The sequence below is a fragment of the Bos javanicus genome, chromosome 6 (assembly GCF_032452875.1).
Source record: "Bos javanicus breed banteng chromosome 6, ARS-OSU_banteng_1.0, whole genome shotgun sequence".
Taxonomy (NCBI): Eukaryota; Metazoa; Chordata; class Mammalia; order Artiodactyla; family Bovidae; genus Bos; species Bos javanicus.
In genome coordinates, this window is record NC_083873.1 from 83,720,404 (window position 1) to 83,971,028 (window position 250,625).

The window sequence follows — 250,625 nt, forward strand, 5'->3', positions numbered from 1 at the left end:
TAGAAATTAAAATCTTGAAAATACAATATGAAAAAAACTAAACAAAATCACAAAAATTATAAAAAATATGTATGAAATTTGCTTTAAAAAGAGGGTCTTTTTTTTGGAAAAGGCATTAGGTTATAAAAATGACAAAGGAATAATAAAGAACTTAAAAATTCAAAAAATTAAAAAATGATAATAGTAAAATATATCTAGGAATTTCTCTGGAGCTGTTGAGGGCAGTGTAGGGTCAGTTCAGTTCAATTCAGTCACTTAGTCGTGTCCGACTCTTTGCGACCCCATGAACCGCAGCACGCCAGGCCTCCCTGTCCATCACCAACTCCTGGAGTCCACCCAAACCCATGTCCATCGAGTCGGTGATGCCATACAACCATCTCATCCTCTGTCGTCCCCTTCTCCTCCCGCCCTCAATCTTTCCCAGCATCAGGGTCTTCTCAAATGGGTCAGTTCAGTTTCAAATAATGCCTTCTTCTCAAGGTTATACTTCTTCTCAAGGTCTATAGGCCCCTTCCAATGTAGTCAGTGCTAACTACAGGGTTTTAATCTGTTGCACCTGTCACTTCCAGAGCAGTTCCCTCTTCTTTGCTTATTTTGGCTTCCTCTCTTTACAAGTCTCTTCAGTGTCTGATTTCTGCCCTGACACTAGGGGGAGAAGTTATTTAGGTTATTTAGGCTAACTTGTTCGGAGAAGGCAATGGCACCCCACTCCAGTACTCTTGCCTGGTAAATCCCATGGATGGAGGAGCCTGGTGGGGTGCAGTCCATGGGGTCTTGAAGAGTCGGACACAACTGAGCAACTTCCCTTTCACTTTTCACTTTCATGCATTGGAGAAGGAAATGGCAACCCACTCCAGTGTTCTTGCCTGGAGAATCCCAGGGACGGCGGAGCCTGGTGGGCTGCTGTCTATGGGGTCGCACAGAGTCAGACACAACTGAAGCGACGTAGCAGCAGCAGCAGGCTAACTTGTTCAGTTGTGCTGTGAAGAGGGAGGAACACTGCAAACAAATATCATGGTGTGTAGGGGGAGTGCTCACAGTGTCTGGGCCACACTGGGTTTGCCCCTGCTAATGGAGTGTATGCTTTCCTGGTCTACAGTGCTCAGGCTCCAGGTTGCTCTGCAGGGGAACTGTCTAAGGTGGGCCTTGGGTTGGCATGCACTTCCCAGGTCTAAGCCGCTCAGGTTCAGGTTCTCAGGTACTCCACAAAGGGACAGACTCGGTTGGGCCTGCGTTTTGTGCTCTTCCCAGGTCCGAACAGCTCAGGCAACCAGGTGATCGGGGAGTGCACTCTCCCAGCTGGGCGGTGCATCTTATCACCTCCCTGGTCCCAGCCCCTCGGTTTCCTGGGTATGCCATGAGAGTGCAGTCTCAGATGTGTCATGTGGCTCCTCTGGGGAGCTGATCTCTGACTGCGACCCTCATGGCAGATGTCAACCCTCCAGGATCACAGCAAGACTTCGTTAGTAACTGGGGACTTGCTCACAGTTCGGTAGAGGGTGCCATCTCTGGGGCCAAGACTGCCCCTTGCCTTCTGGCTCTGGCTGTCGCCCGCCTGCGTCTCTGCCTCCAGTGGGGGGAGGGGCTGGTCTGCAGCCGGCTAGCTCTCCTCTAGTGTTTGCACAATCCTTTGTTTTGTGAGCAGGCCAGGCTGTGCCTCAGAGCTTTTCATGGGCAAGTTCTCTCTCTCTCTCTTTTTTTTTTCTTTCTTTCTGGCTATCCTGCAGTTTGGATTGCTATCTCATGTTAGCTCCCTCAGATTGTCTTCAGGGCCGGGTCCCTACCCTATGCATGCAGCCAGCGCCTCCCTGTTCAGCCCCCGCTCGCTGCTGGTGGATGCAAGCCTCTGGGCTACCTCTCTGCTGGGAGTTGCAGCTAGACACGTAATCTGTGGGTTCTCTCTTTTTTTTCCTCCCAGTTATGTTGCCCTCCCAGATTCCAAACCTTTCCACAGACCCACCGGTAAGAGGGTTTCCTGGTATTTGGAAACTTCTCCTCCTTCATGACTCCCTCCCCAGGACAGGTCTCTGTCCCTAACTCTTTTGTCTCTCTTTTTATTTTTTATATTTTGCCCTACCTCCTTTCGAAGAGAATGGGCTGCCTTTCTGGGTGCCTGGTGTCCTCCCCCAGCATTCAGAAGTTGTTCTGTGGAATTTGCTCAGAGTTCAAATGATCTTTTGGTGAATTTGTAGGGGAGAAAGTGGTCTCCATGTCCTATTCCTCCACCATCTTAGGACCGCCCTTGGATTTTGATTTTGAAAATAATAAAATCTGTTCCCTTAGGGCTACATTTATTATTTAATTGCTATCGTGTAATTACTATATTTAGCCTTTATTCTTTTTGTTTAAATTGTGTGCTATTTAAACTTTGTGGTATACCTAGTTATGATTTTGAGAAGGTAATTGGTGATTATAGCTGGCACTTCTGACTTCTGATCCCCAAAACATTCCCCTCTTGTTCTCATAAAACAAGACAAAAGAAAAAGAGAGAGAGACAGAGAGGGTCGGGGGGAGAGAACTGATTTAAAAAAAAAAATTATCAGGTGACTAAATGTTCAGGGAAACCGAGTGCTGCTCTCTGTAAGATAAATCATATCCTTAAGGTGTTTAGGGTAATCCTTTTCTCCGTTGGTAGTGATTAGTTTAGGGGTGGTCATGTGCTCCAATTCTAGCCAGTTTAAGAGGAAGTGCTGAGGGTTCTCGCAAGGAGAGAAGCACAGTGAGAAGCCACCCTTTCTTTATGCCTTTGAGACTCCTAGTTGGTGACAACTAACTTCTAATAAATAAAGTAAAACCTAGAGGAAGTAAAGAAAATGACTCAAAGCTCTGAGCTAACCAACTCTGCATGCTTTCTTCTGGACTTCCTGTAGTATGAAATGAAAACACACCATTTCTAGTCTGACATTTCTATTACAACAGAAAACACTCTAACAGAAACAGCATAAAACGAAAGTCATACAAACACACACATATAGTATTTCTTTTACCCTTTTCTCATTACAAAAGCAATATATGTCTATTTTGGAAATTTGGGATATAGATATTCACAAGAAAGAAAATTTTTTAAAAATGAGAGATAACTATGTCAACACTTTTTGTGTATATTCTGTTGTTCCTATGCATGCACTTTGTATATTATATAATTTAAAAATTAAAGTAATTGTCTTATACCTAATTTTTTAACTTAATAACCAAAAGAACTAAATTAAAGATTTAAAACAATTAATCCTAATTAGAGATTAAATTGAATCTTAATTTTATTTAGTTTCCTATGAACACAAATTATAGCAGTCAGACAAGCTTTAGGAATTGGTTTGACATTGAAACTAGGCTAAAGATAAAACATGAAATTCAGATGTATTTTGACAGATGAAGTTTAAATGTATTTTAACACAAATATTATCTCTTTGAGACTACCAAGTAAGTTCTGAGAGCAGGGCACTTAAAATTTTTTTCTAGTTCATTTACATTGAGTTATGCTCCTGGGAAGATAATGTTTGTGGTACCTCAACAATTTTAGGTTTGCTTATTTTTAGCTATGATACCTCTGTTTTTTAGACTGAAGTTGAATTTGTGCAATCTTTGTTTAATTCAGTGTTGTTTGTTCATGTTATGTATAACTAAATTGAATTGCAAGCGGAAATCCATTTTTTAACCTGTTTTATGAGCGACTTCACTTTCACTTTTCACTTTCATGCATTGGAGAAGGAACTGGCAACCCACTTCAGTGTTCTTGCCTGGAGAATCCCAGGGATGGGGGAGCCTGATGGGCTGCCGTCTATGGGGTCGCACAGAGTCGGACACGACTGAAGCGACTTAGCAGCAGCAGCAGCATATGCTAAATAGAAGAAAAGACAGCCAAGATAGACTCTTAATTATCTGATAGATTTGATTACAGAAGATACAAGGAATCCTCATTTTTTGTTATGCCTGAAAATAGAGTAAATGATTATAATATCAAATATTAAATACTCTTTGTTGAGTGATGTACTTTTAACTTAAAAGTTACATGTACCTTTTGCACTATTAATTTTGGTTTGTATCCATATTCATATCATAATTTACATACCACAATATTTTATATAATATAGTTATTTCTGCAAAGTTTTTCATATATTTGGACCCTTAAGAGAGTTTCCAAGGTTAAAATGGTGAGTGATCAAATTGAAATCCAGTTTCAATATTATTATGTATATATAAACACAGTCCATTGGGTTGTGACTATGCACAAATAGATGAATACATTCTGATACATTTTTATTATAATAAACTTCTTTATAAATATACAAGATCAGTTGGCAATTCTTAATTTTTGTGTGACGTTGCTCCTTTGGCAGCCTGATTTGGCCTGTAAATTCCTCTCAGGATAATGTTTTTAAGTGCATAAAATAATAGAAATAAGAATCAAAGAAAAGTTGTTCCATCAAAATAGTTTTGTGCATAGAGCACAGGTTAAAAACACCTGCATAAAGATTTTGAATAGCCCTTTAGTTAATATATTTTTAAAAAATGCCTGAGAACATATCTAAATAAAACAGTTCCATGAACAAAGCCAAACTGACATACGTTTTATAAACACATATCTACTAAAGCCCTTAGATTGAATCCCATATATTTTTGCTTTTAAATCCACACATCAAAATTGTTATAAGTTTAGGAGTAAGAATATGCATGATAAAGAGACAAAGGAGAAGAATGATTTTGTTGTGACTTATCTTTATATTCCTGTGTCATCTAGCAGAACTATATATTCTTGGTATCAATATACACACCTTTAAAGTTAACTTTGAGTATTTTAGCACTTTACAAATTTTGAGTCCAGCCCAATTCAGTTGTGGAGTTGGGTCATTGATTGGCTAACTAAAGGTATGAGTTTAGTAAAAAGGAGATGTGTATGAAAAAAAAGTAGAAAGAAGGAATTCAATTAATGAAGACAGAATTGGAAAATAATATAGAATGTGGGAAAAAAAACCCACCACACCCTACAAAACTAAAAGACAAAGTATGAGGAGAGAAAAATAAGGAAAGCAAAGACCTACCATTAGTTTAATTAGCAATTTACTTTCCACGGTTCCATAAGGCCTGGAATATGTGGAAATTACATTTCATCTTCAATGTGGCACTGCATATCACATGTGAATATAGTAATATTTTACCTATTTAAAAAAATGAATAGTGGTTGAGTTTCTTTTAAGTCCCTTATATAGTTTTCTTATTTAGTGGATACTAAAGAACCTTTTTATCCTATTCCCCTTTTCATGGAATGTGTGGAAACAGGCCTGAATTAAAAGAGGTATTGTGCCAACATATTTTGGAAACCACACCATTTAATGCAAATATCAGTGGATGTTAGTTACACATTTACAGAGAGTTTTCTTTTCCTTTTTCTAACACTCTTCTGTCTCTTTTGACTTGTAATAGTGAGACTGAAGTTTTCAGAGTTCATTTTACATATCAAATAATATTTTGCTTGTGCATTTGCTTGATCTCTCTCTCTTTTTTTTAGTGATTTGTGGATTATGGATTTAGAAAAATCAGAAGACAGAAAAAATCCATCATCTTAAAAGACAGGGTAGACTATTTATAAAACATAATCACTATAGATTTTTTTCTTGATTGTATATTAAAACAGTGTTGTTATTACTGCACTTAATTACCACAAACTCCATAGACCACATAGCTGACAGGAATGTTCTATCCCCCAGTCCAAATCTGAACCCCTCTGAAACTCCCTTTTATATGGAGGTACTTCACAACCTGTACCAGGTGAAGAATGGGATGAAGGAGAACTTGTCAAGTTGAAGGAGTGGATAGTGGGTTGGTTGCTGAATACTCCAAATACCAGAATGCTTTTGAAGCCAAGGAAAAAATTAGATTCATTGCATTTTTTCTTAATCCACAGGAGGAAAAACCGATCATATGGGCAGGGGAAATACTATCTGTGCTTTATGTATTTTTATCTTAGCATAAGATTGTAATTGTTGCTAAGCCCCTTTGCAGAAAAAGGTCTGTGTTTCTCAGTGTTAATTTTTGGCATTTGTTTGCCTTAGGCCATGGCTATTTTAAATATTTATATATTATTATACTAAAAAACCCATATAATGTGTTATAGGAGTTCAGAAAGCAAAGAGATTAATTCAGAAACGTGATTAAGTGAAAATATTTCATTATTTTTCCTGAAAAAAATCTTTTCCTTGTAATTGAGTTTCTGTGATTTCTAAAGGAAGAAGCGTAACATAACCTTAAACTCTACTTTATTCATATGTAAATATGTCACACTATGCTTTGTGTTTCTCATTCCCAAAAGGGGAAATTCATTACTTTGCCTTTCTTTGACTTTCTATGCAGTCTAACAATTATAGAGAGAAATATCCATATATAAGTGGATCAAAGCATGGATTTAAAAAAGCAAAGAGAAAGAAGAAGTGATTTACTGGATCTGACACCCTGTTTACCATGTCAGGATCAAACCAATACCAAATTCCAAGGACATAGTAGGGCGTCCAGCAGACAGTAAATGAAGTGGCAAATGCAACCGTCATCTTTAGGGTCCTCAGCCGAGCTCGTGGTATATTGTTCTTGGACTGATTCAGTTGTAGTTCTTTTAAACAGAGAAAATAGAAGGTGTTTTTAATAACCAGTTTTATTACAAAGCCAAAATAGAAAAAAAGGAACAGAGAATCATAATTCAACCTGGTGAATATAATGGAGGCAAATTGCTAATAATTTTAATAATGACAATATGCTTGCAAAGCATGTTTATATTTCAAGTTTTCCACTCAGCTACATAATAAATAGAAATATTAAAGATAGTAATGCTCTTAAAATAAATTTTCCATCAAACTAATAAGGATTTGAAATAGGAGGTTACTCAAATTCTTCAAATAAAATTTTAAGAGAGTAGACTGAGGTTGAACTGAATTTAATTCTCTGCCATTTGGTTGTCATACCAACATAGCCACATTTATTTTATAAATTTATAATTTTTCACCTTTCCTGACTGACCAAACAGGAAGCCCTGTTGCCATCATAGGAGGTGATATAAGCTTGGTGCAGGCAAGAAACACATGCACTGGATTGGTGTCAGAATACTAGTTGGCATTAAGGAGATTTAAGGAATAATACACGATGGAGGAGTTGAAGGACATTAGCTCACCTCTTCTTATAGAAACACCAAAATCAGAACTAACTGCTGAACAGCTGTCAACAAAAAAAACCCCACTAGAACCTAACAAAAAAGATACCCTACATCATGTATGGATATGAGAGTTGGACTGTGAGGAAGGCTGAGCGCCGAAGAATTGATGCTTTTGAACTGTGGTGTTGGAGAAGACTCTTGAGAGTCCCTTGGACTGCAAGGAGATCCAACCAGTCCATTCTAAAGGAAATCAGTCCTGGGTATTCATTGGAAGGACTGATGCTGAGGCTGAAACTCCAATAATTTGGCCACCTCATGCGAAGAGTTGACTCACTGGAAAAGACCCTGATGCTGGGAGGGATTGGGGACAGGTGGAAAAGGGGATGACAGAGTATGAGATTGTTGGATGGTATCACCGACTCAATGGACATGAATTTGAGTAAGCTCCGGGAGTTGGTGATGGACAGGGAGGCCTGGAGTGCTGTGATTCATGGGGTCGCAAAGAGTCGGACATGACTGAGCGACTGAACTGAACTGAACTGAACATCCAAAGATAAAGAAGGAGACATAATGAGATGGTAGGAGGGGTGCAATAGTGATAAAATCAAATTACATACATACCAGGTGGGTAACCCACAAACTGTAAAATAATTAGACCACAGGAATTCTCCCACAGGAGTGAAAGTTCTGAGTCCCACATCAAGCTCCCCAGCTTGGGGATCTGGCAATAGGAGAGCCCCCAGAGAATCTGTCCTTGAAGACCAGCAGGGTTTGATCTTAGGAGTTAAACAGGACTGGAGGAAACAGAAACTCCACTATTGGAGGGCACCCACAAGGTCTTGTGAATACTAGGACCCAAGTTAAAAATGGAGACCTCATAAGAGACTGAGTTAGATTTACCTGCTTGTGTTGGAGGGTCTCCTATGGAGGCAGGGGGTGGTTGTGGCTCACTATGAGGACTCATTGGTGTAGCCCTCTTGAAGGCTGCCATTTTAACACACTAGACACATGAACTGACTTATGTGATTGGACATGTGAAGGCACATTCATATCTTTGAAAGTTCACAACTTTAAGGTTTGTATATAGAGGATTTACTGTATTTAAAGTGATGAGAGAACCCATAACCAAAAACACTCTGCTCAGCAAGGCTCTCATTCAGATTTGATGGAAAAATCAAAAGCTTTACAGACAAGCAAAAGCTAGGAGAATTCAGCACCACAAGACCAGCTTTGGAGCAAATGCTAAAAGTTCTCCAGGGGGAGAAGAAAAGGTCACAACTAGAAACAAGAAAATTATGAATGGAAATGCTTACTGGTGAAGGCAAACATACAATAAAGGTAGGAAATCATCTGTAGACAAATACAAAATCAAAACGATTAACTGTGAGGAGAGCATAAATGCAAGATATTGGAAAGGCATTTGAAATTAAACGACCTGCAACTTAAAACAGTCTTGTTTACATATAGGCTGCTATATCAAAACCTCATGGTAACCAGAAACCAAAAATATACAATAGATACACACACACACACAAGAAAAAGGAGTCCAAACACAAAACTAAAGTGAATCTTACAGGAAATCAGTCCTAAATATTCATTGGAAGGACTGATGCTGAAACTGAAGCTCCAATATTTTGGCCACCTGATGCGAAGAACTGACTCATTGGAAAAACCCTGATGCTGGGAAAGATTGAAGGCAGGAAGAGAAGGGTTGGATGAGATGAGATGAGGATGAGATGAGATGAGATGAGATAAGATGGTTGGATAGCATCACCAACACGATGGACATGAATTTGAGCAAGCTCCGGGAGTTGGTGACGAACAGGGAAGCCTGGTGTGCTGCAGTCCATGGGGTCCCAAAGAGCCAGACATGACTGAGTGAACTGAACTGAAAGTGAGTCATCAATCACAAGAGAAGAGAACAAAATAGGAAGGGAAGGAAAAAACTTACAAAAACAAATCCAAAAAAATGAACAAAATGGCAATAAGAACATTCATGTCTATAATTATCTTAAGTGTAAACAGATTAAACAGTCCAACCAAAAGACAGAGACTGGCTCAGTAGATACCAAAACAAGACCTATATATATATGCTGTCTACAAGAGACACACTTCAGATCTAGGGATACATAGAGACCACAAAAGAGCCAGATAAGATTTAGCAATCACCACCACCGACTGAACGTGAGGGGATGGAAAAAGGTATTCATTCAAAAAATAGATAACCAACAAGGGACTACTGTATAGCACAGGGAACTCTATTCTGTTATTAGGTTATTCTAAAATAACCTAAATGGGAAAAGAATTTAAAAATAAATAAATATGTGTATATGTATGACTGAATCATTTTGCTGTACATCAGGACTTAATACCATATTGCTAATCAACGATACTCCAATATAAAATTTTAAAAATTCATACATTTGTTTTTGAGAATGCAACAGATTATTGAAGCAAAAAAGATACAACCATGTGCCTGAAGTGAAAGATCAAATAGTCAATTGCATGTTCCATAATATTTAGCACACTCAACACACACACCGAAATGTGCATAGTGTGTGGATACACTGTGTAGATACAGGAGATTTGAATGTGATACAGAACAACTTAACTTTAACAGGTCTATTGGCAACTATATTATGAGTTGTACTTTGCTATATTCTAGGCATCAGGTGTTTGATAAAGTGTTATGATGAACCAGCAGGAACAATTTGCCCATGTTTCTACTGGGTAAATGAAGTAATTGTCCTTTTAGCTTTAATTCCATGCTGTAAATTTATAATATGGGGAGATATTAAATTACCTCATCTCTAAATTGGGGATAATAAAAGTATTGCCTCATAGGGTGATTTTGAATACTGAAAGAGTTAATTAATGTATGTTAGTTGCTCATAATAATATCACAATACTATTACAATACAACACTATTACAGATAAAATAGTACCTGGCACAGCAAGTGCCACTCTGATTCTCTGGTTGGGGTATTGCCGTTAACAACTGTCCATCCACAATTAATCTGAGAAATACATACTGTGGGGATCCTGATGAAGGACCCTTGTTAGGGTAAAGATGATTTTTGCATTGCAGATCACCATGATGAGAAGAGGGATGATGAAGAGGCAGCTGAAGGTGAAAAAGTTATAAAAGGCTTGATGCCACCACTGTGGAAAACTGCAGTGTGTTACACACTGAGAGAAACCTTCAGTCTGTCCAGAGTCATCTGCTAAATGGATCATCCCAAAGATGTATAGCTGTAGGAGAAAATTTAAAACATTAAAAAGGGATATTGCTTATTTTCAAACAATATTTGCAAGTTTTCTCGAAAGTTTTCTCTTCTGTATTATACTAATCTTCTAACATGTTGTTGCCCAAAGCAACTGCTAAGCTTCTTGACATTTGGCTTTTGGCTTTTCTACAAAAAGTTGTAAGTGGATCTTTAGTTTAAATATGTTTGGGTAATGTGAATGGATCTGTAGGATTTTGAATTTCTTCCAAAATTATTTCAGCCTTGCCGAATAATCACCAACCAAAGATTTAAACCTCCTCTGTATTTCAATTTCATATGCTATTATGATGAGTAAACTTTTTGCAAGTGATTTTATTGTTAAATCTGCAGCACAAAAAAACTGTCTGGCATTTAGAATATGCCCTCAAAATAAATATTTAAATTTTATTTTTGTGACATAAGATCTCATTAAAATGGCCAGAAACATGTACAGACAGTTCATTAAAAAAGGGTGTAACAGTGACCCTTAAGTATATAAAAACATAGTTTCAACCTCACTTATGATAAGAGCAGTGTCAATCAATTAAGGCTACACTGATATGCCATTTCGCACTATCAAGTCTGGCAAAATTAAAAAACAAAAACAAAACAGTAGCACACTCTCATGGGAAGGCTATAGGGAAACAGAAACTCTCATACATTGCTAATGGGCACACAAATTGGTACAATCATTAAGGAGAGGAATTTGGCAATAATTAGTATACATTTGTACTTACCTTTGACTCAGCAATCTGACATTCAGGAGTTTTCCATGAAGATACACCCCTACTTCCATTATATGAACATACATGTGCACAAGATTATTCACTGATGCATTGTTTATACGTGAAAAACATTGAAAATAATCTAAATATTAATTCATAGAACACCAGCTGAATAAACTATGGTGGACCACACAATGGAGTCCTATAGAGTAGTAAAAAAAGAGGGAGGGAAATTTCTATCTGAAGGTGTGTGTGTATACATGTACATACATTTATTCTAGCTCTGTGTGGAGAGAGGCTAAGAACAATGTCATTTAAGTAGCAGTGAGCATACCCCGCTCTCCAGTACCCAGATCTTATTTTTATTTTTTTTTTAATTTTTATTTTATTTTTAAACTTTACATAATTGTATTAGTTTTGCCAAATATCAAAATGAATCCGCCACAGGTATACATGTGTTCCCCATCCTGAACCCTCCTCCCTCCTCCCTCCCCATACCATCCCTCTGGGTCGTCCCAGTGCACTAGCCCCAAGCATCCAGTATTGTGCATCGAACCTGGACTGGCAACTCGTTTCTTACATGATATTTTACATGTTTCAATGTCATTCTCCCAAATCTTCCCACCCTCTCCCTCTCCCACAGAGTCCATAAGACTGTTCTGTACATCAGTGTCTCTTTTGCTGTCTCATACACAGGGTTATTGTTACCATCTTTCTAAATTCCATATATATGCGTTAGTATACTGTATTTATGTTTTTCCTTCTGGCTTACTTCACTCTGTATAATAGGCTCCAGTTTCATCCACCTCATTAGAACTGATTCAAATGTATTCTTTTTAATGGCTGAGTAATACTCCATTGTGTATATGTGCCATAGCTTTCTTATCCATTCATCTGCTGATGGACATCTAGGTTGCTTCCATGTCCTGGCTATTATAAACAGTGCTGCGATGAACATTGGGGTACACGTGTCTCTTTCCCTTCTGGTTTCCTCAGTGTGTATGCAGATCTTATTTTTAGTATCATTCTCTACCAAAAGGAATCAGAGCTCATTGGCGAAGTGCGTAATCCCAAGGTTGGGGCAATCAAAGCACAATAAGTCGTTGGAACACCTGCTGTGCCAAAAAGTCTGGAAATGCCCAGAGAATGATGGAGCATGTGAAAACATTTCAGGCACCAGCTTGAAAGAGGTCCCATTGGCCAAATTTGGGATAGTTTAAGCATGAAAACAAACAAACAAACCCTGATAGAAAAGAATAAGAGTTCAAATAAAGAAACCATGACTCCATGCTGATGTAAATGACAAAACCAGAATAACAAATACATGGGGAAAGGAAAAAGCTCTTTACTATACAGAAAGTCAGCTAGTAAATGTAAAAGATACAATGGAAGTAGTGATTACCATTTTGTAGTTACTATAATAATAATTGATTCAGGCAAGATCACCAATGAATGGCAAAACATTATAAACAGTAAAGTAATAACTTTACAGTAGAGAAATAACCAAATAATTAAGCTAACATTGCCAATAATGGGACAGATTGACAGCATCTGCTTCCTTCTAGAAAGCATTGAGAAGAACTGAGTCACCTCTTTCATGTTTTTGTTAAAAATCAAATCAGTCAATCCTAAAGGATATCAATCCTGAGTATTCATTGGAAGGACTGATGCTGAAGCTCCAATACTTGGGCCACCTGATGGAAAGAACTGACTCATTAGAAAAGACCTGATGCTGGGAAAGATAGAAGGTGGGAGGACAAGGGGATGACAGAGGATGAGATGGTTGGATGGCATCACTGACTCAATGGACATGATTTTAAGCAAGCTCTGGGAGATAGTGAAGGACAGGAAAGCCTGGTGTGCTGCATTCCATGGGGTTGCCAAAAGTTGGATACGACTGAGTGACTGAAGAACAACAATGTAGACAAAGAATGTCGCCTACACAGTAAACAAAGGATGTTGTGGCCATCAAGTTATTAGCCACTGTACTTACCCTCAGGAGTGCTCCCTAAGGAGTGGATTCAGGATGGAGAAAAGTAGAAACATGGCCCTAGATAGTTAAGATGATGTATCAAAGGAATGATCTCAATAAGCCCAAACTCTTGCATTTTTCTGTACTTAGAAAAGCGCTACATTCATTAACCTGAGATGTATGGTTTTTCTTTAATTAGCAACAATCTTCTGATGTTCTGACTACCAGGTTTTTGTTGCAAAGAAGCCTCCTATTAAAAACTCCTGGCTCCTCTGTTGCCTCTTATGAATTGGGAGCAATCTGAGAGACTGTCTTCTAGGCTTAAGTTCTCAAAAGTCTACTGAATAAAACATATTTCTCAACTTTTAGGTCATAGATTTTTTTTTCAGTTGACAAGTGCACAACCTGAATCTACCCCCAAGAAAATATCAATCAAACTCAAATTGAGGGGCATTCTACAAAACAACTTGTCTGCACTCTTCAAAAATGTCAGTGTCATGAAATACAAAGAAAGACCAAGGAACTGTTCTAGTTTAAAGGAGACTAAAGAGACAAAGGGTCTTACCAGGTGACTCAGTGGTAAAGAATCTCCCTGTCAATGCAGAAGACACAGGTTTGATCCCTGGGTTGGGAAGATCCCCTGGAGTAGGAAATGGCTACCCACTCCAGTATTCTTGCCTGAAAAATTCTGTGGATAGAAGAGCCTGACAGGCTACAGTCCATGGGGTCAGAAAGAGTTGGACACGACTGAACACGCAAGCAAAGAGACAAGGCGACTGAACCTCTCGCATAATCTTGAATTTTCTTTTATTAAAGGGGATATTATTGAGACAGCTGAGAGATGAATAGGGCATATAGATTAAATGGTAGTACTTCAGTTCAGTTCAGTCACTCAGTTGTGTCTGACTCTTTGCAACCCCATGGAATGCAGCACGCCAGGCTTCCCTGTCCATCACCAACTCCTGGAGCTTGATCAAATTCATGTCCATCGAGTCGGTAATGCCATCCAACCATCTCATCCTCTGTCATCCCCTTCTCCTCCTGCCTTCAGTCTTTTCCAGCATCAGGGTCTTTTCCAAGGAATCAGTTCTTCACATTAGGTGGCCAAAGTATTGGAGCTTCAGCTTCAGCATCATTCCTTCCAATGAATATTCAGGACTGATTTCCTTTAGGGTTGACTGGTTTGATCTTGCAGTCCAAGGAACTCTCAAGAGTCTTCTCCAACACCACAGTTCAAAAGCATCAATTCTTTGGCAGTCAGTAGTACTGTATTGGAGAAGGCAATGGCAACCCACTCCAGTACTTTTGCCTGGCAAATCCCATGGACGGAGGAGCCTGGTAGGCTGCAGTCCATGGGGTCGCTAGGAGTCGGACACGACTGAGTGACTTCACTTTCACTTTTCACTTTCATGCATTGAAGAAGGAAATGGCAACCCACTCCAGTGTTCTTGCCTGGAGAATCCCAGGGACAGGGGAGCCTGGTAGACTGCAGTGTATGGGGTCGCACAGAGTCGGACACGACTGAGGCGACTTAGCAGCAGCAGCAGCAGTACTGTATTAATGTTAATTTCCCGATTTTGATACTTTATACTGCGCTTATGTGCTAGAAAAAATACACTGAGGTATCGAGAGAGGCATCATGTCTGAACTTTTAAACAATCCATAAAAACATGCATACAAGAGAGAGAATAAGCAATGTAGCAACATGTTAATATTTGGGGAATCTGAGGGAAAAGTATCCTAGAAATCTTTGTATGATTCTTGCAGCCTTTCCCTAAGTGTGAAATTATTTTAAAAAAAGAACTTGTTGAGTCAACAAGGAAACAATGCAAGTGGTTTTCACAAACAAGTTTTAGTTGACATTTATTCATTCTTTCCCAATTTGTCAAGCACACTTCTTACTTCATAATTTCCAAAATTTTCTACTGAAAAACTTCATTTTACCACAAAATATCATTAAAATGAAGAGATAAGAGTGCCCAAGAGCTTTAAAACTGATAAGTTAATTCAAACAAAAATGTTGCAGGTTTGTTTTTTTGTTTTTTTTTTAAGTTTTAAGCAAGTGAGGGGCAGTATTCATTTTTATTTAGTTGTTGACTGAATTAGTAAACTTAAATTCCATTTAGTTAATTTAATAAGCTCAGAATTTCTTTCCTTTTGGGGGTGGCAGAGTGGAAAGAGTATACCTTAAAAAAATACTGTTTTCCTCTTTGCTTGTAGAGTAGAAAAGTTTTAATAAATATAAAATATAATAAACAAAATAAATACATATATAATAAGATCTAAGTACATATAATATAAAATACAAGCCTATTTTATTTGTAATTAAAATGCTGATTTTCAGTTTGTGATCTTTTCAGCTTCAAGGGCAAACAAGAATTTTTAGGTTATTCCACTAGAGGGCACCCAATGACAATATTATCAATCTTAAAGTCAAGAAAAGCAAGTTCAGCTAATTCTGTTTTATGATCCAGATCAATTTTTTCCATGTTACAAAGTGACCCTTTCAGTTTTTCCATACTTCTTTGCAAACTGCCCTTATTTAAAGTTGAGTTTTGAATTTGACCCAACAGGTGTTGTGAATTGAAATCTTTGGAAGGGTTTTTCACATGACCCTGAGAGTCTTCTAACTCTTAAAAATCGTTTTTTCTTCCCATCTCCCTAGTCAGCCTTGGAACCATATAATCTGAATTTGATTTTCTGCTCTGCACAGGGTCACATTTTCACTTTAATAGTTCATATTTTTAAGTTATAATGATGAGTCTTTCAATGAAAAGGACTTTATAGTACTATGGTTTGAATTTGGTTTTCATCTTTATGTAATGAATGCTTGTTTTTAAAGCAACTCCTTGGTCATAAAACTATACTTGGTACACTCTGTCATGAAAGATGAACTAAATATATTGTGCTATCAAGAAATTAAATATTTCTTAGGGGAGATACAGCATGTATGTGACAACTATAATACTCAATAGACTGTGACAAGTTCCGAAGGAGAGTTATAGTGTTACGAAAATTCAGAATTTTACTCACCCACAAACTAATTTGTTTTAGGCTTCATTCAGTTTATTTTCAACTCCAAGACCATGTTAATTTGAATGATTAATATAGGGATATACTTTACTTCCAGTGATTCTTTCATACTTGGATGATATTTCAAAAGTTTCTTTGTTTCTCCTCTCTCATGCCTGGCCCCAGTTCTCATCAGTGTTTACTTTATTTTGCCCTAAACAATAGCAGTTTGTTCTCCACCTTTACAGTCACTTGCAGATGCTATTCCTCTTAGCACATAATTTTTAACCTTCGCCTTACTCCATATTAGTGACACCATGACTTAATCTTTCTGAAGGTGATTATCTTTAGATGCTATGCTTTAGGTTCCTCTTGGGATTCCCTGCTAAGACAGTAATGAATCCGTCTGCAAAGTAGGAAACCTGGGTTCGATCCCTGGGTTGGGAAGATGCCCTAAAGAAAAGAATGGCTTCCCACTCCAGTATTCTTGCCTGGAGAATTCCATGGACAGAGGAACCTAGTGGGCTAGGGAGATATAAATAGTATTTAACTCTAGGGACTGTCATGACAGTTAACAAGCGAATACTTGCAAAGCACCTAGAGTAATGCCTGGCCCACAGTTAGCACTATATAAATCATAGCCATTATTAAAAATTTTTTTGAGGCACACAATATATAAATATATATTGCATATGTTTACATATTTATAAATTTATACCATATTTTTCCTGATATCACTTAACTATTTATTCTCACCTTAAGATTTTCCTGCCTTTTCCTTCTCTAGCCTCTTACAGGAAAAAAGAGACAGTATTGCACACTGTGATACAATGATATGCATGCATGCTCAGTCGCTCAGTCATGCCAACTCTTTGTGACCACATGGACTATAGCCCACCAGGCTCTTCTGTTCATGTAATTTTCCAAGCGGGTTGGAAATCCTGGTGGTTAGGATTCTGGGCTTTCACTGCTGAAGCCCGATTTCAATCCTGCTAGGGGAACTGAGATCCTGCAAGTCGCACAGCATGACCAGAGACAAATAAAAAAACAAAAAGCAACACAGAAGCATTTAACACAATTCCTGGCACATATTTATGTACTGAATAACTATTATTTATCAAAATAATCATCACCATTATTGTTATTTCTGCTACTAGTATGCTGTTACTACATTCCAGTAACATTTTTTGGCATATTGTACACATGTAGTGAGTATTTATTGAATTTAAGCTGCTTGTGGGTCTTCCCAGGTGACACTAGTGGTAAAGAACCCTCCTGCCAATGCAGGAGACATAAGCGATGCCACTTTGATCCCTGGGTCGGGAAGATCCCCTGGAGGAGGGCATGGCAACCCACTCCAGTATTCTGGCCTGGAGAATTCCATGGACAGAGGAGCCTGGCAGCCTACAGTCAGTCCATAGGATTGCAAAGAGTCAGACATGACTGAAGTGACAGCATGGATAGAGCATGCACAAGCTGCTTGTCAAGTTCAGAAGAGCCTGCTAGCATTGTAAATTTATGTTTGTAACAGGCAAGCCTCCACATTTATTCAGACCACACATCTTCACACCAAAGAATAAAGGAATACTCATATACAACAGACCCTCCAAATCTTTGGGTTCCACATCTGCAGATTCAACTAACCAGAGATGGAAAAATATTCAGAAAAAAATTTTTAGAAAGTTCCAAAGAGTAAGACGTGAACTTGGAAAGCTCCAGAAACTGTCTATATAATATTATATTGTATTTACAATTATTTACACAGCATTTACATTGTATTAGGTATTATAAGTAATCTAGAGATGATTTAAAGTATATAGGAGGATGTACATAGGTTACAGGCAAATAGTATACCATATTTTATAGAAGGGACTTGAACATCTGGGAAATTTCTTATCTGAGGCCACCACGGTGGGGAAGGAGGATGTCTAGGAACCAATCCCCTGGGGATATCAAGGGTGACTGCATTTTCTCTTCATGCCTGGGTTACCTACAGAATTAAAAATCTGTCAACATATAATTCTCCCTAGTAACACAGAGAAACTAGTGATGTGAACTCTATCTGCAAATAATCTGCTGCTCTGGAATTCTTGTGGTCTTAGATGACAGTCATCAGAAACCTTGCGTTTTTTAATTGGAAATGGACACACCAGATTCAGGAAATGTTTTCTGCTTAACATGCACCTACTAGCCTGACCACAGTCAGTCTTAAGTCAGATATCCTTTCAAGTCCTGTTGGCTGTCTTGCCTTGCCTTCCTCTCCCTTCCGCCTTTTCTTCCTTTCTTATCCTATGTTTAGAAACAATACCTCCAAGACTTGAATCATTATGCTCTGGCATATAAATCTTTTAGAGTGAATAAGACAGCTAGTGACTAGGGAGGACATTGGCCAAATTTACTTATCAGTCAGAATAAATGTCATAATTTTTTGAAGCAATCTTTACATAAGCAATTTTGTTTGCTGTTTCTTAAATAATTATTTTATTTTCATACTCATATTTCCCTAATACTTTTTTCTCCTGACTTCAAAAATCCTATTATGAAGGAAGTAATTAAGGTAGGAAAAGGGGAAGAAATGAATAGTAATGCATTTTTAAGACTTTATACTTAAAGTCTTATATATGATTGTGTATATCTTACTCTTTATAGCACTTTTTACAATGACCCTTTTAAACTTGGTTAAGTAAATTACTCAGATAGCTGGTAAAAGACAGCACTGAGATTTGAAACCAGCTTTGTTTAAATCCCACTGCCTTTCAGACTTGCAGGGATATCTGAGGTCTTCTGAGACTAGGACTGGAGCTGGTGAATGGTCAAACAGAGGACTGGGGCTCCCTTATCCCTATTTGACCAGAGCAACTCCACTTATATCTGCTTCATTTATTGAAGCTCCACACAGAATTTCATTTTAAATAAAATTCAATTACAAGCAAAAGTATAAAATTGTGGTCACAGGACACTGAAAGTTTTGGAAATATATCCCCAAACCATCACAGAACTCTGAGGTGATCAGCAAGGTGGAGAAGCAAGGTGGTCAGTTTGAAAGTTGGTCATTCTGAACCCTAGCAAAATGTCATAAATTCTCAGGTTCCTGGGAACATGACAACTAGCTTGTTAATTTTTTTTTTCTTTTTCCAACCTAGCATGAATTAATCAAGTGATAGAATATCCATATATATACCAAAGGATGAATACAATCCTAAAGGAAATCAATCCTGAATATTCATTGGAAGGACTGCTGCTGAAGCTGAAGCTCCACCTGATGTGAAGAGCTGACTCATTAGAAAAGACCTTGATGCTGGGAAAGATTGAGGGCAGGAAGAGAAGGGGATGACAGAGGATGAGATGGTTGGATGGCATCACTCACTGACTCAGTGGACATCAGTTTGAGCAAACTCTGGGAGATGGTGAAGGACAGGGAAGTCTGGTGTGCTGCAGTTCATGGGGTCACAAAGAGTTGAACATGACTGAGCAACTGAATAACAACAAACACAGGATGAAAATTAAAAGTCATCCTTTCAAACGCCTTTTAAATTAGCCACAACAGGATGTGCTTTTGTCAATGGGCTTTGTGGGGCGTGGTGAAGCGTGAGCTGTACTCACTGCGTCACACAGCCTGGAAATCAAAAGCCTTTCCTACCTCTTGTCTTCCCCATCACGCACACATTACATTACTCACAGGGTTGAAGCCTCTTTTATTCAGAGAGAAAGAGCAGAGAGCTATAATAAAAAGATAAACTGGGCTTAACAAAAAGACAGGAATACAACAGGTCAAGTGGCATTGGGCAAACAATTAATCCTTTTAAGTGAATACTTTTCAAACTGCGGGTTGTACCCATCAGTTAGTTGTAATCAGTAATAAAAAATGATTTGGAACAGAATAGAGTATTTATTTTATGAAAACTTTTCTCAGTTATAGGTCTATGAGAGATAGATTAAGTCTTCATGTAGTCTGTATTTCTTTCCATTACTGTCAAGAAGGTTTGAAGGACATTGATTTCAAAGGTTCTCTTTGAATGGTCTTTTTTATGTGAAATGAGGATAATAGCATAGCCTTTAGGTACCTCACAGAGTCCGTGTAAATACCAAATAAGATTATGAATGTGAGGTCTTTCAGGAAACTTCAGCAAAGTGCTTTATCAATTTAAAGTGCTGCTGAAAGCAAGAATGAGTCATTTGTTTTACAAAATGAAATAGCGTCAATACTACCATATTCTGTGACCCATATGTAAATTTTCTTAGGTACATCATTTTAATAATGTACAACATGATGGCCACAGTTAACACTGATGTATGATGTTTAGAAAAGTTGTTAAGAGAGTAAATCCTAAGAGTGCTCATCACAAGGAAAGAAAACTTTTTTCTTTTCATTGTGTCAATATGAGATGATGTAAGAAGTTAGCTGAAACTATTGTGTTAATCATTTCACATTATATGTAAATCAAGATATCATGCTGTACACGTTAAACCTACATGGTGATGTATACAGACTATTTTTCAAAAAATTGAAAATGAAGAAAAACAAAAAAATCATTTAATCCTTGTGTAAGACTCATGAAAGTTACATGGCTTCCACATTGTTCTCAGAGTTTCCCCCAGCTATCTTCTGTTATATACATCCATTCCACCTCCATTTATTGATTCATCTATCCAAACTTTGTTTTCATTTTAGTAAAAGGTGAAAGGTTTATTTGATCTGAAGAGGAATCAGAGTATCCAAACATTTAAAATTTATATTTTTGTTGGGTGTCTCATTAAGTACTGTGAATATGAATTAAATTGAACACAACAGTTTTCACTGTTGTAGCAGCACATATCATAATGGCAAAGACAAACAAGTACATAATTACAATGTTTTCTGACAAAGAAACAGTGTGCTATGAGGTCAAAGGAAAGGCAGCAACCATGAAATCTAATTTCCTGCTACTGTCAATCTGTCACTTGAGCCAAACAAGTCTCCTTTGAAAATTAATCACTTTACAACTTTTGCTGAAAAATACATGTGATCCTTGGCTTTTTTTTTCCATTCAAATACATTCATCTTTAAAAACTCAGTTTAGGGCTTCCCTTGTGGCTTAGCGGGTAAAGAATCTGCCTACAGTGAGGGAGACCTGGATTCGATCCCTGGATTGGGAAGATCCCCTGGAGGAGGGCATGGCAACCCACTCCAGTATTTTTGCCTGGAGAATCCCCATGGGCAGAGGAGCCTGACAGGCTACAGTCCACCCGGTTGCAATGAGTCAGACATGACTGAACAACTAAGCATAAGACCTATTATATAAGCATTAATAAAATTGTTAAAGACCTTTAAAAAAAAAACCTCAGTTTATCCTACTTTTACCCTTCCTTCACCATTTAACTTTAATAATTCATCTCTCTCTCTTCTTACACTGGTAATAGACTTGAAAACTTTTTTGTACATAGTTGTATTCATTTTGTATAAGTTTTATTTCTATAACTGAATGACATTTTTTTGTCTCTTTGTTTCATCAGTAGCTGGTTCAGTGTTAGGAACCCAACTTGTGTTTATCTTCTCTAAGAAAATTGAACAATATATAAATACACATCACTCATAGTTCAAAGAAATAAAATGGAAAATTTCAGAGCATAAACCTTTGCTAAGTAACCTCATTTAAGTAACATATTTGCTAAATTAATTCTTGTATATGCAGTCACTGTGAGAATAATTTTAATATACTTTTCTCCAGGGAAATCAAAGCATTTTGTTTTTTTTTCTGCCATAAAACACACACTGATATACAAAAAATGTCAAGTGAGGAATTGGTGGGAGAATATAGTTATCTAACTTTCTAGTGTCCTGAACTATTTAGTGCATCTTGTGTGGCAGCTTTTGTTTGTTTGTTTGTTTTTATGCCAGCTGGCTAGTTTAGAATCTCTAGATAAATTTCTATTTGTAGTGACAAGTTTTTGGAGGATCATGGTAAACTCTGACTTCCTGACACATCCCTGTACCCTGGATTCATCACAGGGTACATTCACAAACATAGAGACAATTTGGTCATCTTTGCCATTTTCAAGAATGCATCGTCTTCTTCAGAGATTTGGCTGTTGAAGAGGCAGATTCTGAAGATCCATCAACTGGGGTGCCTCTGATAAAGACAGTCTGGAGGGCTATCTGCTTTCTGAAGGAGAGGGCCTTGCCTGCACCAACAGTCATAGAGTTTTGCTAACAGCCTGTTACAGTCTCATCTACCTCCAGATAAAGCTCAAGTCAACCTCAGGGAAATGTTCAAATATCCAAACGTCTAAGATGTCCCACATTTCCTTTTATTCAATCCCACCCAGCTGCAAACTGCAGAACATACTAATTAAGGCTAGTTCTTTCTATGCTGCAATGACAGAAGACTCAAGAAGTTCCAAATAAAACAAGTTATGCATACTTTCTACCTATGCAAATTTTATTGTTCCTAAAGATTCCCCCAATTTACCATGTCAACCAGAGTAAAAGAAAATGTAGATGAAAGAATCAAATGAGGATGAGTTCAAATTTGAGAATAGCTTCATTTTGAGGGAGCATTTACTATGTACCAGATAGTATGATAGAAAACTTAACAAATTATTTGTTTAATCATTACAAAGGTGCATCAAGTAGACGTTACCTCCATTTTATAAATGCAAGACCTGAAACCCAGAGAGGTTAAGACATTTGCCAAAGGTAACAGAGCAGAGTCAGGATTAAATTCCACACTCTGACTTCCAGAGCCCAAGCTCTTAGAGATAATACAATTCTACCTTTGACAAGACCTTCATTCAGATTTAGATAGGAAATCTGTAATCTCCATAAAAAGTTTGCAATGTTGGTTTACCTGTGGTCCAGCAAAGATGCTACTGAGAAGCCAGGCCAAGCCAATCATGAACTGTCCAAGCTTGCTGTTGCTTTTCACTGCTAGAGGCTTGGTGATCGCCAGCGAGCGGTCAAGGCTGATCACCACCATCATGAAGGCGGGGGCATACATGGAGAAAAGCTTCAGATAGCTGAGGACTTTACAAAGGAGCTCTCCAGCATACCATTGAACAGTTATGTTCCACATTCCATCCAGTGGCATAACAATCAGAGTCTCCAGCAGGTTGGCTAAAGTCAAATGTTTTAAAAGCAACTTCATTCTCGAGAGTTTTTTCCTCTTCTCTTTCCTTTGAGTCCAATTCTGAAGTTTCAACAAGAAAGAAGTGTTGAAAATTGTGGAGAGTAGAAAAAGGAAGAAAGTAACTGTCACTCGGATCTTTCCAGATAGGGTCAGGGTGGGGAGGCTGCCTGGTGTTAGAGGGATGCTGCTGTTGATCGATGAACAGTGGTTTTCATTCTGTTCAGGAGAGTCACTGTTTGCCATCCTTTATGGCTGATGCAGCTTCAAGACTCGTGTTTCTGGCACTTCTGATATTTTATTGTAATTGCACTTGGAGTCCTGTTTTATTTCAGCCTTCTTTGGCTGATAACGTCACAGGTTTATATTTATGTCAAATTTTGTCCCTGAGATATTTTGTATTTAAAGTGAAAGATCAAGGTGAACTTGTTTTGTGGGCTTGTAATCCAGCAGGGTGCTAAAGCAAAGCAGACAAACACTTTCTGAGGGCCAAATGTAACTGTAGTATCTCAGCAGATGGCCTGGTTTTCACAACATTTTTCCTAAGTGAAGAAGGACGTTTGAAACTTAATTTTGTAATTAAAATTCTCTTAGGATATTATTCAAGTAAATTTAGTGAAGATGTTTTCTAAAAAAAAAACCTTAAGTGTTCTGTTCAATACATGCAAAATGAAAAAGAAGAAAATACTAAAAAAAAACTTGATCCAGTTAAGATTTGTAATTTAAAGAATCACAAATTTGTAATTTCTCAAAAAATTTGTTTTCTTTTCAATCACACAATGCTGAGCATCCAAACACTAGATAAATATATTTATTCAGAACTGTCCTCTATGAAACATCAAACTAATACCTTAACAGTTAGAATCAATTTGATCTAATATTGAGATGCATTCAAATTTATCAGTCTTAATGTTTAGATAAAATCATTAACTTCATGAAAAATTTTTGTTATTGCTTTGATTTTATAATTGTCTAATTATTGTACTTTCCATTTTTGCACATTATTTCATAGGGTAGCTTGGTATTAGAGGGAATACTGTATAAATGTCTTAACCACGTCTATGCATGCTTACGGAGAAGGCAATGGCACCCTACTCCAGCACTCTTGCCTGGAAAATCCCACGGACGGAGGAGCCTCGTGGGCTGCAGTCCATGGGGTCGCTAAGAGTCGGACACGACTGAGTGACTTCACTTTCACTTTTCACTTTCATGCATTGGAGAAGGAAATGGCAACCCACTCCAGTGTTCTTGCCTGGAGAATCCCAGGGACGGGGAGCCTGGTGGGCTGCCGTCTATGGGGTCGCACAGAGTCAGACACTACTGAAGCGAATTAGCAGAAGCATGCATGTTTATATACAATATATATCCCTTTATATTGTAATTGGACCATTTCACACTAGGGCCACTTAGAAACTTTCTCTGTGTTGTTGCTGTATCTTACACATTGAGTGTTTGATGATGTTTCCTACTACTGGTATGATTTAGATTGGAATTTATTAAATTACCAGATTGATTTGTCTCATCAGCTAGTTTGCTTCTATAGCAGCCAAAGAAAGAATAATGTTAAAAGTAAGGGTGGTTATTTTAATTTAGATGGCCCATTCTTGTAGTTTCATTTATTTGTTTGTTGTCTTACATTCATTTATTAAATAAATAATTACTAAATACCTGCTATATATACTCTCTTGGCACGTGAATGAAACATGAATATAGCATCATTTGGGCTTCCTTGGTGTCTTAGTGGTAAAGAATCCACCTGTCATTGCAGGAGACATTGGTTCAATCCCTGGATTGGGAAGATCCCCTGGAGAAGGAACCGGCAACCCACTCCAGTATTCTAGCCTGGGAAATCCTATGGACAGAAGATCCTTGTGGGCTATAGTCCATGGGGTCACAAGACAGTCAGACATGACTCAGAGACTAACCACCACCAACAACATTGCATCACCGAGGCCCTGAGGGAGTCTGTTCAGTACTATATAAGGATAGATAAGCATACTGGACTTACCTTATGTACCTCGTCAGTTTCTTCTGTGCTAGCTCCTGGGTTTTGAGCAGCTTAGACCAGTTGCTTACCTGGGTTCCGTTTTGGTTGTCACCACGTGCTCAGAAATACTGCCTTCCTTCCTACTTCTAGACCTGGGTGAAATATTATACCACAGGACATGGAATCTACTTCATAAGTGCCTTCCTGAAGGGTCTGGAAATATTTTCTAATGGATTGTTTTGGTTCTGAAATAGACTGCTTTAGAAAAATCAGTGGTAGAAATAGATGAGTTAGAAATCAAGAGAAGTGTGTTTTTTTAGAAAAATGTAACACATGCATTTTTAAACAAAAATATAGTATAGATATACAGTTCACTTTACTTATTTGGGTAGTTATATTCTATAAAGTTGCCATGAACTCTGAATTAGTGAATAATGAGCCACTGATTCTAGTGAAAATACACTGTTAGGTTTCTGCAAGCCAAAAATATCACTTGCATCACACAGGTTCATTTGTCAACATCCTTATAAAAACAAGCCAAAGTCATCAGTGTTAAACACCTGCTCTTCACATAAGCCTTTTCCTGTATAATATATAGCAGATGTTTTTAAAAATTCTTTAACATAATATTATAAATCAACTGTACTTCTTTACAAATTCTTCCCCAAATCCCTGATATGCAGAAACTGTCTCACCTGCAAGCTCGACATTTTCCACACTATAACACTATATCACTATATCACAATATCACACTATAACTAGTTTGAAACGTGCAAACTAGTTACCATGAGTTTCTTTGACTTTCAGCTGCACAACAATGCTGTCCGCTATACTTTAAAAAATCAGCCCTTAAGATCGAACTACATCTCTAAAAATGACCCAATTTCATTCCTTTTATGGCTGTCATACAGAGTGAAGTAAGTCAGAAAGAGAAAAACAGATATTGTATATTAATACATGTACATATAATTTAGAAAAATGGTACAGATGAACCTAGTTCCAGGGCAGGAATAGAGACATAGATGTGGAGAGCAGACGTGTGGACACAGCGTGAGAAGGGGAGGGTGGGATGAACTGGGTGATTGCATTTGACATAAATATATGTGTAAAAGAGATGGCTAGTGGGAACCTGTGGTATAGCACAGGGAGCTCAGCTCGGTGCTCTGCGATGACCTAGTGGGTGGGATGGAGAGGGTGGGAGTGAAGTCCAAAAGGGATACATGTATATATAAAGGTAATTTACTTTGTTGTACGGCAGAAGCTAGCACAACATTGTAAAGCAATTATACTCCAATAAAAAATACAAATAATTGACCCTTGGCCTAGAACTTCTGATATTTGGGATGCTTGTTAGAAAGAAAGACTCAATCTATCATTTAGCTTCGACTTGAGTTGGTGAAATGGACGAGACATGGGTTTGTCCAGCACTATAGCCATCAACCAGAGGTGGCAATTGACCATCTGAAGTTTGGCTTAGCTGAACTGAGATGTGCTTTGAGTGTAAAATGCACAATGAATTCTGAAGATGGAATAAGAAAAAGCAAATTTAAACTATTTCATTAAGATCTTTTAGACAATGTTTGTGTTGTCAGTGTAAATACCATTTGAAGGTATAACATTTTGCTGATTAAAATTATTTTGATGATTAAAATTTTGACTTGTTTAAAAAAAAATCAGCCCTCATCTCATGAATCCACAATTTTCACCATTGTGCAGCTTTCCTATGGTTTTGTCATATACTATGAGTTTCAGCTTAGCACTCTCTGAAGCAGCCTCACGTACAGATCAGAAAATTTCCTCTTCCCTTTTCTGGATGTGCAAGGTTTTTGATTCATTAACATTGAACTCATGGACACAGGACTATAACTTATGCCTGAGAATGCTCATCTAACATGTACATTTTCTACATAAGGCACGTTACAGCCTTCTTGTGCTTAGGAACACTGGCCAGGACTTCAGCACTACTTTGGCGGGGCGTAGAAATGTTAATTTTTACACATTTATGTCTCAAGATATAGCAGAATATTTTAAGACCAATCAAATAATAAACCTACTGTGTTAACTCATGCAAAAATTTTACGGCAAATGTTTCATTTTAGAGTACTGTGTTAGGCAGATACTTAGTTACAACTATATCATATAACTGTATAGTAGGGACATCAGAATTTGTCAAGGGATCTATTGACTTGGGATAGTTCATGGGATTATCATGCTATTGTGTGTCACTCAAGGTAAGGAAGCCATCAATAGGGGATTGGCATTAGTACAAAAACTGGAAAGAAAATAAGTAGACAAATTTTCCTGAAAAAAATTTTTATAGGCAGTATTATTGCAACTCGGTAGCTTACAACCCACCGATATGTGGATCTGGAGGAGTCCATGTGATTCAGGAGGAGATTGTTTATATGCAATAGAAGGGAGTTTATTGATAACACCTAATCTGTGACTTCCCAAGGGACCTGGATCTACAAATCAACAGAGAAAATCTCCTTAGTAAACTGCAATCCATATTTACTCAAATAATTTCCTTCAGTCTAGAGAGGGATGAAAGGAGATTTCTATGTCCTGGTCCATTGCTATCACTAAATATTTGTCAAAATCTAATACATAAAAAGTTTTCATAATTCTAAAATTATACAAATATGTTTAAATTTGAAACATTAAATGTGCATAAAGAGAGGTGATACTAAGTTAAATATGGTTTGGAATTACAAACATATTTAACAAGGGTATAATTTTTGAACTTTAATGTACTTCTGCATTAGAGACCAGTTTTGGACATGATCCAGTCTCTGTAGTGTGTCACTCGAGTGTAGACTCCAGGCTTGTTTGGAAGGGCACACTCATCTCCCCAGCTTACAATACCAGCAAGGAACCAAGTGCCTTTATAATCTTCACCAACCAGAGGTCCACCAGAGTCACCCTAGAGAGAAAAGGATATATATAACGACTATAATTTAAGTATGAATATTGCTTATTTTTTTCTCCTGTAGTAAAGACAGAAGAAACAGAAGGAAAATAGCTAAATATTTCAATATTAAAATGATTCTAGTCAAGAACACTTTTAAATTCTATAATCATTTATTTAAATCAAAGACATCAATATATGTCTTTGGATACAACAATATAATAATAGGAAATACATTTGAAAAATTTCAACTGAATTATTACCCAAAAGAGATAGTTAAGATATTGTTGCTTATACCATCATCAGTGTGCTGAGGAATTCTCTGATTATCTCCCTAAACGCTCTCATTTTCACACAGATATTGAAAAAGAAGTAGTTTATATTTACTCCCTAGCAGCACTGGGCTATTGCTCTTCCAATCTTGGGGGAACACCTGGATCTGCTCCACCTTTGAAATGCTATTACCAGCATTATACTTGCAGTTTTTTCACTCCATTCCTTTTCAGTCTACATCTGCTCTTCAACTTCTTGAGAAAGCTAATTTTTGACTCCTCCCTTTTCTCCTAGTGTATTAACTTACCTCCTACTTTCTATCTTTCTTATGTGACCATAGTGCATGATTTATCCATATGACTACTCTGCCAACAAGATTCTTAGCTTCTTACCCTCCTCCCCACCACAATCTGGGCCAACTATACACTGTGAAAGAAAATCTTTCACAAATTTACATCCTTAAACCAACATCTTCTCCCCTGTAGTTAGGGGTCCCTAGACATATTTCATTCTCATTGTTAAGAAAAGCCAGTAAAATCTCTTCTCATTTCATAATTTAAAAAAAGTATTATTTTTTTTCAGTTGTATAAAATACACATAAAATTACCATTTTAACCATTTTAAGTATGCAATTCAATGGCATTAAGTACATTCATATTGTGTGATCATCATCACCACCCATCTCCAGGACTTTTCCATCTTGGACAACTGAAACTCTATACCCAGCACTGAATGATTACTCCTCATTGTCCCCCTTCTCCAGGTCCTGGCAGTCACCATTCTACTTTCTGTCTCTATGAATCTAACTATTTCAAGTGCCTCACATGAATGGAGTTGTATAGTATTTGTACTTCTGCGACTGGCTTATTTCAGTTAGCATAATGTCTTAAGTTTCATCTATGTTGTAGAGTGTCTCAGAATTTTCATCTTTTTAGGGCTGAATAATATGTAATGTTATGCATATATCACATTTTGTTTATCAATTTTTCCATCAATGGAAAGTTGTGCTGCTTCAGTCTTTTGGCTCTTGTGAATAACGCTGCTATGAATATAGATGTACAAATATCTGTGTTCCTGCTTTTAATTCTTTTGGGTGAATACTGGGAAATGGAAATGTTGGAATGTATGGTTAATATATTTTTATATGTTTTTGAAAAATTATTACCATGCTGCTTTCCATATAGGCTTACCATTTTATGTTCCCACCAGCAACATACAAGATTCATTTCAGAATTTTTAAAAATTTGATTTTCTCACTTGGAACCTAGTATCTTACTTAGCTTCAAAGTGATGGAATAAGTAGAGAGCAACAGATAGCAATCTCTGTTTCCTGTCCTTGTCCCTTTTGATTTCCCAGCTCACCTACATCAGCCCGCATCTATGTTTACTCTCCTTTTCAGGCAAATGGATGTATTTGGTTCTTTTCAGGGTTAATCCCCTCATCTGTTCTTTGAATCAAAACTTTGTTCTCTCAGTAATTGTTTTGTGTGTTTTTTTCCAATATGTCTTCATTTCCTTCACTGCCTTTTCTCTGTAGGCATATATACTTTTTGGTCTGCCTGTTTTGGTTTGTCTACCTGAAAAAATCACAATATTTCTGGATATTAGAAGCTCTTCTATTGTCCTAATTATCTTCGTTTCATAAAAGGGACTTAACGTAGTAATAGTGTTAATCGGTCAGTCATGTCTGACTCTTTGCAACCTCATAGACTGTAGTCTACTAGGCTCCTCTCTCCATGGGATTTCCCAGGCAAAAATACTGGAGTGGGTTGACATTTCCTTCTCCAGGGGATCTTCCTGATCCAGGATTGAACCCGGGTCTCGTGCATTGCAGGCAGATTCTTTACCATCTGAGCCACTGGGAAGCCCAAACTTAATGTAGTAGTCTATACTGAAGTTTCCAGTTTCTCATTCTTTTCTTCACTTCTTTTTTTTTTTAAATTGAATTATAGTTAACATATAATATTATGTTATTTTCAGGTGTATAACATAGTGATTTGATCTTTTATATTGAATACATTATGAATTGATCACAATGATAAGTCCAGGTACCGCTGTCACCATGCAAAGTTGTTACAGTGTTATTGACATATTTCTATGTTCTACTTCATTATTTATTTTATAGTTGGAATTTTGTACCCCTTAATTCTCTTCACCTATTTCATCTGTTCCCCTACTCCTTCCCCTCTGGTAGCCACTAGGTTCTTTTCTGTTCCTATAAGTCTGTTTCATTTTGTTTTTCAGATTTCACATATAAGTGAAATTATATAGTAACTGTTATTCTCTCTTGCTTGTTTCACTTAGCACAATACCCTTCAGGTCCATCCATGTTGCTGCAAATGACAAGATTTCATTCTTTTGTATGGCTGAATCATATTCCATTGTGTGTGTGTGTGTGTGTGTGTATACCACATCTTCTTTATACATTCGCCTATCAATGGACACTTAGGAAGCTTCCATTTAATAAAGTAGTCATATTTTTAATTTTTTGAGGAACTTCCAACTGTTAACATAACAGCTGCACCAATTCACATTCCCATCAACAGTGTACAAGGATTCCCTTTTCTTTGCAATCACCAACACTTGTATCTTCTTTTTCATAATTTCCATTTTAACAGGTATGAGGTGATATCTCATTGTAGTTTTGATTTGCAAATCTCTGATAATTAATGATGTTGGGCATCTTTTCATGTGGCAAGAATAGTATGCAATGGGGGAAAGGCACCCTCTTTAATAAATGGTGCTTGGGCTTTCCTTGTGGCTCAACTGGTAAAGAATCTGCCTGCAGTGTGGATTCTGAATTTGATTCCTGAGTTGGGAAGATACCCTAGAGGAGGGAAAGGCTATTCTGGCCTGGAATTTCACAAAGAATCAGACATGACTGAGTGACTTTCACTTTCATTTCCAGGAAAACTGGACAGTTACATGCAAAAGAATGAAACTGAACCATTGTCTTACACCACATACAAAAATACACTCAAAATGGATTAAAGATTTAAATATAAGACCCAAAATCATAAAACTCCTAGAGGAAAATGTAAGCAGTAATCACTTTTACAGTGGTTTTAGCAATAGCTTTTTGGATGTCTTCTCAGGGAAGAGCAACAAAAGAAAAAATAAATGAGACTATATTAAACTAATACTCTTTTACTCAACTTACTTAATCTTTTACTCAATTGGTAGAAAAATTCAAAATGGTTTTTCTACCAAAGTAGTTTTCCAAACTTTACCAATAAACAATTGTTGAATTTGATAGACACTTTCCAGCAGTTAACTTGATATTATATGTTACTATTAACCATCTCCTTTTTTTCCAATTCCTGGATTTTGGTGAGATCAATTTCTTATGCTTTTCAGTTTTTCTGATCATTCTTATCTCTTACTGTTAGCCCTTTAAAAGCATGTATATCTGAGTTCAGTTACTTAGCTGCTTCTTATTTTATACACTGAGTTATTGTATCCATGCTCATGAATACAGCTACTGTCCAGATGACAATGACTTTAAGGTATATCTCTATAGCTAGAACTCTTTCCTGAGCTCAAGATTTTTATTTACAATGATATATTGGACATATGTATCTGGATATTCCATAGGCACCTCATATTTTACAAACCCCAAATGGAACTCTTACCCTCCTCAACCTGCTTCTTTATCACACGCACCATCTCTCCAATAGCGCTCAGCTTTCTTTATAGTGCAACTCCCACATCCATACATGACTACTGGAAAAACCATAGCTTTGACTAGACGGACATTTGTTGGCAAAATAATGTCTCTGCTTCTTAATATGCTGTCTAGGTTGGTTGGAACTTTTCTTCCAAGGAGCAAGCGTCTTTTAATTTCATGGCTGCAGTCACCATCTGCAGTGATTTTGGAGCCCAAGAAAAGACAGTCTGTCACTGTTTCCATTGTTTCCCCATCTATTTGCCATAATGTGATGGGACCAGATGCCATGATCTTAGTTTTCTGAATGTTGAGTTTTAAGCCAATTTTTTCAGTCTCCTCTTTTACTTTCATCAAGAGACTCTTTAGTTCTTCTTCACTTTCTGCCTTAAGGGTGGTGTCATCTGCATATCTGAGGTTATTAATATTTCTCCCAGCAATCCTGATTCCAGCTTGTGCTTCCTCCAGCCCAGCGTTTCTTATGATGTACTCCGCATATAAGTTAAATAAACAGGGTGATAATATACAGCCTTGACGTACTCCTTTTCCTATTTCGAACCAGTCTGTTGTTGCATGTCCAGTTCTAACTGTTGTTTCCTGACCTGCATACAGGTTTCTCAAGAGGCAGGTCAGGTGGTCTGGTATTCCCATCTCTTTCAGAATTTTCCACAGTTTATTGTGATCCACTCAAAGACTTTGGCATAGTCAATAAAGCAGAAATAGATGTTTTTCTGGAACTCTCTTGCTTTTTTGTTCATCCAGTGGATGTTGGCAATTTGATCTCTTGTTCCTCTGCCTTTTCTAAAACCAGCTTGAACATCTGAAAGTTCATGGTTCACATATTGCTGAAGTCTGGCTTTGAGCATTACTTTGCTAGCATGTGGGATGAGTGCAATTGTGCAGTAGTTTGAGCATTCTTTGGCATTGCCTTTCTTTGTGATTGGAATGAAAACTGATCTTTTCCAATCCTGTGGCCACTGCTGAGTTTTCCAAATTTGCTGGCATACTGAGTGCAGCACTTTCACAGCATCATCTTTTAGAATTTGAAATAACTCAATGGGAATTCCATCACTTCCACTAGCTTTGTTCGTAGTGATGCATCCTAAGAGCCACTTGACTTCACATTCCAGAATATCTGGCTCTAGGTGAATGATCACACCATCGTGATTATCTGGGCTGTGAAGATCTTTTTTGTATAGTTCTTCTGTGTATTCTTGCCACCTCTTCTTAATATCTTCTGCTTCTGTTAGGTCCATACCATTTCTGTCCTTTTTTGTGTCCATCTTTCCATGAAATGTTCCCTTGGTATCTCTAATTTTCTTGAAGAGATCTCTAGTTTTTCCCACTCTATTGTTTTCCTCTATTTCTTTGCATTGATGATTGAGAAAGGCTTTCTTATCTCTTCTTGCTATTCTTTGGAACTCTGCATTCAAATGGGTATATCTTTCCTTTTCTCCATTGCCTTTCACTTCTCTTGTTTTCACAGCTATTTGTAAGGCCTTCTCAGACAACCATTTTGCCTTTTTGCATTTCTTTTTTGGCAGATGGTCTTGATCCTTGTTTTCTGTACAATGTCACGAACCTTCATCCATAGTTCTTCAGGCACTCTGTGTATCAGATGTAATCCCTTGAATCTATTTGTCACTTCCACCGTATAATTGTAAGGGATTTGATTTAGGTCATAACTGAATAGTCTAGTGGTTTTCCCTCCTTTCCTCAATTTAAGTCTGAATTTGACAATAAGACGTTCATGATCTGAGCCACAGTTAGCTCCTGGTCTTGTTTTTGCTGACTGTATAGAGCTTCTCCATTTTTGGCTGCAAAGAATATAATCAATCTGATATCGGTATTGACCACCTGGCAATGTCCATGTTTGTAGAGTCTTCTCTTGTGTTGCTGAAAGAGGGTGTTTGCTATGACCAGTTCATTCTCTTAGCAATACTCTATTAGCCTTTGCCCTGCTTCATTCCGTATTCTAAGGCCAAATTTGCCTGTTACTCCAGGTGTTTCTTGACTTCCTACTTTTGCATTCCAGTCCCCTATAATGAAAAGGACATCTTTTTTGGGTGTTAGTTCTAAAAGGTCTTGTAGGCAAACCATTAAAAGAATGCAAACCACTTCAGTACTTGCCTTGAGAACCCCATGAACAGTGGATCATATATAAAAGCAAGTAAGGCAAATAGATTTCTTTGTGTTTGGAGATTAAGATGGGTGTGGGGGAATCAAAAGATGATGAAATCATTGATGGTGCTGTCAATGGAGTGGCTGAAACAATAAAACATGGATTCTAGGGTGCACAAATTTAGAAGAGAGTCATGGGGTAGAGGGTGATAGACTGGGATAAAGTTGAGAGAAACAGAATTTAAGTTTGTAATGATGTTGAAGAGTAAGTTTAATGAGACAGTTGGGAAGATGGGAATAAGTAATAAGAAATGATAATCATGTATTACAAGTTCTTGTTTGCATGAAATCTAGCTCCTACAGTGCAAGAATAATGAGTGAATTGAATGAGTAGGATAAGAATCCTTCTGGATTTATCACTGATTCTGCCTGCCTAGATAACTACAATAGTATTTTTGTCGGTTCTAGGACTATTGCTTATAAACAGCATCAGAAGTATTTGAAGCATATCAATAACCTCAGATATGCAGATGACACCACCCTTATGGCAGAAAGTGAAGAGGAACTAAAAAGCCTCTTGATGAGAGTGAAAGAGGAGAGTGAAAAAGTTGGCTTAAAGCTCAACATCCAGAAAACGAAGATCATGGCATCTGGTCCCATCACTTCCTGGGAAATAGATGGAGAAATAGTGGAAACAGCGTCAGACTTTATTTTTTGGGGCTCCAAAATCACTGCAGATGGTGATTGCAGCCATGAAATTAAAAGACGCTTACTCCTTGGAAGAAAATTTATGATCAACCTAGATAGCATATTGAAAAGCAGAGACATTACTTTGCTGACAAAGGTCCATCTAGTCAAGGCTATGGTTTTTCCTGCGGTCATGTATGGATGTGAGAGTTGGACTGTGAAGAAAGCTGAGCGCCAAAGAATTGATGCTTTTGAACTGTGGTCTTAGACAGAGTGCCTGATGAACTATGGAATGAGTTCATGACATTGTACAGGAGACAGGGATCAAGACCATTCCCATAGCAAAGAAATGCAAAAAAGCAAAATGGCTGTCTGGGGAGGCCTTACAAATAGCTGTGAAAAGAAGAGAAGCGAAAAGCAAAGGAGAAAAGGAAAGATATAAACATCTGAATGCAGAGTTCCAAAGAAAAGCAAGAAGAGATAAGAAAGCCTTCCTCAGTGCAAAGAAATAGAGGAAAACAGCAGAATGGGAAAGACTAGAGATCTCTTCAAGAAAATTAGAGATACCAAGGGAACATTTCATGCAAAGATGAGCTCGATAAAGGACAGAAATGGTATGGACCTAACAGAAGCAGAAGATATTAAGAGGAGATGGCAAGAATACACAGAAGAACTATACAAAAAAGATCTTCACGACCCAGATAATCACGATGGTGTGATCACCGACCTAGAGCCAGACATCCTGGAATGTGAAGTCAAGTGGGCCTTAGAAAGCATCACTACGAACAAAGCTAGTGGAGGTAATGGAATTCCAGTTGAGCTATTGCAAATCCTGAAAGATGATGCTGTGAAAGTGCTGCACTCAATATGCCAGCAAATTTGGAAAACTCAGCAGTGGCCACAGGATTGGAAAAGGTCAGTTTTCATTGCAATCCCAAAGAAAGGCAATGCCAAAGAATGTTCAAACTACCGCACAACTGCACTCATCTCACACGCTAGTAAAGTAATACTCAAAATTCTCCAAGCCAGGCTTCAGCAATATGTGAACCGTGAACTTCCTGATGTTCAAGCTGGTTTTAGAAAAGGCAGAGGAACCAGAGATCAAATTCCCAACATCTGCTGGATCATGGAAAAAGCAAGAGAGTTCCAGAAAAACATCTATTTCTGCTTTATTGACTATGCCAAAGCCTTTGACTGTGTGGATCACAATAAACTGTGGAAAATTCTTCAAGAGATGGGCATACCAGACCACCTGACCTGCCTCTTGAGAAATTTGTATGCAGGTCAGCAAGCAACAGTTAGAACTGGACATGGAACAACAGACTGGTTCCAAATAGAAAAAGGAGTATGTCAAGGCTGTATATTGTCACCCTGTTTATTTAACTTCTATGCAGAGTCCATCATGAGAAACGCTGGACTGGAAGAAACACAAGCTGGAATCAAGATTGCCGGGAGAAATATCAATAACCTCAGATATGCAGATGACACCACCCTTAAGGCAGAAAGTGAAGAGGAACTCAAAAGCCTCTTGATGAAAGTGAAAGTGGAGAGTGAAAAAGTTGGCTTAAAGCTCAACATTCAGAAAACAAAGATCATGGCATCCGGTCCCATCACTTCATGGGAAATAGATGGGGAAACAGTGGAAACAGTGTCAGACTTTATTTTTCTGGGCTCCAAAATCACTACAGATGGTGACTGCAGCCATGAAATTAAAAGACACTTACTCCTTGGAAGGAAAGTTATGACCAACCTAGATAGCATATTGAAAAGCAGAGACATTATTTTGCCAACAAAGGTCCATCTAGTCAAGGCTATGGTTTTTCCTGCGGTCATGTATGCATGTGAGAGTTGGACTGTGAAGAAAGCTGAGCGCCAAAGAATTGATGCTTTTGAACTGTGGTGTTGGAGAAGACTCTTGAGAGTCCCTTGGACTGCAGGGAGATCCAACCAGTCCATTCTGAAGGAGATCAGCCCTGGGATTTCTTTGGAAGGAATGATGCTAAAGCTGAAACTCCAGTACTTTGGCCAGCTCATGCAAAGAGTTGACTCATTGGAAAAGACTCTGATGCTGGGAGGATTTGGGGGCAGGAGGAAAAGGGCAGGACAGAGGATGAGATGGCTGGATGGGATCACTGACTTGATGGACGTGAGTTTGAGTGAACTCTGGGAGATGGTGATGGACAGGGAGGCCTGGTGTGTTGTGATTCATGGGGTCGCAAAGAGTCAGACATGACTGAGCGACTGAACTGAACTGAACTGAAGCATATGGAAAGGAAACTTGGTGTGGCATTCAAATTAGAGTTGGTGGAGTCTAATTTCTTGAACTTATTCTCAGTTTTATCATTGAATACCTGTGTTAGTTTAGACATTACTTGAACTACTTGTCCCAGTCTCTTCATTTGAGAAGTTGGGTTTATAATAGTATAAGCATACATCACAGGATTGTTATAGCCCAACTAAATTATTTTTAAAGAGCTTAAAACAGTGCCTAGCTCATGAAGATGCTATATAAATGTTAAATAAATCAAATATTTAAGGTGTTGGAGCCACCCTAAATCAAAAAAGCTCCACAATCCTTAGTCCTGTTGTCAGACCCAGTTGTGTTTCCCAGTGAAAGAGGACCAGTTGAAATAAAGTTACCAATATTCAGTTGCATCTCTTCATTGTTTATTTGAAATTGATTCTCATCCCCTTTCAGTAAGGGTGATTTAGCCCGTTAATACTTTAGTGAGACCTATCATTATATATAAGAAATATAATTTTAATCAGCTACTTTAGCTATAATACGTACTTCAGTCTTTAAAGATTATCAGTCTTTTGAGACCATTGAACAGATTAATTGGAAATTAAAAATCATACAAAAAAATCCGTTTGAAAATAGAATAAGCAGATTTACCTGGCAGGCATCGACACTTCCTTCCAGAAACCCAGCGCACAACATCCCGGGTGTGATTGCACCGTCATATACCACTTTCCTGTTGCAGATCTTGCTATCTATAATCTTCACTAATCCCTTTTGGAGTATATTAGGACTTGTTCCTAGGGAAAAAATTATATAACTTTTTCTAAAGTCAATATTAATCTCCCTGGCTAGGTTATCAGTGGAGAAGGCAATGGCAACCCACTCCTGTACTCTTGATGGAAAATGCCATGAACGGAGGAGTCTGGTAGGCTGCAGTCCATGGGGTCTGAAGAGTCGGACACAACTGAGCGACTTCACTTTCACTTTTCACTTTCATGCACTGGAGAAGGACATGGCAACCCACTCCAGTGTTCTTGCCTGGAGAATCCCAGGGACGGCAGAGCCTGGTGGGCTGCTGTCTATGGGGTCGCACAGAGTTGGACACGACTGAAGCGACTTAGTAGTAGTAGTAGTAGGTTATTAGTATCTAACACTGTGTATAAGTTCAAAATCAATGTAAAACATATGTTTTATTTAAACTTGTATTTGTGTGCTTTCTTATTTACAAGGAAATAATGTTATGAACACACCCAGCTACTGTTAAAAATGACCATATTTAGAAATACTAAGTGTGTCCATCCATGTTGATGGAATTTTTTTACTTTTGAATTGTTTTGGGAGTTTATATTTATTACACATATACTTTAGAAAACAAAATGAAAAACTCATATTCCGGAAATACACATTTTATGATCATTTTTAGATTTTCTGCTGTTTGTTACTATAATCCTATCTTGGAATTTGGGGTTTATTTTTTCTGCTTTTAAATGCATTTATGAACACAAACACAACATGCTTACATTATTAGGGTCATGTAAATGCACACGTTTAAATGGTCTTCGTTCAAGTATTGCTTTGTCACAGAAGTTCATTCATTTTACCCCATCAAAAATGTCCAATCTTCTGTGGTGCTTACTTTTTCTATGGTACTTACCTACAGAAAATGTGCTGTGTAATCTTATTTATTATATCTCATGATTACTGTCTGTCTTCCTTTACCAAGAATGTGAGCTTTGTAAGGGCAGAAAATATTTGCATATTTTAGTTACTAATATATCTAAACGACCTAGGACAGTACTTGGAATAAAGGTTGTGATCAAAATAAGCATTTATTGAATGAGTAAATCAATAAATGAAATGGAGGTGAATGAATTGCTTATTCAAGTAATAAGCAATTCATTCAAATATTACATTTCTGTAAAAACTGCCATTGTTAAGGGAAGTGAAGTTACATAAAAAAATGCTACGAAATTATAGTTTGTATATGAATGTCATTGAAGTTGGTTTTCATCTCCTTTAAAATGACCTAGAGAGAGTACTTCTCAGGTTTAGCTGTGATTCTGAGTATCTTTTTAAACTCCTAAAACCCGAACCATATAATGATAGAAGTTTAGGAACTCACCATCAGTCTTTAATGTTCCCCATCCAGTGACCACCACATCAGAATTGGATGGGAATGCATAAGAAGTTTCTGGAAGACATGCTCTTCGGATATTGCTTGTATACAGTACTGGTGAGGACAGACGCACTACAGCGATGTCATTCTTGTGTGAGGGGTAGTGGTAGTTTTCATGAATTATAATATCCTTGACACTTCGCTGTATTTGTGGATCACTTAAAAGGAGCCCGAAACTAACATTCCATTGTTTGGGATCCCTGGCCCTAAAGAAAATAGATTTATTTATTAAAAGTCCTATATATTGGAGTTGTAGGAATTAATATCTTATACTTGCAAAAGAGATAAATTTTGAATTCCATAGTGCATATAAGTATACAAAAGCAAAGCTGTACATAAGAAAAAAAGTTAAAATAATGATAGCATGAATAAATTTTGAATAAGTCAATAAGCTCTATTTTAAAAGGTAACTCATAGAAACTACATTTTATTATTATTATTTTTTGTACAGAAAAGACTCAAGAGGATTTAGAAAGATAAATATAACAACACAAGATAAATAAGATTTTATAAATAGTGTGCAAGGATATGAGACAGAGTAAACTTATGGAAATTAAGGATATAGTCAAAATTCTGTTTTATAATCATTAAAAACTATAAATAGAAAGATATTTCTGATTTTTACTATTACTTGTTAATCAAGGGTTGTATTCAACACATTAAGCACTGAATAGTGCTGCTGGAACACTTTAAAACTCTCAAGTTTGAGAGGAATTTTTGTTTGTATATAAAACCAGTAAGTGTTATATAAAGTCAACAGAAATTGGTGAAACGAACCATCAAACAAAAGGGTAAAAAACTTTTAGGTATAAAAGAGCAAACTCTTGGTATAATAATATATCCTTTAAAGAAATAATCATTTCAAACAGAGACATATATGGAAGGTTGCAGGAGGGACTAAAATACTTATAATTAAGTAAATTAGACCTAATGTAATAGATGAGAAAGAAACAGATCTGCATTCGATTTGGGCTTTATAGTTTCCTTATGAAATTGAATTAAGTAGATTCATCTTAGTGACTTTCAGCTGAGAGCTATTTTGTCTTCCAAGAGACATTTGCTAATGTCTGGAGAGGTTTTTGGTTGTCAGTCTTGAGGGGATGCTACTGACATTTGGTGTCTAGAGGTCAGGGATGCTCCTAAACATTCTGTAATGCACAGGATAGCCCCCCCCAACAAAGAATTATTTGGTCCAAAATGTGCCACTGTTGATAAAATCTCTCAGTCTGAATATATCTTTTTTTTTTTAAAAACTGAGAGTTCATTGAGTAATTTTGAGCTATACCTCACAATACTGGACAGTTGGAAGCATAGTCATATGGCTGTATTCTTGAAAGATACCTATCAGACTTTTAGGTACTTGAGTGAATTTGAGAACTTTATGTGGTCCAGAGCTTACTTTAGGAAACAGTGAGCAGCAGTGATAAGCCAGCTGTTACTAATCAGAGTGGCTCCACATCGGTGGACATTTTTCTGTTGAAGACTAGCTTGCCAGGGCCATTCTCCTTCCTCAGCATCCATGCCCCCGGCTATCTTGTTGCCAGAGCGAGTAATTTTGCGATGTCCACAACCTGCTCCAAAATGGAGTCATTAGCACATAACGATATTGAGACCACTTATGCATGCATTCTTAAACAATCTACCTTTCTATAAATAAGTCACTATTAACTTTTAATTGAGAAAAAACACAGTCTTGGAGACGTTAATACTAATTTACTGATGTCATGAGATTTCCTGAAAATTCATTCAAAATAGATGGACATCCTTCTCCCCCATCCTCATCCCCTTTGCGTGTGTGTTTGTCCTTGCTATGACCTCCTGAAAGAGGTAGGTGGAATTAAATGTTTAAATTTGGAATAATTGTAAAACAAATTACAAAGTTGCATGGAAAAATGTGTGCTTTTAAAATTGTGAACAGTTGTTTAAAGCAATGATTGCTAGGAAGCATTTATAAGAAAATGTGAATGAATGTGAATGTGAATGAGATACTGATGAGAGCCAGAGTAGAGAGAAATGTGTTTTACTTGGATAAAAGGAATAATACATGAAGAGAACTAACCCTTGCCCCAAAGTTTTCAGTACTTTTCAGTAACAAGACTATGCTTTAGTATCAATTTAGGTCCAGAGAAACTGCTAGACTCTTAAGTCTTTAAAGCAAATCTGCAGTAATAGTACAACTTCACTATTATCCTACCCGTCTGACCCTCTCTCTGATTCTCTTATCTTGTCTTACTAAAGCACTGAGCTTGTCCCTTAACAATTTATGGTACCTTTTGCTAGAGATTCTCAGTCTCATTAACAAATATTTCTAGAGTGTAAGAACCATATCTTTAAAAATAATATCTATATATGAAAGTGAAAGTGAAATATATATATATATATGAAAGTGAGATATATATATATATCTCCAGAACCTAATGGAGAGAACTCATCACATAAAAGAAGCTGAAACAATTTCTCAAATGTTTGTGGAAATGAAGTCTATATAGTGTAATTCATGAGACATCTTAAGATAAAAATATTTGACTACAAAACTCTTTTATGTATAAGGTTTGTTCATAAGAATTTGGAGAGTAAATAAAACTTGCTAAAATCAATGCAGTTGTCGTAGATTAAAGTAGTGGTTTCAATTGGTGTCAGTTTTACATGCCACCTCCCATTCCCAGAAGTAATTTGTAATATCTGGAAACATTTTTGGTTGTTATAACTGGAAGGAGGCCAGTGTTTGGCTACTGCTATGTAGTGGGTAGAGGCCAGGAATGCTGCTAAAAATCCTGTAATGCATGGGACTGTCCTTGAAACAAAAGATTTTCTAGCCCAAAATGTTAGTAGTTAAGATTGAAAAACTCTGAATTAGATAAAGGTATTTGTATCAAGAGTGGGAATATTCAAATTTATTGGAAAGGTTAGATGGTCAACTGCTTCATAGAGATGTTATGCATTATATGTGACAAGATGTATCTTGAGATATTCTTTCCTGAGTGTGGAAAGGATTAGAAACACACAAGAGGCACATGTAGACTTTTAAAAGGCCTTCACTAGCCTCTTGAAATCTTTAAGTTTATATATTGCTTCTGATTCTAGATTGTTCTCTTTGATGAGACGCAAACTTCAGGTTGTGAAGGCATCCTCTTCACAAGCATCACTGAGTTGAAGCAGGGCCTTTGTGGTTGTTATTTTTGAATGAGAGAACCCTCATATTGACTCACTGAGTATGACTCCTTTTTCTTTCCCTCTTTCTTTCCACTCCCTTACCATGGACGCTACTGAGGATAAAGCAAATAACACAGAACCTAAAACTACAAGGGTTCCTCCAGATCCTCCCTTCTGTTTGAACAACTCCTAAAGGAAGTTGGCTTTTACTCAACTTCTTTCAGAGGAATGTAAAAACAAAGATGCTCTCTGGGCTACTAGAACCTCCCCTCGGTGACTCTACTTCGCTGTTTCTGCTCTTACTCAGGATTTTAATCTAATTTACATCCATGCACCAATTTTCATTCCAAGATTTTACTTATTCATGATAATTGCTTCTGTTAAGCTTTTGGATGCCACCGCTGCAGTATTACCTTGTTATTGTCTTTGCACAATCTTACTTGGCACCTTAGAGCTTTTGTTCTGTCAAAAGAAGTCTTATGACAAATTTCAAGGATTTAAGGAATACAATAAAGGCTCTCTGTGTGATAGTTTCAGAAACATCAAATAATCTACCAAGCTCTAACAGCCTCTCTATCATCACTTTTTTACTACACTTAAGTTTTTTTTTTTTATTGAAGTATAGTTGATTTGCAATGCTGTGTTAATTTTTGCTATACAGCACAGTGACTCAGTTATACATATATATATATTCTTTTTCCATTATGGTTGATCATATGATATTGAATATAGTTCCCTGTGCTATACAGTAAGATACTGGTGTTTATCCTATTACTGCACTTTAATATGTCACTTTATGTCACATGCCGCTGTATTCTCTTTTCAATCCCGTTTGATTTTTCTTGCTTCTCCCTTCTCCCCTTTTACTTAAAGTAGAGTTAAAATCTCAGACAAACCAAGTCAAATTCGGATATTGATATAGATGGTTGTTTAATGTTCTAGTTGGGGGGATGCACAAATTGGCTGATCTCTTTCTTATCACTGCTTTTATTCCTATGTTGATTACTTCTCTCTACCAACCTGACAGAGTCTTAATTTTGGATTTTGGTCATATCAGTACTGAAGTTTCTTATAGGAATAAATGAGCTTAAAATGTCTTATTAGTTGCTAAATGATTGTTTCATCAAAATATATCACAGAGGAAAGCAATCTAATACAGATTTGTGTTAAATATTACCCAGGTTGCTCAGGAATAACCAAGCTGTGACTGAAGGATAGCCATTGGGGTTGGTGTCACCTCGCTCTGGAGGGCGATTCCTCTAATCCAGCTGTTCCAGTCAACCTCAGGTAAGAGGAGTGCTTCTCTCTGACAGTGTGCTCCAGGTTCTAGTAACCTTGGGGATCACATTTCTTAAAGCATCTAGCAGAAGGCCTTGGCCAGCAAGGAGCTGCCTGTGTGTAAGGCAGATGACTTCTCAGCACACTAATGGGCTTGGCTTCTAGGATCAGAATTCCACAGAGAGCTCTTAGGCCTGAAGTTTTCATTGGCAGAATAGAAAATGCAAATAGCTGACATCTTTTGAGTGCTCACTAGGAGCGTGTACTCTTTTCAAGTCCTTACTTGTACCTCCATTTATCATCACAATACCGTGGAACTGAAGGTCTGAGAAGTTAAGTAACCCGTGTAAATTTATCCAGTTAGTAACTGGCAGACCTGGGGCTCAAAACTAATGTGTAGCTATGTTTAGATTCTGAGTTTTTAATTATCACTGCTTAGATCCCCTCTGCCATTATGGCATGAGATAATGTGTTCCTCATTTTAAGTCCATGGTATCAGTCAATGTAAGACCATCTACAATCACCTTCATACAGTTTTTAAAAGAAGGCTTCCCATTGCCCCTTTGTGCATACCACATTAACTCTCAAGTAAAACTTCTTTTTTTTTTTCCCACATCTAAGAAATTTTTTACTAGAAAATAACTATTAATGAACTTACATGTATGGAGAAAATTTTCTGCCATTGGCTTTGCAATATCTAAATGTCAAGGGAGAAGAAAATGGACATAGTTAGATTTATGAACACATTTAAAAAAATATTAATATTAACTATTTTGTTTTAGAGAACACATTCTATAGGCATAATAATTTTAGTCAGTCTTGACTATGTAATTTCTATGTTCATAGGTTAGCATAGAGAGTAATAAAATCTTAGTATTTATTATTCTGTTTCTAAAAAGATTCTCAAGTTCCCCATTACAAGTTATTTGAGAAAGAAGTCTGGGTCCTCAAAAATACTAAAATATGTGAAAAATGGTGATTTTTCACCACATCTTGAATACGAATCATTAAATACTAAATGCATTTAACCTTTTTTTTTTTTTTGGGTGCCACTTTGAATGCTCTTGGCCCAATTATCCTGGCCACAGTATGGTTACCAGTTGCACGCAGATTTGGATCTGCTCATCTCAGGAGTAACAGATGACTTTCTCAAGTCAGTACCTAGGACTTTTCAGTTTCTGCTAGAAGGAAACCACTGGACATTCCCAGATGGACAATAAGAGATAGGGGCAGTAACTCTGTTAGAGCCAGGATAGGATGAGAGCTGATGCAAAAATGTTTCCCCTGTTAGTCACAGGGGAAATAAAATTCAAAACGTCCAGTGAGATGAAGCCAGGGTTGCTGCTAGTAATGGTCAACTTCTTCTCCCCATTTTACTCTTTCTATCCTTTATTCTTTCTCAGATCAATTACTGCATATAAGTCTCTGTCTCAGGCTCTGCTTTTTGAGAAAGCAGGCTGTGACACTAAAACAACTATATAACAGAAAAAATAATGCTTGTAACCAGGAAAGAGTGATATGTTGTTACATTTAATGAATTTTTTGGTGTTACATGCATTTTGCTGTATTTTGCTCATTTAGAAATCAATATATTTTGTATAGTAAGTTTCCATTATTCAGAACATTCAGTTAAGTGTGCCATTCCACTTCTCATCCATTTTGGATAAAAATATATTTTAATAATCATTTCTTACTCATTCCTAGATATCTAGGGAATATTCTAGAGTAAGATTTACTCCAGATAATTTTGCTATGCCTCTCCAATTCCTGCAGAATTGCAAACCTGTTTAATTCAAGTGCAAACTGTGTGAGGAGAGGGTGAGTAAATGAATGACAATTATGTCCCAAGTTTCAGATCAGAGAACTGTAAACCTATAAGGCATTTCTTCTTAGGAGTTGCTCTTCAAAAAAAAATCACCAGGTGTTCTATGAGTTAAATAGTATAAGTGCCAATGTAGGTTTATTTTTTATTGTGCTCTTGATTTCTACAAACCCAGAGGGAGTATCCAGTTATATATGCCAATGACAATTACACTCTTATATTAGGTTGCACAATGAATCAGGGAGACAAAAGCATTCTTTACCAGAAAGTCAACCTGCCTGAACAAAAAGGCAGGAGCAATTCAGCAGTTAGATGGACTATGAGTAAGTATGAGCCGCACCTACTTAAACAGATGGCATATTTCCATCTAATCCTTTATGACTGCTTTCCAGAAACTAATTTTTACTCAACATTATACTTGTGCAGTTTTATTTTGAGCTTTATGTGATTGGTAAAATATATCAAACTGTATTAATATTTTGGGAAATAATTTTCCAATTCAATTGGAAAAATGTTAATTCCTATATCTTAAGAATTAATTGTTTAGAAATCCTAATTTACTGGCAGACTTTCTTCTTTCTTTGAAGTTTTCTTTATTGATGTATGACTTTCTAAAAAGAAGAAATGTCTTTAAATTAGAACTTACTTTTAATAGCTGTATTATTTTAGAGCTTAAAATAACAAGTATATCTTGGGAAGGTGGAAGATAGGATGATGAATGGGGAAATGACTGAAGTCATCACTGTTTTTGATTGAGTCATTGCTATGGCTGTTTGTGTTTATATCCTAACCCCGTGAGCCCCTGGCTCACACTTGAGGGCTGGGACTCTTATGGATTTACCTCTGAATCAGGGAGTCAGTACTGTAACCTAAGATAATCTGTTTACAATGTACCACATAAAGGAAGTGACAAAAACAATGGCATTGCCCTTGCTAAGGAGGAGATTCCAGCAAAGAATAATATGAAAAAGCAGTTTTAAAAAGCAGCTCAGCTAATTTAGCATTGGTCTTCTCCAGTGGGCCAGGAATCAAAGGAGAGACATGGACCCTGTCCTCGATGAACTTGGAGTGCTGTGGAAGAGATGTACAATTAAATAGATAACATTATGTGATAAGTACTATGTTAGATGTGTGCATAGAAAATTGGATACATCTAGCACAGAGGGATGATGGGGAGAATGGGAACAGTTGATACCATTCTTTTGGGGAGGAGTCAAAGAATTAATTTTACTGGAGCAAAATAGGCATAATTCACTTACTACTGAAAATTAGATTAGGATCTCCTGGAGAAGGGAATGGCTACCCACTCCAGTATTCTTGCCTGGAGAATTCCATGGACAGAGGAGCCCGGTGGGCTACAGTCCATGGATCACAAAGAGTCGGACATGACTGAACAACTAACACTTTCACTTTTTCACTCTCATAAGTGCTCTCTAAATGGACTTTTGGATCTGTAGTGTTGCAAATCCATGACTATTATTTCATATTTGGTGTCTTTTTGAGATTAGGAAGTAAGAAATGCAACTTTGGATGCACTGGTAAGAATGAGGACTCTAAAAGTCTGCTATCCAGTGGATAGTTTATTTCTTAAGAAAGAAGTCTGAAGCATAATAATAATGAAAACTGAGCTATATGGTTCCAATAAGGAAGAATTTTACAGTATCAGTGGATACATTTATAATATAAATTTTACATATACCATGGGCTTTAACTCCACTGAGGTGAATTTATTGGGCTTTCCTGGTGGCTCAGACAGTGAAGAATCCACCTGCAATGTGGGAGACCTGGGTTTGATCCCTGGGTTGGGAAGATCCCCTGGAGGAGGGCATGGCAACCCACCATTTTTGCCCGGGAGAGAATCCCCATGGACAGAGGAGCCTGTGGGCTGCAGTCCATGGAGTTGCAAAGAGTCATACATGACTGAGTGACTAAGCAGGAATGCAGGTAAAGTTATTACTTTACATGAATCCAATGTTAAATTAATGGATTAACCCTACTTTTCAGATAGTTTTCCTAGGGTTACAGCAGTAAAAATATCAGCTGAATTATCTTACAAATTCCTGATAATTCAGGAGATCAGCTGAATTATCTTACAAAGTGTGTTTTATGAGCTATTTTAAAATATTCATGTAGTAAATTTCTGAAAACCTTTAAACATACAGGGACTTACTGAGCAAGATACTGTTACAAATAAAATTGTTTTCTGACAGAGAAATGATCATCTCCTACCAGGTAAGTTTATTCACAACGTATTCACCAAAAAAGCTACTCTGGAGCATTATATGACTGATCTACATTGAAAGGCAAAGGAACAGAGCATGGACCTGGATTGCGGTTGAACAAAATCTGAATCCCCCATTCACTCACTGCAGGTTTTGAATAGTCATTTGGCTGCATATTTAGCCTCAATAAATCCTTTTCTTTATGTTTCTAATAGACTGAAAATTATCTCTGTGGTTTGATATTATATATCATTTGTAATACTATCAAAGTGATTCACAAAGTTATTCACAGTACAGATCTTTAATATGTTTGCCATTCTGACTCTGAAGATAAAATTTTAAAATATTTTATTTATATTTAAATACTTATTTAAAAATCAATTAAATAACCAGATGTATACACAGGCGGTAGCTTGAAAGGTAGAACTATTCACTGAAGGAAATATGAAAGATAAGAAGCATCTATTTTTATTTGGATATTACAAATGCTTCTCCAATGACTTTGTTGGCTTTGTTTTGGAAGCAGTATAAAAGATTGCCATAATGAAGAGAGGACAGTACATGTACTGAGAAGTATCTTTAGACAATTGTGTTGATATAGGACTCAGTTGATAACGTTGGACAGGAAGCTAATATTTAAGATTAGCATTTTCAGTTTGGAGAGTTTCTAGTCTGGCTATCCCACATACCTAGACACTTTGTGGAGTTTGCATTTTGATGCTACAGCTCTCATGTTGCATCCCACAGAGAATGACTTTGTGGATTTCTTTCATTTCATGCCCATTTATTTCTTTAAGACTCATCTTGAGATGTAGCTTCTCCATGAAGCTTTCCTTCTTATCTCCCTCTTCTCAAATAATTCCTTAGCTTCATATTGCCTTGCCAATTTGGATATAGTAGTTTTTGATTCAAAATAACCATCATCTGGTAGTATTCACTTGTTCATTCTGAACAAACTAAATTTTTTCTCTGAAACTTATTTCAAGTTTCTTGTTTTAAATATATCTTTCCTAAAGTAAAAATTCTTCTGAGAACTGTATATATTAAAAAAAAACAGAGAAATAATATTCAGGCAGTGATTAATAGATTCAATTACAACTATGACAGAATTTATAGACTTATTTTATGCATTACTTATGAGTAAATCCATGACAATTACATGGTTTTTGAAGTTGAACAAATGAGCTGTCATTATAGACAAACCACAACTATTTTTTTCTTACTCAGAACATGTAGGATTCACGTGTTTCTTTGGAAATTCTACATAGGAGACAAAAAATGCAGACAGTATAAAGATATGCTATTTTAAAAGAATAGAAAAATTGGTTTGGGAGAAATTTCTGAAATTTTTAAGTTTCTTTGTGGCCTGAATTGACAGACTTGAGAAAGATTTTTCTTTTTTTAAAAAAGAGCTTTTAATATTTTTAATGCCTTGTCCTTATTGATTTTATCTCACATTATGAGCTTTAATAAAGGCTCTTCAAAATGTACAGAGCTTTAATAAAAGGCTCTGCATATTTTATCAGAAACAGAAATCAATTGAAGGAGAATAAAACATTAAAACTGGCATTTAGTATATGGTACTTTCAGCTATTTAATGTAGGAATTAAAGAATCATATGCAACTTATCAGTAATAAAAAAGAAAAAAATCAAACTGGCTTTGTACATAATTTTAGTACCTTCACAATCTTATATAAAGTGTTTATGAATGTCAAAAGGTTTCAGGCTTCTGGAACGGAAGATAAAATATTATTATGTTTTAGTAGGAGTAATCCATTATGCTAGTTTGAAAAGATGTCCAAAATTTTCAAAGACATTTTAAAAATGTCTTTTTTTATCAAGACTTTTTATGAATGTTTTTTCATAAAAGACTTTTTATTCATAAGACTTTTTATGTCTTTTTATGAAACAAAACTCATACTATGACTCATTTAAATAATATTTGTTATGCAGCAACTCAGAGATCTAGGAACATGAGAGATAGGAACCAAACTCATCAGTGCAATTAAAAAATGATCATTTTGTTATAATAGTGCATTCAGATGTAGATGCAATAAACCCCGCTTATGTACTCTGGTACCCAATTTCTACCAAAGGTAATATCTTGCAAAGATGATGTAAAGGTTAAAATCTTCAAAACTATACTACAATATCATAGCCAGGATATTGACATTGATGGTGCTAAATTACAGAGCATTTCCATCACCACAAGAATTTGTCACATTGCTCTTTTATAGCCACACCTGTTTTCTCCCACTCTATTGCCTTCTTCAGTTCAGTTCAGTTCAGTCGCTCAGTCGTGTCCGACTCTTTGCGACTCCATGAATTGCAGCACGCCAGGCCTCCCTGCCCATCACCAACTCCCAGAGTTCACCCAGACTCACGCCCATCGAGTCAGTGATGCCATCCAGCCATCTCATCCTCTGTCGTCCCCTTCTCCTCCTGCCCCCAATCCCTCCCAGCATCAGAGTCCTTTCCAATGAGTCAACTCTTCGCATGAGGTGGCCAAAGTACTGGAGTTTCAGCTTTAGCCTCATTCCTTCTAAAGAAATCCCAGGGCTGATCTCCTTCAGAATGGACTGGTTGCATCTCCTTGCAGTCCAAGGGACTCTCAAGAGTCTTCTCCAACAGCACAGTTGGAGCATCAATTAAAAGCATCAATTCTTCGGCGCTCAGCCTTCTTCACAGTCCAACTCTCACATTCATACATGACCATTGGAAAAACCATAGCCTTGACTAGACGGACCTTTGTTGGCAAAGTAATGTCTCTGCTTTTGAATATGCTATCTTTGAATATGCTATCTAGGTTGGTCATAACTGTCCTTCCAAGGAGTAAGCGTCTTTTAATTTCATGGCTGCAGTCACCATCTGCAGTGATTTTGGAGCCCAAAAAAATAAAGTCTGACACTGTTTCCCCATCTATTTCCCATGAAGTGGTGGGACCGGATGCCATGATCTTCGTTTTCTGAATGTTGAGCTTTAAGCCAGCTTTTTCACTCTCTACTTTCACTTTCATCAAGAGGCTTTTTAGTTCCTCTTCACTTTCTGCCATAAGGTGGTGTCATCTGCATATCTGAGGTTATTGATATTTCTCCTGGCAATCTTGATTCCAGCTTGTGTTTCTTCCAGCCCAGCGTTTCTCATGATGTACTCTGCATAGAAGTTAAATAAGCAGGGTGACAATATACAGCCTTGACGAACTCTTTTTCCTATTTGGAACCAGTCTGTTGTTCCATGCCCAGTTCTAACTGTTGCTTTCTGACTTGCATACAAATTTCTCAAGAGGCAGATCAGGTGGTCTGGTATTCCCATCTCTTTCAGAATTTCCCACAGTTTATTGTGATCCACACAGTCAAAGGCTTTGGCATAGTCAATAAAGCAGAAATAGATGTTTTTCTGGAACTCTCTTGCTTTTTCCATGATTCTTAGTCCCTGGCAAACACTAATTTGTTTCCCTTTCTGTAATTTTGTCACTTCAAGAATGTCATATATTCATATAAATAGACACATACAAGATGTAACTTTTTGGACTGGCTTCTTTAAGTATTCAATTTCTTTTTTTTTGTTGAGAGGTATTACATGTCATGATGTACCTGAGTTTATTTAACCATCACTTGTTAAAGGTTACCTAGGTTGTTTCAGCTTTTGACTATTAGGAATAAAGCTATAAACATTCATGCATAAATTTTTGTTTGAACACAACTCACTATTCTTCTGAGATAATGACAAGGAGTGCCACTGCTGGGTTATATGGTAGTTGCACGCTTGCTTCTTTTGAGAAATTACCAAAGAGTTTTCCAGAGTGAATGTACCATTGTACATTCCCACAGGCATTGTATGAGTGATTCAGCTTCTCCTCATTCTTGCTAGAATTTGTTAGCCATCTCTTAAGTGTGTAGCAATATCTCATTGCAGTTTTAAGTTGTATTTCCTTAATTGCTAATGATATTGAGCATCTGTTCATGTGCTTATTTGCCATCTATATATTCCTTTTGGTCAAATGTATCTTCATGTTTTTTCTCCATTTTTTGAATGGATTGTTTGTTTTCTCACTGAGTCTTGATAGTTCTTTTTATATTCTAGACTCGTCATTTGATGTGTAGGTGCAAATATTTTTTCCAGGTGTGTAGTTTGTCTTTTCCTCCTCTTAACAGGAGAAGGCACCCCACTCCAGTAGTCTTCCCGGGAAAATCCCATGGACAGAGGAGCCTGGTAGGCTGCAGTCCTTGGGGTCACTAAGAGTTGGACACGACTGAGCAACTTCACTTTCACGCACTGGAGAAGGAAATGGCAATCCACTCCAGTGTTCTTGCCTGCAGAATTCCAGGGACCGGGGAGCCTGGTAGGCTGGCATCTACGGGGTCGCACAGAGTCGGACATGACTGAAGTGACTTAGCAGCAGCAGCAGCAGCAACAGCAGGTTATATTACACAGAGAAAAATTTGAACATTGATGAAGTCCAATTCATTATTTTTTCTTCTTATGAAACATGCTTTTGGTGTCAAGTCTAAAGAACTCTACCTAGCCCTAGATGCCAAAGATTTCCTCCCATATTTTTTCCTAAAATTATGATCTTGTATATCAATTTGGAGACAGTTGCTATCTAACTGAGTCTTTTAATATGTAAAGATGATTTCTCCTGCATCCTTGGAAGTTTTGGGACTGCTGGCCTCTTCAGTTCCAATTCCAGGATATATAAAACAAACCCGTGAGTCTCACTATGTTGTTGGGCCCTGAGGTCACTAGCCAGTCTGGGCTTTTCTTATATCTGTTTTATTTGTAATACTTAGGGGTCTAAGCTGTATTTAGTGAGAGAAATATGGAAAAGTGTATCCAGTCCATCTTAGAAGGTAACATTATGTATCCCTGATTGAATATTTAGAAACCTTTTTTTCTCCTACCTTTTCATCTGTTTTCGGTGAAGTTATCATCTCACTGATTACTCAGACTTAAAACTTGGACGTTGTATTCTGTTCCTTTTACTGTCATGTCTCATATCCAGTCTTAGGTTCTGTAAATTCTATAAGTATAATCTCTTTAACATGTTTATTATTTCTAATATTATTTTCACTATTATATTTCAGGTTTTTAATTCTTCACACTTGGACAGTTGCAATTCTTTCCTAACTGATCTCTTTGCTTAAAGACTCTCCCCACTAGTTCATCTTACACAATAGTATCAGATAAAAATTTTAGAAAAGAGACCTTTCATTACAGGTCTTTCATGATTTAATGGATTTTAATGGACCCTTTATAACTACCAAAGCCAAACTCTTTAACCTAAAACTAATCACTTTTAATATATATTATATTATAAGACACTCAAGCTGAGTGTATGGAATTCTGTGGCTTCAAAGGGTTAAGTTCCTGGGAAATGAAAGGCAGCCAGATCAGACTTGAAAAGAGATAGGAGAGTTGCTCTAGCTATATGCACAGTTGGACTCTTAGGAGTATGTAAGGCAAGTGGGATTTCCAAAAGCCCATAATAAATTTGAGTTTATTTGGGCTTGATGGTAGCTTACAGTGCTCTATGGCAGTCTGTATTAGTCAGAGTTCTCTAGAGAAACATATATATTATGAGGAATTGGCTCACAGGCAATTATGGAGGCTGAGAAATCCCACAATATACCATTTGTTAGCTGGAGACCAAGAGAGTGCTGTCATTCTAGTCAAAGGCCTGAGAAATGCAATGCCAGTCTGAGGGCAGGAGAAAACCAATGCTCCAATTTAATCAGCCATGCAGAGAGAGAGAATTCACTCTTCCTCTATCCTTCTGCTCTGTTTAGGCCCTCAATGGATTGGATTATGCTCACCCATATTGGAGAGGGCAATGAGTCAGTCCACCCATTCAAATGCTAATGTCTTCTGAAAACATCCTCACAGAAGCCAGGAATATGTTTAAACAGATATCTGGGCACGTGGAATGGTACAGTCAAGTTGGCACAAAATTTACCATCATATAAACTCAGATGAATAATACCAGACTTTAGTCAGGACAGTAGTGTCTGGTGTGCAGGTGTTAAAAGCCACGGGTACAAGGATTGTGTGCTCAGTTGTGCCTGACTCTTTGTGATCCCATGGATTATAGCTTGCCAGGTTGCTCTGTTCATGAAACTTTCCAGGCAAGAATACTGGAGTGGGTTGCATTTCCTTCTCCAGGGGTCTTCCCAACCTAGGGATCAAACCCATGACTTTTGTGTCTCCTGCATTAGCATGTAGATTTTTTTACTACTGTGTCACCTTGGAAGCCATGAGTACAAGATTCCAGTAATTTTATGGGTAGGTGACAAGAGCTATCATAGCTATTAGGACACCAGTCCAAATGGCTAAGTTTCTAAGAGAAACTTCAGCTTGAGAATGAAAATGTAGAAACCACAAATTACTAAAATAGAAATTGTTGTACAATACGGAATAGAGAAGCAGATTGGGAATTCAGTCACAAGAAGTATCAAGGAAAAGATATGATACAGATAGCATAGGGCAGAAATTCAGGATTCATCTCAGGTATACTGGATCTAAATTGGCAAGATGAATTTAGAACTTCACTAAAAAAATCTGTGGGGTCTGGTCAGCTAATAGGATGCCTCTTTTGATCTAGAGTGTCAGTCATTCTAGATAATCTAACAGGTAGTTCAGGCAAGTAACTGAGTTGGCTCACTAGAGGCAGTGTTTTAGCATTAATCATTTAAACTTAGTGTTAACTATCAAAAATAACTATTGTAAATTATGTTTTTTCCTTTTTAGAGATTAAAAAATAAGGATGACTCATTTGCAGGATCATTCTTAGTTCATGGATAATTTTGTGGCAGTGTCTCTTGTGGGCCCTACTGATAGTGAGTCTTTTAATGAAATGACTATTAATAAGTTTTAAATTCTTTAAAATATCTGGACAATGTCTAATAGCTGTATCATTCAATAACATATATTTCAAACTTGCATTTGAAAAATAACTTAAATATTGTTTGAAACAAATTCCTGGCTTTATTGAAAGACATTTTGAATTGCCAACAGGAATAGTGCTCCATATCTCTTGGTAAACCTGGACACATTCTCTGCAATAAAGTCAACAATCAGGAAACAAGGGTATCTGAGAAGTCAAAAGCTATATCAAAAGATATATCAAAAATATCAGCTCACTAAAGCTTATATAACTAAATAAGGAGGCTCAATACACCTTAATTGAAAGGCTATTTCATTTTTCCAATTTTAATATAGAAATTACTATAAAACATTGTAAAATAATTTAAAATTTAAAAATTTTACATTTTAAGGTGAATTTGAAGAAGGTAGGAGAAAGAACAGAGAGAATAAAAGTGACAGCAAGAATTTGACTTGACATTGAAGTATGAAAATGAACAGATATGAGAGCTCAAAACTCCAATATTGGGGTTTATTTGGTGAAAGCATTAATATCTCTTCATTCCCTAAATGCTCTGAGGGCACTACAATATCCACTCTAAATTAGTGGATGTCCATAGTAATGTCAAAGAGGAGGTGGTAGGTTTGAGAAAGATTTTTGTAAAAATATAACTTTAAAGAGAACTTTTCTGTTTTGTTAAAAAGATGAAATATAAACTCTTCAGGATCCCAGGGATGGGGGAGCCTGGTGGGCTGCCATCTATGGGGTCTCACAGAGTTGGACACAACTGAAGCGACTTAGCAGCAACAGTAGGAAATTTGCTTATTTAGAAAGACTTATTTCAAAGAACTGTCTCTGGTCAAGGTCTTATACTACTGAGACTATTGCAAGATATACTTTGCAGATAAAACATGTTTGTGGAGCTGAAGATTGGTTCTTGGTTGAGAAAGGACACTGTGGGAGACAACATACTTTGAAAAAATGTCCTCTAGAATTTACTTAAGAATTATTGGATAAAGTTGCTTAAAATGTGTTACAAATGAACCTATGCAGCATCTCAGGATCAAGCCACATGAAAACGGTGTGTTCTACTAACATGATTTATATCTAAGCATTAGCCAGTTGCTCACAAATGAGTGCAAGACCAGAGTTTCATTCTTCTTGTAAAACCCTTAATAGTGGGTCAGGATGATCATCCTCGTGTATGAATTTCTATTAGTTCTACATAATTTAGTTTTTACTTTAACCAATTATGATTTAGGATAAGTATTTAAAATATTTTTCATGCTTAATCAGTAGATGGTTAAGTATAGCAGTATGTACAAGGCATTTGTCTGCAGGAAATAATAATTACTTTTTAAAACAAGTTACAGTCATATTCTTAAGTATGCCCATTAAAGTCATGAACATTCAACTTTATAAGGCATTTTATTAAAAACCTCACTTCAGTTTATGAGACTATTTTTCTGTTTTTACAAAAAATGATTCTGATTTTTCCTTCCAGAGCTTCCAGGAGAGAAACACAATATGGTCATCCTTGCAGCTGTGTACTTGGTACATGTAGCATTACATTTTCTTCTTAGCTCTTAGCTTAATAGTTTATGGAAGTGATAGTCAAGTGCATCATATTGTGAGATCGACTTGCTGGGTGATATATCACTTGCAATGCTTTACTTGTTTTTTCTTTCTTTGCATTAAAATTTTAATTACATGAACATAAGTATCATATGTATGTTCTGTTCTGATTTTTAAGCTGTGAAACAACAAGATCATGTAAGCATGACCTTATAATTTACAAAGGACATTATAAAAGAAAAATTGTGTTAACTAATTATAACTATTGAGGTTATCATCTCTATTTTTAAAAGAATATAATATTGTTTAAGCATAAAGCATAAGTGAATATAAATTTAGGGGTTTGGGAATGCATAAAGTCTTTTACCACTAAAGCCACCTGAGAGTTTTTTTCAGAAAACTATTCTATCATGGGCAGGGGAAAACTATATGTTGTTCTCTAGGTTTTATGCTCATTGGTCAATTTGAAAATCCTCTGATCTAGTAAGTTTATAACTGATGGAGAAAATGTTGATCTCTCACTGAAGAATACACCATCAATACTGACTATTAGTACCTAGGACAGTAGTTGCAAGTGTCATTTTCTTGGAATTCATGAGTAAGTGGGAAATTAAATTACATATTATGTTCACAGTTCTTAGTAATTAAGGCATTCTTTACCTCTTAAATCTGGGGATAACAATGTTTGCTAGAACATATATGTGCCAAACTTGCCATCAGTCTTTCTCAATTGGGGTTCTGGAAGGGGATTAAGCTCAAAAATCCCTGGTGGCTTTTGTTTTGATGAAACTTTTATGCACCTAAAATATCATCCAGATGATTCAGAGTTTATGCATATCGTTATTCTACATGCACTCTTCTAAGCATAATAATATAGGAACACTGGATATTGTATTCAGCAATTCATTGTAGCTTAGAGCACTGATCAGTGATGTCTTTTTCCTCTGTGTTAGCAGCTTGTATGAAAATGAAATCCACAACCTTGACATACTTATCAGGTACTAGGCAACCCAACTAACCAGGCAGCAATAAGGTCAGGTTATTCAATAAGATGCTTTGACAGCAACCTTGGCTACCTAAATAAGCTTTCGTAAATCCCTAAGCCAGAGATCCATTTATGTGGTGACCAGTGAATATTCATAATCTCTTTAAGTAAGAACTGTCTTGAATGTGAGCTTTGTGTTAAGTCACTTCATTGTGATTTTGGAGGCCTAGCCCGGTTGACTTCTGAGTTTGATCCTGCACCTGTGAACGTCCAGTCAGTTTCATGAGACATCTAGCTTCTGATAAGAGGTGATGGGAGGAGAGAGAGGGAGTTTCTAGGCAACAGGTGGAGGCTAAGACAGTACCAAAGCACTGTGTGTACTTAAGTGTATTGCACTTACCAGTCACTACTCTTCATAAACTTGTAGGATGCACTGTAATAAATAAAACTACAGAGAAAAGCCATAAACCTAGAAAATGCCTTCAGAAAGTTCATTTTCCTGGGATCCTATTTAATGTTCTTAAAGTCTGGAGGAATACCAGGAATATAATGCTGTTTCTTAACTATATGAGCTCATGTTTTTAGCGGATGAGTTTCTAAAAATATGTCCTTGTTGGTGAATTCTCTATAAATTGGAGAACTGCTTTATTTCTCTGTGATTTTTTTTGAGATCATCAGAGTTTGGATAAGCTATGTGAGAAGGAAGGCTCTACAACAGAGCCATCTAATATAACCTGAGGGGAGTCACATTTCAACAACATGATGGCTTTTTATCCAGGAGAAGCATATTCAGGTTTTACTTTTTGATCCTTTTGCTATTCCAGACAAATGAACACTTGGAGTGGATTTTTTTCCACAAACATTTAGTCCTTCCTGTAGGCTGGGGATACTTTTTTTCCCTTGATCATATTTGTTGTAGCAGAGAACTGATAGCCTAGCTTAGATGTGCCAGGCATTGGCTGTACTTTCATCAAGACCAGAGAAACACTGATTATCCTGGGAAGGGAGAATGTGTGTCCCTGTCTTTTAGAAGCCATCTTCCACAATATTGTCACATGACCAAGAACAAGAATTAGAGTATATACAGGAGTGAAACAAATGAAGTCCATTAAAGGCTTATCAAGAAATAAATTTGCTGTTAAGGAGATTTAAACTAAATTTCTGGAATTTGGGAGTCTAGATTCTTGAGACATCCAAAAGAACTTAGGGAGAAATCATGACCCACAGAAGAGTTTGAGTTTAAGATTGTCTTGTTTTGCAAAGAAAACTTGGAACCCAATGTGACTCTTCTTGGGTACTATTAGATACTCTGTCATAGAGCCTTTCTTCTCACATAGCTTATCCAACCTTTGATGATTTCAAAAACAAAACCACAGAGAAATAAAACAGCTCTCCAGCTTATAGAAAATTCACCACCAAGAATATATTTTTGGAAACTCATCTGCTAAAAACATGAGCTCACATAGTAAAGAAACAGCACTATTTGGCACCCTGATATTTGAGTTCACGCAAAGAAAACTTGGGACTTATATTTGGGACCATGATAGCTTTTTTTTTTAATCTATAATTAAGTAAAGTTTGATTTCAAGAACAAAGGAATGATATTATATTAAAAATTGATTAACACAGACCTTAATTACTTTAACAGTGGTTAAAAGTAATTACCATTATCTATTAAATGATAAAGAGAGCAGTATTGTTTTCAATTGCACAACAAAGCACCACACTCAAATTAAAAGATGAAAATTATTCTGCCCCATACATAAAAAGACTTACCTGAAAATCTAAATGAAGAAGAATCTATACATAATGACCCAGTTTTGCCGTTTAGCTTCTGACGTAAAATGGTTTCGATCTTATCTCGAAATTTTGCAGAAGTATTTGTATAATAAGATTTAAACTTAAGCACGATGTGTATTATCACCTTTCCTTTAGCTCGGCTGCAAAACAGAAAAAGACAAAGAAATTATACTTTATTATGGAGTCTCTATCATTTTTAGTGGAGTCATTCTATCCTTTGGTTATCAGAGTTCCTGGCAGTTTTCCAGTTCCTTTAAAGGGAGTGAAAATGGCACTTTGTTGGCATGGTGAACAGTAAAGAGAGACTGATTTAGACTCATGGGAATTGACTTTGTATTCTAGATCTACCATTTGCCAGTTCATTGACTATAGCAAGGAGCACTGTACTCCATACTGTTCATCTCTATAACGTGTGCATGATCAGTCGTTCAGTTGTGTCCGACTCTTTGTGACCCCATGGACTGTAGCCTTTTCCAGTCCTTCTCCATCTCTATAATGGGGATGATAATGCCATTTACTGGGTTATTGTAAACACCACATAAGATAATGTATATGGAGGTGTTTTGAAAAAATCTCAGAATGTTATGGGACAATTATTTACTAACATAAAGGTATCTATGTTTCATAAATGCACTATGGACCTTGTAGGAAGAGCCAATAGCAAATAATGAAATGAAATGTAACAGGTAAAGATGACAGAATCATTTATAGTTTTTTTTCTTCTTTATTGGTGGAGGCACAATTGCAAGACTGGGTCAAGTTCTCTTACTGTGAATGTGTGAAAAGTTTACTTTTCTTTGGGCAAAGCCAATCACAAATACAGATGGCCTAAGGTCTCTTTCTCACCCCAGCCTTAAAAAAACCCTATGGTGCTTTGTTTCAGGGAAGATAAAACAGTTCTGGCTTCTCTTCTCTGTTGCAAAAGACTTGAACATTGTCTCCCTTGTCTGTTCAGTTTTGTCCAGTGTAATTTGTGCTTTGACAGCCCTGTGATGGGAACAATGTTGGCATGTTTATTGGAGGAATAACAGATCTGTGTGGATGTCAAGTGTTATATGAGGATGAGGGTATGAGATGAAGTCAGAGAGAAGCCAGATCATATCAGGTAAGATGATATATATTTTTGAGATATTAGCTACTGCTGTGTCAGACATTCTGTACCTGGTTCTCTTATCTTATCCGTTCTTTCTTATATTGAAATCATCATCTCGTTTAAATTTGCTCTTTGGCTTTGTGCCTTCCAATGAAAAACAAATCCATTTAACCCTTACCCGATACTCTCCATGAGCTAGAACTCTTGGTTCTGGTTTAATAATTTCCCAGCAGACCTTGAATATATTTTTTACATTTGAAACTGCTAGTGGTTTTGAAGCCCTAGATTTAACCTTTTGATTATATACTATACAAAGACATTCTGTTAAATATAAGATATGAAAGCAAAGGAAAATTTTATTTTTTGTGCATGTCAGGCTGTTTTACATACCTTACTTGGACAACCTGGGATGTGACATACTGTCTTCTCAGTCTGGATCCATGAAATGTTTCATTTATCTGTTAAAAGTAATATGAACAATGACTTATTTTTTAATTTTCATTGTGGAGAACTTCAAATATATGTGAAAGTATAGAAAGAAAAATGAACCTGACGTACCCATCAGTCAGCTTCACCAAATATCAATAAATGACCAAATCAGTTTAATTTTACTACTACTCACATCCTAGGAATTAAATAATTACTTAATATCATCAAATACATACTGTTCAAATTTCTCTGGATCTCATTTAAAAAAGAGATGGAATGTGTGTTAAATATGTATTTTTTTTTAAATTACCTTTATACTGGCTCAACTAATTCACAAATATTCTTGAATCAATAAATTGTGTGACAAAGTGAGGCAAAAATATTTGCTTCCTTCCCAACAGTATGAAAGGAAAGAATATTTTTCTCTTATTTTGGAGAAGTAAATTCAAAGGTTCACCTGATAGAGTTTATCTTCCATGTTCAGACTTCTTGTGAACATCAATGCCACTAAACAGAAGTGTCCCCAGAAGGAGGAAATGTTTCTAATTTATTTTTGTACTATGGAAGCTCTTTCTTCATATCTGGACTGCAAACCATTTTCCCTGATCTTTCAGTTATGTGCTACTGGTAGGTTCAAAGCAGTATACATGGAAATCGCTGAGAGAAAGTTTATGTAAGAGTCATTTTCTCAGCTGTTCTAGATTTAACCTAATGGATAATTTATTGCAACAGGATCTTCACAGAGTACAGGACAAAATATGCACTGTCCATAGTTTTTATTTTGGCAAAGATAATGCTTCAAAAACAGTCACTTATTATTGGAATTGCAGAGATTTAATATATCTTTTTTCTCTGGCTCCAAAGCAGTTGGAAGTATTCATTTATTCAATAATATCTACTGAAATAAAAATACAAATTAACTAGATAGATCCATACTTTCTAGGAGATTCAACGAAGGAGAGAGATAATAAGCATCAGATCAGATCAGATCAGTTGCTCAGTCGTGTCTGACTCCTTGCAACCCCATGAATCGCAGCACGCCAGGTCTCCCTGTCCATCACCAACTCCCGGAGTTCACTCAGACTCACGTCCATCGAGTCAGTGATGCCATCCAGACATCTCATCCTCTGTCATCCCCTTCTCCTCTTGCCCCCAATCCCTCCCAGCATCAGAGTCTTTTCCAATGAGTCAACTCTTCGCATGAGGTGGCCAAAGTACTGGAGTTTCAGCTTTAGCATCATTCCTTCCAAAGAAATCCCAGGGCTGATCTCCTTCAGAATGGACTGGTTGGATCTCCTTGCAGTCCAAGGGACTCTCAAGAGTCTTCTCCAACACCACAGTTCAAAAGCATCAATTCTTCGGCCCTCAGCCTTCTTCACAGTCCAACTCTCACATCCATACATGACCACAGGAAAAACTATAGCCTTGACTAGATGAACCTTTGTTGGCAAAGTAATGTCTCTGCTTTTGATCTAGGTTGATCATAACTTTCCTTCCAAGGAGTAAGCGTCTTTTAATTTCATGGCTTCAGTCACCATCTGTAGTGATTTTGGAGCCCCCCAAAATAAAGTCTGACAGTGTTTCCACTGTTTCCCCATCTATTTCCCATGAAGTGATGGGACTGGATGCCATGATCTTCGTTTTCTGAATGTTGAGCTTTAAGCCAACTTTTTCACTCTCCACTTTCTCTTTCATCAAGAGGCTTTTTAGTTCCTCTTCACTTTCTGCCATAAGGGTGGTGTCATCTGCATATCTGAGGTTATTGATAATAAGCATACAAAGAAATAAATATATAAATATGATAACGAGATAGTGTTAGGTGATATTGAAAATGCAAAATAACATAATGTAGTGATTTAGGGGATACTGTTTGAATGATAAAATAAGATCCTTTTTAAGACATTTGATTGAGACTTGAAAGATGCAAAGTTGATAATCAAGGGGAGAAGGATATTCTAAATGGAGTGAACAGCAGGTGATATAATCCCAGATAAAAATGAGATTCGTATTTGAGAGAGAGCAGTAAAGTTGTGACTCAAGTACAGTGAGTAAGGGAGAGTATGTAAGTTGAGGTTGCCCTGGTAAATAGCAATGCCATTACAGAGAGCCTATTTGGATAAATTTGGATTTGGTAATAAATTTGGATTTAGTAATAAATTTGGATGTTATTCCTGAGTATAATGAATGGAGGAATCCTGACAACATGGTAACTAAAATATCCTATATTTTTCTTCAATTCTCTATTCCAATCTGCCACTCCTGGGGGGCAGGTGGGATTGGGTTTTATAGAAGTCCTACAAACAGGAAGGTGATGAGAAACTGTTTTCCATGGGTCAGGGAAGAACCTAGAGAATAATCTGAGAGTCCTATGCAAGGACAGAATCATAACAGGCCCTGGGAAGATCTTGGCTGACAGAGGTTTGTGAATATCCAGGGATAAGTTTGACACTGGACCATGAGACTGTGTTCCCATGGACCAACAGAAGTCCTGAAGGAACTGCAAAGGGGGCTGAAGCTTTTTTGCTTCTGATGCTGGGAGAGTACTGGGTAGAAAGTGGGAAGCTGGAAGACTTCCTCCTGGGTCCTTGGTGAGGCAGGAGGTCTGCTGCCCCAACTTCAGCCTACAGGATTTAAGAACATTTCATCTTCTATCTTGTAGGATTGTCTCCAATAACAAGGCAGTGACCTGAATACACCAACAAGGAAAAATGATAACACAAATAAGGAAACCCAACAGCCAAAGAAAGGAAATAACAGATTAGGTCTCATCAAAACAGAACTTCTGGAGGAAACAGCAACCTAAACAACAATGATAAAAAAAGCACTCATGCCAACATTCAGATAGGTTAAAAAAAGATGATACAGTATTAAGAAGCATACTTTTCAAGTTAAAATATTTAGTGAGTCAATTTAAAAAGATGAGCGTCATTCTTGAGATACAAATTCGTGGCCTAAAAGGCCAGAAACAATATATACTCTAAATAGTAAAATTTAAAAAGAAGAAAACAAAGAAAAACAAAACAAAACACTTCGATCATGATTCCAAAAGTGGTTATGAATGACAGAATCTTGAAGACAGAAAAAATTATAGTAATGTAAGTAGTAGGACAAAGAGGTTCTGAATTAAAGAAAGATCAAAATCTGCATATTCAAAGAGATAGACTGTGTTTCAGGCAGATTTGATATATCAGAGGACTATTTTCAAATTTTAGATACTAAGAAACACTTCTACCAACTTCCATATTGAAGTTATATTGTTGGGCAAAATCTTGGCTTCTCTGCCCACTGAAGCTAAATAAAAAAATATGGAGACAGGGTTTGTAGGAAATAGAAAAGTGGCTTTAATTCTCAGCTGGCCGAGAGGGGAATACAGTAAGCTCATGCCTCAACAACTGTGCCCCCTCCATGAGGAGTCTAGGGGCTTGTATCAGTTGAGGCTCACAGTCAGGAGTCAGTGATGAGGAACAAAGGTGTTAGGATCTTGTCAAAAACAGTCATAGGCTGGTGTCAGTAACCCAGTAATTGAGTCTGGCAGTTCAGTGGCTCTGTGGCCTACTTTCTGATATGTACCTGCAAGAGGATGGGTGTTGTAAGAGTAAACAGCAGATACAGGCTGTATTTAGCAGAGTCAAAGGAAAATAGGTGTGAAGTATAGCTCCTGCAAAGTTAGGAGGCAGAAAAGCAAACTTAGTTACAGACATGCAAAGTTAGGAGAAGTTAAAGTAAAAAAATAAATAAATAAAAAAACTAGGAATGTTCAGGCCTGCTCACTGTTCTCTTTATTTTCTTTGATATCAGGAAAAGGAAAGAAAACAACTCATTCCTCTTTTCTTCCTTGTCATTGTGACAGTTAAAATATATTAATAGAAGAAATAGAATCAATTTCATCTGTAACATTTGAAGATGGAAGCTGGTGGAATAATAGCCTCATATCTGAGAGAAAAAACTGACAGTTCAACAATCCTATTCCCAATCAGGACATAATCGCACTTTAGAGTAAAAGAAAGATAGCTATGGATACTTGAAAATTCAGTAGCATAGCATTCACATATCTCAGTAGAGAAAAATATATGACTAAGGTTTCTAGGAAAGCAAAATCTAAACAAGAATTGAAGTCTTTATAGAGGGGGAGATGAAGAGGAGAGGGAACAAATTGAGCAACGAAACCTGAGGAGTGTGTGTGAAATACAATGAATGTAAAATTGAAATGCTTGCAGCAGAGACAGTGTACTTTAAGAAACAGGCTAACAATACTTCAGCAGTTGCAGGGCTATCTTGGCAAACCTACTTATTAGGAATAGGAAAGGAGGGTAGGAGAGGAGAGGAAACAATACTTCAAAGCCCTATCAGTGGGGAATAGGAATGTGAAGACAGAAGAAACGTGAAAGTATGTAGAAGGCCTCCTATTCTTGGATTAGGGTTTAGGTAAGGAGAATAATATCGATAGGGATAATAATTTTTTTAATAATAGACAAATATTCATCTAACTGAGTTTCAGGAAAGATAAGTATTAACTAAGTACACTGAAATTTTCAAGAAGAAAAACACAGAATGAAAAACAATGAAAATCAGCAAGAATAAGGAAAAGAAACTAAAAAAATACATTATTTACTTAAAGCCAACTGAAGAATGAAATCAGGTATACTACCTGCTACAATTAATGAGAATAGATAAAGCTTTGTTATTAAAGAATCTATCAAATTGCATTCAAAATTAAAACCTAGTTATCTATTATTTAAAAAGAATCATACTTGTAAATGAAGGGATAAAAGACTGTTGAAAAGAAGCTATGAGAAAGAGATGGTATACAATTAATGTGGAACTCAATATAGAATCCTAAAATAGATCCCAGGTTATATAGGGACTTAGGATACAACAAGGATGGCATTTTATTTTATTTATTTTTCAAATTAACATTAAAATTTTACTTTGAAAAATGTAGTTTAAATTAGGGAAGATCTAGGTTTATTTCATGTTTGCACCTATGTACTCACTGTTTAAGGACCACAGGTTTGAGTTCTAAACACAGAGATTCTTATATTGTTTATTTTGTATGATTTCCGTTATAAGAGAAAAAATGTGATGTATATTTATGATTTTATATACTGCCTTATAAAATATGTTCCCAGTACAAAGGAACTTCCATTTGACCATTTATTGAAATATGTGTAAATGAAATATGTGTAAACACTGATGGATCTTAAACAGACCTATTGTGGTGATCATTTCACAATATGTATATACATGGAATCATGTCAGGCACCTGGAACCAACAAAATGTTGAAAGTGTTAAATGTCAGTTACATCTAAAAAAAAGAAAGAACTGAAACCTTTAAAATATTTTGCATGTCCAATGACTGGAAAAATTTTCTACACACTGGATTCTGATTCCATAATACCAAGACTAATTTATCCTCCTCTGCCACATACTTCCAGTGTTGATGTTCATGATGCATTCATCATCATTTTAGGGCCCTGACCCTCTTCCTCATATAACAGTGTTAATTTTCCTGTGAGATGCATAAGTTCTAGAAGCTATCTGTGCAGTAAAGAGTTAACTCAGTAGGCGTAGGAACTTTGTACATTCATTCCAAAGGAAAAGAGAGATCCTTGAGCGGCTTCTGAGAGGTAACCTTTGACCTTGGATTATCCTGCCTGAGAAGTGTCTTGTAAACCTGAGGCTTTGGGAGAAGGCAATGGCAACCCACTCCAGTACTCTTGCCTGGAAACTCCCATGGACCGAGGAGCCTGGTAGGCTGCAGTCCATGGGGTCGCTAAGGGTCGGACACGACTGAGCGACTTCATTTTCACTTTTCACTTTAATGCATTGGAGAAGGAAATGGCAACCCACTCCAGCGTTCTTGCCTGGAGAATCCCAGGGATGGTGGAGGCTGGTGGGCTGCCGTCTATGGGGTCGCACAGAGTCGGACACGACTGGAGCGACTTAGCAGCAGCAACAGCAGACTTCAAGTTAACACAGTGATCTGTGAGGGATGCTTGCTTTTGTTTGTCTGGGGCTTTGGTCAGGGTATATCAGTTTCACCTCTGGAGGGGCTACAGATTAAACAGTTAAGGTCAGTCATGTGGCCACTCCATGCTTATGTGGTTGGTGACTGTCTCCCAGTAATTACACTGGATGCCCTAAGACTTGGATGAGATTCACTGCAGGTGTTGGCAATATTTCATACTTCAAGCATTTTGTGAACAGGCCTAGTAATTATATGTGCCTTATGAGTTGTTATGATGATTATGCTTAGAACAGTGACAGACACTGTTCAAAAAAACAAAAAAAAGCTGTATAAGGGCTTGTTAAATAAAACTAAGGGTTGAGAACTGGAAAGCCAGAGTTTAAAACTTGAAAACACGTATCAAACATCAGATATGGGATGACAGAGTTAAGAGCAAATACCAAAGGGTCAAAAGGCAAAGATCTGGAGCAATAAAGAAATAAACACACAGAGATACATACAAAATGTGAAGTAGAAGGAAATTTGATTTGGTTCAGCACACAGATCCCAGTTGAAACAAAAGTGCTAGAAGACCATCTTGTTGGGTTCTGGAGAATCCTATAGAGAAGTAGGATTAGGTATGTGTGCCTGCTCAGTCCCTTCAGTCATGTCCAACTCTTTGTGACCCTATGAACTATATCCTGCCAGTCTCCTCTGTCCATGGGATTCTCCAGGCAAGAATACTGCAGTGTGTCGCCATGCCCTCCTCCAGGGAATCTTTCGACCCAGGGATAGAACCTGTCTCCTTTATCTTCTGCATTGCAGTGGGTTCTTTACCACTGAGCCATTGGAGAAACCCAGGATTAGGTATAGAGCCTGGCAAATAAATCTCTCCTGCCTCTTTCTTACACTTTGTTCTGTAGAATTTTTTTTTTTTTTTTTAATGAAGCAGTGGAAACATTAGTTGTTTTAGTGAAGGAAGAATGTTGTGCTTCTCCTTATGAAATGGTAGCATTTTAAATCACAGGGATAGGTTGAATTATTGAATAAGTACTGCAAACTCAACTGGCTCTCTATACTTGGAAAAAAAATACTTTTGGGCTCCTACCTTGTACTAATTCTGGAAGAGGAAATGGCAACCCACTCCAGTATTATGTCTGGAGAATACCATGGACAGAGGAGCCTGGTGGGCTACAGTCCATGGGGTCACAAAGAGTCGGACACGACTGAAGTGACTGAGAATCACCTTGTACTAAATTATTTCTGTGTGGATAAAGACTTAAAAGTAGGGGGAAAAACTCCCAAGGAAATTGGATACACTTATTTTCATGGGCTGTGAAGTTCATTTGAATCAAGACCAAAAATTCAAAAAATTAAAATAAAGTCAACCTAAGACCACATAAATAGTCAGATGGTAAAAAGTACATTTGGGAAGATATTTGCATGTGAATAGTAAAGAAAGTTTTAACATCTATAATTTACAGAGATATTTACACATTAACAAGGATAAGCAAACGACATGATAGAAAAACTGGGCAAAGAAAGTAACAGGAAATTCACACACGAGCAAGCCCAAATGGTCACTATGTAGAGAAAAAAATTCTCAACCTCATTACTAGTTAGAGAAAATGCAAATTAAGTTAACAATAGCATATACTTATCAAATTAGCACAAAGTTAAAACTGTGTACCTGTTGCTGGGGGGCAGGGGGTGGTAGGGGAAGAGTACTCAAATACACAACTAGTGGAAGTGTGAATTATTTCAACCCTTTGGAAAACAATCTGGCAATGTTTCTTAAAATTAGAAATTCTCATCTGATTAAGAAATCTCAATCTAGAAACCTATCAAATGTATATAAATATAAGGATGTATATACAAGGACATTTTTGCAATGTTGGTTATAGTAGTCAAACCTGGAAACAGAGTAAATAACTAAAAACACAGAAGAAATTGAATATATTGTGCTACATCCATACTGAGGAATATTATGCAGTCATAGAAAAGAATAGGTTAAATCTTTACATTGCCTTGGAGAGTATCTGTGAGATATTGCTGAGAAAAGCAAACAAATTTCAGAAGATTGTGTATAATATAAACCCTCTTCAGTAAAATACTGATAAACACTCCTATGGATTTTCTTTTCTATGTAGGCTAATTAATCAAGGAGGAGAATAAGAAAGGCTATATACCATTTTGTTGATATGAATTACTTGAAGGTAGAGTTTGGGGATGTATGTAGAGGGAGAGGAAGGAGTGGGAAAAAATCGGGAAAAAAGCAAAAGGAGGATTGAACTTTAAAAAAAAAATCCATTTATGTGTTTTACCCTATCCTTCCACTTACATAAGTTTTAATTTTAAGTTTATTTTTTATGTTTACATCTTTATATAAATATGAATGAAATTGGACATCTTTGGAGGGTTTTAAAGCTGGTAAGTGATGTGATTTGATTTTCATTTTTAAAGGATCCCTTTAGCTCCTGTGTGAACAATAGATTGTAGGGAGATTAGGTGAAAGCAAAGAAGCCAGTTAGGAGGCAAGTGTAGGGGTTTAGGCAAGAAAAATAATAGGGGCTGCGATTAAGGAGAAAAATAGATAAAGTTATATTTTGGTGATGGAGTCAATAGAATGTACTAATTTGTTGATTGAAAAAAGTGTTTCTTTGTTAAGTGTTTAGGTTGAGCAGGTGGGTTAATTTTGGTGTTATTTACTGAGAAGTGTAAGGCAGGAGGAGAAACAGGTCTTGGGGTAAAGATCTAGAGTTCCCTTTTTGGAGTCATCAATGTTGTTGGCTTTTAAAATTTGGATGAGGAAGTTAGAGGGAGTACAGATAGAGAAGAAAGGAGAAGATGAAAGGAAGAGGTAAGAAAGAGAAGGGAGGAGGTGAGGATTGTCTGGAAAATGCAGAGGGGATCACCTATATTTAGAGATCTACAGATGATAGTGTGCATGCATGGAGAGTCCCTTCAGTTATGTCCAGTTCTTTGCCACCCTATGGACTGTAGCCCACCAGGCGCCTCTGTCTATGAGATTCTCCAGGCAAGAATACTGTAATGGGTTGCCATGCCCTCCTCCAGGGGATCTTCCCAACCCAGGGATTGAACCCACATCTCTTAGATCTCCTACATTGGCAGGTGGGTTCTTTACAACTAGCGCCACCTGGGAAGCCCTACAGATGATAAGGAACCACCCAAGGCAGCTGGGAAAGGCAGTAGTGAAGAAGAAGGAAAAATGAAGACGGAAGTGTCTTAGACACCAAAAAAGAGAAAAGGAAGAAGGAAGAAGATAATAATGGGGTTAAGCTCAAGTAAGAAGTGATCATCAGATTTGGCAACAGTGAGGTCTTTGGTGACCTCTATAAGAATAATTGAATGGGGTAGAGAGAAAGAAATTCTAATTGGACAGGGTTAAATTGAGAACAGGTGACAAGGAGGTGGACCCAGCACAGAAATCTAATTTTTTCAACAAAATTTTACTGAGAAGGGGAGCAGGAAACTGTTGCTGGAGGAGAACAGAGTCAAGAGCAACCTTTTTAGATGAGAGTGTGTGAGCTAGCTACTGATATCACTGAAGAACAGACCATGAAATACTGTACTGCACTCTGGAAGAGCAGTATCTTGTTTCCTGTAGAAAAGAAAGTGAAAGTCGCTCAGTTGTGTCTGACTCTTTGCTACCCCATGGACTATACAGTCCATGGAATTCTCCAGGCCAGAATACTGGAGTGGGTAGCCTTTCCTTTCTCCAGGGGATCTTCCCAACCCAAGGATGGAACCTAGGTCTCCTGCACTGCCAGCGGATTCTTTACCAAATGAGCCACAAAAGAAAATCCTATGAAAAGAGGGAATAATGCAACTACTTATACGCTCAGAATAATGCACCTGTTGTTAGCTCTCCTAGGCTGCAGAAATATTTCTGCTGATCTACCTGAGCTATTTCATCACTTTTCTTCTCTCGCTCCTCCCTAACCCCCTTCCCTCTGACTTTTTATTCTCCTATTTCCCCAAATATTATTTGAATATGAGGGAAAACTTGGGGCAATTGTACAGGGTGCATACCTGTAGCTGCAAAGTAAAGACAGTGACAAAATTTGTACCACAGATTGTGATTTCTGTAGATATTCAGAGATGGGAGACAACATTTTGAGTTGGAGTGGTTAGATAATAGCATCCTAGAATTGATAGCAATAAATCCACAGATTCATAGAATTTAAATCTATAAACCACCTTAATCTTAATTAGTCCTGTTCTTCAAATAAGTAAACAGAATCTTGCCCAAGCTAACTACTTATGTAATAGAGTGATTATGCCAGAAATGCAAGCAATATTACTTCCTATATTTTCCAGATGGCTAGCTGATTGTCCTAACAATACTGAATTTGAAATAATATCTTTATCATAAACTAAAGGATTGTACTGAACATAATTAAAATAAAGTTACATGTTTTTTCCCCTTATTTATTCTTTTATATTGTTTAGCAACATTTCATATTTTTATTCATATAGATTGTTTATAATTTGTGTTAGTTTCATTCATGTATATCATATAGATTTTGTTGCTATTAAGTGGAGTTTAAAAATAATGTTTATATTTTGTTACTTTTGGTAATTAAGAAAAATATTACTTTTTATATGTTGGTCTGGTAATTGGCCACCTTACAAAACTCTACAGTTGATTCTAATAATTTTTCAACTAAGTCTTTTGAGTATTTTAAGTATACAGGATACTGTCAGTAGGCTTCCCTGGTGGCTTAATGGTAAAGGATCTGCTTGCTAAGGCAGGAAACACGGATTCAATCCTTAGGTCAGGAAGATCCCCTGGAGAAAGAAATGGCAACCCACTCCAGTATTCTTGCCTAGGAAAATTCATGGATAGAGGAGGCTGGTGGGCTATATTCCATGGCGTCTCAGAAGAGTTGGACACGACTTAGTGTTTTAAAAACAACATTATCAGTAAATAATGACTGTTTCCTTCATTCTTTTTGATGTACATATATTACTTCCTTTCCTTTTTCTATTTGCATTGGAATAGACTTCTAGTAGAATATTTGGTTCAGTCCTTTAATTAATTTACAATATATTATTTCCTGTAGAAATACATAATACCTTAAATTGATTAATTAATTAGTTATTCACTGTGACTTTCTTTCATAACCTTTGATTTCTCTGATCTCAAGGTTATTCCAAGTTTTTGTTGGAAAACTCACTTTCTTGGAGGCCAGTATTTTTATCTCCAGAGAGTTATTTGTCAGCAACTGTGATGCTGAGATTTTGCTCTTTGCAAATCTCTAGTTTTTATCTTCCAAAAACTCCTCACTCTTTTGGTGGCAACATGTCTGTCATTATAAGACACATTGTTTTTATTTGTTTTCTGTCATTTTAGTGAAATTTGAGGAGAGAAAGGGATAAATTCTCACTATTATTCAGCAATTTTGCTTTGGAAGTTAGGCTAGAAACACTTTGAAGGAATAAGTAATAAAATTTGGTGAATGGTTAGATAATGGAGAAGGAGGGGTCAAAATTGACCTTAAGATATGGTGGCTAGGTGAGTCTGAGAATAGGAATACCATGAATTAAAACCATGGAAAGAGACTAGACTCAAGATCAGAAATGATGCCTACTAATGTTTCCAGTAGTCATGTATGGATGTGAAAGTTGGACTGTGAAGAAAGCTGAGCGCCGAAAAATTGATGTTTTTGAACTGTGGTGTTGGAGAAGACTCTTGAGAGTCCCTTGGACTGCAAGAAGATCCAACCAGTCCATCCTAAAGGAGATCAGTCCTGGGTGTTCTTTGGAAGGACTGATGCTAAAGCTGAAACTCCAGTACTTTGGCCACCTCATGCGAAGAGTTGACTCATTGGAAAAGACTCTGATGCTGGGAGGGATTGGGGGCAGGAGGAGAGGGGACGACAGAGGATGAGATGTCTGGATGGCATCACTGACTCGATGGACGTGAGTTTGAGTGAACTCTGGGAGTTGGTGATGAACAGGGAGGCCTGGTGTGCTGCAATTCATGGGGTCGCAAAGAGTCGGACACAACCGAGCGACTGAACTGAACTGAACTGAACTGAAAGGATCCTTTAAAAAATTGCTTCAGAATGAACTCAGACACCCAGCCTTAGCGTATAATATTTGTTTAATAAGGTGTGTATAGATGGATGATGTAGAACCATCCTTCGAGTGAATAGTAACTTTAGGCTTGGGGTGTTCCAAGAAGCTGTAAGGTGGATTTATGAGAGCTTCCCCAGTAACAGTCATACAAATCCTATTTTTAAGAGGCTCAGACTCTTGGCACACCCTGTAGGAAAAGGGTTGTTAGGTATTTGACCTGAAACCAAATGCCAAGTTTCAGAAACTCACTTAGTTTCTCACTAACTTATGTTAGTGGGCATTATCACCCCCTGTCCCTGCAACCATGTCTGCAGACACCCTGCCCTGAGCATCTAGTATTTATTTCTTCTTTCCTTATGTTCCAATCATACAAAAGAAAGCTAGTCCATCAGTAAGTTTTGTAAGTTTTCTTCATACCATTTGAAATACGAATAATGTCTCTGAAATACTGGTTGCATTTTTGATAAACCTTGGATCTTCTCAGTTCCTTCATGTTAGCAACTTAATGCACAATGATTTTCATTTAATGTATCAGATTAGCACTTTTCTCAATAGCTTATACTGCAGTCACCATCTACAGTGATTTTGGAGCCTCCAAAAATAAAGTCAGCCACTGTTTCCCCATCTATCTGCCATGAAGTGGTGGGACAGATGCCATGACCTTAGTTTTCTAATAAGTTTTGAGGGGCATGAAACTGAATGAACACTAACCTAATTTTTACTCAACCTGAGACATTTCTAATCTGTATTAGACGGAACAGGAATCTTGAATATTATCCTTCACTTTGTTACCTTTTAAAAATCACATACTTCTAAGTCTGATGAATTCCATAGATAATCTATCATTTGGTAGATTGCAAGAAGAGTCATAAGCATAAAGGTGTATATGCTCATTCCAGGTTTAGGTTAGCTCAGCCAAATATTTGTTATTTGACAAATGCTATTGTTATATAATGATCAAAGATGCTTTCTGTTCTTGGATACTCTGGTAAGTGGTTTGATGTATAGGTTTGGCTGATCTGTTTCTTATGGATCCTCTTAGATACCTTATACATACCAGGTATCATTTTGGTCATCTATAATCCACTGCATTGATATGTGAAAACTACATGGGAGTTGCTTAAACATTTTGGAATATATGACTGGTCATATGAAAGGTGATGTAATCTGAAGTGTGCTTGAAATTTTATAATGTTCACATGCTCATTAATTATAGGGCAATACATCATAAAGAAGATGCAGGTATTGCAGTATAACTTTAGGTAAATTAACCTCTTTGTGCCTCAGTTTCTTCATACAGAAAATGAGAATGCCAGGAGAATCAAATAAGTTAATACGTAAAGTGCTTAGACCAGTACTGACAATTAGTAAAGCTAATTTTTGTTGTTAAGGTACTGCTTCACTCCTAAATTTTAGAATTTATTTTCACTATAGTTGGGCATCATATCTGCTGGGGAGCTACAAAAAATAAGAAATTACAGATATTTCTTATGTTTCCCACTGGAAAACCATATATCTAAAACATGAAAATGTTCTGTATGAAGGAACATTATTCCCAGTAGTAAAAAATTAAAGACTGTTATTCATAGTAAAGCAACATCTCTCTTTATTCCTTTTCTTCTCTTAGAGTGAGTCATCATAAGAATTATTTAATGGAAATCAGAATAAAAACAGGCTGTGTACATTGTAATTGTGACTAATAGCTAAGTTTGACGAATGTTCAGAATTCCATTTGGTACATTCTATCTCCATTTGGTTATCACTAGCGTTGTACTTGTGGATGTTGTGTATATGGTAATACTTATACAAAGAACATTGGACTAAATGAAAATAGAGAGAAAGGCATGTAAAAGCAGGCATCCTGACCCATGTAAATGAAAAAAGTATGAGAAATATTTGGTGATTGTCTTAATACAGGTAGTTAGAAACTGGGAATGAGGGCTGCAAAAGAAGCCTGAAACAAGATGTCAGGACATCTTAACGTTTGATTAACCAAGATGATATAATAATAGATCAGACTGATAGTTTTGGAATATTCGTTTGTGAAGTAAACATAGGTTAGTTTATTTGAATATCTTGATTTGAATTTATAGCATAAAAGGTGAATTTCTTAGTATAGGCCTATTTGGAGTTATTTTAAAGTTATATATTAGCTTTGTTATATACTTATAACTTATTATCTATTAATGGTACTCACTTTAGCCCTTATTCTAATTCTAAGGGCTTACAGATTAATAGAACTTCTGCTAAGATTATGACATATTTAACCTTATATCATGCCAAGAACATTCCCATGGTATTGCATCTGTGTTTGCCACCTCATTGTTAGTTGAAGAAACTGAGGTGTAGGGAGATGAAATAACTTGTCTTAAGTCATACAGCTAGTAAATGGTTAAACTTAGAATTGAACAAGGACTCGGAGTCCAAAGCCTATTTATTAATCAGTGAGTTATATTGATTACTTCCATGTCATTTCCTTCTTTATCATAAAGCTAAACTAAAAGCAGGAATTTTCTTTCATTTTTTAATATACTCTTAGTATAATGGTAAAAGTATACCAAGACTCTTAAAGTCTTTGGATTTATTAGAAACTGGGAGGTACTGAAATTCCTTAGAAAAGCTACAAGCTTTTGTCAGAGAGAGTTAGGTCTGAAAATGTGTTGTCAAGAATCTGCTCAGGAAAATGGGAGATGAATGATGCCACCACTACTCTCGCAGAATTTGGTTTGGTTTATAAAATTATTTGAGTTAAAGTGCCATCTATGATAAAGGAAGCTAATATTAAAGGGGCAGTCAAGATTCTTCATTGGGTTTAACTTATAACAAAATATTGGAGAAGGAAATGGCAACCCACTCCAGTATTCTTGCCTTGAGAATCACAGGACAGAGGAGCCTGGCAGGCTACAGTCTATGGGGTCGCAAGAGTCGGACACGACTGAGAGACTAAGCACAGCACAGCACACAAAACAAAATATACTCTTAAATAGACATTAATGTTTACATACACTGAGGTTTAACAAGAAGATCTTTATTTGGGGTTGTATGTTCTTTTCTGCACTGACCATTTCTCTTCCTTGAATAACTGTTTAAATTAGAAGCAGAAACAACATGGCCTTCATCAGGTATCTTGGATATAGAATAAGTTTCATTCATTTAATTTTTAATACATTAAAAACCTTCTTTGAGTGTCTATCACAAGGTAGGTGTTTATTAGGTGTTCTCAAAATATGTCTCTCTTACATTTTTCCTCCCATGCATGTTTTCTAACTGATTTTCTGAAAGGGCTGACTATCTTCATCTAGAAATGAGGTAGTGGCAAGAAATAATATAAAATTATAAATCATTTTCAACTTGGAAGGTGACTGCTAGGATTCAGGCATTTAAAGGAGAATAGCATTTAAAAAAAAAACAATGCTAAGAAAAGAATTTCAACTTACCAAAGATATTATCTTATTATTTAGGTCCGTATATTCTTTTGAATATGGTTTTGCAAACTTGCTGTCATAGTCAATATTATTGACTTTAAAGCTGATATGATGGTAGAAATATGTCTTTCCTGAGAAGGAGAAAAAAGAAAAAACAGTTTTCATTTTGTTCATTGTGTAACTGCTTTCATTCCTAAGAAAAATCTTGTGAAATAGAATACTCCTATGAAATTTCAGGTAACTTGGCATTTAAATAGTATTAGTTCCTAGTGATTGTTGAAATAACTTTGGCATGCATATTAAATTATAACCTTGTCAAAGAATGTAAGTCATATTTTAGCATTCTAATAAAATTCTTCATATGAGTGACTGCAGTTAATTATTTAAAAGATCTTTCTTATATACTCACTAATAGTAAAAAAAAAAAAGCAAAGTAAAATGAGATATCATTTTTCTTGAATTGTATTGGCAAATGTGACAAAAATAATAATACTCAAACTGGAGTGCCTATACTTAGATAAAAAGATTTTAAGCTAAAAATAGTATTGAATAATAAGAGACAAAGAAGATCATAACATAATAATATATGTAATGATAAAAGGGGTCAATTCATTAAGAAGACATAAAAATTTTAAATACATATGTACCCAACAACAGAGCATCTAAATACATTAAGTAAATACTGATAGATCTGAAGGGAGAAATAGACAATGATATAATAATAGTGTGTGTGTGTGTGTGTGTGTGTTTAGTCACTTCAGTTGCATCCAACTGTTTGCGACCCTGTGGACTAGAGCCCCCCAGGTTCCTCTGTCCATGGGATTCTCCAGGCAAGAATACTGGAGTGGGTTGCCATGCCCTTCTCCAGGGGATTTCATGACCCAGGGATCAAACCTTCCTCTCCTTCACCTTGCATTGCAGTCGGATTCTTTACCCACTGAGCCATTGGGAAAGCCCCAAAGTTACCAGAAGCAAGAAAACAACAAAATCAGAGCAGAAATAATGTGAAGCAAAGATCAAGGTTTCTTGAAACTTTAAACAAGATCAAGAAAATTTAGCTAGACTGAGAAAAACAGAGAGAAGAGTCAAAACCAGAAATTAAAGAGAAAACTTTGCAACTGATACTACAGAAATACAAAGGATCATGAGACTGTTATGAACGATTATGCACCAAAAAGTTGACTAATCTAGAAGAGATAGATAAATTTTTAGAAACATACAACCTTCCAAGACTTAATCATGAAGAAACAGAAAATCTGAATGGACCAACAACGAGTTAGGAGTTTCAACCAATAATCAGAAACCTCCCCAAAGAGAAAAACCCAGGGCTAGATTGTTTCTCCAATGAATTCTACCAAACATTTAAGGAATTAATGTTAATCCTTCTCAAAATCATCTAGAAAATAGAAGAGAAAGGAACACTTCTAAATTCATTTTGTTGTTGTTTAGTTGCTAAGTCATGTCTGACTCTGCAACCCCATGGATTGTAGCCTGCCAGGCGCCTCTGTTTTTTGTTCTCCCAAGTAAGAATACTGGAGTTGGTTGTCATTTCCTTCTCCAGTAGATATTTCGACCCAGGAATCGAGCTGAAGTCTTCTGCATTGGCAGGTGGATTCTTTACCACTGAGCCACCAGGGAAGCTCAAACTCATTTTACAAGGCCAGTATTACCCTAATATCAAAACCAGATTAGGACGCTGCAGTAAAATCCGTAAGGAATATGGTACAAAAGTCCTCAGCAAAATGATAGCAGACTGAATGTAACTATTAATACATGTTAAAAGGATCATACACCATAATCGAGATGTATCCCTGGAATTGAAGTAGTTCAATATACACAAATCAATAAATTTGATATACCATATTAATAGAATGACAGATAAAAATCACTGATCATCTCAATTGAGGCAGAAAAAGCATTTGATAAAATATAGCCTTTCACATTGTAAAAACCTAAGGGAGCAAGCCTCAACATAATGAAGGTGATACATGACAAATCCATGGTCAGCATGATAATCAAAGATGTAAGGTTGAAAGGTCAGGAACAAGATAAGGGTACCCGCTCTCACTACTCCTATTTGACATAGTTCTAGAAATCCTAGCCAGAGCAATCAGGTAAGAGAAAGAAATAAAAGGCATCCAAATTAGAAAGGAAGAAGGAAAATTGTGATTTGTACATGGATGATCTTATATACAGAAAGTCCTATAGACTCTGCCAAAAAACTGTTAGAACTAATTGAGTCAGTAAAGTTGTTGGATACAAAATCAGTTGTGTTTCTATACCCTAACAATGAAACATCTGAAATAATGTATAAGTGTATTGTGATAATCATTTTATAATATATGAGTGTATAGTAGTAACCATTTTGCAATATATATCAAATCAACTTGTTATATACCTTCAAGTGACATTAATGTCATATGTCAACTATATTTAAGTAAAGCTGTCAAAAGAAAGTTTCAAAGGAACATAGTATTTTGTCATTATATATTTTTATTCATAAATACTGTATGACTTCTTAATTTTCCATTAGAATATCAGGGTTGAAAATCTAGGCCATTAAGACAGTATTAGGCTTTATTAATGTGTTGAACTACTAAAAGAATTTTAAACACTAGAAAGGAAAGCCATTCCCTAGGTCTGTTATCCTGTTAGAGCTCTGAGTCCTGAATTAGAAGGTAAAGCGGTAAATTGAGTGCCACTGTTGGCATTTAAAGGAACTATCAGACTATTATATTAAAGGATTAGCTTCTGTCCTTCAAATGTAACCTAGACCTTAAGCAAGAAAAATTATGGACTATGATCTAAGTATTATTTTGATTGGTTTTTCCTTCCTAGAAGAGTCACATTTTTCAAAGGTTCCAGGTCATATTCTGGGCTACTCCTAGCCCAGACTATTATCCTGACCTAGCCCAGGACTATTATCCTGACCAGTTTTTCTCTTTGTGCCTTTATTTACTTTTGTTTGATTTCCAAGTGGTTTTTAAAACTGAGGTATAATTGACACACACCATTATATCAGTTTCACGTGTGGTGGTGGTAGTTTAGTCGCTAAGTCATGTCCGACTCATGACCCCATAGACTATAGCTCACCAGGCTCCTCTGTCCATGGGATTTTCCAGGCAAGAATACTGGAGTGGGTTGCCATTTCCTTCTCCAGGGAATCTTCCCAACTCAGGGCTCGAACCCAGATCTCCTGCACTGCAGGCAGATTCTTTACCAATTGAGCTACCAGAGTTTCATGTGTACAACATAATAATTCAATATATGTACATATTGAAAAATGATCACCATAATAAGTCTAGGTAATATCCTTCCAAGTGATTTTTGTGCACATTAAAGCTTGAAAAGCAGGGTTTAGATAAGTGGCTCTAAGCCCGCACTTTCAATTAAGATCATATGTGGACTTTGAAGAACTATCATTCTTTGTGTTCTCTCCCACAGATTTGTTTATTGGACTTGGTGGGAACATGAATGTTGTTTTAATTAAGAGCTCTAGATGCTTCTGAGGCCAGGGTTAAGTATCTGTGCTCCCGAGCATATTTATGAGGGTCGGGTTCAGCCTTTGGTCCTAGGGTAGATAACAGGGTCTGTTCTGCATGGGTTTGGTAGAGGCAGAGTGGTGCAGCCCACATTAGTCATTGTGTAGCAAAATCTGGGATATCTGTGGGAAGGGAGGGTCCTCAAAGACAGAGAAGGAGAAGCTCAAAGTTTGTTCTTCATGTAGGAGTCATCTTTCCTGAATCTCTCCTGAGACAGGGAAGGGTAGACGTTCCTGAATTTCCAGGCCCTTCTGCCTGTGGCCATGGTGGTAGCAGGTAAGGGTCTGTGCTGAAGCCTTTAAAGGCATATTCTGAAGATGCTACTGTGATTTCTGCACATTATTTCCCTTGAGGAAGAAACCTAGAGGAGGAAGCAGAAGAGGAAGACATAGCAGGCTCTCAGGTAAATGTCCTATTATGGGCTATGTCCTCCTTACTTCTTGAAATGCCATGATTTTGCAACTGAAAAATTATACTTTTGTACCTTTGGTGTTCCTGCCTAACAAGTGTTTTTCAACTTATTTTATTTCCTGTGATAGTCAAAGGTTAAGTCTTTATACTACTTCTCTCCTATATCCCAAATTCTTCTTTTCTTTTTCTGTTCAGATTTCTGATGGGCCTTTAGCAATTCCCATCACAAATTAATGACTTGCAACTACGTAAAATTTTCCCTTTGTGCTAGATCACTTGGGAAGTTAGTGGTAGCTAAGATTTCTATGTGGGATGAAATGGGGGCCTTGGATTATCAGTGAAGGGAAATGTAGTGTTTAGTTCCTGTATGGATGCTCCATCAGTTCTCTGTACACCAAGATTAAGAAAATGCACATCGAGAGAGGATGGCATTAACGGTCCAGAATAACATAGACTTTTCTAGAAAAGAAGAGTAATTATGAGACACAACCTCTCTAGAATTCTAAAGAAAGAATATGGGAGTTCTATGTGGCTTGACATTTGAATAAGACTGAAGTTTTTTATGACTAGATTTAGATTATGATTTGCTTATTTTTCTGCCAATAAATATCACAACAGTTATATGTCCTTCAGCAAATATTAGGCTCCTGATATCAGTTTGTCTCATCAGAGCTGATGTTATTCACTTGGTCCACGTGCCAGATTTCTCCCCTACTCTTTGTATCATTCCAAAACTACTGAGAAGTAATAAAAAAATGCTGTTTTTTATGTTGAATTTTTACCTGTCTTATGATAAATAGAATTTTTCTGTGGTCAGGACCATACATATATTGTGGGCTTATAATTTAACTGATAACAGCATTTGTGTACTTGTCCTCGAATTTTCCACCCCAGCTCTTTCTCACACATGGTGACTTATTTGCTCAAAACTGGATCCCAGTGGCCACCAATTGCTCCCATTTTTGGCTGCTATTACCTTAAAAAATGAATCACCTGAAATACTACCAGCTTGGTCCTTGGTTTCTGTTCTCAATGTTTAGGACTTGTTAAAAGTAGTTCTCTAAACTAGGATCTGGAGAGTCAAAGAAATGCTTTTTTCCAAAGACTACTAGTTAACATTAAACTTAGCCCTGAAGAAAAAGTCTAGGAAAAGTACCTCACATATTTATTAATATCATTTTGTTCTTTGCTAAGAAGCAAAAACAAAAAAAAGAATATAAATTTCAATTCAAGAAGGAATAATTTTTGCCTTGACTCTGTTTTCCCTTTCTTTTCCTGTTCCTTGAAAGTGAGATTGCTATTTTGGGATTAACAGTTTCCATTTACAGTTGGCACAGGAATACTTGAAATTTCCTGAATTACCAGTAGTGAGAAAACCATCCAGACAGATTAACATTCTCCATGCATATTCCGAAACTTCCCTGGAAGTCTCATCTGCTCATTTCCTCATCAATTACTCACAGCCTAACCTAGATAGAATTTTAACTTCCTGAGGAAGACATTATGTGCTACTTCTTGATATTCTACCTTCTCTTTTCCTATAGCAATGTAGTTTGTGATTTTTAACTGAGGAAATTCTATCCAGAAATAAAAATCTATGTTTTTCTGCCCCTGTTTATTCCATCTGGGAGTGATGGAGTGCACTTAGGTTCTGACAAATGGAATGAAAGAGAAAAGGGTATGTGCAGTGCCTGAGATGTTTTTCTTATTGATAGAAAACAAGCTCATCTCCTTCCTACTCTGCCTTCTGTCTGGCTGGAATGAGAACTTAATGGTCAGAACTGACACCATCACTTTGAACATTAAGATCTAGACAATGGCAGTAGCATAGCAAGATTGAAGGAGACTGGGTCCCTGAAATCTTGAAGTGACAAACTGAACCTGAGTCACTGACCTCTAAACTTATTTGTACCTATTTGTACCTCTGAATCTTATATTATATCTGTCTCCTTCCAGATCAGTAGTTCTGACTTTGGCTGAACATTAGAACCATCTGGGGAGCTTTTAAAGTTAAAATTTTCATTCCAGATAGCATTTCTTTTTGTAGTTCATTTTATTTTTATTTTTGCTTGCAATTACACTTTTATTATTATTATTATTTTTACTTTACAATATTGTATTGGTTTTGCCATACATCATTTTTGAGTGGGGCTTTTGTATTAGTATTCTTTTAAAAAGGTTTCCAGGTGATTCTAAGGTGCAGTCAGGGCTAAAATTTATTACTCTAGATCAGGGATGAGCAAACTATGAAATTTAGCCTGCTGCTGAGTTTTGTATGGCCTATGAGCTAAGACTCATAGACTATTTTCTTGGGCTCCAAAATCACTGCAGATGGTGACTGCAGCCATGAAATTAAAAGGCACTTGCTCCTTGGAAGAGAAGCAATGGCAAATCTATACAGCGTATTAAAAAGCAGAGACATTACTTTGCCTACAAAAGTCCCTATAGTCAAAGATATGGTTTTTACAGTAGTTATGTATGGATGTGAGAGCTGCACAGTAAAAAAGGCTGAGTGCTAAAGAACTGATGCTTTCGAACCGTGGTGCTGAGAAGACTTAGAGTCTCTTGGACAGCAAGAAAATCAAAGCAGTCAACCAGAAAGGAAATCAACCCTGAATATTCATTGGAAGGGCTGATGGTGAAGCTGAAGCTTTAATACTTCGGCCACCTGATGCTATGAGCTGACTCATTAGAAAAGATATTGATGCTGGGAAGGATTGAAGGCAGGTAGAGAAGTGGATGACAGAGGATAAGATGGTTGGATGGCATCATGACTCAATGGACATGAGTTTGAGTAAACTCTGGGGGATGGTGAAGGACAGGGAAGCCTAGTGTGCTGCAGTCCATGGGGTCACAAAGAGTCAGACATGGTTGAGCAACTGAACACAGCAAACGAGCTAAGAAGGTTTTCACATTTTTTAAAAGTTGAAAAAAGTAAAAATAATATTTTATGTCATGTGAAAATTACCTGAAATTCAAATTTCAATGTCCATGAGTAAAGCTTTATTGGAAATTAGTTATGTCCACTTATTTACATATTGGCTACAGTAGCACTACAACATTAGACTCGAGTTGTGATAGACTATTATCACCCACAGAGTGGAAATTGTATACTGTCTGACGCTTTACAGGAAAAGTGTGCTGACCCTGTACTAGAAGCTGAGCACTTTAGGAAAAGGACTAATGTGATATTCTAGAAACTCTCCTCCACTAGTGGTATACTCCCTTGATAGCACCTACCCTACTCTTTTCATTAAGTACGTAGTAGTCACCCAGTGGGGCTTCTCTGGTGGCTCAGTTGGTAAAGAATTTGCCTGCAATGCAGATTGCCTGCAACACTGGAGACCTGGGTTGGGAAGATTCCTTAGAGAAGGAAATGGCAACCCACTCCAATATTCGTGCCTGGGAATTCCTAGGGACAGAGGAGCCTGGTGGGCTACGTCCATGGGGTTGTAAGAGTTGGACACAACTTAGTGACTAAACCATCACCACCAGTCACCCAGTGAATGGCTTGTTGGATTGAATTTGTGTCCAATTTCAGATATATGGGCTTCCCTGGTATCTCAGATAGTAAAAAAATCTGCCTGCAATGCAGGAGACCTGAGTTCAATCTTTGGGTTGGGAAGATTCCCTGGAGAAGGAATTGGCTACCCACTCCAGTATTCTTACCTGGAGAATCCCCATGGACAGAGGAGCCTGGTGGGCTATAGTCCATGGGGTCACAAAGAGTCAGATACGACTGAGTGACTCAGACTTCAGATATAATGGGAGAAAGAAGAGGGCACTCTTTCTATCATCTCTTAAAAAGTTAACCAAATAGACAACACAACATTATCATTCTATAGAGTCGTGAAGTAGAAAAAGGTAGGTTTTTGGAGTGAATATTTGTGCTGTGCTTTGGTTTGTCCAGCTGTACTTGTTTAATTGGTCATTGGCCCAAGGGAATGAGTCCTTATTGAGAGGAGATGGGCAGTTACTTCCATGTTTGGTGTCTGGAATAGTGAACTAGAAAATCTTAAAATGGTGATGGAAGCCTTATTTAAGAGACTGCCTTTAAATGATACCAAAACATCTGGATAAAAAGTAAAAAATTGTTTAATCAGATTGAGATTTTGTTTATTTAGTGACAAACAGGTATATTCTTAAAAGGGTCTTTTGATTTAATTTTTAGTTCATTCAGGATATTGTGAATCATGTAGGTGGCCTAAAAGCAAAAACAAATGGTCTGTAAAAAGACAAAGAAATAAAATCTAGGACTTCGGAAACTCTATCAAAGTACTTTACACAGTATTAGCATACTCTATTCCTGTTTTTACAGGTGTACTATGATTTGAGAAAACTTACATTATTAACAAAATTATTTATTATTTTCATACAAAGGTATTTAATTTTGGATCTTCTCCTTTGTGGAAGTTTTTATAAGACATTAACTTTTATAATTTCTGGGAAATAGGTATTACTATGACTAACTCCAAGAGTGTATCTTAAATATATTAGAATTCATACTCATTTCTCCCATGAGTAGTTTCTTCTGGGCCCAATGAAATGATCTGAATTTAATTGTTTTAGAATAAACTGCAAGTGGTGATTATGTATATCATATGCATATCATATGCATATAAGGTATTAGTATCAGTTCAGTCGCTCTCTGCGACCCCATGAATCGCAGCACGCCAGGCCTCCCTGTCCATCACCATTTCCCGGAGTTCACTCAAACTCACATCTACTGAGTCGGTGATGCCATCCGGCCATCTCATCCTCTGTCATCCCCTTCTCCTCCTGCCCCTAATCCCTCCCAGCATCAGAGTCTTTTCCAATGAGTCATCTCTTCGCATGAGGTGGCCAAAGTACTGGAGTTTCAGCTTTAGCATCAGTCCTTCCAAAGAACACCCAGGGCTGATCTCTTTAGAATGGACTGGTTGGATCTCCTTGCAGTCCAAGGGACTCTCAAGAGTCTTCTCCAACACCACAGTTCAAAAGCATCAATTCTTCAGCACTCAGCCTTCTTCACAGTCCAACTCTCACATCCATACATGACCACAGGAAAAACCATAGCCTTGACTAGATGGACCTTTGTTGCCAAAGTAACGTCTCTGCTTTTCAATATGCTATCTAGGTTGGTCATAACTTTTCTTCCGAGGAGTAAGCGTCTTTTAATTTCATGGCTGCAATCACCATCTGCAGTGATTTTGGAGCCCCCAAAAATAAAGTCTGACACTGTTTCCATTGTTTCCCCATCTATTTCCCATGAAGTGATGGGACCAGATGCTATGATCTTCGTTTTCTGAAGGTTGAGCTTTAAGCCAACTTTTTCACTCTCCTTTTTCACTTTCATCAAGAGGCTTTTGAGTTCCTCTTCACTTTCTGCCATAAGGGTGGTGTCATCTGCATATCTGAGGTTATTGATATTTCTCCCAGCAATCTTGATTCCAGCTTGTGCTTCTTCCAGCCCAGCGTTTCTCATGATGTACTCTGCATATAAGTTAAATAAGCATGGTGACAATGGACAGCCTTGACGTACTCCTTTTCCTATTTGGAACCAGTCTGTTGTTCCATGTCTTGTTCTAACTGTTGCTTCCTGATCTACATACAAATTTCTCAAGAGGCAGGGCAGGTGGTCTGGGATTCCCATCTCTTTCAGAATTTTTCACAGTTTATTGTGATCCACACAGTCAAAGGCTTTGGCATAGTCAATAAAGCAGAAATAGATGTTTTTCTGGAACTCTCTTGCTTTTTCCCATGATCCAGAGGATGTTGGCAATTTGATCTCTGGTTCCTCTGCTTTTTCTAAAACCAGCTTGAACATCTGGAAATTCATGGTTCACATATTGCTGAAGCCTGGCTTGGAGAATTTTGAGCATTACTTTACTAGCGTGTGAGATGAGTACAATTGTGCGGTAGTGTGGTCATTCTTTGGCATTGCCTTTCTTTGGGATTGGAATGAAAACTGACCTTTTCAAGTCCTGTGGGCACTGCTGAGTTTTCCAAATTTGCTGGCATATTGAGTGTAGCACTTTCACAGCATCATCTTTCAGGATTTGAAATAGCTCAACTGGAATTCCATTACCTCCACTAGCTTTGTTCATAATGATGCTTTCTAAGGCCCATTTGACTTCACATTCCAGGATGTCTAGCTCTAGGTGAGTGATCATACCATCGTGATTATCTGGGTCATGAAGATCTTTTTTGTACAGTTCTTCTGTGTATTCTTGCCACCTCTTCTTACTATCTTCTGCTTCTGTTAGGTCCATACCATTTCTGTCCTTTATTGAGGCCATCTTTGCATGAAATGTTCCCTTGGTATCTCTAATTTTCTTGAAGAGATCTGTAGTCTTTCCCATTCTGTTGTTTTCCTCTATTTCTTTGCATTGATCGCTGAGAAAGGCTTTTTTATCTCTTCTTGCTATTCTTTGGAACTCTGCATTCAGATGATCATAGCTTTCCTTTTCTCCTTTGCTTTTCGCTTCTCTTCTTTTCACAGCTATTTGTAAGGCCTCCCCAGACAGCCATTTTGCTTTTTTGCATTTCTTTTCCATGGGGATGGTCTTGATCCCTGTTTCCTGTACAATGTCACGAACCTCAGTCCATAGTTCATCAGGCAGTCTATGTATCAGATCTAGTCCCTTAAATCTATTTCTCACTTTTGCTGTATAATCATAAGTGATTTGATTTAGGTCATACCTGAATGGTCTAGTGGTTTTCCCTACTTTCTTCAGTTTAAGTATGAATTTGGCAATAAGGAGCTCATGATCTGAGCCACAGTCAGCTCCCGGTCTTGTTTTTGCTCACTGTATAGAGCTTCTCCATCTTTGACTGCAAAGAATATAATCAATCTGATTTCGGTGTTGACCATCTGGTGATGTCCATGTGTAGAGTCTTCTCTTGTGTTGTTGGAAGAAGGTGTTTTCTATGACCAGTGCGTTCTCTTGGCAAAACATTATTAGTCTTTGCCCTGCTTCATCCCATATTCCAAGGCCAAATATGTGTATTATATATACATTGGGCTACTCCTGATGGCTCAGATGGTAAAGAATCTGCCTGCAGTGCAGGAGACCTGGGTTCAGTCCCTGGATCAGGAAAATCCCCTGGAGCAGGAAATGGCTAACCATGGCAATGTTCTTGCCTGGAGAATTCCATGGACAGAGTAGCCTGGTGAGCTACAGTCCATGGAGTCACAAAAAGTCAGACATGACTGAGCAACTAACACTTTCACTTTCATATATCCATTATATGCAACATGATGCATATATTTGTACTATATACACATGTATATAGACTGGTATTTCAAACAAGAATATTTTATAGGGTGTAACCATAAAAATTTGATTTAATTCTTTAGTATTAAAAAGTCTTACCATCACTATAAACCCAAAACAGGATCTCGATTCAGAAAGTAAGATATCCAGGTCCATTTAATAATCAAAATTTGAACTTAAATTTGAGATAGTTTCCTTCCCAACCTCTTTACCCACTAAGTCTGGCTATTCCTCCTTTTCCACTTAATATACAGGATTTGGACCCCCGTAGGTGCCTACTTGAATGGTTGAGAATTTGGCATCTAGCTCTTGTGCTCTAGGAACTTAGTTTGTATTTACAATTAACTTCTTTCTAGTTTTTCTTTTTTTTTCTGGATTTTGATATTCATTTTTCTACTCATTACTGGTGATGTTTCAACTACAGTTCCTTTACACGAACAAATGTAGTAATTCCAGCTTAATTTTACTCATTCATTAGCATTTAAGTAGCTGGAGATACCTCCTATTCTTTAACTGAAGATCTGATTACCCTTCCAGGTGGCCTCTTGAAAAGGACCTTAGGTGATGGGCTTTTTTCTAGGGTGGTCTATATCTGTTTCACAGGGAACATTTTATGCATTATTTGTCTCAAAGACTAGTTGTTCAAATGGCCCAAGTGTACTGTCTTCTCTTCACTCTGCTTAAACAAGCACCACGTCTCTTGACTTTTAGAATGTCCACATGTGAGTCAGAGTCCAGTCCACTCTCTTCTTGGATCCACAAGTCTTCTTAGGGTTGCATTGGTCTCTTTCAAAGTCCTTCTCTCAGCTTGATGTAAAGGGAAATACATCACCTATTCTTCACATATCAGGGTGGTTGTAGCTGTATGGGAAATTACAGCGCACCTATCTCTAAAGATAACCTATTCAAATATCCTTGCCTATCTCCAGTTTCTGGCACTTTTACACACTTGATGAAAGGCAACATCTGTCTTGAGTGAGCACCTCTTACTCAAAGGTTTATGGGCATATACTATGACTATGACTCTTGTTTTGGCTGTGGTAGCAGCTGGCATTATGACCTACCTAATGATAGTGTTCACACAATTGTGTCTGTCTCTGGAAGATGAAACAGATGGTAGTAAAACACACAGTTACTGAGGAGATGGCCTCTTTATTCCATTACACACAACTCGATTTCTCTTTATCCAAGTTCTTGTCCTCTTATAAATGGAAATGAATGTTTATTTAGCCAGAAAGCCTCTTTCTAAATGTATTTTATTTTTTTAAAATACTACTATGATTTACAGCAGTTGTTCCCATCCTGTAAGCCATGAATTATATAGGGTAGGGGTAAGTTGGCAATAGAGATGATTTTGGGGAAAAAAAAAATATATATATGTATATACACCAGGCATTTTTTATATACTTAAAAACAATTCTTATACATATGTCATTTTCAAACATATATAGACATAATTAAGCAGGTTAACTAAAAGCATTACTAAGTTTATATTGTTTATGCCTTTTTTAATTCAAGAAGTATTTATTCTCTTGAGGGAATGTAGGAAAAAATTTCCCCTATAAAAAGTCCTCATTCTTAAAAAGGTTAGGAAAGAGGGAGTTAAAGGCAGTAACGAGAATAGAACAGAAAACTTGGCACAAAAAGCTATTTTTAAGAAAAACAACCTGGAAGTAAAGCATTAGTAACTGAGCTGTGTCCTACTCTTTGTGACCCCATGGATTGTAGCCCTCCAGGCTCTTCTGTCCATGAGATTCTCCAGGCAAGAATACTGGAGTGGCTTGCCATGCCCTCCTCCAGGGGATCTTCCTAACCCAGGGATTGAACTTGTGTCTCCTGCTTTGCACGCAGATTCTTCACCATCTGAGCCACAGGGAAAGCCCCCAGGATGACTCCATAGTTTTTTCTATAGTATGCAAAATATAGGAAAATACTGTTCTGACAGTTTAAATTTTATTCCTCAATAATAGGGAAAATTCTACTTTTTAGTAAGAATTTTATGAGAAGAAAACTTAGTATAGAGAAAAAATTACAGGCCTTGGGATAAGAAACCTTAGAATCCCATGTTATAGACTTATGTTTATTTGTTAACTCACTGACTTTCTCTTCAGAAAGTTCTATATTCAGCAAAGGTAGGGGCTATGACTACTTGATTCAATAATACATTGAATTGAGAACATAAATCTTTACCCAGAAACCACCACATCAAATCTTTGGATGCAGAATGCCCTAAGCCAAAGTTTGCTAAAGAACAATCTCATTAAATGTTATTAACCACGAGAAATTCTCTTTGTCTAGTAATCTTACAGGACTGCTTTCCTTCTCTCATTCTCAAAATTCCTAATTTTCCCAACAATAATAATTCTGTATGGTCAGAAAATCAGGCATATTGAGTACTCACCATAAGTGACAAAACAAACAATGAGTCCGATGACTAGTATGGCGATGACCATCGTTAAGATACACAGGGTAATTTTTCCACACCTTGTGATTTTCATTTTTGTGTTTGAATCCATTCTTTCGAGCAGTAAGGATAGGGAAGCAAGTGTTAATATGAGCAAAATATAGGATACTCTCAGAAATAAACATGGACTTTGATGTAAAATGTAAAAGTGCACTGTTTTACATTAATTATGGACTCAGTGGACTGCTGAGCTTGTGTGTGCGTGTGTGTGTGTGTGTGTGTGTGTGTGTGTTTGTGTGTGTGTGAAGTCCCTCAGTCGTGTCCAACTCTTTGCGACCCCATGGACTGTAGCCTGCCAGGCTCCTCTGTCCATGGGATTCTCCAGGCAAGAATACTGGAGTGGGTTGCCATTTCCTTCTCCAGGGGATCTTCCGAACCCAAGGATCGAACCCAGGTTTCCTGCATTGCAGGCAGACGCTTTATCCTCTGAGCCACCAGGGAAGCTGAGCTTGGGGAACAATATGTAAAACTAGTGAATTAATATTGACCTGCTTATTTTTCAGCACATATCAATAATGTATTACTAAAATTAAACTTACTTCATTCAGCTAATATTTATAGATAGCCTACTAAGCATAGTTGTAGGAATAAAAATCTCTTTCCTTATGAAGATTACATTTTACTAAGGGGATATAGACAATAAATGAGTATATTTAATAAATAAAATGCGGTAAAAAGGTAATAAGTACTATAGGAAAAGTAGAGCTACGTCAGGAATGTGAATGAGGCAGAAAGTGGTAAGAGTAATTCTTATTAGTACCAGGGTCCAGGTCATATAGAGACTGTGGGTCATTGTAATAAATTTTTTTTCCCTCTGAGTTAAGTGTGAACTTTGGAAGTCTTTGAATGGAAGACTATGGGGCCTAATTTCTTAACGAGATCCCTCTGACTGCTTTGTGGAAAGTAAATTATACATGGCAAGTGTGGAAGCAGAGTGACAAGATAAGAAATGATAATAATTGGGGCACAATATGATGTTGACTTGGACCAGAGTGCTGGAGGTGGAGAAAGTGAAAAGGATTTGAGCTGGATATATTCTGAACACAGAGTTGATAGAAGTTCCCGATGAACTGGTGGAGTGGATGGAAAAGACATGTGAAAGACTGTTTCCAGTTCTTTAGCTTGAGGGCTTGAGGGGAGGAGTTGTCTACATCTGAGACGGGAAGGCTATTGCTATAGCAGGTTTTTGAGGAGATGATTATTATTTCCGTTTTATGTTTTAGATGTTCACTAGTCATCCAAGTGAAGATGCAGGTGAAGATGAAGGTGAAGATGAAGATTTGTATATCCCTATACAAATCTGGAGATTTGAATAGAGGTCTGGGCTGGTGATATACATTTGGCACTCCTCAACGTAGAGATTAGGCTCTGGGGCCAGATGGCATTACCAAAGGAGCTAGTGTAACTAGAGAAAAAGGTCAAGAGATGATCACTGGGACACTCCTATTTTAAGAGAGCAGGGAGAAGAGGAAGACCAAGCAAAGGAGACTGAGAGGAAGCCACCAATGCCAGTAGGAGGAAAACCAAGAAAATTGATGTCCTGGGAGGCAATAGAAGTTTATCAAGGATTATGTAGGGGATCAACTGTGTCAGATGATTGCCAATGGCTCATAAAATTGATGAGCACTGAAAATTCATCATTGGTTTACCATTATGAGGTTATTGGTGACCTTGATGCAAGAAATTTTAGGAATAGAAGGGGTATGATAGTAGCTAGAGATGATTTGAGAGAGAATGGAAGTAGAGGAACTAGAGACAATAAGCACTGATCACACTTTCAAAGATTTTGCTGAAAAAGGGAGTAAAGAAATGGGAATATATACATGGCGAAGAAAACAGGATCAAGAAAAGTTTTATTTTGTTATGGAAAATTTAAATATATACATAAAAGTATAGAAAATAGTTTAATAAAACTCAATTTATCAATCACATATATTTAAAAATATTTTGTAAGTTTTCATCTATTTTTCTGAAGTATTAGTAGTTACAGAAAGCAATAATTATAGAAAATAATTGCATCATGACATTAACAATGGAAAAGTAATTTAACATTTTTTCTATATAAAAAATAAGGGCATTTAAAAACGATCATCATTTCTAATAAAATTAGTAATAATTTTTTAAAATACTGTAATATCAAGGTCATATTCCTCAAGATATATTTTACATTTTTTTGTTGTTGAACAAAAATCAGATGAAAACCCTCACATTGCATTTGTTTATTATTTTGCTTACGTCTCTTTTAACCTAGAATAACTTTCATATCCTGCTTTCCTTTTTAAATTTTTTGTGACATTGACTTATTGAAGGTACTGGGTCAGTTGTGTTGTAGAATGTTCTACCTAAGAAAATAAAACACTTCATATTTATATTGATAATATAATATACATTTGAATTTATATTATATATTTCATATTTTATATATACCCACATGTAAAATATTCCAGGTATGCTTGTATGTGTGAAAGACATTGCTGATATATGTCATTGAAATATATACATTAAAATGACTACTAAATTTTCATTAGTTTAAAAGCATTCATATTAATTTGATTTTTAATTTGTAAATAGAGTCAAGTATCTATCAGAAATTTATTTTTTAGTTAGTTAACAGTCATTCTCTGAAAGGTAATATTCCTTGGAGAAATATTTACTAGATCCATGGTATAGACAAATGTCCAAATTTTACATCTTTTAGATATTTCCTTTTACTTAAAAAGAAAACTCACTTTGACTATTTAAATAGTGTTTGTCAAAATCATGTTTGCTTCCTGCACATAAAATTAATATCTCAATATTTCTAAAGAAATGTGATAATCATGAACTCTTTTGGTCCATAATAAAATAAAAAACCATAAGGATACCTGACTATGTAAAAGTTTAGAGGAAAACACTTTTCAGTTGGACCAATTCACTTACTGAGTTTAGAAGAGTATATGACACAGTTTTTGGAAAAGGAAAAGACTAAAGGACTTCGTAAAACCTTGGTAATTTAAATTCTGTAGATGAGTATGTTATCATAAAGTATCCTCTTCCATACCGAAAGGTATATGTCTGTATGTTTTCCTTAATACAGGTTACCATGGAATAAGCCTCAATGAAAATGTGATAAATGGAGTGTGAAATTTGATGTGACAAATACTTGGAATATATTTTCTATTTATCTCAGCTGTGTTCTTAAAACTATATTGAACTATATAAAGACACTGCTTTTGTGAATCAAAAAATTTGAATATTGCCAATTTTATAATAATTCAACCTATTACATGTACATTTCATTAATTTTTACATGTACAACTTATTACATGTACATTTCATTAATTTTTTTCTCTTTCTTTTCTATAAGGTAACAAAAAATTGATGCTTGTAAACAAGAACTTGTTTACTAGGAAGATGGTTTGACTTCAAACTTCTCTTCAATGTAAAGTTCCTAGAATGAGAGATGCATGGCCTTTTGAAGTTGGCAGGGAATTTGCAAATCATCTATTGCTGTTTCATTATTAAAAATGTGGAAATTGTAGGACAATATTTTCTTTTAGAACCTTCTGAATCTAGGAAAGACAAGCATTCTAAGTAGGTAGAGATTTCTTCTTTGATTATTAGCAGTATATTTAGTGATAAGGTTAGAATTTGGATTAAGATTCTTTCCTGATCTCCAGAAAGAAAATTAAATTATATAGGACTCTCCAACTTTGAACTCTCACTTATCTTCCAGCCAAAATCTGAGATCACTGTAGTGATCAAGACAACTATCTTGATTCACAAATGTAAAATTATGGTTAGTTAATAAAAATTTAAAGGCAAATGAACTTCATTTCTGTTATTATCTGAGTTTTCAAAGATGAAGATGGGTTTTATTGACTTGGAAAGTAGTTATCTTCTGTTTGAGTGCTTTGTTTGTGTGTGTGTGTGGGTATTCCTAAATTCAAAAGACAAATTAAATCTTGTCACCACTCAGATTCTTTAAAGTATTCTCTAGAAACAATGTGAGACATATTAAATTCCACTTTCTTAAAGTGTTATTATATGAAGTGTCTGTTGCAAAATAGAGTCTGTTGGGTCTTAGGTGGGAGGTGGCATGAGGAATAGAAAAACATTTAGATTTCAACAACATGCCTATTTTTCCTGAGTTTTATTTATTCACCAAGTGTATCTTGAATCCACATTGTAAAAGACCCTGATGATAGGAAAGATTGAGGGCAGAAGGAGAAGGGGTGACAGAAGATGAGATGGTTGGATGGCATCACTGACTCAATGGACATAAGACTGAGCAAACTCCAGGAGATAGTGAAAGACAGGGATGCCTGGTATGCTGCATTCCATGGGATGGCAAAGAGTTGGACATGACTTAGCAACTCAAAAACAACAACAATTTTTAAGCCACTCAGGTGTAATAATGGTATTGAAGATGATTTATCAATTTCATAAAGTGTGACTTAACTGGTGAGTTTTACTTAAAAATTGTTTCCTTGAAGGGATGAAATCAGGGTGTGTCTGTGCATTATTTCTCATATATTGTTAATGGAGCATAAGGAACTGAGCAAGTTAACATGAACATAAAATATATTACTTGGAGCCAAGACCAAACATTTTTAGTAGACTTTTTGTTAATTAAATCATAGGGATTAACAGTCACAATTTAATGAAAAAGATTTTGGGAGTTCTCTTACAGTTACATTAAATATTAATGTGAATGCATAAAGCAAACAGTTATTAATTAAGTTATATTCCGACCTCTATTAAACTGTTCACCTAGAATCTAGATGTTGTCAAGATGTGAACACCAGAAAACTTGTTTAAAAATCTGGATCAGGCCTAATGGACTTGTTAAGGCATGCATTTTGGAGTAACAGAAATGACTATAATATGTGTGAGAACATTTATCTTTGTGTGCTAATCAAAACTTATCTGTCCATCTGTGTGTGCCATGGAACCAGTCAGCACATTTTTTTGACTTTTGGGCCAATTGCTATCTAAGCATATGGTGTTGCTAATCAAAAAAAAAAAAAATCTCCTTCTGTTCTTGTTTCTATCTAAAATATTAAATCATACCAGTAAAAATGTATAGCAATGAAGCACTTTATATTTCAGTGATCAAAAATTAAGACTTAAACTTTTATCTATCACTTCCTATAGGTAAAATAGCATATTATAAATATAACATTAATGTCTCTGTATCAACACACACCATTAAATATATATATATATAACTATCTTGTGATCTTTCAGTTTTCAAAGTGAAGTTATCTTAAAAAGTAAAATGTCCCAATTTTGCTTCAGCAATTTATACATACACTTGTCATGCATGTTTTAACTGTGATGAAAAAATTTCTCACACAGAAAAAAAACCAGACTCTGATGATTAGAATTTATCAATCTTAATCATTCTTGTTTTTCTTTGATTTGGAATATACTTTGTTCCTATTTCCATAAAAAGTTCATTTTTGAGAGTTTAAAATATGAATGAAGCTACTTTAATGAATTTGGTCCCTTCAGAAAGTTTCCCTGAGAAGTGAGGGCAAGCCCCCCTGTTGCCCAGCCCCCAAGCCCACCTGTTCTGCAGTGGTGTCCATGCCTGCTCTCTCTGTGGAGGCTGTCCTTTTGCCATCTTCTCCCTGAGTGCTGTGCAGCTCAGTCATTCTCCACCTATTTAGCTTATGAGATTCTGGCTACTATGTGTTTTATGATAATGATGTAATGATAATACTTAGTGCTCATACAACTTTGCATCTTCAAAGCACTTTCTGAGCATTTCCTAATTGTACATTAGTAAAACTATTTCATAAATCATAAATACTCAACACAAGTAGAGGCAAAATTTAAAACTCTCAGTCACTGTGATTGAGGAAGCAATAAGGTCACCTGGTTTGAGAAGGACAGTCTTTACCCAGTTCTGTATTGGTGAATCTGAAGACAGCAGCTGCCCTTATTCCCTTCAGTGGTCCCCAACCTTTCTGGCACCGGGGACTGGTTTTGTGGAAGACAATTTTTCAACAGCTGGGAGGGGGTGATGATTTTGGGATGATTCAAGGGCATTATATTTACTGTGCACTTTTTTTCTATTATTATTACATTAGCCCCACCTCATATCATCAGGTGTAGATCCCGGAGGTTGGGGAAACCTGTACCTAGATTGCATCAATTTCTTTATTGCTTTTGGGTGGAAGACCAATGGCTCTCCAAGTTCTAACCCTCCACTAGAATCTTAATGTTCTACAACTCATAACTCTTGTCTCCTTAGACTCATATCACCCTCTCATGATTTCCTCCCTGACATTTTTACTGCTAACCTAACATTAGTATTCATTAAAGAGTTTTCCATTCCCTGAAGTCCAAAAGGTGTTGATTTTTTTTTATTAAAAGTATATATGGCTCCAGTTTCATCCACCTCATTAGAACTGATTCAAATGTATTCTTTTTAATGGCTAAGTAATACTCCATTGTGTATATGTACCACAACTGGAGTCTATTATACAGAGTGAAGTAAGCCAGAAAGAAAAACACCAATACAGTATACTAATGCATATATATGGAATTTAGAAAGATGCTAACAATAACCCTGTGTACGAGACAGCAAAAGAGACACTGATGTATAGAACAGTCTTATGGACTCTGTTGCAGAGGGAGAGGGTGGGATGATTTGGGAGAATGGCATGGAAACATGTATAATATCATGTAAGAAACGAGTTGCCAGTCCAGGTTTGATGCACGATACTGGATGCTTGGGGCTAGTGTACTGGGACGACCCAGAGGGATGGTATGGGGAGGGAGGAGGGAGGAGGGTTCAGGATGGGGAACACATGTATACCTGTGGTGGATTCATTTTCATATTTGGCAAAACTAATACAATTTGTAAAGTTTAAAAATAAAATAAAATTAAAAAAATAAAAGTATATATGGAATAACCAGTAAGTTTTCTGATTTTTAGATATCATTCTGGTTCTTAGCAGCCAATTTAGATAATGTTGTGGAGACTAGATAGGAAACATTCTGATGTTTAGCCACTTGGAAGAAAAAGAATTTGCCAGAGGCCAGGGACCAGCAGGAAGGGAGAATCCAGTTGCTCTGGGAGCAAAGGCTTCCTTGGACAACAGTCTTTGTTAAAGAAACTCAAACTTATAGGATCAAGTGGAAATATTGTTCCACATAGACCCTGCCACTGTCCATGGGGTTGCAAAATAGTCAGACATGACTTGGCAACTAAACAAGAATGGAGATTTGTGAGCTTTTGCTCTAGTCTGTATATTCTCCCTGACAGGCTGGCAGCAGGGTAGATTTACAGAATTCTCCTCATCTGGAGGAGATCTTGCTGGGTGCGCACAGTTCTTGCAAGGTGGGTGCTATTCTGACAGGGCTCACACTCTAGATTAGGAGTGCTAGGCACAGCCTTTCTTCACCCGGCCCCTTCCCATCATCTTGGATTCCAGCGTTGTGCGCAGATTCTGCACACGTGCCAAGTGGTCGGCTTGGTGGTTCTGTGCTGGGAATGCTAATCCAGCGTGTTAGGTGTAAGGCCTCTGTGTGGGGCCTCTATGAGCAAATGAAACTAGACTAAGCACAAAGGAAGGTCGACCTTACCGCCTAGATTCCATCTTATTTTTCCTGTGGGCGTTGCCGGAAGTACCAGAGGTAAGCGTTACCCTAAATTTAAAGGCGTTTCATTTTGCAACTAATGTTTCCTGAGTCAGGTTTGGGAAAAAGAATGAAGTCACCGTCAATTTTAATAACAATGCCATGGCAATCCACTCGAGTATTCTTGCCTGGAGAATCCCATGGACAGAGGAGCCTGGCAGGCTACAGTCCATGGGGTCACAGAGAGTCAGACATAATTGTGCGACTAACGATGACTACTACTGCTTGCTGAGTCTTCTATAGAGAAAAGTTTTAGAGAAAGGATTATAAAAAGCTTCAGCGTTTCAGAGGAAAAAAATATTTTCTTTTCTGATAAATGCTATAAACCAAATGGAGATTTCCTTTTTAAACCAGAATAATATAATTATACAGACTTTAACATCTGTGGGATAATTTTAAAGGTTTTTTTTTTTCCTTTTAATTAGTCTAAGTGGGTGATAAACACATATCTTATGAGCCAATGTTGATGAGTTCATGAAATTGCTCTTACTGTCAAAAGTAGAGAGAAAGTGGTACATTTACGGTTGAAAAGAAACAGGGTTGCATCCTAAGCCTGTTCAGGACAAAAAAATGTTAGTGAAATTACCTTATAAGGATGGATAAATCATCATGAAAGGATCAAAATGCAGTTTTTTTTTTTTTTTTTCAGGTGGCCCATAATAAGTATGAGAGGTACTGAGTTAGGACAGCATTAGAACTGAAAGGCACACATTGTAGAAAAAAGTACGGTAGTTTAAAAGTTATAGTAAAACACTTCTGGCCAACTCACTTGAAACGCAGTTTACCAATACCTTTTGTCCCTGGTGGCTCAGAGGGTAAACTGTCTGCCTGCAATGCAGGAGATGGGGGTTCAATCCCTGGGTAGGGAAGATCCCCTGGAGAAGGAAATGGCAGTCCACTCCGGTACTGTTGCCTGGAAAATCCCATGGACGGAGAAGCCCGGTAGGCTACAGTCCACAGGGTCGCAAAAAGTCAGACCTGATTGAGCGACTTCACTCTGTACTTTCAGATTCCCTGTTTCATTGCACTGACACTTATGGAAGCTTTAGTTTTCTTTTCTTGCATGGAGGGAGTTTTGTTGGAGGCAGTGGCTAAATGGAGTTCAGGGTATGTGTCAAGTCCCTGGCACTGTCTATACTTAAAGGAGTCAAGGCCAAAAACAGAACATTTTTTATTATAATGAGAAGTTTGTTTAGATTTTAAGGCAGAGGCAATTAGTAAAGCAGAATGAAGTGTTCAAGAAGCCTTCTCAGTTCAGTTCGATCAATCAGTCGTGTCCAACTCTTTGCGACCCCCATGAATTGCAGCACGCCAGGCCTCCCTGTGCATCATTAACTCCTGGAGTTTACTGAAACTCATGTCTATCGAGTCAGTGATGCCATCCAGCCATCTCATCCTCTGTCGTCCCCTTCTCCTCCTGCCCCCAGTCCCTCTCAGCATCAGGGTCTTTTCCAATGAGTCAACTCTTCACATGAGGTGGCCAAAGTATTGGAGTTTCAGCTTTAGCATCAGTCCTTCCAAAGAACACCCAGGACTAATCTCTTTTAGAATGGACTGGTTGGATCTTCTTGCAGTCCAAGGGACTCTCAAGAGTCTTCTCCAACACCACAGTTCAAAAGCATCAATTCTTAGGCGCTCAGCTTTCTTCACAGTCCAACTCTCACATCCATACATGACCACTGGAAAACCCATAGCCTTGACTAGACGGACCTTTGCTGGCAAAGTAATGTCTCTGCTTTTCAATTTGCTATCTAGGTTGGTCATATCTTTTCTTCCAAGGAGTAAGTGTCTTTTAATTTCATGGCTGCAATCACCATCTGCAGTGATTTTGGAGCCCAGAAAAATAAAGTCTGACACTGTTTCCACTGTTTCCCCATCTATTTCCCATGAAGTGATGGGACCAGATACTGTGATCTTCGTTTTCTGAAGGTTGAGCTTTAAGCCAACTTTTTCACTCTCCTCTTTCACTTTCATCAAGAAGCTTTTAGTTCTTTTTCACTTTTTGCCATAAGGGTGGTGTCATCTGCATATCTGAGGTTATTGATATTTCTCCCGGCAATCTTAATTCCAGCTTGTGCTTCTTCCAGCTCAGCGTTTCTCATGATGTACTCTGCATATAAGTTAAATAAGCAGGGTGACAATATACAGCCTTGATGTACTCCTTTTCCTCTTTGGAACCAGTCTGTTGTTCCATGTCTTGTTCTAACTGTTGCTTCCTGACCTGCATATATGTTTCTCGAGAGGCAGGTCAGGTGGTCTGGGATACCCATCTCTTTCAGAATTTTCCACAGTTTATTGTGATCCACACAGTCAAAGGCTTTGGCATAGTCAATAAAGCAGAAATAGATGTTTTTCTGGAACTCTCTTGCTTTTTCCCATGATCCAACGGATGTTGGCAATTTGATCTCTCGTTCCTCTGCTTTTTCTAAAACCAGCTTGAACATCTGGAAGTTCACGGTTCACGTATTGCTGAAGCCTGGCTTGGAGAATTTTAAGCATTACTTTACTAGTGTGTGAGATGAGTGCAATTGTGTGGTAGTTTGAGCATTCTTTGGCATTGCCTTTCTTTGGGACTGGAATGAAAACTTTTCCAGTCCTGTGGCCACTGCTGAATTTTCCATATTTGCTGGCATATTAAGGTTCAGCCATGTTATTAAGTGTGACTCTAGTCTGTTCATTTTTATTGCTACACTGTATTCCATTGTGTGAAAAATAAGATTTATTTGTCCATTTTACTGTTGAAGGACATTTGGTTGTTTCCACTGTTTGGCTGTGAAGAATAATACTGCTTTGAATATTCCTGCACATGTGCAACCATTTCTAGAGTGTTCACTTTGGAATAAAGTTGCTGTATTGTAGGATATGCATATGATACTCTTTGTTTGATAATGTCATTTTTTTTTTCACGTTAAAGAAATTTACACTCTCCCATCCTTACCAATGAGCCCCTGGCAGCTCAGTTGTAAGGAATCCACTTGCAATGCAGGAGAGGTGGGTTTGATCCCTTTCTTGGAAAGATCCCCTGGAGAAGGAAAGGACAACCTACTCCAGTATTCTTGCCTGGGAAATCTCATGGACAGAGGAGCCTGGTGGACTACAGTCCATGGAGCCACAAATGAGTCAGAATATGGCTTAGTGGCTAAACAACAACATCCTTACCAATTCTTGATATCGTCAGACTGTCCAGTTTTATCCATTGGTACATGTGTGGCTGTGATAAATTACAGTAGCTTTATTTTACATTTCTTTTTTTCTAATAAGGTTAAACCCTCATCTTGCATTATCATCCACTTAAACTTCTTTTTTTTCTGATATGCCTTTTCAATCTTTTTCCATTTTTCTTTTGAGTTATCTTTTTCCTTTTGATCTGTAGTCATTCCCCATGCATTCTAGATATATGGTATCTGTTATGTATATGGCAAATATCTTCTCACTCTGTCATTTTGACTTTTTTATTCCTTAATAGTGTATTTTGGATAGAGAGTTCTTAATTTTAAGAAAATCAAATTTAACTTCTTTCATTTAAATCCCTTTCTGTTGTGATGCTAAAATCATTCCATCTTCTTTAGCTTCTTTAGATCAAAATATTTCTTGATCCTCAAGGTATTTCCTTCCATTTTCCAAAAGCTATATTTCCCACTCCCTCTTCTAGTCATCCAGCATGGTTTTTGTCCCCCACTTCCCTGAAACTGTAAATGTCATCAAATAGATATTTCAGGTCTCAATCTCTCCCCAGAGCTACAGATATGTATTTACATTTACAGTTGTTTACCTGACCTTATTATTTGTATATTTAAAATGTAACAGATTCAGAAAGAAATTGTCAGTTCTCCAACTCTGAGCAAAACTTACTCCTCTCAAATTTCATCTCAGTGATTCAGACTCCTAATTTGAGTCAACCTTGATTTTTTCCTTTTCCTCAGCCTCTAAATCTAGTCTATCAGAAACTCTTGTTGTTTCTCCCCACATATATTTTCTGAATGGCATTATTTTTCATCATCTTCACTGTTAGCTGTTTAATCCAATCAGTCCCATCTTTTCCTTCGATTACTGCATTAGTCTTCATTAGTCTTCTGACTGTATCCCTTCTTCTCTTGTCCTCTTTACCTTTCTCTACAGAGTAGCCAGTGTAACCAAACGAGGTTCATTTGCCTGATGTATAGCAAGCCAAATGCTGAGACCATGGAGTGTTGCAACAGAGAAAGTGTTTATTTGTTGTTGAACCCAAGTTCCTGTGCTTGATGCACAATGGAACCAAACAAACTGAAACATTGGAATTTGGGGCAGAGAAAGGCTAATTGCAGGGGCCATGCAAGGGGTATGGGAGGCTCATGCTCAAAACACTTAAACTCCCCAATAGTCTTCAGGGAAGAATCTTTAAAGGCAAACTTAAGGGGAGGGCTGCAGGATGCATGAGTTTCTTCTGATTGGTTAGTAGTGAGGTTATAGGGTGGTGGTCCGGGAATCTTAATCAGCAGCCTTCTGGTTCCAACCAATCTGAGGTCTACATGCTTGTGCTCAGCCTGAAGTTACCAGTCTTCATCTGGGTCAGCGCCTTACTTCCTGTCAAAGAACTCAAAGAAAAGTATCAAATTGTTGTGTATATAATTTAAAGAGGAACTAATTTTCTTATTTATCATTACACTATGGTTTCTTGGCTGCTTTTCCTTTGTTTTTGCTTTCACTCACATTCCTAATTATTAGCAGTTTAAATGTGCTCTTTGGAACTCAGGGAAAGTCTTTGAACAAGAAACAGAGGGGACAAGGAAGTACTTTTGTTCCCAGGAGGACCCCATAGGGTCTTGCTCAATATCAATCTCCTCTTTTCTTTTAATCTCCTCTTTCCTTAATAGGTATGGGACAAGAAAGGGAAAATAGTTTTGGATAGAGAGGTTAATCATAAATTTGGCAGAGGAACTCAGCTTCAGGGGGTCTTTGTTTCATATTCATGAGATGGCCAAGTGAGAAGATGGGAGAACAAAATATTAAATTGGACTTCCCAAAGGGAAGGACTTGGGATAAGCAAACAGGGTGGTCTGAAGTGCAGGGAGAATGGAGAAAGATGATTGGAAATAAGAAAGAGATAAGGTAATTGTGTTTCTGCACAGATATAACTAAGCTACAGCCTTCATCATAGAACTCATGGTCATAAAATGGTGGTGTTGGCATCTTCTGAGGATGGAGCATCTGGCCCTCTGACATCAAAATGTCACTAAGTGGTCATTCAGGCATTCCAGGTTGGAGGGTCTGCCGTCTCCACCACTCTTAAGCAACTGGAGCTTGATCTGGACACAACTTGGGAAAACATTGTATTGTTTGGATTACATGCCACTTGGAGGACATACAAGTTTTGTAGTAGCAATTAAAACGAATTCAATCAGTGAAGGTAGGTTCCAGGTTTAATAGATCCAACTGATGATTAACCTCAGTTTCACCAGTGTAGACTTCAGAAAATAGAAAAATTTTAAAGACTTTTTTTGATGTGGACCATTTTAAAGTCTTTATTGAATTTGTTTTAATGTTGCTTTTGTTTTATATTTTCTGGCCTCAAGGCATATGGGATTTAGCTCCTTGACCAGGGATCAAACCCATGCCCCCCTCATTGAAAGGTGAAGTCGTAACCACTGGACTGCCAGGGAAGTCTAGAAAGTAAAAAAAAAAAAAATCATCTAATTTCCTTTCAGAATTTTACCTTTGCATTTATTTCTTCAACCTCCCCTAACACCAGTCTTTTATTAGTTTCACTCCAGTCATGCTGACTTTTTGTGTGTTAGTCACTTAGTCATGTCTGACTCTTTGCGATCCCATGGACTGTAACTGGCAAAGCTTCTTTGTCCGTGGGATTTTCCAGGCAAGAATACTGGAGTGGGTTGTCAAACCTCCTCCAGGGGATCTTCCCAACCTAGGGATCAAACCCATGTGTCTTAGGTCTCCTGCATTGACAGGTGGGTTCTTTACCACTAGTGCCACCTGGGAAACCCCTTAGTGTTCCTCAAACCCGTAAACTTGAAATCACCTCAGGACTTTTGCATCTTCTTCTGCTTACCTTATTCTTTCCTTGAAGTTGACTCAGCTGGCCAACAATTTTCCTGGCAAATTGGAAGTGCTCAAAATCTATTGGCAAACAAATCGATGAGTAAAAAAATGAATGACTCATTAGATGGATGAATTTTGCAAGGAAAAAATCATTTATTAATACTGTATCAACAGATTTTATTGCATAAGTACTTCCAGTCTAACTTGTGTGATTGGAGGTAGGAAAATCCTGAGCTTTGTTTGCTTTTTAAATTAATTTCTCATTTAGTTCAGTTCTCTTTTTCACCAGAATGGCTTTCTACTTAATTTGAATTCTGATCAGTGTGATTTCTTTGCTCTGGATAATTTGTTTTGATCCTGGTGAATTTAAAGTTTTGCTTCATCATGAGAGAATTTGGAGATGAAGTGATATGTGACAGGTGGAATTCTTCAAATGTCTCTTCATAAAGATATGAATATTTGCTAAATATTTTGAATAATCAAATCTGCTAAAGAAGTACTTTCCTTTATAGTTTTCAATAAATAGAAACTAGTATGTTTATGATTATGTGAAGGCACACACACAAACATGAAAACACACCAACACTCTTGCACAAACACATTCCCTTGAGACTTACTCTAAATGACCAGTTTAATATTGTCCTCATTGGGAGCAGCCAGGAAGTGTCAAACTAGATGCTTGCTTAGTTATAGAGCTTGATTATAAGGCAGTTGAAAGTGCCAAGACTGTAGAGTCTAATTGTCAATTCTCTTGTTGAAGAACCAATTAAGTAAATTGTTTTGGATTGTCTTTCATAAACCATAACTTTCAATAAATACTTAGGCAGAGAAGTGTTTTTAAAATAGTTTATTTGGAATAATGTGTACCAGTACTTATTTGTACATTTCACTGAGAGTCAGTTAAATTTTCAGCTTCTATAAAGTAAATGATTTCACAATTTTACATGAGTAAATACAAGACATTTTCATCATAATGCATGTAGTTGTTCTGACATCCAGGTGTCATGAATTGGCTTTTAAAAGGTGGACGCTCTGACACATAGATGATCATGCTAGAATCCCATAAAAATTCAGTAACATTCATAATTCATATTACATAAATTGCTGTGCCATTAAATGTTAATACATTTTATGCATGTTCTTTGGATGTGCATCTATTAAAAGAGGGAAGGAAGGAGATGGGGAGAGGGAGGGATGGAGGGAGGGGGGAGAAAGAGGGAGGAAAAAGGAGAGAGAGAAAAGTTTCTTCACTAAGATAATTGTATTGAAATAAAGCTATTTACCCTTTTTATTTTTACTTTTTTGCAAAGCAATCCTTGCTATTTTTTCCCTCATGACTTTCATTACTTGAGTTTAGCTACAGAGGATCCCTAAACTTTCAAAAATAACTGCCACTGGTGATCTTTAGATCTTAAAGTTACTCATATTTAGTTGTTAAAAAGCAACGTGTATGTACACAATTGTAAGTTACCTGAGAATGTTGTGTAGGTATATTTACTCAGTTTCTCTATGGAGGGGACAAATTCTCTCATTCACATAGATGAAGGTATTTTAAATAATAGTTATGAAAATTATAATTCTTTGGTTCTCTGATGAGGAGTGAATATTCTAGTTTGGATTGTTAAGTGCCTGAAATTCATTGGTTAGTTCTCATGGGAGCATGTTGCTACAGGATAATTAAGATTGCTGTGTGACTACAGTGACTTCATACGTAACTTTTAGGACTCACACCTCATATAAAATATTAAGTAACCAGAAATTTTAAAAACTAGTATTTTTCTTGCCTCACGGTATTCTGTCCTGAATGTTATCTACAAGTTTTTCCTTTGCAAGTTTCTATACTTTGCCCCTTTCTCAGCTTCGATGAGGTTTCCTTAGAGGAAACTCCTCTGGTCCTGGAGACTTGTGCAGTTGCCTCTAGTTTTCACTCTCTGGGTACCTGCTTTTCTCACTAGTAGTACTTAGGTTATCACAAGTATAGCATAATTGTTACCTCTGTGACTAGTTTATTATGTTTCCCCTGGCATATAGCCCCAGTACTATGCAACATTCATGTAATTTTCTTGAGAAAATATAAACCCATAGTAACAGAGAAAGATTAAATAGTGTGAAACTTAAAATAGAACACTTAGTTTCTTTTGCAGCTGGAAAGTTTTAGAATTTTAGACAGGCATGTCTGCATTCAGACTCTTGAACCAAGATGTATTTATTGCACTAGATACCAGTTTGTTGGGTTATCCAGTCACGGTAGGCTGTCACTCTAGTGTATACTCCTGGTTTATCTGGCAGACCACATTGATACCCCCAGCTTACTATCCCCACGATGAACCAGTGTTGCCGTGAGTCTTCTTGTACTAGAGGGCCACCAGAGTCACCCTGAAGGAAATAGAATGAAAGATTATTTAAACTTGAAGACAACCCCAAAGTATGAAGAAGTTTATTCCTATGATAGTAGAAATCACATACACAATGACAGAAAAGTTAGTCTTACATTTCTTGTTGAAATGCTATATACTAAGTCATGCAAAAATTAAAAAAATCCTCCAAGTACACATGTTGTTCCTTCAGCAAGTGTAAGAAGATGAGAAGCACATCTCCTAGACTTCACCAGCCTGCTACCCTGACCAGGCTCCCCTCCTTCAGGGGGTTACCCCTGACTTCCACCTTTCTTCCCCAGTGTCACCCCTTCTAGCTTTGGGCTAGATTATTTTTTACTGCCAGTGTTCTCACACCCTGTGTATATCTCCTTCATTGCTACTTCTTTATTTTATACAAGCACATTTGCATGCCTTTTGAATTTACTCCCACCGAGTCAGCTCCCCTCATTGTAGCAGTTGCACATCTCTGCAACCCTCACTGCATTTATGATATTGTTCAGTGTCTATTTTTCAGGCTATACTGTAAGGTTTATCAGGGAAGGGAGGCATACATGTTCTGGACACTGCTATTCTCTAAGCTTCTAGCTCAAAGGGAAGGCTAAGAAAATATTTATTGAATGAACATGTTTTTAGAAATCTCATTTATCTTCCTATTCATAGCATAATGCATAGTGTTTCATGTATAGTATTGATATATCAAAAATACCCTTTTGGTGAATAATAGAAAAGAAATTTATATGGCAATGAGTAAAGCATTCCTTATGAAATGTTTATGAGCCACTTATAATATTGATAATAAATCAACCAACTAAATATTTTTACATGTATTAGTCCATATGGAGAGAAAAATTGGTATATCTTCCATGTTGCATGATGAGTTAAGTCTGAGGTTCTTGAATTGGTCTAGGTTTTAATCCTCTACTTAATAACTATATGATTTCCAGTAAGCCACATAACAGCCCTCTGTATTTCAGCTTCTTCCTCTGTAAATAATAATTTTATGTGTTTAATAGAGTTTAACACACCTAGCACTCTGAGTACATCCTGCTAAATGGTCAGTACTAATAAAAGTCAGCTATTATCACCAGCTATGCTTATAGAATAGTTTGGTATTCATTTGACTGCTCTTAGTAGTTAGTTCTTCCATGAGTGCTTTATTACTGGTTTATATGGGGAGAAATTTAGTGTCTGAATCACCAGCTTGCATGACAGTCCCTGTGTGGAGCCGATTAGCTCCTGGCTCCTTTAGATAATGCATATGTGCTCCAGTTTGCCAGTTCTCAGCACTTTCCCATCACTGTGTTTTTCTGCTGTTTCTTCTATAGTAAGAGATTTCTCTACAAAACATGTTACCAAGAGAGGGCAAGCAAATATTAAACTAAGAGGGACTTAGTTTAATAGATGCAATGTTTCCTATATTTGGCCAGCTCTACCGCCTCACTGAACAGACATTTATGCCTGTGTTCTCTCTTCTAAACCATACACCTGCTGAGCTCAAGTGATGTTGTATAAGTACAAAGACTGGCACATAGAAATTAAGTGATGCAATTCAAAAAAATGAATGAATGAACAAAAACAAATAAGATCTCATAAATTCTTACATAAAGTGCTACTTTGAGACATAAACTCTAGGCATTATAGTATTTTAGCTGAAAATCAGTGAGGCCCAGAATGGAACATGCAGGAAAATTTCATATAAGAATCTGTAAAATCTAGACATTTAGGGTGAAATTATGTTGTATCTCAGATGGTAAAGGATCTGCCTTCAATGCAGGAGACCTGGGTTCGATCCCTGGGTTGAGAAGATCCCCTGGAGAAGGGAATGGCAATCCACTCCAGCATTCTTGCCTGGAGAATCCCATGGACAAAAGGAGCCTGGCAGGCTACAGTCCATGGGGTCACAAAGAATTGCACACAACTGTGCAACTAACGCTACTATTACTACTATGTCTGTCATGGTAAGACATGCTAGTAAGTGCTTATAAACTTGAACAATGACATGGATAAGGTTGTCTTGAACTTACCTGGCACGCGTCCACTCCACCTTCAGGTAGTCCAGCACATAGCATTCCAGACAGGACGGCTCCATTATAACCAGCTGGTGCGTTACATACAGTATTACTTATTATATTGACCCGTCCTTGGTTTAGATCTGAAACTGTGCTGCCTATTAAGTATAAAGGGAGAAATAAAATGGACTTCAGGGTAGATGAATTAATGAAACTATGGTGAATATAGGAAAGAATATTTGTACTCCAAATATATCTCTTATTCAGCAAAGAAGGCTACTGAAGATGTCCTAGGAGTCTTTTCCTTAGCAATGATTTCTGCATTAGAGACAGATAACCCCTTTACATACATCAGTATCTTTGTTTTGTTTGTTTTATTTTAGCTTTGTCATATAGTGCCCCTTAGGGAAAAGCGTCTGCTTCCTTAAAATAGATTAGTAGACTCTGAAATGTCCACTGAGTGATTCTGAATTAGAAAATTACATGTTGAGTAACCTTTAATCTAGTAACAAAAGAGTAACCAATCTGGTTTCAAGGCTAAAGAATGAATTTATTGCATATTGATGTTTCTTCACAATGGCATTGCCATTTTTTCTTATTGGCACAAATTTTATCTATTATACCAAATTACTTTGGGCCATGGAAATACAATGAACTTTTTTTTAGGACAATGAGGCTTTTGTTTTATTCCTTGGAGAGATGGTCTACAACATGGATAGAAACATGCACATATTGTTAATTCTACTCTTCCAGTCCCTAGCTGATACTCTTGTTTTCCCTTTGGTCATATTTGCTCTTTCATGTCATCCTTATTTTTTATCTGATTTTATTCACTTCAAAAACAAGTGTGAAAAACACTTGTGGACACATAGAATTTCTTGCTGTAAAGGCAGAATTTTATTTCATTTCAGAATAACTTAAATGGCTGGTAATACCTTAAAAGTTGTTAAAACCCTTGAAGGATACCTATCCAAATTCTATCTTAAATTTTTAAAATTTTCCTTTTAGGGGAGCCACTTGAGTCCTTATAGAGTCTCTGGATCATTGGAGAACTCATATTTTTTTGTCGCTTCCTTTCACATTTCCCTATTACTATATTTGAGAATTCCCTATAGTTTCTAGGGACAGCACTTTCTTTGCTGAGGAAACTCTTGTTAGAGCTTAGGATGATCAAACTGTAGGATAGTTCTCTCTGTAGAAACCTGCCTTTAAGGTGTCCCTTCATTAGAAAAAATGCATAGTGGCAAGTACCAGGAGATACAGCTGTTGTCTTTGTTTTGATTTTTCCTGAGATACTTACCGCTATAACTCTGAGATCCCCATCCTGTTACATAAGCAGTGGAACCAGGTGAAATGGCCTGGTTAGCCTCTGGGAGACACACTGTATGAATATATCTGTTAAAGGTGACTTCTCTGTCAAGTTGTACGAGTGCAATATCGTTTTCATGAGTTTCAGGTTTATAATTGTCATGGATTAAAATCTTCGTTACTCCTACTCTCTGTTGAGGAGATACTGTGGAAGTACCAAAGGTGGCAATCCATTGGCGAGGATCAGAGTAGCTAAAAAATATGAAAACATGCTATTTGAATAGAGAACTTGTGAGAATTTCAAATGTTTGGATTTTGCGTTTGTCATCCAGCCCTGCCCCCCACCCCCTCCCAATCTAGGAACTATTTAATCGACATTTCTTTGGGATCTATTTCTGTAACTCTTTACTGGCACAATGATCATTGGTCTAAAGAAACATAGAAATGCTTTAGCAAACATATTGTGGGGTGATGAACATCCTGGTATTCTGTTATTCCAATGAGGATATCCTGGTACTTTGATGAACACTAGTTTAGCAAAACTTTTCTTTTATTTCTCCCTTTTCTACATCCTTCCATTTAAGCAACTAAGAAGTCTGAAACAATGTTCACTTTAGTTTTAACTGATTCCTTCTGTTATTTTTTTTCCTTTCCTTTAGGTAGAAGCTCCATTTAAATAGTAGTGATGAATGAGCTCCTTGTCTTATCAGTGGATAAATGATTTTTCTGTACTAAATATGTTGCTTGTTGAAGATTTTGGTGCATATGTTTGTGTGTATGAATACAGAGAGAGAGAGAGAGCACTAATATATACAAAATGTAAGGCATTATCTTTATGATCTAGGAATAGGGACTTTTTGCCAAACTCCCAAAATACAAACTGAACAGTTAAGAAGAATGAATTTCATGAAATCAATATTAAGTGTGCCGTACATAGAGCGCAAACTAATGGTTACTAGGGGGAGAAAGAGGGGGAGTCACAAGATAGAGCAGGGATTAAGAACTATAAACTGTTGTGTATAAAATAAATAAACTATAAGGATATATTGTACAATACAGGGAATGTAGCCAATATTTTATAATGAATGGAGTATAACCTTTAAAAACTGTGAATTACTATGTTGTGCACCTATAACATATAATATTGTGCATCATCTATACTTCAGTAAAAAGGTCTGTAACATGCTTTTGAACTGTGGTATTGGAGAAGACTCTTGAGAGTCCCTTGGATTGCAAGGAGATCCAACCAGTCCATTCTGAAGGAGATCAGCCCTGGGATTTCTTTGCAAGGAATGATGCTAAAGCTGAAAATCCAGTACTTTGGCCACCTCATGCGAAGAGTTGACTCATTGGAAAAGACTCTGATGCTGGGAGGGATTGGGGGCAGGAGGAAAAGGGGATGACAGAGGATGAGATGGCTGGATGGCATCACTGACTCGATGGACGTGAGTCTGCGTGAACTGGGAGTTGGTGATGGACAGGGGAGTTGGTGATGGACAGGGAGGCCTGGCGTGTTGCGATTCATGGGGTCGCAAAGAGTTGGACACGACCGAGCGACTGAACTGAACTGAACATTAAAAAAGCAAATCAATTAAAAGATATATAAAACTAAAAACAAAATTAACTGCACCATAGATATATTTATCAGATGAATGAAAAACCATGAGAAAATACTTGCAATGTTTAACATCTAAAATTTTTGTAGAATAAACAGAATTCTATAAGCCAACAATAAATGGAAAGAGAACCATTATAAAATGAACAAAAATATTAATAGGCGTTTATGGGAGGAGAAGGCCAAACAGCCAGTAGACATGAAAAATACTCAAACTCACTAGTAAGTGGAGAAGTGAAAATTATAACAGTAATGAGCATCTAATGTATATTCACAAGAATAGAAAAAATTAAAAAAGGATAATATTGTGTTGGTGAGAAAGAAGTTCAAACTCTTTTGCATTAAATGTGAAGATACAAAATTCTGGAAAGCACTGCAGTGTATTTAGCACACTGTATATACACTTCTGGGTGCATGTGTCAAAGAAATTCTTGAAGGTTTATTTGTTGATGTTCAGTCTCTCAGTCATGTCTGACTCTTTGTGACTCCATGAACTGCAGCATGCCAGGCTTCCCTGTCCTACGCCATCTCTTGGAGTTTGCTTAAACTCATATCCATTGAGTTGGTGATGCCATCCAACCATCTCATCCTCTGTCGTCTCCCTCTCCTTCTGCATTCAGTCTTTCCCAGCATCAGAGTCTTTTCCAGTGAGTTGGCTCTCTGCATCAGGGGGCCAAAGTATTGGGGAGCTTCAGCTTCAGCGTCAGTCCTTTCAGTGAAAATTCAGGGTTGATTTCCTTAAGAATTGACTGGTGTGATCTCTTTGCAGTCCAAGGGACTCTCAAGAGTCCTCTTCAACACCACAGCTCAAAAGCATCAATTCTTTGGCACTCAGTCTTCTTTATGGTCCAACTCTCACATCCATACATGACTACTGGAAAAACCATAGCTTTGACTATATGGACCTTTGTTGGCAAAGTGATATCTCTGCTTTTGAATATGCTGTCTAGGTTTGTCATAGCTTTCCTTTCAAGGAGCAAGTATCTTTTAATTTCATTGCTGCAGTCACCATCTGCAGTGATGTGATGAAGGTTTGTAGAGAGGCACATATGCAGGCATGAGAAAAAGTTGTATGTGCTGCAATCTGTGGCTGTGGGAAGTTGGCGCAGCCTAGCTGGATGAAGGGATATGGTGGATGTAGTTGTGGACCAGATTAAAATTGCAAGGGTTGAGCAAAAACATTAAGGAACAATATGAGACTGATACACAGTTTTACCTATATAAATTAAAGAAGCACACACACAAACTAAAGGTTTTACAGGTAATTGCATATTTAAAGACACATGTCAAGTATTTGGGTGAGGCCTATGGGGGCAGGGAAGGCACTAGAATTGGAATTCAGGTATGACAGGAGAAAAATGAGAGAAAAGTCTTATACAAACTGATGAAAATAAGATTCTGTGAATTGGAAGCTGATAATTCAACATGCTCTTAAGGTTGAATAAAAACAAAATGTAACCAAATAATTTTAGAGTTTTGTGGAGTTTTGATAGTAGAGTTATATGAAAAAATAGAAATTATATATATTGTCGAGGAGATACTTTTGTGAGGTATAGCAATTTGCAGAAGAGTAAGTGCTAGTTAGAAATTCTAAAGAAAAAAATATTTGACAACAAACAAATACATGGATTTTTTTTTTACACTAAACTTCTTTTACTCAGGTCATTTTAGTGAAGATGCTAAAAGGTACTCTTCTTCTTCTCTGTCTGCCTCTCTCCCACCCTTCTTTTCCTTTATTTCAGCAAGGTTTGGAACCAGTTGAATTTATGAACCTTACCTGTGTTGCACATTAGCAGTGTTATTCTGGGCAAGTTACTTAGTATCTCTAGTACTATGTGATTGATTGATACCCTCTAACACAGACGTAAGTATTTGTTGAAACAACTAGGGCATGCTAAGATGGATAGGGAACTGCAGTCTTACCTTCTGAAGCAGTGAGCTGCTGACAGGATCCACCTATTACTGATCAAGGCTCCTCCGCAGCGGTGAGAACTGCTCCACTGTAGACTGACTTGCCACGGCCAGTCTCCTTCCTCAGCTTTACTGCCTCCTATGATTCTCTCCTCAGACAAGGTTATCAGGTCTGAGCGGACCCCACATTCTAATGGGAAAGGGAAGTAATGTGCAAGGAAGATCATGACGCTTACATCTGGGAGATGCTGTAAGAATTTCACCATAATTTATGACTTTTATGTCTTTTATGTATTCTTTCTTAGGACATGCTAGGCTTTCCAAAAGCATGATCAATATGTTATACTTTTAGAATACTTATCTGACTGTTACCTATAGATTTCATTTTAGAAAACATTTCTGAACTTGATTGTCATGGAGGCTTCAAATTGTGGAGCAGATTCAGAGTTCTTTGGAATTTGTCATGAGTGGGGGTTAAGGTAGGTCAGTGCTAGAGGAACTAGCTGAGGCTACAGATTCCCTGGGGAATATCCATCTTCTCAATAGCCTTGCTATTCAAAGTGTGTTCTGTGGACCTGCAACATAAGTGTCCCCAAAGAGCTTGATAGAAATGTTGGCTCTGAGTGGAAACAATCTAAGTGATTATCAGTAGATGCGTGGATTAAGAAACAGTGTGGTATATATGCACGTAGAAACATGCACACACATTGGAATGTTTTTCAGCCTTAAAAAGGAAGGAAATCCGGTCTCTTGCAACAACATGGATGAAACTGTAGGGTATTGTCCTAAGGAAATAAGCCAGACAAAGGCAAATACTGCATGGTATCACTTCTATGTGGAAATTTAAAAAAAAGCCAAACACCCAGAAACAGTAGAAAGTGGTTGCCAGGGTGTAGGGGAAATAGGAAGAGTTTGGTTAAAGGATATAAACTTTCAGATATAAGCTGAATAAGGTCTGAGAATCAAATGTATAACATTATGACTATGTCTGACAGCACTGTATCATATAATTGAAATTTACTAGAGAGTAGAACTTAAATGTTCTTGCCAAAAAAAAGGGAGGTAGGTAATAAATACATGAGGTGATGAATGTGTTAATTAGCTAGATGAGGGAACCCTTTTCATAATATATATATATATATATATCAAATCATGACATTGTACACTTTAAATATATTATAATACCACAATAAAGATGAACAACAACAAAAAGAAATGTTGACTCTCAGACCCACCTTAGGGAACAAATCAAAAATTGCATTTTTCCTTGAACTTTACTAAAGAATTGACAAATAAAATTGTGTATATTTTAAGTGTACAATGTGATGATATTACATACAAATACACTGCAGAATGATTACCAAGTTCAATATAATTAACACATCTAACACCTCACGGAGAAGGCAATGGCATCCCACTCCAGTACTCTTGCCTGGAAAATCCCATGGATGGAGGAGCCTGGTAGGCTGCAGTCCATGGGGTCGCCAAGAGTCGGACACGACTGAGCAAATTCACTTTCACTTTTCACTTTCATGCATTGGAGAAGGAAATGGCAACCCACTCCAGTGTTCTTGCCTGGAGAGTCCCAGGGATGGGGGAGCCCGATGGGCTGCCGTCTATGGTGTCGAACAGAGTCGGACACGGCTGAAGCGACTTACCAGCAGCAACACCTCACACATGCATGCATGGGCATGTCACTTAGTTGTGTCCAACTCTGAGACCCTATGGACTGTAGCCCGCCAGACTCCTCTGCCCATGGGATTCTCCAAGCAAGAATACTGGTGTAGGTTGTCATTCGTCCTCCAGGGGAACTTCCTGACCCAGGGACTGAACCCCGGTCTCCTGCATCTTTGCACTGGCAGGTGGAGTCTTTACCACTGAGTCACTTGGGAAGCCCACAATACCTAACACAGTTAACTCATTTTTGTGTGTATGTTTGGTAGGAATACTTATGACCTACTCTCAGCAGCTTTCAAATGTATAGTACCATATTACTAACTAGAGTCACCAAGCCATACATTAGGTTCCCAGAACTTCTTAGCAGCTGTATTTAACAAGTGATTCATGTGCATAGTGACATTAGAGGGAAACTACTCTTATCATGAAGGCTGTGGTGGTAATGCAGTTCATCACGGACGACCCAGTCCACATCCATAACTGACTCTATCTGACCAAATGGGCCCCAGAAAAGGAATTACTTTAGGTCCACAGAATATTCTCGAGGGTGATTGAGGGTTTTTAAGTATCTAGATTAGGTTTATTTAAACATCTTAAGAAAGCCCATGACACTCCAGTGGCCAAAGCTGAAATGCGGGCTTGATCACTCAACTCCTACTTTCATGGTTTATTTCCTCTTGGTTAGTATGTTACTAAGAAATTAGAGGTAAATCACCATGAAAAGTTTCTGTTGCTGAACCAGCTCTAAGGTGAGTGATATGACTTCAATAGGATGCCATCCAAAGGCATTTATTTTCCAACAGATCTCCCAGATAGAGGAGGAGTAGACTTCTATTAAGAATATAAATGGCATATAGGTTCCTTTGCTGCATACTCCAAGGAAGTTCTCTAGTAAATTATTTTGTCCATGGGATTCTGCAGGCAAGAATACCGGAGTGGGTTGCCATCCCCTTCTCCAGGAGATCTTCTCAACCCAGAGATCGAACCTGGGTCTCCCAGTTGCAAGTGGATTCTTTACCATTCGAGCCACGAGGGAAGCCCCTAGTAAATTATTTAAGCACATTCTAATAAAAAAGAAGCATTAATTATTAAAATAAATATACGTGAAGTTGAAAAACACCCATAGAGGAAGTATTAATTTATAATATCGCTTAAGTATCTGAGATAGGCCAGCTATCAAGATATATTAAACTAATTTCTAACTATATGTTATCAGCCCAAGGAGCAAACTACTCTTTTCTAGGGGTTTATATGTCCGCTATCCTAGCCTGAGAGTATATATAATGACATTGGAAAACCCTGACTTTTCTGTTATGCTATAGACATAAAACTCATAATGCTTTTTGTAATTTTTTTATTATACTCTATGATTAACTTAAATCTATCACAAAGCAAACTATTCTGGTAGTTAGGAAAAGCTATATAAATGGTGCAGCCAAACGTAATTTGCAAGTCTGCTAAAATGCAACCATAGAATCAGGGCTGGAGAAACTTTCCAAAGCTGCCAAGAAAACTTTAATGAGACCAAACTTGATACAGAGTGGGTGGAATGGCACTAATACTTCTTCCTCCTTCTAAAAATAGGAGAAAACCTAAATATCACTTCATAGCCCAATGAGGTCAGCAGTGTCTAATTTCAACAACAACCTACATGAGTAAACTAAGAATACTGATGCCATCTCAATAGATACTTCCTTGGCAAAGAGTACAAATCACTTGAACATTTACCCTTGTTATTTTGGTAAACCACATTTACAAAGTAATTTAAAATCTTACCTCGAGTGAACAGTTGTACTGTATCCTGGCCAGTTATTGCTAGTGTTAAAAAAGAGGGGGAGTCAGATCAATACAAAAAAGACTGTATATCATTTCACATTAATCTCTTAAAGTGTAGTCCTAAGACAACCATAATCAGAATCATTTGTAGGACTGCTAAATTTAGATTCCTAGGCTCCACCCCAGACCTGCTGAGAGAATCTGAGTCCCAAAAACCTGCCTTTATTATCTTGCCCCAATTTGTCATTAATCACACTAAAGTTTGTGCATTAACTTCTCATCAAACAGTTAAAAGATATTTAAAAGATATTTCTGTTCTCAAGTCACTCAGTTTACTTGGGAAAACAGAAACATAGTCATTGAGATACAAAGCAATAAATCTCTAAGAGAAATTAATTTTTCAATTATTCTAATATATATGTATATATATATAACTATATCTGTATTCCTCGACTGATATTATTTGTAGTACTGCAGGTATAACAAAATACAGGGGGTTTGCTCTCACGTAATTTATAGAAAGAAATTAATTAAGGAATCATTCAAATAAATTTAAATGCAAAGTAGAGAGGAGAAAGGAGAGCATTAGTAATTCTGTCTGATTCACGGATGTTATCGTGGTGAAATAATATTTGAATTGTATTTTGAATACCTAAAAGCAATTTTTCAGGCAGCCAAGAGATGAAAGGCATTCCAGGTGAAAGGTATAGTGGCACAAATGCGTGAAGATAGAAGATGTTTGTAGAGCAATGAAGTCAGTAGAGATAATACAAATGTTGCATGTAGGAAAGTGATGGGGGAGCACAGAAAGAAACTATGTTGGTACCAGACACTGAAGGCCTATCTATTCCAGTTCAATTTTTGCTTACAGAGCTGTTTCCTCTGAATGTCCTAGAGCCATTGCAAACTCAATGTCACCAAATTTTAGCCCCAATTTACTAATTCCCTGGTGGCTCAGATGATAAAGAATTTGCCTGCACTGCAGGATCAAACTGCAGGTTTGATCCCTGGATTGGAAAGATCCTTTGGAGAAGAGACTGACAACCCACTCTGATATCCTTGCCTGGAAAATCCCATGGACAGAGGATCCCAGTGGGCTACGGTCCATGAGGTCTCAAAGAGTTGCACACGACTGAGCCACTAACACACACACACACACACTTAGTAAATGACATCACTTCCACCAATAGCTAGAAATCTGAAACGGTCTCTAACTCCTTTCTCATTATTTCCCACATCTTAGTGGCTTCCGAATTTTGTACCTTCCAGCATCTAACTATCCTTTGAATTAGCCCCGTCTTTCCCATCCCTTTAGCTACTACTTGAGTACATGCTTTCATCATTCGACACCTATATTCTTTTTTTTTTTTTTGACACCTTTACTTTTAACAATAGCCTTCATCCTGCCTTTATGCCCTGGACAATTATCTATATTTTCTGAGTGGGGACAATAAAAGGATCTATAGTATGTGGTTGTTGTGGGAATTAGACAAACTTGAATAAACATCAGCAATTCAGGCAGGACACAACCACCCACAGAGCTGGAGCAGTGTCTTGGAGGTCCTTGCTGTGCTAAGCATGAACTCTGTAGTTTCAGGGTCAAGAGCTGGGAGTCCAGGATAGGGATAGGAGAATTTGGAGGGGTTAGAGAGGCAACTTTCTGGGCCTGGTGTAGTGGTTTTTTGCCAACAGATAGGAAAGAATTTCATTGTTTTAACCGCTGGTAAAATTATAACAAGTGTATGCTGGTTAACTACTAGTCCAATACAGGAGTCACCAAAACCCTTTAATCTGGAGCTTATTATGAGGTGAATCATGGTTTCTTAAGAGAGTAGTACATGACAAAGTTGGAGGAGTGTTTATACATGAATTGAGTAATTTCTTTTTTAAAAGTTATGTGACAAATATTAATAGAGTACTTATTATATACTAGATACTGAGTAAGAGAAGTAAGGAGGATTAACAAGGCAGACTGGTTCTTGCCTTCAGAAAACTTAGAGTAGTATGAAGACAATACAAACTCATGGAAACAAGTTTGTAGTTTCAATTATGATAAATGCTGTGAAGGAAAATGAAGATGTCTGTGACAGAGATAAACAATTTAGTAGTGGAAGTCAGAAAAGGCTTACATTAGAAAGAAATGATCCAGATGATACTTGACCAGATGCAAGGGAGTGATCTAGGAAGTGTTATAAGAAACTGGACCAATGTATGCAAAGGCTTGGGGTAGGAAGGAGAGAATCTTTGCAGATGGAGAAGGTAAAGGTGTGGCCAGATTGTAGTAAATGAGGAAGAGAATAGCATAATAAATGGCTGCAGGGGTAAGCATGAATGAGATCATACAGTGCTTTAGATGAAATCACCATATCATTTATTGTCCAAATCAGAGCATGTAAAGGGTAATATTAATAATGGTTCTTAGACAATTGACATGGTCCCCATTACTGTCCTGAGTAAACCAGGAAATATGGTATTCTGCTTACAGGTGGTGTTTTTGTTTCATTTTGTGGGAATACATGGGAGACTTTTAAGCAAGATTGTATTTATATTTTAAAATATTTCCTTGATCAATATGTGGACAGTACATTGGAAGGGCTGTGAAAGTAAAGAAAGAGTGTAGCTTGGAGGCTAGTGCAGTTGTTCAAGTAAGAAATGATGTTGGCTTGGACCACAGTGATCGCAATAGGGATGGAAAACAATGGAACTAGAATTCCATTCCAGGCAGAAGTAGTGTGGATTTTCAGAGAGGAGATAGAGATATTGTTAAATCTAATTTCCTTCTTTATTCTACAAGTATTTACCAGACACCTTCCAATTACATACTTTTTTCTCAATGAGGTGGATCATAAATTAAACTGTTCTCTGACCTTGAACAGCTATTTATCGTTCTTATAACATAACTACACATTGAACATCTGACAGCAATGTCCCTCATAAAGAATATTGAGAGGGGAAAAAAAATAAAGAATTTTTAGCAAATAAAAGTTATGATATGAATATGATTCTTTAAAACATCAGAATATTTTATATTAGAGAACTATATATTACATTTAACTTCATAGTAAGTTGTTTTCACAAAATTTAATTCAGGAAAAAAGAGTCCCTCATTAAATAAAAACATGAAATAGAACTTGTAGAGGGATACACTGAAATGAAATGGTATATAAAAAAATACTTACATATTACCTGAGTTGGATTCATGTTCAAGTCTTCAGAGTTATTCGGCATTTGGCGTAAAATAGACTCAATTCTGCTTTTCATTGATGCTTCATTGATTCTTCTGGTGAATTTAAATTTCATGATAATATCTGCTATCACATTATTGCCACTTTGCCTGAATAGCCATAAAAATATTTTTAAGTGTACAATTATGATAATTTTCTGTTCTTTTTACATCTTCTTCTTGATTAGGCATTTAAAAAATTACTTAAGGAATTTAACATTAGAACAGATTCACACACAGTGTTTGTATATGTAATGATATATCACAATGGTATCCTACAAACACTTGATTTCAATGCATAGGACACTGTACACACCATTCAGGATAGCTTGTTTTTGAAGTCAGAATGCCAGAGTTTGCGTACCAGCTCTACCATTTACTGTTGGACTTTGTGGCTTTTTTTTTCTTCTTCTTAACCTATGTCAGTCTCCTCACAGTAAAATGGGTTATCAAGAAGGTTATATGAGTTAATATATATAAAACTTTGGTAAGAGTACATAGCATACAGTAGGAGTCCAGAAGCAGACTCATAGACATGTATAACAACATATTATAGAAGTAGTATCACAAATCTGAAGGAAAATAAGTTGTGCAAGAAATCTCTGCTTATACCACACACAAACAAAGCATTTGAACGTGAACAGCGCAAATTTAAAACTTACAAGCAGGTATGAGAGAATGTCTTTATATATAGGAGAAGGAAGGGATTCTACAACAAAAGATTCCATAAACAAACTGTAAAGATAAGCTATAAACAGGGAGAATATATTCGGAACTCAAAATAAGAAATGCTTGGTGCCTCCTATAAACACAGAATGCTTACAAATTAATAAGGAAAAGACAAACAATAGAAAAACAATTCAAAGAAGAGGGACCTTTGGTGAAAGAGAAACGTGTAAATAGATGAAACAGGATTCTGTTTATACATCATTTATTTGATCTTAATAACAACTCTAAGAGTCATATCCCTTCCTCTTGGAAACTGTGAGTAACAAGCTGTCTTTTCAGAAGTCATCATCTGATTTTTTGGCCTTATTGTACCTCAAATTTTCTGATAACACAGTATTTTTTTAATTAAATTAATATTTAAGTATAGCTGGGTTACAATGTTGTGCCAATCTCTGCTGTACAGCAAAGTGACTCAGTTATATAAATACATTTGTTTTTTCATATTCTTTTTCATTATAGTTTATTACAGGATATTCAGTATGGTTCCCTATAATACAGTGTATTTTAAAAAAAAAGAGGAATGAGAATAAGTAGTGTGTGTTTATAAGGTTTACTAAACTTTCCATATCAAGTTTGCTCCTACCATATTTCTGGGCTAGTCTTTTACTACTCTAAACGCTGGGCTGGATGAGCACAAGCTGGAATCAAGATTGCCGGGAGAAATATCAATAACCCCAGATATGCAGATGATACCACTCTTATGGCAGAAAGTGAAGAACAAATAAGAGCCTCTTGATGAAAGTGAAAGAGGAGAGTGAAAAAATTGGCTTAAAGCTCAACATTCAGGAAACGAAGATCATGGCATCTGGTCCCATCACTTCATGGGAAATAGATGGGGAAACAGTGGAAATAGTGTCAGACTTAATTTTTTGGGGGTCCAAAATCACTGCAGATGGTGACTGCAGCCATGAAATTAAAAGACGCTTACTCCTTGGAAGGAAAGTTCTGACCAACCTAGACAGCATATTAAAAAGTAGAGACATTACTTTGCCAACAAAGGTCCATCTAGTCAAGGCTATGGTTTTTCCAGTAGTCATGTATGGATGTGAGCGTTGGACTATAAAGAAAGCTGAGTGCAGAAGAATTGATGCTTTTGAACTGTGATATTGGAGAAGACTCTTGAGACTCCCTTGGACTGCAAGGAGATCCAACCAGTCTATCCTAAAGGAGATCAGTCCTGGGTGTTCATTGGAAGGACTGACATTGAAGCTGAAACTCTAATACTTTGGCCACCTGATGTGAAGAGCTGACTCATTGGAAAAAATACTGATGCTGGGAAAGGTTGAAGGCACGAGGAGAAGCGGACGACAGGATGAGATGGTTGGATGGCATCACCGACTCAATGGATGTAAGTTTGGGTAAACTCCAGGAGTTGGTGACGGACAGGGAGGCCTGGTGTGCTGCGGTTCATGGGGTCGCAAAGAGTCGTACACGACTGAGTGACTGAACTGAACTGAACTGATGTTGTTCTTCACTCACCAGTCCCACTAGACTGCTTTCAGTTTTTCACTGTTTTTAACCTCAAAAACTTCATACATAAGCTATTCTTTCTGCCTGAAATACACATAAACACACTCACACCACTTTTTCCTCTTCCTCTTCTGTTTTAAAATATACTGTGTTACACATGTATGTATGTGCACATATAATGTTATACATACAGACATAATATATGTTTATATATCGTAGGGGTAAGGAGTGGCAGTTAGAAGAACATTAAGCAAGTACTATGTTTAGCTTTATCATTTCAAAAAAAATCTTACTGGCTGCTATGTAAAATGTGGAATGGAGCAAGACTAGAGGAGAGGAGATGCATTAGGAGGTGGTGTAAGTCCAGAGGAGAGATGACTGAGGACAGTGTGTGTGAAGTTATGGATCTTAAACATTTTAAGTAACAGAACTTTGAAGGTTAGATGATTGTATGTATGGGTTGAGGGAGAGACAGGAATTAGAGAATAGCTCTCATATTTCTTTCTTGAGCAACTAGGTTGAAGGTAAACCACTGACAGAGGTAGGCAACACTAAATGAGTAACGTATTTTATTGGGGACAGAGGATAGGTTCAGGTCAGGATGTATTAAAGTTGTGTTATCTGCAAGATAGCCATATTATGATATCAAGTAGATGGCTGTATAGGTTCACATCTAGAGATGAGAAAAGAGGTCTGGCCCCAGAGATACAACTTTGATAATAATTAGCATATAGGGGGAAGTTCAGTCGCTCAGTTGTGTCCGACTCTTTGCGACCCCATAGAGTGCAGCACACCAGTCCTCCCTGTCCATCACCAACTCCTGGAGTTCACTCAAACTCATTCCATTGAGTCGGTGATTCCATCCAGCCATCTCATCCTCTGTCGTCCCCTTCTCCTCCTGCCCTCAAGTCTTTCCCAGCATAAGAGGCAGGGAAGCCCCTAAAAGGAGCTTCAGTGTGATGAGAGGCTCACTGCACAGTCAGACATTTGAGGAATGTGAAAAGAAAGAATAAGAGCTAACAAAGAAAACTGAGAAGAAATAACCGAGAAGTAAAAAGAAAATCAGAGTGTAGAGGGTCATGGAAACCAAGGGATGGCACTATTTCAAAAAAGAATAAAAGCTCAACAGTGCTAAATTCTGTTGAGAGGTTCAAGAAGAGGACTGATACAGTTTTTTTGGAATTTGTGATTCAAATGTCATTGTTGAACTTGGGAAGGACAACTAGTATTTTGTGGTGAGATCAGAAGCCAGAGGGCAGTAGATTAAGCAGTAAGTGGGAAGTGAACAAAAGGAAAAGAAATACAGATTCAGTTCTACAAGTATTGCCAGCTAGTGGCTAGTACAGAGACTTGCTCAAGAAAGTACTAAGGTGAATGTGCACTGAACTGACTGAAATACATTTTGAAACAAACTCTTCCCCTGAATTCTTCTTACTTCTCGAGCTCCTCAGCAAAACTTAACTGACCAGAGCGCCATGCTTGTACTTAGCTAGGTAACTCTACCAAGAATAAGAAAAATTAATCTTTTTGTGGTATTGGTATTTGAGAAAGAATTAGTATAATTCTCTTTCTTCTGAAGAATTTTTTTGCATTATTTGAAGGACTGAGCAGTGTGGACATTTGAGACATTAGTGGTAGGGCCAGTCACTTTTACTTTCACTTCAGTAAAGGTAACTATTTTAGTTGGGAGAGATATCACATCACATCTCATCACATCACAAGAATAGGTCTGTATTCCATTCAGGTAGACATGAAAAATAATGAACATGCATGCTGCTGCTTCCCCTATTACTGATTCATCTCAGACGTGTCTGTATCTGGCCATAGCATCCTTTAAAACATTCCAGGGAGACAAAAACTGAAAAGCCACTTTTGATGTTGGTTTAGCGTTCCAATCTTGGATGAATATGCCCAGGATCACAGCATTGCACATCTCCACAGGGCATTGTTTGCACAGAATGCATTGTGAATAGTATCCCCTGAATTTATAAATAGCCTTGTTACTGTACCATCACCCAACTCTCTTCCTTTTCCCATGAAGAATTGAAGTAACAGTCATTCATGTTACTAGATATATAGACCATATGTGATAATTTGACATTGTTTTTTAAGCTGCCCATGATACTATTTTCATGATATTGCAGCACCTTGTATGAATGTCTCTTTCATTATCTATGCTATGAACAAAGCCAAATGAAGCAAATTGTATCTAGGCTTATATATATATTGTAGTTCCACTTACCTCAGTTTGACAACATGAGCTTTGATGAACTCATTTTTTAAATCTGACTCTTTGAATGTTTTAGTAATCTGTAGAAAGGAAAAAAAAAAAAACCTTTCTGTAATTACAGTTCTTTCTCTCCTTCCTCTTTCCAACACTGAAACATGGGACTATGCTAATGAGGAATATAGACTGGAGTTTTTTTAGTTCAGTTCCACTTTAGAACACCTGGGATCGATTTAGGCTAAAAACCTTCTGAAGCAGGGTCTGTTCTTCATCTATTACACAAAGATAATAATGGACAGGATGCATTTTCACTAGAAGCCATTCTAAACACAGCAGACATTTTGCTCAATGAGAGCTCATGTTATTTGATTTTGTGGCTGTTCCTGAAGAGGTTGGGGCATGAGCCAACCCAACACTATACAACTTACACTGTGATCCTGCAGCAACTGTTTTTAAATAGGTTAAAATCAGATTAAAATGAGTAGCAATGGAGAGCCTGATGAGAAGGAGGAAGAGAAATAAAGAATAGTCTTTTCCTTATTGTTTCTGATTAATGCCTAAACATCTTAAGTTATTTTTAACATCAGTTGTTATTTCCTGACCTAACTTTAATCTTCCCCCTGAATCATTGCTCAGTGCCAGCAAGGATGATTCTCTTGAGGTATAAGGTTTAGCTTCACAGAGAACTAGTAGTGATTCTGTAACTGGAATAGTTCTACCAAGATGCAGGGTGAGATGTACTAAGCCGTCATATTGTGGAGTGGATTCTGTTGGCTAGTACTGTGAGGTTGGACCAAGGTTGAGGTGAATGTGAAGAAGTTCAAATGGGGAAATTAAGTAGCATGCTGAATCTTACATTAAGCCAGGATTTGAAGTCAATTCTTGAGACTGTAAAGTTTACATAATCTCTGTCACACCATATTATATCTTACTTTTTCATTATCCATTTTTTTGGCTGATATTGAACCAACCAGTTGTTGGAAAATATGATAACTTTTTTTCCTTCTAGAAGTCTTAAATATTTTTAAGAATTATGAGGCTTTTGATTTTATAATAATAATTTCCTTTTTTAAAAATTCAAGAAGTACTAGTAAGTGTTAAGAAGAAAGCAAAAAGTCACTCAAAATTCTATGATCTAGAATTATAGGATGCTACCATTTGGTCAGCCATATTCTAGTTAACTTTGTAGAAGGATGGGTTTTAATGTGTTTGTTTATATGGTATATTGTAGGCAGTAGGTAAGTTTAATATTACTTGACTTTAATAGAAGTAGAAAGATCTGACCTAAAACTGAAGGAATTGCTAAAATTTAACTAAATGTTTCTTGTAATTATATTTCATGATTTAGTATTGTACCAGCACAGGCTAGACTTGACCAAAGTGTTAAATTTAATTATTACATTTTTGCTATGTAGAAAATATTGAGGTAATTTGGTGAAGATAATAAGCAACATAAAGAAAGTTGATTAATTGGCTGATATCCATATACGAGGATAAAAGAAGAAGCCTATGGCTAAGATTCTGTATTTCATAGAGAACATAAAAATTTTGTGGACTCTTTCATTCATTTCAGTTCAGTTCAGCCACTCAGTTGTGTCCGACTCTTGGTGACCCCATGAATCGCAGCACGCCAGGCCTCCCTGTCTATCACCAACTCCCGGAGTTCACTCAGACTCACGTCCATCGAGTCAGTGATGCCATCCAGCCATCTCATCCTCTGTCGTCCCCTTCTCCTCCTGACCCCAATCCCTTCCAGCATCAGAGTCTTTTCCACTGAGTCAGCTCTTCGCATTAGGTGTCAAAATATTGGAGTTTCAACTTTAGCATCAGTCCTTCCAATGAACACCCAGGGCTGATCTCCTTTAGGATGGACTGGTTGGATCTCCTTGCAGTCCAAGGGACTCTCAAGAGTCTTATCCAACACCGCAGTTCAAAAGCATCAATTCTTTGGTGCTCAGCTTTCTTCACAGTCCAACTCTCACATCCACACATGACCACTGGAAAAAACCATAGCCTTGACTACACGGACCTTTGTTGACAAAGTAATGTCTCTGCTTTTGAATATGCTATCTAGGTTGGTCATAACTTTCCTTCCAAGGAGTAAGCATCTTTTAATTTCATGGCTGCAGTCACCATCTGCAGTGATTTTGGAGGCCCCCAAAATTAAGTCTGACACTGTTTCCACTGTTTCCCCATCTATTTGCCATGAAGTGATGGGATCAGATGCCATGATCTTAGTTTTCTAAATGTTGAGCTTTAAGCCGACTTTTTCACTCTCTTTCACTTTCACCAAGAGGCTCTTTAGTTCTTCTTCACTTTCTGCCATAAGGGTGGTGTCATCTGCATATCTGAGGTTATTGATATTTCTCCCGGCAATCTTGATTCCAGCTTGTGCTTCTTCCAGCCCAGCGTTTCTCATTATGTACTCTGCATAGAAGTTAAATAAGCAGGGTGACAATACACAGCCTTGACGTACTCCTTTCCCTATTTGGAACCAGTCTGTTGATCCATGTCCAGTTCTAACTGTTGCTTCCTGACCTGCATATAGGTTTCTCAAGAGGCAGGTCAGGTGGTCTGGTATTCCCATCTCTTTCAGAATTTTCCATTAGAACTTATCAAATTCTTGGTAGAAAATCAGTGAACAGATGCTTGAATAGGAAGAAAATGGGCTAGGTGGGAAGTATATACACAGGGTATACGGAGAGAAGTTAGCTTGCTCTGGGAACGTGAATGAATCTTGTAACCTTGCTTCCTCTCGTTATCTTCATCTGTAAGAGGAGAACAGTCCAAAGTATGTTTAAAAAATCGATCTGTGCACAATTGGCTGCTGCAACTCCTAGAGGCTATGCATCTACTTTCAGTGAAGTTTATATACAACCTTTTGTCCTTTTCCCTTCCCTTCAAAATTATTTGTTTAATGAGTCAGGTGAGTTTGTTTTCACACTTCTTTGATTTTGGAACATGTATTATTGACCCTTTTATTACAATGGGCAAAAATTAAGTAAACAATGAAAAAAGTATTTTTTTAAATTTTATTTTTAAACTTTACAATATTGTATTAGTTTTGCCAAATATCGAAATGGATCCACCACAGGTATACATGTGTTCCCCATCCTAAACCCTCATCCCTCCTCCCTCCCCATACCATCCCTCTGGGTCATCCCAGTGCACCAGCCCCAAGCATCCAGTATCGTGCATCGAACCTGGACTGGCAACTCATTTCATATGTGATATTATACATGTTTCAATGCCATTCTCCCAAATCTTCCCACCCTCTCCCTCTGCAACAGAGTCCATAAGACTTTTCTATACATCAGTGTCTCTTTTGCTGTCTCGTACACAGGGTTATTGTTACCATCTTTCTAAATTCCATATATATGTGTTAGCGTACTGTATTGGTGTTTTCCTTTCTGGCTTACTTCACTCTGTATAATAGGCTCCAGTTTCATCCACCTCATTAGAACTGATTCAAATGTTTTCTTTTTAATGGCTGAGTAATACTCCATTGTGTATATGTACCACAGCTTTCTTATCCATTCATCTGCTGATGGACATCTAGGTTGCTTCCATGTCCTGGCTATTGTAAACAGTGCTGCGATGAACATTGGGGTACACGTGTCTCTTTCCCTTCTGGTTTCCTCAGTGTGTATGCCCAGCAGTAGGATTGCTGGATCATAAGGCAGTTCTATTTCCAGTTTTTTAAGGAATCTCCACACTGTTCTCCATAGTGGCTTTACTAGTTTGCATTCCCACCAACAGTGTAAGAGGGTTCCCTTTTCTCCACACCCTCTCCAGCATTTATTGCTTGTAGACTTTTGGATCGCAGCCATTCTGATTGTGTTTCTCTCCTGGTTGACAATACTACCTTTGAAATATAGAATAGCGTTGGATCCTTAAACCTCAGTCATATTCATAATTGATAAGAATTGAAGTGAGATATGGATTATTGAGATAAATTCTTACAAAGTACCATCATCAACCTGTTAACAGATGAAGTCATATGAAGGATAAAACATTATACATATTATACCTACAGCTGTTACATGTTTTTCATCTTAAGGGCTAAAAGATCTTGTTAGCTATTCCAAGAAGGGAAATCACTATCTTATTTTCAATACCTTCTTATTTGATGAAGCTTTTGTTTTCTTTTCTCTTTTAATCTTCTAAGAAGTATATTGATTTACTTAAGACATTGCTTTACCTGGCAGTGTGGCTATAGCCAGGAATAGAAGAGTGTCAGTTTTTATTACCTAACTAACTGTTCATTTACATGTTCATTATTGTGCATGTGTGTTAATTGAGATCTTAAAGAAAAAGCAGAGTTAGCTGGTTGAAGAGGAAGGAAACAGCTACGCAGGTAGAGTGAATGGTACATAAAAAACCCTTAGGTTGGGAACAAACACTCTGTGTTTAAGGAATGAAAGGGCAAGGCGATTGTAGCATAGGAAGCAAAGAGGCTAGAGTGATAGAAAGACCAGATCATGAAAGTCTTGATAGTCTGTGAAGCATTTAGTCTTTATTTTAAATAATGGGAAGTGTTTTAAACAAGCGAGTAATAAAATCAGATTTGCAATTTGAGAACAATTTCTCTGGCTGCATCTGGATAAACAATTCGAGGTACAAAATAAGACAGATTAGTTATGGTGGTATTTTGGTACTTCATTGTAGAGGTGATGGCTTGGATAGATCTGGTGGTAGTAGATATGGAGGGAAATGAATGGATTTGAGGGGAAGAATAGGGGGTAAAACCTATAGACTGGATATTTGGAATGAATGAGAGCAGTATATCAAAGATGAGTTTTAGGGTTTTGGTTTGGAAAACAATAAATAACATTTTAATCAATGGGGATAGAATTATTGGAAGAAGGCTAGTATGGCATGGGGTGATCATGAGTTTGATTTGGGGACAAATATATTTAAGGTGTTTTTACATGAGCCAAGTAGAGCTATTAGGCTGGCAGTTGGGTGAAAAGGTCTGAAGTACAGAAGAAAAGTTTGGGCTGCAGACAGAATGAGACATTAGTATGTAAGTGTTGGTAGAAGTTGGTCAGGGTTGAGATCATCTAGAGACAGAAAATAGTGAGAGAAGAGGAGGGCATAGGTCAAAGAGTTGGGGAATTTTAATATTTAATGTCAGTGTAGAGGAGGATGAGACTATAAAAGGTACAGAGGAGTAATGGCCAGAGAAGCAGGATGAGAAAAACAGGTGAATAGGCAGCATGGTATCTTGGGCAAAAATCACATAATCATGGGCTTTTTGAGTTAGAATATATTATAAGAATCATCTAGTCAAATGATTTTATTTTACTAATGAATAAACTGAGAACCAGGAAAGATAAGTGAATTATTTAATATAATAGAAAGTTCTGGGGTTATTCCACTGCTCATTAAGTATAACACTACTGACTATGAAACAAGAATAATGATGTGACTCATATTACCACTGGTGAATGGTATGATTCTTATATTTGAAATCAGGAGACCTTGGTTTGAATTTTTTTTCTAGTACTTTCTAGTTGAATGGCCTTTGACATGTTTCTTAAGCTCACTATCTTTACTTACCCATCTATAAAAATAATATACGTATTATGAACTGAAGGTTAGATGATATATGTAAAAGTACTTTATAAACTATAAAGCACTATATTAGAGTATTATTCAAAGTGTTTCCACAGAAGTATGAATAAATGAGATTAACTATGGAAATCACATGTCAAAAGAATTTCAAGGGGAATTTTTCTCTGCCAGATGTTCAATTATAAAGCCACAGTAAATAGTTTGGTACTGGTACAGGAAAAGATGAGTCAGTGAAAGAGAGGGGAATACAGAAAAATAAAGGGAGAATTTAGTGTATGATAAAAGTGGTACAACAAATAAATCCATTATGCTGTTTAATATACTGCTTTGGTACCACCACCTAGTTATTTTTTGGGGAAAAAGCTGGATTTGTATCTTATTACAAATAAATCACAGATGGATTGATAATTTTGGCTTCATAAAAAATTAAATCTATTTGGCATTAAAAAAATCCTAGATTATAAATGAGGTTGAAAGTCAAATAACAAGTTAGAGAAATATATGCAGATGTAAAACAGGCAAATTCTGATATTCTAATAAGGAAATAATCTTTTTCCAGATTTACATGAAAACACAAATGCTCCAGTAAGAAAGTGGGCAAGGTCATGACCAGGAAATTCACAAATGAAACTATAAAAATAACCTATTAATATATGGAGACAGATTAAATCTTACTAGTACTCAAAGAGATGCAAACCAAAATAATAGTGAGACATCACTTCTTATCTGTTTGATTAGCAGCAATGAATAACATTTACAATGTATAGTGTTAATGCTGTAGGAAAATATGCATATCTATTACAGTCCCAGAAAACTAACCAGTCTAATCACATGGACCACAGTCCTCTCTAACTCAATGAAACTATGAGCCATGCTGTGTAGGGCCACCCAAGACAGATGGGTCATGGTGGAGAGTTCTGACAGAATGTGGTCTACTGGAGAAGGGAATGGCAAACCACTTCAGTATTCTTGCCTTGAGAACCCCATGAACAATACGAAAAGGCAAAAAGATACGACACTGAAAGATGAACTCAGGTCAGTAGGAGCCCAGTATGCTGCTGGAGATCAGTGGAGAAATAACTCCAGAAAGAATGAAGAGACGGATCCAAAGCAAAAACAACACCCAGTTGTGGATGTGACTGGTGATGGAAGCAAGGTCTGATGCTGTAAAGAGCAATATTGCATAGGAACCTGGAATGTTGGGTCCATATCAAGGCAAATTGGAAGTCGTCAAAAAGGAGATGGCAAGATTCAACGTCAACGTTTTAGGATTCAGCTAACTAAAATGGACTGGAATGGGTGAATTTAACTCAGATGACCATTATATCTACTACTGTGGGTGAGAATCCCTTAGAAGAAATGGAGTAGCCATCATGGTCAACAAGAGAGTCCGAAATGTAGTACTTGGATGCAATCTCAAAAATGACAGAACGATCTCTGTTCATTTCCAAGGCAAACCATTCAGTATTACAGTAATACAAGTCAATGCCCTGACCAGTAATGCTGAAGAAGCTGAAGTTGAATGTAACACCCCCAAAAGATGTCCTTTTCATTATAGGGGACTGGAATGCAAAAGTAGGAAGTCAAGAAATACCTGGAGTAACAGGCAAATTTGGCCTTGGAGTACAGAATGAAGCAGGGCAAAGGCTCATAGAGTTTTGCCAAGAGAATGCACTGGTCATAGCAAACACCCTCTTCCAACAACACAAGAGAAGACTCTACACATGGACATCACCAGATGGTCAACATCAAAATCAGATTGATTATATTCTTTGCAGCCAAAGATGGAGAAGCTCTATACAGTCAGCAGAAACAAGACTGGGAGCTGACTATGGCTCATATCATGAATGCCATATTGCCAAATTCAGACTTAAATTGAAGAAAGTAGGGAAAACCACTAGATGTTTCAGATATTACCTAAATCAAATCCCTTACAATTATACAGTAGAAGTGAGAAATAGGTTTAAGGGACTAGATCTGATAGACAGAGTGCCTGATGAACTGTGGACTGAGGTTCGTGACATTGTATGGGAGACAGTGATCAAGACGATCCCCAAGAAAAAGAAATGCAAAAAAGCAAAATGGTTGTCTGAGGAGGCCTTACAAATGGCTGTAAAAAGAAGAGAAGCCAAAAGCAAAGGAGAAAAGGAAAGATATAAGCATCTGAATGCAGAGTTCCAAAGAATAGCAAGGAGATATAAGAAAGCCTTCCTCAGTGATCGGTACAAAGAAATAGAGGAAAGCAACAGAATGGGAATGACTAGAGATGTCTCAAGAAAATTAGAGATACCAAGGGAATATTTCATATAAAGATGGGTTCAATAAAGGACAGAAATGATATGGACCAGACAGAAGAAGACGATATTAAGAAGAGGAGGCAAGAATACACAGAAGAACTGTACAAAAAAGATCTTCATGACCCAGATAATCACAATGATGTGATCACTGACCTAGAGCCAGACATCCTGGAATGTGAAGTCAAGTGGGTCTTAGGAAGCATCACTATAAACAAAACTAGTGGAGGTGATGGAATTCCAGTTGAGCTATTTCAAATCCTAAAAGATGACTCTGTGAAAGTGCTGCACTCAATATACCAGCAAATTTGGAAAACTCAGCAGTGGCCACAGGACTGGAAAAGGTTGGTTTTCATTCCAATCCCAAAGAAAGGCAATGCCAAAGAATGCTCAAACTACTGCACAATTGCTCTCATCTCACACGCTAGTAAAGTAATGCTCAAAATTCTCCAAGCCAAGCTTCAGCAATATGTGAACCATGAACTTCCAGATGTTCAAGCCGGTTTTAAAAAAGGCAGCAGAACCAGAGATCAAATTGCCAACATCCGCTGGATCATAGAAAAAGCAAGAGAGTTCCAGGAAAACATCTATTTCTGCTTTATTGACTATGCCAAAGCCCTTGACTGTGTGGATCACAATAAACTGTGGAAAATTCTGAAAGAGATGGGAATACCAGACCTCCTTACCTGCCTCGTGAGAAATCTGTGTGCAGGTCAGAAAGCAACAGTTAGAACTGGACATGGAGCAACAGACTGGTTCCAAATAGGAAAAGGAGTACGTCAAGGCTGTATATTGTCACCCTGCTTATTTAAGTTATATGCAGAGTACATCATACAAAATGCCAGGCTGAATGAAGCACAAGCTGGAATCAAGATTGCTGGGAGAAATATCAATAACCTCAGATATGCAGATGGCTAGGTGTGATCACTCACCTAGAGCCAGACATCCTGGAATGTGAAGTCAAGTGGGCCTTAGAAAGCATCACTATAAACAAAACTAGTGGAGGTGATGGAATTCCAGTTGAGATATTTCAAATCCTAAAAGATGACACTGTAAAAGTGCTGCACTCAATATACCAGCAAATTTGGAAAACCACCCTTATGGCAGAAAGTGAAGAACAACTAAAGAGCCTTTTGATGAAAGTGAAAGAGGAGAGTGAAGAAGTTGGTTTAAAGCTCAACATTCAGAAAACTAAGATCATGGCATCTGTCCCATCACTTCATGGCAGATAGATGGGGAAACAGTGGCTGACTTTATTTTTGGAGGCTCCAAAATAACTGTAGATGGTGATTGCAGCTATGAAATTAAAAGATGCTTACTTCTTGGAAGAAAAGTTATGACAACCCGAGACAGCATATTAAAAAGCAGAGAGATTACTTTGTCAACAAATGTCCAACTACTCAAAGCAGTGGTTCCAGTAGTCATGTATGGATGTGAGAGTTAAACTATAAAGAAAGCTGAGCACTGAAGAATTGATGCTTTGAACTGTGGTGTTGGAGAAGACTCTTGAGAGTCCCTTGGACTGCAAGGAGATCCAACCAGTCCATCCTAAAGGACATCAGTCCTGAAAATTCACTGGAAGGACTGATGTTGAAGCTGAAGCTCTATATTCTGGCCACCTGATGTGAAGAATTGACTCATTGGAAAAGACCCTGATGCTGGGAAAGATTGAAAGCCTGTGAGAAGGGGATGACAGAGGATGAGATGATTGGATGGCATCACTGACTCAATGGGCATGAGTTTGAGTAAACTACTGGAGTTGGTGATGGACAGGGAGGCCTGGCGTGCTGCAGTCCATGGGATCATAAAGAGTCGTACATGACTGAGCGACTGAACTGAACTGAAGTGAATGCATACTCATATACTGGTGGTAAGACTGTAAGGTGGGGCACTTGAGTGCAATCTAGAAATTAAAATAATTGTTAAAAATGCTTAGACCACTAGATTGATCTAAACAAATGGGTGCACAAATACGTGGAGAGACTAGACAAATAGAAGAATTTTAAATATGCTTTAAATATTCAAAGCATGACTTTTCACTCCACTTCTTAGGTGTGGCCTGTAATTGTGTCTTTCTTTCAAAGAGTATAATATGGAAAAGGGAGGAACTTTAGTGTATTAATAGAAATCTGACAAACACTACTTAAGCCAGGCGATCATCAACAGTGATAAATCATGTTGATACTATGTACCCTCACTTCATACAATGTAAAGAAAATGAAAATTTTCCTCTATAGTCTTCCTCCCTAAATCCCCATACCCCGGTCTAGCCATAAGCAAAAACATCAGAAAACCCCTAGTTGTGGGACATTTCTATAAAATACCTGACTAGTATGCCTCAACTGTCAAGATTATCACCAACAAGGAAAATCTGAGGAACTTTCAGAGCCTAAAAAGACATGATAATTATATAATTTGCTATCGTGGATGGGATCAGGAAACAGAAAAGAACATTAAGTAAAAGAAGAGGAAATCTGAATAAAATATGAAATTTTGTTAATAACAATGTGTTAATGTTAGAGTTAATACATTAAAAGCAAGAGGATTCCAGAAAAACATCTATGTCTGCTTTGTTTATTATGCCAAGCCTTTGACTGTGTGGATCACAACAGTGAAAAATTCTTCAAGAGATGGGAGTACTAGACCTCCTGACCTGCCTCCTGAGAAATCTGTATGCAGGTCAAGAAGCAACAGTTAGAACTGCACATGGAAAACAGCCTGGTTCAAAATCAGGAAAGGAGTACATCAAGGCTGTATATTGTCACCCTGCTTATTTAACTAATATGCAGAGTACATCATGCAAGATGCCAGGCTGGATGAAGCAGAAGATTGTTTGGAGAAATATCAATAACCTCAGATATGCAGATGACACCACCCTTATGGAAGAAAGTGAGCAAGAACTAAAGAGCCTTTTGATGAAAGTGAAAGAGGAGAGTGAAAATGTTGGCTAAAAACTCAACATTCAGAAAACTAAGATCATGGCATCTGGTCCCATCACTTCATGGCAAATAGATGGGGAAACAATGGAAACAGTGACAGACTTTATTTTTTGGGCTCCAAAATCATTGCAGATGGTGACTGTAGCCATGAAATTAAAAGACACTTGCTCCTTGAAAGAAAAGCTATGACCAACCTAGATAGCATATTCAAAAGCAGAGACATTACTTTGCCAACAAAAGTCCATCTAGTCAAGGCTATGGTTTTTCCAGTAGTCATGTATGGATGTGAGAGTTGAACTAAAAGCTGAGTGCTGAAGAATTGATGCTGTGAACTGTGGTGTTGAGGAAGACTCTTGAGAGTCCCTTGGACTGCAAGGAGATACAACCAGTCCATCCTAAAGGAAATCAGTCCTGAATATTCATTGGAAGGACTGATGCTGAAGCTGAAACTTCAGTACTTTGGCCACCTGATACAAAGAACTGACTCATTGGAAAAGACCCTGATTTTGGCAAGCATTGAAGGCAGGAGGATAAGGGAATGACAGAGGATGAGATGGTTGGATGCCATCAGCGACTAGATGGACATGAGTTTGAGTAGACTGTGGGAGTTGGTGATGGACAGGGAAGCCTGGCGAGCTGCAGTCCTTGGGGTGTCAGAGAGTCAAACATGACTGAGTGACTGAACTGAACTTATTAACACTTAATCATTAATTGCAATAAATGTACTAGTGTAAGGTGTTAGATAGCATTTTTGACTCAAGGGACATAAATTTGAGCAAACTCTGGGAGATGATGAAGGACAGGGAAACCTGGCATACTGCAGTCCTTGGGGTCACAAAGAGTAGGACATGACTTAGCAACTGAACAACAGGGTGTTAAATACAGAGGAAACTGGGTGTGATGTGTATGAGAATTCTATATTACCTTTGCAACTTTTCTATAAATCTTAAATGCTTCCAAAATAAAATACTTGTTAAAGCTGAAGAAAAATTTGAAAATCTTTAGAGAGAAATAAATGCATAAACCTATATTCTGATAATTCTAGTTCTGGGATATGTCCCAATAGTATAATCATTCTGGTGTGCAAGTATCAGCAAGAATGGTCATCAGATATTGAATATAATAGTGAAAAACTGGAAACAGTTTAAACATCTGTCAACAAAAGAGTGGTTAAATAAAATATTGTATCTTTTTACACTATAATACTGTTTAGTTATTTAAAATGGTAGATTTCTTCATTGATATTTAAATACTTCTATGACAGTTTTGAGAAAAAAGTAAGAAAAAGCAAGCATGTATAGTCTTATTCCATTGACAGAAAGTTATATGTGTTTGTGCATGTATGATTATGAAGTGTACATGAAAGATACTTGGAATATCAAAATATTAATTGTGGATATATGAGTATTGAGATTCTGTGCATGTTTCTGTTTTTTTTTTTTATATTTCTTGAATGCCCTGAATTTTCTACATTTGTGTTTTATCTTTACAACAAAAGAGATTACTAAAATTATTTTCATTTTGATGACAAAATTTGTACATACATTATCATTTGCTTTTAGACCATTTTTGAGAATAAATTAAAAATAACAAGTTAGATTGTACAATTTTTTTGGCATTGGAGGTTGTATTTTAAAGACTTACTGAATATCTTCCAAAGGTGCTGGTAGTACTTTTCAAAGAAACTTATTTAGTTTATGTTTTCACATTGCTGAATGTGCTATATGTTGTGCTTTATGCCTTATGCCATTTCTCTCTAAAATAGTGTTTTGCAATTTTACATGTGCTGTATGAAAGATGAACTCACCTAACATATCTAGTCTCTCTGACAGAAACTGAACGACTTCTTTAGGGCTGAGGACATCTCTGTCATCTTGCTCTAATGACTGGTAGCCGGGTTCTAATTCCCTAGAATGAAGCTGGGATTTTCAAAATACGCACTTTCAGTTTACTCCCTTTTATTAAACTAGGTGTACAGCTGAAACATTACAAGATGTTTTTGTGTGGGTATGAGGGCTTCATTATTAATAATGGTCTTCAGACTGGCTTCCTGAGATGTTTATCTCTAGCAGCTTCTTCAAGAAATTTAAGAATGGCCATTGGTTTGAAGCCTAAACAATGGGCTCTTATGACGCAAATGATATGACTAAATATTGTTAATGATTTTTTAACAACAGGTTGGGAAGTGATAGTAGGAATTTGAGGTTCAGTTCAGTTCAGTCGCTTAGCCGTGTCCAACTCTTTGCAACCCCATGAACCGCAGCACGCCAGGCCTCCCTGTCCATCACCAACTCCTGAAGTCCACCCAAACCCATGTCCATTGTTGGTGATGCCATCCAACCCTCTCATCCTCTGTCATCCCCTTCTTCTCCTGCCCTCAATCTTTCCCAGCATCAGGGTCTTTACAAATGAGTCAGCTCTCCGCATCAGGTGGCCAAAGTTTTGGAGTTTCAGCTTCAGCATCAGTCCTTCCAATGACTATTCAGGACTGATCTCCTTTAGGATGGACTGGTTGGATCTCCTTGCAGTCCAAGGGACTCTCACGAGTCTTCTCCAACACCACAGTTCAAAAGCATCAATTCTTCTGCACTCAGCTTTCTTTATAGTTCAACTCTCACATCCATACATGACCACTGGAAAAACCATAGCCTTGACTAGACGGACCTTTGGTGACAAAGTAATGTCTCTGCTTTTTAATATGCTGTTTAGGTTGGTCATAACTTTCCTTCCAAGGAGCAAGCGTCTTTTAATTTCATGGCTGCAATCACCAACCGCAGTGATTTTGGAGCCCAGAAAATTAAAGTCAGCCACTTTTCCCACTGTTTCCCCATCTACTTGCCATGAAGTGAAGTTCGGGAGTTAAGCCTAAAATGCATTTCCACATTTTCTGGAATATGCCATAATTCAAGCTTTCAACCTCTTGGTTTTCTTCTGGACCAGGGTAATGAGCTTCTAACTAGTCTTACTGTGTGCGGGCTCTTCTCTTTATAATCTAATTTTTACATTGTGAATGTGAATCTATCAGATCCTGTTTGCATCATTCTGCCTGTAGCTCAAGACTTTTTGTCTACAAAATAAAACCCCAATTTGTTATTAGCTAAGGACATTCTCTTCTCTATGTCTTGGCTTATGTTTTAGCTGTGGTATGCCTTACTCATTCTAAAAGTCAACCTGAAAATCTTCTTTTATAAGAGACCATCTCTCATCTCCATGATTGGATATAATTTATCCTCTTAGCACAAACTTACATCCAATATCTAATATCTATTCCACTTTCTGTATGTCCACTGCATTTGGCAGGATTAATGTTTAATGTTTATTGAAGGAACAGGAGGCTCCCACTTCTGACATAACCAACTGATGTTCCCCAGTATTAGCCCTACCTCTGCCTCCTGGCCTAGATTCTGTTCCCAAATTATTCTGGTTCAGTTGTTCATTCTGATCTCATTAAACACTTAAACAATATACCTAAGTTCCTTTGCTCTAATTTTATGCTCATGAAGCACTTTTCTCATAACTTGGCTCCCAGTCTAATTTGTCTCTAAGGGTAAAGGTTGTCAGACAAGCAGATGACTCAATGCCCCATCCATCATAAGCCTCATTATAACTTAACTCAATGATTCCAAAGTGAGGTCCCTGGACAATTAGCATCAGCATAACCTGGGAACTTGCTGAAATGCAAGTTCTAACTACTGAATCAGAAATTCTGACACTGGGGCCCAGAGATCTGTTTTTTTAATAAGCCTTCCAGGTGATTTTGTTACATGCCGAAGTTTTAGAACCATTGGATTAATTTATATTCTTAAGAGTTTCAGAAAAGGTAATGTAAGTGAGCTGAGATTGGTCAGCTCTGACTCTGCAGGGCTGAAGGCCAAACCCTGGTCTATGATGATAAACTAAGTGTCTGCTTGTGAGATTTCTTGGCAGGCAGCCTCGGGACCTCTTCATTTGAGAAACCAGACTTGCTTTGTTTATTTTCTATGTTCATCATTGAAGCAAAGTATTATTTGTCCAAACTACATTAACGTGTATTTTAACACTTACTACCTGTGTGTTTAGTTGCATAAGAAAAAAGGAAAGAAGGCAAAATGAAAATGATTAAAAAAAAAACAAACTCAAGGATAGAGAAATGCTCAAATTGCACAAACAATAGACTTCCAGTTTTTGAAGCCATAATCATAAAAAATATACTTACTCATGACCTAAAGCTCTTCACTCATGATGTAAGAAAATGTGAATAAGAACCAATGTACAAGCAAATTGACTTGGAAGAAGTACAATGAAACACATCCTTCACCATTCAGGGAAGGAAAATATGCATCTAGCAGTTGTAAATATATCACAAAATATTAGATTTATTATCATATTTGTTTTATGATAAAATAAAGAACAAAGACAAATATTAACTTACCATAGATTCAATTCTTCCACTCAAAGTCCTATATTTCTCTGTAGCTGGTGAACTTAACTCATCACTATATTGTTTACCCAAGATTTGAATGCTGCTTTGGTAAAAGTAAGATTTTTGATCTGAAAAACAAGGAAAAGGCAGAATCAGTCTCACATTACTAAGTACTTTAATTTTTATTTCATACAGAATTATTTAGGCTATGTTGTACAATTAAAAAAATTAATTCCTTTAAAATAAAAAATTCTAAACAGTAAAAATGTAACTATAATAAAATTATTTTCTCCTTCAGTCTTTAAAAAGATTGGCAAAGCTGAAACATTAAAAATGCATGAAAATCAGAGCAGCATTATTTGAGAAATTAAATTGTTCAGTAGTATCATAATTTTCACTCCTACTATATATTTTAGGGATATTTGTGATTGCAGATATATTCACTCAAGAATTATTGATGTCTATAATATGCTGTTATTCATTTATTATTAAGGAATAATCCAAAATGATTCTGAATAGTTTTAAAAATTATTTCAAATATCATTCTTTTTAGAGGAATTAGTGACCTGTCAGTTTTCTGGACTAAGCTAGTCCAGAAAATAACTATTCTGACAAGATAGCTAATCTGGTTGTTCATTGTAAACTCTTTCTATCAAAAATGGTCTTCCAAAGGATATGTTAAGTTTTATAAAGGAAATGAAAATTCCTAACACACTTGTACATATCTTAGAAACATTATGAACATGGACATAACCTAATTTGTCTCAGGAAGAAAATCCCTGCTTCCATCTGATCATGCATATACATAATTTATACAGAGAAATATCTCAATCAGGGAAAGCATTTGAGATCCCGGGAACAGGGTAGTATGGTCCTTTGTGGCAGAAGGACAAGTCTTTCTAGGGTCATGAATGGTCACTGAATACACTCTGAAGAGGACTTAGGCTCCTGTCTTTGTGTTTAAGTGTGACAATACAGTGTTGTTAGGAGGGAATCCATTAAATCTGAAACTTGATGTTGGTTTTTCCTACTTCTGTAATTCATCTTGCACGTAATAGTCTCTAGGTGATTTGATAGCAAAATATAGTCCCAAGTAAAATTTAGCTACAATTTTATAATTCAGTTGAGTGAAAAAACTATTACTCGTTACTGGAATAAATTTATTCTCACTTAGTCTCTAACCTTACATATACCCATATACCTTCATTCTCCTCCTATCCCAGCCCCAGTTATTTAAATAATGCAATGGGATTATAGCTGAAATGAAAAAAAAACAGGTTATAGCATATATTATCTAGTGAAATTTGACACATTTTATCTACATTAAAACCTCGGAGAGAATATTCACTGGGATATTAAGTTGTGTGTTAATGAAGAGTGTATATGCATTCTTAATGTTGTTTCTTTCTGTTTCCTATTTTTAATAAAAAATTAAAGAAAATAAGAGAAACAAAAAAGAATAGAATCATTTTTAAAGTTTGTTTTTAACCTCTTTCTACTTTTTAACTGAAAATTCATCTCCTATCATAACTGTCCTGCTCCTAAGATTGTTTTCAGGACACAGGTCATGAATTAATGAATATTTAGGTACATCCAACTTTTAGATTTTGAAACTTAGGGTGCTTTGCAATATTTTATTTTTTTTTCTTCTAATTTTATTGTATTGGTTTTGCCATACATCAAAATGAATCCGCCACAGGTATACACGTGTTCCCCATCCTGAACCTTCCACCCTCCTCCCTCCCCAATATTTTAAATAAAGAAGCAAATTATAGGATTAATGAAAAACAAAACAAGTGAACTCTAGCATCAGATAAATATTGTCTTTTTTGTCAGCTAGAATAATCCTTACCTGGGTAAGAATGTTGTTTGGTATACTAAAAAGGACCAAAAATAAATAAAACAGAAGAGAAAAAATACTGAATTATAGAAAATATAAACATGAGACTATATTTAGAGGTATATAAATAAAATATATAATTATATTGTATTAAAAAATAAAAGTGGCAATAAAAGAAAGAAGGCCAAACTTTGAAAGTATATTCAGTTAATTCATCTGAGAAGTGGTATTTCCAATATTTTGGTACTTACCAAAAGCTAAAAAGTAGACAAGTAGACCTATGATCACTGCCAGGATCACCACCACTGCGACGACAACAAAAAATACTAGATATGGATTCAGGGATCTTGAGGCTGATGTCACTCGTGCTGGCCTTAGAACAAGGGGAAAAGGTCAAAGCCCATATATTTCACTCAGAGAAGCCATCATTTCAGCACTTCTGAAGTCTCTTAGGTTGCATGTGGCTCTATCATAGAAAATTGATTGGTTCTTTTTTTAAAATTTATTTGTTTATTTGGAGGATAATTGCTTTACAATATCATGTTGGCTTTCACCATACAAATAGGAATGTGACTCTGAAATGAAATCAAACTGAACAACACTCTCTTTAATGGTATTTCTTACCATTTTTTAAGCACTAAAATGTTGACATTTAGGTAGTTTGATAGAAGAATAAGGAAATATGATTTATGGTTTGCAACTGCTTTTCCTTCTTCTGACAGTTGATAAGTTTCTCAAGAATAACAACTCTTTTTTGTTTTACTACAACTTCTAAGACCCTTGTTGGACATTACTGTAGTAAGCTCCCTTACATGGGCACCATCCCCAGGGATGTGCTGAAGAGAGATCTTTTTTTGTGGGAAGAGGGGCAGAGGGAGTCAGAATAGTAGCATTTCTCACAGTAATAGCCTCTATATTATTAAAATGAGGATATGGCTAGAGGCTGTGGAGAAGGAAATGGCAACCCACTCCAGTGTTCTTGCCTGGAGAATCCCAGGGACGGGGGAGCCTGGTGGGCTGCCATCTATGGGGTCGCACAGAGTCGGACAGGACTGAAGCGACTTAGCAGCAGCAGCAAAGGCTGAGAGCTGAGATCCAGGAGAGTAACAAGCACTTATAATTAATTAGAACTGCACTAGCAGCAGTGGATTTGTGTGATTTTGTTCACCCGTGAATTTATCAATAGCAGTGTAAGCCAATCAGATCAGATCAGATCAGACCTGTCGCTCAGTCGTGTCCGACTCTTTGCGACCCCATGAATCGCAGCACGCCAGGCCTCCCTGTCCATCACTAACTCCCAGAGTTCACTGAGACTCACGTCCATTGAGTCAGTGATACCATCCAGCCATCTCATCCTCTGTCGTCCCCTTCTCCTCTTGCCCCCAATCCCTCCCAGCATCAGAATCTTTTCCAATGAGTCACTCTTCGCATGAGTTGGCCAAAGTACTGGAGTTTCAGCTTCAGCATCATTCCTTCCAAAGAACTCCCAGGGCTGATCTCCTTCAGAATGGACTGGTTGGATCTCCTTGCAGTCCAAGGGACTCTCAAGAGTCTTGTCCAACACCACAGTTCAAAAGCATCAATTCTTCGGCACTCAGCTTTCTTCACAGTCCAACTCTCACATCCATACATGACCACAGGAAAAACCATAGCCTTGACTAGATGGACCTTTGTTGACAAAGTAATGTCTCTGCTTTTGAATATGCTATCTAGGTTGGTCATAACTTTGCTTCCAAGGAGTAAGCGTCTTTTAATTTCATGGCTGCAGTCACCATCTGTAGTGATTTTGGAGCCCAGAAAAATAAAGTCTGACACTGTTTCCACTGTTGCCCCATCTATTTCCCATGAAGTGATGGGACTAGATGCCATGATCTTCGTTTTCTGAATGTTGAGCTTTAAGCCAACTTTTTCACTCTCCACTTTCACTTTCATCAAGAGGCTTTTGAGTTCCTCTTCACTTTTGCCATAAGAGTAGTGTCATCTGCATATCGAGGTTATTGATATTTCTCCCAGCAAACTTGATTCCAGCTTGTGTAAGCCAATAGATTTGTACTAACACAGTATCTGGTTTCTAGATTGTAGTATCTGATTCCTTGGATTATATTAGGCATATAATCCAAGTACTTCCTCACTGTCTCCTTTCCCACCACAAACACTCACACTGGGATGGTCACCAGAAGTACTCTGTATGAATTCCTATTTTATCCTGTTTGCTTGAAGATGATATTGTCATTTATTTGAGATTTTCTTCATCTGAAAAATGGGACTAATACTTGCTTCTTAAGGCTGTTTTGAAGATCAATGAGGTTATGTTATGTAGGCTATGTAAAGTGTATAGAGTAGATATTTCTACTAAATATGTTATTCACTAGGCTGTGAGAACTTTGAAAATAAAGTTGGTATTCATGCATATGTTTCTAACACTTTGTAGGCTACTTGGTATATATAGGTGGTGCATGAAAGCATGCTAAGTCATTTCAGTCATGTCTGACTTTTCGCTCCTCTGTCCATGGGATTCTCCAGGCAAGGATACTGGAATGGGTTGCCATGCTCTCCTCCAGGAGATCTTCCTGACCCAGGGAGTGACCAGGAAGCAAACCCACATCTCTTATGTCTACCTGCTTTGGCAGGCAGGTTCTTTACTACTAGGACCACCTAGGATTTATGATATTTATAAATATTTGTTGTATATGTTAACTCCTGGGTGTGTTTCAGTTTTAAAAGCCTTAACAGAACTGAGAAGCAGTTACATTTTGCCATAACACAGTCAGACTTTCATTTCTTTCTATTTGTTTTGCTTACATTCTAGTGTATATGGGAAGGGGATGATCTGAGACTCAGTGACTCTCAGAGTGTAGGTTTCACAGCAGGGTTGCCTGGTGTTTGGGCTTTATGCAGCTCACACTGATGAAGGCGTCTCCTGGTGTTTTACTTTGTATCACTTGTACTTTGAAGGCCTTGGATATGGGACCAGTATCATTTCAGAGGAATTCCTTGGTAGCTCAGCTGGTAAAGAATCTGCCTGCAATGCAGGAGACCCTGGTTTGATTTCTGGGTTGGGAAGTTCCTCTGGAGAAGGGATAGGCTACCCATTCCAGTATTCTGGGCCTCCCTGGTGGCTCAGATGGTAAAGAATCCGCCCACAATGTGAAAGACCTGGGTTCGATCCCTGGGTTGGGAAATTCCCCTGGAGGAGGGCAGGGCAACCCACTCCAGTATTCTTGCATGGAGAATCCCCATGGACAGAGGAGCCTGGCAGGCTGCAGTCCATGGAGTTGCAAAAAGTCGAACATGACTGAATGGCTAAGCACATCATTTCAGAAGATTATTGGAGGTGGGCATAGACTTGCTGACTTTTTTGTTGAATAAACACATTAAACATTATAAAAATTGACCAGCTCAAATATTATTGTTTAATAAAAGGGCATTTAAATTCATGAAAATAGGAATAACATAATCTCAGAATAACAAAAAAGATGAATAATTTAGCCTTAGCTTAATGATGTCTTTTTACCACATTGCTCTTATTAATTTTGCTATGCTAGTGAAAACTGACTTTCACTAACACTGGTCCAGAGTCCAACATTTGGGAATAACTAACTGTATGCTGGGAAAGATAGAAGGCGGGAGGAGAATGGGACGACAGAGGATGAGATGGTTGGATGGCATCACTGACTCAATGGACATGAGTTTGAGTAAACTCTGGGAGTTGGTGATGGACAGGGAGGCCTGGCGTGCTGCAGTCCGTGGGGTCACAAAGAGTCAGACACAACTGAACAGCTGAACTGAACTGAACTGTAGTCATTTTCTAAGTAGGATAAAATTGGTACATTGATACTTGCTGACTTTTTAAGCCTCGGTTTACTCTTCTGTTTCTTTGTGGTCTTGCTGTGGCTGGTGATACATGGTCACAGTTGCATACTGTTTGACATTTGCAAGTTCGGCGAATGTCAGGGGGTGCTCAGCAGGGTAAAGCCAAAAGAAGAGCTGGAAGCAAGCCATCCCAAAGTATCACCTCAACTACCAGGAACCAGCTGTATTTCCAGAGATGAGTAGAAGTGTCAAGATTTATTAGTGTAGAGTAAGAAATTACTAAGAACTAGGCTTAAATTGAAAGCTAAAATAACAACAACGAAAAAACCAACCAAAAACAAAACCCCAAACCAAAGGCTAGAGTCAGCATATGCTTTAGCTTGGATGAGCCTCTCATGGGAATGTTTTTCGAGGCAACTTTGCTTTAGTTCATGGAAAACATCTTAAAACTCAGTGGCTGAAAAACACCATGAGACATGACTCAATAAACAAAGGGTGTGGACCTCAAATTAGTGTAATCTCACAAGCTGTATTTAATTACATAACAATGTGTTGTTCCACTTTGTAGAAACAACTAAAGTATCTGTTCTTTTGTTGGTATCTGCTCTCTTGTTACAGGTTCAACTTGTCATTGAACCTCTGTATGTGGCTGATTATAAAGCTTATGACAACACACACTAAATTGTGTCCAATGTTTGCTTTGCAAATTCTTAGGGAAAATAAGTTTGCTAACACTGTCTGAATTTTGACTCATAAGCAGTGGAAATCTGCAAGTAAATACTTTGCTTTTAAAGCAGGATCTTAATCAGTGAAGTTTTTAGTGCTTGTGTTTAAACAGAAAAACAAATACATAGTTGTGACATGTTTAACGAGCTTCTGCCTCTTTCTTTCTCTCATTGACTTGGAAAATTACAAGAATGTTGAAAAACATATTCTATGCTCTTATGAGAACCTAAGCGGCAGACTTTATACATGTTTATTGCCAATCTTCGTAAAAGTCTTATAAGGTGGATATTATGACCTCTGTTTGGAAGACAGGAAAACTGAGGCTCAGAGAAACATAAATAACTCATAATTTCTCAGGAGTAATAGAAACTGGAAATAGAAAGGGCGGTTAGAATGTAAGAACATGGACTTCCTCTGACGTATACTTCCTGCCTCACACTACAAGAGACAGAAAAGCTTTGGGACTCTTATCTCTCCTGATATCTCTTGGATGAAGCAAAGAGAATCAACATCTATTGAGTTTTTAGTTTTTATTAAATTGAGCGCTAGGATTTTGTTCTTACACATAGTATATGTGCAATAAAATAATTGTTGGTTTAATTTGAGAGTACATCTTAGATTAACATATCAGATTTATGTAAGAATACTAGTTAATTTTGTCCATCGATACATAGTTAGAAACAATATATGGTTGTTGATTAATAGAGTCTTGGCAATGGCTTTCCATTATTTGTAAGAATAGAGGAAAACAGGGAAAGGTAATTACAAATTTAGATATACACAGTGTGTCTAAAGAGGACTTTCAGACAGTTTTGTGTCTCTTTGAATAAGATTTCAGGTATGATATAAAGATTTGGTCCATGATTGTTTTTTCCTGATACATATTCTTCCTTGCTGATCCCATCCTACACCCTGGTTTCAGGTAGCATTTAATAAGGTAATATTTTCTGAGATAGATCTTCCCCCTCAGATCTCAGTCTCTGAGCTCCACACCATTATTTCCAGCTGTGGATTGGACATCTTATGAATGTTTTACAGCCTCCTTAAGTATAACAGTTCAGTTCAAAACTGAATTTGCTATCTTTTTCTCCAGGTTTTTTCTCCTCCCTGCTATTTCTAATATTGGGAACGTCCCTACCATCTATCTGGTACCATAAATTAAAGACCCAAGATTTAGTTGTACCTGCTCTCTTTTGATAATTTTCCACTTTCGAGAGGTCAGTGAATGGTGTTTATCCTATAGCCTAAATCTTTCTGTTCATCCTCTCTCTCTTAATTCTGGATGTTATCATCTGGTATTATGTGAAATGCCTGTTAACTGGTCTCCTTTCTTTCATTACCTAATTAAGAGACATTTGGTGAGTGCCTACAATGGTCTAGGCAAAATGTAATTGCTGGAAATACAATGAAAAGAAACAATCATAGCAATCCTAATAGTTAGAGGAGAGAAATGAGTAAGAAAAGTAAGTAAAATAAAGGAAAAATAAAAGCAAAGAGATGAGAAAGGGAATATATATGGAATGCTGAAAATTTAAATAGGGTGACCAGGAAAGGCCTTGCTGAGGAGTTGACATTTGAGTGAAGACCAGAAGGAGGTGAGTGAGCAAGCCATGAAGATATCAGGGGGAGAATTATCTAGGTGGAAGAACAGCAGTTTGAAGGCCGTGAGCCAAGAACTCACAGAGTAAATTTGAGGACCATTAAGAGAGGCACCTGAACTGAATAGAGTGAGACAGGGGTGGGGAACATTGAAAGAAAATAAAGTCAGAAAGATAAGGAGCAGGGTGTCAGTGGTTGAGGGAAAATCATTTAGGATTTTGCACTTGAGGACTTTGATGTTTATTCTGAGACAGGATCTTTGAGGATTTTGAGCAAAGGCATGACATCAGATCTATTTCTTTAATAGGTGCCCACTCTGGGTACTTCAAGGGGAGTAGTTGGCCTGGGATGGAGAGGGAGACCTCTTGCATGCATGCTAAGATGCTTCAATTGTGTCCGACTCTTTGTGACTCTATGGACTGTAGCCTGTCAGGCTCCTCTGTCTATGGGATTCTCCAGGCAAGAATACTGGAGTGGGTTGCCATTTCCTCCTCCAGGGAAACCTCTTCAGTCAGTTCAGTTCAGTTCAGTCGCTCAGTCGTGTCCAACTCTTTGCGACCCTATGAATCGCAGCACGCCAGGCCTCCCTGTCCATCACCAACTCCCGGAGTTCACTCAGACTCACGTCCATCGAGTCGGTGATGCCGTCCAGCCATCTCATCCTCTGTCAACCCCTTCTCCTCCTGCCCCCAATCCCTCCCAGCATCAGAGTCTTTTCCAATGAGTCAGCTCTTCGCATGAGGTGGCCAAAGTACTAGAGTTTCAGCTTTAGCATCAGTCCTTCCAAAGAACACCCAGGACTGGTCTTTAGAATGGACTGGTTGGATCTCCTTGCAGGAGGTCACTAAATAACTAAAGTGAGAGATGATGGTAGTTTACAAAAGGGTGGTAGAAGTGGAGATGATGAAAAGTGGTAAGAATCTATATATATTTTGAATTTAGGCCTTAGAGGATTTGCTTACAAGATGTGGGAAAAAGAGGAATCCAGACTGAATTCAGGATTTTTTCCTCTCTCCAATCAACCCTTTAAAATCCTTCAAGTGCTTTGAAAAATGTGAATCTTAGGGTCCGATATCCTCCCTTCCAATAATACCTCATTTTAAATTTATCTACAGTTCGTCAAAAATCCTCAAATGGCATTCAAACTGTCCATGGCATTTAAGGCCAACCTCTGCAACTTTATCTTCTGTCACATCCTCACCTGCCCACCTGACCTCATCCAGATCAAATGTCACAGTCAGTTCTGCTTGTGATGTCTTTTGCCTGGAGAATGTCATATCTGTATACTTCTCATTTTATCCTAAAATAATTCAAGCATTTTCATTTCTCACCAGGTAGTTACTCTTTTCTCCTCTTGCTGCCCCTCATCTGATCTCATAATGCTCAATGAATTTCTCTACTACAATCCTTATCCCTTCATGTGCCTGCATCCACATCTAGGCTGTAACTCAGCAGTGCCCAAGCTTCTTTTATCCAGGAAACAGTTCTTTGAAAGGCAATTTCTCCACAGATGGCGGGGAGGGGGTAGGGGGAGGTTTTGGGATGATTCAAGTGCATCACAGTTTTTATGTACTTTATTTCTATTTTGTGGCAATCTCAGTATATTGTGCCTTGACTTCTGGGTTAGGGTTCACTTTCTTTCACACTCTTATAAGGATCTAATGCTGCCACTGATCTGACTGGCGGCAAAATTAAGGCAGTAATGCGAGTGATGGGGGCTGGCTGTAAATAGAGATGAAGCCTCGCTTGCTCACCCACTGCTCACCCTCTGCTGTGCAGCCGAGTTCCTAACAGGCCACATACCAGTACCAATCTTTGACCTAGGGGTTGGTGACCCTTGCCGTAACTCATGAAGATCATAGAGATGCATCTTGTCTGCCAGGATATGCCTCATTTATATACAATACCTATTATACAGTGAGTCCATATTGGGCATTGCAATAGAAAAATTGATGAATGACTGCAAAGAGGGATTTAAAAAATAATTTTACTATTGTTTGGAAGGACTTTAACACTGTAGTTTGTGCATTCTTATTTTAAATACTAAAAAAATACAGATCAGAGAATAATCTCTGCCATCTATTGAGTGCTTACAATGTACTGGCTGATCTTTTCAACATCATTTAATTTAATCCCTGTTAAAAATCCTTGTTCAGGTGCTCAGCCGTGTCTGACTCTTTGCAACCCCATGCACTGCAGCACACCAGGTTCTCTAGTTTACAGATAATAAAATAGAAGCTTAATTAGTCAGCTAGTAAGAAGGCTGGAATGCAAACCCAGATCTGTCAAGCTCAAACTACAAAATGACCACTTCAGATGGGAAGACATTTTCTGTTAATTATTATGTTGTTATTAATTTCTATCACATTTTCTACCTTGTTAGTACTAAGAAACAGAAAGTTCAAAATATTTCTATAGCCCTTATATTACAGGATATGCAAAGAAAGTTATTTCAGTGTGTATTAATATGTTGGTGTTATGCAGAATATGAGAAACAGTTCCAAAGAAGAGGGACTTTTTCTATTTTAGCCCCTTTCATTAAATCTCGATGGTTGTCATGAGGCAGGTGTTAGAGACTATCCAATTCAATGATTTAATTTTTTAAGTTGAGGAATGCTTTTTTCAAACAAGGTCTTAAAAAATTTGAAAGCTTAATGATTAAAACAGATGAAAATGGAATAGCTTTTCCATTTGATTTAGAGTTGTGGGAAAAAGGCCCTTTCCTATTTCTAACAAATCACTGATCTAGCCCAACACTTTTATTAATTTCTTAAGTGTTATTAAGAAAATTTTTTTTATTGTTGTTCTTGCTAGCTTTAGTGTGCTCCAAAAGAAAAGAGAGACACAGAATTATTTAAGATTGCACAACTGGATGATGGTAGAGTTGGTGCTCTAGTTTTAAGTTTTCTTAGATATATTTGTTTTATTAAAACATGATGCATTCTTAAAACACTGGATTCATATGGAAGATAAGATTCCTATCCTTGAATCACATATCCATGAGACTTTATGTGCATATACCTTTGGAATGTACTGCGTGACTTTCTTTTAATTCAATGGTTTATTTTCCAACTTAATTTTGGGTAACAAATACATTTATATTCATTGAGGATATAAATCACATATTGTTACCCTGCTTATTTAACTTATATGCAGAATACATCATGCAAAATGCCAGGCTGGATGAAGCACAAGATGGAATCAAGATTGCCAGGAGAAATATCAATAACCTCATGTATGCAGATGACACCACACTTATGGCAGAAAGTGAAGAAGAACTAAAGAGCTTCTTGATGAAAGTGAAAGAAGAGAGTGAAAAAGTTGGCTTAAAACTCAATATTCAGAAAACTAAGATCATGGCATCTGGTCCCATCACTTTGTGGAAAATAGATGGGGAAACAATGGAAACAGTGCCAGACTTTCTTTTCTTGGGCTCCAAAATCACTGCAGATGGTGACTGCAGCCATGAAATTAAAAGACATTTGCTCCCTGGAAGAAAAGCTGTGACCAACCTAGACAGCATATTAAAAAGCAGAAACATTACTTTGCCATCAAATGTCTGTCTAGTCAAAGCTACGGTTTTTCCAGTAGTCATGTGTGGATGTGAGAGTTGGACTATAAAGAAAGCTGAGCGCCGAAGAATTGATGCTTTTGAACTGTGGTGTTGGAGATGACTCTTTAGAGTCCCTTGGACTGCAAGGAGATCCAACCAGTCCATCCTAAAGGAAATCAGTCCTGAATATTTATTAGAAGGACTGATGCTGAAGCTGAAACTTCAATACTTTGGCCACCTGATGTGAAGAACTGACTCATTGGAAAAGCCCCTGATGCTGGGAAAGATTGAAGGTGGGAGGAGAAGGGGACAACAGAGGATGAGATGGTTGGATGGCATCACCGACTCAATGGACATGAGTTTGAGTAGGCTCCAGGAGTTGATGATGGACAGGGAGGCCTGGCATGCTGCAGTCCATGGGGTCTCAAAGAGTCAGACAAGACTGAGCAACTGAACTAATACCAGTTGAGTATACAGAGACTGGGCAAGTGGTACCTGAGCAAGCCTGTACAATGTTTTTGTGAAAATTAGGAAAAAAGCAACTTCTCTGGGCAACAGACATAAGGTGTTCCTTGGGCTATGTGCAGCTCTAGTCTGAGCCAGACAGCTTGGCAAGGAGCATAGGCACAGTCTTGGCTTCCAGTCTCCCCCGAACCAGAATGTTTGTGCATTATACAAGCTGCATAGCTGTATACAACAGACCAGAAATGATGTATCAAAACTTTGGAATCTGTTGCTTGTGGGATACGCCAACCTAGGATTCATTTTTCTCTTATAAACTTTGCAAATTGATACAGACAAGTGGCTAATAGGTATGTATGTAAGCATGTGTGTGTGTTGGCGCGTATATAGTAGTTGAACTGGGGGCTTGATGATGGTTCAGGAGAACCTACTGCCCGTGAAGTCAAGAGTGTGGGTTCAATCGCTTCATAGGCTAGTCAAGTTCTTCCTTTCCTAGGACTCAGGCTGTGTCCTGGAACTCAGGCTCCTTACAGAGCACCAAGCTGAGCTCCCTGTGCTTTATAACATGTTTCCACTAGCTAGCTATTTACACAGGGCTTCCCCAGTTGGCTCAGTGGCAAAGAATGTGCCTGCCATGTAGGAGCCACGGGAACCCTGGGTTGGGAAGATCCCCTGGAGGAGGGCATGGCAACCCATTCCAGTATTCTTGCCTGGAGAATCCCCATGGATAGAGGAGCCTGGCTGGCTACAGTCCATAGAGTTGCAAAGAGTCAGACACAACTGAAGCGACTTAGCACGCACACAAGCACTATATATGTGTCAGTTCCAATCTCTCAATTCATCCCACCCTCCCCTTCCCTCCTGTGTCCACATGTCTGTTATAATGCTTTTCATGAACTCCAGTATCTTCCAACTGACACCTGGGTGTTATCACACATATACTTTATACTGAAGGAAAGGGATATGTCCATAGCTATAGACATGTCCATAGTTCTGTAGTAGAAGAAATTTAATATTAATTTTCTATTCTTCTATAGTCATCAGTTGCTTTAGTCAGAAATATTTGTTGATTTTACATACCTATTATTTTTCTGGACATGCAAAAAAAGTCCTTAAATGACTTGAGAGTGATAGTGGCATGTAAGGATGCCAAACGGTATAGAAAATCGAGAGGTCAGAGAAGTAACTTTTGGGTGAGGAAGGAGGAATTGTTTCCACGCATCATACACCATGTGGCATGTGAGCTCTGCTTTATGGGATGGACAGGAGATCTGAGTAGACAAATAAACAAAGACAAAAGAGATAGAAAGTACAAAGTGTGCTTGGGGAAGAGTACTTGGCATGTGTTGCACTTATAGAGGAGTAAACGGAAAATAATCTAGAAAAACGAGATCAGTCGAGATTATGGAAGAGACTAAGTGTAATAGATTTGGAGTCTTTGCTTTAGCTCATCACTCAGGCTTGAGTTATAGCAAAACAGCAATGTTGTAGAAAGGCCAATCTGGTGATTTGATTGGGATGAATGGGAGGGAGTTGGGAGGCAGGAGGTCTTACTGGGGAGACTAACCCATTAATCCATGAATGGGATAGGATGGGCCTTGGACCCTGTAGAGACTGTGGGATGGAAAAGGAGGGATTGAGGGAAACATGGAAGATGGAAAACTAGGGCCATTTCCTGATAGAGGAGTCAGTGCCAGAGGCAAGAGTGGCAGCCCAAAATGAGACTGAAAGTTCAACCTGAGTAACTTAGGAATTAGTTATACTAGTTATATCAGCAGACAATTTGAGGGTTTTTTTTGGATATTTTAGTAATATTTAATTTTAGTAACTAATAATATCTGTATGATAATTCCCAGCAGTTAGCAGGAAAGGTAACTAGCCTGGGAAAAGATCTTGGGACTGGAGATATCCTTTTTGAAGCTACTTTCTGAGAGACAGCAATTTAAAGCTCTGAAAAATAGACTGTGAAACCAACTCATTTCACTAAATTTGGATTAAAAAAAACTACAATGTAAATGTCCAGAAAGATACGCAAACACACATGAATTTGATGTCATAAAGAGCTTTCTGTTATCACAGCCTTAGGTATCCAGTAATAAGTATGAGCACCTGGTATTATGAAATCAGTGTGTATGTATAATTTAGGCAGCCATCAATTAATACTTACTAAACACTTGTAAGGGTAACCCAACGGGCTAAGTGGTAAAGAATCTGCCTGCCAATGTAGGAGACATGGGTTCCATTCCTTGGTCAGGAAGATCTCCTTGGGAAGGAAATGGCAACCTACTTCAGTGCTCTTGCCTGGGAAATCCCATGGACAGAGGAGCCTGGCAGGCTATAGTTCATGGCGTTGCAAAAGAGTTGGACATGACTTGGTGACAAAACAACAACAAAATACATGTAATCACACCATTGTCCTAAGTGAAATAATTTTTATGTATGAGGCTAAAAATGCAATGAACCATGACCCAGAAGAAATGAACTTTTATTGTGGCTGACAAATAGAAAAGAAATACAAATTGTTTTCTGTACTTTTTTTTTACTAGCCTATGCTTTAAAGAGGCGCTAATAGTCAAATGAATGAACCAACATAAATGACTACTCATGCTGGGTGCTTCGGTGTATGATGATTTAAACAATTGATTGATGGTTTAATGGAGTAAGAGTGGCCCTTCAGTAGCTAATTATTTTATTACTTATGGCATAATATAATGAGACCAAGATCATAATAATTTCATTGTAGATAGATTTTCCCAACCAGTTCACAGCTATAGGCTGAGACTTTGTTCTTATTTGCTATTATGAAAATTTGCTTATTTGCTGTTTTGGTTTCGAAGCTTCATGAAGGTGGGGATTTTTCCTTCTTTCCTTCCTTCCTTCCCTAGGTTTTTCCTTCCTTCTTTCCCACCTTTCCTTCTACCTTCCTTCTCTTGAATAATGTCTTTAAGAAGACTGGCCCCATTACTCTGGTTTCTGTGTGTTCAACATAGTCAAGAAATCTTTCAAGAAAGGCATTGACTAGACGCAGGAACTGATTCTAATATTGAAAAGACTATAAAAGAATGTGACATATACCAAAAACAAGAGTCTTTGTTCATAAGTCAAGCTGGTTTCAAAGACTTTTTCAGGGGAATAAATTCTTGACTGTGGAAGACTCATCCAAAGAAAATCAAAGTTCTTCCTGTTCAACTCAGAACTGTAATACAGCCTTGCTCCCACTATTTTAAAGTAAGCATTTCCAGATGCTTGTTTCTGATCTTTGATATTTATCTTATTTTAGCCTAAGGAAGGAAATGGTTTATCTGAATTGTCCCATTCATGCTTCATTTTTCTCAAGCAGACGATCTGGTTAATCGAATGGAGTAGACTGCTGAGGAGGGTTTGAGGACTGCTGCTGGACTGAGATCAGTAAAGTTTGCCAGGTTTTCCTTACTCAGAATATATCTCCATATTCAGGAATAGAATTAGACTTGTATAATTATTAACAGAAGGTATTTGATGACTCCTAAGTGACAGAGTCTGGTAAAGACCTAAAGGCATTTTTTTAAAAGTTACTGCTCTGCTAAACTCGGGCCTCCCAGGTGGCACTAGTGGTAAAGAACCTATCTGCCAATGCAGGAGACATAAGAGATGCGGGTTCGATCCCTGGGTCTAGAAGATACCCTGGAGGAGGGATTACAACCCACTCCAGTATTCTTGCCTGGAGAATCCCATGGACAAAGGAGCCTGGTGGGCTACAGTCTGTAGAGTCACAAAGAGAGGGACATGACTGAGTGATTCAGCACAGTGCTGCTAAACTTAATATATATGCTTCTATAAGGAAAGTCAACTTTGCTGAAACTGTACAGCTGCCCAAAGGGTAGGTTCTGCTTTCATAATTGAGATGATGGAGCTTTTTCAGTGTGCAAACAGGCACAGTGGTGCTATGGTACACAGTGATAGTGTCAGCAAAAGTGAGCCTGCCTCAGTGATCTGAAACAACGGAACAGTAAGCTACTTCCGGAACTTGAGATGCTGATATTTTAAGAATATTTCTCTAGAAATCACCAAACCCACAGTCATGGAGTCATGCTCTCTTGACTCTACCACTGTTGAAACACATGTACCTGGTGTATCAGTACAGACAACTGTAACAGAGAAAGAAGACAGGTTCCCTGTCTTCTTGCCTGATTAATGTTAGAGAAAGATTAGCATGTACTCTAGAGGGCACTGCTGTCCGTATTAGTACTCCATCTGAACTCTAGAAAGTGTAGGTAGCTACTGACTGAGTCATTGAGCTCAGAGTAGTTTCAGAGCAAGAAATAACTATTTAGTTGAAGATTTGCTTGTCTGTATTCTTCCAAATAGTATTTTTCCTATATAGGTTTAGTTTTTAAAGACTAGACTTTTTTTATTTTTTCTTTCCTTTTATTTCCTTTCCTTTAAATTTTTTTTTTTTAAACTGAAGTGAAAGTCACCCAGCCACATCTGACTCTTTGTGACCTGGTGGACTATACAGTCCATGGAATTCTCTGGGCCAGAATACTGGAGTGGGTAGCCTTTCCCTTCTCCAGGGGATCTTCTGAAGCCAGAGATTGAACCCAGGTCTCCTGCATTGGAGGCAGATTCTTTACCAGCTGAGCCACAAAGGAAGCCTAAAGATAATATTTAACCTTTATTGGCACCAACATTATTTTGCCATCTTTCTGCAAATTGCAAAGAAATATTCATGATACTATATGCATGTGATATTTTATTTTATTTTTTATTGGGGTATAATTGCTTTAGAATATTGTGTTCATTTGTGCTATAGAACAAAGTGACTCAACTATGTGTATACTTATATTCCCTCCCTCTGGCACCTCCCTCCCATTCCCCCTTCCTACCTCTCTAGGTCATCATAGAGCACCGAGCTGAACAAATTGTGTTATATAGTAGCTTTCTACTAGCTAGCTATTTTACACATGGTAGTGTATATATGTCAAGCATGTGATGTGATATTTTATTGTCAAAATGCTCTTTTAAAAATGTATGTTTGAAATTAGTTTTTAAAATTAAATCTATTAGGATGATGAAAATGTTCTGAAATTTGATTTTGATGATGCTTGTACAACCCTATAAGTATACTAGAAACCACTGAATTGTACACTTTAGGTGAACTTTATTGTACGTAGTTACATTTCAATAAAGCTGTTAAAATGTTTATCTCTTATGATTCTCAACTTACTGCAATAACAAAATTACCAAACTTTCAAAGAATGATTGACAGTGAGGGTGGACTTGAACTCACAGAGACAAAAAAGGGCTCAATAACCCATTCAAGTTTCTGTGCCGTTTCCTCCAAAGCAGTTCTCAGCTAGGTGTTAGAATGCAGTGGTGTGTTATCAGTTAATGACAACAGCAACAATAGCAAGCGAATTGTTACAAGTCATAGTTAAAGCATCAGAGTTTTGAAATTATTTATACACAATTTAAAGCATAATTCCACCATAACATTGCTCTCACTCATTTGTGTTTTCCTTTTATCTATTTATTTTTTGAGTCGAGTTACAAGGAGTGCATTGGGAATTGCTTATAAGCCTGGTTAGATCTACAGAAGTCTGTCACACATATTACTGTTACTTGTCAGGGTAGGCAAAAAAAAAAAAGGTAAGCAGTCCTAGAGAAAAACTTATATTGAAATTCCAGCTGCTAAATGACCAAAAAAACCCATTCATTTTCTACACATTCCCCAGTTCTCCCATTTCTTCCTTTCTTATGCAGCCTGAACTGACTAAATAACAGTGTCCCTCAGACTTATTTGAGTGCACAAACATTTCTTTCTGAAATACCTAACATTTTGAGGAGCACAGTGTTCCTGGAGCTCAGTTAAGAAAATGCTCCTCTGTGAGTTCTGACTTGCCTAAATCACTCAGTGTTTCTGCAGGAAAGGAATGGGAGAGCTACTGCACACCCAGCTGAGAGGGCATGCTCATTCATATGTAAATACACAGAAGAACGCCTTGCTGTAACTCTCTTTCATTTTGAATAATACTTGGGAAACTACCTTGTAGCTGTTTAGTTTCAGTTGGTTTGTTTAGTACTTATATTTCAATGTATATATGAGTTGCCTGTTAAAATGCAAATTTAAATAGTGAATTTGGGATTGGGCCCAAGATTCTGCATTTCTAACAAGTTCCAGGGTGATGCTGATGTTATTGGTCCAAGGACCACACTTTGTGGAACAAAGCTTTTGGATACAGTTAGATCAGAATAGCTCCAAGGCAGAGAAGAGTGATCTTTAGTAAAGGCAGCCTAGTTTCTTCTCTGTTTCCTGAAGTCCAAGTACAATGGAGATAATCCTCCTATAAGATCATTATGAAATGTTGAAAACCTTAACTTACTGCTTTGTCAAATATATTGACCCTAATATAAAACCAGATATGTATTTGTTTTCTATAGGAAATAAATGAGTGTAGTATTTAGGGGCTCTTACTCCTAACTCAACGTGATCTGATTTGTAATACCAAATTGAGAGCATCAGGATATTTCCAGTTTCATTGTTTCTCAAAAGCATGTCCCAGTGAGGTGAGAAATTTGGTATATCACACTCTGGAGAAACACAAGGAAGCATTTTTTTGTGTGTGCTCTAAATGTGTTTATCATACAGTGTTTGATTTGATTATTCTTTATAAACCCAAATTTTAAAAATTTTAACAATTGCCAATGAGACAATCTGGTTTAATTTGTGTGGAAACATATATACTAGATTTTTAACATTGTTTACTTGTAGGGGGACAGAAGAGGTACAGTGAATGATGGGGTGGAAGAAAGAATAAAGAAATGTACAAGTTAAGTAAAAATGTATTAGTGAATAGTGAAGTCGCTCAGTTGTGTCCGACTCTTTGCAACCCCATGGACTGTAGCCTACAAGGCTCCTCTGTCTATGGGATTTTCCAGGCAATAGTTCTGGAGTGGATTGCTATTTCCTTCTCCAGGGGGTCTTCCCAACCCAGGGATGGAACCTGGGTCTCCCGCATTGTAGACAGACGCTTTACCGTCTGAGCCACCAGGAAAGTTAAAATGTATTAGGGTAGGTTCTAAAGCAAGAAAGACATTTCAGCACAAGCTGGATGGAGTAAGTTAGTGGGCATGATAGAATAGAGAATCTGGAAATTGACTGCACTATTCTCTCAGAGCTACTAGTTAAGTGTTATTACCCATAACTTGGAAAGAATGGAGACTGAAATCAGAACCTCGTATGTATTCTTCATGGTTAGTTCTGTTTAACTATATCCAGTACATGATAATGGTTCTCATAGGGAAAAGAAGTAGCTTTTAATGAATCATGGACCAAACCCAAGATTAGTTGTTTCAAATGCTCTTGAGTAATATTTAGTTGCATCAGTATATTTTTTAAAACAACATCTTTAAAACAACAACCCTTCAGCACTTAATCCTAGTGGCTTCTTGCCCAGGATTTCTAAAGAGGCAGAGGAAAAAATTGAGATTCTCTGTATCATTTTCCCAGGAGGATTCCGTGTCATATGAAATGAGCAGAGTTCCAGGGTCTTGGTACTAACTTTTTTGAAACCTACACAATAGAATATATTCCTCAGAACTTAGTAAAAATGCTGCAGATATATCTCTCTTCTTGGGAAGCAGTTTACATAGTGTGGAGGAAAACACTGTTGGAAGAGATCAGCAAAGCTACTTGACATTAGGCAAATCACTTCTATGAACTTGAGTTTTCTCCTTTGTCATTGAATGAAAAATCAGTGAGTTCCTGACCACCTTCACAGTATTCTCTCCTTTCTCCTGCTTCACATAGATGGTTCCTTCTCACTCCATGACCATTCTATTTGGTAGATTCTCTCATATCTACTACACATTAAATTTCTGCAAATACTTTATTCCCTTAAGAATGTCTGTCTGCTTATATTTTTCTTATCTCCCCATTCCCACATCACCTCCCTCCCCTCCCTGGTAGATTAAGTTCTGTGAGAGGAGCCACAGTTGAGAGCATAGACTCTGAAGCTGGATTACATGAGTTCAAGTTCTATTTCTGCTATCTACTTGCTGCACCAACCTGGGAAGTTGCCTTACTTCTCCTTATTACCTTATCTGCAAAATAGAGGAGATAATGGTACCTACCTCCAGGTTGTTGTGAGGATAAAGAAGTTAAAAATGTGTTAACACAGCTAGAGTTATTGTCTGACATTCGGCCCTTTGTCAGTGTGCAGCCAATCAAATTCACGAGGGAGGGACTGATTGTGGTTAGTTCTCCACTGTGTCCCCTGAAGTTTCTGATGGTCTGTGTTTAAGTGTATCTGTACAGTGAGAGATGGGTTAGATGGTGGAAGTGAGGTCCTGTCTACTCTGTGAACGTTGTTAAGGCTTCTAGCATGGGCGTGAAGAGCCGTAAGAGATCCCTCTCTGTCTCCTGGATAAATGGATCTATTTACTTAGTTTTTTTTCTATTTTATTTTACAAGTAATACAGAAAGATAATATAGTACAGTAATGATAATTACAAGTTTTGTATCCAGACAGACACAATGTGACCATGGGTTAGTGACAAAAAAATCTTTCCAAGCCTTAGTTCCTCATTCATAGAATAGGGCCAATCACATGCCTCAAAGGGTTGTGAAAATTAAAGGTGTTTCTGTTTGTAAAGTACCTAGAACTCTGGCCTGCCTTCAATAAATGGCAAATTTTATATTCTTCTTTTAGGTAAAACCCAACTTTAACTGCAGGTAACATTTTATTTATTTTTTTTGTAATGGCATCTTGTAAGAGTGATAACCTTCTGCAGTATCACAGAATGTTAGCAGTAGAAGGGAACTGCAGGAATTCCTACTTCACTTTATCCATTATCCAGATGAATAAACTGATCTAAAGAGAGATTAATTGGTGGTATGGAGTTGTCTCTTAATTTTTTTGTCTGTGCTCTTTTAAATTAATTAATTAATCAACCTAGGATATTGTGGGCACTCTCTTACACAGAATGAATGGTGGAAACATTAAATTGAATGTTTATTGAATGCATAGTGGAAAAAATCAATAGATATCGAGTACTTATTGTGTCACTCTGTAAGACAGTGGGGACATTTAAAAAATGGCCAATTGTCCTTGCTTTAAGGCAGTCATGACTTTCTAAGGGAAGATAAGGTATAGACTTTTTTTTTAGATTTTTGTTTATTTATTTATTTTAATTGGAGGCTAATTACTTTACTGTGATGGTTTTTGCCATACATTCACATGAATCAGCCATGGGTATACCTGTGTTCCCCATCCTGAACCCCCTCCCACCTGCCCCATCCCTCATGGTCATCCTAGTGCACCAGCCCTGAGCACCCTGTTTCATTCATTGAACCTGGATTGGCTGTCTAGTTTACATATGATAATATACATGTTTCAATGATATTCTCTCAAATCATCCCACCCTTTCCTTCTCCCACAGAGTCCAAAAGTCTGTTCTTTACATCTGTGTCTCTTTCCCTGTCTTGATATAGGGTCATCGTTACCATCTTTCTAAATTCCATATACATGCATTAATATACTGTATTGGTGTTTTTCTTTCTGACTTACTTCACTCTGTATAATAGGCTCCAATTTCATCCACCTCATTAGAACTGATTCAAATGCATTCTTTTTAATTGCTGAGTAATATTCCATTGTGTATATTTACCACAGCTTTCTTATCCATTCATCTGCCAGTGGACATCTAGGTTGCTTCCATGTCCTAGTTGTTGTAAACAGTGCTGTGATGAACATTGGGGTACACGTGTCTCATAGACCTTTAGCAACATTTCACACTCTTGACCATTCCTTTTTATTTAAACATTCTGGGCTGGCCCATTGGGTAGCTCTTTCAGCTTGTGGCTTGGTTCTTATTCATAGTAACTTGTACTCTAAAAGCACCATTTTGGGCTCTGTTACTGTAAAGATAAGTTGGTATTCACTTGCCTAATTTCTATTGAGAAATATATCTTTTGCCTGCTGCTGCTGCTGCTAAGTCGCTTCAGTCGTGTCTGACTCTGTGCGACCCCATAGACAGCAGCCTATTAGGCTCCCCTGTCCCTGGGATTCTCCAGGCAAGAACACTGGAGTGGGTTGCCATTTCCTTCTCCAATGCATGAAAGTAAAAAGTGAAAGTGAAGTCGCTCAGTCATGTCCGACTCTTAGCGACCTCATGGACTGCAGCCTACCAGGCTCCTCCATCCATGGATTTTCCAGGCAAGAGTACTGGAGTGGGGTGCCAATGGTTTACAATTTTAAGCATGGTTTTTGAAAATTAAAATAGCAATTCACAAACTAGAATTGAATCAACAGGCAGAATTTGGAAAGTATTTCTGACAGTTATAGCTTTTTTCCCCATGTCTTTTGACTGACTGACACATCTGTGTGGTCAGTTAATCATATCGTGAGCGTGAACAAAAAGGAAGAAAATGGAAATAAGATTTGTTATGGTGGGAGGAGTCCTTCTAAGACATGTCTGTTCCTGAGCTGAGATATTCTCATTTACCTTAATCTTTCCTTAAACTACATGCTAAATTTCAAATTTGAATCTTCATCCTATTTTCCAAACTTCATTTCACACTCTTCATGTAATCCAGTGGAAAACACACTCTCTTAGAGCACCTGAGAAAATCTAGGGTACTTAAGGATTTGAAAAGAATAATAATTATGTCACAATAACTCCACTGCCTGGGTCCCCTGATAGGATTTCCCTTTTCAGAGAGAGGTGAACAGGTTGGTGAAAAAAGAAACACACCATCTTTGCAACCTTTAGGAGAGGACAACCTAAAAGAGGTCTTAGAGTTTATATGCAAGTAATCAAACCATTTAAGGAGAAGGAAATGGCAACCCACTCCAGTACTCCTGCCTGGAAAATTCCATGGATGGAGGAGCCTGGTAGGCTGCAGCCTGTGGGGTCGCCAAGAGTCGGACATGACTGAACGACTTCACTTTCTTTCTTTCTATAGTTCCTTTTGGAGAAGGAAATGGCAACCCATTCCAGTGTTCTTGCCTGGAGAATCCCGTGGACAGAGGGGCCTGGTGGGCTACAGTCAACGGGGTTGCAGAGAGTCAGACACAACTAAGCAACTAACACACACACACACAAACCATTTAAGAGATCCCATTGTCAACCAAAAGTATCACAAAATTACCTGATTATTTTACCTAAAAATGACCTAGAATTACCTAAAAACATTACTTTCATGTCACTTCCTCTACCCAGTTGCTCCCTCAGAGCATATGGAGGAACTGGAAAATAGTGAAGCTTGAGTTATTTATTTATTTATTTTAAATTGAAGATAGTAGGGTGTGTCTTTATGCTGATGGGGATATTCCAGTAAAAGGAAACTGAAAATTTCAATTAATTCCTCCCACCATTAAACTCAGGCATATGTCTTGTCAAAATAAAAATTTGCTGTTTTTAAATTACCCATGCCATTTGAGTAACAGGTTTCCTGTTTCCACTGAAAATTCTGTTTACTCAGGTTGACAGGGACATTGTTTTGTAGTCATGGGTCCTCAAATGATGAACAAGGGTTGTTATTCTCAAAATTCACCAATTTGGCGTAGTAACTCTGATTATCTTCTTACAATAAAAATCAACTAACCAATGAGCAAAACTAATTTCTAGTTACGTACTTTTAGGTTAATAAAAAAGGAAAAACTGATTATTTGGAGATACAGCTTATTTTTAAGAGAGAAAATATTTTAAAGTATGCTGCATAGAAACCAAGTTCCACAGAAGAGCTGTTGTTTGTTGTTTTTTATTTTTGTAACTGTAAAGTTTGGGTCTTATTGAGTGTAAGGATGGATAAGTTTAGAAATTACATTGATTTAAGGCTTTCTGAAATTGTACAATTTCATTATTTACATTGTTTACAAGTTTCCTTTTATTTTTCTTTGAAAGATGTTTAGCTATTTATGAGGATACTTTTTTTTAATCAGAGGAATTTCTTCACAAAATTAAAAATGTTTTAGCAAAATCATTTCAGATTGTATTGTGATTATTAGAACAATTCCACATTGTCATAAAAAGTCTAGGAATAATGGGAAAAACATAATTCATAAGCTCACCACTGTAACACAACAAACATTAATATTTTATATTTCTCATTAGACATTTTCATATGTATAGTTTTTCAGAGGTAAGTCAATGAGTAAATACAATTTTGTGATTGATTTTCACATAAATGAGAACATACAATATGTGCTATTTCATAGATTTTATCCTAGTTTAATAGGTTTTTATACTATCCTTGTATGAATATGAAATTATTTTTATTATTTTCTTATATTATTACTTACTAATTAATACTTATTTTGGAAAGCTTAGGCTGCTCCACATGTTTGTTTTTTTAAGGCTGCACCATGTGGGATCTTAGTTCCCCAACTAGGGATCAAATCTGTAACTCCTCCATTGGGAGCACGGAATCTTAACCACTGGATCACCATGGAAGTTCCTGCCACCCATTTTTTATTGTTATATATATATATTTAAATGCATATAATTGTACATATATTTTACTAAAATTTTTTTGAATATTGATTGGATTTCTTCCTTCCTAAAGTTCAAGAGATTTAAAATAAACTCAACTACATTTGACATGGCCAACTATCCATATTTCATTTATTTCCCTTTTAAAATGACTTATTTGTATCACACTTTTTTGTGTTCATGGGAAAACAAAATGAACAATATACTCACAGATGCAAGCACAAACATCTCAAATTATATAATTTTGAGATTGTACCATCTGACTCTAGATTGTGCTATAATTTATTGCTTTTTAATGTGGAAGTATATGAAGATAAGCAACTATTGAAAAGAAAACTAGGCAAATACTAAGAATCAACAAAAACTTGCTTGAAAGTAATGATATCATAGTATATAAAAGGTAGACAAATACAGTTTTTGCTTTCTTAAAAAGGGCTTCAGAATTCACTTCATATTTAATAGCTAAAGTGATATTTTGACAGAAGTAAAAATACAGAACCCTTAAAAACTTTAAAACAGCAAAGGAATTTTTTACTGATTACATTTTAAAACCACACATCAGTTTTCTGAGAAGTTAAACATGAGAAAACAAAAACACTTCCTGATTTAAATATATGTTTTCATAATACTAAGTCATCTATTTAGGTTTATTCAATTTGTTTAAAAATTCAGTCAAGCAGCGAAGCACCTTATTTAAACAATATCAAGCATATTACCTAAAACATTAACTAGTAAGTTTCAATGAAGTTTTGAGAACAGTAACTAGAAGTAACTAACAACCAAAATTTCTTAAGCTTCAGTATACTTTTCATATGCTTTATGATAAAGTCAAAATTTCAAAACAAAAACAGAACTTACCTATACATTTTAATCCTTAATAATGAAGTCCTTTTTTCTGCCTATGCAACTGCTCTGAGATTTCCACTCAAATGAATGACTCTCATATGTTATATGTGATCTATAAAAGAACTCAAGCAAAGGAGGAAATTCCACACAATTAAAACCTAACTTGTTAAACAAGTCTGAAGGAATCAACTTAAACCAATCATATGACTTGTGGAATGGACAGGAAATCTTGCAAATCAGTAAATATTTTATTTATACTGGTAACTTATGATTAAATATAACAGGTGATATGTATTTTGTGAAAGCCTATAACTACTCCATAGGCTGAAGCATCATAGTTTTTAATTTAAAAAGGATGTGACACTCTTGCCCATGTTATTATGTTGTACCACACCTTATTTTTTGCCACAGCAAGCCAAAGACTATCAGAAAATGCTTTCCATAGATTAATTGGTAATACTCCCTTCTCTTTGATAAAATTCACTTTTTCTCACAGCATTTGAAATATTCAGAGAAGTAATTGAGTATGTACACAAATTTGTCAGATAAGCAAGAAGAACAATTCAAACTAAAATTCACTTAGTCTTTCTCTGAGTATGTCTTTAAAAAATATTCTAACTCAGTATTGCAGTAGATGAGTGGGCAGCAGAGTGTAGAATGAGAATTCCATGTAGAGTAGCATGGAAGTGACAAAAGCTATTTCTGTGTATTGTATTGGGAAGGACAGGAGATAAGTTTGGAAGGTTATGCTGAAGTTACTTTGTGAGAAATAATGAATACTAAATTATTGGAATTGTATAACAGAATTAGGAAATTTGAATTTGGATTTCAACTTTTTCACCAATTAATTGTGAAGCTTAAGCAAAAAATTACTTATGCCTTTATGAGTCTCATTTACTTGCTGAAAAAATTAGGTGCTGATTACATGGTCTTCTATGATTATCTTGTAAATCATGGATAGCTAATGAATTCACTCCAGGACTGTAACTCAAGAAGTGTTCAATTATGCATTTTTTAAATATAATGTGCAAAGCTTTGCATACAACAGGAATAGGAATGCATGGGCTCCTCCCTACCATTCCTTTATACATTTTCATATCTCACGCTTGACATCTGGACCTTTCTTTTTTTAGTAAAAAAGACTAAAACAACATATCAAAACAGTTGAACAAAGTTACCTAAACAAGCCATTTTCATTTTACATGTTAACCTTGAATGTACAGATCTTTTTCACAAGTTATATCATAGTGTATAACTTTGTATTGTGCTTTTTATGCTCAATATTATTTCATAGGCATATCTCTGTGTTACTAATTTTTATTTCTAATGGCTTCTGTATTATTTCTAGTAGCTATGTATGTAGCCAATAGCTGTACAGGTGTATTATGATTTATTACATAAGTGATATATAACATTATACATTATACTAAATTATATATATGATACTATGTATTATATGAAGCTGTATTATAGTTTATTTTACTACAATTTCAAGTTTACAGAAAACTTGCAAATATAGGACCTAGATCCATCAATTGTTAAGAATTTTAATGGCTGCATTTTAATCATATGTAACCATGTAGAATCATATCACACCAAATAGATTCATCATAAAATACTGAAACCATCTCCTAATATGAAGTATTTTGACCACCTTCATGAACATGCTTTTTTAACCCCATTGCTAAATATTTCCTTGAAATAAATGAAAAATTGTTTATTGGGGCAAATTATTTAAATATTTTAATCACCTTTAAAATTTGCTTTTGTTTCAGTACTTTTTTTAAGGATGTGAAGTATATTGTCTTCTGGTTTTTGTTGACAGCACTTTCCTCCAACTATACGTGTTCTTTCTTTTCCTTCTCTGTATTTCCTAGAACAATCAGCAAAGTCCTTTTTAATGAGAAGGTGCTTAGTCAGTACGTATTTTTTGACTGTCTAATAACTAAATGAATTAATTCAGATTCTGGTGTCCCATCACTATTCACACAGAAATTGGGAATGAGTCAGGGGAAAGGCATGGGGAAAACTGCATTCAGTCTGAAAGCATCTTCCTGCTTTCCTGTGATGAGCTCAACACGGAAGGGGAGGTGGAGCATGAAATTACGGTTTGTGAAGCAAAGGGATTGCTCTTAACAGGGACTAATTCAAAAGATGTTGACTCTTAATTTTCAGATCCTCAGGGAGTGGCAGGATAGGGCTTGACCTTTTCTATCCTACAAAAGGTGGCCATTGCAAGAATAAGGTATATAGAATGACGTTGTACAAAAAATATCAGAATCCTCTTCTTGTCTGCCATGGGCTTGACTTTATTCTTACAACTGTACATTCATAAGACTGAGATAGTGTGACCTAGGACTGACAGGAACAGGCTTCAAGGAAATAGATGATATCATTTATTTAGATGGAGGATAAATCATGTAGTGTACACACTGCTGAGGTTGGTTCTTTTGCCTGCCTAGGCTGAGAAGGGAGACCATGGTAAAGACAGTATCTTCAGGTACACAAATGTCTGAAAAAACTTCTAGCTTTGAGAGAAGTATGAGTCATTCAATTGAACCTGTCATAATAATAAGAGCAAAGAAAGCAACCAAAAGGCAGATGATCTAAGAAGGTGTGGGCCAGGGTGTTTTCTTTAAATTTGGAGTTTTCTTAGTCATCATGTTCATGGCAGCACAGTCATATGGCTATAGTTGGTAATGAATTTGTCATGACCTCCTTCATAGAGTTATTATATAGATAGACAAAAAAGATAATGGATGTGCTGAAAAATTGTAAAGTGTTGTTTAAATATGCATGTTTATATTTACTGTAAGTGTAAATTTAAAAGTTGGGTAGTAATTTGATTTTCTCAGTGTGGCCAAGTTTAATTTTGTGGATTATGACCTGTAGGCAGCGAGAGGTAAGGGGACATATGCAGATAAGTGTGTTCTATTATGTTTCAACTGGAGAAGGACATGGCAACCCACTTCAGCATTCTTGTCTTGAAAATCCATTAACAGAGGAGCCTGGGGGCTACAGAGCCCGGCAGGCTACAGCCCATGTCCATTGCAAGTTGGACACAACTGAGGGACTGAGCTTGCACACATGCATTATGTTTCAAAGGCTTTTGTCTATTCAAAAGGCATGTGATAGATGGAGTACATTCTTTGGAGTTAGAATATACCCAGAATCAAATCTTGGTTCTTCTACTTACCATCCAACAGGGTTCAGCAAAATTATTTATCTGTGTCTGCCTCAGGTTTCTTACATTTAAAAATGATGTTAAAGTACCATTCTCATGGAGAAGTGAGAATTCTAAGAAATCAAATCAAATGAACTAACCAAGATAAACCACCTGGCAATGCAACAGTTATGTGGTCATTCCTTCTGCACTGATTCTCAAGACAGTATTTTTGTACATGTGTAGAAGTCACAATTACTGAGAGGTGGAAAGCACAGACAGTTTGAAAATGGCCCTGAGTGTTTCTAAAATACACTCTTTCCCATTTTTGGCTTTGATTCGTCAAAATAATCTGATTTCTATAGCATTCCTTCAAACATGGTTTAAGAAATCCAAAGCTTTTTAAAAATCTGTAATTGCTTTTATGTTGAGAGCCAACTATTTTCTTATGCTTTTCACATGTAAATTTTGTAAAGCCAGTTTCTGATAGTAAGCGGTCAAAGAAGCAGCTTGGTCATAAGCCTTATCTTGTTAGAGCAAGAAACTTGTATTCTTTACCCTTTGCCTAAGTTCTCCACATCAGTTGCCCTTGGGCTGCCTAGACTTGTTTTCTCCTATAAAAAGTAATTTCCATCATCCTACATATATATGAAAATTTGACTCTTTCCCTTTTCCCCCACATTCAGAGAGACAATCAAGGCAAATAAATATAATACATATTAATAAACAATGTAAATCATCTCATCAATTCAAAGGCCTGGCTGGTAAACTCAAATTAAGTGATCTTTTATTTGGTTGATAATAGGAACAGTTGGTGGCACTAGTGGTAAAGAACCTGCCTGCCAGTGTAGGCGATGTAAGAGATTGGAGTTCGATTGCTGGGTTGGGAAGATCCCAGGGGGAGCACATGGCAACCCACTCCAGTATTCTTGCCTGGAAAATCCCATGGACAGAGGAGCCTGGCAGCCTGCAGTCCATATGGTCTCAAAGAGTTGGGCACGACTAAAATGAATTAGCAGCAGCAGAAACACTATGAATACACATAACCATTGTAAGTATCTATTTTAAAATTTATCCCATTATCAGTTTATGACTTTTAGTCTTAGTTGGCTTTTCAATACTACCCAGCAATACAGCCAGGTTTCCCTGATCAGTGCTTTGTTGTTGTTGAGTTGCTAAGTTGTGTCCAACTCTTTGTGACCCCATGCGCTGCAGCATGCCAAGCTTCTCTGTCCTTCACTAGCTCCCAGAACTTGCTCAAACTCATGTCCATCGAATCAGTGATGCAATTCAACCATCTCATCTTCTGTTGTCCCCTTCTATTCCTGTCCTCAGTCTTTCCCAGCATCAGGGTCTTTTCCAATGACTTGGCTCTTCACATCAGGTGGCCAAAGAATTGGAGCTTTGGCTTCAGCTCGGTCCTTCCAATGAATATTCAGGGTTTAGTGTTCACAAAAACCATTTCATATCGTATCTATTCTTCTCCAAGTGTTTATTTTCTATCTCTTGTTTCTACCTTTGCTTTCAACGGATGACTTAACAGTTCTACCATTGGAGAAAAAGATGGTAGCCTCTAGGTGGACACTCCCTCAACTACTTGTCACTGAATCTGTAAATTTTATGCCTCTGCCTGTATCCTTCCTTTTATAGTGGAAGAGGTTTTTGTCCTCTGTTGGGAGGCCATTTTTTCACTTGTTCTTAATATGCACATCTTTGTGCTCCTTCTTCCTAATCTGCTTCTCCAGTACTTTCAATCTCTGTAAGTCACCTCCCACTCACCTAGTTTCTCAAACTAGAAATCTGGGTGTCATCCTTGTCTCTATCTCATTTCTCAATGCCTTATGTGCATAAATAGCTATTGAACCCATTTCCCCTTGTCCTTATATCCACTGCCAGTACATGACTCCAACCACTCTGATCTTTCAGCTGAATTACTGCCACAGTTTCTGATTAGCTTTTCTGCCCATAATATTTTCCCAATCTAGTCTCTTCTTGACACTATGAGAGTGATTATTACAGATTGAGTTATGTTGCTACCCTCTTAAAAACTCTTCAGTAGCTTCCCTTGCAGGTAAGAGAGTTCATTCTCCTTAACACAGGTGGCAGAGCCCTGAAGCAGCTGGACCTTGCCTACCTTCTCAGCCTCCTTCCCACCCTGCTTCTTGAACTCTACAGTCTATACCCTGAATATCCTTTGTTACTTGAATACACTGCCCTGTCTGTCTCCTTCAGTTCTGTTTCTTCAGCTCTCCCCATTGTTTTATGTCTCTTTTGATAAATTTCTTAGTTTCCAACTCTGAATAGTCTGTCAGGACTGCTCATATGCTTTCCCTCTATGAGGGCTTCTTCACCCTTAGGATAGCTTGCATGCTTGGACTTCAGTCATGTCCAACTATGCCAGGCTCCTCTGTCTACGGGATTCTCCAGGCAAGAATATTGGAGTGGATTGGCATTCCGTTCTCCAGGGGGTCTTCCAACCAGGAATTGAACCCGCAATTCTTAACGTCTCCTGCATTGGCACACAGGTTCTTTACCACTAGCGCCACTGGGAAGCCCCAACAAATAATTTAGTATTATTATTGTTTTTGTTGTTCAGTCATTCAGTCGTGTCCATCTCTTTGCGACCTCACAGACTGCAGCATGCCAGGCTTCCCTGTCCTTCACTGTATCCTGGAGCTTGCTGAAACTCATGTCCATTGAGTCAGTGATGCCAGCCAATCATCTCATCTTCTGTCATCCCCTTCTCCCCCTGCCTTCTATCTTTTCCAGCATCAGGGTCTTTTCCAATGTTTTACTATTTACTTATTTACTTGGATGTGCCGGGTCTTGTTTGCAGCATGTGGGATCTAGTTCCCTGGCTAGGGATTGAACCCAGGCCCCCTACATTGGGAGCGTGGAGTCTTAGCCACTGGACCACTGGGGAAGTCCCTAGGATATGTTGGCTTCTCTCTAATGTGATCCCATATTTGTTTGCTTCTCCTCTCATGCTCATTACAGCACACTTTTATTTTTATTTTTAGTTAGAGGATAATTATTTTACAACATTGAGTGACTGGACTGAACTGAACTGAACTGATTTTACAATATTGTGATGATTTCTGCCATATATCAACATGAATTAGCCACAGGTATACATATGTCCCCTCCCTCATGAACCAGCCTCCCACTCCAACTCCCCATCCCACTTCTCTAGGTTGTCACAGAGCACTAACTTTGGGTTCCCTACATCATACAGCAAATTCCCATTAGCTATCTATTTTATGTATGGTAATGTATATGTTTCGATGCTCTTCTCTCAAATTATCCTACCCTCTCCTTCCCCTACTGTGTTTAAAGTCTATTTTTTTTGTGTCTCCTTTGCTGCCCTGCAAGTAGAATCATCAGTACTATCGCTCTAGATTTTGTAATATGTGTTAATATATGATATTTGTCTTTCTCTTTTTGACTTACTTCATTCTATAATAGGCTCTAGGTTCATCCATCTCATTAGAATGGACTCAAATACATTCATTTTTATAGTTGAGTAATAATCCATTGTATATATGTACCACAACTTCTTTATCCATTCAACTGCCAATGGACATCTTGGTTGCTATTGTAAATAGTGCTGCAATGAACATTGGGATACATGTGTCTTTTTCAGTTATGATTTTTCTCAGGGTATATGCCCAGTAGTGGGATTGTTGGGTCATATGGTGGTTTTATTCCTAGCTTTTTAAGGAATATCCCTACTGTTCTCCATAATGGCTATCAATTTACATTCCCACAAACAGTACAAGAGAGTTCCATTTTTTCCATATGCTCTCCAGCATTTATTGCTTGTACAAATTTTGATGATGGTCGTTCTGACTGGTGACAGAATGTGACAGATTCTACAGTGACAGATTTTATTTTCTTGGGCTCCAAAATCACCTCAGATGGTGACTGCAGCCATGAAATTAAAAGACACTTGCTCTTTGGAAGAAAAGCTATGACAAACCTAGACAGTGTATTAAAAAGCAGAGACATCACTTTGCTGATAAAGATCCATATAGTCAAAGCTGTGGTTTTTCCAGTGGTCATGTACGGATGTAACAGTTGGATCATAAAGAAGGATGAGTGCCAAATAACTGATGCTCTCAAATTTTGATTTGAAGCAGGAGTCTAGAAGATGCTTGGGAGTCCCTTGGACAGCAAAGAGACCAAACCAGTCAATCCTTAAGGAAATCCACCCTGAATATTCTTGGGAAGGACTGATGCTGAAGCTAAAGCTCCAATACTTTGGCCACCTGATGCAGAGAGCTAACTCATTGAAAAGGCCCTGATGCTGGAAAAGATTGAGGGAAGAAGGGGCAACAGAGGATGAGATGATTGGATGGCATCACTGACTCAATGGACATGAGTTTGAGCAAATTCAGGGAGATAATGAAGGAGAGGGAAGCCTGGCTTGCAATAGTCCACGGGGTTGCCAAGAGGTGGATATGACTTAGTGACTGAACAACAAGTCTGACCAGTGTGAGACGATAGCTCATTGTAGTTTTGCTTTGCATTTGTCTAATAATGTGCAATGTTGAGAATTTTCATGTGTTTATTAGCCATCTGTATGTCTTCTTTGGAGAAATGTCTGTTTAGATCTTCTGCCCATTTTTTGATGGGTTGTTTATTTGGCATTGAACTGCATGATTTGCTTGTATATTTTGGAGATCAGTCCTCTGTCAGTTGTTTCATTTGCCATTATTTTCTCCCATTGTGAGAGATGTCTTTTCATCTTGCTTATAGTTTCCTTCATTGTCAGCACATTTTTGAAATTATTCTATAGTAGACCATAATGGCCTATGGGGAAAAGAATGCTATGCTTTGAGAGCCAATCATCAGTATCTAACATGTGTAACTAGGTTAATTAAAAAAATTATTGAATGAAATGATGAATAAAAATTTACTTCTCTCTGAAGTATTATAGCTATTTTTGATGCGCTTAAAAAATCACTCCTGTAAGACACATGGAGGTAGCCCTCAGATCATCCTTCGAGACAACCTACTCAGCTGCAAAGAGTATGAGTATGAGTGTTTTACAGCACAGATTTCATTTTTATTTAGGTAAAGTGAGGCTAGCAGATCAGGACATGATTGCATTGATAGAAAAGATAGTTTGTTATGTATTGCTCCCGAGAAGGGGACATGCACATCACACAGGGTCACATGGGGAAGCACAGGGTCACTCCGAGGCAGAGGGAAAAAGGAACAACTGTGTACGAGAGCCTTCATTGTGATTTCCGTCGAAAGAACAGGCAAGTCAGGGGAGCAGGCTTAAGACTGGCTAGTTTGAATAGTTTCAGTGGGCTCTGTGACACAGGGGCTGTGGCCAGTTGTCTGATATCTGACTCTGGCATGGGTACACTGTAATTATGTGAATACTGTTCCCTGGCAGAGGAATAATGGCCCAGAGTGTAAGAACTCAAAAAAGGAGGGGGATAGGCTCTGGATCGGTCGGTTTGCATTTGGAGTACATACTCACTGTGTAGTTATTTGCTGTCTCTGGGAATTAGCTAGCCCTGGAAGAGGAACTCCCTCCAAGGGTCGGCAAGCCCTCACATATTGAAGTATCAGAATAAGAATATATGCTTAAAATAACCTGATTCTAGCTGTTAACTTTGTCAGGGTTTGCCTCAGTTTTCAAAGCATTTTTTTTTTTTCTGGGTAGCACTCAGCCAATGATTGAGCAAGGTAGTGGCATAAAGGTCTTGTCATTTCCACCTAGTGTGCATTTCTCAACAGGTAATATTTACTCATAGGAAGGACTGATGCTGAAGCTGAAGCTCCGATACTGTGGCCATCTGTTGCATATAACTGACTCATTAGAAAAGACCCCGATGCTGGCAAATATTGAACACAGGAGGAGAAGGGGAAGACAGAGGATGAGATGGTTGGATGGTATCACTGACTCGATGGACATGAGTTTGAACAAATTCTGGGAGTTGGTGATGGACAGGGAAACCTGGCGTGCTGTAGTCCATGGGGTTGCAAAGAGTTAGACATGAATGAGTGACTGAACTGAACTGAATATTTACTTCAGAGTTTCCCAGATGATCTGAAAGACATTTTTGTCAGGTTGGTATTGCCATCTGATAACTTTCCCTGGCAGATGCTTCTTCTTTTCTTTTCCTTTCACAGGTTTTAGTTCTCAATAAACCTTTTTTCTTTTACTTTGTCGAAGTTTCTGCTACCCAGAAAGGCCAATTTGTAGTAGGTAGTACTGAAAGAGCTCCAAGGAAACAGAAGTTAAGATGAGATTTGGGAACTGGATCAATCGCCACTCAGCTGGTAGTGAGAACTGGATACTAGGTGGCATGCCAATAGCTTCCAGCACAAGGTGGTGGTATGATTGTATGATTGTTACAACTCTCAGCCCTGGTGCCAGGCCAGCATGACAGTAGAGGTGAGTGCATGGACCAGTGCCAGTTTATGCACTGAAAGGAATGAGGGTGAGGATGATACACATAAAGACAGTGGAATTGCATGGTTGCTACTGGTTTGCATGTGTGTGCAAGAGGTGGATAATGAAAAGTTGAGGGAAATTAACATAACTGAAAGCTGAGTATGAGATCCAGGATTTATCCTCAGTGGACTGAGAAGCTCTCATCTAATGCAGTGGGTGAGCAGGTAAAGCTGAATATAAAGCACAGGATTGGATAGAGTGTCTGAACTCCAGTGATAGTTGGATGCTCAACATAGACAGATCTGTTGATCCAGTCAGAGACCTAGTTGGTAAAACTTGGGACCTGAACATGGGATGTGGCTACTGGGCAAGAAAACCTGAAGTTTTTGACTCTGTAGACTTTTTGTTGTTGTTGTTTGAGCCTTCTGAGTCTGCAGAAGTGAGTTTTCTCTCCTTTGAGAGCCAGCATTGTCCAGGGATGGGTTTCCCAGGTGGTGCTAGTGGTAAAGAATCCGCTTGCCAATGCAGGAGACGTAAGAGACACAAGTTCGATCACTGGACTGGAAAGATCCCCTGCAGGAGGGCATGTCAACCCACTCCAGTGTTGTTGCCTGAAGAATCCCATGGACAGAAGAGCCTGGTGGGCTACAGTCCATGGGGTCACAAAGAGTCAAACACAACTGAAGCAACTTAGCATGCATTCACGTTGTGCAGGGACTCGTCACAGGCCTCTTCTTCACAAGCTGATAGCCATTCTCTCCAGGAACAGCAGACATCTCTTCTCCTGGCTGCCAGGCCAGTTACCAAGATTAAGTCACAGTAGGAGAAATTTCTCTGGAGAGGTGAGGCAAGTAGGAGTGTTTTGTGAGACAAAATTACATTAGCGAAAAACTTTTTTTTTTTTCATTTTTTGTTTTTCGATGCTTTAAAAGAAATAGTATATACATGTCTAAAACAGAATGATTAGCCTATTATGATTAAGATATATAAAATCTCCTACCAAGGTAAAAAAGTACCTAGAAATATTTATTAAGGCCTTTATTGCTGAGAGTGGGTACATGTTTGTGGAATAAAATAAAGATTATGAAGAAATTAGCTAAAAAATATGAGATAAATGATAGAAAGAAAGGTGATGGCGTTATACCAAATGTAAAAATTATGACAATATACATGAGTAGTTTCAACAAATGTAGTAAAAAGTAAAGGTTCTCTGATGATTTTATTTTTTTGGTTTGTGTTTCATTTTATTATTATTATTTTTTTTTATTTTTTATTTTTTTTTTTACTTTACAATATTGTATTGGTTTTGCCATACATCAACATGCATCCGCCATGGGTGTACACATGTTCCCCATACCGAACCCCCCTCCCGCCTCTCTCCCTATACCATCCCTCTGGGTCATCCCAGTGCACCAGCCCCAAGCTTCCTGTATCCTGCATCCAACCTGGACTGGCAATTCGTTTCTTATATGATATTATACATGTTTTAATGCCATTCTCCCAAATCATGCCCCCCACCTCCCACAGAGTCCAAAAGACTGTTCTATACATCTGTGTCTCTTTTGCTGTCTCGCATACAGGGTTGTCATTACCATTTTTCTAAATTCCATATATATGCGTTAGTATACTGTATTGATATTTTTCTCTCTGGCTTACTTCACTCTGTATAATCGGCTCCAGTTTCATCCACCTCATTAGAACTGATTCAAATGTATTCTTTTTAATGGCTGAGTAATACTCCATTGTGTATATGTACCACAGCTTTCTTATCCATTCGTCTGCTGATAGGCATCTCGGTTGCTTCCATGTCCTGGCTATTATAAACAGTGCTGCGATGAACATTGGGGTACATGTGTCTCTTTCAATTCTGGTTTCCTTTTAAAGTCTAGACAGGATTTTGTTTTTAAAAGTTTTTAATATTTTAAGACTTTTTATTTTGTACTGAAGTATAGCTGATTAACAGCGTCGTCATAGTGTCAGGTGCACAGCATTGGATCCAGCCATACATATACGTGTACACATTCCTCCCCCAGCTCCCCCTCCACATGCATATATAAAACATTATATATGTCTATATAATATATACATATATGTAACATTAACATAGCATAATGTTATGTTAGACTGCCACATAGCCTTTTGTTTGTTCAAGATTATTTAAACCTATATTTAATAATCCAGTTGATTTAAATTAACATCAGTGTACTAGCTTTGTATTAGTAATGCACTCTTTCAGCAGCGTGTGAAATACGTGATAGTAGAGAGGTACTTGAACAGAGTTTGAGGTCATTTGGAACCATGAAAGTGCATCGTAACATCCTTTTGACACAAAGATAACAGTTCTCACTTACTGTTTAAATAGCTTGTACTTGAGTTGTTTTTTTTTTTTTTTTATCAGTAATACTGGTGATTTTCTACTGATTCATCCTTATTTGTTTTCCAAGGCTTTTGAACAAGCACATTTAATACTATGATCATTTTGAGGATTAGGAATAGCCTGTAGTCATGGAACAGGGAAAAGTTACCAGATCACCTTGGAATTTAGTCTTTTTTTTTTTTTTAATTTGTTTATTTGTCTTGTGCTAGAATCTGTTGATCTGATTTTTTCCAGAGGCATCTAAACGAGAAGGAAATAAGGAATGCGGCTGAAATAGGAGATGGTGTAAGCATCTCCTATTTGATGGTTAGGTTCTTAAAATGACCCCATGAAAGGCAATGTGAGGGCTAGGCTGTTTTTGGAGTGGTTTTCATGAAAAGCCAGAAAAGATTGTGCCTTTGTACCAGGAATAGTGTTCATTGCATGAGAGGGAGAGAGAGGAAACAGAACAGTGGTCGGCCGTGGCATGACTTTTGACCTAGAATGGTCTCCATCCTACTTCCCAGTTGTCCCTCCAGGGAAAGGAAGAGGAGCTTCGGGTGTTAGAGGCCCAGCTAAAGGCTTGTGCTGACCCCCACTGTGCAGTGTATCGTGAGCCAGATTATGTTACTGTTTATAGTACAGTTACCCACTCCAGTGTTCTTGCCTGGAGAATCCCAGGGACAGGGGAGCCTGGTGGGCTGCCGTCTATGGGGTTGCATAGAGTTGGACATGACTGAAGCGACTTAGCAGCAGCAGCAGCAGCATAATACAGTTTCAAGAAAGCACTGATAGGAATCCTGAATGCTGTCTCTACCCACCCATGATCCCAGCAAGATGATTGACAACAGTTTAATATGTGGGAATCGTCAAGGTTGAGTGAAAAAATTTAAGCTTCCCCAGTGAGTCATCTATATGCTTTAACCCGTAACACCTGTTTCAAGGCTAAACACAGTGTAGGGTGATCTAAAGAACTGCTCTTCAGTTCTTTTTCTGACTCCTGAAGCCTACATTTTTATCTTTGATTTTCCCTCACTTTCTAGGTGACATTTGGGATTTCTTTTCATTTTTTTTTAATTGACTTCTGGTGTGAGAGGAGTCTCCTGAACTTAGAAAAGAATAAAATCAGTTTAAAAATGTTAGTTTATCATTTAAATCTTGATTACTAATGGAAAAGAAAGGACAGGCATATGGATAATTAAAGTTGGTGAACCAAATGTCATCTTTTTTTTTTTCCTGAAATTCCAATCCTTTTATTTCTGTGAGCATTCAAAAGTGGATATTGTATATGAATTTTAGTTTTATCTCTATTATCTCTCATTGGGCAAATTCAACAAAGAAGAGCCTAAACTGCAAAAATACAATCATGGAGATCTAAGATGACCTTTTGGAAGTACCCATATTTGTGAGGTCCATGAAAGAAAAAAGATGAAAGGACAGTCCTCGTAGATCAAATAAAAACACAAAAAAGAAGATGGGAGATGTGCTTTTTGATCTTATCTCCAAATATCCCTATAGGTTTGGAATGTGCTCAGTTAAGGGAATACGGGGCAAAGTTTTTGATTTAGAGAGGCTCCTGAAAGGTTAGTGACTTGTCTTACTGTGTTTTGATTGCTTCTAATGTAGACAGAGAGCTGGACCTCCTTAGAAACATTCAAGAATATGCTAGATGGGGCCAGCACAGATTGGAAAGCAGTGTAAAAGAAAGTGAGCTGAGGGAAGCAGTTAGTAACTGAGAACTGAGGTGTCTTTCCTTCCTAGAAATCATGATTAGCCTGTTAATTTATTCTTTCATGAACCATAATATATACAGATTATTTTCCTAAAAGCTGTGGGGAATACAAAAATGAATAAAGCAGTCTTTAGCCTAATGGAACTTAGTATGTTTTTAGAGATAATAAATGTACATAAAAGTTATCATACAAAGTAAAGTATGAGAAAAGCTCTAGGGAAAAAAAAAAGCATTCAAAAAACTTTGGATGAAGAGTAATTTTTATTGGATAGTAAAGGTATTATTGATAGAGGTGATATTTGAGCTAGATCTTGTAGAGTGAAGAGAATCTTGCATAACCTACTATCTATGTGTTAGGAAATAAAGAGTAACATTCAGTGTTACAAGAACACTGAGAACGAGTGAAACAAAATTTTACTTGGTTGTTGGCAGATTGTAAAGGGCCTTACAAGCTATGGTGATGTGGATTTATACTCTGTTTATCAGGCAAAGGGGAAATCAGTGAAGATTTGAGTGCATGGGACTAGCAGTATTGAACAGTGTCATAATCTAGCTGTGCTGTGCTGTGCTAAGTTGCTTCAATCATGTCCAACTCTATGTGACCCTATGGACCTTAGCCCACCAGGCTCCTCTGTCCATGGGCTTCTCCAGGCAATTATACTGGAGTGAGTTGCCATGCCTTCCTACACATCTACCCAACCCAAGGACTGAACCTGAGTCTCATGTCTCCTGCATTGGCAAGCAGTTCTTTACCGCTAGTACCACCTGGGAAGCCCCATAATCTAGCTACAGTTTGCTAAAAATATAGTTTGAAGGTAGGGAATGTAGTGGGAACAGGTGAGATAATAATACTATGGCATTAATAATGGTGAATGATTATCCCAGAATGTGTTATAGGAAACACAGGTTACAACCTGTGATTAATAGATTGTGAAATCAGTTTAATTTGTGGGTCAAGCATTTTTTTAAAAGCAGAATAGAATAGAAATAATAAATTTTATTGTATTTAGTAAGAGAGGCATTGTTTTATGAATCTTCTGTTTCAATTCTTAATCTATATATGTATTTTGTTACATATTTATGGAGCTGTGATATGAGACATTTCTTACTGTGAATTGTGGTCAGTGTAGAGAAATTCTTACTAGAGGGTGTATTCATAGAAAGCCTGTCTTCATAGCAATAGCTGATAGTGCTCTATGAATTTGCTGTAAGCAGGAGTAAGAGAAACTCTTCAGTCACATTGTGTGTGAGGCAATCACTCTGTATCTGAAATGCTCACTGACTAAAGTATCTGTCACTTCCTCTGCCATTTCTTTTAGGAACATGATAGTGAACACACAGTTTGACCAGCAGACTATAGTTTTTGAATACTCTGTGAAAATTTTCAGATTATCTCTGGAATTTTTGAAAATAATCAAATGCCTTTGATTATTAGTAGTTCTCAACAAGGAAGAAGTTCACCCCTTATGAGACATTTGCCAACATCTGGTGATATTTTCAGTTAACATAATTTGGACTGGATGGAGAGAAGTGTGTTTCAGATGTCTAGAAGGCAGAGGTCAGGGATGCTGCTAAAATTTTACAATGCACAGGGTAGCCTCTCAAAACAAAGAATTATCTAGTCCAGAATGTCAGGAGTGCTAAAGTTGAAAAATCCTGCTTCAGAGTGACCCAAATTCAGTTCAGTTCAGTTCAGTTGCTCAGCTGTGTCTGACTTTTGTGACCCCATGGACTGTAGCATGCCAGGCTTCCCTGTCGATCACCAGCTGCCAGAGCCTACTCAAACTCATGTCCGTCGAGTTGGTGATACCATCCAACCATCTCATCCTCTATCATCCCCTTCTTCTCCCGCCTTCAGTTTTTCCCAGCATCAGGGTTTTTTCCAACGAGTTATTTCTTCGCATCAGGTGGCTAAAGTATTGGAGTTTCAGCTTCAGCATCAGTCCTTCCAATGAATATTCAGGACTGATTTGCTTTAGGATGGACTGGGTGGATCTCCTTGCAGTCCAGGGGACTCTCAAGAGTCATCTTCAACACCACAGTCCAAAAGCATCAATACATCAGTGCTTAGCTTTCTTGATAGTCCAGTTCTCACTCTATACATGACTACTGGAAAAAACATAGCTTTGACTAGACAGACCTTTGTTGGCAAAGTAATGTCTCTGCTTTTTGATATGCTGTCTAGGTTGGTCATAGCTTTTATTCCAAGGAGCAAGCGTCTTTTAATTTCATGGCTGCAGTCACCATCTGCAGTGATTTTGGAGCCCAAGAAAAGAAAGTCTGTCACTGTTTCCATTATTTCCCCATCTATTTGCTATGAAGTGATGGGACTGGATGCCGTAATCTTAGTTTTCTGAATGTTGAGTTTTAAGCCAACTTTTTCACTCTTCTCTTTCATTTTCATCAAGAGGCTCTTTAGTTCTTGCTCACTTTCTGCCATAAGGGTGGTGTCATCTGCATATCTGAGGTTATTGATATTTCTCCCATCAATCTTGATTTCAGCTTGTGCTTCATCCAGCCTGGCATTTCACATGATGTACTCTGTATACAAGTTAAATAAGCAGGGTGACAATATACAGCCTTGACGTACTCCTTTCCTGATTTGGAACCAGTCTGTTGTTCCATGTCCAGTTCTACTGTTGCTTCTTGACTTGCATACAGATTTCTCAGGAGGCAGGTCAGGTGGTCTAGTATTGCCATCTCTGTCAGAATTTTCCAGTTTGCTATGATCCACACAGTCAAAGGCTTTGGCATAGTCAATAAAGCAGAAGTAAATGTTATTCTGGAACTCTCTTGCTTTTTTGATGATCAAATGGATGTTGGAAATTTGATCTCTGGTTCTTCTGCCTTTTCTAATCTAGCTTGAACAACTGGAAGTTCATGGTTCACGTACTGTTGAAGCCTGGCTTGGGGAATTTTGAGCACTACTTTGCTAGTGTGTGAGATGAGTGCAATTGTGCAGTAGTTTGAGCGTTCTTTGGCATTGTCTTTCTTTGGGATTGGGATGAAAACTGACTTTTTCCAGTCCTGTGGCCACTGCTGAGTTTTCCAGATTTTTTGCTGGCATATTGAGTGCAGCACTTTCACAGCATCATCTTTTAGGATTTGAAATAGCTCAACTGGAATTCCATCACTTCCACTAGCTTTGTTCCTAGTGATGCTTCCTAAGGCCCACTTGACTTCGCATTCCAGAATGTCTGGCTTTAGGTTGGTGATCACACTTTGTGATTATCTGGGTCTTGAATATCTTTTTTTGTACAGTTCTTCTGTGTATTCTTGATACCTCTTCTTAATATCTTCTGCTTCTGTTAGGTCCCAAACTAGGTTGAGTGACCCAAACTAGTTAATTAAAAGAAATGTAATTTTTAAACAAAAGTTGAAAGAAAGATTTATTCAGTTGGCCTAACACAGATTCAATGATATTATTTGTAGAATGCTCTGATCACCAACTGTATTATTAGATTTTAAATGATATACCAATATTTGCTTATATGTGATCCAGGATTAAATGTTTCACAAGACTATTTAGAAACACAAAGTTATAACTCTAAGGTCGTTCCTTGACACTAGAAATTGAAATTGTTTCTTACCACCATAATATTGAATAATTTATGTGCCTGTGTATATCTTTATGTATGAAGAAGTAACTTTATCCTGAAGTGAGTTCTGAGAATTGGCAGCCAGCTGCCTAAGTGAATCACTCATTTAAAATTCTTGAGTTTCTTAATTTAAAACAGATTCAGTAGAACTCACTGAAATTTTTATACAGCTGATGATTCAATAATATAGATGATCATAAAGATACTTTGTAACAAAAGGATATGTGAAATTGATGGGTCCTAGGCAATGGCACCCCACTCCAGTACTCTTGCCTGGAAAATCCCGTGGACGGAGGAGCCTGGTAGGCTGCAGTCCATGGGGTCGTGAAGAGTCAGACACGACTGAGCGACTTCACTTTCACTTTTCACTTTCATGCATTGGAGAAGGAAATGGCAACCCACTCCAGTGTTCTTGCCTGGAGAATCCCAGGGACAGCGGAGCCTGGGCGGTGGGCTGCCGTCTATGGGGTTGCACAGAGTTGGACATGACTGAAGTGACTTAGCTTAGCTTAGCTTAGGCCCTGGGCCCTAGGCCCACTGGGGATACAAATTACCTACAGCTTCACTAAATCATTTACTTTTCCTGGCTTCAGTTCTCTGAATTCTAAGTGTACTGGCCTACAGGACTTGTAGTGTTTTCTGAGCTTCAAATTCTATGAGTCTAACTTATGGATTAATTTTTATGTGAATACATTTTAAATCTCCTTTGGATTATTTTAGGATTATTTTTATGCCTTATCAATAGCATGTGATGGGAATTATAAAATAGCTCAATTGTCTAATGGCTTGGTTTATATTTGGGTTTACATGAGTAAATGATGCATAACCTTGATGTCTAACCAGTATTGTCACACAGAATAACAGTTTCTACAAAATCATCATCTAAATGTATTAATATTATGGAATACATGAGTGTGACTCTTCTAATATCTTCATGGGACACTTATGGGTTCATTTGCTATTTCAAAGCACTTTGTTCATATCTTCTGTATGGTAGGTCATCAAAATCTGCATTTATTAAATTAGAAAAAAATACTTGGTATTTCATGGTTGCAATAGGCTATTGCCACAAGCCTTAGGAGACAATTGGCTACAGTAATACAAAGGAATAAACTTTTATACTGGAGTGAGTAGCCTATCCCTTCTTCAGCGGATCTTCCCAACCCAGGAATTGAAACAGGGTCTCCTGCATTGCAGGCGGATTCTTTACCAGTTGAGCTATCAGGGAATCCCACGTGGAAAGATAATGCTCATTAATTCTTCAACATATTAACAAATCTTCGTTTTTTTCTAGGCATTTAACCTTAACAATAATTTACAAAACTTCCCCCTGGTGGTCAAAGTGTGCAAATGCACCTATAAAATGTTCAATTTTTTGTGCCATTGTTTTGGGACGGCTCATGAAGTTACTATCACATTCCCCCAAATATTTGAAAAAAAAAATACGTTTTTGACTAGCTAATTGCTGTCTATATTTATCAATCATGCTTTTCTGTGAATATCTGAAGGTAGGGATATTCTGTATGTGCACATGTGTGTGGGGTATGTGTGTGTCTTTATGTTATCTTTATCACTGAAAAATTAGGGAGATTTCACAGCAGACAAAGGTCAGAAGATCTCTGGCTTAATTTATCACCATGCTTTGTTTCTTAGATATAATTTTTTTAATTAAAATCCTTCCAATGGATTTATAAATAGAAAATATGTAAAATCTCTTTGGAAAACATGAAAGAACAAGAAAAAAAAGGGGGAAATAAGTATTTGTGAGCTCTGAAGAAATGATAAAGTTATACATGGGTTTCCTAAACTCTGAGAATTTAAAAAGTTTTTTGTTTAAGAAGACATCCCTAACAAATACATCCTAAAAATGTTATGGATTATCCTCAAAAATTTGCATTGCTTGTCTTCTATACTCTAGCTCACTGACTTAAAAAGCCCAGTATCTCTATTGTATTTTTCAAACCAGGCTAAACTGGCTCACTACCTTATAAATTTAAATCCTTTACAAATTGGCCATGGGTTTTTTGGTTGATTAAAGTGATTTGGAAATAAATCATGTCATTTAATCTCACTTCATTGTACTACAACCACAGAATATATGGATTCTCATGCATGTATGACCTGCATACAGCTCTCAGTGTTTAAGTTGTATAGTGCATTAGAGGCCTGTTTTTGAAGCAATCCAGTTTCGGTAATAAGTCACTTTTGTGTAGACTCCAGGTTTGTTCCTTTGACCACAGTTATCTCCCCAGCTCACAATTCCAATGAGATACCAGGTATCTTTAAAGTCCTTTCCAACTAAAGGTCCCCCAGAATCACCCTGAAAAGAAAAAAAGAGAAAGAAAATGAATTAAATATGAAACTCATTACTTAAGATATTTTGATGAACCACATATTTTATTATTAGAAAGTATATTTATAGACTACCAACTGCAGGATAATTCATTGAAACATGGGTTTTAGTAATTATAAAAGCCTCAAAGTTCAATTTCCACATTGAAAAATTATTTTTCAGTTTTATAGGTGTATAATTCATGAATAAAATCATATATATTTAAAGTGTACATTGTGATAATTTGACATATATGCTTTGTGAAATGATTACCATGATCAGGTTAATTAACACATCCATCACCTCACATAGTTACTTGGTGTGTATGTGTGCGTGTGCGTGTGTGTGTGTGTGTGTGTGGTGAGAATGCTTAAGGTCTACTCTTAGCAGATTTCAAGTATACAACACAGAAAGTCAAGCTGTGATTTTTTTTTTTTCCTGACTCCAAGTAGGGTGCCTGGGCTTCCGTTTTATCAGATGAACCAAACCCCTCCCCATGAACCCTAGTAGCCATCCTTGTATTCCTGCTTCCATTGTGCCTGAGTCCCTTCCTTGATGATTTCCCCAACTTTTTTATGACTAGAACTGCCTAGAGCTGCCTTATATGCACAGCACAGTCACAAGGCAGGAATCTTACCTGTGCTCCCCAATGCAGTGAAAGCTCTTTATTTTATGACCACCACTCTATCCAGAGATTTACCACTAATCTCACCATTCGCCTAGATTCCCGGGTTCTCTGTGTTCCAGTTGCCACCTTCCACTTGTCTGTCATAGCCTGAACCTCTCTCTGGAATCCCTGAATGCTAGCTGCCTCCCTCCACACTCTTAGCCTAGATGTATACCAGATTCTGCTCTGGCCCAGCCCATGTGCTGCACAACTCCCTGCTGGTTTTCTGACAGAGGTTGTCTATGCTGTGTAATCTGTGGGACTCTGGGCAGAGTTTTCTGCCACCTGATGACAATACAATTCCCATCATTTCACCATATGGAATCACCTCCTTGGAGTTTTCAAGAACCCCCACATGTTCTTGTAAACACTTATAAAGCAGTGCCTACAGGATGAAACATGTGTTACAAATGCATTTGTCTGAAAATATACATGCAGGACAGATGCTGGACAAGAGGAGGGCCCTGGAAAGGGGACTAGATACAACTTGACCTAATCTGCCTCACCATTAACTGCTTCTCACTTCTCATCCTCCTTAGGCTGAGACCCAACAGATTACTTGCAGTTGCCTCAAATATGAATTGTAATTTCACACCTTCATAATATGGCTGTGCTTTATCTCTTTTCTATAATATTCTCTGCTTATTCTATAACCAGCTAAATGTTCTTTATCTTTCAGGCCTCATTGAAGTATTATCTCTCTCATATTTGTTCCAAAGATGTTCCCTTCAAGCTAAAAATATTTATTCTCCACATCTGAAACTAACATTGTATTGTAAATCAACTATACTTTAAATAAAAAATTGTTCTCTATTATATAACTTATTACATCATAGTTTATTGTTCATGATTATTTCCTTTCTAGATGTTAGCTCTTTAAGGAAAGAGACTCTGCTTTATGAAACTCTGGATTTCTGATATTAAAATTAAATTTTATTGGTTAGTTTGATAACATCAAGGAAGCTTTTTGGTTATTTTGTTTTGCTTAATTTGTTTGTTTTGCTTAATAAAACATTAAAATGTTTGTGTTTGAAATTAGCATTTATAAATTTTTGCATGGACATAATCTCTGTATTTTACTAATATAAAGAGCATAGAATATTTTTGAGCCAGATAAAATATTTTTGAGTTAATGGCATCAAAATAATCTCTCTCCACCTTACCCTGCAGGCATCATATATTCCTTCCAGATATCCAGCACACATCATTCCAAATTTTATATCACTGCCATACACATGTGGCTGCTTGCACACATCATCACTTATGATTTTCAGTCTGGCTTCTCGAAGATCATTTTGGGATTCCCCTTAAGGAAAAGCAAAGTAATTTTAGTGTTTACAAGCAGTATTCTTAGCTAGAATGAAGTGCAGACCTTTTTATTTCAAACTAAAGTTGTCAATCCTAAAGGAAATCAATCTTGAATATTCATTGGAAGGACTTATGTGGAAGCTGAAGCTCCAATACTTTGGCCACCTGATGCAAAGAGCCGACTCATTAGAAAGGACCCTGATGCTGGGAAAGATAGAAGGCCAGAGGAGAAGGGGATGACAGAGGATGAGATGGTTGAATGGCATCACTGATTCAATGGTCAAGAGTTTGAGCAAGCTCTGGGAAATGGTGAAAGACAGGGAAGCCTGGCACGTTGCAGTCTGTGGGTTCGCAAACAGTTGGATATGACAGAGTGACTGAACAACAACAAAAGTTGTCAAACAAGATGAAGTTAATGTAAGAAGTTCTTAAGGAAATAAGTTCTATTTATTCTCTGGCAAATGTAAATGAAAATTGTCCTTATCTCATTTTTAAATATCTATACTAGCAAAGAAAACATTTTGTTTCTTTTTTTCTGGGAAACCTTTGTACCTTTACTTAAAAACAATCAGTTTGTATATTTAGGAAGGTATTATTTTTTTAGTAAGTTTTTATTTGTAGATTGTTCCCAGAAACTTTGTAGGCCTAGACAGTTTTGGCCTGATAAAATAACTATATATCTTTATTTTATCCTTTATATTTTATGGGGAACTCTCACACACATAATGACAGGTAAAGGCAATGATTTCATTGTGTATTATAATTTTGGAACCCCAGGTCATAAACTAGAGCCTGAGTTATAGAAACCAATACTAATGCAGAAGACAACTATTTATGATAGAAACCAATAATATAACAAGTATTCAGGGGTTCTTTGCTGGTTGGGAAACTGACCCTGCAGTAGACAAAATTCTACTATGATCCCCAAGATTCCTATGTGATGTCTTTCCCCCTAAGTCTAAGTGGGACCTGTGAATATGATGGATGTCATTCTCATGATTAGGTTATATTCTGTGACACAGGTGAGGGAATATTGAAGATTAATTAAGATGTAGTCAGCTTGATATTGAGTTCATTAAAAGGGAAATTATTCAAGATGGGCCTGACTGAATCAGATAAGCCTTTTTAGAAGGGGTTTAGGCCTTCTGCTGAAGCTCCAATACTTTGGTCACCTGATGTGAAGAACTGACTCACTGGAAAAGGCCCTGATGCTGAGAAAGATTGAAGGCAGGAGGAGAAGGGGATGACAGAGGATGAGATAGTTGGGTGGCATCACGAACTCAATGCTGAGTTTGAGCAAGCTCCGGTAGTTGCTGATGGATAGGGAAGCCTGGAGTGCTGCAGTCCAAGGGGTCATAAAGAGTTGGACATGACTGAGCGACTGAAATGAACTGAACTAGGCTTTCCCTGAGTTCAGAGACTTTTTCCCAATAGTGTTGGAGAAGCAAGCTGCCATAAACTCTGTAGGTGCAAGAAACTAAATTCCATCAACAACCAGTGAGCTTGGAAGAGTCATAGATGAGACCTCAACCCCAGCCAATACTTTGATTGCTAATGAGATGTTGAGAGGAGATGCCAGCTATGCTATGTCTGGATTTCTGACCCATAGAAACTGTGAAATCATAAATGCATTTTCTTTCAAGTTGTTAAATTTGTGGCAATTTGTTACACAGTAGTAGAAAACTAATCAGATCATATCAGTCGCTCAGTCATGTCCGACTCTTTGCGACCCCATGAATCCCAGCACGCCAGGCCTCCCTGTCCATCACCAATACCCGGAGTTCACTGAGACTTAGGTCCATCGAGTCAGTGATGCCATCCAGCCATCTCATCCTCTGTCGTCCCCTTTTCCTCCTGCCCCCAATCCCTCCCAGCATCAGAGTCTTTTCCAATGAGTCAAATCTTCACATTAGGTGGCCAAAGTACTAGAGTTTCAGCTTTAGCATCATTTCTTCCAAAGAAACCCCAGGGCTGATCTCTTTCAGAAACTAATAATGGACACTAATTTCTGTAGAATGTCAATTCAGGATTTTTTCTGGACAGGTATTTGCTAAAATGTTTAAAAATGCTCAAGATATTCTGTTCTTTGAGTACAACTAGTGTAATTTTTTTTGGCTATTACATTACCAATTAAAAATAATTCATGCCCAGTGCTGGGAAGGTAAGATGAAATGCACAGTGTAGGTGACAGTATAAATTCATAGCTTTTTAATAAAACTCATTGGCAAGGAGTTATAAAAAGTTTAGCCTACAAATCCTGTACATTCCTCAACTATTTCTCAACTACTGTGAGAATGCTTAATGACATTTCCCAGAAAGTATTGCTTTTTTTTCAAGGAATCAGTTTTTAAATTCAATTTTCTCCATTTTTTCATTTTTATTATATTCATTGCCACCCTTATATTATTTCCTTCCTCGTATTTATTTTAGGTTTATTTTCTCTTCTTTTCTAGTGTCTTAAAAGGAGAGCTTTCTTATTTTATAATGCATTTTGCTATGTTTCCCTGTCTCTGTACTGTTTTAGCTGCATCCTGCATTCATTTCATTCTATTAATACTTATAATTATCTTCAAGATTTCCTCTTTTACCTATGGATTATTTAGAAGTGTGTTGTTTAATTTTTAAGCATTTAGAGATTTTTCCATTATCTCTCTGTTACTGGTTTTTAGTTTGATTGCATTACCATCAGAGAGCATACTATATATGATTTCCATTCTTTTAAGTTTGTCAGAGAATGTTTTATAGACGTAGATATAGTCTATCTTGGTGAATGTTCCATTGGTGCTTTAAAAAAGTAGGTATCCTGTTGCTAATTATAGTGTTCTACATAAATTAGATTGTATTGCTACTCAAAAACTATTATGGCAGATATATTTCTGTGCCAACCTGAGACTCCAGGTCAGAAATGATTTCTTTCCATCAAGCCAAAGGGAACTGAGATGCTCCTCTCATCAAATGAAGAATGCAACTCTATCTTAGGAGAAGATCCATTAGAGAGAGAGAAGACATATTGTTGTCAGGCTTATAGCTCCCTGGGCTTATTAAACTATGGGTAATAATTTCTGTGATTGGAAATATAACCTTAAAGAAACCACATGGGACATCTGGAGAAAAATCTAAAGACCATCAAGCCCATCATCAACCACATTAGTGAAAGGTATTCCTGGTTCCTTAGTGAAGAATGAGAATTAATGATTTATTCTTTAGAGTTTATTGTATATCAATAAATTGTATAGAGCTCTGTGAATGAATTTTTTCTTTCTCAAAAAGTCCTTTCTTATCTTCTCAAGCCTAGAGTCAAAGAAACCCTGTTGCTGTTGTTATATGTATGCGCCTGGACCAAATTTCAGAATCCAGAGTATGTCTGAGTATGTTTTGAAAACCTTAAAACATGAAGCCAATTTTATTTTTTAGGAGATTGTTAATATATCAAGTTAAATCATTTTAGAGAGGTCAGTGGAAACTTTATTTTCAGAGATGATTTGTCTCTATACAGTATTCTTACCCCGAATCACTCTTAATTAGCCTCTTTAGTTCTGAAGCAGATTTTGCTGCAACTGGAGATTATAGCTGAGCAAAGGAAACATTTTTGAGGTGACTGAGAAAAGTGATACTAAGTGACGGAGCAAACTAAGGGGAAGGGCAGGTGAAAAAGAGAGGAGGCTCACAGAGGTGAGGCTCAAAGTGAAGGTGTCAGACTGAAGGTAGGCATGAGTATTTTAGCATATCTAGTGTATACCTGGCATTGCATAGGTAATGGTACATAGAGATAGACTTTAGTGTTTCTGAGGGAACCTTCTTTCCCTTTATATCTTCCTTGAAGCCTTTCCTGTTGGAGCTCTTTCCCTCATTACGCGTGATTCTGACCAAGCTGCCAATCACATATCTACCTTTATTTCTGTAGTTGTAAGAGTGAGAATTGAGTCAACCAGTCAGTCTGGTACCCCTGGACACAAGCTGGGCCAAAAAAGACCTTTTCAGGGATTAACAGATTCTGGCAAAGGAAGAGACGTGTTCTTCCCTGGCGTCAGCTAGGTGAAGATGTACACGCTGAGCTGCTGTTGGCCACCCTCACCACTATGTGGCGCTAGAATCCCTTGTAATGAAGGTGACCTGGGGAAAACCGAACCAACCCATGCAAAAACTCAGAGATTCAGAGCCTGATGACATTACACAAACTCCTGAATTCACACATACCTGAAGCCAGACTCATATCACCTCTTAATTCCAAATTACAAAGGCCAAATTTGCCATATTATTATTATTTTTTACTTTAGTTAATTTGGGTTGAGCTTCTGTCACTTGCAAAACAAGAGCCCTAATCCAAACTGTGTGGAAAAGTGTGACAGGATATCACTGATGGACATTAAATAACACTGCCATGAATAGAGCTTAGAGCTCTGTGATTTGTTTTTAGATACCCACCACCATAAAAAAGTGCTCCAAATCCTGTGATATAGACAGTTGAATTTGGTTGGAAGGACGCAGAGGCTTCTGGCAAACAAATTCGACGGATGTCATCAGTAAAGGTGACTCTGGGAGAGAACTGCACAACAGCAATGTCGTACTCTCTTGCTGGGGAGCTGTACCTCTCATGGACGATAATTCTTTTGATGTTTCTTTTCATTAATGGAGGGTTGATTTTTGTTCCAAAGCTAACAGTCCACTGATGTGGGTTTGCTTTACTGGAAAAGTTTAGATAGTAACAGAATATATGAATTGCATTACAATAATTGCATGTAGGTTAATAAAAAAGAAAATTCCACCCTAATACACTTGGATTCAATGATAGCTTTCTTTGACCATATAGTCTACTGCTACTATTTTGAAAGATAAAATATATACGAAGAGCATCTTCAAGCTGGAATCCAGTTCAGAATTATTGAATTTTAGAGCTGTAAAGCCTATAAAATGTTGTTCATTCATTTCTTCAGTAAATATTTATTGATCATCTACATGTTGAACCTTATTTGAAGTGCCAGGAATAAAGTGGTGAACAAGTCAGAAAAGCCCCTGCTGGTGGGTACATTTGATTCCAGGGAAGGAAAAAGAGCAAAACGAATGAATAGATCAATAACTTACAGCAGTGATAAGGACTATAAATAGGGCAGTGGATATGGCACTTGGGTTGAGACATGGTTGATGAGCAGTCAGCTATGGGAAGATGGGATAAGTTTTCAGGCAAATATCCCAAGAAGAGACTGGCTGCAGTTCAGGAAACAAAGGAAGAATGATGGGAAATGAGGTTGGCGAGGTAGGCAGGGGCCAGATTTTAGAGTGTTTTGTACGTCAATCAAAAGATGCTTGCTCCTTGGAAGAAAAGCTATGACAAACATAAACAGCATATTAAAAAGCAGAGACATCACTTTGCCAACAAAGGTCCAGATAATCAAAGCTATGGTTTTTCCAATAGTCATGTATGGATGTGAGAGTTGGACCATAAGGAAGGTTGAGTGTGGAAGAATTGATGCTTTAAAATTGTGGTGCTGGGGAAGACTCTTGAGAGTCCCCTGGATTGCAAGAAGATCAAACCAGTCAATCCTAAAGGAAATCAACCCTGAATATTCATTGGAAGGACTGATGCTGAAGCTGAAGCTCCAAGACTTTGGCCACCTGATGCGAACAGACGGCTCACGGGAAAAGACCTTGATATTGGGAAAGATTGAGGACAGGGAGAGAAGAGGGCAACAGAGGGTGAGATGGTTGTATGGCATCAATGACTCAATGGACATGAGTTTGAGTAAATTTTGGGAGAGATAGCTAAGGACAGGGAAGCCTGGCATGCTGCAGTCTATGGGGTTGCAAAGAGTAGAACATAGCAACTGAATGACAACAAATAGGTCTTGAATAAAGTGCTTAAATTTTATTCAAATAATATGGGAATTCACTGGATGATTTTAACTGAGAGTAATGTACTCTCAATTACATTAAAAAATCACATTGGGAGAACTTGGGGAGAAGATGGCGGAGGAGTAGGATGGGGAGAACACTTTCTCTCCCACAAATTCATCAAAAGAACACTTAAACGCCAAGTAAATTCCACAAAACAACTTCTGAATGCTGGCAGAGGACATCAGGCATCCAGAGAAGCAGCCCAAGTCTTTGAAAGGAGGTAGGAAAAAATATAAAAGACAAAAAAAGAGACAAAAGAGGGAGGGACGGAGTTCTGTCCCGGGAAGGGAGTCTTAAAAAGAGAGAAGTTTCCAAACACCAGGAAACCTTCTAACTGCCGAATCTGTGCCGAGCCTTGGAAGCACAGAGAGCAACATAAAGGGGGGAAAAATAAATAAACAATTAAAACCCGCAGATTGAGAGCCCTATGGTAACTCCCCCAGTGGAGAAGCAACGCAGCCGCCTACACATGCCAGTAGCAAGCGGGGGCTGGGCAGGGAGGTGCGGCGCCGGCTGCATCGCTTAGAGTAAGGATCTGACCTGATACCCAGAGTGCTATCTGAGCGAAATAATTTGGGCTAGCAAACCAGACTGTGGGATATCTACCATGTGAAAAGCTAGCCCTAATCTAAAACACCGCCAGGCCCGGGCACAGAACAAAGGACTGAACAGAGATAGCCGGCTGCAGACCATCACCCTCTGGGGACAGGCAGGCAGAGCCAGAAGGGGGCAATCGCAGCCCCAGAGAGACATTATTTATAAAACTAAAAGCAGGCTTCTTTGCTAACTAAAACTTCTTGGGGGTCTGGACGGTCAACATCTGCCTGAGAAGGTGTGCCGGTTGTACACCTAGATAACCGAGCGGCGGGGAGGCGATAAGTCGCAGCAATCGCCCTCGCCAAACACCTCATCACCTGAGCTGCTTGGACCTCGGAAGGGCACAAAACACAGGCCCAACAGAGTCTGGGCCTCTGAGGACTACCCGAGTGCCTGAACCTGAGCGGCTTGGACCTGGGAGGTGCAGGCAGCCCAAGGCCGGCCACGGATGGTTCCCAGTGGAGCAACCTAGAGCCTGAGCAGTGTGGGCAGGGAGGTTACACGCGCCGTGAGTGGGGGCAGACCCAGTGTGGCTGAGGCACTGCGAGCACATGTCAGTGTTATTTGTTTGCAGCATCCCTCCCTCCCTCCCCACAGCGCGACTGAACAAGTGAGCCTAAAAAAAAAAAAAAAAGTATCCTCCACCGTCCCCTTTGTGTCAGGGTGGAAACCAGACACTGAAGAGACCAGCAAACAGAAGAAGCTATAACAGAGGGAACTGCCTTGGAAGTTACAGGCAATAGATTAAAACCGTGTGGTTAGTACGACTACATAGGAAGGGGCCTATAGATCTTGAGAAATATAAGTCGGACCAAGGAACTAGCCAAAAATGAACTGAACCCACAATACTCACAACAAAACCTGAGAAAGTCCTAGATGTATTTTTACTATTTTTACGATCATTCTTTCTTTTTTTTTTAATTTAAAAAAAAATTTTAATTTCTGTATTATTCCTTTAATTTTCACTTTTATAACATATTACTTTGCAGAAAAAAAGACCCTATTTTTTTTTTAAAGCAAACTTCATATATATATATATATTTTTTATAATTTTTTTGACCTTGTTTCTTTTCTTTTTTTTCTCCTTTTCCTTAACATCATATTTTTGAAATTCCAAACTCTACTCTAGATTTTTAATTTAGGTTTTTGGTATTTGTTATCAATCTTGTACCTATAGTTTTTTTTTATAATTTCTGTGACTATTTTTTTTTCTTTTTTCTCTGTTTCTTTCTCTTCTTCTTTTATATAACATTGTATATCTGAAATTCCAAACTCTACTCTAGATTTTTAATTTTAGCTTTTTGGTATTTGTTATCAATTTTGTACCTGTATTTTCTTTATAATTTTTGCGACTTTGTATGTTTGTTTGTTTGTTTTTCTCTCTTTCTTTTCCTTCTTCTTTTTCTTAACATTGTATTTTTGAAATTCCAAACTCTACTCTAGATTTTTAACTTTTGCTTTTTGGTATTAGTTATCAATTTTGTACCTATATTTTCTTTATAATTTTTGTGACCTTGTTTGTTTTTGTTTGTTCGTTTTTTCTCTCTTTCTTTTCCTTCTTCTTTTCTTTAACATCGTATTTTTGAAATTCCAAACTCTACTCTAGATTTTTAATTTTTGCTTTTATGTATTTGTTACCAATTCTGTACCTTTAAGAACCCAATCTTCAGTACCCATTTTTCACTAGGGAGCGAGATTACTGGCTTGACTGCTCTCTCTCCCTTTGGACTCTCCTTTTTCTCCACCAGGTCGCCTGTGTCTCCTCCTTAACCCCTCTCTACTCTACCCAACTCTGTGAATTTCTGTGTGTTCCAGACCATGGAGAACACATAGGGAACTGATTACTGGCTGGATCTGTCTCCCTCCTTTTCATTCTCCCCTTTTATCCTCCTGGCCACCTCTGTCTCCTTCCTTCTTCTTCTCTTCTCTGTATAATTCCGTGAACATCTCTGAGCAGTCCAGTTGTGGAGTGCACATAAGAAAGTGATTACTGGCTAGCCCACTCTCTCCTCTGTTGATTCCACCTCATCTCATTCGAGTCACCTCTAACTCCCTCTTCCCTCTTCTCTTCTCCATGTAATGCTGTGAACCTCTCTGGGTGACCCCCCAGTAGAGAAACTTTTCATCTTTAATGTAGATGTTTTATCAATGGTGCTGTATAGAAGGAGAAGATTTGAAACTACTGAAAAAATAAGACCGATAACTGGAAGCAGGAGGTTTAAGTCCAAACCCTGACTCCAGGGAACTCCGGACTCCAAGGAACATTAATTGACAGGAGCTCATCAAACACCTCCATACCTACACTGAAACCAAACACCACACAAGGGCCAACAAGTTCCAGGGCAAGACATACCAAGCAAATTCTCCAGCAACAAAGGAACACAGCCCTGAGCTCCAAGATACAGGCTGCCCAAAGTCACCCCAAAACCATAGACATCTCATAACTCATTACTGGACACTTCATTGCACTCCAGAGAGAAGAAATACAGCTCCACCCACCAGAACACCAACACAAGCTTCCCTAACCAGGAAACCTTGACAAGCCACCTGTACAAATCCACACACAGTGAGGAAACGCCACAATAAAGAACTCCACAAACTGCCAGAATACAGAAAGGACACCCCAAACTCAGCAATTTAAACAAGATGAAGAGACAGAGGAATAGCCAGCAGGTAAAGGAACAGGATAAATGCCCACAAAACCAAACAAAAGAGGAAGAGATAGGGAATCTACCTGATAAAGAATTCCGAATAATGATAGTGAAATTGATCCAAAATCTTGAAATTAAAATGGAATCACAGATAAATAGCCTGGAGACAAGGATTGAGAAGATGCAAGAAAGGTTTAACAGGGACCTAGAAAAATAAAAAAGAGCCAATATGTAATGAATAATGCAATAAATGAAATTAAAAACACTCTGGAGGCAACAAATAGTAGAATAACAGAGGCAGAAGATAGGATTAGTGAATTAGAAGATAGAATGGTAGAAATAAATGAATCAGAGAGAATAAAAGAAAAATGAATTAAAAGAAATGAGGACAATCTCAGAGACCTCCAGGACAATATTAAACACTACAACATTTGAATCATAGGGGTCCCAGAAGAAGAAGACAAAAAGAAAGACCATGAGAAAATACTTGAGGAGATAATAGTTGAAAACTTCCCTAAAATGGGGAAGGAAATAATCACCCAAGTCCAAGAAACCCAGAGAGTCCCAAACAGGATAAACCCAAGGCAAAACACCCCAAGACACATATCAATCAAATTAACAAAGATCAAACACAAAGAACAAATATTAAAAGCAGCAAGGGAAAATCAACAAATAACACACAAGGGAATTCCCATAAGGATAAGAGCTGATCTTTCAATAGAAACTCTTCAAGCCAGGAGGGAATGGCAAGACATACTTAAAATGATGAACGAAAATAACCTACAGCCCAGATTATTGTACCCAGCAAGGATCTCATTCAAATATGAAGGAGAAATCAAAAGCTTCTCAGACAAGCAAAAGCTGAGAGAATTCAGCACCACCAAGCCAGCTCTCCAACAAATACTAAAGGATATTCTCTAGACAGGAAACACAGAAACGGTGTATAAACTTGAACCCAAAACAATAAAGTAAATGGCAACGGGATCATACTTATCAGTTATTACCTTAAACGTAAATGGGTTGAATGCCAACCCAAAAGACAAAGACTGGCTGAATGAATACAAAAACAAGACCCCTACATATGTTGTCTACAAGAGACCCACCTCAAAACAAGGGACACATACAGACTGAAAGTGAAGGGCTGGAAAGAGATTTTCCATGCAAATAGGGACCAAGAGAAATCAGGAGTAGCAATACTCATATCAGATAAAATAGACTTTAAAACAAAGGCTGTGAAAAGAGACAAAGATGGTCACTACATAATGATCAAAGGATCAATCCAAGAAGAAGATATAACAATTACGAATATATATGCACCTAACATGGGAGCACCGCAATATGTAAGACAAATGCTAACAGGTATGAAAGGAGAAATTAACAATAACACAATACTAGTGGGAGACTTTAATACCCCACTCACACCTATGGATAGATCAACTAAACAGAAAATTAACAAGGAAACACAAACTTTAAACGATACAATAGACCAGTTAGACCTAATTGATATCTATAGGACATTTCATCCCAAAACAATGAATTTCACCTTTTCTCAAGTGCACATGGAACCTTCTCCCAGATAGATCACATCCTGGGCCATAAATCTAGCCTTGGTAAATTCAAAAAAATAGAAATCATTCCAAGCATCTTTTCTGACCACAATGCAGTAAGATTAGATCCTAATTACAGGAGAAAAACTATTAAAAATTCCAATATATGGAGGCTGAACAAAACGCTGCTGAATAACCAACAAATCACAGAAGAAATCAAAAAAGAAATTAAAATTTGCATAGAAACTAATGAAAATGAAAACACAACAACCCAAAACCTGTGGGACACTGTAAAAGCAGTCCTAAGGGGAAAGTTCATAGCAATACAGGCATACCTTAAGAAACAAGAAAAAAGTCAAATAAATAACCTAACTCTACACCTAAAGCAACTAGAAAAAGAAGAAATGAAGAACCCCAGGGTTAGTAGAAGGAAAGAAATCTTAAAAATTAGGGCAGAAATAAATGCAAAAGAAACAAAAGAGACCATAGCAAAAACCAACAAAACCAAAAGCTGGTTCTTTGAAAGGATAAATAAAATTGACAAACCATTAGCCAGACTCATCAAGAAACAAAGGGAGAAAAATCAAATTAATAAAATTAGAAATGAAAATGGAGTGATCACAACAGACAACACAGAAATACAAAGGATCATAAGAGACTACTATCAACAATCATATGCCAATAAAATGGACAACGTGGAAGAAATGGACAAATTCTTAGAAAAGTACAGCTTTCCAAAACTGGACCAGGAAGAAATAGAAAATCTTAACAGACCCATCACAAGCATGGAAATTGAAACTGTAATCAAAAATCTTCCAGCAAACAAAAGCCCAGGTCAAGACGGCTTCACAGCTGAATTCTACCAAAAATTTAGAGAAGAGCTAACACCTATCCTGCTCAAACTCTTCCAGAAAATTGCAGAGGAAGGTAAACTTCCAAACTCATTCTATGAGGCCACCATCACCCTAATACCAAAACCTGACAAAGATCCCACAAAAAAAGAAAACTACAGGCCAATATCACTGATGAACATAGATGCAAAAATCCTTAACAAAATTCTAGCAATCAGAATCCAACAACACATTAAAAAGATCATACACCATGACCAAGTGGGCTTTATGCCAGGGATTCAAGGATTCTTCAATATCCGCAAATCAATCAATGTAATACACCACATTAACAAATTGAAAAATAAAAACCATATGATTATCTCAATAGATGCAGAGAAAGCCTTTGACAAAATTCAACATCCATTTATGATAAAAACTCTCCAGAAAGCAGGAATAGAAGGAACATACCTCAACATAATAAAAGCTATATATGACAAACCCACAGCAAACATTATCCTCAATGGTGAAAAATTGAAAGCATTTCCTCTAAAGTCAGGAACAAGACAAGGGTGCCCACTTTCACCATTACTATTCAACATAGTTCTGGAAGTTTTGGCCACAGCAATCAGAGCAGAAAAAGAAATAAAAGGAATCCAAATTGGAAAAGAAGAAGTAAAACTCTCACTATTTGCAGATGACATGATCCTCTACATAGAAAACCCTAAAGACTCCACCAGAAAATTACTAGAACTAATCAATGATTATAGCAAAGTTGCAGGATATAAAATCAACACACAGAAATCCCTTGCATTCCTATACACTAATAATGAGAAAACAGAAAGAGAAATTAAAGAAACAATTCCATTCACCATTGCAACGGAAAGAATAAAATACTTAGGAATATATCTACCTAAAGAAACTAAAGACCTATATATAGAAAACTATAAAACACAGGTGAAAGAAATCAAAGAGGACACTAATAGATGGAGAAATATACCATGTTCATGGATTGGAAGAATCAATATAGTGAAAATGAGTATACTACCCAAAGCAATTTATAGATTCAATGCAATCCCTATCAAGCTACCAACGGTATTCTTCACAGAGCTAGAACAAATAATTTCACAATTTGTATGGAAATACAAAAAACCTCGATTAGCCAAAGCTATCTTGAAAAAGAAGAATGGAACTGGAGGAATCAACCTACCTGACTTCAGGCTCTACTACAAAGCCACAGTTATCAAGACAGTATGGTACTGGCACAAAGACAGAAATATAGATCAATGGAACAAAATAGAAAGCCCAGAGATAAATCCACACACCTATGGACACCTTATCTTTGACAAAGAAGGCAAGAATATACAATGGATTAAAGACAATCTCTTTAACAAGTGGTGCTGGGAAAACTGGTCAACCACTTGTAAAAGAATGAAACTAGAACACTTTCTAACACCACACACAAAAATAAACTAAAAATTCATTAAAGATCTAAACGTAAGACCAGAAACTATGAAACTCCTAGAGGAGAATATAGGCAAAACACTCTCCGACATACATCACAGCAGGATCCTCTATGACCCACCTCCCAGAATATTGAAAATAAAATCAAAAATAAACAAATGGGACCTAATTAAACTTAAACCCTTCTGCACAACAAAGGAAACTATTAGCAAGGTGAAAAGACAGCCTTCAGAATGGGAGAAAATAATAGCAAATGAAGCAACAGACAAACAACTAATCTCAAAAATATACAAGCAACTCCTACAGCTCAACCCCAGAAAAATAAATGATCCAATTAAAAAATGGGCCAAAGAACTAAATAGACATTTCTCCAAAGAAGACATACAGATGGCTAACAAACACATGAAAAGATGCTCAACATCACTCATTATCAGAGAAATGCAAATCAAAACCACTATGAGGTACCATATCACGCCAGTCAGAATGGCTGCGATCCAAAAGTCTACAAGCAATAAATCCTGGAGAGGATGTGGAGAAAAGGGAACCCTCTTACACTGTTGGTGGGAATGCAAACTAGTACAGCCACTATGGAGAACAGTGTGGAGATTCCTTAAAAAACTGGAAATAGAACTGCCTTATGATCCAGCAATCCCACTGCTGGGCATACACACTGAGGAAACCAGAAGGGAAAGAGACATGTGTACCCCAATGTTCATCGCAGCACTGTTTATAATAGCCAGGACATGGAAGCAACCTAGATGCCCATCAGCAGATGAATGGATAAAAAAGCTGTGGCACATATACACAATGGAGTATTACTCAGCCATTAAAAAGAATTCATTTGAATCAGTTCTAATGAGGTGGATGAAACTGGAGCCTATTATACAGAGTGAACTAAGCCAGAAAGAAAAACACCAATACAGTATACTAACGCATATATATGGAATTTAGAAAGATGGTAACAATAACCCGGTGTATGAGACAGCAAAAGAGACACTGATGTATAGATCAGTCTTATGGACTCTGTGGGAGAGGGAGAGGGTGGGATGATTTTGGAGAATGGCATTGAAACATGTATAATATCATGTATGAAACGAGTCACCAGTCCAGGTTCAATGCACGATACTGGATGCTTGGGGCTGGTGCACTGGGATGACCCAGAGGGATGGTATGGGGAGGGAGGAGGGAGGAGGGTTCAGGATGGGGAATACATGTATACCAGTGGTGGATTCATTTCGATATTTGGCAAAACTAATACAATATTATAAAGTTTAAAAATAAAGTAAAATTAAAAAAAAAATCACATTGGTTCTTTCCAGAGACTAGACTGTTAGAAGGTAAGAGTGGGTTAGGTAAAGCTGTCAGAGGTCCTATGAGAGATGATTGTGAGTGACTTCTAGCTTGTCGGCTTGAGAAGCTGGTGGATCATGGCACATGTAGGGATTGGAAAGATCATCTAGTAATGAGAGGTCATCTAGTAAAGGCTTTGTTTTATACTTAAGGAAAATAGAGCCTAGATGTTTTAAGTTATATGCCTAGTATCACATGTCTGTTTGACTCTCTCTGTTCTTTATTGGATACCATCTCCTTGTAAAATCTATGATTAATAATAAGATTAAAGTTCCTTGGCAACTATCCACCTCCTTGCCTGCCTCTTGATAAATCTGTGTGCAGGTTAAGAAGCAACAGTTAGAACTGGACATGCAACAACAGACTGGTTACAAATTGAAAAAGGAGTACGTCAAGGCTGTATATTGTCACCCTGCTTATTTAACTTATATGCAGAGTACATCATGTGAAATGCCAGGCTGGATGAAGCACAAGCTGGAATCAAGATTGCTGGGAGAAATATCAATAACCTCAGATATGCAGATGACACCATTCTTATGGCAGAAAGTGAAGAACTAAAGAGCCTCTTGATGAAAGTGAAAGGGGAGAGTGAAAAAGCTGGCTTAAAACTCAACATTCAGAAAACTAAGATCATGGCATCCGGTCCCATCACTTCATGGCAAATAGATGGGGAAACAATGGAAATAGTGAGAGACTTTATTTTCTTGGGTTCCCAAATCACTGCAGATGGTGAGTACAGCCATGAATTTAAAAGAAACTTGCTCCTTGGAAGAGAAACTATGACCAACTTAGAGAGCAAAAAAGGTCCATCTAGTCAAGGCTATGGTGTTTCCAGTAGTCAAGTATGAATGTGAGAGTTGGACCATAAAGAAAGCTGAATGCTGAAGACTTGGTGCTTTTGAACTGTGGTGTTGGAGGAGACTCTTGAGAGTCCCTTGGACTGCAAGGAGATCAAACCAGTCAATCCAAAAGGAAATCAGTCCTGACTATTAATTGGAAGGACTAATATTGAAGCTGAAGCTCCAGTACTTTGACCACCTGATGCAAAGAATTGACTCCTTAGAAAAGATCCTGCCTGATGCTGGGAAAGATTGAAGGAGGAAAAGGGGATGACAGAGTATGAGATGGTTGGATGGCATCACCAACTTGATGGATATGAGTTTGAGCAAGCTCCAGGAGTTGGTGATGGACAGGAAAGACTGGAATGCTACAGTCCATGGGGTCTCAAAGAACCAGATATGACTGAGCGTCTGAACTGAACTGACTAATGTTCCTTAAATAATTAACTGAACTATTAATAACATCATTGAAGAGGAATAGGCAAAGATACAGATGCTGTGCATATAGATACTTATTTATCCACCTAATTATTTCTTTTTTAAAAAATGATTCAATTATATTTGATGTATAATATTTTGGGCTTCCCTGGTGGCTCAGACAGTAAAGAATCTGCCTGCAATGTGGGAGACCTGGGTTCGATCCCTAGGTTGGGAAGATCCCTTGGAGGAGGGTATGGTAATTCCCAGTATTCTTGCCTGGAGAATCCCTGTGGACAGAGGAACCTGGCGGGCTGTAGAGAGTCAGACACAACTGAACGACTTTTACTCACTCAAAATGTTTTGGAAATGCATCAAATGATTCAGCTTATATATATTCTTTTTTCAGATTCTTTTACACTGTAAGTTATTACAAGTCATTGAATATAGCTCTTTGTGCTACACAGTAGGTCTTTGTTGTTTATCTATTTTATATATGGTAGTGAGTATCTGTTAATACCAAAGTCTTAATTTATCCCTCCCCACTTTTCCTCTTTGATAACTGTAGGTTTGTTTTGTATGTCTGTGAGTCTGCTTCTGTTTTGTAAATAAGTTTATCTGTATCTTTTTAAAGATTTCACATATAAGTGACATCATATGATTGTCTTTCTCTGACTTACTTTGCTTAGTATGATAATCTCTAGGTCCATCTATGTTGCTGCAAATGCCATTATTTCATTCTTTTTTTTATGGCTGAATACTAGTCCATTGTACATATATACTACATCTTTTTTATCCACTCATCTGTTGACAGACATTTAGGTTGCTTCCGTGTCTTGGCACTACTGTAAGTAGTGTTGCAATGAACATGGGGTGCGTGTATCTTTTAGAATTAGGGTTTTCTCTGGATATACGCCCAGGAGTGGGATTGCTAGATCATGTGGCAACTCAATTTTTAGTTTTTTTTTTTTAAAGGAACTTCCATAGTGTTTTTCATACTGGCTGCACCAATTTACATTTTCACCATCAGTGTTATATCCAAACCTTCTTTAGCCATAATTTCTGTATTTAAAACCCTAAGCACCTGATTAGCATATACTAGGATAGTGACTCGGAGAAGGCAATGGCAACCCACTCCAGTATTCTTGCCCGGAAAATCCCATGGGCAGAGGAGCCTGGTAGGCTGCAGTCCATGGGGTCGCGAAGAGTCGGACATGACTGAAGTGACTTAGCAGCAGCAGCAGCAGCAGCAGCAGCAGCAGGATTGTGACTACTCCCCCTAGGAACTTTCCAAATAAGTTCAAGTACAACACTATACTTTAGAAAAAGACGTGAAAGATGCTTTTCTTATTTTACCTCAGCAATACTTGGGAATGTTGATTATTACTTAGAAGACAATAAAACTCAGATGGTTTTTTAAGTAGTAGTAACATCAATCACTTACTTCTTAAAGCAGTGCGCTGCAGTAACAAGCCAAGTATTACTAATCAAGGTGGCCCCACACTGATGTATTTTATTATGCTGAAGAGAAGCTTGCCAAGGCCAGGCAGCCTTGCCCGCGATCTCTCCGGACATTATTCTGTTGCTTACTAATGGAACAACTCGTTTACCACAACCTGAAAGAGATGCGATTGTTAAATTATAAGAAATGTCTCTATAACTCTTGATACAGAGAAATTAGTAGAGTGCTGCAGTGCAATGTTTCCATCAGTCATTATATAAACATGTACAATATTAATATCCACCTTCTCCTCATTGATGTTTTGCTCACTCCCTCTATTTATAGAATGGATATACATTGCCCACTGAAGCTACATAAGTCTGAGAAGTATCGACACACCTCAAAGTGTATGTCTTGAGGACTTGCAGTGTCAATTATCCAGATGTTCTGGGAGCTCCTACTAAGATTATTGTTTCCTAGTTTTAGGTGATCCCACCATGTTATTTTGACATAAAAGTCCTCACCAGAAGAACTGATCAGAGAAGTAATTGCCAATTCCTTGGAACTCCTTCTCTCATACACTTTTCTGAGTGACTAGTTCCTCAAGTGGCATGGTTAATGCATCATGACCAGTCTCTTGCTCTTTAGGATGGAGGACTCTATATTGCCACATAAATATCACATTCACTATAGGTGGGGATAAATAAGTACTCTATTATGTGTGTCAGATCAGAGATTAGTTTGCTGCTTAGGATTCCTGCTAAGAATGAAGCCTGTTTAAAGCATGCTGCTAATAAATAAAATATGGTAGGTTCAATTTTTATTCCAAAAAATTAGGTATCAAAGAGGAAATTCACTTTACTGGTACTGATGACACTGCTACTGTGGCCGGTCATTTAGAAATCCCCATCACTGCCATCTCTAGTTTAGACTACTGTTTTTCTCACCTGGAGGACTGCAACAGCTTCCCTGATCATCTCCTTGCCTCCAGTGTTGCTCCTCCAATCCATTCTCCACCCTGGAACCCGAGTGGCCTTTCTGTTGTGTCTAAAACCCTTTAGTGACTTTTCATTCCAGATAAAGTTGAAATGTTTTAGCATGATTCTGGTCCTTGATGACTATTAATCATACCCCTTTCTCATGTCCCCAACCCCCAATCCTATATTACAGCCACACTGACATTTTTCATTTATAAGAAGTGATCATATTCTTGCTTTTCTAGAGACATTTTTACATACTATTCTCCCTGCCCAGGACATTCATCCCACTTATCACTTGATTTGTGTGGTCCTTCCTTTCTCCTGTCTCAAGGATTACTTTCAGACCCCACAAGACCAAGTCAGGTTAGCTGACTCTGTGATTGACTTTCACTGCACTATCTCTGTCATAGCATTTATCACACTGTTTTAACATTTTCTGATTTATTTATGTCTTCCTCTAAATTCAAACCCTTAATTTTAGAGGAGGAATCATGTGTTAGTGACACTTGTATTCACTTTCTGGCACTTGGTAGATTTTAAAAGGATATTTATTGAATGAATAAAAATATATAGTATATTTGCAAGACAGATGAAAATGAATGAACACCTTTGCTCAAAGTCATCACCACTTAAAAAAAATTCTTTCAAAATTTAGGCCACAGTGATATGAAGCAAGTGATGATATGAAGTGAGTGAGTAGAGCTGCTGTCAACCATGAAGACGAGTATGATCAGTAAATTGTATAGACAATCACAAGTAAAGGGGTCTATCTCTTTTCCACTTATCATTTTCTCATTATTTTACTTCTCAGTAGAAAGCATAATTAGTAGCATTTAAAAATTATCAAGGCAAGTCCATTTATTCCAAATCAGAAATATAAAATTTCTTCAAATTGCTTCTAGATTTCCACCATGTAAAATATTTTTCTTGAAGATGACAAAAAAGGTTGGTTTTAGAGTTAGGAAAAAAAAAGTATTTTCATTCGTTACACAATTGTTATTCTCTCCAAAAGAAAATGTGGAAAATGAGTGGGAAATTATGAGCTAATATTTGAAGATATTATCCTTTCTGAGATGGAAATGGAACTTGTGTTTATAAGCTAACTAGACTTACATGCTTGGACAGTTAGCTTCCCTGTTGATGAGCTCATTGCTGAAAAACAAGATAGAACAAAGAATGATAATTTGATATTCTCCTAGTTGGTCTCAATGACCAGAAATTATCAGAGAATATTCATCATATATGGAGTACAGAAATTTGAGCGTATGGATGAGTCAGGAAAACAGCTGATATAACAGGATATATGTATGGTTTTGGTAGAGATTTATAGGCAATCTCTAGGCTTTCCTGGTGGCTCGGATGGCAAAGAATTCTCCTGCACTGTGGGAGATCTGGGTTCAATCCCTGAGTTGGGAAGATCCCCTGGAGGAGGGCATGGCAACCCAGTCCAGTATTCTTGCCTGGAGAGTTCCCATGGACAGAGGAGCCTGGTGGGCTACAGTCCATGGGGTCGCAAAGAGTCGGACACGACTGAGTGACTAAGCACTGCACATATAGGCAATAAGCAGTGAATGATTAAGGCTCAAATATACATAACCAAAACCCACAAATCATTTGTAGTAATACAGAACAGTGGCTTTCCAATGGCTTAGGATAAATCTTTGGATTTTACTTAAGTATATAGAGAAAGTAGGGAAAGAGGGAACAACTGATGGAGTCTTTAGGTTCAAACTCAGCCTCAACTAGAACAAGTCTGCTTTTATCTCTTGTGTTTAAGATTTCACATAAGCCTTTCTTTGGTGCAAGGGTTTAAGAATGAAAAAAAAAAAAAAACTTTGAAAACTACCACAGAAAGTATATTTAAAATACTTCTAAAACACAGTTCTTAAATTATCAAAATGTTCCCCTCCCTGAGGAATAAACTACTATATATTGTTACCAAACACCTGCTGGATACTGGTAGAGGCTAATTATTGGACAGAATCTAAGATAAAATTCTGTCATTTCCAACAAAGTTGGTAACCTGATAAAGGAAATACAAACATTTAAAATTAAGTTGATGCGCTGATGTATGGAACAGTCTTATGGACTCTGTGGGTGAGGGAGAGGATGGGAAGATTTGGGACAATGGCATTGAAACATGTAAAATATCATGTATGAAACGAGATGCCAGTCCAGGTTCAATGCACGATACTGGATGCTTGGGGCTAGTGCACTGGGACGACCCAGAGGGATGGTATGGGGAGGGAGGAGGGAGGAGGGTTCAGGATGGTGAGCACATGTATACCTGTGATGGATTCATTTTGATATTTGGCAAAACTAATACAATTATGTAAAGTTTAAAAATAAAATAAAATTAAAAAAATAAATAAAATTAAGTTGATGAATGGTTGTATGAAAAGTGGGATGGTTTTCAAAATAAAAGTGCTTAATAGGTAGAATGAGGATGGATGGTTTTACTTATTTCTACCAGTGCTACATGTCTCAGACTCATATTCTCTACATTTAACTTCCCATTATGCATAATAAGAATGTTTCTTTCTACTTACCTTCTATAAATTTCACTTGGGAAACTAATGATGATGAACTATACAAAGTGGGAGCTCTGGAGAATATCCAATAAACTCATAAAAGGCATGACTAAATCATTATATAGTGAAGAATCAGTTGCTCAGTACAGATCCTCAGTCTTTATTTATAGAAGAAACTCAATTTTTGGTCAAATGTAGTTTTAAGGTAGTAAATTTCTTGTTTTTTTTTTTTTTAAATTATAAGCATACTTTGGAGATTTTGTGGGTTCAGTTTGAGACCACTGCAATAGGCAAATATCACAATAAGGCAGGTCAAAATATTTTTTGTTTCTCAGTGCATTTAAAAGTTTATGTTTACACCATTCTGTAGTCCATTAAGTGTGCATTATGTCCTAAAAGGCAATATACATACCTTAATTAAAAAGTACTTTACTGCTAAAGCATGCTAACTATCATCTGACACAGAATTGCCACAAACCTTCAATTTGTAAAAACACAGCATCTGTGAAGTGCAATAAAGTGAAGTGAAATAAAATGAGGTATTTGAATATGCCCCATGTTAGTAATGCATTACAGTGGTATAAATTTAGAATTCTTCAGTTAGAGCTTCTTCTGCTTAGTTTGAGCAAAATGCAACTCAGCCCTTTCCAGGAATGAGACCAGGGTACATGTAATAGTTGGGAGTTTCATTGGATTTTCGAGGAAAGAATTTTATACAGAATGATTATACCTGGAAATAAACTGCCCATATACAAGTGACTGACTATTGCAAATTACCAATTTTGACAAAATGGTTTTACTTTCTGTGTTTAGGAGTGAAAACAAACACTAACACCTTAGTTTTGAACATGACCCTCTAACACACTTCTGAGTTGACAGTAATGGTATTCAGGGCTGAACACACTGCAAGTAAAATGGTGAGGACTGGGGCCCACATCAACAGCCCATGGGTGATGAGCAGCTCTTCCACATCCATGGCATTTGCAATTCAAAGGAGTCGATATTAGTTTTGTTCTGACATCACATCACAGGAAGGGCACATACTGCACAGTTATTTGTCAAACCAAAACACAGATTCTTGCCAGATTATGGATAAATCTGGGGCTGCAATGTTATTTCTAGACTTTGTCTAGAATTTCTGCAATTTTCCACTCATTTGAAATCCCCCAAATTAAGTATTGCTGGAGAGCAGTTTTTTTGTCTACAAGGATTGCCTTAGGATTCTAATCAGTTTTCTACCAAGTGAGTCTTTCCTAATTACTAGTAAATGCTGCTCTTTTCACATTTGGAAATTTGGAAACATTCGGGCTTCTAGGTTTTTCTACTACCAATTATTTGCATTAATGTTTTCAGGTTTCCAAAGCATATGCACAATTTTCTAGCTTTCTAATAGCCTATATGTTCAATATTATATTTTCTGTTTCCTTGTATATATTCTTTTTTTGTAACTTACTAACATTTCTTTTTTTTTTTTTTTACTTTACAGTATTGTATTGGTTTTGCCATACATCAACGTGAATCTGCCACAGGTGTACATGTGTTCCCCTTCCTGAACCCCCCTCCCACCTCTTGATATTTCTGTGACTTCAGGAAGAACAATATATAAAAAATATTATATTTGCAAGATTATAGATGAGAAAGTGGAGGACAAGGCATGGTAGCCCTTTGGTGGACTTTGTAAATACAAGTCCTTTCCAGAACTTGGGTAGTCCTGTTGTGACTCAGTAGAGTTAGAATCAGGTAACTCTCAAATCAGGTTCTTCATCAGCACATCCTGCCCTTTAATGTACTATAGACATTAAAACAGACTACAGGTCACAAGCTGACCTATAAGAAACAAAAAGCCCAGATACCTGATGACCACTTCATGCTTCATTTCTGGTTTCAGATAGCTCAGGCTTTTAAGTTCCTTCCAAATTAACTGGTTATTTAAAATTATGTAGAACACATCTTGTAACTTATCAGAACTTCCACTATTTCACAACCTCGATTCATTTGTTTCTCCACAAAGGAGAAAACAAAGAAGGTGGATTAAGCCCTTGAGAGGTTCTTCCCTTCTGGGTTGGGAGAGGTCCCGGGGTTCATTTCCTGACTAACTGACTCTGTCTCATCAGCAAATCCCTGCCCATCCCATTCCCACAGATTTTATTTCCTGGTCAGGTTTCCTCCTAAAGAGTCAGCCAGACCCTTGAAAGGGCAGGGCTTTCTGTTTCATGTCTGATATGAATCACACTTACTCTGATTCTCTTCTGTGACTCTTAAGTCTGGTGTCCACTGGAATGTGTAGGGGAAATCTGTACTTGTCTTTCAGGAATAGATACTTGTCGAAGCAGCTTAATGAACAGGGGTAAACAGGTTTTCAGGTTTCACTAGTGGCTTAGATGGTAAAGAACCCATCTGTGATACAGGAGACCTGGGTTCAATCCCTGGGTTGGGAAGATCCCCTGAAGAAGGAAACAGCTACCTACTCCAGTATACTTGCCTGGAGAATTCCATGGACAGAGGAGCATGGCAGACTATAGTCCACGGGGTCGCAAAGACTCGGACAGGACTGAGTGACTTTCACTTTCGCTTTCAAACAGGTTTCTGTCTGGCTGGACTCCTGAGAGTTTTTGGTATGCTAATATATGGGGTGAATTTCTAAGAGATCAATATTGTAGACTGCATTTCTAAAAAGTGTTTGACCAAAGAACACTTTTTTTTTTCTGCATAAAGCTTCTCAAGAAATTAGCAATCTATCAATAGACTTGAATCTCTGCCCTTTTTAATTACTGGAGTCCTTAACTAAATCTTTGCCCTTTTTAGTTACCAGAGTCCTTTCACTATAGATAGAAGGTCTAAAGCCCCTCTCTCACATCTCTAAAGATGAATTTGCCTAATTCATAAGAATAAAGATGTTAAATGCTGCATGTAAAAGGTGTAGAGAAGGGCCTCGGTAAAAGTTACTTCTTTTAAAGAAGCAATGATGATAAAATGGTTCCTATGATTTCTAGTTTTGTGATTTTTTTTAATCATTACTTGTAAGATGGCTTTACTGGCTCCAAAGTTAGTTTACCATTTTCCCAAATGCCCACAGGAAAAAAGTTAACACAAACTTCACAATTTCACTATTCACAGAAACTATTCTTTTTTTTTAAAGGGCAGCAACTGGGTTTATGTTTCTGAAACAGAAAAACAGCCATTGCTCAACACTTGGTGTTTTCAATTGCTAGTCATGGAGGCAGTGACTGGATCAGATGAACTCTGTTAGTGGTAAAGGTTTGCTTTTACTTCAGGATGAGTGCCAGTCAATTACTACAGGAAAAGCCACTTGACTAATTTCAGATATGCTTTTATCAGAGAACAATAAAACCTTTAAAAGTCACTTTTTTAACTTGAATTTTTTTTCATTTGAATTCTAGCTATTATTTGGAATGGAAATAATAGTAAATAAATTTATGATTAGACATAAAATGGACTTAATAGAGAACTTCACATCACGTAGAAAGGTACCTGCTAAGTCGCTTCAGTCGTGTCCGACTCTGTGTGACCCCATAGACGGTAGCCACCAGGCTCCCCCCTCCCTGGGATTCTCCAGGCAAGAACACTGGAGTGGGTTGCCATTTCCTTCTCCAATGCATGAAAGTGAGAAGTGAAAGTGAAGTCGCTCAGTCATGTCCAACTCTAGCGACCCCATGGACTATAGCCCACCAGGCCCCTCCATCCATGGAATTTTCCAGGCAAGAGTACTGGAGTGGGGTGCCATTGCCTTCTCCGTGAAAGGTACCTACTTACCATTAACTTCAACTGATGAGGTGTTTATTGACAAGGCTCTGGTGTTCCTTATCTTCTCATCTAAGATGCTGCGGATTTTCCTATTTCTCACTGCACTTGACTCAGCAGAGGGGAACTGGAATACCATAATGACATCTACTGTCGTCCCATCTTCCTCTGGACTGTGACACAGAATAGAAAGGTACTTGTTCAAAGAATACATCCAGTATTATCCTACACTCTTTTTTTTTTTTTGTATTTTATTCCCTTGAATTATGCCTCAATTGAAAGTGTCAGCAGCTGATTATCTCACATTGCTACTCATTTATGTCACTCTGACTCAAGATTGTTTCATATATTCTCTCTTCATGTTCTCTTTTTGCTTTAAGTGAATTTTGCCATTAATTTGAAGGCTTGTTATAGCATTTGTATAAGACTCAGACACTAAAATGTTGTCAGCAAAATCATAAACCCTGAATATTGGAAAAAACTTCAGTGGTGTCTTTGATCTATCACTCATGTGATACCTTCGTTAGCTCTAAGCTTCCATGATAAGTGGTCATCTCATCCCAGCAAGTAATTAAAATAATGAGAAATTTACTTCCATAAAGAGGCTATTTCTGTTTGGTCAGCTTTGATTTTAAGAGAGTTCTTCACTTGGAGTTGAACATATCTCCCTAAAGCTTCCATTCCGTAGGCTTATGTCTACCAGTTGGGACATACATACAACATCAGTCCTCTCTTCCATGTGTAATATTTGAAGACAGTGATATTCTTGGTCTCTGAGTATTCTCCAAATTAAGTATATCCAATTCCTTGAACTTTTTCCATATAAACACATTTAAGCCCCTTCACTTGAGGGGCTGAATTTTCATATATACTTAACATATGAAAATCAAACAGTTAAAGGTCTTTTAAAAAATGGAAACCTATATGTTGATCTGCCACATCTCTTATTTTTACACTTCAAAAGATCGAAGCTATAAAAGCATGAAAGCCCTATTTTCCTGAATCCCTTGACTTTAAAAAAAGAGGAAATGGTATCGATTTGAAGGGATTTTATATACTGTGGTTCATTTAGGCTCTGGAATGTGAAGATATAAATAATCAGAATTTTATATCAAATTGGCAAATATTCCCTCTTCTTAAATCAGAGGGAAAACATGGTTTACTAGGTGGAATGCACCCACACAAAAACTTACAAAATGATAATGACTAAACATTCAAAAGAGTGCATAAGGCTATGATAATTTTGCTAGGATGTTATGGCAAGTCAGAATTTGAAAATGGAGGGCATGAAATCTAGAAAGTTTCAGCAAAAACATGCTTTTCCTCTCCTAGATATCATAAAATGTATCAAATTTATATTGTAAAATCCTTCTGGAGGTCACTAGTTACTCGGTAAAGGTGTAAGAAACTTGGAGTCATTCTGCCAATAGGGCATTAGCCTATAGGTAATAAAACTGATTATTATTTCCTTCAAATATATCCATCTGGATATTCTCATTTTTTTTAAGAAGATGAGTCACACAGGCCCATATGTTTGTATGTTACATACATGTTCTGCTATGAACTTTCCAAATAAGACAACTGAAACCTCTGAGTAATTTCTCAGACTATATGAGTCTCTTCCTCCATCTCCACAAATGGAAATTTATTTCAACATTTATTTCAAATTTATTTCTTTGTGTTTGGGCATGCCTCCTGTCACTAGGGGTTCAATACAGGAAAGACTTGTGACCTCATTTTGTAGTCAACTTTGGCTCCTTAATATTTTTGAAATGACATATGTATTGAAAGAATACCATTTGGTGCAGCATGCAGTGACATGCTGCTGGGTTTTCTCAAGGCCCTGGTTTCTGGTAGTCTCAGGCCTTACCATCACTTGATAGGATTTGAATCCTGTTCTGTCACTTGAGGAATTTTGAACATTTCACATAACTTCCCAAAGTCTCAGTTTTTGCATTTATAAAATGATGGTAAATGTTGTTGCAATCATATTAATAAGAAATCCTGGCCAAAAGCCAGTCTCATAGAGGCAACAGTGTATAAAGGTTCCTGTCTCTCGTGCTTTTGGTCATTCTAGACTGTGAAGTCACCTTTGCCCAAGCATACGTACGTCAGTTTCACTACTTGGTTCTTGATATAATGCTTGTTCAAGGCCGAATCTATAAATGTCTCATCCACCTGTTATGACAATAAAGAGAAACTATGTGTTAATAAAATATTTTATAATAAGAACATACCACTGATTAAATGTTAAAGCAAAATAAAAATGTTTAACATGAGTAATATCATTATTTAAACCACTGGTTCTCAAATCTAACAGTGCAACAGAATCATTTGCAGAAAAAAGAAAAAAGACTTAAAAATGCTGGTGCCTCTGCCAGAGTTTTGGTTATAAATGACCCTGAGGAAACCTAGGCATTTGTAGTTGTAAAAATCTCCCAGATGACTCTAATATGTTGATGCAGGTGTTTGGGGTAGACATTATGTTCCTAAAATTCCATAGAAAGTGAAGCAGAAAGATGCAGAGCAGAGATGGGATATCGAGGGAGTCCTGGAGAGGTGGTGGAGAGAATCCTGGCTTAGTACTGGGTTTGAAGCCAACCTTTTCTGCTACTCGTGAACTGGGCGACTGTGGGAAAGTTACTGAGCCAATTTGAGCCTCAGTATCCTAACATCTAAAACAAAGATGTTAATATGCTAACTCATAGGATTGTAAAGATTAAACACATATAAAATGCTGGGTACATTTTGATAGTAGCCTGTCAGTGGATCAGGTCTGGCATTGCAGGTCTCAGATTTCTTTGCAGGTCTTTGGATTGTGAGTACAGGGAAGAAGTATTAGAGATTTAGGAAAGGCAACGATCTTTTAATTGTTGTTGACTGTGAGCCCTAGAGTGGGCAAGGGGGGAAGAAAGAGTAAGGTGGTCTTGCAGGTTTAGGTCAAAGTTGTGTTATTCAGTTTATGTCAACAGGGAAGTAGACCTTGAAGAAGGAAATGGCAACCCACTTCAGTATTCTTGTCTGGAAAATCCCATGGATGGAGGAGCCTGGTTGGCTACAGTCCATGGGGTCACAAAGAGCTGGACACGACTGTGCAACTTCACTTTCACGTTCATTTTCAGATATGCAGGTGACATCACTCTGATCGCAGAAAATGAAGAGGAACTAAAGAGTCTCTTGATGAGAGTGAAAGAGGAGAGTGAAAAAGGTCCCTTAAAACTCAACATTCAAAAACCTAAGATCATTGCATCCAGTTCCATCACTTTCATGGCAAATAGAAGGGAAAAAAGTGGAAGCAGTGATAGATTTTATTTTCTTGGGCTCCAAAATCACTGCAGACTGTGACTGCAGCCATGAAATTAAAAGATGTTTGCTCCTTGGAAGATAAGCCATGACAAACGCAGACAGCGTATTAAAAAGCAGCGACATCACTTTGCTGACAAAGGTCCGTACAGTGAAACCTATGGTTTTTCTAGTATTTGTGAACAGATGTGAAAGTTGGTTCATATGAAGGTTGAGCACCAAAGAATTGATGCTTTCAAATGGTGGTGCTGCAGGAGACTTTTGAGAGTCCCTTGGACTGCAGAGATCAAACCAGACAATCCTAAAGGAAATCAACATTGAATATTCATTGGAAGGACTAATGATGAAGCTGAAGTTCCAATACTTTGGCTACTTGATATGAAGTGCCGAGTCATTGGAAAAGACCCTGATGCTGGGCAAGACTGAAGGCAAACGAAAGAGACGGCAGAGGATGAAGTGATTAGATCTATCGCTGACTCAGTGGACATAAATTTCAGCAAACTCTAGGAGTTGGTGGAGGACAGAGGAGCCTGGTGTGCTACAGTCCATAGAGTTACAAACAATAGGGCACTACTTAGCAACTGAACAACAGCAACAAGGCACCATGATGCTGTGACTTATCACATGTAGATTTTGGCTTGCAGTATCCCCTAGTGACCAGTGTCATCTGAATCCAGGTACTGATTTTCATATTTGATTGATGAGCCAAATGTGAAAAAACTACATCCTAAATCCTTAAGGAGGAGACAGGGAAAGTTTAACTCAATGAAAATAAAAAGAAGACTGTTTCAGAGATCAAGGAACAAGTTATGACTTTCTTAGCACTATCAGGCATTCATAAAAAACTTAATTAGGAAACAAAATATACATGATCTCCCTTCAGTCAGTTCAGTTCAGTTCAGTCGCTCAGTCGTGTCTGACTCTTTGTGACCCCATGAGTTGCAGCACGTCAGGCCTCCTTGTCCATCACCAACTCCTGGAGTTCACTCAAACTCACATCCATCGAGTCGGTGATGCCATCCAGCCATTTCATCCTCTGTTGTCCCCTTCTCCTCCTGCCCCCAATCCCTCCCAGCATCAGAGTCTTTTCCAATGAGTCAACTCTTCGCATGAGGTGGCCAAAGTACTGGAGTTTCAGCTTTAGCATCATTCCTTCCAAAGAACACCCAGGGCTGATCTCTTTTAGAATGGACTGTTTGGATCTCCTTGCAGTCCAAGGGATTCTCAAGAGTCTTCTCCAACACCACAGTTCAAAGGCATCAATTCTTCAGCGCTCAGCCTTCTTCACAGTCCAACTCTCGCATCCATACATGACCACTGGAAAAACCATAGCCTTGACTAGACGGACCTTTGTTGGCAAAGTAATGTCTCTGCTTTTGAATATGCTATCTAGGTTGGTCATAACTTTTCTTCCAAGGAGTAAGCGTCTTTTAATTTCATGGCTGCAGTCACCATCTGCAGTGATTTTGGAGCCCCCAAAAATAAAGTCTGACACTGTTTCCCCATCTATTTCCCATGAAGCGATGGGACCAGATGCCATGATCTTAGTTTTCTGAATGTTGAGCTTTAAGCCAACTCTTTACTCCTGTAATAACTATGAAATAAGAAATTTTTTGATTCTTATTTCATTTGAAGACAGAACTGACACCTGGAGACATTGTGTGAATTTCCCTAGCATCATGTGGATTAATAAACTGGGATTTAAATGTAGGTTTCTGTCTTTACATTCATCTCTTATCAATCACACAACCTCCTTGTTACATATAATGTACATTTTACTTGAATTTCTATCAAAGAACATATAACAATAAGTTATAGCATAAACAGTTGATTGACTTAAAGTGTAAAACTTGTAAAGATATATTTGGTAATATATTTTTTACACTTTCTATCCAAGGCAGTATTTAGAAAACAGAGAAATTGCTTGTATCCAGAATATACACTTATTTGACTTTAAATAAGAAAAGTTTAAATGGGCTGAAGAAATGTGGGGGTTCATATGTTAGAAATGAACTTGTTTGGTAAGATATGTTTTCGTAAGAACGATATTATTTTAATCATTTCACTTGTGGTACTCAGAGCCAGTCCTGTTACTCAATATCTGGGGGAAATACAAAAGAAAAGAAAAGGCTAACCAAAAACAAAGGGGAGAAAATTGATCAATATTAAAAGGAATAAAAGTAAATTTCTTTAGGCATTTAAAGAAGTCTGGTTTGTAGTTATCCTCTGAAATTCTACCCACAGTAGATCCCTTGGCTGTTTGTGACTTGTCGGTAAAAGTATTGGATTAAGTTTTTGACTCCAGATGACATCATTCATCTGGCAAAGCGCCTGCTGAGAAGAACATCCATCCCCAGCATCCATTCCATCTTTGAATAGTTCAGGTATCTGGGAAGGTAAGCAATAAAAGAATAACACAGAAAGAATCTAGGTAGAAGTAACTTTTGTAATCACAGAAATATAGAAGTTTCTTCTCTATAGTTCAAATTCCAGGACCTGTCCCTGTAAAGTCTCATTGGTTGGGTCTGGGGTGAAGCCCAGAATTTTATGTGATCCATATAGCCTGGTCTGGTGTGAAGCCCACAATCTTAAGGTGATCCATGTAGCCAGGAAAACAGTTTGAGAAATACTGGGGCACAGAGACTGGCTAAGAAGTTCCTATGCCAAAGGAATTTAAAACAGGGGAAATCAGAGAAAACATGAATGTAAACTTTATTGCTGAATAGAGTTTATATATGAATCTGCTTTCTAGAGATCCCCTAAAAATGTTTCCCTGGCAGATTAAGGCCTCTTTCATCAAATAATCTGCCAATACTTTGGCATTCTAATTCTGAATTCTCAGAAGTTTCAAAGGACACTTTTTTTAAAGCTGTGTGCCAACTTGTTATAAATTTATTATTTGCATAATTTAATAGATTTAGTGATTTATAAATCTATCTTTCTCCCTTTTGGGGGCATTTGCAGTTTTGTGATTGGAGTTAGTCTCCTAACATTGAACAAAAGACCCTCTTTCAAGGTAGTACCTGTTTATGTATGCTGATTTTGAAATACTGGAAGTTGAACTGAGATTAAGTTATAAGAGGGCAATTGAAGTTTAGTTGTGTGTTTAATGAAAGAGTTAGGGAGAGGCTTTCAACTCAAACAAATAGACACACCCAGCCATTGAACTCTCATTCCCAAACTAACTCTGTTCACACATGTAGCCTGTCTTTCATTTTAGATGCTTTCACCATCTGCCATTGATCCCCCCTGCCACCCATCAGCACCACCATTATCTTTCATGCTTGGGAGCACTGTTCTTAGGCATGGCTCTTGCTTCACTGTATGCTTGCCTTTCTCAGATTATTCCTTTGGTCTGTGGCTCTCTCTCTCATCCTGCTAGCTCTGCTTTTCTGAATCTCCTTCAAGGTCTATTTCAGATAAGACCTGCTTTGGGTTAATTCCTTAAACCTCAAAGTAATCTTTCCTTTTTCTCTCTTAATTGTTCTTATCCCTCTTATATCTTTTAATATAGTTGCTTACGCAAATACATTATCTCCTCTGAAGGTGAAAATCACTCAGTCATGTCCAACTCTTTCAACCTCATGGACTATACAGTGCACGGAATTCTCCAGGCCAGAATACTGGAGTGGGTAGGCTTTCCCTTATCCAGGAGATTTTCCCAACCCAGGGATCAAACCCAGGTCTCCTGCTTGCAGGCAAATTCTTTACTAGCTGAGCCACAAGGGAAGACCTCTACTAAACTGCAAACTCCTTATGGATAGGGACAATCAGTCTTTTCATACTCTACAATACGTAGGAATGTAGCATGGTTTTTTGAATGAATTAATAAAAGAAAGTGAAAATTTATTAGAAAGCCTTGCATTTACCTTGCATTTGGATCAAACCTGGTGGCTCAGTGGTAAGAATCTGCCTGCAAAGCAGGTGAATCTGTAGATTCAATTGCGGATTCAGTCCCTAGGTTGGAAAGATGCCCTGGAGAAGGAAATGGCAACCCACTCCAGTATTCTTGCCTGGAAAATTCCATGGGCAAAGGAGCCTGGTGGGCTACAGTCCATGGGGTCACAAAAGAGTCAGAGACGACCTAGCAACTAAACAACAATATTGCTTGCATTTATTTACCAAGAAGTTTTTATTAGCATTTTTAATGAGATTTAGCCAGATTGAGATCAATACTTCTAGAGAAAAAATAAAACTGCCCATGAATATTTGAGAGGAATTTTTTCTCCTAGTTGACTTTTTCAGTAATTTGATTCCTGACGTGTACAAGCAATGTGTAATAATTACCCCTCTCCAAAGGCAGTCTATATTCTTTGCCCTTTAAAAATAAGGATGATAATCTTGATAGTCCTTATTTAAATACTTTAAGGTTGCTAAACTATCTATATAAAATCCAGACTTTTTCAAAATCCAAGATTTAAGAACTGTGAATGATTATCTTAAGCCTATATGCAACATGGCCAACTTGAGCACAGGTGGTGCTCACAGGATTTTAGAGACTTATTGGTCTCCTTGTCTCTTTAGCCCTCAAGGAACTAGAAAAAGAACAAACTAATCCCAAGGATAGCAGAAGGAAAGAAGTATCAAAAATCAGAACAGAAATAAATAAAATAAAGATCATAAAAACAATAGAAAAGATCAGCAGAACTAAGCTGTGTTTTTGAAAGGATAAAAAAATTGAAAAGCTAATGAAAGAGTAGATGTTATAACACAGAAATACAAAGGATCATAAAGACTACTGTGAACAGTTCAGTTCAGTTCAGCCATTCAGTTGTGTCCGACTCTTTGTGACTCCATAGACTGCAGCACACCAGCCTTCCTTGTCCATCACCAACTCCTGGAGCTTATTCAAACTGATGTCTAGTGAGCCGGTGATGCCATCCAACCATCTCATCCACTGTCATCCCCTTATCCTCCCACCTTCAATCTTTCCCAGCATCAGGGTCTTTTCCAGTGAGTCAGTTCTTTGCATCAGGTGGCCAAAGTATTGGAGTTTCATCTTCAGCATCAGTCCTTCCAATGAATATTCAGGACTGATTTCCTTTAGGATGGACTGGTTGGATCTCCTTGCAGTCCAAGGGACTCTCAAGAGTCTTTTCCAACACCACAGTTCAAAAGCATCAATTCTTCAGTGCTCAGCTTTCTTTATAGTCCAATTCTCACATCCATACATGACTACTAAAGCCATAGCTTTGACTAGATGGACCTTTGTTGGCAAAGTAATGTCTCTGCTTTGTAATATGCTATCTAGGTTGGTCATAGCTTTTCTTCCGAGGGGCAAGCGTCTTTTAATTTCATGGCTGAAGTCACCATCTGCAGTGATTTTGGAGCCCCCCAAAATAAAGTCTGTCACTGTTTCCATTTTTACCCCATCTATTTGCCATGAAGTGATCTGACCGGATGCCATGATCTTCATTTTCTGAATGTTGAGCTTTAAGCCAACTTTTCACTCTCCTCTTTCACTTTCATCAAGAGGCTATTTAGTTCTTCTTCACTTTCTGCCATAACGGTGGTGTCATCTGCATAACTGAGGTTATTGATATTTCTCCCAGTAATCTTGATTCCAGCTTGTGCTTCATCCAGCCTGGCATTTCGTATGATGTACTCTGTATCAAGTTAAATAAGCAGGGTGACAATATACAGCCTTGACGTACTCCTTTTCCTATTTGGAACCAGTCTGTTGGTCCACATCCAGTTCTAACTGTTGCTTCTTGACCTGCATACAGATTTCTCAGGACACAGGTCAAGTGGTCTGGTTTTCCACTGTGAACAGTTATACACCAGCAAATTGGATAATCTAGAAGAAATGGATACATTTCTCGAAAAATACAGTTAAGACTGAATCATGAAGAAATAAAAAATCTGAGACCAATGATGAATAAGGAGATAAAGCAGTAATAAAAAAGGAAAAGCCTTTTTTTCAAAAGGAAAAGTCCAGGACCTGATGGTTTCACTGGTGAATTTTACCAATCATTTAAATAAGAATTGATGACATTCCTTCTCAAACTCTTCCAAAAAATCAGAGAAGAAGGAACACTCCCAAACTCAAATTGAGTGGCCAGCCTTTACCTTGGTATCAAAGCCAGTAAGGATACTATGAGAAAAGAAAATTACAAATATTCCTGGTGCAAAAATTCTCAATGATGTATTAAACAAAATTCAACAGCATATTGGCAGGATAATACTCCATAATTAAGTGAGACTTATCTCTGAGAAAAATTGATTAAACAGTCAATCCTAAGGGAAAGCAACCCTGAATACTGTTTGGAAGGACTGATGGTGAAGCTGAAGCTCTAGTACTTTGGCCACCTGATGCGAGCAACCGATTCATTGGAAAAGACACTGATGCTAGGAAAGATTGAGAGCAAAAGGAGAAGAGGGTGGCAGAGGATGAGATGGTTGCGTAGCATCATCTAGTCAATGGACATGAACTTGGATGAATTCTAGGAAATGGTGAGAGACAGGAAAGCCTGGCATACTGTAGTCCATGGGGTCACAAAGGGTTGGACATGATTTAGTGACTTAACAACAACAATCTTTGGGATGCAAAGTTGGTTCAACATATGCAAAACAATAAATGTGACATAACACATCAATAGGATGAAAGGTGAAAATCATATGATCATCTCAGTAGATGCAGAAAAAGCATTTGAAAAAATACAAGGTTCTTTTAAGATAAAAACACTAAACAAACCACATGTAGAAGGAACATAACACAATAAAGGCCATATATGACAAAGGCACAGCTTACACCAAACTCAACCATAAAAGACTGAAAACTTTCCCTCTATGATCAGGAGCTAGACAAGAATGGTGCCCATTCTCACTACTCCTATTCACTGTGGTACTAGGAGTTCTAGCCAGAGGAAACAGGCAAGAAAAATAACAAAAGCATAAAAACCAGAAAAGAAGAAGTAGAATTGCCTTATTTGCAGATAATATAATTTTACATAGAAAATCTTAAAGATGCCACTGAGAAGCTGTTGGAACTGCTCAGTGAATTCCACAAAGTTGCATATATATCAATGGAGAAATAAAACATATAGAATTCACATATAGAAATCAGTTTTGTTTCTATACACTAACAACAAAATATCTGTAGAATAAATAAAGCAGTCTCATTCATAATAGCATCAAAAACAATAAAATACCTTGGGATAAATTTAACTGAGGAGGTGAAAGATCTTAACACTAAAACTGCAAGACTTTGGTGAAAGGAACCCTTACATACTCTTTTTGGGAATGTAAATTGATATAGCCACTCTGGAAAAAAGCATGGACATTCCTCAAAAAATTAAAAATAAACTACCATATGAGCCAGCAATCCTCAGTTCAGTTTAGTCACTCAGTCGTGTCTGACTCTGCAACCCCATGGACCACAGCATGCCAGGCCTCCCTGTCCATCACCAACTCCTGGAGTTTACCCAAACTCATGTCCACTGAGTTGCTGATGCCATCCAACCATCTCATCCTCTGTTGTCCCCTTCTCCTCCTGCCTTCAATCTTTCCTAGCATCAGGGTCTTTTCCAATGAGTCACTTCTTCACATCAGGTGGCCAAAGTATTGGAGTTTCAGCTTTAACATCAATCCTTCCAATGAACACTCAGGACTGATCTCATTTAGGATGGGCTGGTTGGATCAACTTCTGGATATACATTCAAAGGAAATTAAAACAGGATCTCAAAGAGATATTTGCACTCCCATGTTTCTCACAGCATTATTTACAATTGCTAAGATATGGAAACAGCCTAACTGTTCATGAAAAAATAAATGGTTAAAGATATAGTTGACCCTTGAAAAATGTTGGGGCTAGGGGTGCTGAACCTCTGTGCAATTGCAAGTCCCCATAAAACAAATAGTTCGCCCTACATATCCACAGTTCCCATATAAATGTTTTCTTTCTAATCATGGCTCTGCATCAATGGATTCCACCAACTATGGTTGAATCATGTAATCCTACTGAATTTACTAATGAAAAAAAAATCTGCATATAAGTGGGCCCTTGCAAATCAGTCCTGCATTGTTCAAAGGTTAGCTGTACACTCTATAGCCATGAGAAAGAATGAAATTCTGCCATTTATGACAACATGGATGGATTTTAAGGGCATTATGCTATGTGAAATAAGTCAAACAAAGACAAATACTTTACTATGTTACTTACATCTGGAATCTAAAAAGTTGAACTCAAAGAAACAGGTAGCAGAACGGTAGTTACCAAGGCTAGAAGATGGGGAAAATATGGAAATATTGAAAACTTCTGGTTATAAAATGAATATGCTCTGGGATCTCATGTACATTGTAGTGATTATACTTAACAACATTGTGTTATATATCCTAAAGCTGCTAAGAGAGTAGATCTTAAATGTTCTCACCCAAAAAAAGGAAATAATTATGTGATATGATGGAGATGTTACAGTGGTAATCATTTTGCAATATAAGTGTATCATATCATCAAATTTCACAACTTAAACTTACACAATGTTATATGTCAATTATATCTTAGGAAAGCTGAAAAAATTGATACAAGAAAATGAAGAAACTAAAGATGAAGACATCTTTATATAATTAGTAATGTCATCCCAATGTGTTGGCTGAGTAAAAGTGATCTAATACAACACGTAGATTTATAATATATATGGATTTAAAAATTAAATGGGAGAAGAACTGATGTAGAATTGAACTTTCTATTATAGTTGAGTCCCTTCCTGACAAGTAGAAAAATTTATTGGACAGAGCACATGTTAGAGTTAACCTATATGCTCCAAATCTCACCTACATGATTTACAAACTATGGACTTTAGCTTCAGGAGCTTAATTCTCTTGTCATAAAGTGTGAATAACAATGCCTCCTTTGCAATGTTTTATTGAAGATCAGACATGAAATATACAATTACCTTTTTTCTTTCAGAATTCAAATTAAACACACTGAAGGCAGAGGTTGTGATACACTTTTCCTCTATTAGTCATTCCTAATCTTCAATTACAAAATGAATGTGAGTTTGAGCTCCCAAGTAAGAATTCAGTTACATTCTTCATCCAATTTTTCTGAACCTCTGAACACGAAGCTTTTGTTGTTGTTCTTGTTCTTGTTTTTAAATACTCGCTGCTTATTTTCTTCTCTAGACTTTCAAGTTCAATCACTCCTTTCAGAAGAGGACCATAGCCCTACACCAGGGATTGGGCCTCTTACTCCTATTACCTTAAGCAACTCCAAACTTTAGATAGTCTAATACCTTTGCGAAATTTTTTACTTTGACCCAGTTGCCTTTTCTCAAGAGGAGAGCATCCTGCTTCAGTGAGCCAAGTCTCTCACTGGTTCTTCAAATCCTTTATAGAGTGTTCCTAAACTATATTATCTCCTTACATCACTTTCTGTTTCCAAGTTCTTTGTCTCTGCAACTCTAGACACATAATCTCAAGGATAGTTTGAGAATCATTTTAGGTCCTGTTTCTGGTGTTCCTGGGAACAAAGAAGATAAAATTTAGAACTACTTTGGATACAGGAGTCATTTGTTTTTTTTGGAGACAACCCTAAGAAAGTTTCTAACCAGTACCGTTGTCAATTCAGATGGTGGTCACATAGTTAGGGCAAAAATATGCATATAGCTCATAGTTGGTCCTCTGTATCCCTGGTTCTGCATCTGTGAATTCAGCCAAGGACTAATCATGCAGCACTATAGCATGTATTTATTTTAAAAATCTGCATATAAGTGGGCCTGTGCAGTTCAAACCCATGTTGTTCAAGGGTCAACGGTAATTGAAAGAGAAAAATATAACACAGATAATTACTTGATTTCTGGTGTTTTGTGGGATGGTAGATATGAAATAAAAGTATGCAGATGATTCTTACAGATGACAAAAATTTATTAAGAAAGTGTAATATCAAATCCTAACTACATTGCTTACTAGCTGAATGATCTTGGGTAAATTAACTTTGATACCTTGATTTCCTCATCTATAAAACTGTGATAATAATTGTACTTACTTAATAAGTTTGTTTTTGAGGATTAACTAAAATAATACAGATACAGTGGTTAAGGTGCTAAGCTAATTGAGAGCTTGGCATTCAATACATGTTAACTAATATTATTGTTAGAATGTTACAAGTTTTTGATTTTCACATTTGTAATGATGCTATACTTTAAAAATATTTATGAAATATATTTCTTCAAAGGAAGTGCTCCCTTAATCAGTGATCCTACTCAAATTTATAATAATAATGAAAAAGACCTACTTATTTGGGAATATCATAGTGTCTGGTTACTGGAGTCTTATCTGAAGAATAATATGAAAGATGAGATATGTCCTTGCTGCTATCTAGTAACTGGAATGGATTTTAGTAGAATCTGAGCATGAACTCATTTCAGTTTTGCATCTCCATTTCCATTCAAATCAGTAATCCCCAAATATGAGGAAGAACAAGATCTACAACCTGTCTTTCTTGGCTGTCTAATTAGCACTCACATAGATCAGAGAGAAAAATCTGGTTTATTCATTGGGAGTTAGCAACAATACACAGGGGTGGCTCTGGATGGGGCCTGAACACTTCCTGGAATTCTCCTAAAGGTAAATTCATGGGGAGTGGAAAGAAAGGGACACCATCTAACTTAAACAGGGCTAAAATAATACGCAGCCTTTCTTAACCATGTGAACCCTAATTGATCCTCTTCTTTGAAGTTCTTCTGCACTTATTGTCCTCAATGTACAATTTAGTCCTTAATTATATCATGTCATGCTGTTCAGTTTAATGTGTGTTACTGTCATCACTCCAAAGAGATGGAAAGGAGTTTGAAGAGGTGGATTGTGTTTCCTTTACTGTAAGACTCAGGAGCTAAGAATTGTCATGAGCTGAATAATCATATATTTCATAGATTGTTTAGTTAGTTACATTGGAAAAACTAGCTCACTACCTGGGTTCCTATCTAACATCACATTCAAAGGTAGACTTAAGATGCATTTAAAAACCTTCTGTTAAAGGTAAAAGTATAAGTTTAATAGAATGAAAATATGGTAAAATAATTTTATGACTTAAAAAGAGGAAATAAATTCTTTTAAAAACTTATGGGCAGACAAAACTGGTAAATATGGACTTCTGTTTTCTGAAGGACAGTATGGCTCAAATTAATAAAAAATGGAATGGATAAGTGCAATGTCTACTACAAAAAACTGTTCCCATGTACAAAACGTAAAATCTTGCAAAGCAAGATTTTAATAATCTAATAAAACAGCTATAATAGAAAAATAGGCAAACAATAAGAACAGTTTTAAAAATGTATTTATTTTTAATTGGAGGACACTTGCTTTACAATGTTTTCTTGGTTTCTGCCATACATCAACATGAATCAGCCATAGGTATACATATGTCCTCTCCCTCTTGAACCTCCCTCCCATCTCCCACCATAACCCACCCCTCTATGTTGTCACAGAGAACCAGGCTTAGCTCCCTGCTCATTAGCAACTTTCCATTAGCTATCTATTTTCCACATGGTAATGTATGTATTTCAATGCTACTCTCTCAATTTATCCCACCTTCTCCTTCCCCTGCTGTGTCCATAAGTCTATTCTTTATATATGAGTCTCTATTCCTGCCCTGTGAGTAGGTTTATCCATGCCATTTTCTAGATGCCAAATATATGTATTAATATATGATATTTGTCTGTCTCTTTCTGAGTAACTTCACTCTGTATAACTAGCTCTAGGTTCATCCACCTTACTAGAACTGACTCAAATTCGAAGAACTGGCAGTTTTTAGAAACAGAAGTCTGAAAAGCTGACAAGTATATGGCAGTGATGCACAATTGAAATATGCAATAGAAAAATGCAAATTAAACTATGAATAAGATACACTTTTAATGCCTATTACACTGGTAGTAATTAGAAAGCCAAATGTTACCAAGTGTTGACCAAGATAAGGGGACATAGGAATCCTCATGCACTACAGATGGGAGTGCACACTAATTCAGCCATTTTAAAGAGCAATCCAGCATCAATTAGTTGGATTAAGAGTATGCACACCCAATGAGCCAGTAATTCTGCTTCCAGAAGAACTGGAATGGATCCATAAAGGGATAAGTAGGAGCATGTTTAGTACAGTCTTTCTTGAGATGATAGACAAGAGATCAGTATTGCAGATATACACTTGTTTAGTTTCTAAGTCATGTCTGACTTTTTGCAACCCCATGGACTGTAGCCCACCAGACTTCAATCTCCATGGAATTTTTTCCCAGTCAAGAGTACTGGAGTAGGTTGCCATTTCCTTCTTCAGAAGATCTTCCTGACTCAAAGATCGAACCCACATTTCCTCCATTGTGGATTTTAGTGACTGTAATTATAGAGTTCAGATTCCAAAGAAAACAAGGTTTTATTGGTGTTGTTGTTTAGTCACTAGGTCATGTCTGATTCTTTGCAATCCCATTGACTGTAGCCCGCCAGGCTCCTCTGTCCATGGGGATTTACCAGACGAAATACTGGAGTGGATTACCATTTTCTTCTCCAAGATATACACTATAACTCATTATATAGGAGTTAATAGAAATGATTTAAATGTACATTTATCAATATGGATAGAGTTAAAAAAACAGATCTGGGTAAAAAATTATTAAATAAAAATAGACGCAATGGTCAAATATTTGCTTCCTGCCCAATTCATAGAAGCCCCCTTGTGGCTCAGATGGTAAAGAGTTCTGCTTACAATGCAGGAGACCTGGGTTCAATCCCTAGGTTGGCAACATCCCCTGGAGAAGGAAATGGCAACCCACTTCAGTAATCTTGCCTGGAAAATCCCATGGATGGAGGAACCTGGCAGGTATAGTCTATGGGGTTGCAAAGAGTCAGACATGACTGAGCGACTTCACTTTCACTTTTCAATTCATATGTTGAAGTTCTAACCCGCAACGTGAATGTCTTAGAAGGTGGGGCCAGTAAGTGAGATTGGAGAAAAGATAGCAGAATAGAATGATGTGAGTTCACCTTCTCTCACAAAAACACCAAAATCACAACTAACTGCTGAATAGGCATCCACAAAAAGAGTAGAATCTATCAGAAAAAATATTCTACATGCAAAGACAAAGAAAGCATATCATGAGATGCTAGAAGGAGCACAATTACTAATAATCAAACCCAATACTGGCTCGGTGGGCCTCTCACAAACTGAAAAATAAATACATTGCAGAAGTTCTCCAATAGGAGTGAAAGTTTTGAGTCCCACATTAGGCTCTGGGGTTCTGGCATTGAGAGGGGGAGGCCCCAGAGCATTTGTCTTTGAAGGTCAGCAGGGCTTGAGTGCAGGGTCTCCGCAGGACTTGAGGAAATACAGACTCTACTCTGGGACAGTTCACACAAATTTTCATATGCACTGGGACCCAGAGCAAAGCAGTGACTCCATAGGAGCCCATAGATCTACCTGCAAGTCTTACAGAGTCTCTTGGGGAGCCAAGGATCAGGTGTGGCCCACTGGCAGGGCAAGGACTTTGATGATGGAGGCCCTAAGGAATATTCCTTGGTGTGTGCTCCAGGGGTGGCCATTTTTGTATGGAGACCTGGCCCCACCCAACAGCCTGTAGACTCCAGTGCTGGAATACTTCAGACCAAACAACCAACAGGGTGGGATCACAGCCCCATCCATCAATAGATGGGCTTCCTAAAGCTTTCCAGAGCCCACAGCCACATCTAAAGATTGACAGTAACACAATGATGGTGGGGGACTTTTATACCCCACTTACATCAGTGGACAGAGCATCCAGGCTGAAAATCAATAAGGAAGCACAGGTCTTAAATGATGCATTAGGACAAATGGACTTAAATGATGTTTATAGAGCATTCTGTCTGAAAACAGCAGAATACACATGCTTCTCAGGTGCACATGGACCATTTTCCAGGATAAATCACATGCTGGGTCACAAGGCAAGCTTTGGTAAATTTAAGAAGATTGAAATCACATCAAGTATCATTTCCAACCACAACAGTATGAGATTAGAAATAGATCATGGCAACCCACTCCAGTATTCTTGCCTGGAGAATCCCATGGACAGAGGAGCCTGGTGGGCTATGGTTCATAGTGTTGCAAAGAGTCAGACATGACTGAAGTGACTTAGCATACACATAAGAAAAAAACTAAATATTACAAACACATGGAGGCTAAACAATATGTTCCTAAACATATTGGGGAAGTTCAATACAATATTACCTCAGGAAATAAGAATCTCAAACAACCTAACTCTACACCAAGGCAACTGGAGAAAGAAGAATAAGCAAAACCCAAAGTCAGTAGAAGGAAAGAAATCATAAAAATCAGAGTAGAAATAAATAGAGAAGAAGAAAACAGAAAAGATCAATGAAACTAAAAGCTTGCCCTTTGAAAAGACAGAAGTAACTGATTAACCTTTAGCCAGACTTTTCAAGACAAAAAAGGAGAGGGTTTAAATCAATAAAACTAGAAATTTAAAAGAAGTTACACAGACACAGAAATACAAAGGATCATAAAGAGACTACTACAAGCAACTATATGCCAATAAAATGGACAACCTAGAAGAAATGGACAAATACTGAGAAAGGTACAGCTTTATAAGACTAAACCAGAAAGAAAAAGAAAATATGAACAGACTAATCACAAGTACTGAAATTGAAACTATGATTAAAAAACTCCCAACAAACAAAGTCCAGGACCAGATGACTTCATTGTTGAATTTTATCAAATGTTTAGAGAAGATTTAACACTTATTCTTCTGAAACTATTCCAAAATTTGCAGAGGAATGAATACTCCCAAACTCATTCTTTGAGACTAGCATCATCCTGATACCAGAACCAAAGATAAATTAAAAAAAAAAAATTACAGACTATCATCACTGATGAATATAGATACAGAAATCCTCAACAAAATGCTAGCAAATTGAATCTAAGAATATATTAAAAGGATCATACACCATTATTTCATGCAGCCATGAAATTAAAAGATGTTTGTTCCTTGGAAGAAAAGCTATGACCAACCTAGATAGCATATTAAAAAAAAAACAAAAAACAAAGAACCTCTCCAGATAGTGGGCATAAAGGGAACTTAACATAATAAAGACCATGTACAGGAGGAGGCTTTCTCTCTGGTGATTCAGATAGTAAAGAGTCAGCCTGAAATGCGGAAAACCAGGATTCGATCCCTGGGTCAGGAAGATCCCCTGGAGAAGGGAATGGCAACCCACTTTAGCATTCTTGTCTGGAGAATGCCATGAACAGAGGAGCCTGGTAGGCTACAATTCATGGGGTCACATAGAGTTGGACACGACTGAGCAACTAACACTTTCATAGGACGTGGGGCCTTTAGGAGGTGATTAGGTCATGAGTTGGATTAGTGCCTTTTAGAAGATATCCCAGAGACCTCTAGCCTCCCTGCTCTCTACCATGTAAGGATATACCAAGAAGTCTGAAGTCTGCAATCTGCAAGATAGTCCTTTCCAGTACCTGAGCATGTTAGTGTCCGGACTTCAGTCTTCTCACAGCCTCCATTACTGTGAGAAATAAACTTCTGTTGTTTGTAAGCCACTCAAACTATGGTGCTTTTTAATAGCAGTCCAAACTGACTAAAACAAGGAATTTATAACACAAAGAATAAAGTAAGAACATGAGCTATACACAAAACAAAAACTGTACTTTTGTAAGAACTATTACAAACAAAAGAATATATGTGAAATATATTATGGTTGCCTGCAGGGGGAGGTGAATGAGAATAAAGGAGAAGAAATAAATAGTAGCAACTGGAGAAAGAGGGCTTCCTAATACAGGAGACGTGAGTTCAATCTTGAGGTCGGGAAGATCACCTGGGAAGGAAATGCTTGCCTGGAAAATCCCATGGACAGAGGAACCTGGAGGGCCACAGTCCATGGGGCTGCAGAGTCAGACTTGACTGAACACACACGCAAACAACAAAAAAAAAACAACAACTAGATAAGGGACTTGCATGCTCTCATGATGGTAATGTGTTATCACCTAACATTTGTATCTGAAGTTCTTTCACATCTACAAATGTGTGCTTTACTGAAGCTTCAAAGTCCACTTTCTAACACTTATAGATGAACCTCTATAAGTGCATTTCTTTCACTTTCTTTGAAAAGATCTACTGCATTCCTCTCCATTTACTTCAGTAGAAACAATGTCAGCCTAAAGCAACACCAACAATGTTGGCTGTAAAACATAAATTTAAAATTTTCCTGATAAATTGTAAATATTTCTCAATGTTCAAAGAAATTATGCATGTTTTTAACTAAGATTAATTAATTATTAGTACTTTCACATTGAGGAGGTTTTGTGGAGTCACTCAGGGTCAGAAGAAGAAAAGGGGTACTGGGGTAATATAACCAAGTTTTTTCTGGCATTCCTCAGGAAATGATTGCTAAAGCTAATTTTTAAGGTACTCTGAATATAGAAGAATGGAGGGTATATATCAGTCTATAAATGTAATTATTGATTTGGGGAAATGAGACTGCAAGATAGAACATATGTGAATAACTTAATGAGAATTGAAAATATAACTTATAAACTGCATCAGTAATATTACTGTAAATATGTTGCAACTGGGTATTCACATGGACAAAGATCAAATAGTGATATAAAAAAATGAAATTGGTTTGAGAAAGAAAGGAAATGTCTTGAATAAAAAAAGATTCTTTGACTAAAACAAACCAACACATGTGACATTTCCACTCTTTTAAAATAACTCTATGCTCTGTGGCTCCTTGTCAAGGAAGTTAACTTGACCTTAGTTTTTGAGTAAGGGTTCACACACATCATGAGCAGAGCTATTACGCGAATGAGGTTACTTTTGGGGGATGTAAAGGCTGTCCTGTATTTCAATTTTAACAAAGTTGTTGGCATTACATTTCAGTATTTCACAATATGTCTATGATTTCTATCTTAATTAGCATGTTTATGAGATAAAATGAACATTTATAATCCTCTTTCCTTTTTTCATTCTTAAAAAATAGTTTAAATCTTTAAATGTGGTCTAAAAAAAGCATGTGGTTTTACATATAACCACTTCTGGTATGATTGAGCTTTTCATTTGGGTAATATTGTGGTAGAATGGAGGAGTGATGGAATGGGATACCTTGGCTTCTGTTCTCTCACTTTTAAGTGAGGTGGTTGAGTTCTATAAAGAGTGATTTATCAGAATCACGAATTTGCCAGATTGTAGATCCCCTTAGTCCCCTATCCCCACCCATCCATCCTATCAGACACCGACTCAGAGGGTCTGGAGTGGGGCCTTGGAATCTACAAGACGATAATGCTGCAAGTGGTCTTAAAATCATGTTTTAAGAAATAGTAGGGGAAACAGCTAACAAAAATTCCTTCCACCTGCATTATTTTGTGATAGAATTTTATCTGACTTACCAGGTTTTCACTAATCTCCCGTAATTCCATAAACCGATATGGGCTGTTTTGTCTAGAATTACCGTTGCCTCGTAGATCTGAAATTTTAAAAGTGGCATGATAATACTCCATTTTCTGGTCTGTGATGAAAAGAAAAGTCATGAAATGAAGAGGTTTTGAGGAAAGATTTTGGGATCTAAGGCTCAACTATGATAGGGCCAATATGAAGTCTTGAATATATATCTGAGATTTTTTTTTTTTCAGCAGCTTTTAGTCCAGACTTTCTTTTCTTTTTTTTTTGGACTGGTTTTATTTATTTATTTTTTTAATTTAAATTTATTTATTTTAATTGGAGGCCAATTACTTTACAATATTGTATTGGTTTTGCCATACATCATACTTTAGTTTAATAGTAAATACAATAAAAATAATGATTAATGCTCTATGTTAATAATAGTTGTTGTTGTTCAATCACCAAACCTAAGATTGGCATCACCTTCATTTTACAGATGAAGAAAGTGAGGCATGAGACATTGAATATCTTGCTCTGAGCTATACAACTAGTGAGTGGCTATCCAAGTTTAAACCCAGACAAGTGTAGCTCTAGAGGTGGCATATTTAATTACTATATTGCTTCTTGCTGAGGTGAAATGTATACCACCTTATACCCTACTGAAAGGAGAGGTAAATAAGTATTTTTGTAAATTTTGATTTGTAGTGGAAGAACCAGGGACACTAAGAAAGATGTGAAAAGAAAGGCAAGGAAAAGATTGTCTGAGCCTGGAGGTGAGAACAGTGTGTAATAGGAATGAATCAATCAGATCTCTGCTTGTCTCTCAGGAAACGTAAGAAAACAGAGCAGTGAAGACTCCTGAGGAATGTGATAATCTTAGGAGTATGGTACTAGTGGGCAAGAAATCTACAGAGTTAAAGATAGAGAATGGAGCAACCACAGAACTACCTCTCTCCTTAGGAAGCCATGGATCTAGTTAAGAAAGGGAACCTCAGGATGGTCTGTCTCAGAGGGACATCTCTGGACTCAGTAGCAATTTTATTGGCCCCTCCAATAGCTAATCTATATGGTCCGTATTATAATTGAACATTATACTCATAGTAAAGGGGCTTCTATGTGTTAAATAAACTGACCTGAGAATCTTTTGCCATTGGTGTAAACTATAGATATTATATGGGGCCCAGAACTATGTTTTTAGAAGCCCTGTAAAGTGCCTAAAAGAATCTTCACTGTTCCACCACGTCTGGGGAAGATGACAACAGATAAGTCCATTCCAGTAAAAACTAGTTGTTTTTATCACATACATCTGTGTGAGATTGACATTGTGGGCATTTATCCAAAATGTTTTGCATTCTGCAGAGTAATGAAATATAAAGAGAATTCTGAAATGAATTTTTGTGGAATTATAAATATATCAGGTAATAGAAAAATAATCCCTGAATATTCTTTTTGAAAGAGTAAATTTTTTTCTGTAAAAATAAGTAATCATATTACATCATACTTGTAGTTTATTAGTTGCTTCAAAATTCATTACCTCATTGGACATGTATTTTTTTTCCTCTAGAAATGCTAATAGAAAATGCTGAGTAAAAAAGCCAATTTTAATCAATAATTCATCAAAAATTTTCACTTGCATATACATGAATGATTAGAGTTTATTATGATTATTGGTAAATTTTAAACAATTAATATTTTGATCTTTTGTGTAGACTCTCAAAAGAATACTAGATTGTGACCTCCAAGGAGGTGAGAAATTTATCTACTTTGCTTAATGCTATTTCTTGGTGCCCTGAAAAATACTTGGACATACTAGACAATAGGTGATGAAATGATTGAATAAATTAAACAATTCAAAATGTGGACATTTACTAGGGAAAGTACATTATTTTTGGATAGAATTAAATTTACATATGTAAAAACAAAGCTTTACAGAAAAAATGAATCAAACTGAGCGAAATCCATAATTTTACCTACCAGAGACAAGGAAGTGAACCAGAAGACCGATAGCCACAGCCACCACTGTCAGTAACAATACAATGAGAAGGGCAATCATCCATGGTTTCAAACCTCTGCTTCCAGTATCAAATACTGCCACTCTGCAAAAAGGAAAACTCACCAGTTACTCTCATGTTGCAATGGTTACAGGCTTTCTGGTTGTCCTTGGATAAGCATATATTGCTTTAGCCTACCTGACCTGCCTCTTGAGAAATTTGTATGCAGGTCAGGAAGCAACAGTTAGAACAAGACATGGAACAACAGATTGGTTCCACATAGGAAAAGGAGTACGTCAAGGCTGTATATTGTCACCCTGCTTATTTAACTTATATGCATAGTACATCATGAGAAACACTGGGCTGGAAAAAGCACAAGCTGGAATCAAGATTGCTGGGAGAAATATCAATAACCTCAGATATGCAGATGACACCATCCTTATGGCAGAAAGTGAAGAGGAACTAAAAGCCTCTTGATGAAGATGAAAGAGGAGAGTGAAAAAGTTGGCTTAAAACTCAGCATTCAGAAAACGAAGATCATGGCATCTGGTCCCATCACTTCATGGGAAATAGATGGGGAAACAGTGGAAACAGTGTCAGACTTAATTTTGGGGGGCTCCAAAATCACTGCAGATGGTGACTGCAGCCATGAAATTAAAAGACACTTACTCCTTGGAAGAAAAGTTATGACCAACCTAGATAGCATATTGAAAAGCAGAGACATGACTTTGCCAACAAAGGTCTCTCTAGTCAAGGGTATGGTTTTTCCAGTGGTCACATATGGATGTGAGAGTTGGACTGTGAAGAAAGCTAAGTGCCAAAGAATTGATGCTTTTGAACTGTGGTGTTGGAGAAGACTGTTGAGAGTCCCTTGGACTGCAAGGAGATCCAACCAGTCCATTCTGAAGGAGATCAGCCCTGGGATTCCTTTGGAGGGAATGATGCTGAAGCTGTAACTCCAATACTTTGGCCACCTCATGCAAAGAGTTGACTCATTGGAAAAGACTCGGATGCTGGGAGGGATTGGGGGCAGGAGGAGAAGGGGTTGACAGAGGATGAGATGGCTGGATGGCATCATTGACTCGATGGACGTGAGTCTGAGTGAACTCCGGGAGTTGGTGATGAACAGGGAGGTCTGGCGTGCTGTGATTCATGAGGTTGCAAAGAGTTGGACATGACTGAGCGACTGAACTGACTGACCGCAGCAAGAAGACAGTTGTCTTGAATTTATGTCAAGGTTGGTGTTTCCCAGGTTGTGATAGTGGTAAAGAATCTGTCTGCTAATGCAGGAGATGTAAGAGAGGTGGGTTTGATTCCTGGGTCAGAAAGATACCCTAGAGCAGGAAATGGCAACCCACTCCAGTATTCTTGCCTGGAAAATTCCATGGACAGAGGAGCCTGGTGGGCTACAGTCCATAGGGCCATAAAGAGTTGGACACGACTGAGTGATTGAGCACTTTTCAAGGTCACATTGACATTAAGGGAGGTATTAAGAAGATCAGGATCTGAGAATCCATGCTAGTGCTCCTAGCTTCTATTTCTAGGGGCACTGGATGGATTGCTGTGGTGGCCAGTCTTAGCATGTGGTACAAACTAGTACCTGTGCTTGAGAAAGAACTATTCCTTCTTTCTCCAATAGTCTTTTTAAAAATCTCTTTATCTATCTATAGTTTTAAAGTTTACAAAGTGATTTCAAATCTATTGTTTTATGTTTTTTATCCTTCATGTTTAACTATTATAAAAATTTTCAGATACAGAAATTTAGAAAAAATATTATACTAGAACATCCCTATATTCATCACATCGTTTTATCAGTTGTTAACATTTTGCTATAATGGCTTTACTCATTTTTTTCTTCTGTATTTTAATGTAAAATAGGAAACCATGATTTTTTACCAAATCCATCGTCAGGTTTCCTTTTTTGTCCCTATTATATTTAGAAATGTTTTGTACAAATCAAGGACCTCATAGTAGCATGGTTGTTATGTCCTTTAAGTCTTTTTTAATATTTGAGTATTGATCAGTTTTTAATTTTTAATGACATTGACTTGTTGAAGAGATCAAGCCAATTTTCCTTTAGAATGACCAGCTTCTGAACTTGTATGAATGTTTTCGTGTGATCTCTGATCTCATTTAATTTGTCATTTCTTATGAATTTAAATTTAGATCTAAAATACTTGATTAGATTTAAATTCATTTGGCAAAATATTTCAAAAGTGATACTGTGTATTTTATATTGCATCACCTCTGGATTAGAGGAAATTACCACAGTTTAGGAGGAAAAAAGTAAACCTTTGCTATTCCTCTAGATATACTCAAGAATAGTGCTAATCACATTGTATTAACTCTATTTTCATGTATATTAATCTATACTTACCTGTGAACTCCTAAATGTATTGGGCTTCCTTGGTGGCTCGGATGGTAAAGAATCTGCCTGCCTGCGATCCAAAAGTCTACAAGCATTAAATGCTGGAAAGGGTGTGAAGAAAAGGGAACCCTCTTACACTGTTGGTGGGAATGCAAACTAGTATAGCCACTATGGAGAACAGTGTGGAGATTCCTTAAAAAACTGGAAATAGAACTGCCTTATGATCCAGCAATCCCACTGCTGGGCATACACACTGAGGAAACCAGAAGGGAAAGAGACACGTGCACCCCAGTGTTCATCTCAGCACTGTTTATAATAGCCAGTACATGGAAGCAACCTAGATGTCCATCAGCAGATGAATGGATAAGAAAGCAGTGGTACATATACACAGTGGAGTATTACTCAGCCATTAAAAAGAATACATTTGAATCAGTTCTAATGAGGTGGATGAAACTGGAGCCTATTATACAGAGTGAACTAAGCCAGAGAGAAAAATACCAATACAGTATACTAATGCATATATATGGAATTTAGAAAGATGCTAACAATAACCCTGTATACGAGACAGCAAAAGAGACACAGATGTATAGAACAGTCTTTTGGACTCTGTGGGAAAGGGAGAGGGTGGGATGATTTGGGAGAATGGCATTGAAACATGTATAATATCACATATGAAATGAGTCACCAGTCCAGGTTCGATGCACGATACTGGATGCTTGGGGCTGGTGCACTGGGACGACCCAGAGGGATGGTAGGGGAAGGGAGGAGAGAGGGGGGTTCAGGATGGGAAACACGTGTATACCTGTGGCAGATTCATGTTGATATATGGCAAAACCAATACAATATTGTAAAGTTAAAAAATAAAATAAAATATATTAAAAAAAAAAAAGAAAAGAATTTGCCTGCAATGCAGGAAACCCAGGTTTGATCCCTGGGTGGGAAAGATCTCCTGGAGAAGGGAATGACTATCCACTCCAATATTCTTGCCTGGGGAATTCCATGGACAGAGGAGTCTGGTGGGCTACAGTCAGTGGGGCTGCAGAGTCAGATACACTTTCTGTGTGTTAGTTGCAGAGTAGCTAACACTTTCCTCAATGAGTTAAACTAGTCTTATTCATTTTTTTTTATTATTAAGATCTAATAACATATCTAGTACAAAGTGAAAATTTTATAAATCCATGAGAATCAGGCAGGTATTACATCAGCCTTACATATGAATTAAGTGAGGCTGAGAGAGAGGATATGGTATTTGTTAGAGTCAAGAGTCTTGAAAGGACATGTAACTCATTTTCTAGTGTTCCTTCTCTGCCATTTGCCATTGTAGTCAATTTATCCCTTTCATTAGAATTTATCGTTTGTGTGTGTGTGTATTGATAACCTAAATTCTTTGGGGGCAGAAGCTATTTTTCATGTTTTACAAAATTTAGTGCATTGATTTACTCTAAGTAGTAGATGTTGTTTAATCACTAAGCCATATCCAACTCTTTGCAACCCCATGGACTGTGTCCAGCCAGCTCCTCTGTCCTTGGGATTTTCCAGGCAAGAATACTGGAGTGGGTTGCCATTTCCTTCTTCAGGGGATCTTCCCAACCTAGCGATCAAACTCGAGTCTCCAGCATTGCAAGCAGACTCTTTACCATTGAGCCACCAAGGAAGGCCACTCTAATAGACTTTTAAACAAATATTAATTGATTTACAGGAAGTCTTTTAAAATATTTTCATATATAAATGCCAGCTTTATACAAACTATTTGGATCTAAATAGTTAAGGTGATAGTTTGGGCATAAAAATTACATTTAGCCAATAAACCTAGTAGAATTTGAGAGACCTGAATTCTGTTGGTTATGGAAAATACTGACAATGCACATTTGACTGATTAAAAAGAATCTAGACAATTCTCTGTGGAAAGCTCTTTCCACAAGAGCTAAGATGCCAGAACATAAAAGCAACAGATAGAAGCTTCATGAGATATTAAATTACTTAGCCTCTTAATTGACTTAAAATCTAAATTCAGAAATGAAGGATGAACTTATAGACTATTTAGTACAATGCAGCACATTTTCCAGTTAAGGAAGCTGAGGCCTACAGATGATTAAGTGACTTCTTCAATATAGAAGAACTAGGAATCATCTCAAACTCATGTCTTCTAACTTCAGGAACACTATTTTTTTCTCAGTGCCAGAGTAACAACCCCCCCCCCCACCATGCTGATTACATTTAATGCTTAACTAGATTATTATTATATATGTAATCATATCAGACTTCCCCAGTGGATCAGATGGTAAAGAATCTGCCTGCAATGCAGGAGACCCAGGTTTGATCCCCGAATGGGGAAGATCCCCTGGAGAAGGTCACAAAGAGTCAGTTCATTCTTCATTTATGATCATATATGATCATTTATTTTCCTAGAGAATCTTATCAGTGTATCTTCATTCAAGATTAAAAATAGGCCAAAGAGAAAGGCTAGATCTCAAGGAGATTCACAAACTTTCAAGTTTATCTTCCCATCATGACATAGTTCCTCTGAGTAGTACAAATGGAGAAAGTAGACACAGCAAGATCGCATCCCTGCCATCAAGAGTTATGCAGACTCACACTATTACAGACTATGAGACAGTAGGCAGGAAAATGTTCAACACTCATTGACATGCTTCTTCAAGTGCCCTGGCAGTCACGTCCACAAGTCCCGTACAAGGAGCTGTGAACACTGAGGGGCAAATGGTAGCCAACATACAGGGGTGATACATTATCATCTAGAGCATGTCTCCTTTTTCAGAAAACCTTTGGGCTATGTATTAGGTGCACAATGCCAAACTGCAAAAGTTGCAGGATTCATAGGTTAAAGCCATAGCTACTTAATCCTATATGAATAAACTTCAACTCAATATCGACTTTGATGAATATGAACAAGAAATGCATGAAAGCAAATATACATCATCAACCACCCATTATGAAGAGGTTCTGCTAGTGGTTTGCATGATATCATTTCAGATTTGAAAAGAAATATATTTCATAAAGCCTTTTGGAATCTAGCCTGTTTGTAAGTAGAGATGCTTAAGCATGTTTTTTTACCTGCACCCATTAAACAAACACTGGTGTATTAATTTTCTGTTGCTGTAACAATTACCGTAAAGTTAGCAACTTAAAACAACAGTCACTTATTCACTCACAGTTCAGTACATGGCATGGCTGAGTTCTCTGCTCAGGATCTCATGAAGGTGAAATCAAGCTGTTGTTTGGTACTGCAGTCTCATCTAACATTTGTGACCCTCCTCCAAGCTCACTTAGGTTTTAGGCAGAGCTCAGTTCCTTGACACTGAACCAGGATTCCTATTCCCTTGCTGACTGTATAGTCAGAGGCCTCTCTTGGCTCCTAGAGGTTACCCACGTTTTTGTCATGTAGCCCGCTCCATCTTCAAAGCCAGCTATGGGGAATCTTCCTCCCATCAAATCTCTCACATTCTGAATCTTTCTCTAGGTAGAGTCTTGTTCTTTTCAAAGGTGTCATCTGATTAGGTTAGGTTTACTAATTGTCATCTCTCCATTTAAAAGTCAACTGATTGGGAATTCCCTGGTGGTCCAGTGGTTAAGAATTCACCTTGCAATGCAAGGAATGTGGGTGCAATCCCTGGCTGGAAGACTAAGATCCCACATACCACAAAGCAACTAGGACTGTGTGTCTCAACTACTGAACTGGTGTGCTCTGGAGTACACATGCGACAACCAGAGAGTCCATCCACTGCAAAGGAAAAATCCTGACTGACGCTATGAAAATCCTGCATGCCACAACCACCTAAGACCAGATGCAGTCAAATAAATATTACCAAAAAAAAGTGATTTAAGATCTTCCTTATATCTACAAAATCCTCTCACAACAGCACCTAGGTTAGTGTTTAAATGTGAAAGAATGCATACACAGACATATGGGAATCTTGGAGGATCTTAGAATTTTTTTTTGCAATGGAAAATGTAACTTTCATAAAAAGGGGCAGAAATCTGTAGCCTTAGTGAGATATAAAATATTCTGTAATTTTTGTGGAGTTGGGAGAAGACTATTAAAAGGGAATTCTATTTTAATGATACTATTATAAGACTATTTTATTCAAGTAACAACTTGGGAGAATACAAAGTGAACTCTAATAAAGTAGGAAAAGAGCTGAAAGTAATCCCTAGTCATGACCTAATTAGCACGTTGCATTCCTTTAAAGAAAGCACAAGTACAGAAGACATTTATTTAGACTAATGTAACCTATAATCTGTGTGAAATCCAGTTTATCCATTACCTTCATTAAGTTTGATTATTCATTGTTTAAAAGAGTTTATTTATGGTATGATTTTTTCCAAAGATGTTATCAATAAAAACATGGTGATAATATGAATAATTTTGTAACTTTGCTTTCTGCAAATCTGAAGACTGAAGGATATACACCTTGAAGAATATACAAAGCAGAGTGAATTGTTAATGATCAGAGTTGGGATGTTCATTTTCTCAGTAACCAAACTCTAAGCTGATGACTTTTAAATATGTGAGTTCAAAGTTGACTTGAGTTAGCAAAAGACATCATGGATCCCCTCCTCCATTAAGATCCTCCTCAAGGAAATGGCAACCCACTTCAGTATTCTTGCCAGGAAAATCCCATGGATGGTGGAACCTGGTAGGCTACAGTCCATGGGGTCACAAAGAGTCGGACACAACTGAGCAACTTCACTTTCACTTTTCCCTTCCTAAAAAGACCTCCCCTGAAGGCAGTCACTTTGGTTTACTCCATAGTCAACTACATGCCCTTTGTCATTTTATCTACAAGCTCTAAATCTTTACTTTTTAGCATTAGTTTTCTGCTTTCTTGTAGTTGCATGTTATTATTATAAAAGTCTAGATACATGTGATCATTATACAAGTGCCAATTTACAGGCAGGTAATATTCCCATGGACAGAGGGGCCTGGTGGGCTGCTGTCCATAGGGTCGCACAGAGTCGGACACGACTGAAGCGACTTAGCATGCATGCATGCATTGGAGAAGGAAATGGCAACCCACCCCAGTGTTCTTGCCTGGAGAATCCCATGGACAGAAGAGCCTGGTGGGCTGCTGTCTATGGAGTCGCACAGAGTCGGGCACCACTGAAGCGACTTAGCAGCAGCAGCAGCAGCAGCAGCAGCAATATTCCCATAAATCTTCATAGAGACAATTTTCTGAGGTTTAAGATACACTAAATGATTTGAAAAGGTTTATTATTGCTAACCTTTTGATTATTGGTTAGCTTCCCAGGCCAAACTATAGTCTACTTAACTCATAACATAATTGTCAAAGGTGCTAAATGCATTGAATTCCTGGGAGCCAATTAGTATAGAAAACTTTGCTCTTCTTTTCCTAGCCTGGCACCCATCCCTGGAGGAACATTCTTATAAACCAAAGTGCCAAACTCTCCTTCCATCAATAAAAATCATCATTCCCTTTGAGCAGCTGAACTCAGTCATTTGTTACAGAAAAGCAACCCTTCACGGTGACCGAATAGGCCCTGATATGTGAGTATCTGTCTGGTACTCTGTGACTATTTTAGAATGACACTTAGTACTAAAGGTGATAAGATCAAGCACTACTATTTGGCAACTGCTGTCTTCATAGAAAGTGTTGATTTTATCCTCCAAATGCTCTTGTTAGTAGAATTATTTATCTTCATTTTATAGGTGAACGGTTTGCTCAACTCATGCAGCCAGTTGCAGAGATAGTACCTACCTCTGGCCCAACTTTTTGGGGAGGAGTCTGACAAGAATGTTTGGAGGATAAAATCAACACTTTCTATGAAGTGTTGTGAAGTTTTTATAAAGTGAAGGCAGAGGGTGTTTTACTGGTCAGAGGAACGACCCATCTCCTTTGTGGTCAAGCCTTGAATTTGTTTTTGCTTGCACATCTTCTTCCTTTCTACTGACTTTAAATGCTTGTGAACTCTCAGAGTATAGTGGGTATAGAACTCTCAAACTATACTATAGTATAATATTGGCTTTTCTTTCTCTAGACAGTAGCAGAGGTCATCTAGAGGGGAGGAAGAGGAATGAAAGAAGGCTGTAAAAGCAGGTATGTATGAGGAGAATTAATAATCACATTTGGGCTTATCTGGGCTCAGATGCTGAAGAATCTGTCTGTAATGCTTGAGACCTGGATTTGATCCCTGAGTCAGAAAGATCCTCTGGAGAAAGGAATGGCTGCACACTCCAGTATTCTTGCCTGACAAATCCCATGGACAGAGGAGCCTGGCAGGCTACAGTCCATGAGGTTGCAAAAGAGTCAGACATGACTTAGAGACTAAACAACAACAACAGATGTATTCACACCAATGTGCTATTCCACGCCTCCAGTACTCTTGCCTGGAAAATCGCATGAACGGAGGAGCCTGGGAGGCTGCAGTCCACGGGGTTGCTAAGAGTTGGACATGACTGACCGACTTCACTTTCACTTTTCACTTTCCTGCATTGAAGAAGGAAATGGCAACCCACTCCAGTGTTCTTGCCTGGAGAATCTCAGGGACGGAGGAGCCTGGTGAGCTGCCGTCTCTGGAGTCGCACAGAGTTGGACACGACTGAAGTGACTTAGCAGCAGCAGCAGCAGCAGCTACTCCATGCAATGCTTCATTGTCAGAAGGTTAACAACAAAAGAAGAAACAAAGAAAACTTCTAATATTCCTTCTGTATTTAATTTTCAGCTATGAATGAAGTGAGGGTTGTGACAAAGAAGGAGGGGCAAAATTGAATAAAACATCACTGTGATTTCAGACCAAAGAAGATTGTCTATAGAAAATAATGAAGAGATTCAAGCTGAACTGAATTCAGGTGACTCAGAAAAAGAAAATAGAACACCAGAAGAGACAAGACCCTACTTCTTCACCTATTTGGGGAAATACCTTCCCCTGGGTCCAAAAAAAAAAAAAAAAAAAATGATCGCACTGACCAAAAAGGAACAAAACTGAACATTTGAGTCTGGAAGAAGAAAATGTGAACTAAAGGGGATTAAGAACACCTTTCCTGGAATCGCTATGGATGTAATCATCCTCTTGGAGGGATCCTCCCACCCCTGCCTCTTCCTGGCATAGATAGTTACTCACTGCTTATCATATCTTCCTGCTGGGCTGGATTTGCTCTGAATCCTGGCAGCTCTGTCTTTCCTCTACCATCTACCCAGCCCTAATGAGTCCCTTCTAGATTTCCCTGTCCTGTTTCAGTAAGGGGGATTTCTCTAGCCTTAATCTGAGAAATGACTGGGATTTTTTTTTTTTTTTAAATGACTGGCATTTAATTCTCTCAACCTTCATATATAAGCAAAACAGGGAGTTTTATTGTGGTAGTTTAGCACAAAGTCTAAATAAATGGCGTTGAATTTAGATTTCAGATTAGAGGTAGAACAGAGTCACATGTTTTCATTAACGCAACATGATTGAACCCACATGTACTGGCTCCACATTGTTCAAATCCCAACTCTTCTACTCATTAGCCTGTGATGTAGGGCTAGTCACTTTTTCCTCTATAAAATAGAGATAATAATACTGCTTGATCAAAGAATTGTTGTGATAATTAAATGAGCTAATATAATGTAGTGCATATGCAGCACCTAGCAAGCACTATGAATTTGCTAAAATCTAACAAGACAGTAAAATTTAATTGATAATTTATACAAATTTAGTGATCAGTAAGTAACATGGAAATTTTAGCCTGTTATTTTGACTTTAACTCTGAAGATACAGTTTTTGAGTATATTAGAGAAAGTGAAGTGAAGTCACTCAGTTGTGTCCGACTCTTTGTAACCCCCATGGACTGTAGCCCACCAGGCTCCTCAGTCCATGGAATTTTCCAGGCAAGAGTACTGGAGTGGGTTGCTATTTCCTTCTCCAGGGGATCTTCCCAACTCAGGGATCAAACCTGGGTCTCCCGCACTGAGGACAGGCGCTTTACCCTCTGAGCCACTAAGGAAGCCCAATATTAGAGAAAGAACTTGGCAAATTAACAAGCTGATTAAAATGAGTGTTCAAAATTAAATTAAAGTGTAAAACATGAATGCTTGCAAAGACTTTTCCAGGACTTTTTCTCTAAATGAGGATAATGACAAGGAGAAATCTAAGTTTTGCATTTATGAAGTGGTAGGAAGAGAGAAAGTCGCTCAGTCATGTCCAATCTTTGGGGTCCCATGGACTATACAGTCCATGGAATTTTCCAGGCCAGAATACTGGAGTGGGTAGCCTTTCCCTTTTCAGGGGATCTTCCCAATCCAGGGATCTAACATAGATCTCCTACACTGCATGCGGATTCTTTACCAGCTGAGCTACAAGGGAAGCCCAAGAATACTGGAGTGGGTAGCCTACCCTTCTCCAGCAGATCTTCCCAATCCAGGAACTGAACCGGGGTCTCCTTCATTTCAGGTGGATTCTTTATCAACTGAGCTGTGAGGGAAGCCCAGGAAGAGAGAGATGCCAGTTGTCTGGGTAAAGGACAGAAATCTCAGATGAAGAAGTCATTTGATATTTTATCTTTTATAAGAGAAATAATTGAGATTTTAAGTGACTGCATCACCCAACTAATAAATTTATAGGAAAGAGTAGGGGTAAGGATATCGCTAAAAGCAAATGCAAGTGGATATTCATTGCAAAGTTGGAACACTAAGGACTATCTCTGAAAGGTCAAAAAGAAGGTCACAAAACCCCCAGAAAAAAGTCCAAGATTTAACAGACAGAAACAGCGATGATATGAATCAAGTATGCTTTGACACAGTTTCCACATTGAGTTTCTTGTTAGTAGAGAAGTAAGGATGGTCAACACAACTCTACAGTGTATTGTAGAATTTGTGTAGGTGAGACATAGGGCGTCATAGTAATTATTAAGCATTTGCTTTGCCTCAATCTTTAAGCCTGACTGGCCAACTCCTGCAATTCCTCCAAATCCTGGATTAATGTTCCTTGAGTTTATCTTAAAGAAACCATAAAAATTCAGTGTTTCTCACTGTTCCCTTTGTCATTGAGGTTCTAAATAATAGCACAGATTCCCCATATTACTCTTATAATTTACTTCCCTTAAGCTGAAAACATTCCTCTAAACACGTATGCATTAAAAAAGAGGATTTTTGGTGTTTATAATCATGAAACTTGATATTTTTAAAAGAATACTTTGGAAAATGTGAAATAGGAAAGGTTGGAACTACTGCTTTACAATATCATGATTTCTATAGGCATGGAATATACATTTTCAAATTCAAAGAATTTTAATAAGCAAAACACTAATGCTAGACATTTTTATTTGTTTATTCATTAATTTGTTCAACAAATATTTGTGGAGTGCCAATTTTGTGTGAAGCATTGTAGACCCCATCTAAGGATCTCAGAGACCCTCTGACAGCTACTATTTGCTCACTAAAGAACTGATCTAAATGTGTATTTTATTAGTGAGGAAGGAAACCCAGTGAAATTCACTGGGCTTAGCGGCTGATCTTGTGTCAAGCTCTCATCTTTGAAATTCACCAGGTGGAATCCTTGCCACCTAGAGAGGCTGCAAGAGTCCAGGAAGACCAGACTTAAGGATTTGTGGGTTGCAGTGCTCTGATTCTGGTATCATAGCCCTTAACATCTGTTTTCCTCAGATTCCTCATTTTAAAATGGTAGTTGATTTCTGTTCTGCTGATTTTACAAGGTTGTCCTGACTATTATGAAATATAGTCACATACATATAAATGAAATAATATATGTAAAAATGTTTTGGAAATGGCATACATATAAGCAATGGTGAAATATTATTGTCATCATGGATGTTTAAAACCACTATTTTAATTTTATCAAAGGTTATGCCAGTAAGCAAACCTTACTATGAATAAAAACCTTGAAATCATTTAGTTTTCTTTTATCTTTAATATTTAATAGGAAAAATTTTAGAGAGTAAACATATTTTCCCCAAACTTAATTCATCTTCTTTCTCTCATCAAGAAGTCCTAACATTTCCAGATAAAGGTAAGTGTCTTGGCAGCTTTTGACCTCCCAATCTGCATTAGTTCCCAGTGTCTGACTATAAGGTGCAAGAAAAAGCAGGTGAAGGTAAAGTGTTACAGAAGATAAGTTTAATCAGATTGCTGAAAGGAGGCTTTTCTTAAATCAGATTAACACCTTCTTCCATCCCCTCCAAAATCAGAAGCAATCAGGACACAACTTAATATACTTTTTCATTAACTTCTTCTAAAATCCCAACTATTGAATTTGGCAACATGAAATAAAGCTAATAATGATTTTAATACAAAAATATTCATTTTAACTATAAAGAATAATTAATCCAGCTGCTATAATAATTTCTGAAATCTTACAACATCCAGTGCAGAGTGAATCCTCTGAGGACACCTCAAGGCAGTCCTCCGGATACACCTAGAATCTAGCCATTGACAGAGAGTAGACAAACAAGCCATTACTAAACAAAACTGAACTTACCGATACATTATCTGTAGGAGGAAGAATATGATCTCAAGGTGTGCACCCACTCAATCTGACCTTCTAATCAACTATATGACATCTCTAGATATATTAGAGGTCTAAGGCTGGAAGAAATAAGGAAACGAATTACAAGCACTTGAAATGAAACTAGTTTGACAAGTCTGAACAGAGAAGCCTCAACCCATAGAACAGCTTGAAGAAAAGAGCCCAGAGAGAGCACAGTCCCAACAAGAAAGCAATATTTCTTTCTTTCTTTTTTTTTTTTTTGATATTGACTAATTTTATTAAGGGAGAAGAAACTGGTTACAGGGATTTGCATGAGAAATACCTTAGGAATGCACTAGGATTAAGAGTTTAAAGAAGATTATTGGTAGGTATACAAATATCTTAAAGAAACCTTCACATAAAAAGCTCTCAATAAAAACAATCAGCTATTCTTAAAGCCTAGATTTATAATATGACTCAGGAAATGCTGTTAAATTTTTGTTGAACAAAAAATTTCCTCCTTCCGTATGCTGGGGCTTCCCTGGTAGCTCAGTTGGTAAAGAATCCACCTGCAATGTAGGAGACCATGGTTTGATTCCTGGGTCAGAAAGATCCACTGGAGAAGGGATAGGCTACCCACTTCAGAATTCTCAGGCTTCCCTTGTGGCTCAGTTGGTAAAGAATTGGCCTGCAATGTGGGAGACTTGGATTCAGTCCCTGGGTTGGGAAGATCTCCTGCAGAAAGGAAAGGCTACCCACTCCAGTATTCTGGCCTGGAGAATTCCATGGACTGTATAGTCCTTGGGGTTGCAAAGAGTTGGGCACGACTGAGTGACTTTCACTTCACTTCACTTTCATATGCTGCCAACTTCTCTCTCACTTATAACCTTAGATAAATCCAACTTTTTATGATTCTACACCTGTAACTTATGCAGATATACAAACCTGTAGAAAAACACACAAACTGATAGATCCAATTTTAAATTTCTGTCATCCTAAAGTGGCTCCTAGTGCTGCAGGTAGTCAATTTATAGTTCATAGCCTTTCCTTTTCTCACACTCCTGAACAGCAATTTTTCACCTCTCTTCTTTACTCAAATCCCTTCACTTCTCACTATTAGCTGATGACTTTGCTTCCTACATGATTATGTTAGGTTGCAGAAGCTGCTGTCACAAATTACAACAAACACAAAAATTTAATCTCTCACAGTTCAGGAGACAGAAGTCTGAAATTAAGGTGTCATCAGAGCTGCACTCCCTCCAAAGGTTAAGGGAGCCCTTCCTTGCCTCCTCTAGTCCTGGTGGCTCCAGGAATTCCTTGGCTTGTATCTAAAAATCTCCAATCTCTGTTTTAGTCTTGACATGGATTTCTTTGTTCTCTTTGTGCTCCCTCCTTTCCTGTCTCTCTTTTTTAATGTGATAAAATATACAGATCACAAAATTTACCATTTTATTTATTTTATTAAAGATTTTTTGATGTGGATGATTTTTAAGTATTGAATGTGTTACAATATTATTTCTGTTTTATATTTTGATTTTTTGGCTCTGGGATGTGTGGGATCTTAACTCCCTGACCGGGGATTGAACCCACATGTTCTGCAACCATCATCATCATCCATCTCTAGAACTTTTTTATTTTTCCAAACTGAAACTTTGTACCCGTTATACACTAATTTCTAATTTCCCACTTCCCCTAGACTCTGTCAACCGCTATACTATTTTCTGTCTCTATTAATTTGATGACTCTAAGGACTTTAAAACTACTTCATATTAGTATAATCATATAGTAGGTCTTTTTGTGACTGGCTTACTTCACTTAACATCCTCAAGGTCCATCCATATTATAGCGTGTGTCAGGATTTCCTTCCTCTTAAAACTGTAATTATATCCCGTTGTATACATACATATCATATTTTGTTTATTCATCTGTTGATGTACTTGAGTAACGAGTTACTTCCACTTTTTGGTTATTGAGAATAATGATGCTATGGATATGGGTATACACATATCAGTCCTTGTTTTCATTTCTTTTGGATATATACCCAGAAATAGAATCACTGTTCATATGGAAATTCTCTGTTTCATTTTTTGAGGAGCTACTGGTTATGGACTATTTGTGTCTTCTCAAAATTCATATGTAGAAATACTAACCCCCATGTGATGATAAAGGAAGTAGGGCCTTCCACAGGTGATGAGGTCATGAGGGTAGAGTCATCATGAATGAGATTAGAACCCTGATAAAAGAAACTCCAAAGAACTCTGTTTCTTCTTCTGCCATGTCAGATCACAGCAAGAAGATGGCTATCTAAAAACCACGAAGCAAACTTTCAACAGTCATGGATTTGCCAGCACTTTGACCTTGAACTTCCCAGCCTCCATACTGTGAGGAACAAATGTTTATTAGTAAGCTACCCACTCCATGCTATTTTTGTTATAGCAGCCAGAAAGAACTAAGACATGTCATACCACCTTCCATAACAGTTATATCATTTTATATTCTACCAATAATGAACATGTATTCTAATTTCTTCATATCTTTGCCAACATTTGCTATTTTATGTTTTTTTTTTTTTTTTTTGTATCCTGATGGATGTGAAGTGGTATTTCACTGTGGTTTTGATCTGAATTTCCCTAATGATAGTGATATTGAGCAACACGTGTGGGTGCTTAGTTGCTCAGTCATGTCCAACTCTTTGTGACCCCATGGACTGCAGCCTGCCAGGCTCCTCTGTCCATGGGGATTCTCCAGGTGAGAATACTGATGTGGATTGCCAGGGGATCTTTCCAACCCAGGGATCACACCAAGGTGTCCTGCATTGCAGGTGGATTCTTTACCAACTGAGTTATCAGGGAAGCCCAAGAAAACTGGAGTGGGTAGCCTATCCCTTCTCCAGATCTTCCTGATCCAGGAATCAAACCAGGGTCTCCTGCATTGCAGGCGGATTCTTTACCAGCTGAGCTACCAGGGAAGCAACACATCATATGCCTATTGCCATTTGTGTATATTTAGAGAAATACTGTTTAAGTTTTTTGCCCAGTTTTGAATTTGGTTGGTTGATTTTTAGTTGCTGAGTCATAGAGTTTCTTTATATATTTCTGGCTGCTGCTGCTGCTGCTGCTAAGTCACTTCAGTCGTGTCTGACTCTGTGTGACCCCATAGACGGCAGCCCATCAGGCTCCCCTGTCCCTGGACTTCTCCAGGCAAGAACACTGGAGTGGGTTGCCATTTCCTTCTCCAATGCATGAAAGTGAAAAGTGAAAGTGAAGTCGCTCAGTCGTGTCTGACTCTTAGCGACCCCATGGACTGCAACCTACCAGTCTCCTCTGTCCATGGGATTTTCCAGGCAAGAGTACTGGAGTGGGGTGCCATTGCCTTCTCTGATATTTCTGGCTATTAACCCCTTATTTGATTTTCAAATATGTACTTTCATTCCATGGGTTGCCTTTTCACTCTGTTGATAGTGTCCACTGATGTACAAAAGTTTTTTTATTTTATTTATTATTTTTTTAAAATTTTATTTTATTTTTAAACTTTACATAATTGTATTAGTTTTGCCAAATATCAAAATGAATCCACCACAGGTATACATGTGTTCCCCATCCTGAACCCTTCTCCCTCCTCCCTCCCCATACCATCCCTCTGGGTCATCCCAGTGCACTAACCCCAAGCATCCAGTATCGTGCATCGAACCTGGACTGGCATCTCGTTTCATACATGATATTTTACATGTTTCAATGCCATTCTCCCAAATCTTCCCACCCTCTCCCTCTCCCACAGAGTCCAAAAAACTGTTCTATACATCAGTGTCTCTTTTGCTGTCTCGTACACAGGGTTATTGTTACCATCTTTCTAAATTCCATATATATGCGTTAGTATCCTGTATTGGTGTTTTTCTTTCTGGCTTACTTCACTCTGTATAATAGGCTCCAGTTTCATCCACCTCATTAGAACTGACTCAAATGTATTCTTTTTAATGGCTGAGTAATACTCCATTGTGTATATGTACCACAGCTTTCTTATCCATTCATCTGCTGATGGACATCTAGTTTTAAATTTTGACATAGTCCAGTTTATCCATTGTTTTCTTTTGTTGCCTGTTCTTTTGGTGTCATGTCTAAGAAATTACTGCCAAATTCATATCATGAAATTTGTCTTCCATACTTTCTAATCCACTGCCACAGATATCATCTATAAGCATCTGACCCACAAATCTCTTTAAATATTTATTATAATTCTTCTGATTTAAAGTTCTGTTTTCTGGAATAGTTCTATATGGTATTGTTTCTGATATCTCAAATTTAAAATGCCCAAACAAGATATTGTTCTCCAATTTCCCTTCATCCATTCTCGGGTCTTCTACATCTATTAAATTGTAATGACTTGCATTTATTCTCTTCAAAATCTCCTTCTCATTAACATAAGAATCTATACCCCACCTCCACTAAGTCACAAAACATTAACAAACATCCTCCTAAAATGATGAATTACAACAGTTATTTGGGGGTGGGGGAGATGAAGTAATGGAACCATTTACTCTAAATGAGTTTTATGCTGAAGTTAAATACATGAGCAAATCACACTGAAGTAGTTCTGGTTGAGTTGAGCAGGACAAAACTGGAATCCCACTTACTTAGCATCTCTGTCTCCTGAGAGATGGTCCCCATGAAAGCTATTGCCCTAGAGGTTTCAGAAGCCTGTTTACCCTGTTCTGTGCAAAAGAAAGAACGTGGCTTGCATTATAATCTAGGAATATCATTGGCATGGATATCATACTGTTTACATCTTACATTAAGTAGAAAAAAGGAAGAAAATTTGATACTGTATTAATTTCAATCAAAATTGTGAGTTAATGCAGTTATAGGCATTAGTTATAAATATAAGAATCTATTAAAATTAAAGATTAATGTTCAAAACCTTCCCTCTACTCCTTGCATCTCTGAAAGATGAAAATATGTCATTTATTTTGCATAGAATGCCAGGGTCATCATTTACTGCTTACTCTAACAGCCTAGGGAAATTTATTCAAAGTGAGAAAACACTCTCTCCTTCCAACAATAGAGATGGGTCATCAATTCTCAAGACTGTGAAGGCTAACAGCATTACTTGAGAATGCATGCTTTTCTTTCTGT

The 250,625-nt window shown here is 37.5% G+C and overlaps 4 protein-coding genes across 10 annotated transcripts; all 4 read right to left on the reverse strand.

Annotated features, from left to right (window-relative positions):
• Window positions 1–2,953: 2,953 nt before the first annotated feature.
• GNRHR (gonadotropin releasing hormone receptor) lies at window positions 2,954–23,737 on the reverse strand. 2 transcript variants are annotated; one of them, XM_061420312.1, is made up of 3 exons: window positions 22,941–23,734; window positions 10,171–10,390; window positions 2,954–6,601 (listed from the first exon to the last, which is right to left on the reverse strand). In XM_061420312.1, the coding sequence occupies exons 1-3, from the start codon at window positions 23,460–23,462 to the stop codon at window positions 6,357–6,359; spliced, it is 987 nt and encodes a 328-aa protein (XP_061276296.1). In that variant the 5' UTR covers window positions 23,463–23,734; the 3' UTR covers window positions 2,954–6,356. The 2 variants fall into 2 exon arrangements, with proteins under 2 accessions (XP_061276296.1, XP_061276297.1); XM_061420313.1 differs by having other exon boundaries at window positions 6,371–6,601; window positions 10,171–10,262; window positions 22,941–23,737.
• A 3,658-nt stretch (window positions 23,738–27,395) lies between these two features.
• Window positions 27,396–95,250, reverse strand: LOC133249607 (transmembrane protease serine 11C-like). Its single transcript, XM_061420327.1, has 10 exons — window positions 95,195–95,250; window positions 89,580–89,695; window positions 75,982–76,100; window positions 60,453–60,520; window positions 58,946–59,109; window positions 44,364–44,402; window positions 40,674–40,845; window positions 39,221–39,480; window positions 37,753–37,895; window positions 27,396–28,126 (listed from the first exon to the last, which is right to left on the reverse strand). Exons 1-10 carry the CDS (start codon window positions 95,248–95,250, stop codon window positions 27,965–27,967), a joined length of 1,299 nt encoding a protein of 432 aa, XP_061276311.1. The 3' UTR covers window positions 27,396–27,964.
• A 6,209-nt stretch (window positions 95,251–101,459) lies between these two features.
• Window positions 101,460–164,278, reverse strand: TMPRSS11D (transmembrane serine protease 11D). Of its 5 annotated transcripts, none has more exons than XM_061420322.1 (12): window positions 164,171–164,278; window positions 140,937–141,058; window positions 138,855–138,973; window positions 123,649–123,716; window positions 119,164–119,318; window positions 115,985–116,023; window positions 112,544–112,721; window positions 108,998–109,257; window positions 107,713–107,855; window positions 105,533–105,686; window positions 103,321–103,388; window positions 101,460–101,837 (listed from the first exon to the last, which is right to left on the reverse strand). In XM_061420322.1, exons 1-12 carry the CDS (start codon window positions 164,176–164,178, stop codon window positions 101,823–101,825), a joined length of 1,329 nt encoding a protein of 442 aa, XP_061276306.1. In that variant the 5' UTR covers window positions 164,179–164,278; the 3' UTR covers window positions 101,460–101,822. The 5 variants fall into 5 exon arrangements, with proteins under 5 accessions (XP_061276306.1, XP_061276305.1, XP_061276303.1 ...); XM_061420321.1 differs by having other exon boundaries at window positions 101,460–101,848; XM_061420319.1 differs by lacking the exon at window positions 101,460–101,837 and adding an exon at window positions 102,533–102,916.
• Window positions 164,279–183,234: 18,956 nt separating this feature from the next.
• On the reverse strand, window positions 183,235–245,718 carry TMPRSS11A (transmembrane serine protease 11A). 2 transcript variants are annotated; one of them, XM_061420329.1, is made up of 10 exons: window positions 245,509–245,718; window positions 232,675–232,796; window positions 230,709–230,827; window positions 212,139–212,206; window positions 210,041–210,201; window positions 204,849–204,887; window positions 202,759–202,930; window positions 190,156–190,415; window positions 185,586–185,728; window positions 183,235–183,743 (listed from the first exon to the last, which is right to left on the reverse strand). In XM_061420329.1, exons 1-10 carry the CDS (start codon window positions 245,514–245,516, stop codon window positions 183,582–183,584), a joined length of 1,254 nt encoding a protein of 417 aa, XP_061276313.1. In that variant the 5' UTR covers window positions 245,517–245,718; the 3' UTR covers window positions 183,235–183,581. The 2 variants fall into 2 exon arrangements, with proteins under 2 accessions (XP_061276313.1, XP_061276314.1); XM_061420330.1 differs by lacking the exon at window positions 204,849–204,887.
• Window positions 245,719–250,625: the final 4,907 nt, after the last annotated feature.

Excerpts from the sequence above, each read along its gene's own strand:
- GNRHR (XM_061420312.1), bottom strand. The coding sequence starts at position 23,462 with ATGGCAAACAGTGACTCTCCTGAACAGAATGAAAACCACTGTTCATCG. Across the intron at positions 10,391-22,940 it reads GCATCTTTGCTGGACCACAG|CTATACATCTTTGGGATGAT; the intron begins GTAAACCAACAT and ends TTTCTCCTACAG. Across the intron at positions 6,602-10,170 it reads CCTTCATCAGGATCCCCACA|AACTACAACTGAATCAGTCC; the intron begins GTATGTATTTCT and ends TCTGTTTAAAAG.
- LOC133249607 (XM_061420327.1), bottom strand. The coding sequence starts at position 95,250 with ATGGCAAAAGGACAGCCTCCACAGAGAGAGCAGGCATGGACACCACTG. Across the intron at positions 60,521-75,981 it reads ATAATAAGATAATATCTTTG|ATAAATGAAACATTTCATGG; the intron begins GTAAGTTGAAAT and ends TACTTTTAACAG. Across the intron at positions 40,846-44,363 it reads AGAAAATTTTCTCCATACAT|GTTGTGGACATCGCAAAATT; the intron begins GTAAGTTCATTA and ends ATTTTGGAGCAG.
- TMPRSS11D (XM_061420318.1), bottom strand. Across the intron at positions 138,974-140,936 it reads TGTCTACTTTTTAGCTTTTG|ATCAAAAATCTTACTTTTAC; the intron begins GTAAGTACCAAA and ends CTTGTTTTTCAG. Across the intron at positions 109,258-112,543 it reads GCAGCTCACTGCTTCAGAAG|CTACTCTGATCCTCGCCAAT; the intron begins GTAAGACTGCAG and ends CATATTTTTTAG.
- TMPRSS11A (XM_061420329.1), bottom strand. Across the intron at positions 202,931-204,848 it reads GAAGCTAACTGTCCAAGCAT|GTTGTGGTAAACGAGTTGTT; the intron begins GTAAGTCTAGTT and ends CATCTCTTTCAG. Across the intron at positions 183,744-185,585 it reads GAATATATGATGCCTGCAGG|GGTGATTCTGGGGGACCTTT; the intron begins GTAAGGTGGAGA and ends TTTTCTTTTCAG.